The sequence below is a fragment of the Canis lupus genome, chromosome 1, assembly GCF_048164855.1.
Source record: "Canis lupus baileyi chromosome 1, mCanLup2.hap1, whole genome shotgun sequence".
Taxonomy (NCBI): Eukaryota; Metazoa; Chordata; class Mammalia; order Carnivora; family Canidae; genus Canis; species Canis lupus.
The window spans coordinates 15,295,513-15,523,293 of NC_132838.1; the positions used below are offsets into that span (position 1 = coordinate 15,295,513).

Sequence of the window (227,781 nt, forward strand, 5' to 3'; positions counted from 1 at the left end):
GCCACTCTGTCCTAACAAGTGAAAAGCTGAACAAACTGAAAAATTAACAAATCTCAAGTCATAGGAGAAGTGAGGTCATAGAACACACTGCTGCCCCCCAAACTGGAGAGACTGACAGGCAATTACAGAGAACCACAAGTTACCAGGTTAGAAACTTATGAAAAGAAACCTCCACGTGAATCAGTGTTGGGGCAGGAAAACCAGCACTGTAATTGATGAATTGCTGGAGGCTCAAGAGTGGCCAAGTCTGAGTTAAAAACTCTAGGGGGACCCAGTTGTAGAGGGCTCCCCCTACTTTTGTAAGTTTTATCTCTAGCTCAAACACGTTCTCACAGTAAACATCAGAGAAAAATCTCCTGTGTTTCTGGCAGAGGGAGAGGAAAAGGAAACCATTTGGAGATGGAGAGTACTCTGTTTTTCTTTTCTTTTTAAGTATTTTATTTATTTATTCATAGAGACAGAGAGAGAAACAGAGACATAGGCAGAGGGAGAAGCAGGCTCCATGCAGGGAGCCTGATGTGGGACTCGATCCCAGGTCTCCAGGATCACACTCCAGGCTGCAGCAGCGCTAAACAGCTGTGCCACTGGAGCTGCTGGTACTGGTTTTTCTTAACAAGGCCTGCCCTCAGGGGAAACTAGTTAACCACAGCCTAATCTGATGGGATATTATCGGAGCCTAACTAACATGGTGGAGGGAATTCCCCAATTCCAGCCCACTCTCACCAGCCTGTCCCACTGAAGGGGGAGAGAAAAACTGAGAAATGCTTGTTAAGTTCCCAGTCTAGAGGCACCGGCTCACTAAAGATGGAGGCCTTAATCATTGGACTATGGAATATTTGCCACCTCCCACACACCTCAGTGCGACATTATTAAAGTCCTATTTACAATAGTTCCTTTAACCCAATGCATAATTTCTGGCTCTCAAGAAAAAAATGCAAGGCATACCAAAAGGCAAAAAATATCATTTGAAGAGACAGGATAAGCAGCAGAACCAGGCATGGCAAGGATATTAGAATTATCAGACTGGGAATTCAAAAACAATTATGACAAATATGCTAAAGACCCTAATGGATAAAGTAGACAACATGCAAGAACAGCCAGGGGATGTAAGCAGAGGGATGAAAATTCAAAGAAAGAAGCAAAAAGGAACGCTAGTGATAAATACACTGTACAGAAAGGAAGAATGCCTTTGATGGGCTTATTAATAGATTGGACATGACTGAGGAAAGAATCTTTGAACTTAATGATTTCTCAGTAGAAACTTCCAGAAATGAAAAGCAAACAGAAAACACTGGGGGAAAAAAAACCCTCTAAAACAATAACTCAGAACAGAATATCCAAAACTGTGGGACAACTACAAAATGTGTAACATATGCATATGGGAATAGCAGAATAAGTAAGAGCAAAGTAAGAGCAGAGTCAGAAACAAAAAGTGTTGAAAGAAATAACTAACTTATTCTGTAACCTTTGACATTACTCTTCAAAAGTGAAGGAGAAATAAAGGCTTTCGCAGATAAACAAAAATTGAATGTATTTGTTGCCAGCAGACTTGCCTTACAAGAAATATTAACAGAGAGAAGGAAAATATTGGCCAGAAATTCAGATTTATATAAAGAAAGGAAGAGCAACTGAAGAAAGAGTAAATGAAGGTAAAATAAAAGCTTTTACTTTTCTTACTCTAACAGGTAACAGTTTTTTCAAAACATATCAACAATGTGTTTGATTTATATATGCTTATGTATATATTATATATATGCTTATATATAAGTGAAATGAATGACAGTAAATAATACAAGGAATGAAAGGACTTAGGATTATTTTGTTATTATAAGGTATTTACACTATCTTTGAAGCATTCTAGTGCTGTGTGAGAGTGGACTTGGGTTAGCTATAAATATATATTAGAAATCTGATTTTAAAAAAAAGTAAAAAAGAAGTAAAATAGATATGCTAAGAAAGAAAATGGAATAAAAAAAAGAAAATGGAATCATAAAATTATGTTTTTAAAAAGATTTTATAAATTTATTCATGAGAGACACACAGAGAGGGGCAGAGACATGGGCAGAGGGAGGAACAGGCTCCCTGTGGGGAGCATGATGTGGGACTCAATCTCAGGACCCCAGGATCACAGAGCTGAAGGCTCAACCACTGAGCCACCCAGGCATCCTGGAATCATAAAAGTATTAATTAAAACAACAAAAAGAAGAAAAAAGAGTAGAAGACAAAAATATGGACAAAGAACAAGAGCGACATATAGAAAACAATAACAAATATGGTAGATATTAATTCAACTGTATCAGTACTTTGGATCTCATTGATATAGATGTACCAGTCAAAAGAGACTGTTAGAGTAAATCAAAAAACAAGACTGAACTATGTTACCTACCAGAAACGCACTTTAAATATAAAGAAACACATAGATTAAAAATAAATGGAGAAAGATGTACCATGCTAACACTAATCAAAATAAAGAGTAGCTATATTAATTTCAGACAGAGCAGACTTCAGACAAAGGAGAATTATCTGAATGTCAAAATACATGAAGCAAAAACTGGTAGAACTGCAAGGAGAAACAGATGAATCCATTTTTATAGTTGAAGTCGAATTCATTAATATCATTGACAACTGGATATAATTGACTTCTGTAGACTACTTTGTCCAGTGACAGGAGAAAACATATTCTTCACAAGCTCACATGGAACATTCACCAAGACAGACCAGATTCTGGGCCATAAAACACATCTTAACAAATTCAAAAGAACAGAAGTCAGAAAATGTCTTCTCTCAGATCACAATGGAATTAAACTAGAAATCAATAATAGATCAACAGAATATCCCAAAAATGTGAAGATTTAAAAAACTTCTACAAAATGCATGGGTCAAAAGAGAAATCTCAAGAGAAATGATAAAATATTGTAAACTAAATGAAAATGAAAACACAACTTATTAAAATTTGTGGGAGGCAACAAAAACAGTACTTAGTGGGAAATTTATGTAATTGAATACATATATCAGAAAAGAAGGAAGATCTAAAATCAGCCACCAAAGCTTCTACCTTAAGAAACTAGAAAGAGAACAAATTAAACCCAAAGTAAATAGAAGAAAAGAAACAATTAAAATTAGAGCCCAACCAAAACCAAAAGAAAAAAAACCCAATGAAGTTGAAAACAGGAAATCAACAGAAAAAAATAAACAGAAACAAAAGGTGATTCTTTGAAAAGAAATAAGACCAATAAGCCACTAGCCACCCTAAGAAAAACAGAGAACACGAATTACTAGTATCAGAAATGAAAGAGGGGACATCACTACAGATGCCATGGATATTAAAAGGATAATGATAAAGGAGTACTGTGCACACAAGTTTGATGACTTAGGTGAAATAAACCAATTCCATGGTGCCTGGCTGGCTTAGTTGGTAGAGCATCTAACTCTTGATCTTGGGGTGGTGAGTTCAAACCCCATGTTGGGCGTAGAGATTACTTGAAAGAAAGAAAGGAAGGAAGGAAGGAAGGAAGGAAGAGAGGAAGGAAGGAAGGAAGGAAGGAAGGAAGGAACCAATTCCTTGATACAATCTGCCAAAGCTCAGAATCAGAATAGGCCTGTATTTATTAAAGAAATTGAATAAAAAAAAAAAGAAATTGAATCAAAATATTAAGATCCTTTTGAAATAGAAAGCCCTAGGTCCAGATGTGTTCATTGATGAATTCTTTTTTTTTTTTTTTTTTTTTAAGATTTCATTTATTTATTCACGAGAACACAGAGAGACAGGCAGAGGGAGAAGCAGGCTCCATGCAGGGAGCCCGATGCGGGACTTGATCCCAGGTCTCCAGGATCATGCCCTGGGCGGAAGGCGGCACTAAACCGCTGAGCCACCCGGGCTGCCCTCATTGATGAATTCTTATCAAAATTTAAGGAAGATATTATACCAATTTTCTGCAGTCTTTCAGAAGACAGAAAATGAGGGAATATTTAACTCATTCTTTGAGGCCAGCATTACTCTAATACCAGACACAGACACAGACATTACAAGAAAACTACAGACCAACCGTCTCATAAACAGACCTCTTCACACCATCAAAAATCTACAGATAACTTTTGACTTCCCCAAAACTTAACTACTAACAGCCTACTATTGAATGGAAAGTCTTACCAATAACATAAACAGTTGACTAACACATATTTTGTATGTTATTTGTATTAAATACCATATTCTTATACTAAGCTAGAGAAAAGACAATGTTATTAAGATAATCATAAAGATGAAAAAATACATTTACAGTACTATACTGAAAAAAATCCATGTGTAAGTGGACTTGTGCAGTTCAAACCATGTTGTTCAAGGGTCAACTGTAATTGAATCCTGGCTACCCATTAAGATACCACCTTTTCTGCTACGCTTCTAAGTGGAGGCTTTTCATTTTTGTTCTCACAAACTTTTGTACCTTACAGCCTGGAGGTAGGATAGGTATATTATCTCCTTTTCATTTTTACTCCCAAGGAAAGTATCTTTCCAGTTCACCTGCTTGAGCATTTTCACTAAAACATATTTTTAAAATTGTATTGGGACCCATCCCTCAGATTATTTCCCCCCTAACTCCATTATTTCCTTTGTCCTCTTCTCCAGTTTGGATTCTATGGTCCATCACTATAATCATTTCTTCACAAGTAGCTTGAAAGTCCTGTCCTATACCCTCCTTTTAAGCATCTAGAAAAACCCACCCTATTTATATTTCATTCTCTGATACTTCACACCTGCTCCCGAATAGTTGTTCCTGGCTGGAGAAAAAAATTTACTATGTTAAGTAGCTCTCTTTTATTTATTTTTTTAAAAAGTTTTTATTCAAATTCCAGTTAGTAAATATATAGTGAACCAGCTCTCTTTAAATTCACAATTACTGGGATCCCTGGGTGGCGCAGGGGTTTGGTGCCTGCCTTTGGCCCAGGGCGCGATCCTGGGGACCCAGGATCGAATCCCACATCGGGCTCCCGGTGCATGGAGCCTGCTTCTCCCTCTGCCTATGTCTCTGCCTCTCTCTCTCTGTGACTATCATAAATAAATAAAAATTAAAAAAAATAAATTCACAATTACTATTCTCAAATGGGCTTTCAAAATTGCTTGGAAATCTTGCAATTCTCTCGGTAATTCACTCTGCCATTCTCAAAGACAATCATTTTTTAAAATTTTTATTTATTTATTCATGAGAGACACACAGAGAGAGGCAGAGACAGAGGCAGAGGGAGAAGCAGGCTCCATGCAGGGAGTCCAAAGTGGGACTTGATTCTCAGACTCCAGGATTACGCCCTGGGCCGAAGGCAGATGCTCAACCACTGAGCCACCCAGGCATCCCAAAGACAACCATTTCTACCTTCTCTCTCCTTAAACCTCTAAAACTTCTGGTCAGCCCGGGTGGCTTAGCGGTTTAGCGCCGCCTTCAGCCCAGGGCCTGGTCCTGGAGACCTGGGAGAGAGTCCCACGTCAGGTTCCCTGCATGGAGCCTGCTTCTCCCTCTGCCTGTGTCTCTGCATCTCTCTCTCAATCGGTCTCTCATGAATAAATAAAATCTTAAAAAAAAAAAAACAACAAAACTCTAACATTTCCTATATACCAGCCAAGTTAATTTCTGTGCCTCATACTTCACTGAGAAAAATAGAAGGAATTAAATGGAAACCCCCTAATCTTCCCACCACTAAATCTAGCGAACCACCTCCACGTGCATCTATTCTCTGCATTTTCCCCTATTATAACGGAGACCAGCCCCTCCATTTGTGCTCTGCTCAACCCTCTTGCCTTCTCAAGGAGTTCACTTTCACAATTTTTGCTTGTTATTGCTGCTGCATCATCACCTTCTTTCATTTTACTGGCTTATTCTCTTTAGCATATGAACATGATCTAATTTCTATTACAAAACTAAACAAACAAAAAAACCCCAACTAAACAAAACCCTCATTTGACCTTCTGTTCTTTTCTAGCTACCAGTACTTCTGCTCCCCTTCATGGCAAAATGTCTTGAAAGAGCTGTCATCTCTACTCACTGTCTCTCTTTAACCCACCCACTCCAATCAGGTTTACATTTCCATCACCATCGATCCACTGAAACTACTACTGAGGTCATCCGTGACTTTAATCTTCCAGTGGGTTTCAGATCCATCCTCATCTCGACCTATGAGTAGCAAATGACCTTCCTTAGAAGGCTCTTATCTTTGCTTCCAGGAAACCACTCTTTTGGTTTCCGGCCTAATCTCACTGTACCCTCCTCCTGATTCTTCTAGTAGTTGTTCTTACTCTGTTGGATTTTTAAGTCTGGGGCGTGTCCCAAGGTTCAGATGTGGATCCTTTTCTCTGTGGTTCCTTTCTCCCCAGGTCATCTCATTTAGTCCCATGGCTTTACCCAATACTGATGACTCCATAATCTAACCTGAGATCGAGACTCAGATAACTTATTTAACATTTCCAGAAGTAACTCAGAAATCTTAAATTTAACACATGTAAAACAAAAGTGTAGATTAACTCCCCAAACTTGTTTTTTACTTCCTCACTACTGTCAGCATCCATTAATGTATTCAGTTATTGCACAGAAATTTTAGTGACATCTTTGGTTTTTCCCTTTCCTTCACTCTTCACACTCAATCTGTCATGCCAATTCTACTTCCAAACATGTTACAGATCTGCTCCTTTCCCTCCATTTTTGTCCAGGCTGCCATCATCTCTTGCTTAAACTACTGCATTCATTAACCTCTGCCTTCAGCCTCTACCATCTCCTTTTCAAAAGCATTTTTACAAAGCACCAGTATATCCAATATAAATTGGATTAAGCCATTCTACTACAACTATTCAAAGGCTTCCCTAAGTCCTAATCATAGTGTACAAAGCCCTATATGATCTCGCTACACCCCTCTCCAATTTCATCTTTTGATAGTGTCTCAGTCATATTGTCATTCCCCCCCCCCCAGTTCCTTGAACATAGCACTATTTCTCATCTCATTGCCTATGCACATACTGCTCTCTTTTATTTTTACATGGTTAAAGCCTATTCTTCCTCATTTTCAGGTAAAATGTCACCTCAGAGATGTCTTCCAAAGCAAACCATAATCACCCTAAGGTACATACATCTTCCTCAGCCCTTGTTTCTCAACCTGTTTGTCTCCTTGCCTGGCTGTAAGCTGTTGTTGGCCTCATTCATGCTTAGCACATAATAGATCCTCCACAAATGTACACTGAATGGTGAATGACTACAATCTTTAGAAAGGGGTGTCTTCCTCACACTTACAGATCACTTGGAAGACTTGGTGGTGTTGATAAGAGGTGCTGCCCAGAGAGTCAGATATGAATACTAACTCCAGAGCTTTTTAGCCCATACACACATGGTACAACTCTTTTTTTGCACTTTTATTTATTCCATATTTTCTACCTTGGCTATAAGTAAGGACATTATGAGAAATAAAGTCAAATACTTTGCTGAGGTCAAGATGCACAAGACTATATAATTCTGATAAACAACAACATGATAACTCTATGAAAGGACTTTAGGTTAGTTTGGCATGTAGACTCAGTAAATTCATCTTGTCCTGGGGGACTCATCCTCTTAATATAATTGGCAAACTTGCATGGAATTGGTATCAAGCTTGCAATTCATTCGATTAATGTTGAGTACTTATCATACACCAGGCATTCTTCAAATACCGGAGACACATTGGTTGAAAAGGATAGACAACATTCTCTCTCATGGAGCGGAGTCTAGTGAAAGAGACAGACAATAAAAAACAAGAAAATGAGTATTGAGTAATTATGAAGAAAAAACAGAGTGATCTTAGGGAATTATAAGGGTTACTTTGGATTGCATAGACAGAAAAGCCAACCTGAAGAGGCTTTATATAGATTTAGAATGGTAATCCACATTTTGTAAAATCTATTGGCTTCTCATTTTTAAAAATCAGGACGTTTATCCATCTCTAGTCTGTAGCCTTTCCATGTGTGTGTTTTTTTTTAAGATTTATTAATTATTTATTTTATGATAGACATAGACATAGAGAGAGAAAGAGAGAGAGAGAGAGGCAGAGACACACACAGGGGAAGGGAGAAGCAGGCTCCATGCTGGGAGCCCGACGCAGAACTTGATCCCGGGACTCCAGGATTACGCCCTGGGCCAAAGGCAGGTGCCAAACCACTGAGCCACCCGGGGGATCCCCTTTCCATGTTTTGAGGATGATTACAGCACTGTGTTTCAATAGCATGACATATAAAACAAAATGGTCTCCAAATTTGGCATGCAGCATTTACCTAAGATCTGAATACTCTCATAGTGTCTGCAAGAAACCAGCATTCCAACTTTTAAAATCATTGGTCAGTGGCTAACTGAAGAGTTTCCTTCTCTTAGATAATACTAGGAACCAATTATTTTCAAGAAATGGCAGTTCTTGTTCTTCCATTAGTATGAAAAGTTTAGTTACAAGGAAGTTCAAACAAAGTATCAAAGAAAGCTCTAAGTTACTCTAAGAATCAACTATATACTAAAAGACATGAGTGAAGCTGCAAAGGATAAATAAAATCTTTTACAAAATCTAAATTACATAACAAAAATTAATTTATTAAACTAATTTACTTAGGCTTTTGAAAAAAATTTAATTGCAAGTGTTGGTAAACAAAACATAAAATTATCTTACCAGTCTTCACTAGGTTGGAAACTCTGGGAGTAGTTAAAGTAGGCAAAAGTTAACAATCAAAAGTGGTTTCTGCCTCACTGCAATTTTAGGTAAATGATGCATGTCATGGTAACCTATACACTTACTAGAAAACAAAGTATGGGGATTATCCACAGTTACCCATGCTTTAGTTATTCAAGGGCTTATTTTAATTCTACTTTGAACTTTCATGATACTCTTTAAGTGCTAAAGCACTTTCATGTTTACTATTATGTAATTTTCACGAAGTCCTGTAAGGAATAGAGAGAGTGTTCTTATTTCCATGCATTTTGATGGTAAAGACAAAAAAGAATTTGCTAGAAAGGGAACTATATTTATAAAATTCATATAAAAAGGAAATTAGGAAATGATTTACATTATGAAAAGCATCACCATAGGTTCAACATTTAATACATGACAAGGAGATTTATGAACAGAGGAAGCTAAAAATTTAAGTAATTGTCAAGTAGTTGTCAGAAATGAAGATAAAGTATCTATAAAACTGTAAAGTCAACGAGAAATCATTAGATTTACTTAGCAATGTACATGTTACATAGGATGCTTATAACATTTTCAGCCTCATTGAAAATGCATATCCTAAAAATATCTCAGGTTGCAAATGCCAACAATTAAAAAGGGGGTTGATTTTCCTGTAAGAGTAGTTTAAAATTTTTTTATTTAATCTTTTAAAATATTTTATTTATTAATTTGAGAGAGAAAAAAAAAAAAAAAATAAAATAAAAAAAAAAAAAATTTGAGAGAGAGAGAGAGAAAGCAGGAGTGGAGAGGCTGGGAGAGGCAGAGGGACAGGGAGAAGCAGACTGCCTGCTGAGCTGGAGGTCTGACAAGGGGCTCAATCCCAGACCTGGAGATCATGACCTGAGCAGAGGCAGCCGCTTAACCAACTGAGCCACCCAGGTGCCCCTAAAAAGTTTTAAAAAGTAGACTATCAACAAATGATAATCCTAAATAGCATCACTAACAAAAAATTTAGTATCTATAACATATAACACAAAATGCCAGTTTACAGACAACATAAATTTTACTACATTAAAGTCCCTCAAGAAACCTATTCACGTAACGATCTAATTGAAATAAATATAATAGATTAGTCTTTAACATAATAAGAAGATATTAAAATAGTAATATACTCTCTTATAGATATGTTTTGGGCAGAATTTTCCAGCTATTACTGAAGACTCTTAAGGAAAGCAAATAATTTATATCTGTCCCCACACAGAACCTTCGGAATTATTTTCATGTTACCAAAAAATACAAACCTTTTTATATTGTGTTAAGTTTGCATTAACTGTCATGTACCTTTGTGATTGGTGTGGCCTTATAGTGAACAGGAAATTTTAAGATTTTTCTTAAACATGCAAACAAAGTAAACTATAAAGAAGGCAATCAAAACAAAGTTTCCTATAGTTAGTTCTGATGGGAAAATATGAATGATGTGCCACTCAGAGATTGTGACTGGCATGTAAATTACACAGACCAAATGCAGGTAGAGTATCTATTTATAGAGTGAAAATAGGCTAAAATCCAATTATTTTACTAAGATGCAGAAATCTACCAGAGACATTATTTTTTATTAGCAGCAAATATCTTTAATCTATTATTTTTAAAATGTACTGAAATAAAATAGTAATGAAAACAAGCACCCTGTAAAGTCACATTAGAACTTTCAAACCTGTATCTATTCATGTGAAAAGCTAAATTTATTTCAGTTTGCTTATAAAAGAGTGAACATCTAACACAAAGTTGGAATTTTGTTACCTAGCCAATCTGGAGAATTTTAGGGATTAGAATTGCTAATTACAAAACTCTTTGAACATACATTCTTTATACAAAAAATAGTTAAGGAATTGGTAATTAGCACAAAATGTTCACTGTAGCTAGCTCTCACAGTTCAAAGATCAAGAAGGTGGTGTCTACAAAAAGTTCTGTCCTTAAAGTTCAAATAGTCTAAAATAAGTTATCTTAAAAACTGGGATCATGTCAAGACAATTCAATACATAAGCCACTTTACCTCTCCAAACTTTATCAGAGACTATTTTATTTTCCTATTAAGAAAAACAAATTTGATAGCAACTTGAATTGACATTCCATTAAAATTACTTACAATTTCATTCAGGTTGTAAGTCCGTTTGATGTTTAGCAAAGTAATCATTCAAAAGATTACTGATGCGAACAAATGAATTTCAAGGACACCCATGTGTAAAGTTAAGATACTGCTGCCATTCAAGCATTGTTCTTGAAGTAATTCAGCAAAATTGCTAACTATGGCATTTCTGGGTTTGCTTTAGAAACACAGGCATAATTTCAAAAAGCCTTTCAATACTTTAGGTTAGTTTTTTGTTAAGCTAAATACTTAAACCTGTACAGTTTTTATTTCTTTTTTTTTTTTTTTACAGTTTTTATTTCTGTTCAAAGAGAGTGTATGGGAGTTTTATGATCTGCACATTCAGTCCCAGCGATTAACGTCATTAGTCTGTCTTGTCTTTAAAGAATCTATAGTTTACCTTAAAAATCACTGTGAAAATAAATGTGAAGTCTTACTGACATTGATATACTTAACAGCATAATAAGGGAGATTCCCTTGAAATATATTGTATATCTTATTAGCTGCTGCCTTTTATTTTTTTATTTTATTTATTTTATTTTTTTTAATTTTTTATTTATTTATGATAGAGAGAGAGAGAGAGAGAGGCAGAGACACAGGCAGAGGGAGAAGCAGGCTCCATGCACCGGGAGCCCGACGTGGGATTCGATCCTGAGTTTCCAGGATCGCGCCCTGGGCCAAAGGCAGGCGCCAAACCGCTGCGCCACCCAGGGATCCCAGCTGCTGCCTTTTAAAGGAACTGCAAGCATTTAGATAAATGGATTCACGAATTGGTAAAAATTATCACAATAAAAATTATGTATTTATCTGGTAACGAATATACTTATTCTACTGTATTTCAAAGCAAATGAGAGACATTAACACTTTCTTTGACCTGCCTCTGAAATAAATTCATTTTATAGCAACAATCTTTTTTTTAGTAAAAGTAAACTAAGTATATAGATTATTATTCCCTAAATAACAGTACATTTTAATGAATACATTCTTTCTCATTTCCTTTTGCTTGGATATAGAATATATAGTGTTTCAGAATGAAAATAAATACACATAGCCAGAAACAAAACAAAAACAAGTATGCAAAAACATTTTATTTATAATAGATCAACATTTTTGACATGAAAGGTAGCCACTTTCAATTTCTCAGGAATGCCTAGAATCCAACAGTTTCTGAAAGACTAGTTCATTTTAACAATTATGTCACTATAGTCAAAAGAAATAATTTCAGAATGAACCTTTTAAATGGCTTTGTTTATGGCAACTTATTTTATAATTTTGAATGTGTGGTAAGCTAGCTTTCCCAGGAAGTGAATGTAATCCAACTATATCCCAAGTGTATGAAACCAGTTTATACAACAAACATCAGAATCACCTATGTGCATCCACTGTGCTCAAACAAGAATTCTCTTTATCAAAATATTCATTTTTCAAAAAGGCCTCACATTAACCCCTCAAACCAATCACCCCTTCTATGTCCAGTACCACTCTTCTCTACTTCAAGTTTACTTTATAGACAACTGTCAAATTCCAGTGGAACTGTACACTGACTTAAGACTATGTAATATATATCAAACACAAGAATAGTCACTGACTTAAAGGGACAAGGTGTTAACTAACCAATAATAATTTAGCTAATGTCATTTTTAGTTTAGAGGGAAAAAAGCAGCCCCCAAATATCCTTCGCTTTTCGGTACTTCTCTGTTATACACAGAATGAAAAGATAATTTCTGAAATTAAAATCATTTAGAAAATATCTTAAATAAAATATTTTACATAAATAAGTGTTAAATTTCAAATTCAAACCATATTTTCCTATGTATTTAAATTTGGGAAAGAATTTCACAATTATTAGCTCTTCTTACTTACATCTATTTTTGAAGTATTTAAATCTACTACAAATCAGTTTGTAAAATTCACCTTGGTTACCACTCCCCGTGTTTATGTGCTGTCTTTCCTCAGGTAAGTCCATTTTATGCATGTAAGTGCTGGGGAGGTTTGAATAGCACTTAAAGAATATTCATGAGAGCTCTGAAATGTAGAATGTTTCATTATAATCTACTTACTGTAGGATCTGTAACTCAAATTCATCACAGCATTATAAAATACTGTGTGAATGGAATGCACACAACTCCTACAGACACACAAACTGAAGTCCAAAAGGCACAGAGTAATGCTGGTGGCTCTTTCTAGTCAGTTAAGAAACAATAAAAAGTCTGCATTATTCTTTCATAATTTAAATACTTAAGTAATCTCCACTTTTATTACTTTATAACAATGACTTCAAATTTACATTATTTTAAGTACCATTGTAATAGCTTAGTGTATAATACAGATATTTGCTAATATCCCATCCAAAAATTAAAAAAAAAAAACCTCTTCACTATATATATATATATATATTAAAAAAATTATTCTGAAAGACAAGAACATAGAAGAGGGACTTGGTACAGACTATAAACTCAATTTTCTATCACCACAGTTATAACTTCAAAATTAACAGATATACAGCAATAATCAAAAGCAGTGCAAATATCTTTGGAGGTTAGGATAAAATTATAATGCAAGAACATAAAACAAGGAAATAAAAAAGGCAAGTACTTCAAGTACAAGGAACCAGTCTGCTGAGGTCCTTCTTAGTGTTTACTGGGGGCTTCCTTCCTGCTTTTACTTCTTTCTCTGAAACACATTGGCCAACATGGCACCTGATGTTGTCAACTGGCCCATTTTGTTCAAAAACTTGGTCTTTGTGTCTTCACTCACTAAGCTTGCAGCAATTGACATTGAGCTAGGAAAGAAATTTTAAAATTCAAGTAAAGCAATTTTTAACTAAGATATCCATTTTTTCATTTCTTCAGTAGTATGATGTTAATAAATACATTCTGAACTGGTATCACAAAAGGGAAACTAGTATTTATGGAGAGGAGTTTTTATGTACCATACTAGGTTAGGAGCTTTATGTTCATCGTTTATGTTAAAGGAAGCAGTATGGCATAGAGGTTAAGAGCAAGTGAGACTGAATCTTGGCTCTGTCATTTATCACCTGCGTGACCCTGAGCAAGTTATTTAATCTCATCTGTAATGTAAACCTCATTTGTAAAACGGAGACAAGTCCATTACCTACCTCATAGGTCTATTAGGAATTATACAAGTGTACAGTGCTTATTAGCAGTGGCAGGCATCTAATAGCATGCTGTATTAGTAGTTATTCTTATTATCATTTCACTTAATTCTTACAGCATCCCTGGAAGATAGATATTATCCCTATTTTCACAAATAAGTAAATTGAATCACAGTGAGGTTTTTATACTGTGCTGATAACAATCCTATGACATATTACTTTTGGGAGGGTGAGGAAGAATGTCCTCAAGTGCCACACGAATTAGTTTCAATCAACAATTTTAGTTTCAATCAACAATTTAAAATCCATTACTTCTTTCTTTTTTGAACAACCTTCTCTAGAGGGAATAAATACAATTTAAATACCTTCTAAAGATTGCTAATTCATCATAATACCAAATAGAATATGGATCAAGTACAATTTTTCAGTGATCCAACAATAAATCCAGTTTACTGGTCTGTGGGTTTGGCCTATATGCTTTAGATTACTCTGATTCAATTTCCTAAACTGAAAAAGACAGATTGCAATTACTACTGCAAAATATTCTGAGGACTAATGGAGAGAACATGTCTGAACATGTCATGGGCAGTGAATGGAAAGGTGCAGGAACAGATAGATGTCCACGGAAACTACAGATGAAGCACACACTACCACCAGGAACTTCTGCTTTTCTGTAGTCCCTAAAGGTGTGTGCTGTGAATTACTAAATTAAATGCCAGACCATGACTAGCATCTTGAAAATCTCTTCTTCCCACAGCTCTTCACCCAGTACACCAACCTGGCCACTCCCTTGTCTCTGACTACTTGTCTTCTGCTGCCTTTTCTCTTCCTACAAAGTAATCCTCCATAAGATTCAGCATTTGGCTCTTGGTTCTTCAATTACAAAACTTACTGTTGAAACTTTCTCTTGTAGTTTCAAGTATCATCTCAATAAGGAGTTTGGGAAAAGTCTCATATTACTATTGTTTGTTAGATAAGCTAACATCAAGCTTTTTTTCACCTCCTACCCCTTAGGTGACCCCAGTATTTTTCCTTATTTGTTAGTCGTTTTACCTTCTTCCTCTCTGCCCATCACTGAATATAATGGTTTTCTCTTTTCTATGTAAAACCAATCACCAGGAGTGCCTGGCTGGTTCAGTCAGAAGAGCACATGACTCTTGGTCTTGGGGTCATGAATTGGAGCCCCACACTAGGCATAGATATTACTCAAATAAATAAAACTTAAGAAAAAAAAACAGTCATCAAATCCTCTGATTTTATTCTATGAAACATCTACTATTTTTATTTCCATTGACAATACCTTTCAACTGAATTATTCCAACAGTCTTAGATCTGGTTTCCTGGCACAAGCAGATTAACTTGAAATAATCACTTCTTCATAGCCTAGCCCTTCTCAAAAATCTTCAATGGCTATTTACTACATACAAGATAGTACGCTTGGCATTCAAGAAACACAGCAATCTAATTCTGGTGTATGTGTTTTAACCAACCATTACTGCTCAATTTCTAGACTCCCTTGAGTTACGTTTGCCAAGTTTAGTGTTCAAAACATTTTTAACTTCTTTCTCTCTATTTGGTGCCTAACATCCTTTAAATCCCAGTTCAAGTCCTAGATTTTCTCTAATACCTTTCCTTAATGTTCTAAGTTTACAGTACTTTTCTTTCTGTAGAACAATACTGTAAGCTAAAAGGGAAGTCTGATCTTAGTTTGAGAAAACCAGGATATATGGGTCAGATAATTCTTGAGTTTTAATGATATTCTAAGCAGAGGGCAACAATGATGTTAAAGAGTTTGGGACGTTCAGTCTGGAGAAGAGAAGATTCAGAAGCTTTAACAGATACCAATGTTACATGTAAAAAATTAGACAGAAATATATATCTGCATAGCTGTATATATTTGTATAGCTCTACTGGGATACATCACAATCACCTGGAAAATTTACTGAAAATACAGATGCCTTGGCCTAACCCCAGTTATTCTGATTCTTTCCATATGGTGTAAAGAACCCAGGTATCTATTTTACACAAAGCTTTCCAACAAAGAACCACTACATTACAGTATTTTTTTCTGAAGAGAAAATTTATATTTTTATCAGTTTAAAAGGAGTCTGTAACGCTCTCCCATCTCTCTGCCAGATGATGAAACCTATTTTAGAGAGGAAACATTATAGGAAAGGAGACTTTAACTCAGGGTAAAAGAGTAATTTGTAAAAAACAGAATTGTTAAAAATGAAAGGGTTGCCTTGTGAGGTAATACTGTTTTCTTCCTGCAAGTTTTCAAGGAAATCTCAGATCTTTCTTTTGTAACTCTTATCAAACCAGTTGCCATTTCTTGATTCCGAATTTGTAGAACCTCTTAACATCTTTAAAATATTTACATCCTAGAGTAGTTCTCTTTTCCTCCATACCATTTCATCTTACAAATTACTGTCAAAAGGACTTAGGATGTTAATTTGAAAAGCCTTGCAATGGACACAGATGGGATATTTTTGGCATCAAAAGAACAATGCACTGAATTATATCAAATATTTGAAAATACATGAGTTAACGATACTTGAACAAAACATCTAACTAGTCACCATCAGAGGGTGAATCAATTCATTATTTTAGAAAATGTGATAAGAGAAAGAACTGAACATTTACCTTGCTTTTACTGTAAACAACTGCTGTATCACCGGGTAACTTTAGTACATAGGGGGGAAGGTTTTTTCCCTGAACTACTCTAGCTCACAAATGAAAAGGGAATGGTAGAATTAGAGTAATGTATTTAGTAATACTTAATGAATCAGTGGAGCTAGGTATTGATCATTAACACATGTTAGTATCACCAAAAAAAACAAGTAGACATTGTCTCCCTCATGATGGAAACACACCTCCTTCTATGAAACAGCCTTGCAAAATCAACAAACATGCCCTGAATGTGATGAAGTCTCTAGATCTAGACCCAACCACGAAATTTATAGGAAATACAGAGGAACATATTAAAACAATGAGAGAGAAATGTAATCAACCAAACTTAGACTGTGGGAACCTCCACAGAACAAAGATTCAATTTCTTCAGTAAGTACATAAAGAAAAAAATGAGATAGATGGGGAATTTATTGATTAGAAGAGACTTAAGAGACATGTCAACTAACTGCAATGTATGGAACTCTGGATTTGACTCAAAGAAATAGACTGTAAGGAAAAAAATACAAATCACTAATGACTTTTATAAAACAATTCAAAATTTGAACACAGATCAGATAACTGATAATAAGTTTGTTATTTCGGTGTGATAATGACATGATGTTTATGTTTTAAAAAAGAGCACTTGTCTCTTAAGGATACATACTAGCATATAGGAAGGGGATGGATGACATAAAATTGACTGAGTTGATAGTTATTGAAGCTGAGTGGTGAGCACATGGGAATTTACTACATTATTTATTTTGTGCTTATTTGAAATTATCTAAAAGTTAAAAAAAATAACAATATAGAAGATTTGAATAACATGGGAAAAATAGGATTATAAGCTTTTTTAAAGGAAGTTATAAAGATATTTTTCTTTCAATTTCTGCATGGTAATTAATTAAAATTTCATTTAGAATGTATTTCACATATAATTCTTAATTTTGTCCCCAAACTTTTTATATGTTCAACTGATAAGGCACCAAATAATCTTAACACTTAAATGTACAACAAATGAACACAAGTGTTTGCTTTGGTGTTTATGGGTTATATGTTCAGAGTTAAAGCCTATCAAAGTATTTTTACTGTTTTAACTTTCCATGATTACAATGGTAGGAGAGTTCCTACCATTCCAGGAGGCTTAAGAAAGGGCTCTGACACACAGTATAAAAAAGTAAAAAACTATATGTGTACGTGTGTGTAAGGGAGGCTGGTGGTGTGAAGGGGTAAGTGTGTGTGTGTCTGGGTACTAGCCTGATAAGATACTTATTCCTAGTAGTCAGCTTTATAAAGGAAAAACCTTTGAGCTTTTTATGCCTAACAGAGTCTATTTAAGATTAACTGCTCAAGGCTACATCAACAAGAGCCAGGAGTACAAAGAGTCTATTTGTAAATTACTTCCTCTCCTCAATGCCCAACTTTACTCTTTCACATCTATGCTTATATTTTGACTTCACTGAATCTTTGAATTCTAGTTAGTTTGGTTAGGAGCATGTATATAGAACATTCACAAGTTTACAATCTTTTATGCAATGAATCAAATTATGCCTTATAATTCCTATCACAAATTTCTAAGAAACTATTTTGACTAGTGATTCTCAAATCCAGCTACCTATCACATGGTCTTTAAGCTTTTAAACCTACAGATCCCTAGGCTGAATCAGATTGCTGAGAGGACAACACAGCGCATGGGTAGAGATCTAAATTTAAAATTCCCCAGAGAATTCTGATGCAGATGATTTATAAACTAGCATCTGATAGCCAATTATTTTTATTTTTTTATAATAAATTTATTTTTTATTGGTGTTCAATTTACCAACATACAGAATAACACCCAGTGCTGATAGCCAATTATTTAAATAATTTTCTTGCCTTCCAAATAAATGACTACAAGGCAACAATAACACCATACCCATCTATAGAAAATTTAGATAGAGAAATTAGGTTAATATGAAGCCTTACAAATAGAATTAATGTCTTACCCTTGAGGCTCTTGGACAGTCTTGTTCTCTACTTTTTGTTCACATTCTTTTATCATGGAACTTAAAATGACCTGAGTTAAAAAAAAAAAAAAAACTTTAGTGAAATGACTTTAGTTTAGAATAGTGAAATGCTATTAATCTAAACTTTCAAATTTAATTTCTAATATTACCACAAACTAATGTTAATTAAAGATATAAAGTTTTGGCAGTCACTTTGTTAAAGGAATTCACAAGCATTAGATTGCTATACAAAGTACTTTATACACAAATAGCTTTATAAGACCTCCATCATATAACCTAATAATTGACTTTTTCACTAACCCTACTTCTAACTCTGATTTCAATTCTCCCTTAGTTTTTCCTACTATAAAATGTTAAATTTGTATACATCTATACATTTAACATATACACATACCATGGTCACACATATTTTCCCAGTAAAAGCTGTTCTGTCCCATGCTCCTTTGCTTTCTCCAGGTTGCAAATAGCAAGATGCTCTATTTTAATGTCTAGAGCAGGGACCAGACGTAGGTCTGTGGCTAGTGAAATATAATTGGGAATACAATGGTCATCTAAGAGTTAATATCATTTTTTCAGGGAGACTGAGTGAGTAATGGAAAGGGTGGAAGGATCTAAGCTGCTCCTCCAATTGCTAGCAACCATACCAGAAATTGAATGGTCTTTCTGAATATTCTCGGCCCATGGTTAGGCATGGAGATCACTAAACAACAAATATTTACTGTCACCTACTACGTGCCAGGCACTTTTTAATATACATTGAATGCACAAACAAAACAGACAACATTCCCTCCTTATGGTTAGCTTATGTTCTTGACAATATAAAAAATAGGTAAGTTATATAGTATATTAGAAGGTGATAGGGTGGGCAGCCCCGGTGGCTCGGCGGTTTAGCGCTAGCTTCAGTCCAGGGCCTGATCCTAGAGACCCAGGATCGAGTCCCATGTCAGGCTCCCTGCATGGAGCCTGCTTCTCCCTCTGCCTGTGTCTCTGCCTCTCTTTCTCTCTCTCTCTCTGTGTCTCTCATGAATAAATAAAATCTTAAAAAAAAAAAAAAAAGGTGATAGGGCTTTGGGAAGAATATCAAGTAAAATATGGGGTACTGGAGGCCAAGGTGAAGAATGTTATGATCTACATGGAGGTATCCCGAGCAGGCTTCAGGGGGATGACATTTAAAGAAAAGCCTGAGAGAGATGAAGGAGCAAATATTTCAGACACTGGGAAGAGGCTGAGCAAAGGCTCCATCTGTGTAGAAATGCATCTATCACATTCTAAGCAAGGAGGCCAGAGTGTGGGTGCAGAGTGAGCAAAGAGGGCGATGTGAAGGAAGAGGGAGCCAGATCTTAGAGTGCCTTGCGGGTTACAGAAAGGAATTTGGTTATTATGTGAGACTTTTGTCATATGCATGTTAGGTATAGATTAATCTTTTTGTTCCAAATCTTTCTAGTTTTCCACTCTCTGATCTCACAGATCATAGATTTTGCTTGTTTAGCTAGTTTTTACTTTATTCTGTTTGGGGGTAGTTTTTGTGCTTTTTCTTCTGCTCCCTACATTGTCTGTTGCTTGTAGTACTCTTTCTTGCATGTATGTTTTCATCTCCGTCTTAGATGTTAGAGGTTTTTCTCAAATGGTTGGTGATTTTGGGATGTCAACTAAAGACTAGGGCACCTAAAATGCTGATTAAAATATCAATATCTTCATGCATTGGGTACCTGAGTGGTTCAGTGGTTGAGTGTCTGCCTTTGGCTCAAGTCATGATCCCGGGATCCTGAGATCAAGTGCTGCATCAGGAGCCTGATTCTCCCTCTGGCTATCTCTGTGTGTCTCTCATGAATAAATAAACAAAATCTTAAAAAAAAAAATTCTCTTTATGCATGAGTAACTTCACTTGAAAGTGAATTGAGCACAAACCAAACTTTGTGTCAATCTTTTTCTCCCGTGGGTATAATCCTGACTGCCAGCATTCTTGGCTCCAACAAGGGGAAAGGAAACAAGGTTTTCAATCACTATGCCTTCACTTAATTTCCTTTTTCTCATTATAACACTCATTCCTGCTTTTAACTACATGTGATCCCAAGTTTAGAAAGTAAAGCTTCAGAGTTCTGCCAAGGTTGAAAAGGGAATCTGGAAGTTGATCCTTACAAAAACTTTTAACCACTCCGATTTTCAGCTCAACCTACACAATGAGGGTTGTGAAATAAGCCTTATAATATCTTGCTCTATCCTGCAGGCTTAGCTTTCATCTTGGATGCAAAAATCCTCAACAAAACGCTAGCATACCAAATTCAGCTTCATATAAAAGGAATTGTATATCATAATTAAATGAGATTTATTTTAAAAATGCCAAGGCTGATTAGTGTCCAAAAATCCATTAGTGTAAAACAATGAATCAAGAGATTAAAAGAAATAACCACATGATCTTCTCAACTAAGGCAGAAGAAACATTTGACAATATCCAACATTCCTTCATGATAAAAAGTCAATCAGCTAACAGTAAAAGGGAACCTCCTCAACCTAACAGCACCTATTTAAAACATATCAAGCAAAGGAGAAAGACATAATTCCCTAATCCTAACTTTAATACATGTTTCAAGAGCTAATAGAAGCAGCACAAAAAACTGATAGAAACGTAAGAGAATTCGATCTTAATTTACCTATTAAACAAAAAACCCATGGATCAGTAAATAATAGAATTGAGAATCCAATCTGAACTGAATAAGATACAATGTAGCAAACGCACAGGATGTGGCTAAAAGAATACATACAGCCTTAAATTCATGTATCCCAAAAGTTTAAAAGTAAATGATCTAAGCCTCCTCTGTAAAAATCTGGAAAAAAAATCAAACCTATTATGATAATGGGTAAACAGATTGTAGATATAGAATAGGAAATAAATGATAAACAGGGTTTTGGAGGAAACAGGAAGACAAACAGAATGAAAGAATTATATGGAAATGGGAGACAGAAAATAGAAACTCTGCTTCTAAGAAAGTTAATGGTCAGAGATAAAATTGCATAGCATTTTACAATTTAAAAAGCATTTTATGTACATTAGATCATTAGACTCTAATTATATTCGGGGAAGGAAAGCATGTTATCCCTACTATGTAGAATTAGAGAACCAAGATGTTAAAGGTATTTTTCAAGATCTAACCAGTAAATGAAGCCATAAAATGACCCTATACTAGATTTAAAAGAATTAAGCACAGCATATCATAATCATGCCTCACATAAAGAATGCAAGACTAAAGAGGAAATAGACATTGAAACATACAAACATGGCATGGATAATCACAGTCGCTCACCTCATGTTCTGGAGAAAGATGTTCCATATCAGTCCGTAGACATCTGAGACCAGGTAAAAAGTGATTAACCATTAAATCCTCTGAAATGACTTGACACAAAGGAGTTAAGGTAATTAAAAAAAATCAAATTGAGATTTCCAACAGAAAAACAAGATAAAAATGATGCCTAAGGCATACAGATCACTTAGAACAAACAAGCTTCCCTCAAGCATGATTCTCATTTGTTGAGTTAATCACTAACAAGAGTCAATTGTGTTTATTCCTACAAATCCTTTTATGTCAGTGGTCTTTATTACAGTAACACTACATAATTTAATTACATGTTATGTAAACACATGCAGTAAGTGTAAAAATTAAATCATGTAATTTAATTGGATGTTTAAATGATGAAAAGTAAAAGAATTAATGTTTCCATCACAACTAAGTGGGAAGGTTTAAAAGAACTGGTAAAGGCCAATTACTTAAAATGGTGCTGTTTAATTATGCCTATGTGAAACAGCTGTAAAAGTGAAAAAGGTCTATATCCAGTATCAGAAATGTTTCTGGGTCCTCTTTAAAGAAACTTAAACTAAAAATCACAATTACATAATGGATGTGGTTTATCTAAGATGATATTTAACTTTACTCAGCAGGCTCACACAAAAGAAAGACCTCAGTACTACATCAAAAAGTTGGTAAGGAGGGGCACCTGGGTGTTAAGCATCTGCCTTTGGTTCAGGTCATGATCCCAGGATGGAGCCCCATATTTGGCTCCCTGCATGGCGAGGAACGTGCTTCTCCCTCTCCTCCCTGCTCATGTTCTTCTCTCTTGCTATCTGTCTCTCTCTCTCTCTCAAAATAAATAAAATCTATAAAAAAATGGTTGGTCAAGAAAATATTATGTATTTTAAGTTAAAGTAAGTTATATAAACCATTTTCTTGATTTTCTGCTTTAACCATCCTATTAAATTGGCCTACTATTGGTCCTAATTGAACTGGGTAAAAGAACTTTTACTATAATAACACATGATTAGTAATAGTTATATTTCCTGGTCACATTTCAGTTTTAGTTGATTATCCTGACATTCAAAGAGATCAAGAAAGCAAGTGTATTTCTCAAGAAAACAATTCCCTTTGTTTATTCATAGCACATTCTTACCTTATTATAGTTAGCCATTTAAAAAGTTTTTTCTTTTTTTTTTTTTAATATTTTATTTAGTTACTCATGTGAGAAAGAGGGAGAGAGAGAGAGAGAGAGAGAGAGAGGCAGATACAGAGGCAGAGGGAGAAGCAAACTCCATGCAGGAAGCCCGATGCGGGACTCAATCCTGGGACCGCGGGATCACGCCCTGAGCTGAAGGCAGACACTCAACCCAGGCATCCCTAAAAAATAGCTCTTATTTAATAGTATATGTACTAAAGTGAAAAATGGCAGTAAATGATGTCCCCTATAAAGATGAGTTAGTCTTTCTGAAGAACAAGTTATAATGAATTTCATTAATTAAAAAAAAAATCACTATAATATATAACTTTTGCCTTAAAAATATAGTTATGACCTAAATAAACTTAAAAACATAGTTATAAACAAATATTATTTGTAAATAAGACTCCTGTAAAGAGGAGTGTATGTATATGTATATATATGTATAAGTATATGTATAAGTACTAAAAATATAGACATCATTTGGTTGAACCAATCCCTCTATTCATAGAGGGCTCCTACATAATGGCTATGTAGTCTTGTTTTCTAGATACAGGGAAAATACCACCAAAATGTAACTGTGAGTGACCTTGCAATCAGTAGTGAAGCATCTGATCAGGGTTCCTGGGTGGCTTAGTTGGTTAAGCCACTGACTTTTGACTGTGGCTCAGGCCATAATCTCAGGGTTGTGAAACCAAGCTCTGCATTGGGCTCCACACTGGGTGTGAAGCCTGCCTAAGGTTCTCTCTCCTTCTCCCTCTGCACACACCCCCTACTCCGCTCACACTCTTTCTCTCTCTCAAAAAAAAAAAAAAAAAAAAAAGTGTCTGATCTAGAGAAATATGGACACGGAAACTGAAGACGGCCTTATTTGGAGATTAAGTCTCCTCCTCTTTCTACTCATTGGATATACCTTTTCCCTGTGGAATCACACAATCTTTCTTAAGGGTTGGAAACTTAGAGATCATTTTATCCTATCTAATATCAGGAATCACCTCTACCTCATTTGTGAATAATGGCCTCTAACTGCTAACAATGACAGGACATTCATAGTTTCATAAGAGACATCGCTCTTTTTAAATAGCTAAGTTACAAAGCTTTTCTTAAAGATTTTTTAAAAAAGATTTATTTATTCTAGAGAGAAAAAGCACACAGAGGGACAAAGGGACGGAGAAGGAGAGAAGCAGACTCCCTGCTGAATGTGGAGCCCAACAGGAGGCTCAATCCCACAACCCATGAGATCATGACCTGAGCCAAAATCAAGAGGTGGACACTTAACCCAACTGAGCCACCCAGGCACCTGTAGAAAGTTTTCCTTATAAATAACCTGTAACCTTCTTGTTAGTGTTAGCTCTACCCCCGAGTTACAGTGTGCCTAAACTTTCTTCTATATAACAACCTTTAAAATAATTTTTGAATTATCTTTTCATCCCCATGCTCTCTTTTCTCCAGGTTAAACATTTCTAAATTCCTCTGAATTTTTTTAAAAACATGACTTATTACTATACTTAATGTTAAACACTATAGTTTTCCCATGTCCTTATTAAAATATGATGTCAGTGCTTAAAGGAATACTCTTGTGTTCTATCAGATCAGAATGGAAAGGAATACAGAATAGATTTGGATTGTAGGACAATGTGATTTTATTGTGGCCCATACTACTCTGTTGGCACAAGTACAAGTTATGACTCATGTAGAACACTTTTAGTACTTGAAGTAGGTCTATTGTTAAGATGTTCTTCCTCTTACTATATTGGTGTAAAGACTTTATTATATTTACTCTATATTGTGTGCCTACCTAAGCACACAATAATATTCTTTCTATACAGATTCTATGCACTTTAGAAACCACTGCCTTGCCTACTTGGGAATATTTGGTTTGATATAGCTACAATTTTTGATCTTTGGCTTTCCAGTTTCCTTTGAAGCATACTCCTTTAGAAACTCTCTGCTATATTAGATTATACATAACTTCTTGCTTAGGTTTTTAAACATCTACTTTCACAAAACCTAGGGAAGGTATAAATATAGCAATGTTTTCTTTCTTTGAAATACAATTTTGACATGCCATTATTACTCTCTTGAAAGGGTCTTGTTACTTCTCCATTAGTAAAGAGTTCTTCCTTGCCAATTCAGAATATCACTTCCTCTTTTTGCTTCCTCTATCTTCCCTAAGTAGAAAATGCCAACCAGATAAATCAAGAATAATAGTAAGTTCTCCTTTTAGTGGAAATAAACTTATAAAAGATATATGGATAGCTGAAGTACAAAATTACCAAAATATGGTATCTCTGCCACTTTATAATCTGTTATTATAAAAACATGGCTGACATCATCCACATGAAGAGGTAATCTATAGCAGATTCCTAAAAATAAAATGCTCTCACCTACTCACCAAATTTCAAGTTTTAACATTTCCAAAAGGATAAATAGCTCCTTAACAGATCAGCTCTATGCTTCTACTTTCCCTATTTGATTTATTCAAAACAAAACTTCCCACTGAAATGTTCCAGTTAAGAATCCAGTGCCAACGTATTGGTATACACCAAAATACCAATCGATGATATTTTGCAATATATTTATCTTATTTAAAATTGCTTGTTCACTTTACTTATTACTTCAAACTGGTATATAATAATATGGAATCATAAATATATTTTTAAAAAGATTTTATTTAATTATTCATGAGAGACACAACAGAGAGAGAGAGAGAGAGAGGCAGAGATACAGGCAGAGGGAGAAGCAGGCTCCATGAAGGGGGAGCCCAACATGGGACTGGATCCCAGGTCTCCAGGATCAGGCCCTGGGCTGAAGGTGGCGCTGAACTGCTGAGCCACCCAGGCTGCCCTGGAATCCTAAATATTAATCCTTAAACTCTTCCTCTGTCCTGTTTTCTCATAGGAAATCTCTCTCTACTGTCATTTTTTTCTATTATAATCAGAATTTTCTGATTATGCTCTCTAGCATGTACTTTCATAGATGTTTGCGTATTCAGCCTTTCACTCCTTTTTTGATCTCTTATTTCCTCTTTCTTAACCTTGCCTGCCTTTTAATGGGAGAGCAGAAAAGCAGGAGCTCACTCTGCCCATCTTTATCTTTGCTTCCTTCTTAGTTTTATTTTACTAGGCCTGGGATAGTAAAGAGAACATGTAACAGGATAGCTAAAGTTCTTTGTTCTAGTCACAGTTTTGCTTTTTAACTATAAAAAACAGAAGTCACTAATATCTTCAAGCTTTAATCATTTATAAAATTTAGTGGCTGACATGAGTTAGATGATCTTTGAGTTTTCCTTCAGTTCTACCATCACTGGAGATGATCAGCCATGTTGGCACTGTACTTCCTCAATGAGTGATATCTCTCCATAGCCTTCCACTGGATACAGATGGTTAAACATTAATGAAAAACGCAAATGCCAGAACACATACAAGGAAGGCTTCCTTTTGATTAACAGAAGCCTCAGCTTTAACTCATTTTGTGCTCAGACACATGGCAATTAACACAGATAAAACTTAAGTGTTTCAAAATTATAGAACATATATTCACGGAGGACTTAAAACTATCTTTTAAAATTATGAGATAGTGGGCACCTGGGTGGCTCAATTGGTTAAGTGTCTGCCTGCAGCTGGGGTCATGATCCCAGGGTCCTGGGATCGAGCCCTGAGCCCTGCCCCATGCATCTCCCTCCCCCTCTGCTCTTTCTCTCAAATAAATAAATAAACAAAATCTAAAAAAAAAAAAAAAGATGACATGGCTTAGAATAAGCAGTGGGGCAAGCCAAACCAAATTTTAATTTTCTATAACTATTATGTAAGTTAAGTTGAAGAAAAAAAATACTACCTTCCAAGCTTTAACAACTGAGATTCACTGTAAGATTGGTTATGTAAATTTAGATACATGGTAATATAGCAAGGATACAACAACAGGAAAGTGCACTGTAGGCTTCAAAAAGATGGGTAGCAATATCCAGTCTTTTAGAATCCACAATTTGTAAATTGTTCACCAAGGCTAATTTATGCAAGTGCGGTATAACAACTGAAAAAAAGAAAAAGAAAAGGTTAGACTTTTATCCAAAACACTGCATACACTACACTTATACATTAAAATTTTTTTTTCATTTTAAAATTTATAAAATTTCATTTTAATTCTAGATGATTTCAATCCTTGCTTTTTACTGGAGAAGAAAGCATGTTTCTCAGAATAAAAACATTTGGAAGGCAGACATAGCACTGTCTCTATAACCTAATTATGAAAGTGTTTACAGGTCATTTGGCCTCATTGAAATTAAATTTCCCAATTTGAAAACCAAATAAACAAACGTAAACAATCTACCTTTATCTTTAAAATAAGTTTCTTTATAAAAATCAGATATTACCACTGCAATTAAACAAAGGACAAATATAGTATACTTATTCTTTTTCAGTATCAAATTATTTTACTCCTTTATTAAACAATTCTCAGCTTTAGTTTCTCAAATTCTTAGCAAGACCAATGTCAAATAGCACTGGTAGTTTAGTTCAAGTCACTCAAAGGGCTCCACATCCTCTTCTGTCTCAATGATAGTATAAAATTTCAAAAATATAGACAACCTACTGCTAAAATAAAAGTGAGGGACCAAGAAACAGTAACCAATTCAGTAGCAATGAGCACCTCTAGAGCCTAAGACTGTGTTTCTTAAATACCAGGTTCCCCATAAAACCAGGGTTCCTTGGAGAAATGGTTCCAGGGTCAGTGACTATTAAAGTATTGCTCACAGGGCCCCTTTCTAATCTCTGCTTGGATGGGGAACCCAAAACACCACTCATAAGCACATACTTCTGGATCAACTGCAGTGACTTCTTTTGTGTTTGCATTGAGTTTGTGTAGGTGAAAGCCATAATCTCCTCCTAGAAAAACCTCCTGCTTCCTAACAAACTGACACTAAAATCACAACTTTTATATTAGTAAATGGCAAAAAAAAAAAAAAAAAAAAAAAAATCCCCCATGAAAACTTAGAATAACATTGGCCATTTTTAGGGTATTTTGTCTTATCAAAATTAGTAACAACATATTTAAGAGGAGCTCTAGAAAAACTGGAAGACAAAAACTCCAAACATTCATTGATTTCCCACTGAATTCACAGAAACTCCAATTCACTAACTGGCATGCTGAGGCCTCAAAAAATGGTGGCTCTAAGAGGCCTCTTTGAGAATTTTCTCTTAAAGAGAATCTTTGAGATTCACTTCTATCCAAACCTTTGGAAGGGTCGTTGAACTTCGTTATCTATTGACACATGGCCTCTTTATTCTTTTTGCTCCTTTTCTGACCTCCTAAACAAGCAATCCTTTCCTTAATGTTTTTCTCAGAAACTCAATAACCATATTGCACAACAAGCCCTTAAAACTCCTTAAATAGAAAACAAATTTATAGAAGTTACTTTAACTCTAGAGCCAATTAAAGACTATAATTAAAGATCCTCCTAAATCTCCAAAGATAGACAAAAATTTACTATAATTAAAGATCCTCCTAAATCTCCAAAGATAGACAAAAATTTACAGGATTCAACTTTATATGTAAATTATTCTAGCTACCCATTTGTAGCAATTAATTTACTTAATTAAGATAACCTCTCAGATGGAAATAAATGATTAAAAGATTTAATAACCAAGATATGCATAATTCTACAACTGACCTTCAGTGGGCAAGGAAAATAGGAAATGCACAACATAAGGCCATTGTAGAAGCCTTTCTCTTAAGGGCAGATTGGACAGAATCTAAACTACAAACAAAATAAAGATAAATCAATAGGAGACTTTGTAAAAATTGATTTCAATAAACTTTCAAAAAATATTTGGGGTAGATCCACAGCCAAAGTAAAGAGAATCTTACCCTCTCTTTTTGTAAGTGGGCTCAGAACTGAAATAAAGAAGGAAAAAAAAGAACTGAAATAAAGAACTTCTTAAAGAAAAAAAAAAAAAAAAAAAAAAGAAACTAACCTGAAATGTAAAATTGCCATCTTAGAAAATCTCTAGAATATGAACACTTTCAGAGAGCTTTATAAAGTAAAAAACTGAAAACAAACAACAACAAAAAGACTGAATTGTGTTCCTGATAAAACCAATGGCCCCTGTAAAAGAATCTTGACAAGAACGTCCTGTGATAATGAAGAGCTAGGAAAGAAGAAAGTCCATTGGATGAACCAATGTCCTCTATTTCTAAGAAACAGAATGACAAATATACAAAATGCCATTCTGAGGAAGATCTTACAACCCAATAATTCTCTGTCCTTCCTCTAAACTCAATTAAAAGCAATTGTCTATAAATAAAGATGGTTGAGATAGTATGGCATCCTTGTCAATATGGATGCCATCAACCATATTAACACAGCATATTAAAGTCCTCAGGGTAAAGTTTTAAAGTAAAAGGAAAGCCAATTGATTGGGCAATAAGTACAAAGGGAAAAAAATGTTTTGTTTGTTTGTTTTGTTTTAAAGGGGGAAAAATTCTGGTTGTACCAAAATGTGAAGGAAGATTGTATAAGACGTATTTGTGGGTATACATTAAGTTGTAGAAGGAAGACAGGGATAACAAATGGTTTATTTCATCTATTCAAGCAGTAGAAACATCTATTGTCAATCTTTTCCCAAGCTGACCTTTGTTATTTTGGGATTATTATGATAATAATAATATTCTTCTTTCTTTCTTCTCTGTGATGTGTAAATGTTTCTTTTGAATGGACACAAAGAGGTTAGATCATGTTCTAGAGAGTTACTAACTCAACAACATGGCACCCACCGAAGACTCACTGCCTCTTAGCCAATTCCTTGATCCAAGAGCCAAGATTTAGTGTCTCCACTTCAGAGTAATGACACCCTCAACAATGCTGGTCAAAGTACCTTCAGAGTTTTTACTAGGATCACTTGTAAATCTGACACTACAGTATATGCAAACTATCCCTATTGCTAACTAAAATACCAAACTGTTTCTTGTTAACTAGAAATACCGCTATTTTCTCACATTATTAACATTATCTACTAAAAAATAATTTTGTGATTGTGTTTCCTTAGCTCAGTAAGTACTATGCCCTCAAAAGACATTCTGGACACTGCTGTCCAAAAATTAACAATATTTTTTGTTGATGACTCTTACGTTAAAAAATATCAGGCCAGATATGCAACAACTAGACCATGGGAGAATCCAATTTTGTATTAGAAACCAAAATAACTTTAAGAAGCCAAACTTGTGGTCCTCTCTAGGGCATGTCAAATTGCTAAAAATTAAAGGACTGAAGTATAGCAGTGATAACTGGCATATGCTTTTGGAGTAATAATTACTGGATTCTTTGATGCCTCTAAAAGAAATTGCTCTCATAAAGGCTGAGGCCTACAGTAAAAGAGATATTATAGAAACTAGAAAAAATGCCTTAGCAGATAATTATGCAAATCATTTAGTAGATCAACAAGCTGTGCATTAAAACAAAATCACTAAATGGTATGGTAAGTGAAAGAAAAGCATATTTTTCATAAGAACATGTCTAGAAACACATAAAAATTTCCTTAAAAATGAGAATTAAACAGGAAGCTTTAAATAGAACACAGCACAGTATTTTGAAATTTACAGTTCTTTAAAAATGTTTTAAAAATAACTTTGAGTTACTTTTCACATGTATTACAGCAGTAAATATGTAGTATAAACTATCCAGTAATAGTATTACTGATCAGTTCATAACAGTCAACTTGGTTCACTTTTAGCTTTCAGTACATGAAAGATGAAGTATAAAAGGGCTTTAACAAAGGACCAATCCTGAGAGAAGCTTCTGGCTTTGATCTTACATTACAATTCATAAAAAAAAAGGTAGAATAATGCAACTTACACTCATCTCGGAACCTTGGTTCTGCATTAGGTCCAACTCTACCAAATGTTTTTATGATCTCTGTATGCAAAGAATACTGGTCTTGGTACTGAGGATCTTCCAGGAAAGAAGCCAACTGCATTTTCACCCTTTCCAGCAACTTAAAATTGGATATTGTACCGTTATTTTGCAGAATATTAAAAACGGAATAGAGTTGTTAAAGAGAATGTTACACATTAAACATGGCTTGCAGCATGGGTTCAAGTGATTTATACTAACATGACAGTAGAAATTTGCAATTAAAAAGAACTTATTTAGTCTTCTGGCTTAGAAAGGTTTTACATTTTTTATGTTAATTTTTTTGTATTTTTTGAAAATACAAATGTTCCCTAACAAAATGTGAAATCAAAAGACCCCATAGTATTTAGAGAAAAACAGATAAATTTAATGATTTATGTTTTAATTCTTAAAAACCAATCACAGTGTAAACTACCCAATTATTCACCTTCTGAAAGCAATGAGTCATTAATGACTTACATCTTACTCACATTTCCCTAAAAGTCATTTTTATTTTAGGATTTAAGAACATGTTGAAATTCTGCCAAGACTGCAAGCGTTGCAGAATGATACTTTTTCATGTTGCTTCACCAGTGAAATATATAGGGAAAAAATGGAAAACTTCTTTCCCTCATAACTAAGTTGTTTAATTTTTGTTATTAAAAAATCTTTATGAGAAAGGAACTTCATAAAATAGTGTTTCCTTTTTTTGGCGGGGGGGTGTAAAATCTTTCCATTTAAGTGGCTATGTAATATGTTCACGAAGGATTTATTTTCTAAAGTATAGGGTTTTTCATTTGTATAAAAACATGTCCAATTTGATTATAAAGAATAAAATTCTGATATAAATGCTCAGAAGTGTCTTATAGTTAATGTTTCAGTTAATGTCTTATAGTTAATGCACATTAACTTGAACCTAAATTACAAGTTTCTAAATCAAAATACACTGTTACAGAGAAAGAGCCTGATAATCTCCTGAAGCAGGCATGACAGCGGGTTGTCACAGTCATATGGCAGCAACAGCATGATACTAGTCCACTAGACTTACACCTTGGTATCAATGACACAGTTATGAGAACGGAGGTGCCTCTAGCCTCCATTTGCAAAAATGAAATAGGTTTGTGTTCCTCAAGTTACCTGGCAAAATGTCTTCAAATTTGTGCAAACTGGTAATTAGGAATTTATTCCTGATTAGGAATCAGGCTTTCTAGATGTCTACTGGGCAATAGAAGCCTTTGGAACTAGATCTGGTTTGAAGGATTATTCAAAACTACAATACTCAGCTAGGCTTAAAATGGGACATCTAAGAGTTGGCATATAATTAATTTTCTAATTGAGAAGAAAGACTAGAGATTTCCTTAGGATATGAAAATATACTTCGGGTAAAGCCCTCATGTTTTCAAATATTGAGATATTCCTCTGGCCCATACCTCAACAAGAGATAAAATGAAAGGTATAATGCTTCCTGCCCCCCACCACTAGGTGCATGTTGGTAATGTATCATTACCTCAACAGTACATAGATAACAAATTTCAATCATTTCCTACCTCTCTCTGAATAACCGTTTCCATAATAGTGCCAAAGGCCGGAATTGTGGCAATTCTGACAGAGCTGTTAGAATTAAAAAAGAAAGAAACTGAAACTTTCTTTGAGATGAAAAACTGATTATTAAAATGTATATCAAAGTAAGTACAAGGTAAATATACTGTATTAGTCTCTAGCAATGACAAATTAAATTAAAAAAAAGCAGACCAAGAAGAATGCTCAAAAAGACAGACAGGATAACTTAAGGTCGCAGTCTGTGGAACTCACAATTCAGGATCACTGGACAAGGTAACAAGGGCCGGAGCAACCCGCTTGTCAACTAACGCTTCACTCATGCCTCGAAGAGTCAGCTGTAAACCAGTCAACATGCAATAAAAAATGGTTTGGTAAACTGGAATGAGAACTGGGTTAGCTGTGACTGAGGATGGGCAGGCAGACTCATTGGTCTTTCTCGGTTTAGTCACCCACACGAGACATTAAAATGTTAAGCCTTTGGTTCATGCCACTATACTTACTGGTAACAACATGTTAGTGAGATTAGAAGAGCATCCTTTCTTGGCCTGGAAGAAATAGTCCATCAGCATATTTTAAGTTTTGGAAATGTTTATTGAGAATACTACTAATGTATTATTTTCATATATGGCCTCCAAATGTGACAGTCGACATAAAAAAAAGATACATGAACAGTATGATGAAGTTTAAAATCAAGTGAACATAATCCAATATTGTTATTTTAAAGAGATAAATATATTCTTTAAAGAATTTAAAAGCTGATGGTTATTTCTTGACAGGCACATTTTGAAAGGGATGCTGAATGTAAAAGGCAGGGATGACACTTACATTTCAGGGTCACTGGAGAGAGTAATGAGAGCAGGAACAACCCTCTGAGCTACCAGAGTTTCATTCACCCCCTTCACCAACAGCTGATTGGTCAACACAGGGGGGATTCACAGGTGATGCATGGAAAAAGCAAACACAGTGCCACGGGAAGAAGGAAGGAACAACCAAGAGAAAGAGAGAAAACGCAAAACCAAAATTAGAAGCTAAGCAAATACTGCTACTAGAGTGCTTTATAAAGGCAGAGAACGCTTAGCAGGGAAATAAAGCTTAAATAGCCTAGCAGTCTATGAAAAGAGTTTGTAACCAATTCATTAGCAGTTTGTACTTTTGGTCAAAGTCTCCATGCAATTTCTGTGTTCAATGAAATGCAATTTAAAAGAAAGCTTTTCTTTCTTTCTTTCTTTCTTTCTTTCTTTCTTTCTTTCTTCTTTCTTTCTAAAAATATATATATATGTATATATTTTTTTCTGGGTTGTATGGTTAAATTTATTGAAGTACATCTCGAGTCATTTTATTATGACCAAGAAGGTACAAACTGGACTGTTTTTAAACCAAATTCAAATGGCTAGCAGCTACCACTAAACTGCTTCTGATTGTTCTATTGCAAGACAACTTAAAAATCCAGGACAATTCCCAACCTTTTACATCACAGAGCTTTCTCTTTTGAAGTACAGAGACATAATGCAGCCTAAATGGAAAGTATTACATGTGGGAATTAGACCTGGGTTCAGACTCTAGCTCTCCACTTATTAGCCACGTGGCCTTAGATGTATCGCATAATCTCTTGAAACTCAGTTTTCTCATCTGAACGTGGTGATAGTAATCTATCTTAAAGGATCGTTGTGCTACTACCACACATAATATACCTAAATACTGTGTCTGACAAAGATTAGGTATTCAAGAAATGTGAATTTAATTATTATGAATGCTCCACGGATTTAAGATTTAGGAGATATTTCAAAGAAGAAATTATTAATTAAAAAATTGTTTTGGCTGGTCCAAGTAGTTAACATTTACAGTTTGTTGTTTTGCATTTCTCTAAAAGCTGAAATGAATGAGAAAACAAATACGATAAGCACAGACCTATTTCTATAATCCAATGATAAAATAATTCATTTAGCAACCAACCCTAAATCTAGAAGAGGCCAATACTGAGCAGTATCCATTTTGTTTTTAAAAGGGCAAGAACTTAATCCTACATTCTGAATTTCAGAATTTAAAAACAGATTAATCCTATATGCTAATCAATCTGTTCACCTTGCAATGGATCTAGGCCTCACAGAAGATGGAAGATACCGTGGAATTTTTAATAACAAAAAACACAACCCTATGTGTGTGTTAACACTTTTCTTCCCACATATTTATCATATCAGGGACAGCAGAGCTCACCTTATGTGGGATTCTTAGTTTGACAATAAGATGTCATATAATGTTATATGATAACATTATAGATGTCAAGCAGAAAGAAAGGGGAAAGAAGTTCAAGTACTGTTAAATAAAACTTTCTTCTCTGTACTGCTTTATAAATAAGATAGCTTAGATCTAAATCAGTAAAGTGTATCTCAAAGTGCCTGTTACCTTATGCAGCCAAAAAGCATTTAAGAAGAAAAAGAAGGGATAATATAGGGGACAAGTTAATTTTTCACTGCTCTGCATTAAAAAAAAAATTTTTTTTTAAAGATTTTATTTATTTATTAGAGACATGGAGAGAGGCAGAGACACAGGCAGAGGGAGAAGGGGAGCCTGATATGGGACTTGATCCTGGGACTCTGGGATCATGCCCTGAGCCAAAGGCAGAGACGCTCAACTGCTGAGCCACCCAGGCATCCCTGCTCTGCATTTTTTAAAAAAAGATTTTATTTATTTATTCATGTGAGAGAGACACAGAGAGAGAGAGAGAGCGAGAGAAAGAGAGAGAGGTAGAGACACAGGGCAGAGGGAGAAGCTGGCTCCACACAGGGAGCCCGATGCGGGACTCGATCCTGGGACTCCAGGATCACGCCCTGGGCTGAAGACAGGCGCCTAACCGCTGACCAACCCAGGGATCCCCCCTGCTCTGCATTTTTAAGTGTAATTTCTTTATTAAGTTGGAAAGCCAAAAAGCAAAATTTAAGAGCTACTGATAATTATACAGTTTACATAAAATGTATCATTTGTTAAAACTAGTGAACTAAGTACAATTATTACCAATATTTTAACAGAAAGAAACGAAGCCTTGGGGAAGTTAAGTAATTTGTCTGGGGTTTTGGAGGCAATAGGCAGAGTTAGAAAACAGACTCAGTCACATCCCTTTCAGAGCCCTAGCCATCTTTGAGTTGGCTACTGTTACATGCTTAGCATCTTTATGAGGATTCATTACATGAAGTTTTTTTCTGTACGTTCTGGGAAATCCATTATGTTATATGATAAAGTTTCCTTAAAATCAATTTAAATAACAATTTGCTACTTCTAAAAGTAACATACTGCCTCTTACTTAATTAGAATGATATGATTGACTGGGTTTCCCCTTTTTGTCCTGCTTTCTGAAAACTTAGAGCTACATTTAGCATTCATTTTTATTAAATATCTCTTATTATGCTCCTGTTATGTTCCATTTCTCAGTTACTTCTCAACAGTTTCTGGTCTCACATTAAAAATTTTCTTTTATTATAAATGGCCTGCTTTCTATGTTTTTATTTTGAATTAATTCACTGCGGGTGGGGGGAAGCAGGCATAATTTTATGTTATAGAATATTAGTATAAAAAAACCTTAAAAAACATTCTTATTCTTTTAGTATCATCTGTTCAAAATGAGGATCATTGACAAAAAGGTAACTTTATTGTTTTTTAAGATTTATTTTACAGAGTGAGAATGAGCAGGGCGAGAGACAAAGGGAGAACGTGAGTGAGTATCCTCAAGCCGACAGCCACTGAGACTGGAGCCCGATATGGGGGTCATCACAGGGGTCGATCCCAGAACCCTGAGATCATGACCTGAGCTGCAATCAACTGACAAGAGACACCCAGGTGCCTCCAAAAGTAACTTTAATTTTTTCTACTAATGACTTTTACTGGTATGATCACTGAAAATTTTTTATCATAAATGAGTTTGAAAAAATACAGAAACAAATCCATCTCTCAAATTGGACTCAGAAGTTCATAATCAACCTGAAAGAACACTGAAAACTGCTAGAGCATAGGCAAAGTTTCCAACTCAGCACTGACTGCAAATATAGAAACCAAAACCAGACAAATGCCACATATGAGAAATAACCCCCCCAAAATAAAAATATTTCATTTTATTTATTTAAATTATTTTCAGTTATATGGTATGCTTTTCCAGTGCATACATAATTTGAAAAAAAAAAGTTTAAGAGAAAGAAGTAGCTTTTAAGCTCTTAGAATAAAATCCTATGAAAAGAATATATTAAAGACATAGTTTTTTACATAAAGGTATACTTTTTTCTTTCATGGATGACTCTTTTTCAGCATACTGAATAATGAAAAATTATTTATACTCACAAGGAACTTTTACTACAGAAGGAAACTGAATTGTTAATTTGGCATTCACCTTGACAAAGAACACCTGATTACAGTTTTTTTAAAATCAAATAGATATAATAACTGAGGAAGTAACATGGTCAGAGGATGCTCAACCTCCTGGTAAGACTGAAATTTTCTTTTGATTTCACAAATGCATGTTATATATTTAGAAGTTCTGGAAGATAAACATTTTAAAAGTACCAGTGTGCCCTGTTCTTCAAATGGCAATTTATCTTAAATTACGGAAAAATTCTGAAGTTCAGGAAAAATTATCCAAAGCACTGAATTATCCAATTCCTTTTATGTAAATAGATACTTTAAGGTATTTTAAGAATCACATGCATATCAGGGATAATTTTAGCTTGGATAAATATATGTTTCCTAAACTATATATTATTTTGTGAAATAACAGCATGATATAAAAAAGAGTAAGTGATGATAGTTAACATTTATTTAGTTCTTATTATGTGCCAGACACGGTTTTAAGAATTTTACAAGTATTAATTCATTTCGTATTAACAAACATCCTTTGAGATGGATACTTATTATCACCTTCATTGTGTAGATGAGGAAACCAAGGCACAGAGAAGTTTGAATTTGCCGCTAAGTGGCAGAGACAGACACTGAACCCAGGCAGTCAGGCTCTATGGCAAGGTTAAACAGCAACAAGAAACACTCTACATCAATTTTAGCCTTCATATACAAGTTCCAGAAATTGAAATTAATCAATAACAGATGAATACATAAATTAAGAATAAAGTAGGCTATGGAATCATTTCCTCTATGATGGATATTTTGATTTTCAAAAGACAGGCATTTCAATTTCACACTTAACTTGGGTAGGTGGCAATTTAAGAAAATCTAGTTAAACTAAATTTTCTCTCTTACTGTCTGTGGGCAGTTAATGTATAGAAATGTTATTCTAGATATGATATGTGAGGAAATAATCAAATAGAACTAATCAAAAAGTATTTCCATATTTCCAATAATTAATTTTTTAATGTTGTTCATGAATCCAACCATAATTTACAACTTTAGATATATCTTATATTGTTTTAGTTTATTTTAGTAGCCATTTTATCTCAATAAATAGAAAAGTATAGTCAGAAAGATTTATATAGGATGGAAATTAAAATAAGACTTAAAAGAAAATTTGAGAAATAGACTAATAGAATGACATCCAAGGAACCAATAAGGCTAGAAAACATTCTTAAATATATCAAAGCTAAATTTCTGCCCCATCACACAGTACACAACTAGATATTGTTTATTGGCATAAAATATACATCAACGTAACAGTATGCAAAGACTTTTTAAGGAAACATTCCCTTCTCCTTCTTCTAAACACAATCATTATAATCTTTACTGAGATAAGCATTTGTTTACATACCTCAAACATTCTAGCAGCAGTACATCTCACAAGTGCTGAAGTATGGACAACACCATACCATAAAACAGTTAACAATAACTCATGGTAGGCTGGATTTGCACTGAAAGAAAAAACTCAGTGTTAAAAGTGAGAGCCACAGTGCCTTACTGGTGTACTGAAGAATACTACATTTATAAGTAATGTTAATGATAAAAATATTGGCAAAACATATGAAATTCTCTGTATAGGTTTAATAGGTTACATCCAAGATTCTTTAAAAAAGGAAGCCACCTTATAAAGGTACAAACTTTTAGCATATTCGAGAATTATATTTTTAGGCTCTATAAACTACAATTATGACAGAAATTTCAACTCTTGAATAGTATAAAAAGTAAAATAAAAAAAAAAAGAAAAAATTTACCTAGGAGGAAAAAAAGAACATTGGACTAACAGTTAGATGGGTAAGTTACATCCTCTGTGGGGCTTAATTTCTACATCTACAAAAACTGGGGAAGCACTATGTGTCCTACTTATGCCATATATTTATTGTAGGATCAAATCAGATCAACTCAAATCATCTATATGGAAAGATAAGTTGGCTGTGAAGCCTATCCAAACACAAGATTATATTAAGTGCAGAAGTCCATTTTCAGTAAAGACAGAAATAAAACAATAGCAGCTAAACGATGTGATTATAAGCAGGATTAGGCAAATCAAATGGGACAGAAAAAGGAGCTTAATGAACTGGCTCTCACTTTGGGCTCCTTCTTCAGTTTTGGAAAACTAAATTTTCTTCAAATCTAAACTTTATTTCTCTAACTGCTTCAAATAAAATACGTCTGTACTCTTTCTCCCACTCTTTTATTGCAACGTGTTGATTACAAAGTATTAAGAATGTACAAATAAGCAAAATCAAAATCCAAACTCAAAACAAACAAAAATCTTAGGCCTTAAACCAAAAGATTTGGTGTGTATGCCAATATTTTTAGATTCAAACTATGTATTCTATAAATCCAATTTTAAACTCTATATGAATAATAAAAAAAAAACTATAAGCTATTATTTTTACCCCAGTTCCACAAAAGAAGCCTTCAAGCTATCAAGAGGAGCGTGAGATAATGAAAGCAGGGTCATTACATCTTCTAAGAATCCAACTAACAGTTTTCGGTCTTCTTCCTACAGAGGATAAAGACTGATAATAAATTTCTAAGAAATTAAGTAGAACTCAAATAATAATTTCCTACCTGTAGTTAGAAAATTTTACCAAACACAGGGAAATATCCAGTCTTAGAAGCATTTTAATTAAAGATATTTATTAAGCATATCTATGACCACAATGGTATGAGGACAAAGACTACCTTGATTCATAGATTTAGACGTACTGTCCAATATGGTAGCCACTCACTACATGTGGTTATTTATATTTAAATTTAGATTAAAAATTAAGTACAATGAAAGATTCAGTTCCTTAGTAGCACTAGTTACAATTCAAGTGCCTAATTAATAGCCACATGTGGCTAGTGGTTTCTTTATTGAACAGCTCAGAAATAGATTATATCTGCTATTGCAGAAAATTTTATTAGACAGTCCTGCTTTATTTTTTTTTTTTTAATTTTTTTTATTTTATTTATGATAGTCACAGAGAGAGAGAGAGAGAGAGGCGCAGAGACACAGGCAGAGGGAGAAGCAGGCTCCATGCACCGGGAGCCCGACGTGGGATTCGATCCCGGGTCTCCAGGATCGAGCCCTGGGCCAAAGGCAGGCGCCAAACCGCTGCGCCACCCAGGGATCCCTAGACAGTCCTGCTTTAGAACATAAAAAGGTATATTCTTTATTAAAACTTATCCTTACCAAATTTAGTTCTCATTAATTTTGATACTAAATACTTAAATTCAAATTAGTAAAAATTATCTCCCTAAGAGAAAATCTGTTTTCAAAAAATTATCTTTGCAATGTCTTAGTGGTCAGAAGCTACATGCTTGTTGAAATGTACACTACTGTGTGCCTTAAAGAAATAGCCACATCCTGGACTTAAAAATTAATCTATATTTTCAAACTTTAATAAACCATTATTTTCATAATCAGAAAACACTTTTTTCTTGTATCATATTCTATCTAGAATATATTAATAAAAGAAACTTTATTTATTTTTTAAAATATTTTGTTTCTTTATTTGAGAGAGAGAGAGAGAGAGTGAGAGCAAGAGGGAAAGAGAGAACAAGGAGGGGGAGGGGCAGAGGGAGAGACTCCCTCACAACACAGGGCTCTGTCCCAGGACCCTGAGATCATAACCTGAGCTGAAGGCAGAGGCTCAACTGACTGAGCCACCCCAGGCGCCCCAAAGAAATTTTACTATAGAAACTTGTGAAGAAAATGTCAGTTAAATTAGAAACATTAAAAAAAAAAAAAACAAACCCCGTATGTTAAATTAACCTGAATCTATAAAGGAAGGGAAACTGACATTCTATCACAAAACAAATGTATAAATAAATTAGAGGAAAGTTTTCTGTTATTAGGGATGTATTAGGTCAACAATAAATAGCTTCTGAATATTAATAAATAGGTCTATGAAGAATACTGGATTGCCACCTACCATTTTTTTTAAAATATATAATCAGATTCATTTAGAAGGAATACAGGATTGACAAAAGTAATAATCAGCATGAACAATGAGAGCAGTTTTAGAACATGATTGTACTTACTGTAAAGCTTATTAGGACACTGACACACTAGCATCAGAGCAACGATGGAAGAGATTTTACTCAATTTTAGTTGCCTAATATATCAAAAACAAAGTATACAAAGAATTGGAAAACAAATAGTAAACCTGACAAACCTAAAGTGTGAGATAAGAGCTAGGAAATATTTTTTTAAATGAGTAGAGATTCTTCTAACTTGAAATTTTAGTATAATCCTATTTCTCATTTTTGGAACCTCAAGACAAAAAATAGTTTTTGTTTACTAAAGCAAACAGGGTAGTGATTTGCTCTAAGAGAAAATTTTGTTTAGTAAGAAAAAAATTCTTTTAAAGATTTTATTTATTTATTTGAGAGAGAGAGAGAGAGAGCGAGCGAGCATGAACATGCATGAACGGTGGGGAGGGACAGAGAGAGAGGGAGGAGCAGAATCCCTGCTGAGCAGGGAGCCCAATGCAGGGCTCGATCGCAAGACCCTGAGATCATGATCTGAGCCAAAGGCAGATGCTTAACAGACTGAGCCACCCAGGTACTCTGTTTAGTAAGAAAAACATTAACTGCTGGTAATGTGCTTCCTAAAATAAGTAACTCTGGAAGTCTATGAAAGCTACCTCAATTCACATTTTGTAACTAGTTGAGAAGTTCTTATTTCTTTAGATATTGGAACTTCACACAGTGACTCACAGACTTTTTCATTTATTTGACAAATCTGAGGGCTTTGCATAAGGTAAATCTTGTATTTGGTACTTTATGATGTTTTAAAATACTATTTATTGTCAAAATCAACATACTAACCAAACTTCCAGAGGTTAAAGAGAGAAAAAAACTGATCTGACACTATGCTAGTACAGCTTTCAAAATTAAAGAGAGCGGAAAATGGTACACATACTATTGTGTCTGGCAATATGCTGAGATTTAATCTCCATGAATTGAAGAACAACAATACAATCTATTAAGGCTACATGACTTAAAATATCTTACACACAGGGATATTCTGTGAATATTCATATTCTGAGGCAGTCTTTAAAACTAGTGTAGAAATGTTTAAAGGAAAATTGTGCTACTTTCACAGAATTAGAACTTCTCTTACAAGGTATGTGTTACTGTAGGAGTAGATCTTAAAATTGTACGACGACTCAAATCTACTTTGGAAGAAGAGTGCAGTAAGTAAGATTTGTTATACTTTGAATTCAAAGGGCAAAAGAAACCTTAGGTAGTAATAGGGAAAAACTCAGGAAAAAAGGTTTTCCTCTTTCATTCTTACACTCTAATTTCTATTTACTTATTTAAAAGTAATCTCTACATCCAATGTGGGGCTTGAACTCATGATCCTTAGATCAAGAGTCACATGCTCTACTGACTGAATCAGCTGGTACCTGTCACATTCGAATTTCTAAAAATGCTTTATCAGGAACCCATACTTTTTCACCTAACTGGTGGGAGTGCCTCTTACTTAAAAATGCTTGGTATACCTTAATATAATATCATGTATTATTTCCTTAAAATAAAGTAGAGTGTGGTAGTCTGTTATACTGGTGAACCCCAATGAACCATACCTCCTAGTTCACACTCTTGTTTAGTTCCCATCTCTTGAATTTGGGCTGGGCTTGTAATTTGCTATAACCAAGAGAAGACAAGAGATGTGCTAATTTCAGGCCTAAGCCCTAGCTGAGCAGATACTTTCTTGCACTCTTAGGAGCCCTGAGCCACCATGTATTAAGTCTGGCTCTGCTGCTCCAGGGGTCCTGTGGAGAGAGAGAAGCCCGAAGACTACACGGAGATGGAAGCTCAGTCACCCTAGCTGACCCTCCTTCCAACCAAAAAGTTGAATGCAACAACATGAATGACCACCAGCAAGGCCACAAAAGAGAGGCTAAGCTGAGCAAAGCCCATGAGCAAATAAAAGGGTTATAATAAGCCATTATGTTTTTGGGTAATTTATTATGCAATAACAATTAAGAAAAATAAAGTATTATTAAAAGGAACTTTGCTAAAGATGATAAGAGTATAGTATTCTACAATGTTTTGTAATTTGCTCCACCAAATACATATGTTTTGTTTGTTGTTTACTTATAGGAAATTAGTCCTGAAACAAAATGAAACTTTACTAAGTAAGTGTAATCTAACACTTCCAACAAAATATCAGTAAGGACACCATCTATAAATGTATTTATTCAATGCAGTTTTACTTGGAGACTTAAATATATTCTCCACTATAAATTACTTATTGAATAAGACAAATACATAAATTTTATTTTCCTTTATGGGTAACATTTTCACTTGTACACAAATTAAAAAGGCATTTAGAATGATATCTAACATTTTACATTTTCTAGTAAAAGGACTTTTCCCCTTACCTGAATATAACACGTAAGGACTCCTGTTGCATAAATGGGGACAGTAGCTTTAGTGAGGACCCCATTTCCCGCTGAGGAATCTAAAATCATTAAAATAATTTGAAGTCTGAGTATATTTTAAACATAAAGTAAGTTACAATGCCAATTATATTTAAAATTCCAACAGTTACAAGGTTTACACATAAATATCATCATTACTCTGGAAAATAATTTTGATTAAAATATGTATCCAATGGTTTTTGTAAAACTACAACTTAATATTTTTATAAAGCTGTTAGCATAAACATTTTTGATAGATGGGAAAGAACTTTAATAATCAAAATGAGATGCTATACTTCCATTTCCATACTTAGAAATCAGAGCTTTCTTTCTTTTTTTTTTTTTTAATCAGAGCTTTCTTAAAGTCTCCCAAGTGCCTGTCTGTGTAAGCGGGTCTCCTTAAATTTTTACACTTTCAATTTATAGTATTCAGTAAAACGTAAAGATACTCAGATAAAAGGAGACACCTAGATATAATATTATTTAATCCACTTCTAGATATGTGATACTACCTAATTTCTAGTAGTATTCTGGTTCTAGAGACCCTCCTGCATTTATAGGGATTTTCAGCCAAATAACTTCAATTATTTCCAATGGGAAAATTCAGGCTAAAGCAGCAGAAGAGGGGAAAGCATTTAATCACAGGAGAGTATCCTGTGGCTACTATAAAATAGGAGATAGATTCACCTGTAGATGATTTCAAAAAAGCAATTCTAGAGATGACATGACATTATAGCACCAACACCTGGTCTAGCTTATTGTTCTGTAGGCACTAAGTGCTTTATATTTACTTTTATGTGCCCCCCCAAATTTTTTATTCCTTTTTTCTCTTTTTTTCCAATGGTTTCAAATTCTTTTCAGAAAGTAGTAATATAAAGAAATTTAACTAACTGCCCTGAAGGAATTATAGCAAAAAACAAAGTTCCATTTTCACATTAATTAGTCTCTGAGATTTGTTTATTCTCTTAATAAGAGTTTTTTTTTTTGGGGGGGGAAGAATGATGATATTGGTTGAGTGTGGCTATTGGTATTTGAGAGTTAAATCTCAGGTTAGGAAATAAGCTTAAATTGGATTCATAGATACAAACTATATATACAGGGATTAATAATCTGTTCCTACGTGAACAGCTAAACATTCAGAGCTAACTGAATAATTCTAACAGCTGTCAGTTTCTAAAATATGTAAGTATTCTTCACTAATTTATCATCAGAATTAATAACCAAATAGATAATACCAACTATTAGGCATTCTAAACATTAACTCTTTAAAATAAAAATTTTAGAAAGCATTTGTCAAAAAAAATCTCATGTTTCAAATTTAAAAAGATTTATGTATTCGTTTCTCTATCTCTGAGGATAGCCCAAGATGGAGTTTTCAAGATCACTCAAATCAAATCACTGAGATAGGACTGGACTCAAATAAGAATTATCTATATATCCCAAATTAACCAAGTTAAAAACAAACAAACAATCAAACAAACAAACAAAAAAAAAAAGAAAGAAAGAAAAAGAGGGAGGTCATACATTTTCCTAACATCCACACAGAAATGAGTTCTTAGGCCAATGGTGCTATAACCAGACTTTTTTTTTTTTTTTTTTTTACATTTTTTAAAATTTAAATTCAATTTGCCAACATACTTTCTTTTTTTTTTTTTTTTTGGCCAACATACTTCTGAAGACAGATGAGTGAAAACTACCAACAGAGGGGCTGCCCATTCAAGAATGTAGCTTCCATTTTAAAAACATATATGTATACCTTACATTACCTTCCACTATAGCTTTAATTTCAAAAGTTTTAAATAACTAATTATAAATTAGAGGTCCTATATTTTACAATTTTCAGTATCTTGAATATACCACTCAAACCTACCAGGGTACAAATACTCAGTTTGAGAAATAGAGCCTTAGGTCGATTTGATCACAAGAAAAGTAGATATCTACAATCAAATTAACAAAAATTAATCTCACTAAAATCTCAAAAGAGATTAGATGTGACAAAATTATAAAATCAAGAAATAAATTTTCCTTTTTACTTGTACTTGCTAGTCCATTTATGCAATTTGCATATAATGAATATAGTATTTTTCCTGAGTGAAGCGATTCAATTGTTTTTAAAAGTAGTAACAATGAACTTACCAATGTTTTCTTCAGACAGTCTTAAAATCTCCTGAAACTGAGGTTTTACCTAAGCAACCCAAAGGAAAGATCCAAAAAGTTTTAGGTCCAATGGATCAATTGATGATTAAGTAAATAAAATAAACATTTTACTACCACCACCATTACTACTACTACTAATTTTATTTATTTATTTAGCTTTACTACTACTACTATTACTACTATTTGTTTTATTTATTTTGCTTAACGACCATTAGGGTGGTTAAAAATATAACAATTCCTAAGAGGCTTAGAATAAAATAAGAGTCAAGTTACTGAAAACACCTTTAGAGAAAAAACACTTTCAAAATCAGTTCAAGTCAGTAAGTATTTTCTCGAGGGCCTTTGGTTTCCTTCACTAAATTAAACTAATTTCCAAGATGATTTTCAGTGTTTGAAATTACTATCTCCTAAAACTAACTTGATGATAGATTATTTAGGTAAATATTATAGGATTAGAAAAATTTGCTTAAAAGGAATAAAAAGGAAATTCCATTCATTTAAGGTATTCAAGAAGTAACATGTTCATCATGTAATATCTATCTGCTTAGATTTTTAACTTCCTTAAAATTTAAATTCAAACATCAAATGCAGAATTTAATTATAATTTAAGTTAGAGTAAATGCTTATTTCCATTTTTTATTATTAATATTACCACAGATTTCAGGCCACTGAAGCCAACCACTTACTGCTAAGTGCTAAAGCAGACTCTTACTACGACTGCTCCTACTATTTTTTTTCTAAGATAATAGCTATTTCTTTTGGAGATGTCAAACAATTTGCTTGCCAATGTTGATACCAATAAAATCAAAGTATATTTAATAATTAGAGGCTAGTGAAAAACATAAAATGATCCTGTTTCTTCTACAGTGGCATCAAGGGCTAGTTTTTGCCCTCCTGCCGGCAGGCCAGGCATAACAACTTACATATTCAACTTAAACTGCGGTGAAGCCCCTTGTTAAAAGATTAATCTATAGAATCATATTTATAGAACAAATTCTATATTTACAGAACTTCATTTTACACATACCAAGAATAAGCCCAGACAACTTAATTACTATAAATTACAAATATAATAACATTTAATATAATATCCATTTTCTGAATTTTATCCAGTCTGCAATACCAAACTATTTTGCTTTAAATGTTTCAATAACTACAAAGTAATAGTTAATAGTAAAGAGCTGAACAAAATTCTTACCTTTTAAACACCTTGATTAGCATCTAATTGTATCAACTATATCTATGTTTTTTTACTAATTAGGTCTCTAAAGAACCGTCTTAATAACATGCTAGCAAGACAAATGGATTAAATAGGAAATTGGGATCTAAGGACATTCTAGTTTTAATATCTAAAACTATTAAATAACCTGGATGTGTGAATGTGACAAACCATAGGGTTGCTAGCAACTGAAATACGTAGCATTAATCTCAAGTGTCCACGCTAGCCAAAGAGCTGGTATCCTCACAACAAGTTTTCTGGATAAACTACTTTGGTTCCACAATTGCCTGAAGTTTTGACCAAAGTGTGCTGAAAAAACACCCGCCCCCAGAATCTGGGACAGATGGTAAAGCAGGAGAAGCATATCAGAGAACTGCAGCTGAGTTCCCTAACACCAACTATGCTAGAAATATTCAAGACATCCACAGTGAGTAGATCTCATATCCAACTCTGGATATAAATTAAGTTTAGGCTAAATCATCTGAAAACCAATAAAGATAAGAATATTAGTGACTAGAATTTTCTTTTACTATCATAATTTTCTAAGATATTAAAAGATAATTAAAGGAAGGGCTCATGCTTTTATTTACTCTGTTACAGCATTAATTAACATATTACATTTCTATATCTCTTGCACATAAGAAAACACGGAATACAAATTTTTACCTTAGTGTTTGTAAAAATTTTGCCAAATGTCCGGCAAAGGCGCCAGAAAAATCTGGAGAATTCATGGACACAGGCAGTTGAAGTAACATTAATTTTGCCAACTATTTCTATAAGTTGTGGCAACCTAAATGTGAAAGGAAAGAAAAATAGGCAGGGGATACACATAAATTACTGTTTCCTTGCCAATTTCTGAAACAATGCAAATCTAACAACTTCTCTCTTTTTTTTTTTTTTTTCTGTAAAGAAGGCTCCATGCCCAATGTGGAGCCCAACATGGGGCTTGAACTCACGACCCTGAAATTAAGACCTGAGCCGAGATCAAGAGTCAGATGCTTAAATGACTGAGCCACCCAGGCACCCATTGTTTTTTCATAGCTAGCAAAACTGCAAATCAAAGGAGTGGTTTGGAAAGGTTTTAAGTTTATATTCTACAAACGTCTTCTCTATTTATTGCTTGCCATAAAATATAATGGAACCTTAATGGTAGCATTCTAACTATGGAGTTAATGAGACACAAATCACTGGATTTGATGCTTCACATAGGAGCTTGCCTAACATGGCAACTGTTTTAGCTTCAAAATGAAAATCTGGATGTAGTTTAAAATCCATCACCACTATTAGACAACAACAAGGCAGCAGACGGGTCCTTTTGACATAATAGAGCAGCACCATCCTCACAGATAAATAGCTACCTATCTAGTGTATAAATCTCCTCTCCTATAGAATTTTACCACAGATAATGCCAACTTATGTTTTATTTTTTTATATTTTGTCCCTCAGTGCCAAGGTTAAACATAGTGAGCTATGTTCCATTTAACTTCTAGATGTGTACCAAATGAATATGGAGGCAGTAACTTACAATTGATTGACAACCCATAGTAAAGTCTCCCAGCCTGTTGTACCCTCGTGTTCCAGCTGGTAATCATAAAGTTGTAGTAGCACTGCCAATTGCTCACGACTTCCAATTATAGTAGATACATCTTGAAGAGGCGACATAGGCCGAGGGAACCTAGTCACTATAAATAAAAGAAGCAAAACAAATCATGTAAAAAATGGCAATTTGTGAAATTAGCTATTCTGTCAAAAGGAAACTGAGATTCTGCCTCCTGATATTTAATTAACTTATTATTATAAACTTCATCATTTTTATTTTTAAGTAGGCTCCATACTCAGTGTGAGAGCCCAATGTGGGGCTTGAACTCACTTGGGACTCTGAGATCAAGGTCTGAGCTGATTTTAAATGTCAGACGCTCACTCAACTGAGCCACCCAGGTGCCTCCAGCTTATTATAAACTTTAAATATAAAACTGAAATATATTAATCAAATAATTTTAAGAAAAAAATGAAAAATTCTTGTCACATATTAATGAATTTAGCAAATCTCAAAAATTAAGGTTTTATGAGACTAAATAGTTAAACAAATACTGTAATGAAGTAGTTTGCTAATGAAGAGTAAAATTTCATTTAGGTTAAATTAAAATTGGCCCAAAGATGTTAGTTAAAATACGGATTTGAATTTGATTAAAAAAAATAGAAATGACTGTAATTCCATCAGACTGTTTATAATAACAAAATAGTAAATATGATAAAATGTTTCCTTTAGGGAGTAAGAAACGAAGATTAATAGTGGAGAAAAAAATGAATCCCAGAGAAGAATAAAATAAAATACATTAAAGTTTGAGCCGAACAGATTTCTTAAGTATTTACTCTCCAATATTAAATGCTTAATTAAAAATATTCCCAAAGTTTGATAAACATTAACTTAATATAAAGTGTTAAAACTAGTGACCAGAAAGATAATGCAAAATGTACTATAAATATTATAACCAGGTTCCCATGTATATACTTAAAAAATCTGGGGGAAAACTAATGAATTTTAAAATTATGTAAATAAAACATGAAGATATAACCAGCATATTTCAAATTTGCAAACATCAATAAAACTTATGATCCTACAGATCATAATTAGATCCCAGGTTATTAAGAGAACAATTCTTGATGGCTATTAAATAATAATACATGCCAACAGCTCATTAACTGTTAGTTAGCTCCTAATTGCCTAACATCTACTATACAGAGGCTAATATCCTAAATGACACAAATAAATATGCAGAATTATCTCAAAATATTTTAATGGCCTAATGATTTACTATTAAGCTTAAGAAAACATGAAATACACATAATTTAAAAAATGCTCAATGACAAAATTAAGATGTTATTGTCTTTCTATGCTGCCCAAGACTTTAAAAAATGTATTAAGGACAGATAAGGTCATCCCTTGCTAGCCAAACTCTCCTATTTGTTATCATAATATACCAACCAACAAATAAATGAGTTTGGGTAACATGGTATTTCTCACTATCTGGGGTTTCTGCTTGAATTTTCACATATCCCAACCCATGAATCAAACAGATTTGGACTGTGAGGGATATTTGTACTTCATAAAGAAATGTATCATGTCAAAGCATACCTCATATAATTTCAAACGGGGTTATATCATACTTGTCACAATCTGCTATACTAGGATAGAATGGATGTTATTCCTTCAAAAATACTAACAAATTACTGAAAAATAATGGAATAGTTTAAAGTAAAATAGGTATGTCAAAATTAACTACAGGGAAAGTAAGTTCTAAAAAGATATAAAGGTAGGTCCAACAGAAGCAAAATAATGTCAAGAATAACTCAATTATTACAGGTAAGTAATTAGAATGGTTCAAGAGTCTTAAAATATTATTCTGTTTAACAGAATTTTTAAAAATGATTTTATTTACTTTGATAGAGAGTGCAAGCACGAGTGGGGGGGCAGAGGGAGAGGGAGAAGCAGACTCTCCACTGAGCAGGGAGCCTAGCACAGGGCTTGATCCCAGGACCCAAAACCTATGGCAGAGGCTTAATCTACTGAGGCACCTAGGTGCCCCTATTTAACAGGATTTTTAAAAAATGTGAGCATCTAATTTATAACAATATAGAAAGGTCCCCAGAATGCCATTTTAACAGGCTGGCAAAATACCAGCATTTAATGTCAACAAAATAACCGCAATTATCCAGCAAAATAACAGCTTTTATGACTCTGTAGTGTTTCCCTTTCACTAGAATGTAAGCTCTATGAAGGCAGAAAGTTGTCTATTTTATTCATGAATGATCCCATGTTTATTTATTTTTTTTAAAGATTTTATTTATTTATTCATGAGAGACACAGAGAGAGGCAGAGACACAGGCAGAAGGAGAAGCAGGCTCCCTGCGGGGAGCCTGATGTGGGATTCGATCCCAGTAGCCTGGGATCATGACCTAAGCCAAAGGCAAATATTCAACCACTGAGCCACCCAGGTGCCCCGATCCCAAGTGTTTAAAATAGTGCCTGCATAAATATTAGCTAATGCTGTAGAATAAATGGATAATAAAAATATCTGTGTGGGTTAAAAAGATTATTTTGGGCATGATGGCAGACATAATTACAAGAAAAGGTCACATAAACACTAGAACAAATATATTCAGGATGTTAAACCAGTTGTTTTTGACAATTTTCACCTACTCTCTAGCACATGCCTAGCAATAGGTAACATTTAAGAGTTACTTATTAAATACATGAGTGAATGAACAATAATAAGTGTTATGGGTTGAACTATGTATCCTCTGCATGTTGAAGTCCTAATTCCTAGAACCTCAGAATGTGACCTTATTTGGAAATAGTGTTGTTGCAGATAGAATTAGATAAGATGAAGTCATAGTGGAGTCCAGTGGGCCTCTAGTCCAATATGACTGATTTCATAAAAGGGGGAAATTTGGGGGCAGCCTGGGTGGCTCAGCTGTTTAGTGCCGCCTTCAGCCCAGGGCCTGATCTTGGAGACCCAGGATTGAGTCCCATGTCCGGCTCCCTGGATGGGGCCTGCTTCTCCCTCTGTGTCTCTGCCTCTCTGTGCGTGTGTGTGTGTGTGTGTGTGTGTGTGTTTGTGTGTGTTTCATAAATAAATAAATAAATCTTGTAAAAAGGGGGGGGGATTTGGATACAGATATAGACACACACAGAGGGAGAATGGAATGTGAAAATGAAGGCAGAGATCAGGGTGATGCATCCATAAGCCAAGGAATAACAAAGATTGCCATCAAAGCACCAGAAGCAAGGAGGGAGGCATGGAGCAGCTTTTTCCTCAGAGCCATCAGAAGGAACCAACCCTGCTGACACCCTGATCTGAAACCTCTAGCTTTTAGAACTGTAAGACAATAAATTTCAGTTTGTGGTATTCTGTTACGGCAGCCCTCACAAACCAGTATGGCAAGACAGAAAGAGAAAGAGAGGGAATTAGAAAGATAGGAAAGCCCCTAGGCAGACGAGGACCCTTAATACTTGAGGGAGTAGAACCTGAAGCAGACAGCTGTGAGTGCTTTAGGAACACTTTTCTTAAAAGTCTGAATTTTCCTTCTCCTCAATAATATTTTAAAGTGTTAAATTAACTCAACTCCATCCATTCTCAATTTTTCCAGTACAACAGACATTCAAAAGTGTACACCATTTTTATGCTGTGCTTCATGTATTCCTGGACACTGCTTCATATCCCAAAGATTAAAGGTAGCCCAAAGTTTACTTTATATGAAAACTGCAATTCTAAAAACATGAAGTGACTGCTGATTTTCTCAATGTCGTAATCCTTTTGTCTATCAAAAGCCACTGAGAAGCATGGACAATTTCATAAATCTGACGAAATTGCAAAGAGACCTCATACAGAGTAATAGCTGGTCTACAGTCATTTATCCTGGGGGTTGGGTGCAGTGGGTTACTAAGTGCCATGGATTAAAGGTCACTTACTAGTTAGGTGGACACTGAGATAAGAGAATACTGGCTTTTGCTATTAATGTCACCAATTTCTGAAATAAGACATATTCCTTCTTTGGAAGAAAAAAAAAATCTGCTGCAAATGCTTAGATTCCTGTCAAGGACATAATGGAAAAGAGTACATTTACCTTCCCCTACTGAAAATAAGATGAAACAGGTGGGGGAGAAAAAAATATAAAGAGAGTGGAAATGACAAGCTTCATAAACTGGCACTACTAACTACGCAGTGATATTTTCATTGATTCAGCTCTATTAATGAAAGAAAACTTATTTCAGCTGCTGGAAATAAGGGTTATAAGAAGGACTATAGATTAAGAATGGAAAGTACAAATATTATAAAATAATACCATGAGGCCTATTCATAAAAGATGAAGCCAGTTTACCTTAGCTGTCACACAATCTAAGACTACGAGATTCCACACGTATATCTTACTAATTATGCTGTCATATAAAGTAATTTTTAGAATTTTCAGTGAAAACCAATCTCTGGGAAGCTAAGCTACTAATATTCTACATCTTCCTTCCACCATATAAGTTTAGTACCTTCTATCTGTGGCACTTCACCATGAAGCTTGGCTTTGCTGGAGAAAGGTGCATTCCGCAGAACTAATGCAAATAGAGATGGGATCAAGGACTGCAAAGCAGAGAGATACATGTGGAGCTTGTGTTCATCCAGCCCGTGTTCTCCTTCCTGAAACATAAGGAGGTGTAAGCTAGCTTTAGTTTCCTGAAATTAGGTATTTATCATGCTCTTCCTTTCTGTGGCAATGAATAAAACATTTAAGGATCTGTATGGTAGACTCACGGCACAACGGCTAATGGAGATGTCTATCAAGCTTTTCTTAATTTCTCTAAGTACACGAAATGTGGCACTATGTAATACGGAAAACTTTATATGGGAAACTTTATATGGAAAACTTTAGAGTATCAGTCCTTTCATTTGTGTGAAACTTCTTTTATAGGACTTTTCTAAGAGGATCTCATCCTTTCTTTTATAAGTTAGGATAAAGAAATTAAAGTGAGCCACAGGAATCATTTTAAATGTTCAACTGTTAAACCAGGAGCAGCACTTACTACTTTCCTTCTCCTACTTCTGATCTCCTTTTACAGATTTGGTGGCATCTGTATTTGCCAGCACTGAAAGCACTTTAAAATAATTCAATGCACAGATGAAATGTAGGAGAAAAAACTTGAAAAGGAAACAAAAGACAGAAATAACAGAAAGAAAAAAAAGAGTAAAAGGATAAGTATGGTACACAGAAACCAAATGTTAAAGTAGAAAATAGAATTATTAGAGACAAAAGTGTTCACTTCTATTCAAATCCACCTAAGATACTACCACTATGTTATAAAATAACAGCTGAGTCAGAGATACCAGATAATGAGTTACATACTATCAAGTTCTAAATTAGTTCATCTATCAAGTTCTAAATTAGTTCATCTCTTCATGGAAGAATTACTAGCTATGCTGGATACTGCAGATATGTTTAATAGCAAAATAGAATTAACCATGTTATGAAATGGAATAAGAAAAACATAGGTATGGATAATTCTCAGGTAGAAGGACTGCAAACCTTTAAAAAAATATTTTATAAAAAATTTCCTAGGTTTTATAAAAAGGAGTACTTTGGTCTAATTATCTATAGTTTTTTTCAATACTCATTTTGAAATTTACAGGAAAAACAGCCCAATTAAAAAAATTAAATACATGTGGATACATATAAGACTGTCTACACAGTAGTTGCTATGCAAGAGCCTTCTAGATTCTTTAAAATTTGGGGGGTGGAAGGGTTGTAAGACTTTGGTATTGGTGATGGATATCTGTCATTTGACAGCTGAAAGACCCTGGGAAGGTTCCCTAAATGCTCAGTTTCCACACTGAAACCAAAATATAATTTCAAAGAGTTGTTAGAATGAAATAATATGTTTTACTTATAAGGTAGCTACTGTAATGCACATAATAGACATTAAAGAAATGTTAGTTTTTCTCCTAAACTTTGAAAGGGACTTTTAGTATTAAAATTAGATCAAGAAGTTACTTTTTTTTCCCTAACTTTTCTTCATTTCTTTTACTTGGGAAAAAAAAGTTCATTTCAAGAAGTGAGGAAATGAATGAGTACAATGAAAAAAACCACACAGTTAAAGCATTTTGACATTGGATAAGTAAGAAAGCTTTAAGTGACTAATATTTTAGTTATCTCTGTATTCCGGGAACTTAAGATATGTTACCTAAAATCTTTAAATCTTCAGAAGAGACAGGAGGAGCTAGCTTTCTGAAAAATGCACAAGTGAGTTCCACAAAGGTGCTACTTCATGCCCTTTCTTGTTTGGTTTTCGCAAAACAGAACTTCCTCAAATCTCTCTTGGTTCCAGTCCAGTAAAATCTTTAACTGGTAAATGATTAGAATGTTCAGCTAAGTGGTACTTTCTATCTTTGCTCCCCAACATTCTTTCAAGATGACTTAGTATATACACCCTTTACATTTCTATAAACCGCATACATAAAGAAAGCATTTACCCTGAGAAGTTTTTCTATCTTGTTCAGTAATGTAGGTATAAGATGAGACTGTAAATTTCCAAGTTCTGTAGTCCAGGCAGCATAGGCTGGTAAAAATACTTGATGAGTTGCACTAACTACTCTTTCTGAGGGATCACCCAAGGCTGACAGCAACAATTCAAAACCCTGCCAAAAAGAAACAGGTAAAAATTTTAAAATAATGAACTCAAACAAACAAAAAACTCAATAAAAAGCAGTAAGTATACACTGCAGTACATTTAGAAAACATTTTAAGAAAGCAAGCCATCCATAATCTTATCCTTCCCATTTCCTTTAAAGAAAATGTCATGTATCCATTGATACAGAAAACAAAACAAAAAACAAAAAGATGGTAAACATGGCATGCTTGTAAACATGACATGCCACAAAACTATGGCAGAGACTGTAGATGAATCCTAGTACTTTCTTCTGAGCTGAAAAAGTAAAACGAGGCAGATACTGCAACTGGTTAAAACTGACATAACTGCCATCTCTACTACAGATTATTGGGTAGTGAAATCACAGATTTGGAATATCAACTTATTTGGAATTTTATAATGGAGCAAATGGGGTTCACTCTGAAAAACATACCTGTTGATATTTGTCTGGATCATCAATGTATCCCATAATGATACCAAGGCTTTTGATCACAGCTTCTCTTACTAAATCTGCCTTATCTTCCATTAACATTTGTTGCAACATTGAGAGAACTAAGGAGCTACGGATTTCTTTCTGAAAATAAACAAAAGCAGTTTTTCCTATTTATTTTACACTAATAGCAGAAAAGCATAGAAAATATTAAGACAGACATCCACATATTCAAAATCCAGATTAAATATATTTGCATTTTGCTATGTTTTTTTTAAGTCTTCATTTTTCAAAGGCATAAAGCATTAGATACAGCTTGTTGGACTCTCCTCCACCCTCTTCCCCTTCCTCCACCCTCCTTCTCTAAAGGTAACATCTACCTTGAACTTAGTATTAATCGTCTCCCAGGATGTTTTTCTATCTACTAAATATGTGTAAATCATTCAAATCCTATAGCATATAGTAGCAAACATTTTTGGCAAATCAACAAAGTCAACACGCTGCTAGAAATGGACAATGACTCTTCTTTTTTTAAATTTTTAAAAAAGATTTTATTTATTTGACAGAGAGAGGAGTATAAGCAGAGGGAGTGGCAGACACAAGGAGAGGGAAAAGCAGGCTTCCTGCTGAGCGGGGAGCCCAACGCAATGTGGGACTCCATCCTAGAACCCTGGGATCATGACCTAAGATGGAGGCAGACACTTAACTGACTAAGCCATCCAGGTGCCCAGATGACTCTTCTACCAATACTCATTTAACTCAGAGAAGAATTTTCAGAGTTTTAATAACAGGAGGGATTACAAACATCATTCCAGTAATCAAAAAGATTTGTCTGGGGTAGGAGTGTGGTGGAAATATTCTAAAATCCTGGTGTTCTCATTTTTTAAAGAACAGAGGAAAAAAGTTTCAAACAGTATGATAAAATATGAGAGTAAACTTTAAAAATACTTCAAAGGGAACTGCATTGCTATTCTTAGATGCTACTCTTTAACATAATATCAACCACTGCTGATTTCACATAATTTTTTTTTTTTGGTTAAAGAATGTTTTGGCCTAATTAATGGCTGAAAGTAAAATAAAGAGCTACCATTATACAAATTCTTGCCCTTCCTTCCCTTCTCTGGACCATTTTTATAATTTGATCAATTTATAAAATTCTTCAAATCTAAACTTGTTTAGAATCATTTCACATCTAATGGTTAGAATACTAAAGACAGATGATGTGATCATTTTCATAAATTTACAGTGTGACTTTAGTATGCAGAGCAAGGTCTAACAGTTATCTTTAGATGACCTAGTTTTTGCTTTGATTTTTTAGAAACAAAAATATATATAATTTTAGCAAATTTTGGTCACATTTAGGTTGGTGAATGTGTATTTTAGTACAGCTTCACTTACTTATCCTTTAGGATAAAAGCTACCCAAAAAACTGCCTTGAAGATCTTTTTTTTTTTTTTTAAGATTTTATTTATTTATTCATAGACACGGAGAGAGAGGCAGAGACACAGGCAGAGGGAGAAGCAGGCTCCATGCAGGGAGCCCGACGCGGGACTCGATCCCGGGTCTCCAGGATCACACCCCAGGCTGCAGGCAGTGGCAAACCGCTGCACCACCAGGGCTGCCCCACTGCCTTGAAGATCTTAAAAAGGCTTCTGGATTGGTATCAGCCTCAGCAATAAGATGGAGGTAAGTAAATTTCAGCTGGGTATTTGTTTCACATTGATCTGAGCTGAGGTCAACTGTGGCAGTTAGCTTGAGTATGCTAAAGGGAACCCACAGGACAAATCAGGAGGCATTACTCCGTTTAAGCCATGACCACACAGAGATTTTACTGTTATTAACGGCAGTGGGATATAAGGCAAGTGAAGTGAAGATCAATGGAGGAAACATTAAGTCTATTATTAATATTGCTTAACATTCTAGTATCAGGGCCAGTGTAGAACAGCTCATTTATCCTCTTTGTGCATGTGATGTTCACCTGTGTCTTGGAACAGTAAACAAAAGGATGCTCAAAACATACTCGTGTGTATCTATCTATATGACCTATCACAACAATAAGATATCAGTTTTCTCCTATAAGATAAGAAAATATTAAAAAAGATTTTATCATGTCCAGTTACTGACAAAGGTATGGGAAAACAGGAACTCCAATGTATTGATGACAGGAGCATAAATCTGTGTTATCTTGGTTGGGGCCAATTTAACACTGTCAAAAAAATGCAGATGCTTGAAGAAACACAGAATGTGGAGTTATTAACAGTATAAGAAATTAAAAAATACACAGATACTCACATAAGAACCTATTAATAGTGTTTGCTGTCAGGAATACAGAATATTATACATAGTATGATTAATTTGGGGTAAGAAAAATTCAAATATAAAAATGCAAACTGGTATATGCATAAATTTTTATCTTCTCTAAGAATTAATTAAAAACTATTAACAGTAGATAGCTATCTTTGGAGAGAATGAGTAGGTAGGTGCCAGAGAAGCAAAGTCTTCGCTTTTCATTTTATTCTTTTCTATAATGTAGGAAAATTTATTTTTAACAAAGTAAAAAAATATTATTACTGGGAGTGAAACTATGGACTAATCTTTTTCTAAAATAAAAAATATAAATTTTACATTTAAAAAAGACAACTGTTTGAGTCATGGTTTCTCACTCTTCACCAAATATGAGGTTAATAGTAAATGTAACATAAACAGCTTATGCATTATCATACAATTTCATTTTTTATATTGTTTTTAAGAATAATCTTACAAAACTGATCATTTAAGGCAGTGGCCAGCAAACTTTCTGTGAAAGGCCAGATGGTATATACTTTTGGCTTTGGGGGCTATGAGGTCTCTGTTGCAACTATTCAACTCTATTGCTATAGTGTGAAAGCAGACATGGACAATACACAAACAAATGGGTATGGTTGTGTTCCAATAAAACTTTAATTTTAAAAACAGGCTGTGGACTAGATTTGGTCTCCAGGCTATAGTTAGTTTGTCAAATACTCCTTTAAACTATGGTTGTTTAAATTAAAGTAACTATGATATCATCTAATTTCCCTGCCCCCTCTAAGCCCTGGACCTATAGGAAGATATTTAAAAGAGCATAATACGACACAACTGACAATATTAGGAAATCCAATTTTTTTTTTTCCCTTAGGAGCAGGAAGAAAATATTACCCTAAAGCGTTAGCAAGGGGAAGGTGGGGAGAACTTTGACTTGGATCTTCTTTTAAATTGAAATGTGCACTTCAAGGAACTTTTGACAACCACAGGAGATAATTTTTTTTTGTTTTAATATTTTATTCATCCATTCATGAAAGAGAGAGAGAGAGAGGCAGAGACACAGGCAGAGGGAGAAACAGGCTCCATGCAGGGAGCCTGACGCGGGACTCGATCCCGGGCCTCCAGGATCACGCCACAGGCCGAAGGCCGCACTAAACCGCTGCGCCACCTGGGCTGCCCGTACAGGAGATAATTTTATCTTAAATTGCTTTACTGTCTGTTAGCTGTTTTCCAAAGGAAAAAAAAAAAATCATCCCTGTATAGCTTCTTGGAATTATCTTGATTTTTCAGCAATTTAAGCTCTAATTTAGTCCTATGTAGAGGAATGTTACTATAGTTTTGAGTATATATGTGTGTGGGTACAGATAATTTTGTATTTTCTTTGGAGGTGGAAAAGGAAAATAATTTAAGCTGTGAAAATTCTTAAATATTCATTTTTGTAAGTTGTATAAAAGAATTTTGTTAAACCATTGTCAAAAAAATGGGGTCCTCATCTTTTCAGTGGAAGGAATTAATGAGCACTGCAATTTGGGTGGGTAGTATCTACTGACATTTATCATATGAGAAATTTAAAAATAACAATAAACTCATTTAACATTAACATATGTCATTTTAATGAAAATAACTTTTTAGAGCAAAAAAATTAGTGAGAAGAATGGTGCTTTACATTTTGGTACAAATCACTTTAATGTCTAACTTAAATGCAAACAGATAGATTCTCTCATCTGCTCTGCATTCAATTGTTATAATATATTGTTTCAGTTGAAGTTTTTAAGTCTGGCTCCACAGAGACATGTAATTGAAAAAGGAAATATTTTAATAGCCTTTTGTGATAAGAATAGATATTTAAATTCTACACTAAAACTGGACAAGTAGTGGTTTCTTAAAGGTTAGATACAATGTAGAATCTAAAATCATGATATGGTTCTTTGCTAATAAACTCTAAACTCTGCATATTAAATTCCACTGGTCTACCTTGGACTTTGTCTCTATTTCTACCCACGGGTGATTTTGAGTAGTATGCTTTGGCCATTTGGGAAACATTGTACCACAGACTTATTCAGAGGCTCTTCAATATTGACACATTTTATTATAATCTCAAAAAACCACTGTTGTTAATATCACCACTGATCTCAGAAATGTGTTTGCATACTTAGAAGATGCCAAGCCCATGGTGGGAGATAAAATTTTCCCTAATTCTTGTTCTTATTCAAAAGTTCCAATTTTATCATTGGCAATAAACATCATCTACTTGTTTTTCCTTAAAGTAACAGGCTCATTTCACTCATTTTCATAAAAATGTCTGCTAAATATCCAAGTCTGAATAATCAGAGCTTGTGTGTGTTTGGTCAAGTAACATCAGTATTTCATGAAAAAGGTAGCTAGTTTAGTTGACAACTCAAGCAATTTGAAATGCTTTTTCTGAAATAGCCATTATACCTCAAGATACAGCAAAAGGGCTTGATCGAAGTATTTTCTATTTCGTCACACAAAATATTAAAAAGGGTCAAAATTTAGTAGAATTAATAATTTTATTGACTCATCAAGCTTATTTTTAAGTGAAACTGGCTTCTGAGTGCATGGGAGTGCACAATCATTATCAGTATATTTTGAGGTCATGGCCTTGATCAGTGCTAATGCACTGGCATTACTGCCCATTTTAGCTTTTGCACCAATAATGTAAATGTTAACTCAGTAAAAAATGAAAAATATTTTAATATTACGGAAATAGTTTTTACCTGTTGGATCTCTTTGAAAGGTTCTCAAGTAATCTCCCAGAGTCCTTGAACCACAAAGTTTGAGAACTGCTGGTAATTTAATATATTTATGCTCATGCAAAAGAGTTAAAATACCTATCTGTCTGCAATGGCATATTATATCAACGTGAATCTTTTTTCTTTGGGCTCTTCTTTCTCTATTAGGATAGCATGCCCTGAGAGAATCTGAATTAAAATGTATAAGTCACCTGAAAAAAAGGTTTCTCTATTATTAAAAAGGAAAAAGATTTTTAAGAAAAAATAACAATTCTTACAGGAAGGTAAGGTGCCAATGCTCCACATGATTCTGCCACAAGTAGTCGTCTTTCTGGGTATTTGTGGTTAATCTAGAGTAAAAAATAAATCAAGCATAAACAATATAACCACCTTTCCTCCAACAGAGAATTACTTCTCATAACAAATCCTGTTAAGAATGCAATAAAGCTTCTTTTCTTTTCCACTTCTGGGAATCCCTGTGTGGCTATAGGTGGATCAGGAATAAGGGAATCAGAGAGCCTAAAAAATGAGGTCACAAGAGTTATCTGTTAAAGCAAAAAGGATAAAGCAAAGATGAAAATATGGCAAATAGTCTAGAGATGTGGGCTTGCCTATAGCTAGGCTTTCTTTGGGTGTCAGAAGTACCTTTCTCCAGCCCTATCAACATGAGTCTATTTTTATATTTGAAAAACCCAGCTTCTGGTATTATAGATATGGCTTATAATATGTGCCAGGAGTGACTCATCAGTTCCCTTTTTTAACTAAGGGATTAGGGAGTAAGTTAATCAATGACAACCAGAGCCCTTAACCAGTGATGTGATTTTGTTTTTAAAGTAAGCAAACTTTAATCCATTCCTGTTTGTATATGCAAGATGATGGGGTTTTACTGTTGTGATGACTACACTGAACCATAACAAAAAATAACAAAAAAAATGACACATACTGGGTTTTGTTCCCATATGTCTTCTTCATAGAATATAAATCTTTCCTTGACTGGAAAAGAAGTATATTTGTTCTCATATTCCCATATGAAAAGGTGACATAATTCATTAATGTATTGGATGCCTAAAATTAAGAAAAGAAATTACATAGCAATCCACTGGGCAACAAACTGGAGGTAGCTGGCTAGATAGATCCCTGATATCCATGTTTATTCAGGTTTTGGAAGAGTTGGTAAAGGTGTTTATAACTAACATCTGTAAACTAAATTTTCCAGAAACAGTAACCTCAAAGCAGAATGTCAAAGTATGCGATATAAAAACTTTCATTTTGCTTTTCTAGTGTAGCTCATGAGTCTGCATACAAAAATCAATTGTATTTCTCTATATGGCAACAAATAAAAAATAAAATTAGGAAAATTCTATTTATAATATTATCAAAAAGAATAAAATATTTAGGAATAAATTAAACAAAAAGGGGGCAAAAACTGTATTCTGAAAACAACAAAATATCGTTGAAAGAAAATTTAAAAGGATAGAAAGACATCCTAAATTCATTGATTAGATGGCTCACTATTGTTTAGGATGGCAATATTCTCCACATTGATCTAAAGATACAATGCAATCCTTATGAAAATTCCAGATGGCTTATTTGCAGAAACTGACAAGTTCATCTTAAAATTCACATGGAAATTCAAAGGACCCAGAATAGCCAAAACAAACTTGAAGTAAGAGAACTATGTTCAAAAGGTTAGAGTTTCTTTTTAGGTTGATAAAACTGTTCTAAAATTGATTGTGGTGATGGCTATATAACTCTGTGGATATGCTAAAAAACACTAAATTGTACACTTTAAATGGATATATGGTGTCTGAATATCTCAATAAAGCTTAACAATGATAAAAAGGAAATGGAAAAACTATTAGAAATAATATGTATCTCTTAGTAACTGTAAAGAATTGTAAATTCAAAACGGTATATGCTGTTTCCAAGCTAATCTGACTTTCAGAGATTAGAGCCTCACCCTAAATTTAGTATGCACTATAATCTACAGTTGACATAAGGGACTGTCAGAGACAAGAGGATCATATATAATGTTCACTTTACATATTTAATCTAGATAACTCCACTAAATTTTAAAGAAAAAAAGTGAATACTCAAAGAAGTTAGGAATAGAATTCTAAAGGACCATATGCTTTTGTGATAGTCCAGAGACCGGTACTGTTTAAGAATAAGTGACTATGCTATTAAAAATAAGGCCATGAAATCTGTCGTTAGAATTAAGTAATCCATCTTTTTTTAAGACAGATAAATAAGCCATTTAATGACCTAAACATCAAGTGTAGAAGATCAATGATTATGAGTTTCCCACAGGACTGCAATACTAAAATTCAATAAAAAACCAAAAGTATTGTTAGTAAATGGGTGAGTTGGATTAAAAATACAAAAAACTCCCACATCAATGGTTTATACTTTGTATTCTGTATATATCTGCAATATACACAGACATTTAACACATATACTATTTCTATTACCCAACCTCACACACAAACACACATGGACTCGTTCTCCCCTGAACCCACCTCAGGGCTTTTGTATTTATAGTAACTCACTTCATTCAGATCTTTGCCTAAACATCCCTTTCTCAGAATCCTGCTCTAACCACCCTTTCTAAAATAGTATTTTCTATAACTCTTTAACCCTTATCTTCCTTTATTTTTCTTCATAACTTATAGTAACACAAGACATACCATTTATTTGTTTACTACTCTCATCTCCCCACCAAAAGGTCTTTGTCTTTTGTTCACCACTGTATTTTGTTCATTACTGTAAGTAATGACTGCAGCAGGACCTGGCACTAAAACTAGTGTTTCTTAAGTATTTGTTGGAAGAATGAAGAAAGAAACTAGTGCTTCTTTAAGTATCTGTTGGAAGAGTGGAAAAAGCAAAGCATCCCAGAGCATTCTTAAATGCTATGAAGTTACTGCGCTGGACTTCAGAAACAGTAGCATAATTTAGATCCCACATATTTCTTAATAGCATTTTAAAAAGAAAATATGAACACATAAATTAAAATACAACAGCTAGGGGAAAACCCAATATAGTTATTTACCTGTTCCCAACACTGCGGTAAAAGTTCAGCTTCTACACGTGTTGGTCCAACATGACGTGCAAATGCCACACAACCAGTCAGTATCATTTGCCTGAAAAATAATATAAATCAATCAACAGTTGTACTTGCATTAGAAAGCACACCTTTCTAAGGGTTAAAAAGAGCCAGCTCTGCAATTCACACAACATAAAATATTTTTGTACAACCAAATTAGATTTTTCCAACAATGGACTAGGCTACCACCAAGAGAATGAGTTCGTTCTTTAAGACTCCTTCCTCCAGTAGTGGCAATACCATTTGTGAGACATTGTGAAGGGATTCTCTATTGGCATGAAGCCTAATCTTATAATCTCCTAAACTACCTATACATGCATTCTGAGATAATACAGCTAATGCTTCAGCTTCTAGACACTAAAATAATCAATGATTATTTCTCCAATGTTTCTATAATTTATTTTAAAAATATTTTATTTATTTATTCATGAGCAACACAGAGAGAGAGAGACAGAGAGAGAGGCAGAGACACAGGCAGAGGGAGAAGCAGGCTCCATGCAGGGAGCCCAAGGTAGGACTCAATCCCAGGTCTCCAGGATCACGCCCCAGGCTGCAGGTGGCGCCAAACTGCTGCGCCACCGGTGCTGCCCGTTTCTATATTTTAAAACTATGGTATTGCATTAGTAAAATGTTATTTCTTAAATCAGAATTTTATACACAAGATAAATGTGGTAGGTAGCTTCTGACATGGCTCCCAGGGATGTCCATCTCCTGATATTCATGCTCTTGTATAATTCTATATCCTTGAGTGTGTAGAATGGACCTAATGATTTGCTTCCAATGGACAGAGAAATGGCCAAAGTGATAGGATGTCACTTCTGAGATTAGGTTATGGATAGGTTATGGAAGTCTGTAACGTCCATTTTTGAAGCCCTCTCTACTATCTTCTCAGCCACATGCTTTGATGAAGTATGTGGCCATGCTGGTAAGGTCTATGTGGTGAGGAACTTAAGGAAGGTCTGGCCAAAAGCTGGTGAGAAACTGAGGCCTTCAGTCCACAAACTCATGAGAAACTGAATCCTGCCAATGATCAACTATTTGAGGAAGCACAGAAACAAATCCTTTCAAATTGAGCCTTGACAGAATCACAGTCTCCGCCAATACTTTGATTATAGCCTTATAAGAGACCTAGAAGTAGAGGACCCAGATTAAGTGACACACACAAACTGTAATATAAAAACAAGTGTTATTTTAACCCATTTTCTTTTGGAGTAATTTGTTACAGAACAGTATACAAATAAATATAATAACTTCACTTGAATTGATAGATTTCAAACTTAAAAAGAGTCTAAAAATTTAAATATGATTTTTCACTCTCCAGAATGTAGTTCCATTTCAAATGACTTTAAAATGCAGAATTAAAAAGTTTTCCTATTTTGATTACCTAGTTCAAAACAGTAAAACCTGGTGGGGAAAAAACTATGTTTTCAATATATGTTTTAAAGTAGCCAGCTTCTAGAAAAAACAAATTAGATTGTTTAATTCATATTCATTATAAAAATAGCACTTTAAGCCCAGGCACTGCTCACTGCTACTTCTTAAAATAAGTCACCTTAACGCAGAATGACCTTAAATTTCTATTTAGTTTATTAGCCAAATTAGCTGTAAGTTCTCTCAGGTGTAAGAAAATAATGACAAAGAACATCTGGATAACAATGAGGAAAATTTTCAGCCAGTATGTTTTCATTTTACACTGCAGTTTATTCTCACTTACCACAACCTTGTATTTTTATCTGATTCCCCCTTATATGTATATTATTGTCTTCTATGCCTATTTCTCAACTTTTCCTTTGTTTTTCTATTTCCTTTGGGAAAGGTAGATAAAGTAAACAAAATAAAATGGGAAAAGAAATTCCAAGATTAACATAAAGCATTTTAGCTCCCTGTTCCCAAATGAAAATTTCCTAGTATCTGAATATTGTTTTTTCCCCCACTAACATCTTAAAATAATGACTTTTTTCCCTGCTAGTGTCTTAAAATAATGAGAAGGCTTATTATATATTGGTACCACAAATGTTGGACTGTTGTAACAAATGAACTTAGGTGAAATTTAGGCATTTCAAACACTTGCAAGAAGTATTATACACGTGTATAAAACTTTCATGTGAAGTAATTTTAAATCAGGAGCCTCCATCTACATACTAAAGATGTATAGACTTGTTGAAAAAATGTTAGGCCCCTCAAGGAAAACTTCTTAGCCAGAAGAGTTCACTTAAAAAGTAGGACTGTTTTGAAATACAAGTTCAAAAAAAAAAAAAAAAAAAAAAAAAGAAATACAACTTCAAAACAGAAAAAGGTCATATGGCCAACAGATTATTAACAACATTGGAAATAGGCTCCTGTTATGGTAAAAATAACCGTTCCCTTGGGGCGCCTGGTGGCTCAGTGGGTTAAATATCCAACTATCGTTTTTAACTCAGGTCAAGATCTCAGGGTTGACATAGAGATTAGATTCTCTGTCTTCTTCTCGCTCTCCCTCTGCCCCTCTCCTTGCTAGCACTCTCTCTTTCTCTTTAAAGTAAATAAATCTTTTTAAAAAATTATGTTTCTACTTGTAGAAAATTGCAAGACAGGGATTGTTTGACTAGTATTTGAATGCAGGTAGAAATAAAATGTCAATTATAGTTGTTAGCAAAGAACTGGCAAAAAGCACCAACACTAAGCATAAAATTCAGTTTTTCTTAGGATACAAAGAAGCTTGAGATTTATTTATTTATTTATTAATTAATTAAAAATTTTTATTTATTTATGATAGTCACAGAGAGAGAGAGAGAGAGTGAGAGAGGCAGAGGGAGAAGCAGGCTCCATGCACCGGGAGCCCGACGTGGGATTCGATCCCGGGTCTCCAGGATCGCGCCCTGGGCCAAAGGCAGGCGCCAAACCACTGCGCCACCCAGGGATCCCTTGAGATTTATTAAGTAAGGAAAAGTAACAACTAATTATATGACAAATATGCTAACTTAAACATTTTGCTTTGCTAATTTGTTATTCACATTATATATAGTGAATCAATTGATAAGTGTATTTTAATAAATACTCGTGTATCTGTAAGGTGACAAATTTAAATGTGGTCATGAGTGCTGAATTCCTGACAGGTCTCAATCTGAGATAAGGCTAGTATGTACTTTTGGCCACCAGGTGGCAGCTATTAGCTTTATATGCAGTGTCTTCATATGAAAACAGGCTACAGAGCTAAAGGTTTTTGCCTTGCAAATTTAAAAATAACAATGTAATAAGTGGTATTGAATTATTAAGTTATGAAGATGGGGAATAGCATTTTTTATCTTATTTTATTTAAATTCAATTAATTAACATATAATGTATCATTAGTTTCAGAGATAGAGTTCAGAGATTCATCAGTTACATATAACACCCACGGCTCATTACATCATGTGCCCTGAATGTCCATCACCCAGTTACCCCATCCTCCCACCCAACTGCCCTCCAGCAATCCTCAGTTTGTTTCCTAGAGTTAATAGTCCATGAATAGTATTTTTCAACAAGAAAATAAAATGTTAATTTTCCTATACAGCACCATCAAATTGTTTCAGAAAATTTTCAGTTTGTAATGAATAGTGATTTAATTTGCCTTCTTTTGGGACGCCTGGGTGGCTCAGTGGTTGAGCGTCTGCCTTCAGCTCAGGGCATGATTGCGGGATTCTGAGATGGAGTCCCACATTAGGCTCTCTACAGAGAGCCTGCTTCTCCCTCTGCCCATGTCTCTGCCTCTCTCTGTGTCTCTCATGAATAAATAAATAAAATCTTTAAAAAAAAATTTGCCTTCTTTTTATTTGACCAGCATGTGAGGGCTGGTGTATATTCATCTTGACTGGATCCTGAAATGACATGTTACTCTGCTTGTCTAGGTCTATTTTCCTAAGAAGGGGCAAGAGATATATACTCATAAAGTTTTAAAGTCTATAGGACTGTGTTTATTTCAGAGTTGATACTTTGTACTTAAAATTTTGAACTTCACTTGTTTTATGGTTCACTACTAAGATTTGCTAACATTTTCAGATGAGGAAAGAATTCTGACAATCAGTGAAACAAGTATTAAATATATAAAGTTATCTAACCATAAAGTACAATAGTACTGTTTTGTAAAAGTATGAGCAAAAACTTTTTCATTAAAATAGAAACTTATAGAAAAAAATTTCAACTGCCCAATTTTATCCATCCAGTGTTTAGTTTACTTACTGACCCAAAAGGATGTTTTTGTTCATGTTCACACTTGCACAGATTCACTTAAAAGTTTCACCTTTATTTAAAAGTTTTATTCTCTGCGATAGACATCACTGTTGCTTGATCAAAATCTACTCCCCATTCTTCTGGAAAGTCATCCTGATGTATGTCCCTTCACTACCCTCAGATAAACTCATTTCTCCACTCAGGAATCAACAGTTGCCAGTATCAGAGTCACAACTAACAAAAACAGATAGTAATTGGTTTACAAATAGCCCAGTGATATAGAAATTCATATATTAAATATTTTATTTTTTTCTAGAGCCTCACTGTTAAGAAGCCCTATATATATCTAGTTAATATATCTAGTTCATCCATGGGAAAAAGGGGGAATATTGAGCATTTCTTAGAAATCGAAAGTGAAAGATAAAGGCAAAGAAATAGCTGAATTAGAAGTGCAAAGTAGTTAACTAATATAAAAGTGTACAAATCCAACATGACTAACTGGAATAACAAGAATGAAAACACTGAAGAGCTTTGTGAATGGAGCCATGTTTCCTCTGCTTACTAAAATAAATACTGAAACAGAACACACTTAGATTAAAATGCTAATCTTGATGCCAAATCAGTAAAATTAATAAATCAACATTGTATTTATTTCCCAGAGAAGTAGTCATACCTACCTTTGTTCATCATCTGGCCTCTTGATCAAATTGAAAAGTATATGGAGAAGCTGATCTCTTTCTTTAGGCTCAGGATGTAGGCATGCTGTACACAGTATGAGGGGGATCAACTCCTAGAGAAATAGGAAGGTGGAAAAATTCAAAGTAAAAATGCATTGCACAATATTCTTTTATTTCCTCAGAGTATTCTTAAATGGACATTTAAAATGAAACAAACCTCAACATATAAAAAAGCAAATTCTAATTCTGTGAAATTAGTAATTCAGGAGAAAACAGTAAAACATGTATTTATGTGTTGGTTATAGAAAAGGTATGAATCACAATGTAATAGTTACTAAAGATTCAACTAACTTTATTTCCTTATCCAGTCCCTTCTAATAGTCTACTAGTTTTTACACTAAATAACATTCTACCTTACTAAAGGCTGATATAGTAATTTTAATTTTGAAAGTGTTTTTTTAAAAAAGCTTGCAGAAGCTAACTATATTTTAAAGTTTAGAAAGCTAACAAAAAATCAAGACAAGTCATTCTACTTCCACAAGTACAATATCATCTGGTCTTTATTAAGATTACATATAATTATGAATTTTGTACCCTTCCCCAACTAACCCCATGACTAATTCAAAAGACCATTTTCACAGGTGTTGAATGCTTACACTGCTATAGAGTATTAGTAGAAATGTTTTATGTTCAAATGGAAATTTTTAGCAATATCTTAATTTGTTACACATTCAACATGCAGAGGTAAATTCAGTACTTTATAGGAAAGTAATAGCAAAAGTTTATTTCTCTCTTCCAAAGAAATATTTAAACCAATGTTGTTTCACATTTTAAAGAAACTAAGACAAGAGACACTTGTGTGGCTCAGAGGTTGAGCGTCTGCCTTTGGGTCAGGGTGTGATCCTGAAGTTCCAGGATCGAGTCCTACATCAGGCTCCCTGCATGGAGCCTGCTTCTCCCTCTACCTATGTCTCTGCCTCTCTGTGTCTCTCATGAATAAATAAATAAAATCTTAAAAAAAAAAAAAAACCTAAAGAAACTAAGATAAAATTCTAAAATATATCCAAAAGATATTAATGTTTCTCACTTTGGAATGGATTTTCAAATCTAATGAGAATAAAAGTCCAAATATTATAAAATTATTTTTGAAGGAAAACTTTCTAAATTATGAAAATATTCTACAGTTATTTTAAAGAAATTACTCTGATGTAATAAGAACAGAATGATTACTCCCATTATTTATTTTTCCTATATATAATCCTACCCACCAAAAAGTGCTAGTAGATTTAAAACAGGAACTGTTGGGCAGCCTGGGTGGCTCAGTGGCTGACCCTCTGCCTTTGGCTCATATGATCCCAGGGTCCTGGGATCAAGCCCAGCATGAGGCTCCCCACTCAGCTGAGAGTCTGCTTCTCCTTCTCCTTCTGCCCTCCCTCCACCCCACTTGTGCTCTCTCTCAAATAGATAAATAAAATCTTAAAAGCAAACAAAAAGGGAACGGATCACTGTGTAATAGTGCATTATACCTAGTAGGAACGTCTATACTGTTGAAGTATCTTCTCATTTTGAAGAGGCTCCCTTAGAAAAGTATGATACGATTTCTAGCGGAGTTGAAACTAGATTAGAGGAATGACTAGAAGTCCCCTTCCATTATTTCTAAAGTTGTTATATATTATTTTAAAATTATAATTACCTGGTAAAAATCTTAAAGGTACAAAGATATAGATAAGAGCTAAAACTAAATCTGAGAAATAAAAACAAGTTTAAAACATTTATTCTGTCATCTTTGTATTTGGGCACCTCTGTACGTTTTAGATTAGTAAGCAAATGAAAAGCAAAAGTAATAAAAAGTAATTAGGGGGTGCCTGGGTGGTTCAGTGGTTGAGCGTCTGGCCTTTGGCTCAGGTCGTGATCCACTGAGTTTTGCATCAGGCTGCCCGCTGGGAGTCTGCTTCTCCTTCTGCCTATGTTTCTGTCTGTCTCTGTCTCTCATTAATAAATAAAATCTTAAAAAAAAAAAAGTAATTAGGGAAAATAATTTTGTACTGGGAATGGAAGACAAAGTATAGATATGGATCTTTATTGTTAAGTAATGTTTTCACCAGAGATTTAATATGATGATTGATGGATTAGTCTTGACTTTGTAAGAGAAAAATATACAACCTTTTATGAAATACTAGAGTAGGAGATCATTAAAAACAAGGACTATACTAATCCTTAGAGGTTTTCATTTAGATTGCTAAGAGCCAATGATACTTATGAGAGGAATAAGACATTGCATCAGCATATCCCACTGAGAGGAGAACCTTAAAGATGAAAAAGCAGTTATTCTAGAAGGCACTAACAAAAGGAGAAAATATTTTAATGCATGAAAATAAAAGAAGGACCCTAAAAATTTTATTTGTATTTCTTCCCTCATGTCAGTTCCTTCTTTCCTGAGTTCTCTTGCTTCCTCCTCAATCTTCTTCCTGTTTCCATTGTCTCTACATATGTACTCTTCCATTCTCTTCTATTGTATCACTCTTTAAAGATAAAATTATGCAATGTAGATATTTGCTATAACTACAAACATATACATACACACTGCTAAAAAATATATAAGGTATAATTACTTAGCTTCTTTATCTCAAAAACAAGCAAAATAGTTGTATTACTATATATTCTTTGTACCTTACATTTGCTTTTTTTAAATCATGAGGCTTAGTGATCCTTCATCAAAGAGGAAGTTTATGGGGGTGCCTGGGTGGCTCAGTAGGTTAAATGTCTGGCTTTGGCTTTTGTGATCTCAGGGTCCTGGGATCAAGCCTCGTGTTGGGCTCCCTGCTCTGCAGGGATTCTGCTTCTCCCTCTCCCTATGCCTCTTCCCCCACTCGTGCTCTCTCTCTCTCTCCAAGTAAATACATAAAATCTTTAAAAAAGAGGAAGTTTATATCCTACATTAACGTAAAGAATCTTGGGGCAGCCCGGGTGGCTCAGTGGTTTAGCACTGCCTTCAGCCCAGGGCGTGATCCTGGAGACCCGGAATGGAGTCCCATGTCGGGCTTCCTGCATGGAGCCTGCTTCTCCCTCTGCTTGTGTCTCTGCCTCTCGCTCTCTCTCTCTCTGTTTCTCTCATGAATAAAGAAAAAAAAAAATCTAAAAAAAAAAGCATAAATAATCTTTTAAGTGAAATATGGCTGTACATGTGCCAAACTGAAAACTTAATGAGAATCACAAATGTCTCTGGTTTTTAGTTTCTTCAAACAAAACATAAAAGAATTAAGATCAGGGCAGAAATGGGAAGTATTTCATACACAGTCTGCAATTTCCTTCTCTATTGCTAATGTAAAATTATTAATTTTTCCTTCTGAGATCAAGGTTGGTCTCACAAAGTCTTAACAGAGCACTTACCAAAGCACTTCTCAATACCAACCAATCCGAATTGACACGTGGGAGGAAAATCTGTCATTTCTTGTACCCTTAGACTCTAAAATTCTATGACTATAGGACTGAAGGAAAATACTTTTCACTTTTCTGAATCATGGTAATAAGTTACATTGCCATTTACTTTTACTTCTTGCTGGCAAAATTAACAGCATACAGGAAGTCTTTGCCAATCAGTTTTGGATAATATGCCATACCAAGGAGAACTGGGTACATCTTGGCACATTAATGGCTAAAACAGTTTTATAACTCAGTGTATAAAGTAGGTCAGTCTCTTCCTCTTAGAGAAATACAGAGTTGAGAAGAGGTCCAGTAAGTGATGGCAGAAAAAAGTGGAAAGAGTAGTTTGTTTCTCATAGAATCATCAGGGATTTTAATTGCTAAATTATGAATGGCTTATTTATTCACAAGTTCTACTTGTACAAGTTCGCTCATTTATTTATTCACAAATTCTATTTGTATCACCCCTGGAATAATGAATTCTGTACATATGTATCTGCTGTTGTATATTCACATTTATTTACTGTGAATTCATCTTTTGCAAGCCTCTGAAATATTAATACATCCACATCAGGATTTATTAGGTCTGTATGTACCATTTTCACACTATTCATAAATTTATAGATTTGAACCAATATTCTCCCTTTGGTATCATCTCTCCAATGAAGAAGTCTAGTGTTTTAAAAACTTTCCTTATAATTCTTAAATGAAACATTTAAAAGGTGGTAGTTAAATTTCCTTCAGAAGACAAGATTATAGTGGTTTTTTTTCAAGATGACAGTGGTTTAAAAAAATGTCTTGAAATGATTACATATAAAAATGTATTGAGAATAAGAGCAATTTAGACATCATTATCTAAAGCTTAGGAGTTTTTCACATGAAAAGATCCTTAAGCAAATCAGATTTAATACTGCATGTTGAAAAAAAGAGTAATAGTAACCATGGTAAGAAAATATCTATAGCTTTGGTAACATTATATCCAAAAGGTAGTTATCCCCCTAAAAAAGTTAGTGTCCATACTTCAAGGCAACAAAAATCTTAAAATTTGTATTTAAAACATGCTTTAGCAACTGATAGTACTCAATGAATGTATATTGAAGTGAAATATAAAACAGATGTCCTATTGATCACTAGAGAGGAAATCAGTGCAGTAATTTTACTGCAGAAGGTATTCTATTACTTTATTATCATTTTGGAAAAGATATTTCTAAGGCTTTTAGAATTCAGTAATCTAAAAGGCTTAGTAATTTACCTTTTACTCAAGTAAATGACTTTTGCAATTTTAATTACAAAGCTAGTTCTCTCTATATGAAGGATCTCCCACCTCTCAAATCTTAGATTGCCAATGGAATTTTGCACAGAATTAAATAGGCAAGGTAGTACTGTTTCAGTTCTTTCAGCTTTACAACTAAAACAAAATAAATTCTAGTGACTAAGAAATCATTTTAGAGATAGGAAAACGTCTTTAGAAAATTTTACGTTTGATTTTATGAGTATTTTTACTTAACTTAGTCTTAGAAAGATTGGTGTGTTTAAGACTACAAAAAGGGGGAGGTGGGGAGAGGAAGCATCTAAAAAGGATCTAAACCAAACTAAGAGATTAGATGTTGGGTGGCAGAAATGAAGGCAAATTTTAACATTAAAAAAAGCATGGAAATGATAAGATAATGGATTCAATATCTGAAAGAATCCTAAAACAGAAAAGGAAATATTATATTTAGATCAGATGCCAAGGAGGAAATGTCTGAGTGCTTTGGAAATGTCTGAGTGCTTTGGGTCAAGAAGAAAATTCTACTGTACTAGAAAGGTAACATCAGTCCTGTAAGTTATAGTTCACTGCTTTCATTAAAATTATTTCCTATAACTCAAGCTTCATTTAAAAATTTTAGGTAGTTGTTATTTTAGACTTTTCCATTTGGTCTTTTGCCTAGATATGAAGCAATACCAAATTAAAATTTAAATTCACGTACACTCTCTGATTTAGATTTTCAGTTGTAACTTGTCAGAATGTTGACAATACATTTAAAAAAGAAAGAGGGGCTACTGGCTGGCTCAGTTGGTAGAGCATGTGACTCTTGATCTCCAGGTTGTGAGTTCAAGCCCTATGTTGGGCACAGAGCTTATTCAAAAAAAAAAAAAAAAAAAAAGAGAGAGTGAGAGAGAAATATGAAAAAAGAAAGGAAGAAAGAAAGAAGGAGAGAAAGAACGAGGGAGCAAACATTACAAAGACTCACGTAAGAAAAAAACAAGATTACTCACCTCTGGAAAAGTTCTATACTTCAAGGGCTCTTAAAGTATCTATTTTTAGAATTATTATCTAAGACTTATCTATCTTAGAATTATTCCCATGGCTCAACCTTTAAGAAGCCTAATTAAAATGACTTCTAAACTCTGATACTGCTGGGACACCTAGGTGACTCAGTTGGTTAAGTGTCTCTGCCTTCAGTTCAGGTCATGATCTCAGAGTCCTAAGATGGAGCTCCACATCAAGCTCCCTTGAGCTCAGTGGGGAGTCTGCTGCTTTTCTCTCTCTCCCCAAAATAAACAAATAAATCTTAAAAAAAAAAAAAAAACAAAAACAAATAAAAAAACTCTGCTACTGCTAAAGAGCACGTGATACTTCCAAAATTAACATACATATATAAAAACACCTATTGAATAGGTAAAGGAGATGGATTAAGCTTATCTACTTCACAATAGTATCTATTTTACTTTACTTATCTATTCTTTTGTAGAACTCCTGAAGGGGTTCAAAACAAGTATCCCCAAAATGTTCCATTTTGGCATGTGGACAGACTATTTTGAGCTGAAGGCAATCAAGATCCAGCAGACCCCAAGAAAAACTTTTACCTCTTTCTTAAACTACCAAAAAGAATTTAGATAGAGGTCTGGCCCAGAGAGAATTTTCTCTCAATGACTTATCTGCGTGAAAGGACAAACACCTAATTACAAACTGCTCTTCTTATCCTGTGATCACTCCCTTTCCATCCCTTTCTTAGACCATTTGCTGAAGTCAGCATATAAGCCTACCTGCCCAGCTTATCCTTGGGTCTTATATTGTTATGGGGCCCTCATACATAGGTAATTAAATTTATTTTTCTCCTATGAATCTGTCCTATGTTAATTTGGTTATTAGACTAGCCAAAGAACTTAGAAAGGTAGATGTAAAACCTTTTCCTCGCAAGACTCATACAATTATAAATACTTAGGCTATTATTACTAATTATTAAATTAAAAATTCAACATGGAGCAAACATGAATGCACTATAAAAGAGCAAAGTTTGGTTTCTCAGAAAATAAGCAGATCTTCGGAGATACTACTACATTTAAAACTTTTAGGGAGGGGGAACAGAGGGGGCTCAGTTAAGTGTCCGACTCTTGGTTTCAGCTCAGGTCATGGTCTCAGGGTAATGGGAATCGAGCCCCACGATGGGCTCTGCTGAGCCCAGAGTCTGCTGGAGAGTATCTTCCCTCTCTCTCCCTCTGCTCCTTCCCCCTGTTCACGCAGAGCGCTCTTTTTTTCTCTCAAAAATTAATAAAATAAAATAAAAAACTTTTAGGGAATTGGTTCTCTCCTTTGCTTCTTTTCTTCTAGCTTTAAAGAGGTATATTTTATATATTATAAAAATTCTAGTGTACATCCAGTGGTTTTTAGTGTATTCAGAGTTGTGCAACCATCACCAATATAATTTCGGAACAATTTCAACATCTCAAAAAGAAAGCTTGGTCTCATTCCCCACTTCCACTTGCCCATCCCCATTCCAGGCCCAGACTTCTCCTTTGCTTTTCCAAGTCAGCTTTTTCCTTGGCATAGAATGAAAATAAAAATTAAATTTAGATATATTATTTAAAAATGCTTTTAAAAGTAATCCTTTAAGAAATCTTATTTTTAAATTACAGAATTTTCCCTTCAAATGCATTTAAAGCAGAGACTGTGAAAAATTAACTTCTGTGGCCTATATACATACATTTATTCTATAATTTGGTTTGAAAGATTCAAGTTCTTCAATGAACCCATTAAGATGAACTACTACATAAGCCACAAACAGAAAATTTGTTCATGATTTTTTTGTCCCCAAATCAAAAGGAAGTCAGTCTTTTAAAATACTTAAAAAAAAAAAGATGATCATTACTTAACAGTTGATAGGAGGAAACTTTTTTCTACTTTTTATGATCTCTGAAATTGGGATGTGTATTATTAATGGAGAATGTTAATAATTTCATTGAATTCTTTTTTCTCAAAGCTACATAATTGTTACAATCAATGGAATCTTGATTTAAAATATTATGGTATGCTAAATTTAGAAAATGCAATTAATTGTGACCTAAAGATTAAGTGAAGTTGTTACTTTTCTTTTAGAAAACAAAAATAAATAACACTAACATCTATATTCACTGTACTTTCATAAAAAATAAAAAGTTTAATTTAGACAACTTTAATTAACCTTTATGTCACTTTAAAACAATGAGTCAAAAAAATAACTGAATGGATCATGAGTATTCTTTCCTTTGTTACTGTGTATTTAGGCATATTCTTTACTGTTTAAAAATATTTTTAAAATCATGTTTGATATTGTCTTCTATTTTAACTTTTCATAATTAGTAAAGAAAAGACTTGATTTGTCATGCTTTCATTTTAATTATATATATGTATTTACACACTGGCACATCATGTAAAATGTCTCTCTTACTGAGTATGGCCAATAAAGTTCGAAAAAACACTAATTTAAAACATGTTTAAAAGCCTATAAAAAGACTAGATATTATGCAGCCTTAAGAACAAGAGAGTTCTTTATATACCGACATAGATACAAAAATATAATGTTACATGGAAAAAAAGCAATGTAAAGAATAGTGCATAGGAGTATGGTACCATCTGTGTAAGTGATGGAAGAAAGATCATATCACACATACAAAATATTTCTGAATACAATGCAGTTCTATAATAATATTTGCAGACTTCAATACCCCAGTTTCAATAATGGATAAACCACTAAACAGGAGATCATTAAGGAAACAGAAAACCTGAACGCTATCAAATAAACCTAAAGACATATATAAAACATTCACCCTGACAATAGCAATATATATATACTTTTCTCCAGGGCACACGGAATATTTTCAAGAATAGACCAGGTTAGACCAGACAATTCTCAGTGTTAAAACTACAGACCAATATATCTTACGAATTTAGGTGTGGAAATGTGCAAAAAAAAAAAAAAAAAAAAAAAAAAAAGTCACACCAAATCCAACAACACATTAAAAGGATTATATACCATGTCCAACCAGGACTTATTCCAGGTGGTTGGCCCAATATATGAAAAATCAGTAAAGGATTATACTACACCAATAGAACAAAGGGGAAAAAATTATCATCTCAATCAATACAGGAAAAGCATTTGACAGAATTCAACATCCTTTCATGATAAAAACACTGCAAACTAGGAAAAGAAAATTTCCTTAATATGATAAAAGGCATTTATGAAAAATCCACAGCCAGTATCATACTCAATGGTGAAAAATTGAAAGTTTTCTCCATAAAATCAGGAACAAGACAAAAATATCTGCTTTCTCAAAACACTGCTATTCAACATTGTATTGTAAGTCTTAGCCAGAGCAATTAAGCAAGAGAAAGAAAGAAAAGCCATCCAAATTGGAAAAGAAGAAGCAAAACTCTATTTGCAGGTAATGTTATTCTAGTTGAAGAAAATCACATTAGACTCCACAAAAAACTACTAGAACTAATTAATTCAGGAAAGTTACAAGGTAAGAGCCTACCACACAATATCACTTCTGTTTCTATAAATCAGGAATGAATAATCTGAAAGGAAGTTAGGGGAAAATCCCATTTACAATACCATCCAAAACAATGAAATACATAGGAGTAAATTAAAACAAGGAAGTGAAGAGAAAATAAAGTAACAAAAGGGGTGCCTAGATGGCTCAATGGGTTAAATGTCAGACTCGTGGTTTGGGCTCAGGCTGTGATCTCATGGGCCAAGAGATCAAGCCCAGCATCAGGCTCTGTGCTCAACAAGGAGTCTGCTTCAAAGATTCTCTCCCTTAGCCCTCTCTCCACTTGTGCATGCTTGCTCTCTCTCTCTCAAAAAAATAAACATATCTTTAAAAGAGCCAAAATAAAGGAAGTGAGAAACTTGTATACGGAGAACTACAAAACACTGCTGAAAGCAATTAAAGACATAAATAAATGAAAAGAATGCCATGTTCATGAATTGGAAGAATTATTGCTATTAGAATGGCAGCACTCCCTAAAGCGATCTATAAATTCAAGGCAATCCCTATCAAAATTCCAATGACCTTTACTGCAGAATGAAAGTGGAGTATCAAATTCCTATGCAACTGCAAGGGGTCCTGAATAGGTAAGAAATATTGAAAAAGAAAAAAAGTTCAAGAATACATACTTCCCAATTTCAAAATTTAGTACAAAGCTAAAATAATCAAAACAGTATGGTTGGTACAGGTATAAGGATAAACATAAAGACCAAGAAAACAGAACTGAGAGTCTCTCAATAAATCCAAACATGTGCAGACAACCGACTTTAGACAAAAGTGCCATGATGATTCAATGATTTCAACAAATAGTGCTGAGACAACTGGACGATCATACAAAAAGGATAAAATTGGGCCCCTGCCTCACTCCAAATACAAATACAAAATGGATCCATGACCTAAAAAAAGAGCTAAAGCTATAAAACTATTAGGAGGAACCACAGGGAGTAATCTTGACCTCAGCCTTGGCAATATATTCTTAGATTTGACACCAAAGACACAGGCAACAAAAGAAAAAATAGATAAATCAGACTTCATAAAAACGGAAAACATTTGTCCATAAAAGGATATTATAAAAAATGTGAAATGACAGCCTACCAAGTGGAAATATTTGCAAATCATATATAGAATAGGGGTTTAATATTGAGAATTTTAAGAACTCTTACAACTCAAAAACAAAGACAAACAACCTAATTAAAAAATGGGCAAAGGACTTAAGAGAATATATTAAAAACTAATAACATCTATTGTATGTGGAATGGTGGCTCAGGGACAGGGAAAGAGTTTTTGTTATTTATCTTTTTATATTTAAAAATATGCTAATGGAGACGCCTGGGTGGCTCAGCGGATGGGCATCTGCCTTCCTGCTCAGGGCGTGATGCTGGAGTCCTGGGGATGGAGTCCCACATCGGGCTCCCCGCGTGGAGCCTGCTTCTCCTTCTGCCTATGTCTCTGTTTCTCTGTGTGTGTCTCTCATGAATAAATAAATAAAATATTTAAATAAATAAATAAAAACATAAAAAGATGTTAATGTAAATGTGTTACTTAAACAAAACCTTAAATAATGTTCTAATGATTTATTTAACCAGCTAGGCTATTATTGTGACCAATTAGTTTATCAAAGGACATTTTAACTGTATTTACATATCAATAAAAAGGCTTATCCTGATAAAAGACTATATAAAACTTGAAAAGAAAAAAAATCAAAATATTTATCCTTTAATCACAAGACCTTTTTAAAAATACGTATTTAAGGAATTAAGGTGAAGTAGTAAATAAAAGTAATCTAATATTCAAAGGACGAATGGAAGTAAAAGTTTTGTCCTTTCATGCCCTGGGATTGGTTTCAAACCAAACCAAGATAAACTTCATTATTTGCCAATTTAATTTCAAGAGAATACAACTTTGATAAATGGTAAATTTTCTGATAAAATAGAATAACACACAAATAATTAAACAAAGATAAACAATCACTTCTTCATGAAATTGTAAGTATATATTTTTTAAATACAAAAAACTTAAAATCAGCCATAAAAGTAAACATCATACCACAAACAAAATGTGTCTATGTATAAATATATATGTAAGCATATATATTTATATATATATATAACAGATCTGATTACTGATGATGCAAATTTATAAATACTTCATGCAGTACAATCAGATTTTAGTGGTAGAATCTTCTATGATAAAAAAAGAGAAAATTAAAATAAGGCTTAAACTGCATCTCATAACAATTAGGTTTCTGTGCTATTTTAAAGATTATATTAAGGAGACACAGTAAAAGGGATGCAAACATTAATGCATTGCATGGATTATGTTACAAGCTAAAAAAAGGAAAAGAAGCTCAAACACCATTCTGCCAAGCAGAACTGCAAAACAATCGGAAATTGGACACTGATCCTTCAAGATACAGGAATCTTTCACACTTATTAATATCTTACAACTATTTTTATGTATTAGATAAAATAAAACCACCGGTAAGTAAACAGTCTTTTAAAACTTTTGTTAAATTCAAAACACCTACAGTAATAAAAAATTTTAATGTAAATTTTACATGTACGTTTCTACATGTAAGTTTTCTTGAGGATCAGTACAAATTTCTTGTGCTAAACGGATAATTAAGGATAAGCTTTATATGGGCTTTGCCAATGCATTGTGTACCTATCATACTGTAGGTCCCATGAATTATGATTGAAATCAGAGGTAAATATTAAGAAGATGATATAAGAAACTTACAGGATATACTCTAAAATACTCTTAATCCATTTTATAAAAAAATTTTGTGAACTGGAAGTTGATTTTATAAATTGAAATATTCAAACAAATTACATCCACTGTCATTTAAATTAGACTATAGATAACTTTTTATTAATCTTTTCTTGGCTGAATATAACTCTAAAGGTTAACTCCCTACAGTATGGCTCATAATGGAGGTTCTTTGTACTAAAAGATACTGGCTACTGTATTTTGGATATTTTAAGCATCTGTCAATAACAAAGTTAGCTAAGAGAAAAGCAAAAGAAGGTACTTTCAAAAGTTATTGTCAATACTGTAACTATCCTATCATCGTAAGACAAGTGTAATTATGGACAAACGAATATAATAAAACTAACATTTATAATAGGTAACTACAAGAACATTTAGGAAAAAAGTTACATTATTAGTCCCAGTTAATTTTCAATACAAAGAGGGTCTATTTTTGTATACAGATCAAGCATATCATATCCACAGCAGAGATAAAATAAATCAGTTAACTGGTAATGTAGAAAACGGACAGTATTCATGGCACATAAATGGACCTACAGTAATAGTTAGTGCTGCAGAAGCTAATGATGCTTTAAGCAAAACTGGGAAAACATGAATACCATGCAGTTTTACTGAACTCACCTGACAGAGGTGTAAAACCATTCTCTAGGAGCAGAGATGCATGCACAAAAGTAAGAATATGATTGCAAGTAATAGACTTTAACAAAATAAAAATATAACACTAAACTTCAAAATGACAAAAAATGGACAACACGATGAGATTACTGGGATGAAAACACTTTTATGTGTCTCACCTCCCTCTTTGCCAACAGCACGTTAGGAACAATGTGTGGCAGGCAGCGTCCCAGCATTAACATAACACTTTTCTCACTGTCTGCAATCCGAGACACCTAGAAAACCAAAGAATTAATAAATGAGGATGGTGTAGAAATTCCATGCATGATGGTTCTTGAAGTTCACGCTTTAGATCCTGCCACCTCCACTCTAGGCACACACCCAAAGTTCCAACTTCTGATGGCAGTGGTAATAACAAGACATTCCATCACGGACAACAAGAACTGTGTTACCACACAGGATAAACATTTCTGTAAGCAAGAAATAGACTGAAAATACCAGGAAGAAGCAAGCGTGAATCCAAGGAGCCCTACAAGGCTATACAGTTCTGGGAACAAGGAGGAATAACACAGGACTAAGGTAACTTCAATGGTTTTCCGTTCATTCTTGAAAAGATGCCTACATAACTACAATGTATGCCCCTGGCAATAGTTTGGAAAGTGAAGCTGCGTACAGGAGACAGACGCCCAAGGCTGACCTAGTTCTGCTGTGAGGATTGCCAGAAATGCATCCAAAGCATCCTCTACCTCTTTCAGATTCACAATGACATTGTGAAACTGAAGCCCACAAGAGGTCCAGTGGAATCAACCATAAAACAACCAGAAAGGGGAGGAGTATAATGATAGAAAAAAATAATAAAATGCCCTTTCAATTGGGCTCCCTGAATGGACCCTGCTTCTCCCTCTGCCTGTTTCTCTCTCTCTAATAAATAAATTTAAAAATCTTAAAAACAACAGGGCAGCCCCGGTGGCTTAGCAGTTTAGCAGTGCCTTCCGTTCAGGGCGTGATCCTGGAGACCCGGGATGGAGTCCCGCGTGGGGCTCCCTGCATGGAGCCTGCTTCTCCCCCTGCCTGTTTGTGTGTGTGTGTGTGTGTGTGTGTGTGTGTGTGTGTGTGTGTTAAATAAATAAATAAATAAATAAATAAATAAATAAATAAATCTTTTAAAAAAATCATTAAAATGTCCTTTCAAGATGAGCCTCCATCAATTAAAAAGCACTTGAGGAATCTGAGAGCTAACAAACTCAGCGATCAAAGATAATCATTCCTGGGGTGCTTGGGTGACTCAGTGGGTTAAGTATCTGCCTTCAGCCCAGGTCATACCCAAGTTAGGCTCCCTGCTCAGCAGGGAGTCTGCTTTTCCCTCTACCTCTGCCTTTCCACCCTACTTGTGTTCTCTTTCTCAAATAAATAAAATCTTAACAAAAAAACAAAAAAAGATAACCACTCCTAATGAAGTAAAAATAATGGGGTAATCTAAAACCAACTGAAATACAAACAATATGTACATTTAACACTGGTTTTCTGAATTATACCAAAAAAAGGCATATTACCATATGTCAGACATAACAAATTAAAAATAGATACAAAAAGGTCCCTTTAATAGTAGACAAAACTTTAGTCTAAATGACAGAAATAATCAACTACCTTTCTTAAAAGCTTAAAATTTTAGGTATTATTTCCTAGGCTATTATTTTAAAAAACAGATGTTTATTTGAAATGGAGTCTTACTACAGATAAGAAGAAAAATCAAATATTTTAAGAAAGTTCCAAGAATATACGGTATAATTTACCTCTGATCCTAAACGACTATCTGCCGACATTCGACAAAAAGAGAGTAGAGCTTGATGGAAAGCAGGAGACAATTTCCTAGAAGAAAAATTGGATGAAAAAGGGACAATACCAAATAGTTACCATCGGTATTTAGGAGAAGGTAAATTGCATGTTATAACTCCTATTCCTTCATTCATCCTGCCCCACAAATGCTAACTGGATTTTTCAACCACCAATGATTTGAAGAATAATTCACTAGTGAATTATACAGGGGAAGAAATTAGCAATAACTGATTTTAAAATAGTTTCAAGTTCTATGAGTGAAAAGCCTGTAAATATCGGATCAAACCTGAAATATAGAACAGATCAATGATTATAGAATGTATTTGCAAAATCTGAAATGAGGACTTTTTTCTCCACAATTCCCAATAGTCCAGTAAGGTGGATAAAAAATTGCTGACAGGAATTAAAGTTTTGCAGACCTCTCTAATGATAATGATAAACCTTAATGTTAGAGAGCCACGTAAAAGAGGTAATAATTAAAGGTAAATGAAGCAGAGGCTCAGTCAACATTTATGGTATATTGTAAAGGAAAGTATTTTATTTTTGCAATAGAAAATATTAGCTTATATTTAAGAAATGAAGGTAAAACATTATTCTCTAAAATGACACTAGTTTCTGTGTAGTAGTATTCACAAAATATGACTGAGTTGTACTTTATCTCAATCTACAAAGAAAAGGGCTAATGCTAAAAGTTATAAAATAGAGGCTATATAGTATATACTATGAAGTGGCATTCAGTAATTTCTATGATTACAGAGTAAGAGTAATGTACCAAAGCTCAAGTATTTGCTCATCTATGTTCCTTCTCTCATATTCTTTCAGTGGAACAGCCATGATCCTAATCAACCAACCCAGAAACCACAAATCAGCCTGTATCTTTCCCTTTCTTTTAACTCCAAATCCAATCAAGCTTTTACCTTCTAACTATCTTAAATTCTACTTACTTCATTCCAATACCTCAATCATTTCTTACCTGGATTCTTCCAATAGACAACCCACCACCCCCCAATTAGGCTTCTTTCCTCCAATTTTGCTACTCTCCAATCAACTCTACCTTAGAGGACTCTTTCTAAAACTTAGATACCATCATGTCCCAGCTCTCTAAAATGAGTTAATGTGGATTATATGACTGTCTTTGCTTAAACCTTACTTACTAAATTCTTCTTAGTTCCCCAAAATGTGTGGTATGCTCTTAGCACATGCTATCTTCCATGAGTGGGAACACTCCTTCCTCTCTTTTCGTTTGGTTAACTCCTATTTAGTTGGCAGGCCTCAGCTTAAACACTTCTTCCCTGAAAACTACCTGTTTTGATGACTTACATTAGGTGCCCCGATGTGTGTTCCCAAAGCAAGCTAAACTTCTCTTATATTTCTATTTTTCACACTTTATGATTGTCTGATTGTTGGTCTCTCTCATACCATGTGATTACCGTATGTTTTGCCTTCCATTTGTTCCTTGTTAACACTGCCTAGCACAGTTAAGAACTAAAAATATTAGCTGAACAAATTTAATAACCATCTTTCTCCACAAAGTGACTTTTGTACATCAAAAGAGATATATGGAAGTACTCCTAAACATTAAAGAACTACTATAATTGCCATTATTGTTGAGTATCTAAACATAGATTTTTATGACTCTATCTTATCCATACTAGAAAAAAATGCAGCTTGAAGACTGGGCTCTATCTATTTCAACTCTGTAACCTCCATAATACCTAAAGAAAAATGTGGATAGAAATTTTACAAAAAGTTGTGGCTCATCAGTAGAAAGATTTACTTACAAAAAAATCAAATGCTTCTTAAAAATGAGTACCTCTAAGTCTAAAAGAAATCAGTCATACTTTCCTATTATATTCCAAAACTAGGTGTAATATCCGTCTGTTTAATGGAAGGAGAAAGCATGACTTGCAGCTCAGAATTGCACCATAGGCTATCTGTGAGGATGAAATAAGTCAGTGTACAGAAAGAATTTAGAACTGTGCCTAAAATATAAAAAAGAGGACAGTAAACATTCCTTTATTAAAATGATTTCTTCACAATACCTAAAAAAATTTTAAATTATACTTTGTCTCCTCCACTAAAAAATCTGATCATAAAGGGCATGTACCACTGTTATCTGAGTTCAATCACTGAGACTCAATAAAAGTAAAGTAAATGAATCAAGAGAATATCAATAATACAATATTAGTCATGGAAGCAGACACAGGAAAGGGGACTAGGAGCAGAAACAATTCCCCTATTTACACTGGTAACTATGCAGTACCAAAACCTTCTACTGAGTCTGTTAATGACTGAACAGAGAAAAAGTAAAAATCCCTGGCTATGGGGCTGCCTGGGTGGTGCAGCTGGTTTAGTGTCCAACTCTTGGTTTTAGCTCAGGTCGAGATCCAGGATTGTGAGATAGAGCCTGCGTTTGGCTCTGCACTTGCAGGGAGTCTACTTCAGATTCTCCCTCTCCCTCTGCCCTTCCAGCTTGTGCTCTCTCTCAAATAAACAAATTAAAAAAAAATAAAATCACTGGGTACAAGAGTTTACAGCACACAGAATATACATATTATTTTATGGGTCTAAGTACTTTGCTAAGATAGATACAATTCCATTTATGTTTTAATCCTCTTTAATGTAATTTAACTTAGTAATTACTTTGTGTTTTGGTTTTTTTTTTTTGAGATATGTACTTTGCTATGTGTTAAGTTTATGCCAAGTGTAAAAATTTATACATTTGACCTGCAAAATAAGAAATGAAGCTCCTCTAGTTGGGCGAGGTATTAGATAGCTGAAAGATGCACTCAAAACGTAGGCTGCATACTAACCTATTGGGTTTATCAAAATGGACTGTGTTTTTACTTGATGGAGAAGACGGAACTTCTTCTTTTTCTCTCCTGGGGACAGAATTTGGGAAATTCTCCTTAGGAATAGTGGAATCAACTTCATCTGATTTTGAAAGATGGTTATTTTTGTCTTTTCCCTTGTCTGTGTTATTTATAACTGGATTCTGTCCACTGTCTTCAGAGTCTTTATGATCCAAAGAAGGTTGAACAGAGTCACAAACTACTGGGATGGCAAAGTGTTCATTTTTGAGGAAGTCCATTTCACTGCAGCAAGAAAGAGAAATTATCAGAAAACAACTATATTCTTAAAACTGTGGCAATACCATAAACAAACCTCATTTTAGGTTTTTTTGTTGTTGTTGTTGTTTTGTTTTGTTTTTTGTTTTTTTTCATATTAGGTTTTATACATTAAAAGCATCACACATTAATTGAAAATTGTTTGACAACTGATTAATCTTTTCTGTACTCTATACACGAATGCTTCATATACCTAAAAGTATAACTACAAACGCTTACCATGAAGCATAAAAATAGCCTTATAAATTCTGTTTTGAACTGGCTTATAACCTTCTTTTCTATATTTGCAAAATGGGAATAATTCCATCTAACTGACAGGATATTAATAAGAATTAAATGAAATAATCAGTGGGAAATGTTTACAACATTAGTGTGAAGGAGTTATTTTATTAATACTGACACAACCATGGGGAAGTGAAAACCATGTTCCTTGCTTCCAAGAATTAATTAGTTACATGATTACTATGATGCCTTAATAACATTTTTTGGAAAAAGAATATATTAAATATGCAAAACAATTATAAAACTTTCTTTAAAAAGTACTAGAATATTAAAAATTATGTCTTACAACTTAGGTATTATTTTATATATTTATAAAATCTGTTAATTTCTTTACAACCTTTAAGAGGTTTTTTTAGAAATGATGATTGAGTACTAACCTTTCAAGTCTTCTGATTTGCTCCATCAAAGACCATTTTTCATTATTTAATAAACTAATTTTATCTTCTAATTTCTGTACTAGCAAGGAATTCTAAAATCAAAATGGGAGAAAAACAGAAACTCAAGATCTCATAGCATGCTTATACAATTTAAATAGTTTTTGCTGACCTGACTAGTTAATTAATACTGCTCACCTCTACAGTCTGAGGAGTTTCAAGGCTTGGAGGAAGGTTGCCTAAAACTGGTGTAAGAGCCTCTAATTCATCTTCTTCTACACCACTGGCCACATCCACAAGGTCTTTCCCAGTCACTTGATGATTTCCAAAATCTCGGTAGAGCTGTAGTAAGTCTGGAGGTTTTGGAATGTTTAATCCTACATCATCCCAGAGTTCAAAATCCTAAAATATAAATGATAATAATATTTTTAAAACCTGGAGAAATTTTATCCTGCATTTTTTTTCCTGCATTTTTAAGATTCATTTTATTCCTTATAGCTAGTATCTTGAAAACCCAAGATAATCATAATTTTGTTGTAATGTCAAAGTGTAGTTCCAAGTGGGAAAATATCATCATTAAACTTACTTTACATCTTCTACTGCCCAACATTCTTCTTCTAAGTTTCCTGATAGTCTAACTAAGTAAACAGTTAAACTGCCTACGATGTCAAGATGTTGCATATACAATCTTTTTATTTATTAAATCTCTCAAAAATGCAAACACTTAACTTTTAAGATTATGTTAACTTTCAAGCTGGTAAAACATACTTAAATATTTGCATGAAGTTATAGAACATGTCTCTATTAAGAAAATCTTAGTTTATAAGTTGTACCCATTATTTATAAGTAAACTAATTGATGGGATTAATTTTGTTCTTCCTTTCTTTAATATTTTAACCTGTATACATTTAGTGTAATCTCTGGTGGGTAAGCAAGCAATTTAACCTGCTTGCCTGCCTTCTATAGCTGTTTGAATCCAACTTATATTATTAAAAATGCTTCTGAAAAATTTCAGAATCCAAATAGCTGTTCTTTGATTTATTGCATATGGAACATTCACTTGAATTCAATCTAACACAATTTTATTACTGAGGTACAAAAAGGTATGTCATCTCAAGCATTCTATGAGCAAAGATTTTTTGAAGAGCTTTATAAAATTCCAGATTATATGCAAATATATTGCCCTACCATTCTCTCTTTCTCCAATATATCAAAATTTAGTACTAATTTGATATCTTTAACTTTTTATAATTTATTTGGGAAACCATTCAGGGGCTTTCACAGTCTTCAAAGACATAAGGAAATAGGTAGAATCTGAATTATTATAGATATTATAATTAAAAAACTATCAAGAATTCAGAGAAAGGAGTCAGTTTCTGTCTTGAGACAGAAGGAAAGGTTTTGGAAAGGTGATGACCTGTGCGCTCCCTTGGAAAAGGTTTAGGTATTCACAAGGCACATGGCAATAAAGAGATAGGAGAACTAATTATTTCAGAGACAAGGGGAAGAATGAACAAAAGCAGAAAACTCTATAGGAACCAGATATGTTGAGGGGGATGCAAGCCCTTCTGTTTGGCAAGATTATAATGAAGAGGCAAAGATAATGTTGGAGAGGTAGGCAGAGGATAAACTAAAAAGAAAGTTGAGAGGGCTTATAAATTTAGAAATGATAACAAAGGAGTTAAAGCAGTAGGTAAGAGAGATGACTGACGCGAAAACGGAGAAATTTAGAAGGTGGAGATATTAGTAAGGCGAAGAAACAGATACATTGGGACTAAGACAGTAACAGTTGAGTGTGGCAATGGGTGCATGGCCAAAAGAATACCAGACTGGGTGGGCTGAGAAGTGTTTGCTAACTAGTATTAATAGAATTTTACTGTACACATATGACTTAAAAATTAGAGAAACTAAATAAAAGAGAAAATATATACAAATGAAAAAGGAAACAAATCATTGTCAAAAAAAAAATAGTAATTGTACCTGGTCATCATTTTCATCTGAAAAGGTTATTGAAGTAAGCTTGTAGTTATTCTTCAATAAAAATTCATTGACTAAGAAGTTTAGAGCTCTCTTTTCAAGAGGTTTGATTGGTTCCTACAGGCAAAATAAAAGATACAATACTATAAGTTTCCTTCCTTTAATACTTGTGCTATCATTTTATGTAGAAGATACTTTTAGGTCCGTCATTCACCCACCTGAATTTCAGGACTTGATTTGTAATTTTTTCGTTCCTGTAAAGGAACTTCATGTTCTGGTGGAAGAAAATACAAATACTTTACTATTTTACATTTGAACATTTCTCAGCTACTTCTACATTGTCAAAGTAGAAAAAGTCTCAAAAAAGTTTTATGTACACCACCTGCAGCCTTTGTCAGGTTGGCTCGGAGGGCCTGAATGGTCTCCTTGGCTTTCCGTAGTTCAAACTCCAGGACTGGACAGGGATTTGGAATAAACACACATAGGCATCCAACCAAGAAAAGGGAAACAAAATTAAAAAATAAAAAGCAAGGATGGGTATGAAAAAAAAATACAATTTGTATTGAAAACAGAAAGCATGCAATCTTTATGAAATTTGTGAACGCATGCAGCAGAGTTGGTTTGCAAGCAAACTGGTGAATGTTTTCCATAGTTTTAGAATTCAGGGGATTGTTGGTCAAATGTTCTAGCTGTCTGACAGGGAACAGCTCTATTTAAAAATAAAATCTATGGCATACTCTCATTTAGGTAAATAAAAATATTAGTAATCTGGGTCTTGTACTTCACTCAGCATAGGTAAGAAAATGTAATGGAATGTTTTCAAGTGACATAATTATACGGAACAAGACAAAAATTTAGATCAAGTTCAAGCAAATATACTTTAAGAAAACCTTAGGATTAAAAATGAGAAAAGTATTTTTAAAAGCATTATCTAGAATAATGTTATAAATCAACATACAAAAACATTAGTGAATATATCCCTTCATTAAGATGTTGAAGAAACATGGTTTAAGTATTTAACAAATGTTGGGATGGCTGTAAGTTTTTCTAACAACAAAAGTATGTTTTCTATAAACAAGCATAGATATGTTAAACACATATCTTAAAAATGTTCCTATGGTTTTAGGTTTCATTTAAATCCAGAAGAAATAGAAATAGCTTGTCTTTTCATTTCTATTTAAGACCATTCCAAAGTAAATGATAGTGTACAATTCTAAAAGTATAGTATAGTACTAAGGATACTAAGTATAATTAAGCAGGAATTCAAAGTTTCTGGTAACTCTCCAAATAGATATCTCTTCATGTTAAGAGATACTAACTAGTGAAACTAAAAGACTTCTCTTGTTACTGATAAGATAAATGTGACTACTGAGGAAACATTTTTAAAAGCTCTTGAAAATGTTTTATCATGAGCAACATTTAACTACATGTGTCTTAACTGGGAACTTTCTTTAAAATATATAAATATTGCTCTGAAGAAAAAACAAACTTAGCTGTGAGGAAAAAAGCCATTTCCTGGAAGTAAAGCTCTGGGAAAATTAAGTGATCTCTGTCACAACTGGATATTAAACAAAATTATACTATTTAAATAGTTCTGCATAAAAACTAACAAATAAAAAAATTTAAAAATGGCAATTTTTTCCTGATTAATAAACAAAAAAGATGGCAAATGAGATGCTATCAGAGACAATAAAGCTATAAAAATATATGGAAAAATTAGGATTCACTCAGTTTGCATATTTTCATTAAAAACTTAAGATGTAATTGAATCACATCTAGTACATGAAGGCCAATTATTTTGATGCACAGAACTTCACTGCAGCAACATGAAGCACAACTAAAAGTATGACATGTATGTTACTATTTCTTTTTTGGTAGTTAGCAATGCTGATCTGCAAATATTTCTGTGCAACAAAGTTAAAACATTTTCCCTAAAACTTACACTTCTGGAAACAGAGTTTGTGTTTAAAGTCAGACTGCACACATTCGGTATGTAAGTACAATACAGATTTACTTTTTTTTTTTTTTAAATTTCAAAGCTCTATGTAATTGATTTTGATCTAAAAATACTTAACTATACCTTAAGTAAAATCAGTATATATATTATGCTTTCAGTATTACTTAGTAAGACATATTACAGAACAATTGCAGATCAGAAATGCCTGCACCAGAATGATAGAAATATGAAAAAAAAAAAATTAAAAAAAGGGTTAAAACACAAACTGTGAAAAACTCAAATTCAATTGGTGAAAAGTTTAGGTGACTAAGAGCAAAACACTGAATGATCAAGGCACAGAAAGCCAGAAAAACCCATGTCAGACGGCAAGAATTTATATTTTTATGCACATTTACAAATACATTGCCAAATGTCAGTAAAAGTTACCAATGCTTTGAAAAGATAGTGCTTATCAAAATGAATTCACTCTGCTGCATGTTTCTTAATATACAATATAGACTTTAAAAGACAAAGGCATATCTTTGAAGCTATAGTACATCTCTATAAAGGCACAGTAGGATCAAGTAATTACAATTATATCAGAAAGTTTCACAAGAAAGGTCTGAAGAGCTATATTCAAACATATATGGATTTGTCTCCTTTACTTAAAAAAATTAAAGCTCAAAATTAATAATCTTGTAAAGAGATATATTGTACCAAATAACTTCCAAGTATTTTTCAAATATTTTAATTCTTCATAAAAATATTTGAGGATGTGTATTGTTTGTAAAAAACACTGTAGGAACCAACTACCCAGGTGACCTGCTCACTCCACCATCTCAATCCTCTACTACTAGTTTAACCCTACTGAAGGCAATTTTATTGGAATTAAACTAATAACTGCAAATATGTAGGTATATTCTAATATTGCATATTATAATCTTATCAAAATAATTAATAATTTTCAGTATAAACAACTCTAGTAGTTGAAATTGTTGTTTTTTTCAGCAGGAGTTGGAATACTGGTATACTGTCAGAGGTACCTGAATGTTTAAAGATTATATCCTCGTGACTTTACATGAAAGGTAAAGTGTTAAATTTCAAAAAAGAAAAAAATATCAATCCCTTGTGGCCCCAATCAATATATCACTGTATTATCTTGAAATATCTGCTAGTCTTTGATCATCCTGGCATGAAACTCAAAATCTTATTTTGGAAAAAACTTCCATAATTCTGACAGGACTCTGATCAGAGTCAAGTACTTTTCTTATTCTCACTCCTGTTTACTGTTGTAGAGTTCAAATCAACAAAACTGAGTCAAAGTCCTTCCCATAGTAGACATGAAACCATCTTCTTTCAAGTCAGAATTCCCTGGATCTTTTTTTTCTGACTATAAAGTCATTTGACTTCATAATAAAATACCACTTCCCCTTTTTTTAATACTTATTTTATTATCCCAGGAACAGAATTCTAAGATTGGAAGATTCTTTTAAAATTGTTAGAATAAAAATCTATTCCTAAAAATTATACAAAAATCCTACAACTGTAGGGATTTACCACCCCTCCGGGGTTTAGAGAATTCTCTCTGCCTATTATAGACTTTAGAATGGAATAGTACTATTGGCATGACTTAGTAAATAGTGAAAAATAAATGAACGGAAGCAAGAAGCAATCTCTATAGTTTATAGACATTTAGTTTTCTGTATTTATTTCAGTGGGGGGGAAATCATCTTCCCCAAACCTTAAAAGAAAAAAAACAAAAAACCCCCAAAATTCTTATTATTACTATCCTTCCTGCTCAGGTTCTCATATAGATTCCTTTATTACTCATCGCAAAGCTGGTATTTTTCAAGGTATCATCTTGGCCCTTTTCTTGGCCTACATATCCCACTGGGATGACATCCACTCATGGTTTTAACTGTAACAAGTACTCTGAAGATTCAAAAATCTTTACCTTTTCCCAAAGATACAGACCTACCTAATTATCTCTAGGACATGCCCACCTGAATGTCTCCTAAGTTTTGAATTTGATCTATCTAAATGAATTTTATCATCTTCCTCTCAAATCTGCTCTCCTTCTTCCTCCGGCAGCCTCTCTCCATTAATGGCACCACTGTCTATACAGATATCCAAATAGGAAACCTGGAAATTACTCTTCACTTATCCACTGTGCTTACTCAGTCCACATTAATTAAATGTCCAAGCCAAGCCATATTAATTCCACCCCTCAAGAAACCCCCCTAAAAAACTGTTCATCTCAATTGTCTCTGAAAATTATCCTAGTTCAGACCTTTTTGACTTATCATATAAATTATAATACCTTTCAACCATATTAAAGTCTTGTTTGAGCATCTACTTCATTTAAAATCATAAAGATTTAAGTAAGCCTCAAAATAAGAAAAACAAAAGTACTACTAATAGGAAGTCATAAATATCTGTACTAGAGGAGAAATACATCAGGAAACAAATAGGTTCATTTAATATGATAAATCTGGATATATACGTTGAGGCCATTAGCTAAGGGACGAGAAGGCTGTTTCTTAATCAGTGGACAGGCCAGGATATATACATTGAGGCCAATAGCTAAGGGACGAGAAGGCTGTTTCTTAATCAGTGGACAGGCCAGTTTATTTCCCAGGCAAAAATATGAAAGTCATTTTAGAAGGTCTACTAGATTATGTAAGCTTTATAGAGGCTTCAAATGTCTATTTTGTTGAAAACTGTTAATAGAACAGCATAATACCGTGAGTATAGAATAAATACTCAACAAATATTAGTTGAATAAATGGATAGTCAGAGACTCTGATGCTAAAAGATGGATCATGTGAAACTGAGACACGGTTATAGGTGGTTCCAAAATTAACAAGTCTCTCACCACTGTTTCTAAAGTACCAAACATTTATTTTATTACAGACATTTTTCAGGACAAATTCCTTGAGAGCAGAAACTTTATCTATTTCATGTTTCTATATCTAGTACCTAACACATAACAGATGCTTAGAATGTCTAAAATAAATTTTAAAATGGCAATCCCAACATTTAGAACATGTCCCTTGCTATCTTTAAGAAAACTTAAAAATTTAAGAGGTGCCCTATACATGCACCAAGTAACACTAGATTTCTTTAATATACAGAAGCTCAGGTTAAGCTCATTTCAGTTTCATGTCAACTACTTTTGAACTCATTTTTATGTGAAAATTTATAGTTCTAAATTCAGAAATGGAAGCTATTTAAAATAAAAAGTTGTTTTTACTGAAGATTTTATTTATTTATTCATGAGACAGAGAGAGAGGCAAAGATACAGGCAAAGGGAGAAGCAGGCTCCACACAGGGAGCTCGATGTGGGACTTGATCCCGGGACTCCAGGATCATGCCCTGAGCCAAAGGTAGATGCTCAACCGCTGAGCCACCCAGGCGTCCCTAAAATAAAAAGCTTTTAAAAAATTACTTCTTTTAGGGGCACTGGGGCGGCTCAGTTGGTTAAGCGTCTGCCTTTGGCTCGGGTCATGATCTCAGGGTCCTGGGACTGAACCCCAAGTCTGCTCCCTGCTCAGCAGGGAGTCTGCTTCTCCCTCTGCCTCTGTGCCCCCTCTTGCTTGTGCTTCTCTTTCTCCTGTCTCAAATAAATAAATAAAATCTTTTTTAAAAAGTTTACTTCTTTTAAAAGAAAACGGCTATATTGAAATAGTCTTTTACAGGAAAGAGACAATTTGACTATCTACCCACAGGAATGTATAGATCGGTCAAAGCTACAGCCTGGTACTAAAAAATAAATTGTGGGCTCTGGAATAAAAACTTATGTGCTCAGGGATGCCTGAGTGGCATCTGGCTTCCTCATGGAGCCTGCTTCTCCCTCTGCCTGTGTCTCTGCCTCTCTCTCTCTGTCTCTCATGAATAAATAAAAAAAAAATCTTAAAACAAAACAAAACAAAACTTATGTGTTCATACCCTGATCCCTTATCATATGGAGGCTACAGGGCGGATCTGTCAATCGTGGTGAGCCTCAGTTTTCCCATCTATAAAATAAGAATATCATGACCTATTCTTCAGGATTGTTAACAAGATTAAATAAAATACTTTATACAAAGCATCCTACACAGTGCCTGACACAGAGCAGATGCCCAATGAACATCAGTTTATTTAGAGATGCCTTCCTCTTTGAAGGAAAACCTATACAGACTTGATAAAATAATCAGATTTTTAAATTTAAGAAAAAGATGGTAAGAATTATGCTGAAAACAAACAGTATCTCTCTGTCTTATAAACAGCAGCAGCTGAATAAAGGTTGGAGCAGACCCTACATTTATGTGGAGGGGCAATGGACTCAATATCTGTGTTATCTATAACCTCCTTCTGCCCAAGACAGGTATAGAAAAACTTAATAAAGAAATTTCTGTTTTCTTAATGAGGTTTACATGTGATCCAATCACAGTCGACAGAATCTTTTCTGGATTATTGGTCTGTTGATAAGCTTTTAAGTTCCTACCAATGGTTAGCAAAGATCTACAAATCTTTTTGGAAATGGGAATCGTGATTAATTAAAACTTTTTCATTAAGTTTCACCCAAATATCACATTTGATTCAATTACAAACTATGGTACAAGAGCACTGAAAGTCTGAAAGTTATTCTCTTGTAATAACACGTTTTTCTTCCCTTTTCCAATGAAGATAAAAGCATTTATTTACATGTTAGCACTGTATAATGATCAAAACTTACTTTATCTCCTCAAACCTAGAAACAGAGTATCATTTTTAGATTAAAAATATAAGGTCAAAACCATCATGTATTTGTAACATTTCATGCTTAGGTATGCTTGGTTATAATATGTTGCTTTTACATCGGTAATGTTTCTCCTAATTAGAAACACTAAAAATACCTAAATAACAAGAATAATGAACCTCTTACATCTGACTAAATCTATAATTTGAGTTTTCAAATGGAAATAAAAAGAAAGAAAACAATTATGTGATCTATTTTTCGGTAGGAGTTACTTTCTAATTATATAACCATTTGAACAGTAATACAATATACAAAACCAGATATATTTGGTTAGTCTAATAAACTACCATATATTAATTCTAACATATAACATAAAATATCTAATATCTAACATGTACTACATAAATATATAATACAAGGTGACTTACCAAATGATAAAATAAGTAGGATAAATTAGTCCTAAAATTATTTGAATAATTTCCATTTAATTTGTTAATTTTTAGACAAAACTGATGTGATTTACTGTTTTGATACAAGTCAATAAATAACGCTTATGACTAAATCTTGATTTGATATAGGGAGGCACCTCAAACTCTTCCAATGGCTTTCCCATTTAAGTAATATTACTACTATTTACACTGCTGAATCTTCTCTTAGCTCCTGCTGAAATAAAAGTTACATCATTTTTTTTCTAACTCATACAATACCATCTGAGATCTATAATTATTCAATATCTTTATTCTTGAGTAATGAATGAAAATCATATATTGAAATATCATTTATAATCAGGTCAAATCTCATCCTTCCTGTTATGATACACTACTACATGGCAAAGCCAGTTGTGAGCTCTGTTGCTGGGCTATCTGTATTTGAATTCTAGCCTTGCTATTTAAGTCTTAAATAATCCCTCTGAATGTCTTAGTCTCCTGGGGAGGAGAGGATGATGACAACTCTAAGTCAATGAGTTAATACACATTTAGAACAGTGATTACAATAGAGCAAGTGCTACATAAAAATTAGTACTCACTTTTATTCATAATGACCATGATAGGTAAACATTAGGTAGACTGTAACAAACTTGTCCCAGTAAATGGAAGAAAAATTCAACAGAGTTGTCAAGAAAGGAATCCACATTACGGGTATTCCCTGATACCATATTGCCCCCATTACCCCCACCTGTCCTATGTGGCAACCCTCCTGCTCCAGGAGTGCCCATCATTCTGGTGGAGATCTAACTACCTAATTGATGTATGTCTGCTTTCCCCATCTAAGAGCCAATGTCCTATGAAAACTACAATTCCTGCAAAGCACTCAAGAATGTCTTCAATTATAGATAGCCATAGCTTTGAAGCACTCGACAGATACCAAACTTTTGACACTAAAAGGAGCCAGGCTGCTACACAGATAATTTCCAGGGTGGAACCTGGACCAGAATCTAACTGGCTTCATTAGATGTGGACAGAACAGGTGGGAAGGTAGAGAGGGGAAGGCGATTGGTATAACTAAGTATTTAGAAAGAATGTTGGTGTTCTTACTGGAATAAGCGAGGTCCTGGAGGCCCCTGCTATACCAAGTATTAACCTTTATTTTCTGGCTCATAGGAAAGTCAAGGGAAATTTCTGGAGAGGTGCTATGATGGCTAGGGAGCAGCACCTTGAGGTCTCAACACCAACTTTTATTCACCAGCCAGCACAGAAGTATTTCAACCAATTTTTACAATCAGTAATCTTGTGCTGATATAGAACACCTAAATATCATGCCCGGTTTGGAAGATCAAAGAATGAGGAAGACAAGGTCCAATTAACTTTGCAATAAACCACAGCTACCTTAAACCTGCTTTATACCAGTTAGAACTATATGGTTGTAAACTGTTGGTCACAAGCAGAACTCAACAAATTTTAGGTGTGTATTACCAAAAACCCACAGCACAATTGGAAGAGCAAGTTGAGGGTTCAGATGTTCCTTAGAGCCAACAAATTAGTAACATAATTTTGTGTAATAACTACATAATTATATTCACATACCAAATTGTAGAAGGAAGAGAATTCCTCAAGTCATTTTTTAATTTCTTGAATGTCAAAGATTCCAAATCTGTCTTCACAATGTGACTCACCTGCCACTCTCTCATCTGTTTCCCTGTTACCATCATCTGAGTATCTTGCAAAGTCTAAAGAATCGAGAGTACTGATGCTCCCAGCTCGATCTGTAATAATAAGAAAAATAAAGAAACTTATTTTTATTTAATTGTTAAGATAAAACATTGGAAATTATTTACCTACGATTATTTTTCATTTAAAATGAAAACAACTCCAGTTTTCCTGCCCAAATCTCTGGCTAACTCCTGAACAATGCACACATGGGGTGGACTGCAACCAGTCTAGCTAAAGACGAAAAATTCCAAAAAAAAAAACCCAAAAAACAAATGTAAAATGACATTTAAGCTACTATCTGAGTTTGCAGGCTGAATTCAAGAAAATAATTTCTAAACAAAAAAGAAAATAATTTCTTAGGAAAAAACACAACACTGTTTGAAAAAACAGAATAGAACCCTATCTCCACAACATAACACACTTGATTTGTGTTATGTCCAAAACTACTGGATACACAAGAACCAATAAAATGTGACACAGTCTCAAGACTAAACACAATCAATAGGGACCAACTCGAAGATAATCCAGACGTTGGTATTAGTAGACCAAGATTTTAAAATCATTACTAACTATGCTTAGTACACTAAGATTTCAAAATAACAACTAAAACTATGCTCGGTGAAATAAAGGAATATGTGCACACAATGAAAGAAAGGAGGGAATCTTAGAAAAATTGAGACTACAAAAATATGCCAATGGAAATTCTAAAAACAAAATTATCTGAAATTTAAAATTCTTTAAACAGTTTAATAACAAAGTGGAAATAACTGAAAAGGAGTCAGTGGCCTTCAAGACAGAGTAACAGAAATTATCCAAATTCAAGCACAGAGAGAAAAAAAGATTGAAAAAAAAAATTAGCAGAGCCTCAGGAACTCATGAGACAATAGCCAAAGATCTGACATATGTGAAACTGGAGTCAACAATAGATAAAACAAGAAATGGGGCAGACACAAACTCAACGAGCTCAAAGAACACCAATGACAATAAGGAGAACAGAAACTTAGGCACAACATAATCAAATTGCTGAAAGTCAAAAAAAAAAAAAAATTTAAAAGTAGCCAGAGAAAAATAATATTTTTACATAGAGAGAAAGAGTAATTTAAATGACTGCTGATTTCTCGTAAAAACTCCAGGAAACCAAAGGCATCCAGATTGGAAAGAAAGAAGTAAAACTATTTCTATTTTAAATATAAAAAAAACCTAAGAAATCCACTAAAAGATCATTAGACCTAAATTTACCAAAGTTGCAGGACACAAGATCAACAAACAAAATTTAAATTTTTATATACTAGCAATGAACAATCCTAAGGCAATTTTTTAAAAAAAAAATTCGTCTTATATGATACCAGTGCTCATTACATCACGTGCCCTCCTTAATGCCCATCACCCAGTTACCCCATTCCCCCTCCAGCGACCCTCAGTCTCCTGATTAAGAGTCTTTTATGATTGGTTTCTGTCTGATTTTGTCTTGTTTTATTTGTTTCCTCTCTTCCCCTATGATCCTCTGCTTTGTTTCTTAAATTCCACATGACTGAGTTCATATAATTATCTTTATTTGATTGACTTATTTTAAGTTTTTTATTTAAGTAATCTCTACATCCAACATGGGGCTTAAACTTAACAACCTCAAGATCAAGAGCCGCATTCTCTTCTGACTGAGCCAGCCAGGTTCCCCCAAACCAAACTAATCTTGAAAAAGAATAAGGAGAGAGGAATCATACTTCTTGATTTTAGATTTACAGAATTTTTCAACAGATGGTATTGGGATAAACAGATATCAAAAAATAAAAAAATGAAAATAAAAAAAAATTAAAAAAAAAACAGATATCCACATGTCAAAGAAGGCAAGTGGACGATTATTCATTAGCAAAAACTAATTAAAAATGGATCACAGACCTAAATATAACCGTGAAAACTATAAAACTTTCAGTAGGAGGGACGCCTGGGTGGCTCAGCAGTTTAGCACTTGCCTTTGGCCCAGGGAGTGATCCTGGAGTCCCTGGATGGAGTCCCACATCAGGCTCCCTGCATGGAGCCTGCTTCTCCCTCTATGTCTCTGCCTGCCTCTCTCTCTCTCTCTCTCTCTCTCTCTCTCTCGTCGCTCATGAATAAATAAATAAAATATTTAAAAATAAATAAACAAAACTTTTAGTAGAAAATATGGAAGCAATTCTTTGTGTCCTTGGCTTAGGCCATGACTTCTTAGGTGCAACACAAAAGCATTAGCAATGTGGTAGGTAAAAAAAAAAATCCTAATCCCTGGCTTCTCTATGAATCTGTTATTTTACATATAGATGGAATTAAGATTGCTAATCAGTTGATCTTAAAGCGATTATCCTGGATTATTCAAGTTGGACCAGTGTAATAGCAAAGGTCCTTAAAAGTGGAAATGGGTCATAAGCCAAGGAATACAGGCAACTTCTAGAAGCTATTTAAAGGCTTCCTAGAAACTCCAGAAAAAACACAGACCTGCCAATACCTTAATTTCAGCCCATTTCGCCTATCACAACACCCATTTTGGATTTCTGAACTACAGTACTGTGAGATTAATAAATAATAAAAATAATAAGAGAAGAGACAAATCAAAAACACTCTTTCAATACAGACAACAAACAGATGGTTACCAAAGGGGAGGAGGGTGGTGAGATGCATGAAATAGTTAAAAGGGATTAAGATTATATTTATTTCGTTGAACAATAATATATGGAACTCTTGACTCACTATATAATACACCTGAAACTAATATAACACTGTATGTTAGCTACACTAGAATTAGAAAAAAAAAGTCACCATATAGAAAGTGAAAACACAATCTACAGAATGTGAGAAAGTATTTACAAATCAAGCATCTGATAAAGAACTTATATCTACAAAATATAAAACACTATAATTTAATCAAAAAGGAACACAACTTCAAAATGGGCAAAGATTTAAACAGACATTTTCCTAAAGAAGATACATGAAAGGCTAATAAGTATACTGAAGGATGCTCAACATCATTAGTCATTAGGGAAATGAAAACCAAACTACAATGAGTTACCACTTCAAACCCACTAGATGGCTATAATCAAAAACACAGATACTAACAAGTGTTTCAGAAGATGTAAAGAATGCAGAACCCACATACACTGCTGGTTGGAATTTAAAATGGCTTGACTTCTTGGTAAAAGTTTGGCAGTTCCTCAACAAGTTAAATATAGAATTCCCATGTAATATGTACTTAGGCATATACCCAAGAAACTGGAAACCTATATTCACATAAAAACTTGTTCATGAACGTTCACTAAAACATTATTCACAATGGCAACAAAATACAAACGAATCAAATGTCCATCAACTGATGAATGAATAAAATGGGATATAACCATACAATAGAGTATTATTTCACACATGCTACAACATATATAAGCCCTGAAAACATGCTAACTGAAAGAAGCCAGACACAAAAGGCCATTTATTGTATGATTTCACTTATGTAAAATATCTAGAATAGACAAATCCATAAAACATAAAATAGATCAATGGTTTGCCAGGGGCTGGTGACAGAGGAGAATGACTCCTAATGGGTATAGGATATCTTTTGGGGGTGATGAAAGTGTTCTGAAATACAGAATAATGATGATTGCACTTTTTTTTTTTTTTTTTTTTTGTGGTTTAGATTTTATTTGATCATCATCAACTGAACTCTGCAATCCAGCTAGATCTGGGGAAAGGAACCACGGAGCCCGCAGAACTGCAGGGAGAGTGCGGAGACTGGGCTATTTCAAGCAGGTGGGGGTGGAGGGGCACTCTTCTGAGCTAAAGGAACGGTCTGGAAGTTCAGATAAAACAGGAGTTAGAGTCATCAGATCTGTCCACAGTCGGTGATGGTGATCTTCTTGCTGGTCTTGCCATTCCTGGACCCGAAGCGCTCCATGGCTTCCACGATGTTCATGCCCTCCTTGACCTTGCCAAAGACCACATGCTTGCCATCCAACCACTCAGTCTTGGCGGTGCAGATGAAAAACTGGGAACCGTTTGTGTTGGGTCCAGCGTTGGCCATGGACAAGATGCCAGGCCCCGTGTGCTTCAGGATGAAGTTCTCGTCATCAAACTTCTCCCCGTAGATGGACTTGCAACCAGTGCCATTGTGACGCGTGAAGTCCCCACCCTGGCACATAATTCCCGGGGTTAATCCTGTGAAAGAAGGAACCTTTGTAACTGAATCCCTTCTGTCCAGTACTCAGAGCACGAAAGTTCTCTGCTGTCTTTGGAATTTTGTCTGCAAACAGCTCGAAGGAGACGCGGCCCAAAGGCTCGTCGTCCACGCGATGTCAAAGAACGCGGTGGGGTGACCATGGCTGGATGGCGAGGGCTACTCCGGGGCGGCGGCGTCTGCAAGGCCTGCACAATTTTGTAAATACACTAAAACTACTGAATTGTACACTTTAAAATGGTGAATTTTTGGTATATGAATTATACCTTACTTTAACAGAAAGACAAATCCAAGTGTTGGTCAAGATACTGAGAAATTGAACCCTCATATACTGCTGGTGGGAATGTAAAATGCAGTTCTTCAGAAGGCTAAACACTGGAGTTACCATATGACCCAAGCAATTCCTCTTCCATTCAAAACAAATGAAAACGTATGTTCACACAAAATCTTGTACATGATTGTTTATAGCAGCATTATACACAACAGCAAAAAAAGTGGAAACCACAAAATGCTTATAAACTGATCAATAAATAAAATGTAGCATATATATTCATATGGTTGAATGCTATTCTCCAAAAAAAAAAAAGGACTGAAATATGCTAGAACATATGCTAGAACACGATGAAACTTGAACATAGGCTAAGTGAAAGAAGCCAGTCACAAAAGAACCATATACTACATGTAAGAAATGTACAAAATAGGTGAATCTAAAGAGGCAGAAAGTAGATTAAGTAATTTCCTAGGGTTGAAGGGTAAGGGTGAATAGGATGTGTGATAATGGGTGAGAAATTTCTTTTTGGGGTAATGAATATGATCTAAAATTAGATTAGGTGATAGTTGCACAACTCTAAACATGCTAAAAACAATTGAATCATATGCTCTAAATGGGGAAATTTTAAGATACTTAAGTTCTGTCTAAATAAAATGACTAATTTAAAAAGATACAACAGCTTTGGAGTACAATGAGAAAAAATGCAATTCAAATTCTGTATTCAAAAATATCCTTCCAAAATGAAGACAAGATAAACTTAATCAGTTCCCTCAATATTTTTCACAAAGGTCCTTATGCCTCAAGATGCTAAGAAAAGTTTTTTACAAAGAAAAAATAAAGGCGCACACACACGTGTTGTGTGCATGCAGTATCTCAGGGTTTATAGTGTACATCAGTATATCAAAGATCCATAAAAGTCCTGAGGTAAAGCAAAATAAGATAGCATTTTCCAAAATCATTTGTCCATCACATTCCTTTTTTGAATAATACCTATTTATTATCACAAGGAAATAATGTTACTCAGAATACATTCTGAAAAATGTTAAATTGCTTTCTCTATTTTCTGTAATTTAAAAATATTCATTTGTTAAAGGAGATAATGTGTTAGAACAGGGTTTGACCAGCTAAGGCCTGACCCAAATGTGGCCTGAGGGCTGTTTTTATATGATTCCCCAAGCTAGGGGTGCTTTTAATGGTTTTAAAGGGTTGTTATTTATTCATTCACCAAACATTTACAGAGCACCTAATCTGTGCCAGGCACTATTGTAGATTCTGGATACACAGCAGTGAAAAAAACAGATAAAGATACAGTCTGCCAAAAGATACTATGTAGAAAAGCAAAACAGTAGAAATGGAAAATTAATTTATACAAAACATCTCAACTCTTACTAGATCTCTGTAATGTAGTTTTCTTGATATTGTTTTTTTTTTTATAAACAAAAATGTCTTGTCTCTTGGATCCCACTTCACTATCAGCGACTCCCAGATTCAATGAGGCTGTGGAAGGCTTCAATCAGAAAATATGTTAAACTGAGCACTAAACAATAAATGTCTACCAAGTCAACTAATGAGGAAAGAACAAACAAGTATATGGAATTTTCAAAGTGCTCGACTAGTTTGGTGTAAGTAGTAAGGTTTCAATGTACAGAAGCTACAAGGGGTCAGGCAGGCTAGGAGGTAAGGGACCAGCAAGAACATTCTTAGAAAACTGTGTTTCTATTAAATGAAACATTTAATTTTCTTACAATTATACCTGATAAACAGTAATTTACTATTAAGTTTTAAGACAGCATAAACAAAAATGACAAAAAAAAAACAAATATTATAGTATCCCTTATCATTGTATAACTTCTTTTAAGCATAAGCCAAGAAATATCCAATAACAATAGTAACCACAGAAGTATCAAAAGAACATCTAGGAGCACCTAGCTGGCTCAGTTGGTAGAGTATTCCCCTTTAATCCTGGGGTCTTGAGTTTGAGCCCCACACTAGGCGGAGAGATTAGTTAAGAAAAGAAAAAAATTCATATTAAATCAGCCGTATATAATGCCAATGTTTGGTATTATTTTTATTAATTTTTTTAAAGATTTTATTTATTTATTCATGAGAGAACAGAGAGAAAGAGGCAGAGACACAGGCAGAGGGAGAAGCAGGCTCCATGCAGGGAGCCCGATGCGGGACTCGATTCTGGGACTTTGGGATCACGCCCTGGGCCAAAGGCGGCACTAAACCACTGAGCCACCCGGGCTGCCCTGTTTGGTATTATTTTAAATCTCACCAATTTAACATATTATAAAAATTATCTTGCTTAATTATGCATCTTGATTCCTGGTGAACTTGAACACTCTGAAAAATATATCAGCCATCTACCTTTTTTAAGTGTGTGTGTGAGTCTTCTATTCACATTCTTTGACCATGTAGCTAATATCTAGATTTTCCTGATGCGTGAGTTTATCTGGCCATTACTGCCCTAACCAGAAACTCAGCTTGTGCACTACATTCTCTACTCTTAGTCACATGTCTTAGCTCCTCATTCTGCTGTCCCCAACATATGTATTAAAACATGTACACTCAAAAGAATCTACTATTATCAACCAATATTCTGGTATTGTGACATCAGTTATCACTTAGTCCTGATTTTCACGGAATGTTAAGAATGATGTTGGTCGTTGATTTCAGATAAATATTTTTTATTATGTTAAGTATTCATCTTAGTTTTCTAAGTTTTTCTCTTTCTCTTCATAATACGTTTAATCATACATATAGGCCTAGATTAGAGCTGTTTAATTAGCCACCATACATTATTCCTCCATTATACTGTTGTTATTTCTCTGAAAGTTTCAAAGAACTCATCTATACAATGGGAGAGTACTTGAGGAAAGCAAACACACAAATAGTTTAATTTTCAAGTTGGTATTATTATGGCCATTGAAAAATATTTCCCAACATTTTTTTTAAAGATTTTGTTTATTTATTCATGAGAGACACAGAGAAAGAGAGAGAGAGAGATTGAGAGAGGCAGAGACGCAGGCAGAGGGAGAAAAGCAGGCTCCATGCAGGGAGCCCGATGTGGGGCTCAATCCTGGGTCTCCAGGATCATACCTTGGGCAGCCAAACCGCTGAGCCACCCGGGCTGCCGTTTCTAAAATTTTTTTAGTCCAAGCCAACAACTTCATATTTTCCAAGAAAAAAGATCTAACTCCTTTCTAAATAATAACTATGATGTCACAAAAGTAAAAATCTCCTAATTCATTAAAATTTGTTCTACCATGTCAGATAAAAAAACAAAAACAAAAACAAACCAACCCTACTTTACACGTCATCCTTGTGCAGGGGCCATGCTAATCTTCTCTGTATCATTCCAATTTTAGAATATGGGGGATCCCTGGGTGGCAGAGCGGTTTAGCGCCTGCCTTTGGCCCAGGGCGCAATCCTGGAGACCGGGGATCGAATCCCACGTCGGGCTCCCGGTGCATGGAGCCTGCTTCTGTCTCTGCCTGTGTCTCTGCCTCTCTCTCTCTCTCTCTCTCTGTGACTATCATAAATAAACAAAAATTTAAAAAATTAATCTTTAGAATATGTGCTGCCAAAGCAAGCGAAAAAAAAAAAAACCCTACACTAATGAAAACAGTAATTTCAATTTTGACTGAACTAACCCTGTATTTTGTAAATATAACGTACTTGGATTTTCAGACTAAAGAAATACAATGTACTTTGGATTTTCAGAGCAATAACAGGTAATACTATAGCCAAGAGAAATATACTTCTTCAAATTCAGCCACAATTCTTTTCCAGGGTAAGTACCTTTCCAAATACTCTAAAACAGAGTTTGAAAAATGTAACCTCTTTTATTTAGAAAGAATCTACCATATTCTAGTATGAAGTATACCACAAAGCATTTCTTCAAATTCTAGGATTGTGTAACTTCTTACTAATTCACTTTTATAACACAAGAAACTGAATAGCCTGGAAGTTTCATCATAGCTGGCAAACTGGTAAAACCTGTATGTGGGTTTTAAATTAAATCCAAGAACTAAATCCATTATACGCAGTATGACTTTAAAGCATGCAGATTAATTTTATAAATTACATATGAAAGCCTCTCTTGTATTTGCATTTAATATTTTAGCACTGATGACAGGATATACTTTTATAATAGTTAAAAAAATTAGTTTCAGATTACTGAAAAGGCAGTTTTATGGAAATTATATAGTACTTTAAAATCTAAATATAATTAAATAGCAGCTGACTGGTAAAGAGTACTGTTAATTCAATTAAACATTTATTGATCAGGACACCTGGGTGGTTCAGCAGTTGAGCATCTGCCCTTGGCTCAGGGCATGATCCCGGAGTCCCAGGATCGAGTCCTGCATAGTGCTCCCTTCATGGAGCCTGCTTCTCCTTCTGCCTGTGTCTCTGCCTCTCTCTCCCTCTCTCTCCAATAAATAAATAAAATCTTTAAAAAACAACTACAACATTTATTTTTTATAATACTTTATTTATTTAATTCATGAGAGAGACAGAGAAAGAGAGAGAAACTCACTATAGGCTGGAGAAACTTTAGGAAGAGGAAGGAACATAAACTGGACCTTCTTTAAGGATACAGATACACTAAGATCTAGAAAAAAGAAAATGATGACCAGGAATAAGCATTCTCAGAAAAGGAAAAGGCACTGAGTCAGAAAAATATAAAACATGTTCAAGGGACACTGAGTAAACAATGTATGATGAAAGTTTTTTTTTCTTTTTTTTTTTTTTTTTATGATGAAAGTTTTGTAGAGGCACCTGGGTGGCTCAGTCAGTTAAGTGTCTGCCTTTGGTTCAGGTTATGGTCTCAGGGTCCTGGGATCAAGCCCCAAGTCAGGCTCCCTGCTCAGTGGGGAGTCTGCTCCTTCCTCTCCCTCTACCCTTTCCACCCCACCTCCCTCTTGCGTTTTTGCTCTCTCTCCTCTCAAATAAATAAATAAAATCTTAAAACAAAAACAACCAACCCTATCTATAAGAAAAATCAAAGTTTTGTATATGGATAACATGGTTAAAAAGGCAGGAAGAAACAAAGTTTAGGAAGAAGTTTATTATACATATCCACGATAAAATATTTTATAGTCACTTTTATCATACTATGCAAAAAAAAGGGGATAAAAATTAAAATTTCTAAACAAGTTTATAAATTCTTTTTTTCTGTGATATATGATTTTTCTAATAAAAAAGAGTTGGAAAAAGTTGCTTTAGACAGGAGGAAGCAATTTTGAAAGGTTTTAGCTGGAATGACATGAAAAAATAGCTTTTAAAATCAAGGATGGAAGAAGAGATTAGAAAAAAAGCACATGAACCAGTTAAGAGGCTAAAACTGATGGTCCAGATGTGAGCTAAAGGCCTTAACTAAGACAACATACAAGCACAGAACTGCAAGAGGATCAGAAATAACAGAAAATATGATGACACTACTTTGAGCAAGCAATCTTATCTATCTACAACAGGACCAACTGGTTGCAAAAAGAAGTGAACATCATTTCTGATTACTGGGAATTTTTGAAATACTGGGTGGGAAAATCTAGAAGAAAGCTACACCCATGATTGCAATTGTGGACTCCTCCTCCTTGAGGCTTTAGTTAGTCATGCTCCATGACTACACCAGAAACTTAAGATGTAACCATGCAGCAAAACTTCAAGATGAAAAAGAGAGTACAAACAAATTTAGCCTTATAAGATTATTTCATTCAGGAGAACAATTAATTACTATATTTGGCTCCAATTGAGGCTCAGTTAATCCTGGTCTATGGCCCAAATATCCTACAATCACACGTAGGACATGCATGTCCTGATTTAGAGAAGTGCTGTGTAACATGGACATCTTGTCAAAATTAAGTAATATACTTAAAGCAGTTATTCACTTCTGCCTTAGTGTGGTGTTAGTTTGTCACTCTGTTTTTAAAATGGTCAGTTTTATACTACCTGACCTGCCTTCTGCATTAAGGAGAGTGGCCCATCATACACTAAAATGACCTAAGAATTCTTGCTGAGCTATTTTGAAGTTGACATAAAACAGCAGTTGTGGTATGTAACATAAAGAATGCAGACTTTGAAGTTAATAATCTAGATGGAATCATAGTCCTGCCACCAAAAGCATGATTTGTGGTAAAATATAAAAGGGCATACAAAGAAACATAAGCCCCTGTGCCCACCTCCGGATCAGCAATCCTCCTCTGTGGCATCAATCACTGTTTAGACTATTCTGTACGTACCATTTTAAGTTACAAGAGGCATATGCAAATTTCACCCTTTTTGTATATAAATGGAAACATGTATACTGGCTGATTCCTAATTTATTCAATTTATAATATAACTTGGTGGACATTCCACATCAGCACATATAGATTATTCTTTTTTAATTAAGCAATCCCTTACTGTTGGATATTTATGTTGTTTTCCATCTTTTTAAAAAAGACTTACTTATTTATCTATTTATGTATTTATAAATATGAGGAAGAGAGAAAGTGAGTGCCCACAATCGGGGAGAGGCAAAGAGAGAAGGAGAGAAGCAGACTCCTTGATAAGCAGGGAGTCCAACACTGGGCTCGATCCCAGGACCCTGAGTTCATAACCTGAGTCAAAACCAAGAGTCAGAGGCTTAACTGACTAACCCATCCAGGTGTCCCTAGGTTGTTTTCAATCTTTAATACCTTTACTTATAAATGATATTTTAAAAATCTTGGTTCAGTTGTTTTAATGGAAACGAGCATGTATATCCATAATAAATTACAGAAATGAAACTGGAGATTAAAAAATATGTATTTTTAAGATATGACTGATACTACAAATTACTCTCAAGAGTGTGACACCAACAGTACATGAGTACACAATTTTACCTTTCAACCTTTGTGTCACACATATATTTTATTCAAAACTACACTCAGAAGACAATATGGCTTATAGAACAAAATCTGTTAGGAAGAGTCCAGTGAGACCATAGATTCAAAAGTTACCTATCAATACAGGCTACCTTTTTAATATAGATATCGTATTCAAAGGTTTAAGACATAAAAATCAGCATTCTTACTATTATGACTTATAAAAGTGCACAAAATGCAAATGATAAAATGGACTAGAGATTTTGGCGATACATTTACGAATGTATCATCATTCCATCTTACATTCTTTGATTAACTATCCTTACTTACACACCTCTGATGAAAAAAAGAAAAAAGTTTTGATTCTTACCATGATTGTAAAGAATGTCTTTAATGAAGAACTACTACTGGCGAGAAAAATTAGAAACTTTAAGGCTATTGTTAGGTCCTTTTTCTTTCTTTTAAGTATTTATTTATTTATTTATTTATTTATTTATTTATTTGTGAGAGAGAGAGAGAGAGAGAGAGAGAGAGAGAGAGAGGCAGAGACACAGGCAGAGGGAGAAGCAGGCTCCATGCAGGGAGCCTGATGTGGGACTCTATCCCAGGACTCCAGGATCATGCCCTGAGCCAATATCAGTTGCTAACTGCTGAGCCACCCAGGGATCCCCTAATTCTACTTTCATACACATACACAGAATATTACAGGACACTCCTCCATAGAATGCAATAAAAAGCTATTGGCTAGGGACACCTGGGTGGCTCAGCAGTTGAGCGTCTGCCTTTGGTTCAGGGCTGCATTCCAGGTCAGGGGATCAAGTCCCACATTGGACTTCCTGCAGGGTGCCTGCTTCTCCCTATGCCTGTGTCTCTGCCTCTCTGTGTGTGTGTCTCTCATGAAAAAATAAATAAAATCTTTAAAAAGAAAAAATAAGGTATTGGCTCAGTAGGTCAAGTGTCACACTCTTGATTTTGGCCCAGATCATGACCTCAGGGTCTCACGATCCAGCCCCCCTTGGGTTCTATGCTAGGTGTGGAGCCTGCTTAAGATTCTCTCTCTTCCTCTCCCCCTCCCCCACTGCTTGCATGCAAGCTTGCTCTCTCTCAAAAATAAATAAAAATGTTCTTTATTAATCTTTATATTTGTAAAATATATAGTTTGTAAGCAAAAATGATTTTTATAGTTATTTTTTTACAAATTGAATTAATGTATGATAGTCAATAAAAGGTAACAAAAAGGTAGACAAATGCGACACATACGAAGAAACAACTTATTCAAAATAAAATAAAACTAACGCAAACCCCCAAAAATCAAAGAGGCACTATTTTCAAAATCTGGACAAATAGGAAAACCATTTCCTTAAATATTAACAAATATATTTTTATTATAAATAATTTAGAAACCATAACTTATTATCAAATCTCAAGTACTTACAGGCAGAAGCCAGTGAAAACAAGAGGCTGTTAACATTTAAGACCTTTCTTAAGTGCCACTTGGTTTTCTGTTTGCTTGTTTGAGATTTATTTGAGTGAGAGAAAGAGAGCCAAAGTGGGGAGGGGTAGAGGAAGAGGGAGAGAGAAACTTTAGCAGATTCCACTCTCAGCTCGGAGCCCCACGTGGGGCTCTATCTCAGGACCCTGAGATCATGAGTTGGACCTCCAACTGATATTTGTAATTTAGATATAAAACTATATTTTTAGACTGAGATATAGATTTTTCATCATAAAGCCATGGGAGAGAGGGGCACAGTTAAATGCCATATAAAAATTAACCAAATTAGTCAAACTTAGTTTTTGACCTAAAAATACTAAACAAAATGAAAATTACAGAAATTCTAGGTAAGTTTTTTTCCCCAACGAAGCTTTTTTAAACAACAAGCATACATCTTGAAGATCATTAACTTTCTTTTTGAAAAACAAGAAGTATAATTTTTTTAAAAGATTTTATTTATTAGAGACAGAGAGAGAGAGAGAGAGAGAGAGAGAGAGACATGGGCAGAGGGAGAAGCAGGCTCCATGCAGGGAGCCAACGTGGGATTCGATCCTGGGTCTCTAGGATCACACCCTGGGCTGAGGGCGGCGCTAAACCACTAAGCCACCGAGGCTGCCCCACAGAAAGTATAATTTTAATTTTTGACAGAAAGAAGGTCTGTTTTCCCTGATTAATAGTCCTATCTTGCTTCTTCTCAGGCAAAATACCACAATGGCTTGAAATATCACACCACATTTTTACAAGTACCAAGTGGAATCACTTTATTTAGTGGAGAACTAGATAATGGGAAGCACATTCCCAGATGTTTTAAATAAGGCAAAATATATATTAAAAAAATACTATCTTTTCTTTACCCTCACTTCCTTTTCCTCACTCATGATAAAGAGTCAAATAATAAAGTTGCTATTCAAAATTTCACTTTCTCCACAAGGGCCATTTCATTGCCACAATCAACAATAATTTTTCTGAATCTGAATGCTTACACTATTATTTGTATCACAGAAGACTATTCTATAGCTCTTTCATGTGGTAGTCTTGCTTCTTCACCAAGAACATAAGCTCAAGGACCTGCATTAAACAAACATCTTTTGGATTCTTATAATCATGATTACACAGCTTAATAAATACATTGATCAACATAAATACTGAATACTAGCTATATTTAAGTCATGCTAGCCAATGAAAATATCTTATTAGATTTTCTATAAGAATTAAAAATAGGGATCCCTGGGTGGCGCAGCGGTTTGGCGCCTGCCTTTGGCCCAGGGCACGATCCTGGAGACCCGGGATCGAATCCCACGTCAGGCTCCCGGTGCATGGAGCCTGCTTCTCCCTCTGCCTGTGTCTCTGCCTCTCTCCCTCTCTCTGTGTGACTATCATAAATAAATAAAAATTAAAAAAAAAAAAAAGAATTAAAAATAATTTTGAAACTACTAGACAGACATAGACAAGAAAAATGATAGTTATGCAACAGATTAATTTAGGAATGTATAGGGTAAGTTGCATTCAGCTAAAACAGTGAACCTAAAAATCTTAGAAATATTTTATTGATAATTTCTATCTCAGAAGCCAGAGGAAGCACTAAACCCAATTTCAATCTAAGAAGGAAGGAATTAGTTTGTAAAGTAGAAGAGATGGGAACGTTGGAAGATTATAATCTTGACATGTTAGCATTGGTGATACTGAAAAAGGAATACTGAGCACAGTGAGATATGTACTCTTTGTGAGTTCTGAGAAAAGACATGTAGGATCATGAAACAGAAAATTTTAAAAAGAAGGAAAATGACTCAGGAAGGCTGTAGGCTTTTACAAGTGAAATTATCACACTGATTCATAAATGACTACCTCCTGACAAGCTACCTTATAAAAACTTAAAAACATGTAAATACAGAATAAAAGAAATCTATCACTGAAAGTCATTAAGTTACTTGTCTTCCCAATTTGATCACCTACTGTCTGTACTGCAAAAAAAAAGTTGGGCTCATCTATGAAATTACAGTCCAATTTTGATTACTGCTCTAAGACTTCAAGTGGAACCAGCAAAGATACCATTAGTGCTCTAAGACTTCAAGTGGAACCTGGCAAAGATACTACAATCTGTTCAGTGTTAATCAATGACATTGCCACAATTTTTATCTTGCAATCCAACTGAAAAGCAAAACAACTACTAAATTGAAGTTTATTCTGGCCCAACTGGCAAAAATACAGAAGAAAAATATATAAAGAATGTGTGTCTATTCAAACAACTATATTAAATATAAAAGATATAATTAGTTCAAGTAGATCTAGTAGAAATCTTGCAATGACGCTACAATTTATCAAACACTGAAACTTCCTTAAAGTGTTCATTAGAAGTAAATTTTCTAGTTAAGAAATTCTTGGGCACCTGGGTGGCCTAGTCGGTTAAGGGACCAACTCTTGATTTTGGCTCAGGTCATACTCTTGGGGTCATGGGATTGAGCCCCACTGTCTGGCTCCATGCTCAGCCCAGGACAGAGTCTGCTTGAGAGTCCCTCTTTCCCTCTCCTCCTCCCCACCCCCTCACGTACACACTCTCTCAGTAAATAAATAAAATCTTCAAAAAAATAAATTCTTCTACCGAAACTATCAAACTTATAAAGCTATAATTCTTTTACCATTTGAATGTTTTATAAGTCTGGATTACTCTTCCAGTCAAGAAAAAAAAAATTAAATACAGTATGAAGACTCCTTAAAGTATTTTAATAGAACCACCATACTATTTACCTAGGTCAACAGACTTTTATTAAATACAGTAAATCTTGCAAAATTAAATTGTTTTTAGACATCAATGAAAGAAAAAACAACTTTTGGCTATATATTTGTTATTTTGAAGTATTATGAATTTTCAGATCAGACACATATCCATCAAAATATATACAAAAAGAAATAAAAATAATTTAATGTTTTAGATAATCTATACTATCCATCTTTACATGGTTTATAATCAACCAGGATGCTCTTATTATAAAATCATAATCTAATTTGCAACAATCAACATGCTAGACTTGAATTTAGGGGACCTTAAAAACAGGCAGTAGTCTAATTCTAGAGAATCATTTATCCTCTGAATTCCTAGAATATAATCTGTGCAATCAGGAGCTTAGTCAAAATCTTCAAAACATGGTACTGAAGCAGTCTTACAAACTTATTTGAACATTTATATATTTATCTATTTTCTAACTGGGTTAAGACATTTACAGGCACTGATATTTTGATACATATTTAAACTGTACTCAAGTTTGTGCTGTATGTGCACATTTATAGAAAGAATATTTAGGAAATATTTCTTCTTTTTATAACTTTAAAATAAAGTCTCGCCATTAAAGACTTAAATGTAAAAGCTAAAACCATAAAGACTTCTAGGAGAAAATACAGAAAATTTCTGCAATCTTGAGATTGGCAAATACTTCTTATATAGGACACAAAGACCATAAATCATCAAAGAAAAAAACTGATCAACCAGACTTGAAGACATTTAGAAAATAACACAGTAAACCACACTGGGAAAAATATTTCCAAAGTGATTATTAATAAAGGCCTTGGGTCCAGAATATATAAAACAGAATTTTAAAAAGTGGTTAAAGACAGACATTTCATGAAAGATGATACTCTAAAGTATCAGAAAAGCTCAGGAGGAGTTCAGCATCACTAGTCCTCAGGGACATGAAATTTAAAACCACAATGAGATACTTCCAATTTCTCATAGGATGAGTTAAATAAAAAGCCCGAAAATACCACGTGTTTAGGGGATGTGGAACTCTCATACACTGGCGATAAGAATTTTAAATGGTACAACCACCTTGGAAAACAGTTTGACAGTTTCTTATAAACTTAAATATATAGTAACTATATGACCCAGCAATTATATTTCTGGGCATTATCCAATGAAATGAAAATGTATGTCCATGCAAAAAGAAGTCACACAGAAAAGAATATATGCTCCATGATTCTATTTACATGAAATTTTAGAACAGGCAAAACTTATATACAGAAGTGGTTCTTAATCTGGGAAATTTTGGTCTCCTCTTCCCCAATGTTGTAGACATTTTTGGTTGTCACAGCTTGACAGATGGGGTTGGAATGGTTGCTACAGACGTCTAGTGGATAGAGAGGTCAGAGATGCTGTTAAACATTCTAGACTGGACAGGGCAGTACTGCAACAAAAAATTATCAGGCCCCAAATTTCAATAGTCCCCAGGCTGCAAAATTCTGCTGTATAGTGATCAGTGGAGGTCTAAAGGTGGGGCTACGGATATAATGCAAAGAAAAATGAAGGAGTTCTGGGGACAATAAAAATGTTCTATATTTTATTTGTAGTAGTGATTAGTTTCTCAAAAATCATCAAACTGTACACTTGATGCATTTACATCAAAGTTGATGGTAAAAATCATAGTGCATGTCAAATAATCTAAAGTTATATAAAACAGTTTATTCCTCAAAGAGTTAAAAATAGACCTGCCCTACGACCCAGCAATTGCACTATTGGGGATTTACCCCAAAGATACAGATGCAGTGAAACGCCGGGACACCTGCACCCCGATGTTTATAGCAGCAATGGCCACGATAGCCAAACTGTGGAAGGAGCCTCGGTGTCCAACGAAAGATGAATGGATAAAGAAGATGTGGTTTATGTATACAATGGAATATTACTCAGCTATTAGAAATGACAAATACCCACCATTTGCTTCAACGTGGATGGAACTGGAGGGTATTATGCTGAGTGAAGTAAGTCAGTCGGAGAAGGACAAACATTATATGTTCTCATTCATTTGGGGAATATAAATAATAGTGAAAGGGAATATAAGGGAAGGGAGAAGAAATGTGTGGGAAATATCAGAAAGGGAGACAGAACGTAAAGACTGCTAACTCTGGGAAATGAACTAGGGGTGGTAGAAGGGGAGGAGGGCGGGGGGTGGGAGTGAATGGGTGATGGGCACTGGGGGTTATTCTGTATGTTAGTAAATTGAATACCAATAAAAAATTAAAAAAAAAACAGTTTAACTCAATGTTTGCTTTTTAAAATACATGTATGGAAAAAACAGGTTAGGCATACCATTGATGAGATTATGGATAACTTATTTTTTCCTCTTTTGTTCATTTTCTTTGTATTAACTTGAAAATACTACTTAGAGTCTAAATTATAAATATAATTATCTTTTTCTTTTTTTTAAAGATTTATTTATAAGGTTTATTTATTTTAGACAGAGAGAGAGAGAGAGAACGAACATACATGGGTGCAGGGAGGAGGAGGAGAAAGAGAGGGAGAGAGAGGGAGAACCCCAAGCAATCCCCCTGCCTAGTAGGGAGCCTGATGCAGGGTTGGATCTCATGACTTGCAATCACCACCCCAGCCTAAACCAAGAGTCTAACCAACTGACTCACCCAGGTGCCCCGTAACTATTTCTATATACAAGAGTTTTAATGAGAAATTTTCATTATGGACAGTGATACCAAACTGTAATAAGGTAGGCTAAGAAATTCTTTCAAATAGAATAAAGTCATGAAGTACAGAATAACCTATTTCATTATATTAACACATTAGAAAAACGTATCAGATGCAATTAAGTTGTGTTCAACAATAGGCCAGAGGTTGTACAAAGTGTGAGGAATATGAAGATGTCCCTCAAGAAGTGACTATCTAATGGAGAAAAATGATATTGTCAACAAAACAATTAAAGACTATAGTCCACATATGAAAGTAGCAAAATAAGCGACAAAGAAAAAAAGAAAGAAGCAACTAATTAAACATGGGGAGTGTGGCAAGCATTTGTAAAAGTGACAGGCTAGCCAGCAATGAGAAAATTTGTTCCTGAGAAGATTACCCTACATTATGAGTAAGGAAGTTATACCTACTGAGAAAATTCTCTATCAAAGAGGGAAATCTGCCCAGGATTTACCTGGATAGAAAATGTACTCTGCACTTGCACCACATCTAGATTTGGCAATAGAAGTCTCTGACACCATTCAGAAGTACAGAGGCAAAATAATCACTGGGGCTACAATTTAAAAATTGTACACTTAACATGTTGTTAGTGAATTGCGGTTGTTCTCCTCTGACACACTGAAACTTCTCATACCATTATTAGTATGGGAAAATCTAAGATGCCTCCCAAAAGAGGATACTGGGATACACCCTTGGAACCTGGAATACATCCTTGATAGTTTTTAAGCCATAAGGAAACGCTTATAAATATGTGATGGACAGGATAAGCCATCTATACGGCTAAGAACAGCAACATGGTAAAAAAAGTAAATGTCTAACTTATGCAGATTTAAAAAAAAAAAGCCTGCGAGGAGGTGGGACCACAGGCAGAACTCGATCACCCTGCTCCTTAGATTTCCTATAATCGTGGAAACTTCTTGCAATTAAGGCGCCGACATGGAATTGAACTGGCTTTCCTTAAACGCAACACATTTTGTGCGGCAGAAAAAAACCCATTTCTGAGGGACAAAGCCCTTCCAAAGACAAAGGGGCGGTCGGGCATCTGACCGGCCCCAGAGAACATTTCCGATTCTTCTCCTCCCTCCTGACTTTGAGTCGAGGAATCCCTAACTGCAAGCGATTTAAGAAACGCGACTTCCCGGCCGTGGGGATTCAGGAGATTGGAGGAAAAGGGGAAACGATCAAAGCGACAAGCCCGTTTGCAGGGAGTCTCCAGCAGCCCCGCAGCAGCCGGGGCACGAGAAACGGGATGTGTTCTTCAGATAGCGACGCCGGCAGGGGAGCCAGGAGCCAGCGCCAGTGCCAGTGCAGCCAGAGGCCGAGGCACGCAGCCGGCCGCCGCCAGGTCCCTCGGCTCCCACCGCAGACGACTCCCCGCCCGCCCGCCCGCCCGCCCGCGCCCGACCTTCCCAGGCGCCCGGCCGGAGCCGCAGGCTGCGCTCACTTACTGAGCTGTCCCCCGCCGGACGTCGTACTGGGTTCCCGGCCTCCGGCGCCCCCGCCGCCGGCAGCTCCAGGCATCCCCGGCGCCCCCATGCCCGGCGGGGTCCCACTCTGCCTCTCGAAGTTGCCGGGGTTGGAGAAGTAGTCGCGCAGCCGAGGCAGTTCGCGGCCGCTCTCCAGCAGCTCGGTGTGCAGCTCCAGGGCGGTCAGCAAGTACTGATCGCGCAGCAGCTGGGCCGCGATCGCGTCAATGGACAAGCGGCCCGGGGTCTCCCCGCAGCCCCCCAGGGCCGCCGCCGCCGCCGCCTCCCCAGGGAGCCCCGGCCGCGCACTGCTCCCTAAGGCCACGGGATCCTGGGGCGACAGCGAGTCCGCAGAGCCAGGATCCAGGCCGCTCCCCGAGCCCAGCCGAAGTCCTGCCCGCCGCTCCTCGGTCGCCGCTACCTCGTCGTCGTCCTCGTCCGAATCGCTGAGGAACGGATTCACACCGCCGCCACCACTGCCACCACCTCCAGGCGCCATTGCCGCCATCTTACCCTGTCAGAACTGTGGGCGCCTCCCTGGCGGGCTCTGACAGGCCGCAGCCTGGACCCCCTCTGAGCCTCAGCGGGCGCGGCGCACCTCCACAAGCGCGGCCTGCCCACGTCCCACCTCCACACCCCGAGACCGGGCGTAGGCGCCGAGGCAGAAGGCCCGGACGCAGCGGCACCCCGCTGCCTCAGCCTCTGCTGCACCAGCAGCGGGGCTCTGCAGGCGTCTTCCTGGTCTCCAGTCTCGCGAGAGAGGGTGAGCGGCCGGCCCCTCTCCCCGCGCAAGCCCCGCCCCCGCCCCAGCCCCGCCCGTTCTCGACGCGCAGATTGAAAGCCCCGCTCCCGTCTCAAAGGCAAAACCCCGCCCCCGCCCCTGTTTGATTGGTCGGGACAGGAGTGGGGGGAGGGGGGGCTGGCGTCGCCGAGGACTGGCCCCAGAATTATCGCGAGAGCCGTCTCCGGGCAGGTAGGGTGTCGGGGGGCGTTCCGCGGCTGAGAGGCAGTTATGACGGTGGTTTAGGGACGTTCTCTGGGGTCTCCTTTCAGGAGGGGAGCTGTGCGGGAGACCCGGGTCCCGCCTTTCCGCTAAGGAGGCCTCATTCCCGAGATAACGCCTGACTCGGAAAAGCCCCAGGTAAAGCCCGGGGACCGGAGCGCCGACAGCTGCGGCGGCACCAGAAGTGGCCTCGCGCCCGCCGACGCGCGGCTTGCCCGGCGCGCTGCACTTTCCCTCGAGGTTGGCGGCGGGTTGGCGGCGTAGTGGCGGCACGTGTAGCAGGTGCCCCGGGCACTGGCTAGAACGGGACGTCCTTTCTCCTCCCCTCCCAGCCGAGTGCCGGCTGCGTGCACTTCTGGAACACCGCCTTCGAGGCGCCCACTTGGTGCTGTGAGGGCGGGCGGGCAGGCAGGTGCGGTGTGGGAGGTGGAGGAAGTAGCCCACGGGGGAGCTCCTGAGTTTGCCATCTCTTTTCCTTTCCTTTCTTTTTTTTAAAGATTGTATTTATTCACGAGAGACACAAGAGACAGGCAGAGACACAGGCAGAGGGAGAAGCAGGCTCCTCGCAAGGAGCCCGACGCGGGACTCGATCCCGGGACGTCCGGGGTCACGCCCTGAGCCCCGCGGGCGCCCTCAGTTTTGGATTTCCTTGGCTTTGTGGTTAGACCCCTGACGGTCTGTGCGCTGTCTGGTCTAACGAGCTCTCCGTGGCTCAGGGAGCACTGAGGATTTAAAACACGGTTTGCACCACAGGGACCCTTCAGAATACCAAATGCGGCCCCCGTCGGTAGAGAGAGAAAAGCGCACTTCAGTGACCTGGTCAGCTCAGCTCCGCCCAGAAGTGTTCAAGGGCCACTCTAGAGTCGGTTTTCTTAAGTCCAAAGCCAGTCTTCTCCCACTGTGCCTTCCAGTCTCTCTCTGACTTGGCCATTTAGGCTTGAATTAAGGTGTCGACCGCGGAACGTAATTATTTTAAAGCTGGGTGGCTCTGCACAGTTTTAATTTCCTTTATCAGATGTTAGCACTTGGAGGGAGTATGCTAAATTTGGAAGCCCCCCCCCCCCCCCCCCCCCCGCGTATCTTTTAAGTCATTCCTGGATTACAGTCCGAGGTGGTGAAAGGGATGTTAGTTTCTAGTCAACAGTACTGGAATGCTATTCCTAAGACCTTCCATTTCCTTCACATGTAAATTGCCCCTTTTGCAAGGTTTTAAATTTCCTTTCCTTCACTGTCGCTCCCCGTGAGCCCCAAAATAAATAGATAGCAGTAATTTTGTTATCAGGTGAATTACATGTTACATTGAAGTAGTCAAGTATCTCCTTTAGCTGTTGTGGAAAAATAGAGCATTTTCTTACATAACCACAGGTCAGGTTATTGGTTTACATGTAAAAGTATGCCAGCGGTTAAGTGTAGGCTTTAATTTCAGTTTACCCAGGCTCAGTAAACTGAAATTTTCATTTGAGTGAGGCTTTTGGTTCTTTGTTTTGTTTTGTTTTTGCTCCAGAGTTTTGTTGTTGTTGTTGTTGTTTTTTTGACGTTGTTAGTACCAGGAATTCAAAATATTTATAATACAACATTAGCTCCTAATGTTCGAATTCTAAGTATTTTTCTGTGCTGTGTATATTGAAGAAAAACATGGGGGGAAAAATCCCTAATCTTAGGAAAATAGTGTCGAAATAGCCAATGCTGTTACCGTTTATCAGCAAAAAGGATTGCTGATACTTACTGTAATTGAAATTGCCAGAGAGATTGAAAATGGAATCAATATCTGGAAGGTAGTAATGGGAGGGATTAGTGAATGGCATGGATAAGCGATTGGAAATGTATTCTTTATATACAATATTTCCATCTCTGTAATGGAATTTTTAGAAATCTCCTGCGCTTAGGGTCCCTGAAGAAGATTGTGCTTACCTGGTAGAAGAGCCTAGAGTTTGTATCCCAGTTCTACCGATTATTTGCTCTTAACGCCTTAAGTTACTTAGCTTCTCTTAGTCTCTTAACATTTAATATGTCAAGGGGGTTACTAAAAGTGCACAGAATTAGGAATGTGCTTTTCACAATGCCTGGTACCTAATACACCATAAATGTTGTTAGTATAGTCAGTTATGGATAGTGCAATATTAGTATATATTGAAAATATTTGAGAGGTTTTTTTTTTTTTTAATAAAACAAGTATCAACTGTTAAGCAGCTAAAGCTGGAAAAAACAATGAAGTCAGTAGGGGGCAAATCTTTAATTTAGGGTCTGATTTCTAAAATGTAAGTTAAAATGGATTTAAAATATGTTTTCTCAGAGAGTTGTAAGAAGTTGGACATAGAAGTGCTTGAAATGATTGACTTCCTATATAAATCTGTAGTTTCCTGATTCTACTTCATATCCTATAATCATGGACTTGTTTATATGACCTTGCAAGCCCATAACAAATCAACTGGCCAGTTTTCTCAGTAAGTACTTTTCTAAGTACATAGGGGTTTACTTATCAATAGAAGTGTTTAAGAAATAGCACATACTAGAATATTAATACTTGCTAATCTCTACCAATAATAATTTATTATTAATAGGGTTGGGAAGTGTTCTACTTAGCAAAATTTACATTAATGTAGGTCTTTACAGCTAAGGTTTCATTGAATAATGAGGATAGTCATTGAAGTTTGTATCTTAGCAATGAAATGTTAAAGGTTGCTTTTTCTTTTAAGCACTTCAAATATTTTAGGGCTTAAAAACTAAGTTTTGACTTTAATACTCTTAAAATAACCACAGTTAATATTTTAAATGCAAAGTTTTGGTTGATGTAAAATTTTTTAAATATCTAATTTTTATATTGTTTTTCAGTGCATGTAAATATTTCTACAGGAATAAGCTGAGTAACTTTTATTGGTACACGGATATGCATCTTTTAACATTTTTGGTAGTTAATTATTTTGAGAGGTTTCCAAATAATTCAACCATGACAAAGTCTATCTTCTTAGATAAATCTGGATAAGTGTGATTCCCTTTATTCATTTTATTTTTAAATTTTTATTTATTTATTTGAGAGAGAGTGCACCAGCGGAGAGGAAGGGCAGAGGGAGAGGGAGAAGTAGTCTCCCCGCTGAGCAGGGCAGTATTTTGGAATCACTGCAGTTTTATGCATAGTAAGTGACTTAAGCATAGAAGTTAGGTTTTTGTTTTGATATAAATATCCTGAATCTTCACAGTTCAAGTGTTTGTTCTGGTGGAAAAAGAGAAGCAAGGCAGCCTCTAGTGGGTGTAGTGCATATTACATGTACCTTTGAAATGATAATCTAAAATAATTTCTTTAGCACATATTTGAATCCTTACTAAGCATTTTAGGACTGCAGATGAGTGCTGGAGAAGCCCTGCCCTGCTGTCATGGAATTACAGTTAAGTGGTAGAGACAGACATTAATCCAAATAGTAAAAACATAGGTATATATTTATAAACTCAAGGTAAAGTTTTTGGTGTGGACTGCATAGTCCCTGAGAAAGTGATGCTTGAAAATGCAAGATGTCATGAGACAATGGAGTGAGAGAGGATGGAGGGTGGGTTGGAAGTGCAATTTATGTAGAGGTCTTAATAACAGTAGGAAGCATGGGCTACTTACATAAAAAAGACCGATAGGGTGAGATGCCATAAAGCAAGAGGGAGTGCCACGAGACAAGGCTAGAAAGGGAGGCAGAGGCCAGTCCATGTATCCTCTTGTGTGTCATGATAAGGATTCTAGTGTTTTGTATTTTTTTTTTTTTGAGATTTTATTTACTTATTCATGAGAGATACAGAGAGAGAGGCAGAAACATAGGTAGAGGGAGAAGCAGGCTCCCCACAGGGAGCCTGATGTGGGACTCAATCCCAGGATCACAACCTGAGCCAAAGGCAGATGGTCAACCATTGAGTCATCCAGGCATCCCAGGATTCTAGCTTTGATTAGGATGGAGGAGAGGCACTAAAGGTTTTACCCAAGGGGCAAGATGTTCAGATTTGCAATTTGAAAAAAGGTAAAATAAAAAAGTAGTATGTGGCTATACAGCCGAAGAATGAGGTATACAGAATGAATGCCAGTTTTCTGATTAGTGTACTTGAGTGGAAGGTGGTGCCATCTCCTAAGGTTGTAAACACTAGGGAGTTGGGAGGCTTACTACCTAGACAGGGTTCATGGAGGATATCATGAGTTTGATTTTAAACATACTCAGTTTGTGGGCAGCCCGGGTGGCTCAGTGGTTTAGCGCTGCCTTCAGCCCAGGGCCTGATTCTGGAGACCCGGGATCGAGTCCCATGTTAGGCTCTCTGCATGGAGCCTGCTTCTCCCTCTGCCTGTGTCTCTGCCTCTCTCTCTCTCTCTCTGTCTCTCATGAATAAATAAATAAAATCTTAAAAAATAAAAAACATACTCAGTTTGTCTCTCAAATGGATGTATTAAGGTTGGGATTACATATATGGATTTAGAGCTATTTGCTAAGATTTTTGTATATAGGTACTTTCTGACACCAAGGATATGATCAAAAAGCCTTAGATGGAGGGGCACCTGGCTGGCTCATTTGGTGGGGCATGCAACTGTTGATCTCTGGGTTGTGAGTTTGAGCCCCATGTTGGGTGTCAAGATTACTTAAAAATAAAATCTTAAAAAATAAATTTTAGACAAAAAGTATAAGAGTAAGAATGAAAGAAGCCCTGGGACTGAGTTTTAAGTAACTCAAAATTCAGTGACCACATAGAGACCTTTCTATGTTAGATAGGAAATGAGAAGGAAAACCAGAGCAATGTTCACAAAAGCCAAGAAATGACAGCTGTTTAAGAAAGAAGATATGGTAAACAAAGACAAATTGAATGGATGATAAAAGACTGAAAGACTAGATTTTGCAATATTGGCTACATTACATTAATGAAAGCTTTTTCTCTGATATAATGGAAAACAAAGCCTCGGGTTGTTTGAGATTTAGATCAGGGAAAAAGAGATCATATTCATTATTTTCAAAATTTTGGTTGTGTTGAGGAGAAGAGGTGGCCAGCGCCTTTAAAAATGTTCTTTATTAATCCTTTATTTGTAAGATGTATCTTTGGCATAGGTGTGGCTTACCTCATTTTCAGTATAGTATTTCACCAAACCAAAATTGTATCTGTTCCTATTGTTAGATACTGTTTCCAAATATTATGATACAAATAGCAAAAGACAATTGAATTTAAAGTTTTTTACCTATATTTGTGTCTGATACGGAATTTATCTTAATACATTCTTAAATGATAGCTATCCTAGTGCTTCTGCCAGTTGGTTAAAAGCTTCAAACTAGACCTCTGTCACACCATGTACAAATAAGTTCTAGATAATGACTGGTGAAAAACAAAAATCCAAAACTTAGTATTAATTTAAAACTATTTTTATGTGACACAGAAACAAGGAAAGTTTTCTTATGGAAAACACACACACACAAACAAAACTCAGTCCAGAAAGGGTAAATTTGGTACATTATACTGTATTAAAGTTACAAAAAATCAATCAATAAATAGTTACAAAACTTCTATTTAACAAATAGAACCCTAAACAAATTTATATTTTTTGTATGTGTGGTGCAAATAATTATATCTTTCTAATTATCTATAGGTAGGGAGACACACAGATACACATGCATGTAATGTATAAGTCAAAGAAAAAAGCCCAACAAGCATAATCCTATTTGATCAAAGGATACGGACACATAGTTGATAGGAAACCCAATTGGCCAATAAAAACATGAAAAGATGTTCACCCTCACTAGTAATCAGACAAATAGATAAACAACAGGATGCCATTTCATCTTGTTTAGATTGGAATAAGGTAAATATGATAATACCAGTCAATCGTGGGAGTTAGAGGAAATAGGAATTCTCATATACTGCTGGTGTGCATCTAAATTGTTATTGATATTTTACTACTGTCTTGTAAAGTTGAGAATACAGTTTTATTGCAGCAATTCCACTTAATAGAGATGATTTTCAAACTTATTTGTACATAAAATGGTTAGAAATACATTTTTTCACTACAATGTACTATGTTCATATAATGCACATGTATGCATGTTCACACATAGGGAAAAATTAAAAAACTTTTTAAAAATAAGTTTTCTACTTCTGAAGTGCTTTATTGTAATGTATTCTCTATCCTATCCTATTCCTTTTTTTTTTTTTTAAGAAGCTATCAGGATAATTTTCAAATAAATTATAGTATAGTTATATAATAGAATATATGTTTAAATCTTTAAAATAATTTATCATTTTTTGATGGTGCTGGCTGGAAAGGCTCATAAAAGGAATAATGGCTTTGCATGTATACTAGTAAAAATTAATTCCTCAGTAGGATAGAGAAGGCATGAGTGCAAATATTGGTGATAATAATGTTAATCAAATCTTGTAGAATGACAGCTTTTAATCACATAATTGAGTTTAAAATGTATATCCTCTCTAGAAGAATTTCAAATAATCTACATAGGTACTTCATGCTTTCAGTAGACAGAGTATAGCTCAGTATAACTCCTCACTCCTTAGGTATTGGTTGTACACAGTGGCTTTCTTCCAAAGAGTACAATATGAAAAAGGGGGGGAAATAATTAAATTTATAATGGAGAAACTGGACAAACACTGCCTTGGCCAGGTGATCCAGTTTAATATCAATTGTGATAAGCTATGTTATGTTGATGCTGTATACACTCTTGAGAAGATGTGATTAAAAAAATGGCACTTTACACGTGTAGATTTCCTTCTCTTCCTCTCCTCTTTCTAAACCCATTCTAATCATGAGAAAAACATCAGACAAAGTCTAATAGAGGAGCCTCCTGCTGTATACCGGACTGGTACTTTTCAGAACTTGCGAGACCATCAAAACAAGCAAATACTGAGAAATTGTCATAGCCAAGAAAAGCCTAAGGAGACATGATAAGTAACTACTGTGGTATCCTAGAACAGATAAAGGACATTAGATATGAAGACAAAAAATTGAATTCTTCTCCGGTGTATAGCTGGGCATGAATCATCTAAATAACCAACAACCTCTGTTGGTCTACTGGCCATGAGGAAATTTGAAAATTAGTTCTTATATGGCATTTGTAAAGTCACATATAATTTTTGCTTGAAAATGACCTACATCATGATGAGAAAAATATATACCCCAAAATAATAAGTATAAAGGAGCAAATGAACTAGTGTTAGTAACATGGCTTAATAGTTTCCCTGATAATCTTCTGAGATGGGATCCTCTTACAGTATGTTGATGATTTGCTGATAGCCAGTTTGGCTAAGCGGGCCTCAGACCATAAGACTGTGAAAACTTGAAATTTTCTAGCTAAGAAAGGATATAGGATTTCTGTACAAGTCTCAGCAACTTCCTTACAGTTTTGACTGGCAATATTTACTCTTCACATGACAGATAAACAGAACCTAAAAGAACTGCAATACACCATCTTTAAATAATAGGCTCTTTAGGATGGTTTACACTGATGTGAACACTTAAAGCCTATGAGCTTAGTAAATAACCTTTATTTACAAGAACACAGGTTACATGAAATCAGAGCTATCCATAAAATTTGTGGTGATTATGACCATGTCTCTAGTTAATGTTATCTTTTGAGCACAGACTTAGGCTCCAAATTAATTTTTTTCTTTTTCTTTTGAAATATTTTTAGATCCATAGAAAAGTTAAATAGTACATAGTTATAGTATACTCTTTACATTGTACCTAATGTAAACATTTTATATGACTACAGTATAATTATCAAAACCAAAACATTAACATTTGTACAAAACTATCAACTAATCCGTAGTTCTTAGGTGAAATTCAATTTTTCCACTATTTTCTATTTTCTGACCCAGGATCCAGTCCAGTTATGTCTCTTCAGCCTCCATTCCATGACAGTTCTTCATTCTTCAGCCTTTCTTTGTCTTCCACGACCATGATACTTTTGAAGAATACTGGTCTTTTGCAGACTTTTTTTCAATTTGAGTCTGTCTGATATACTCCCATAAATACATCGAGGTTAGCATTTTTGGCAAGATTGCCACGTATTCTTTTGCCAAAAATACTATGTTGTGCCTTTCTTAGTGCACCATATTAGGGTTACATGATGTTAATGTGTCTTATTACTGGTTATGTTAACTTTGACCATTTGGTAAGGTGGTATCTGAAGGGTTTCTCCATTGTAAGTTAATGTTTTTCCCTTTGTAATTAATATATGTTTGGGTGATATTTCTTTGAGACTGCAAATACCCTGTTTTGCCTCAAATATTCACTTACTGAGTTAAGCATTTATCAATGTGTCCTGATGGCAATAAGTTATTGTGGTGTTTAGGTGTAATTTTATATTTTCCTTATTCCTTCTACATTTATTAGTTGGAATTCTGTGGAAAAGAGATGTGAAATTCCAAGCTCATTAATATCTCATTGCATTTTGGTGAAGATAAGAATGCCAAGTTACTACCTGATGAAGTAATTATCTCTAACATGATTTTAGAGAAAAAGTATCAACTATATCCTCATTTGATTTTCCTTCCTGGAATTCTTTTAGATACACTCATTTGACCTTATCTTTCTTATATTGAAATAAATTCTTTAAAATTAAGGATCATTTAAGAAAATGGGTTAGAAAGTACATGAGGGGCACCAGGGTGGCTCAGTTGGTTAAGTGTCTACCTTCAGCTCAGGTCATGTTCCCAGAAGTCCTGGGATCTAGTCCTGAATCAGACTCCCTGCTCAGTGGGGAGTCTACATCTCCCTCTACCCCTCCTCCCTGCTCATGATCTCTCTTACACACACACCCTCTCTCAAATAAAATCTTTGCGGAAAAAAAAAAGTATATGAATTTTGGGGTTAAGGCCGGTGTATACAACTACTAAAGACCAATTAGAATAAAGTATAATGGCCAGTGAAATTTACTATAATTAATAGAGTGCAATATATAAGATCATTACTTTGAGGAGGGGAAAAATTTATATCATGTAGTTTAGTAGGGAACGCCATTTGTGTGTTGCTGAAGTGGTCCAGATAAGGACATAATGAACTCATTTGGTGGTGTGAAAGTAGAGAACTAAGAAACACAAGCCCTTTTGAAAATAGAGCCCAGAGGTGCCTGGGTGGCTCAGTCGGTTGAGCAACCAGCTCTTGATTTCAGCTCGGGTCATGATCTCAGGCTTGTGGGATCCAGCCCAGGTAGGGCTCTGTACCAATTGTGGGGCCTGCTTAGAATTCTCTTTCCCTCACTGCCCTACCTCTCCACTTACTCTCTCTCTCTAAAAAAAAAAAAAGGGTGGGGGGGAAGAAAGAATAAATAGAACCCAACTGGACACTGAGAAATAGTAAATATACAGGGTTTATATCATTAATATTTGGTGGCAATGAATATTCCAAGTCTTAATTAAGAAATTATAAAATTGATTTGACTGGAACAGGAAGATACATTATACCTTTTTAAATCCCTTTTTTAAAAAATAATATAAATTTAGCTATTTAGAGTTTGATTTAAAAAATAAAAGTCCCGTGCTTTACAATTTAGTTTAGAGTATTCCTAGTACTTTACATGTGTATGGTGCCATGTCTTAATTACTTCCCACTAGACTCCTGCCATGGAATAAGGCTGATGGTGTCTTTTTTTTAATGGATAAGGAAACACAGGGAGTGACTTGACTGGGAGACTTCTGTTCTCATATAACAGAGTGCAACTTTTACTTTGGCTGTTAGAGCTCTGGGAAGGTCAAAGTTCTCAAAATTTTTGTTTGACTACTTCAGTAAGCTTTTGGGTAGTGGGAAATTTATATGTTCCTTAAACACATAGACTCTGATACTTTATTCAGAAAAGCTGTGTAATGGCAATGGGAAAATAAGAACGTTAATTCCAGGGAGTTATTCATAAATGCAAGTGAAAGTGGGAAATGACATAGATGTGTGCTTATTTATAACCGTGATAGAGAGTACTAATGTTTCCATGATGAAGAGGAGATATTTAAATCAATGTGAGCTTCTGTACATCCAAATATACCATATGTATTTTAGCTGAATAGTTTAAGATCTAACTGGAAGGAATTAAGTACTTGAAAAGTGACTCACTTTGGACGACTAAATATGATACCTGATAGACTGTATCCTGGAATGGAAGATAGAAAAAAGACTAATAATTGAATAGAATATTTTGAATAATTTTAGACAAATAAATCTAATAATTTGGATGAAATCAAATTTTCTAAAACGTATAACTACCAAAGCTCACTCAACAATTAGTAAATAATCTGAATATTCCTATATATATGAAGAAATGGAATTTATAGTTAAAAATCTTCCCACAAAGAAAAAGTCAGTGGCTTCACCAGTGAATCTGTTACACAGTAAAGGAAGAAATAATACAAATTCCACACAAATTCTTCCAAAAAAAAAAAAATCAAAAGAGGTAGCAACACTTTCCAACTCCTTGTCTGATAAAAGCAGATTCAGACATTACAAGAAAACAAAATTAGGGCAGCCTGGTGGCTCGGTGGTTTAGCGCCGCCTTCGGTTTGGGGCATGATCCTGGAGACCCGGGAGTGAGTCCTACATCGGGCTCCCTGCATGTTTCTCTCATGAATAAATGGATGAAGTTTTTAAAATATATATATATATATATATATATATATATATATATATATATAGTCTCATATCTTTTCATAAACATTGCTTTAAAATGCTAAATAATATTTTAGCAAATGAAATCTAACAGTTCATAGAAAGGATAACACTTAATAACCAAGTGGGGTTTATTATGGGAATGCAAGTTTGGTTTAACATTTGTAATTCAATCAGTAATTCATTCAGATTAAGAAGCTGAAAGAGAAAAAACAAATGTTCACAATCATCTCAGTAGATCCAACAAAAAGCATTTGACAACATCCAGCATCCATTCATGATTTTAAGCTCTGCATGCTAGAAGTGAAAGCCAACTTCTTTAACTTAATAAAGGAAATCTCCGGGGATCCCTGGGTGGCTCAGCAGTTTAGCGCCTGCCTTTGGCCCAGGGCTCGATCCTGGAGTCCTGGGATCGAGTCCCACGTCAAGCTCCGGGCATGGAGCCTGCTTCTCCTTCCTCCTGTGTCTCTGCCTCTCTCTCTCTCTCTCTCTCTCTCTGTATATCACAAATAAATAAATCTTTAAAATAAATAAATAAATAAAGGAAATCTCCAAATCCTGGAAAACTGACAATTTTCACCCTAAAATTGAAGACAAAGATTTCTGTTACTACTACTTCTGTTCAGCATCATACTAGAGGTCCTATTAGTACAGTAAACATGAGACAAAGATAAAAGACCTTCATATTGACAAGGAAGAAGTCGTTTATTCATAGGTGATATAATTATCTCTGTGGAAAATCAAAAAGATCTGTATAAAAGCTACTATAATAGTATGTCAGTGTTGTAGGATACAAGGTGAGTATATAAAAAGTAGTGTTTTAAGAACTAACAAGAAGAAATTGAAATACAAAATACCATTTACAATAATATAAAAAAATATAAAATACTTAGGGGTGAATTACATAAGCATGAGGAATGTTTTGAGAATTCTGGGTATATTCATTATCTTGACTATATTGTACATTTTATATCCATACAGTCTGTTATAGACCAGTTGTACCTCAGTAGAGCTATAAAAATGCTATAAAGAACATTATTGAGGCACTTCAGAAAATGTGGAGTACAGATGGTAGATGAGATAAAATACTGATGTTGAATTTACCGAAGTTGACAATTGCTGTTGGTATATAAGACAGTATCACTGTTCTCAGGAAATAAACACTGAAGAATTTAGGGTTTAAGGGGCATGTTATATGTAATTTATCCTCAAATGGTTCCAAAACAATATTTGATTTTACATACATGGGCACACATATATGTGTGTGTACTTTCATGGGGGTAAGATAGACAAAGCATGGACAGTAGAGGCAAGAGAAAACATGACAAAGCAAAAGGAAATATTAATATAGATGCATGTGGCTACAGGGTATATGGGTTTTTGTACCATTCTTGCAATTTTTTTATCAGTTTGAAATTATTTTTAAATAATGCGTATTAAAAAATCTGTATTAAAGAAAGTACTGTTAGGGCACCTGGGTGGCTCAGTGGTTGAGCATCTGCCTTTGGCTCAGGTCATGATCCCTGGGTCCTAGGATTGAGTCCCGTATCAGGCTCCCTGTGGGAAGCCTACATCTCCCTCTGCCTATGTCTCTGCCTCTCTTTCTGTGTCTCTCATGAATAAATAAATCTTAAAAAAAAAAAAATAAATAAAGTGCTGTCATTTACAAATATTTCTTATGTAGGACACAAATAGATAACCAAAAGAAAAATTAACTGAACTTAACCAAAATTGGAAGGTACTGCTTTTTGAAAAACACCTAGAAAAGGGGGATAGGGAGAGTATTTTTTTTAAAAAGTCCGTTAAATACATGAGAAATCACTCAACATCATTAGTCATCAGGGAAACGTAAATTAAAACCACAATAGGTTACAAGTACACTCCCACATATAGAAAAGGCAAAACTAGGGGATCCCTGGGTGGCGCAGCGGTTTAGCGCCTGCCTTTGGCCCAGGGCGCGATCCTGGAGACCTGGGATCGAATCCCACGTTGGGCTCCCGGTGCATGGAGCCTGCTTCTCCCTCTGCCTGTGTCTCTGCCTCTCTCTCTCTGTGTGACTATCATAAATAAATAAAAATTAAAAAAAAAAAGGCAAAACTAAACAGCTTATTAATACCAAATATTGTTGGCAAATATACAGAACAGTTGGAGCTATCAGACATTTCTGGCCTAGAGGACATTTTGCTAGCTGAAATAAAGCTAGTCAGAGAAAGACAAATACTGTATGATTCTTACAGGAAATTTCTAAGAGAGTCAGACACATGGAGGCAGAGACTAGAATGATGGTCACCAGGGACTTGGGGATGGTGGTGGAGGAGAAATGGGAGTTATTGTTCAACAGCTATAAAATATCAGTTACACAAGATAAGTTCTAGACATCTGTATAACATTGTGCCTATACTTACCAGTACTGTATTGCACACTTAAAAATGTAAAAGGGTAGATCTCCCATGTTAAGTGTCCTTACCAGAATTAAAACAAACAAACAAACACATAAAGAAAGTAGCAGTAAACCAGTGACACTAAAGTTGATGCTTTGGTATAAAACAAAGTTTGGGAGTTGGTTCTGTAAGAAGAGATTTACATGTATTTGATTTTAGACTCAAGAATGGCAAATGAATTTTTCTTACATGATAAATCCAGCTTCATGTACATTAGCAACAATAATATATTACTTAATGAGTACTGACTGTGGTAGGGATTCTTCTGCATATTTTACACACATCAACTCAGTTCTAATAACACCCTAGCAAGTAGATACTATTGTTATCCTCATTTAATTGACAAACTGAAGCACAAAGAAATTAAGTAACTTGCCTTAAGTTACACAACTAGTAAGTAGAGAAGGCAGGATTAGAATCCCTGCAGAGGAATGCATTGGTATGTACTCTTTACCATTATGCCATCCCACCCCTCCAAGAAAGGTACCAAGATCAAGTCTGGACACACTGGTCATCTGAACAAGTGTTAGAAAAGGCTTAGGGTCTCCAGTGTGACCCAGGGTTCAAATCTCATTCTTCCTCTTCTAGTTAGATGATGTTTGGAGCATCACTTAGGTCCCATTAGACTCCATTCCCTGCTGTAAAAATGAGGGTTCTACTACTTCATTGACAAAGCAGATTCTGAGGATTAGAGGAAAAAACATAAGTACTCAAGCCCAGGATCTGATGCTGAGCAAGTAATCAATAGTAGCTAGTGCTATAATTGAATATTCTCACTGTGGAGAAATATTATACACAATATAAAGAATATAAAGCACATTATACTTACTATAAAAAGTTAAGATAAATTCTTAAATGGCATTTATAGTGAAATTATAGATTGTCAATAAAGTTTTAAAACACTTGCTGAAAGGACAGTATGTGAAGCTGTATAACAGGTAAAACAGTTTGGAAAAAGTTTAGCAATACTTTATATAAATTTAAACATCTTTCCATTTAACCCTGCAACTTTTTTTTTTTTTTAATTTTTTATTTATTTACGATAGTCACAGAGAGAGAGAGGGGCAGAGACACAGGCAGAGGGAGAAGCAGGCTCCATGCACCGGAAGCCCGACGTGGGATTCGATCCTGGGTCTCCAGGATCGCGCCCTGGGCCAAAGGCAGGCGCCAAACCGCTGCGCCACCCAGGGATCCCAACCCTGCAACTTTTTAAAAAAAGATTTTATTTATTTGAGAGAGGAGGGAGCACAGGCAGGCAGAGGGGCAGAGGGAGAGGAACAAGAAGACTCCATGCTGAGCAGGGAGCCTGATGCAGGACTCCATTCTAGGACCCTGAGATGACCTGAGCCAAAGGCAGATGCTTAACCTACTGAGCCACCCAGACACCCCTAACCCAGCAATTCTAATTCTGTATATTCAAGAGAAATGAAGAAAATATATATATATATAAAGTCTTGCACATTTACTGTTTAAAAAGCTTTATAATAACCCCAAACTGGAAACAATGCACATATTCAAGAATTTAATAAACACTTTGTAGTATAGCCATACAATGGAATACTTAACATTAGAAAGGAACAAACAAATCACCTCCATAAGTCAAAAATTATGCTGAATGAAAATAGAACAGACTGCATGCTGCATGAGTCCATCTCAGTGATGTTCTAGAACAATCAACATTAATCTTCAATCACAGAAGACAGAGCAGCAATGGCTTATGATTGGGACTGTGGGGCAAGGATTACCTTCAGAGGGACATCGGGGAATTCTTAGAGAAAATATTCTAGATCTAGATTTTGATAGTTATGTGAATATATATTTGTCAAAACTTGTAAAACTTAAAATGTGTCCTTTTTTAAATATAAAATACACTAATAAACTTGACAAAAAATTAAAACTAGGTACCAATCTTTAGAAGTCTTCACAAAAAAATTTAGTAAGACTCTTAAAATAATTAGCACTTGTTTAAATAAGTGCCATATATTATGATGGAGAGTCCTTGTACTCAAGAAAATAGCTAGGGGTAATTTTAATTTAATATGCATATTTAAAAAAAAGCACAGATAGTTTTTTGGATCTGAGAATTATCACAGAGCTCCTTGTTAGCACTGAAAAATGGGCTGCTGGATACTCTATTTTTAAATACAGAGTGTATGAGTATTTAAATCAAGGAAAATGAGAGAGGGGTCTAATTCTGGGTGGCCAGAGAAACCTTGAGGAGATGACTGGAGAAGATGCAAGAAAATGAAGAAGCAGGCTGCCATGGGACCAACCAACTAAAGAGCCCAGAGACAGTTTTTGTGGAACTGAGAACTTTGCTGGGATGCAAGACCTTCAGTGCCAAAAGCAGGAAAATCCCAGGGAAAACAGGAGTAGCCAACTCCTCCACTTGTACCCTAGGTTCCATTTTTTTCTGACTTTCATAAGGATTTGTAACCCCTGCGGTTATTCCAGCTTTCTGTGGCAGCTTTGACCTCTTTCTACGTCCTCATCATTCCTCAGCACTCAAATCTACGATTTCCTAGCTGAAGAAAATCCTCTATTGGCCCTACCTCAATTTTCATTTTTCTTCTTTAGAGTTAACACGCTCCCAAAGAGCTGTACTCATTTTGCTGCCTTTCCCTTCATCGCCACCTGTTGGCTTTTCAAACAAGCACTTTAGAAAGGGCTCAGTTCTCGTTATGTTGAAATTTCTCAGTAAGGTTAACAAGAACTTCCACAAACCAAATCACCTGCTGCCCTGCTCTTACTCCAATCTGAACTGTATCTGACAAAGCTGACCACCCCTTCCTTTCTCGAAACAGTGGTATTAATAATAATTTCTCTATTTGAAATACTGTCATTTAGAGTATTCAATGTCTTCTTAATTCATCAAATTTATTTTGTTAGACTGTGTCTATTTGAAGTGATAGTTTTTTCTTTAGAAGGGGTTGTGAGATAAGAAAAATCTATATTGCAAGTGTTAAATGAAGTTATCGTTAGGATAATCAGTTTTCAGCTAAAAAATTATTTCCGTGTACAGTGTATCAAGAGCCTTAAAGGTGCTCATAGCCTTTGACTTAGTATTGAATTTATTGGCAGTATTTTAAACGTACAATGTGAAATGTTGAAAAGTTAACATAAAAATTACATTAAAATGTAAATTAATCATGTTGACATTTATAATAATGAAAAAATGAAAACCCAATGTTTAACATTATAGAGGTGAACAGGAAAATTAAGATGTGCCCATAGAATAAAGTGTGGTGATGGTAAATAATGAGTAAGAAGAGTTCTTTTTTAATAACAAAGAAATGTTCATGTATAATAAAAAATATATGAAATTATGAGACTATAAAAATGTAGATTGAAAAACTGTAAGAAATGTAACAGATTTTTCTTTAGGTGATAAAATCATAAGTAATTTTTCTATATTTTCCAAACTTACCAGTGATTTTTTTAATTTTTTGAAGATTTATTCATTTATTTTAGAGAGAGTACAAGGGTAGGGGCAGAGAGAGAGGGAGAGAGTGTCTCAACCAAACTGCACTGAGCATGGAGCCCAATGCAGGCCTCGCTCCCATAACCCCAAGATCAAACCTGAGCCAAAACCAAGTCGGACACTCAACCATACTTTGCCATCCAGGCACCCCATGATTGTTTTATTTTTACATACCATCATGTATGCCATCATTAAGATGGTGCTTGCTGTATAGTTGAAGCTCATATATATTAGAAAAAGCAGAATATTTATTGAGAGTCTTTCCTTAGGTTGCAGAATAGCACCGACCCACGAAGGGACTTCTATACTTTGTGGAATGTCTTTGATATTTATGACTCTTAAATCTTTCAGGAAAAAGTGGCCCATAATTTGCCCATTTACATTACTTTATATTCTTTTTATGATGTACTTGACTTTGACAAGGATTTTGTTGTTGTTTTTTGTTGTTTTTGCCATCCTTTCTTCCATGATGTAATTCTTTAGACCAGGAAGAATAAGATGTGTCTGTAATTAAAATTACTTCATCTTTGGTGTCTTTCAGCCAAGGGTCACTGTATGTAACTGATGTTAGTTATATTACAAAAAGACAATTAAGAGTACTTTGTTGTTTTTAATCTACAGGGAGATTCACCAACAAAAGTAAATTATAGACTGTCTTGAAAATTCCCATGGACTTGATCTTGGCAGTTAATGGCATACTGTCTTACAGTATTATTTAAATGAAGTTTCATGTTGCTTAGTTTTCCTTCTGTAAGTATGAGTAAGCTTATCAGATCTGTAACTATGTCTTCTTGGTGTTCCCTGTTGTATCCCATACACAGTTATGTATAGAATACTTTCAAGAATATTTAAATTGAAAGAATGAATATAACTTTCGCTTTTTTTTTTTTTTAATTGGTTCAGGAAACTAAAAGTGTTCCTTTAGTGAATGTACATTTTCTGAAACACATGGAATTTAACTACTTTTTCCTTCCTATAATTTAGCTAAATTGACAAAAATCATGTTATCTGTCAGCAGAATCTACAAGTCTCCTGAGCTGATAACCCAAAAAAAAAAAAAAAAAAATTCCACTAACATTTAAGTCATGTTAAATTCCAAGCCTATCAGTGGTGGTCATATGGGCAACCAAGAGCACCATGAATTATATTTTCTGTTTTATACAGGGTTTGATTTAACTGAACCCTGACTCATTTTAGGACTCATTTAATTCTTTGTTTTTTGATCCTCTGTTAGTTTTTATAAGCTTAGTGTGCATTAAAATTTATTAGCAATAGTTTATTGGTGTTAATTGTGTATTATACTTGAACTTTCTCTTTTTGTTTGAATGTATTTTATTTTAGTATTATCTCATTATTAAAAAATGTTTATTGTTGCTAGCATAAATGAAAGTGAAGTTGTAAATTATGTAACATTTTAACATATGTTCAATCTACACACAGTCACCAAAATATTGAAAAGATAAATAATTGCATTAAGGTTTACCCAAATTTAATTTTGTTTCCTCTTTCAGTCTTTTTTGAAGATTAATTAGTTACCCTGGATATGCTGCTCTTCTTTATTTTGGGATTGCTTGTACATTTTGTGTTCTTCGGCTCCATCTTTGATATTTATTTTACATCTCCTTTGGTTCATGGAATGACTCCTCAGTTAACACCATTGCCTCCTCCAGCAAAAAGATTAGTACTGTTTGTTGCTGATGGCCTGCGAGCAGATACACTTTATGAATTAGACGAAAATGGAAATACTAGAGCGCCATTTATTAGGTAAGCATGTTAGCTGATGCAAAGACCTCTCTGGAAAATGTTGTCTTGCCACTGTTTTATCTCATGTTGGACATAGAAGTGATGATGAGAAAGGCAATAGGGGCAAATATATATCTGCCTTTGTCTTGGGATTAACAAATTTATTTCCTCCCAGGAGATATGTATGACATTAGCTGCTTGGCCTACCTTGTCCTAATTATCCAAACCTGGCTTACAACTCACTGTATTATCTTTTTCTTATAAAATAAACTTGCTATATTTTAAAAATAATGACCAGCATAAATATTAATGAATTGCTAATTACAGTGGTATTTAACTAGAAAATATAGAGTTCAACTGATAATACACCTATAAAATATATGAAGCCCTTCCAAGTTAATATTGGTGTTCAATGTGATTTTAGAGTCTGAAGTGGCTTTGAAAAGAAATGTTTAATTTTTTAAACTGTTGGGGCTCCTACAACTATAATTGTTTTTTTTCTGATTAGTGGCGTGTCCCTCAAAAGCCCTTCTTAATGCTGTTGTATGTAGAGAGATTAAAACTCAAATCCAAGTGGAAATTTATCTAAAATATTTCACCTTCCCTTGTTCTCACCTGCCATCACTACTTTATCTCTTTACTGTGCTTTAGTTTTCTTTATAGTACTTAGCATGTGCAGGTTCCTTGAAACCTGGGCCTTTGTTTTATATACCACTTTATTTCCAGTTCTTAGAACATGGTAGGCAGTTAAATATTTGTTGACTGCTAGAGTAATGAATGAACTTGGATTCCTGTCGAATTTCCAGAAATAAATTTATGGTGGCTCAAAGGAATGCATTAGATAAAAGTAATTAAGTGAGCAACTCAGGGCAGTGGAAAATGTGAGTAGGAAAATAAGATCATAGTTAAGTGCACTTCACAAGAATGTGTCACATTAATTTCCACAAATAACTTAAAATTTAGGTGTATATTTAGATGACTTTCTTAGTTGTCAAAGAAAGGAGAAAAATACAGTTCATCGCAAATTAATAAAAGTATACCAGTTATTAGGGAAAAGGTGAGCCTCCCTGGTGGCACTTCTTTCTCCTTTGGGTGGTAGGTAGCAGGCCAAGAGCTCACGTGGTTGGTATGCCTTGGGTTATATGCCATCGTGTGTTTACAATTTCAGAAATCTAGTTTTTTTTAAAACCTGTTTGTAAAATGTTTTACTTGTTCCTCATTTTCTTTCTTAAAAAATATGATCTGAACTGATCAAAATGTTTTCAACAGAGATGTGCAAATTTCTTTTTTATTTTTTAAAGTAGTTTTTTCTAAAAGATTTTATTTAATGAGAGATAGAGAGAGAGAGAGGCAGAGAGAAAAGCAGGCTCCATGCAGGGAGCCCGATGTGGAACTCAATCCTAGGTCTCAAGGATCACGCCCTGGACCGAAGGCAGGCGCTCAACCGCTGAGCCACCCCAGGCGTCCCCCAAATTTCTTTCTACCTCTACTTTGTGTTGAAATTTACTTTTCATTAAATACTGAAGAAGTTAAAAAATATTTTTCCCTTAACAAATGGTTCAATGGTTTTCAAACTATGCATGCATTTTACCAAAATTGTTTTTAGTTTGAGGTAATTCAGTATTAAAGAGTATCTAAACCAGTACTTGTAGTTATTGTTATGGGCTTCAAACATTCATCTTAAAAACTGTTACCAATGCAGTCAGTGTTTTATAGCTCATTACTCTGTTGCTCTTTAACCTGCAGTGGCATTGCTGGTCCTTTGCTTTCATTGCAATACAGTTTAAAATCTCATGACATTTCACTGCTAAACACTTTTGCATGCATCACCTAAGAACAAGGACTTTCTCCTATATGACTGCATCTACCACATCTCACCTAATGAAATTGACATTTATAGAGCAATATTGTGTGAGTCAGTTAATTCTCATGTAACAAACTATCTGAATACTTTGTGACTTCCTACAACAATCCTTTATTTTGTTTCACAGTTCTTTGTAGTGGTTGGATGGTTCTTTGTCTCGCCTAAACTCATTTATGCTGCTGAATCCAGCTAGTCAGAGGGCTAGAACTGGGCTCAGCTGGGATTGGAAAGATTCCTTTCCTAGTTAAATTTTGAGTCATTTTTGGGGTTTGATTCCTCTGTAAAAATCTTATTTTTTCTAAAGCTCTAGCAGGATTTAATCATAGTCTGTGTTAACTATTGATCTATAATATCTTTTAGGAATATCATCATGCATGAAGGCAGCTGGGGGATATCTCATACACGGGTGCCAACTGAATCTCGGCCAGGTCATGTAGCCCTGATAGCTGGGTTTTATGAAGATGTCAGTGCAGTTGCCAAAGGTATTGTCTATATTCTATACAGATGACTTTCTGATATGAAAAATTTATGGCATATATATTGCTTCTTTACCACTGAATCATGACACAAGTGAAGTGTGTTTTGGCATACTTTTGGTAAGTATTTTAGTATAGCTTACTCATAAACACACACTGGTGTTGATTCAAGAATTAAGCTTTGGTCTTTTATTGTTCTGTGCTACTAAAATAACCTGACTGGATGGATCCATGGTTTTCCTAGATGTTAACTCTCAAAAGTTCAAAAGTGATTCTATATTTTAGTAAGAAGTAAATTATCTATTGTAAGCTTTAAAAAAATTATGGTATAATACATGTAACATAAAATCTATTACTTTGCATTTGTTCTGTAATTCTCATTGTTACTTTTTGAAGAATACTTCTTTAGAGGCTATACTAATATTTCACCGTTCACCGTGTATATATTACTATTGTTACTATTTGCTTCTTTTCTCAATGACCTGAAGGATGGAAGGAAAATCCTGTGGGATTTGATTCTCTTATTAATGAAAGCAGGTACACATGGAGCTGGGGAAGCCCAGATATCTTGACTATGTTTGCCAAAGGTAAGAGTCATTGATTATATTACATCAGATAGTATAGTAGTAAAACAATATGGTAATTTTTGTGTATTACTTACTATATTTTATTGATTTTTGAGATACTTGTTTTTAAATATTTAACATCTCTGACATAGGGACATATATTACAAAGGATAGATGTGTCTGTGTTTTTTTTCTTTTAGTTGTACTTGAAATATATGGGCACATTGTATAGTGGTTAGTATCTTGGATTCAATGAAATGGTATATGGCTCTAACATTTAACAGCTTTGTAATCTTGGGCAAGTTAGCTAACTTCTCTGAACTTCAGTTTGCCTTGTAAAATGTAATCATAATAATTTCTATCTCATAGGTTTGGTTTTAGGATTAAATTAGATAATTCCTGTGAAATATCTAGCAATGTGCTTATCACATAACTTTTCATTATGATGGTGATTTTGATGTCTGGTTCATTTTACTTTGATAATTTATTAAGTTTGTAGATACTTACATAAAGATTTAAGTGCTATGACTTGTAATTCCTATTTTCACATATTCAAGATCATGCCATTTGGATTTGTTATATTTGTTTCTATGCATTGATTAGAAATTTGTTTATATTATTTTTCTGAAATCCCGGATTCCATTTGAATTTTGTCATTAAATGCTTTTTAGTGAGAGCAGAATGACAGGTCATTTCACTTAAAGAAAGGTTTTGTAACATTATACTTAACCATAGGTGTAATCTTAATAATTGGCATTATTGAATATTATTATATGTCCTGAAAGGAAAAATATATGTTCAGAATTTTACATATGATATTCAAAGAACATAATTATGTACGTCAGGGCAAAGAAACCTCAGACTATTTGCCATTTATATATAGTCTCCTTTTTTTGGAAAGCAGTTTAGCTTTTGGGGGGACTGGTGGTGGTGAGTGACTATATGACCTTCCTACTTCTGGCTGTCACTGGAAGGACAGGACCAACACCTGAATCAAAAACAGTCCAATAGGAGTGTTCTATTTCTTAGAGTAACCAAAAAACCTACTCAGATCTGTACTTAGGATGTGGGAAGTGGAATGGCTGAGCGGTGGTAGTGTCATTGGAACTGAAGTGCTTCTATTAGAGATTATTACTTGGTCTGTCTCATCCTTATTACCCGTAAGAGCCTATCTCAGCAATTCACTAAGTTGATTACATTCTTAATCTTATAAATATGTAAGATTAATATGTTTGTTGACCCCTTCAAAGAATTTAACAATAGGCAATATTTATTCCTTTATATTAAGAAAAATACAGTTTATGAATAGGATAAGTGAAATATTTGAATTTTCTTCTTGCTTTAGGATGTACCAAATGACTTCATCTGTTTTAGATTGTAGCATTCACAGACGACAAATTTTTTGAATAGTTTAATCTGTACAGGGAAACGGACTTTGATGTTTATTTTTGTGCTGTTGTGTATTAGCATTGTGACTTTGGCTGAGTAATTAACTTACATGTAGTGTATCTGTAAAATTAGAATGGTGCTATGAGAACAAAAAGCAACAGCATGTTAAAGTAGTAGTCATAGTCCATTGCACTTAAAATAAATGTTCATTCTTTCTCCTGTCTTTCTCTTCCCTATTATAATATAAAATGCTGGGCAGCCCGGGTGGCTCAGCAGCTTAGTGCCGCCTTCAGCCCAGGACGGGATCCTGGAGACCCGGGATCAAGTCCCACGTCGGGCTTCCTGCATGGAGCCTGCTTCTCCCTCTGCCAATCTCTCTCTCTCTCTCTCTCTCTCTCTGTCTCTGTCTCTCATGAATAAATAAATAAAATATTTAAAATAATAATAATATAAAATTATATTATTTTTATAAATTAAAATTATAAATTAAAAAATTTAATAATATAAAATGCTTTGTGAAAAATTTTGGTTGCTCACAAAAATCTTTAAATAACTACTTCATATTTCATGACAGATTAAAAAATTGTTAAAAAGATTTTTCCCAAAATTTCCTTTTCAGGTGCTAGTGGAGACCATGTTTATGCATATAGCTATGATGCTGACAATGAGGATTTTGGTGCCCAGGATGTAACAAAACTGGATACTTGGGTTTTTGATAATATGAAGGTGAGTACTATTGAGGTGATCATCTTCAGCACATGTATTTGTACCTAAGTACTAGAAACTGATTTGTTAGTAAATGCATCTTAATTTTTCCTACTTGTATAAACTTGAAAGTTCTGTATTTGTACATACTATTTTAAAAAGACTAGATTCTAGGGATCCCTGGGTGGCGCAGCGGTTTGGCGCCTGCCTTTGGCCCAGGGCGTGAGCCTGGAGACCTGGGATCGAATCCCACGTCAGGCTCCTGGTACATGGAGCCTGCTTCTCCCTCTGCCTATGTCTCTGCTGCCCTCTCTCTCTCTCTCTGTGACTATCATAAATAAATAAAATTAAAAAAAAAAAAAGACTAGATTCTAAGAAATTACACTTTCTACAATAACCAATTAATGGAAGTTTTAAAAAAATCTGAAAAAAGATAACTTTTTGAATTTTCATATTTCTGACAGTGAAATGGGCTCCATAGATTGGAATTCAGGGAGCCTGCATTTCATTCCTATTTGCTGAATAGTCCTAGGTAAACCTCGATCTTTCTTTGACCATACATTAGTCTTTTAGCAGTGGAATCATGTAAGATGTATGAAAAATGCTTTTGAAAGTGCTGTTCAAATGGAATGCATTTATAATAACATGATTGTTTAAAAATTGCACTTCAGAGAAAGATAAGCAAAAACAAATTAGCAAGTTAGTCATAATATCCATATCCATGGGTTTCTCTAAGCAATAAAGGTGTTTAGACTATTTGATAGTGACAATTACCACAGTTTTCACCGGGGATCCAGTAGAATTCATTTTGAAAAATTGTGTGAAAATCTAAGTTGTGGATATTGCCTCTCTTTTCTTCCTGTCCATTGTTTCTCATTTAGATATAACAACTTATAATTTATCTGTTGTAAGAAGCACTCATTGATTGACCCTTAATGATTCTTCTTCTTACCAGTAGTGTCTTTCAAAGTGACCCTGCAGACTTCTCCATGATACAGTCATTTTTGTTAGCTTGTAAATGAATTCCTCAGTATGTGTCTTCATTTTTCTTTGTAGTTGCTTAGCAGGAATTAAGGGTTCAATACATTCTTTGATAAACCATATTTCTTCTATCAGGATCTTTCTCCTTGAAATTTTCTTTTTTCATTTAATGTATACTTTTGTCAACAGGGAAAACTTGAAATTAAGTAAGATCTCTTTAAGAAAATAATTGGCAAATTTTACTTAACTAATTATTATTTCTTAATGTAATCTACTTATGTTAGTATTTGCTGAAAGGCACTTGGCTTCTAATTTCATATACATAGCTAAAAATGCTCCAGAATCATGGATTTGATTCCTTGTGTATGGGCAGATATAGCTTGTGGCTGACCTGCGTTTATGCCTTTTTTCCTTTCTTTATTTCAACACTGCTAGTGATCAGAAAAAATTATTTGCCTATGACTTCATAAAATATGGCATATATGTATAATAATAACAGTAATATGAAATCATCAGCAATGGGAAAATGGTGTGAAGGGAAAAATATAGGGACTAAGAATATGCCTTTAGAAAATCATGATCTAGATAGGTAGAGGAAGGCTTTCCTGAGAGTATTAAAATGATCTCAGAAGTATTGGAAGAAATGGATGAATCTGGACTGCATGTGAACAAGTATTTCAGGCCAACAGCAATCAATATGCAAATCTTGGGCACTGAAGAGCCAGCATAATAGATTTGAGGAACTGAAAGAAAGGGAAGTTAAGGTGGCAGGAATACTGACTGGGAGCAAGATCTGAAGTAAGGCTAGAGAAGGAGTCAGGGGTCTTACCTAGACTTGTGTTCTGGTTAGATACTCAAGCTTAATCCAAGCAGAACAAATCCATGTAAATGTCTACTCACTCTTTTAAACTGTGGTAAAATACATATAACATAAAATTTGCCATCTTAGCCATTTTTAAGTGTACGGGTTCAGTAGTGTTAAGTATATTCATATTATTGTGCATCCAGACTCCAAAACTTTTTCATCTTGCAGAACCAAAACTCTGTGCTCATTAAATAACCCCCCATTTTCTTCCTCTCCCAGCCTCTGGCAACCACCATTCTACTTTGTTTCTATGTATTTGTTCCTATATGTCTATGTTTTGTACCTAGATACCTCATATAAGTGGAACCATACTATATTTGTCCTTTGTGAGTGGCTTAGTGTGATTTCATTTAGTATAATGTCTTTAAGCTTCATTCATGTTGAATCCATTTGCTTTTTAAAGTTCTGTTTGTGTATCATCTCCTTTATTAGGCCTTCCATGACTTCCCTTTGCTTCACCTCACTTCCAGTTCCACTTAGATAATCCTCTTCTATATTCCCTTGGTACCTCTATCTTAAGTACTTTATTATGCTATACCATAATTCTTGATACTCTGGCAGATCCCCCTTCAATTCTGAATACATCTTGTTGGTAGAGATACTGACTTTTTCTCATTGTTAACTCATTTCCTAGCAAGGAATCATCTGGTACATAGATACAAGTATTAGCTTAGATTAGGTTCAGTTCTGTGTGATAGGGGGAAAAACAGCTTAAAAGTTTACTTTTATCTCAGTAAAGATAGTGCCAGAAGTAGGCAGCCCAGGATTGATGCAGTCCAGGACTTCCATATGGTTCCGTGGTGTCAATAAGACCCAGTCTCTTGAATTTCTCCTCTGTCCTCAGAGCATGAGTTTTATCTTCAGAGTTGTTATTTCAAAGAGCCTTAGGTCTTCATAGTCTTTTGACTGAAATACTTGATTTATATCTCATTGCCACAACCACTAAGGCACACTTAGCTGTAAGAGAGGATGGGAAATATGTAGGTTTTAAGGTTGAGCATTGCCATGTTTCATGAAATCACAGAATCACTCAGAAAAATCACTCAGAAAAAGAGAGTGCATGTTGGGGTAGTCATCCAATAGTTTCCCATGACACACAACAAATATTCGTTGAGTATAGAAATGAACGAGTCTGTTCGCAAGATAAGAAACAGTAGGAGTGGGATCCCTGGGTGGCGCAGCGGTTTGGCGCCTGCCTTTGGCCCAGGGCACGATCCTGGAGACCCGGGATCGAATCCCACATCGGGCTCCCGGTGCATGGAGCTTGCTTCTCCCTCTGCCTATGTCTCTGCCTCTCTCTCTCTCTCTCTGTGACTATCATAAATAAATTTAAAAAAAAAAAAGAGAGAAAAAAAAGAAACAGTAGGAGCTGATGGTCACGAGTAGAGTAGATATGGAAGGGAGAGTAACTAGAGTATATATTACCTCTTGTGTCCAAAAGACTTTTTTTTTTTTTAATTTTAAACCTCAGTAGTGTTACCATTTCTTTTTTTTTAAATTTATTTTTTATTGGTGTTCAATTTACCAACATACAGAATAATGCCCATCACCCATTCACTCCCACCCCCCACCCTCCTCCCCTTCTACCACCCCTAGTTCATTTCCCAAAGTTAGCAGTCTTTATGTTCTGTCTTCCTTTCTGATATTTCCCACACATTTCTTCTCCCTTCCCTTATATTCCCTTTCACTATTATTTATATTCCCCAAATGAATGAGAACATATAATGTTTGTCCTTCTCCGATTGACTTAACTTCACTCAGCCAAAAGACTAACTTTTAAAAAGCCCTTAGGAATCTAACAGGTTGAACTCTGTAAGATTAGTATTTCATAGTCTCCCAGATCTTATGTCCATATATGAATGAATAGCACTTTTTCCATAGTGGAAATTTTTTTTTTTTTTTTTTTTTACAGTCATGGAACAAATTTTAACTTCAGGTGCTAGGTTTTTGGGGGTTTTGTCAGCTTTCAATTATATCTTTAGGGGGGATGCTTGGGTGGCTCAGCGGTTAAGCGTCTGCCTTCAGCTCAGGGCGTGATCCTGGAGTCCCAGGATCGAGTCCCACATCGGACTCCCTGAATGGAGCCTGCTTCTCCCTCTGCCGATGTCTCTGCCTCTCTCTCTGTGTCTCTCATGAATAAATAAATAAAATCTTTATAAAAATGTTATATCTTTAGGGTTTAACTCCTTTCTTTTGAAGAACTTGCCACTTCTACCTAGATTAAAAACTTCTTAGGGGTAAAGTAAAATGTATATGAAAGCTAGGGACAGTTTTATGCTTTTGAGGAGGCTGTAGCAGGTTACATTCTATTCTTCAATAGCAGGCTTCTCTATATGGCACCATGTGTATTTTTTTACTTCTATTCTTCAATAGCAGGCTTCTCTATATGACACCATTTGTATTTTTTTAGTCTTTATAATAATGAAGAATCATTTCAAAATATATTTCAGATTTTTATTGAACAATTAAATCACTCTTGTTAAAGTTACCATCTATTACATGGTTAGAGACATTTATGTGAATGGTAATTATGTATCTTGGCATAGCCTGTTAACTTACCTAAAATAATTTAAAAGTGTTCCCCACAGGGCAGCCCCAATAGCCCAGTGGTTTAGCACCACCTTCGGCCCAGGGTGTGATCCTGGAGATCTGGGATCAAGTCCCACGTCAGGCTCTCTGCATGGAGCCTGCTTCTCCCTCTGCCTGTGTCTCTGCCTTTCACTCTCTGCGTCTGTCATGAATAAATAAATAAAATCTTAAAAAAAAAAAAAAGTATTCCCCACAGGTACTTGTTTACATGTTCATGTGTATGTAAGTAGAAGTTATGATTTTTGTCTTAGAACAGCATTATGAATCCAGCTTATCATTATGAAATTAATAAAATAATTTTTGACCCGTGTTTTATTAAGTTAGGGCATTTTTCTCTCATACAATGTGAAGAACATATTCTAGTCTTGGACAAAGGAGACTGTTTAGAAGCTATTCACAATGATCCAAGTGAGCAATTATGGTTGGACTTGTTGGATTCAAGTAGTAACCTAGCCAGGACAGTGAGAAATAGTCCAGCTTTGAAAACATTTAAAAATGATAAAATGCTCCTAAAATGTTGCCTCTAGTACTATTTTATTTGGCTCTTGACAAAATGTTTCTTCAACCTGCTGTATTTTATTCAAGGCTTATGAGGTCTTCATGAAATCAGGTGCCCCTTCCTATAACTTTTTCTTGGCCTACTTATTACCCGGAAAATAGCTCACTCATTATTCAACAATACGGACTTTGTGTTGATGGTCCCAAGGACAAATTTAAACAAAATAAGATAATTTAATTTTATAGTTATAAATGCAATTAAATGTTTTCGTCAGAATTACTTTTAAATAAAATAAATGAACTAAATTTCTTTAACTGATTTGTTACATATAGGAATTCTTTCATGCTGCCAGAAACAACCAATCTTTGTTTTCTAAACTAAATGAAGAAAAAATAGTTTTTTTCTTACATTTATTAGGAATAGATACAAATGGACATGCTCACCGACCAACATCGAGGTAATTTTAATGCTGTGTTTAATTTTGTGTTTTTAAGGGACCCAACTATTCTGTTTAATGTTTTAAAATATTATAATTTGTTTGTAATTCTCACATTGCTTATATTCCATATTCTTCAGGCAGGGAAAAACTATATATTTTAGAAATACTTAAGTAAATCTTGGGGGAAAACATTTATGTGGTATTAATATTGTGATATTAATATATCACAAGAAGATATAATTAGCTATTCTTTATGTGTTCCATTTAATAAGTATTGTGTCTAGCAAATAATTGTATCAAGTTTTCTATACCGTATTTCAGTAGCACTCCTTATATAGAACAGCAATTATTTTTCTCAGTTTTGTAGACCATAAGAGTAAGAATCCATGTTTTACTTTTATTCTTTATTTAGAATTTGGCTTAGATATGTCTAATTGTAACTACAGCCTATTGATTAGTTGCCATTAATGAATACCTCATGCTCCCCTTCTTGAACATGATGGACTGTTTCAGGTGATAGAGTTCATACCAGACCAACCTTTTCAACTGTATAGAATGCTTAAATATAATTTGTTTAAAATATTATATTATTGTTTTATATCATAAACATTCTACAGGATGGAAACGTTTTATACTTGAAGCAGTGATACCTATTAATACGACAGGAACAATATAGTTTGCATTATGAGAGACATGAACTTGGAAGTCATAATTAATGCATCTGAGATGTAAAAAGCATTCATTAAAATGTACTTGCTAACTAATATAGAAGAGTATTCTCCTTTTAAACTATTTTTGAAAACCATTTCAGATTCTTTTGCTTCTTTAAAAGGAGAGAATATAAAAAGAAAGGAGAAAATATTATTTTTGACAATTTAAAGAACCCTGATTTTAAAATATTAAAGACGAAATCTTAAAGTATTTTAAGAGTTACCAACTTTAGATGTAATTAGTTCACGTTGAAGAAATTTGAGTTTTCCAAATTAATGTAATTTAATTTATTTTTCTGTTTCTTTTTAAACAGGGAATATAAGGACAATATTAAAGTAGTTGATGAGGGAATGAAAGAAATTGTATCCATGCTTGAAGATTTTTATGGAAATGATGGGAAAACAGCATTTATCTTTACTTCTGACCATGGAATGACAGATTGGGGTTAGTCTGTCTTTACGCGACATGTACTTTATGATTAAAGTAGTGGTGAATGTAGCTTGCAGATATCTTGTAATGTTGAAGCAGGTTAGATGTCTTAGTATATGCAAAGTGTCTAGCACACAACAATTGCCTGCTTAATGTGTTAGTGTAAAAAATCTGATCTTATGTAAAAAATCTATCTTCTAGCTATAAAAGGGATATATTCTCATTTAAAATGAGAAATTAGAGAAAAGCGTGGAGAAGAAAACAAAGTATCTATCCTGTTATTCTTCTTAGAGTTGGTTGTAAGTGATGACAAACAAGGTAAAGTTAAGGTGGTATGACCAGGGACCCTCAGGCTCCTGGAGGTCTCCCCTAGATGAGCTTGTCCTCCCTGTGAGACTCCCAAGGCAAACACAGTGTGTACACAGAGAACAAAATCAGGCAAAGATGAGATTTGGGTCCCCAAATCACAGTATAGAATTCTAGTGAACTAGTTCCACTCTCTAAAGGCCTTTTGGCTATATCAGCCAAAGTAGCCTTAAAGAACCTTATCAAAGAGATATTGCTGTCCTCTCCAGAACAGAGCTGGAGTTGACTGACTGCTTGCCCTATACAGAGCTACTCTTGTGGCATCTCCTCCAAGTCTTAATGATACTATTCTCGTTCTTCTTTCAGCCAGTCAACAGATACTCTTTTTGTTTTATTTTTGATGCTCTGATATGCTTTGGGAATATTTATAAACTAATTGTTATGCAGTGTTGCAAGCATTTGGGAGGAGTGTGGTGGCCAGAAGTAGAATTACTTATGGATTAACTCTTTAAAATTTACTATTTAAAAAAAATGTAGGTATAAGTTCCTATATACTTACTTGTCTTATTACTCTTTTGTCTTATTGGTAGGTTTCCATGGGGCTGGTCATCCTTCAGAGACTTTAACTCCTTTTGTCACTTGGGGAGCTGGAATCAAGTATCCCCAAAGAGTATCAGCTCAGAAATTTGATGATGCATTTTTAAAAGGTAGAGACATTTATCTTTATTGGTTTTATAAATATAACAGTTTAAAATAAAACCAAAGTTTACCTTTAAAAAATCACTTTTCAAGTTACAGTTTTCATTTTTATATTTGTATCATTATAATTTTTAAGTATTACTTTTGTATAGTTGATATTATTTGGTTTATAATATTCAGGTTGAAATACGTAGTCTTAGGTGTGCTCGTACAGCTCAGTTGGTTAAGCTCAGTGGTTAATCCCACTCTTGATTTTGGCTCAGGTCATGATCTCAGAGCCATGGGATCAGGCCCTTTGTCAGGTTTCTGCACTGGATTAAGATTCTCTTTCTCCCTCCTCCCCACTCCTCCCTGCTCACACATGTGTGCACACACATGCACTCTGTCTCTCTCAAAAAAAAAAAAAAAAAAAAAGAAGAAGAAGAAGAAGAAATATATGGTCTTAGTTATCTGCCTTACGAAAGGTACAAGTATAAATTATACAATTACTTTTTTTTTCCCACAAGCCTTTTTATTGCTGAGATTTACATTAAACACTTGAGTCGAATCTTATCTGCAAAGACTGTCACTCAGATAAATCAGACAGATGTCACAATTGACATTTCACAACTGGACTGATTTTGCTGTGTCTCTAGTACTTTTGAAGATTCTCTGTTACTCAAGCTTCCCTTCCTTCCTAATCCATTTTATTCATGAAAATGAATTCCTTTTTCCTGAAGCTCTGCTTATTTTCTAAGGTAGGGTTTTTTTCAGAGTTCCAAAATTGTTATTAATTGGACAAAAAAAATTCCTTTTAGATCCTTACTCCAGATTAGCTGCATAAAACTCATCCAAAACAACATGTTAAAAATGCAGATTACAAAACAGATTTCCAGACCTTGTCACTAGATACTTTAATTCCATGAGTCTGGATTAGCCCTAGAAATTTTCTTTTTAAAACTTTCTCCAGGGATTCACACTGACAGCCATGTTTAGGCATTTCTATCATAGAGGACTCTTTTTGGTTTGCATAATAAGATTTCCTTAAATGACTTCTTTGAATTTATTTTTATTTCGTGATATAATTGTCTTACCATTTTAATTTGAATTCATGTTTTGAAAGTATACAACTCAGGGGGTTTTAGTATATTCACAAGACTGCAGTCACCCCTACCATCTAATTACAAAACATTTCAATCAGCACCCCAAAGAAACCTGTGACCCATTAGAGAACACACCTTATTTCTCCCTCTCTCTATCACCTGGCAACCATTGCTCTACTTTCTTTCTCTCTCTCTCTTCTGGATCTGCTTATTTCATATAAGTGGAATTACTCATTGTATGGTCTTTGTGTCTGGCTTCTTCCACTTGGCATAATTTTTTTCAAGTTTCATCTGTGTTTAGTATGTATAGTTTATTTTTTATAGCTGAATAATATTCTATTGTATGTATAGACCATAGTGTTTTTGTATGGACCATATTTTATTTATTCAATCATCTTATGGACATTTGGGTTGTTTCTATTTTTGGCTATTATCATGGTGCTGCTGTGAACATTTGTGTAAAAGTTTTTATGTAGACATGTGTTTGCATTTCTCTTGGATAGATATATACCTAGGGATGAAATAAATGGGTCATATGTAACTCTGTGTTTAATTTTTTGCAGACTGCCACACTGTTTTCTAAAGCAGCTTCAACATTTTATATTCCTATGCTTTGTGGTAAAGGGATTAGATTGGGTCTAATAGAAACTAAGTTAAGTAGTATGTTTGTACTTAGGAGATAAAACTTTATTTTGGCACTTGATTTCTCAGTGAATTAATATTTAGGATAATTTGACTTCAAAAATTATTATAAAAGAAATATACGTTTTTATGTGAATAAAACATCATAACTTATAGAGAAAGGGAATGTGCGTTTTTTTCCTCATCAGGTGATTAGTGTGAATTTTTAGTAGCTGACTAGTAGAAACTGAAGATTTTTTAAACTTTATTAGCTTATTAAAAGAAATTTCATCATAAAACATCTTAGAACCCTTTTGGTAATATATCTTAAAGTCATTAAAATAAGGGATAGTCTCATAATCATTTGTTTTGATAACTGTTTATTGAAGTTTCTGAATTTGTAGAAAAATAGGGGACAGATATCTCTGAAGGCAATTTGAAATAGTAATGCATGGGTAGCCCGGGTAGCTCAACGGTTTAGCGCCACCTTCCGCCCAGGGTGTGATCCTGAAAACCCGAGATCGAGTCCCATATCAGGCTCCCTGCATCTCTCTCTGCCTGTGTCTCTGCCTCTCTCTCTCTCTATATGTCTCTTATGAATAAATAAATAAAATCTTTAAAAAAAATAGTAGCTCATTACTCACTATGGTATTTTAACATTTAGGATTAGTGACAGTAGGAATATCACAGCTACAATTTTAAATATTTTGCAAGCAACTGCCATTAGAGAAGAAAAAAGGTTTAGGTTGTCTAATGGACTATCAATTGCTTTAATTACTCCCTGGAGCAGGACTGTCAGTTGTAGTCATGCCGACAGCTGTTATCATTGTGCCTTTTACTTCCATCTTCCCTTCCTCGGGTTTTTGATGTTTTGAAACAATTATCTGCGAATGAGCATTTTGAAAGTTTAAGAAGTCATCACAGAAGACATCAAATATTAACTTTAAAGCTATTCTTTGAAAATTCTAGTTTTAAAAATATATAGCTCTACCTGTTTAAGTACCCTTTTTATTCATAGTTGACTTAAAATAGACTTTCCCAATACTTTCTTTTGTCATTACACCTTGATCTCTCTTAATAATGAAAGTGTTTTTGTTTTGTTTTTAATCTTAACATCAGCTCTTGTGTCTAATTGTGTTTCAGAATGGAAATTAGAGAACTGGAAGAGGCAAGATATCCATCAGGTATTCAGTACAATTTAATCACTTTCAAATTTAATTTTCTCTCCTATAAGAAGTTTAGACCAGAAAAATCTGAAAAACAGTATTAATAATAACGATGATAAAGGATTTTTCAAAACATTTCAGTTACCAAGGGAAATCCATCTAATGCAAATATTTTAACTCAACTGATCTTCCTTCTAGCAAAATAAAAAAAGCTCAAGTAAAACTGAAAAAAGACTCCCTCTAAATAACATTGGCTAATTAAAGAATTATTATGTAAATTGAAATCTGGATGCTTGTTCAGTTTCTATGATTTCTTGTCATGGTTGCCTTGCTTAGTTGCTTTAAGCACAGACATAATAAATAATAAAATCCTATTATGAGTTTTTTTCCCTGTAGTATGTGAGTTACCATTTCTTTTTTATTAACACATATTTTATCTTTAATTCTACCCAGGATACTTACAAATGCAATGGAAAAAAGATGACAAGAATATAGATTACTCAGCTAGAAACCTTAGGTTACAGGAAAATGCATGGCCAACCTAATCAAGTTAGACTGGTAACATGTATAAATATGAAGCATGGAATTTTCATTGTTGAAGATATGCTATGTAAACAGCCATCTTCACTATTTGTAGAAGGCATGGCATTATTGGATATGGCCTCCAAAGTGGTAGGAATATTTTACCTTCTCTAGGTAACCTCACAAGCTGGCATTCCTTTTTTGGTGAATAAACCAAGGTCTAAAATCTCATTTTTAGGCCTGTGATTGCAGAAGCCTGTTCTCTGTCAGCTTATTAAGAATGGTCTTTTCTCTCAGGTTAACTGCATATCACCTAAATGAATCGAAATGTGTAAGATTAGAATAACAGTTTAATTAATTTTGCAATAAAGATCACTATCAGAGGAATAGGGAATATCTTGAAGATCATAAAACATGTTTTACTTATAGTGAGACTGGATTATAATTTAAAACTAAATATAGATTCAGCTATTGGTCTCTGAATGCTCCTACCTCAAATCTGCTTTAGAGGAGAATTTCTTTATAAATTCCTTCCACCAGCATTGTTATGTGTCTGCGGTGTGTTTAGACCTTGGCAGAGATTAGCATTAAACATGTATAAGGGATATAATGATGAGTAAAAGCAGATACAATGCCTGCCCTAGGAAGCTTACAGTTTAGGGGTGAGAATAGATATTAACTGAATTATTATATGAATAAATATAACATTACAGCTGTGCTAAGTGCTACAAGAGAGGACTGTGAAACCATGAGAGCAGAGTGGAATTATCTGGTAGACGGTATGGTCAATAAAGTCTTCCTGAGACATTGAGGATTGAGCTGAGACTGAAGCATAAGTAGGAGTCACCAGGCACATGATATTCTCCCTCCACTTCAGGCAGAGGGAGCGTCATGTACATAGAGCTCTGGGAAGAGAATACATAGCATATTAAAGGATCACAGAGCAACTGAGGCTGTGGTATGAGGTCTGGGTAGGCACTAGACCCCACAGGGCATTATGAGCCAATGGACTTAATCCTAAAGCTTGGGGAAACCCTTCAAGTATTTGAAGCTTGGAGAGTGATATGATCTTTTTGTGAAAGGATTTGTCTGGCGCTGCTTGGAGAACAGATTAGAGGAGGCCAAACAGTGGATTCTAGGGAAAAGGGAGAAGGCAGAGGCAATTGGAGTTTTCCAGTGTTGTGTGGGAATGCTACTTCGTAAAAAGAGTCTAGATAATAAAAAAGTGAGAAGCATTGAAAGCCTGAGACCAAACTTCAACTTTAAATGGGGAATTAGAATAGTATCTGGAAAGGAGCCACAGTGAGATTGAAGACACTCAGTGGAGTGCAGTATTACAGAAGCTGAGAAGGGAATGGTCTACACAGTGCTGCTGAGAGGCCAACTAGTTAATATAACTACAACAGCATTTTTGGCCACCATTTATTGCAGGATTATTATGTGCCAGGTACTTTATAAATTTAATCTCATTTAATTATGCCATAACTCTGTAAGGGAGAGTTTTTTAAATAAATAAATGATAAGGAAACCAAGGCATTGGGGAGGTTAAATAATCTGCCCCTAATCTTAAGAGATTGCAGGCAAGGATTTGGAACTGGGAATTCTGACATCTAAGCACTTTACTGCCTGAAAAGTTGTAAGGACTAATATAAAAACAGCCAACCAGATCTAGAGAAACAGAGAGTGTTAGCTCTCTAAGGGAGAGTGGTCTATGGGATGATGAAAGGTCAAAAAAGGAAGTGGGGGTGGGTTGAGGAGTGATGGGGAGTTCCAGAAGTGGAGGTAGAAGCACAAACAACTCTGGGAAACTAGGAGCTATATGTCTTTTCTGGATTTCACTGGCTGGCCAAACCTTCTGGTATATACTTTTTCTTTAGTTAATATATATATTTCTCCAGTTAGAGCCTTCTATTGCTATTCATTTTCTGTATAGTTGAGGCATACTGAAAAACTATTACATGAAGTAGTCAAGTTCTTAGGTACCAGAGTGGGTAACTTTTTGTTCTAGCATGTTTTACATTTGGGGCTTTTCAAATGTATTTTTTTATACATTAATGCTGCTATAGCAAATGACATTTTTAGAGATTCATATCTATTGTGTATTAAATGTTGGAAGGTAATGGATTATAGTGAACATCAAGATTATAGTCCAAAATATAGTTGCATTAGATTATTTAATTTTCTTACTGATGTCTGTAGATTTATTAGAACTGATTTTTTTCTGTTTGTAGGCCGATATTGCACCATTAATGGCTTCTCTTATTGGAGTTCCCTTTCCCCTTAATTCAGTGGTAAGAAATCAAATTTTCTTATCAGCTCTCAGAAGATAAAAGTGTACAGTAAAATTTCCTTTTTTATGTCTTTCTGAATAATCTTTGGATACATAAAACTGTCCTTTCTTTCTAAGTATGTAATATCTCATAACTGTGGGCATGTTACAATCTACAATATGGAGTACTAGCCTAATAGCTTTTCTTTAAACATTTTTTATTTTCTAAAATGTGTACAGGTTTATCTTTGTATTTCAGTTATAAGTGGTAAAAATATAGAAGTAATTTTTATTTGCAAGCAGCAGAAACTAGATCCATTTAAAGGGAATTTGTTAAAAGGATCTTGCTGGGTTGTTGAATCAAAGGGGTGCTCAAAAACCAGGCATGGAAATGAGCAGGGACAAAGGACACCGGAGACTTCAAAAGAAGAACCAAACAGTTGTGCCCAGGGTACCAACACTAGGGGCGAATAGCATTACACTTACACTTTTTGTGTCTTGACTCTCAAGAGTCAAATTCCAGTGCTTACCATCTGAGTGGGCTAGCCTGGGTTACTTGTCTATCCTTCAGTAAAGGAAGGTGGGGCTCCATTGGAAACCCACTATGTTAGATCCAGTGGGGGAGATTTTCCTTTTTTTTTTTTTTCCCCAAGATTTTATTTAAATTCAAGCTAGTTAATATATAATATAGTATTAGTTTCAAGAGTAGAATTTAGTGATGATTCATCATTTACATACAACACCTAGTGCTCACTGCAACAAGTGCCCTCCTTAATGCCCATCACCCATTTCACCCATCCCCTCGCACCCCCATCCACTGCCCCTTCAGTAACCCTAGTTTGTTTTCTATAGTTAGGAGTCTCTTATGGTTTGCCTCCCTCTCTGTTTTTATCTTATCTTTTTCTTCCCTTCCCCTATGTCCATCTGTTTTGTTTCTTAAATTCTACAGTGAGTGAGATTTCTAAACATAGAATGGTAATGCTTTTAAGAATGGGAACTGGAATGCTGAAAAGCCAAAAAAAAAAAAAAAATATATATATATATATATATCCATTCCAACCAGCCATTCTTATTAGGTTTCAAATCAAACTTTTAATAAATGTTGTCTAACTCAGAACTCTGAGTAAATGACCCTTACAGTCATGTGTGTATGTGTAAAACTGAAACAAAAATTTCACAAAACACTCCTTACTCTTATTATGTATGGTATACTCTTAATTTTCTTATGCTTTTTTTTTTTTTTAAAGTATACTGGTTGTGGCCTACCATAGTGATTTTTCATGTGTGCAAAGCATTGTGTTCACTGCCTACAACACGGTAGTCTTTCAGTAGATACTAGGTTTTATTGAATCTATTTCATCTTTTTTGCTTTATTTACTTTATTATGTCTACTTTATGAGAAAAAATAATAGAACATTTTTCAGTTATGGTTTTAGAAAAGATATTTTGCTTAATTATTTCAGTAATTTATTCATCTACCTGTCTTATCTTTAGTACTTCCTTTATAAGTCTGTTTCATTTTACAAGAATAACCTGAGCTATTAATACTAGTAATAGTATGCTAATAGTATTAATATTAAACTAGTGTTTATTATTTACAGGGTATCCTTCCTGTAGATTATCTTAACAACACTGATCTCTTCAAAGCAGAGAGCATGTTTACAAATGCAGTACAGATTCTTGAACAATTCAAGGTAAAATAAGACACAAAAATGGATACTACTGCAGCTGCAAAATCAAATATATTAAGTGAAAATATTTGATTTTATGTTTTAAGAAATTATTTTCTATAGTTTATCTTTAAATTTTGTGTGTATGACTGGCGTCATAAAGTTTAACATTTGTGAGGTATACGTTCCATGAATCGGTCTGAGGTATAGAATTACTTTTGAGAAGTGTCTCTAATTGTAGGACTACCACATATGCTTATAAAGACTATACACCAACTCTTACTGATTGGAATTTGCCCACAGAGGTAGTGTTAGAGATTACAACATTTCTTGTTATTTAATGTATATTACCATGTGTATTAAGCTAAATTAAAGAGGTGACCATTTAACTGAAACTTTGTTATTCTTAATGCTGTTAATGCAGCCTGACTTATTTTGTTTTCTAAGAGTAAAAATACAGTTTAATTACAGTATGTTATTTTCAAGCTTGATACTAATTTTCAGCTTATTGTGGTAGTGTGATAATCTGAAATTTCTGTTTAAATATTTATAGAATAATATAGTAACATAAAATTCCATTTAGTTTCAAAGTAGTAAACTATCCCCAAAGAGACAGTTTAGTGGATGTTTGTATTTCAAAATGAAACTAATTTTTTTCTCATTTATAATATAATAAAATATTTTCATATTTGGTTCCCAGGTGAAAATGACTCAGAAAAAAGAAGCTATTTTACCCTTTTTTTTTACACCATTTAAGTAAGTCTCATATTTTTTATTAACTTATAGGAAGGAATCTTTTAATGAGTTTGAGTACTGACAAGATAGATTAGTTACTTAGAACTTTGTCTTTTTTGTTTATATTAGTGCAAACTCTAAAACAAAAGCCTCTTCTGGTGTTTTTGTAAATAATGGGCCAGGTGCCAGATTCTACCTTTGAATAGCTGATAAAGGAGATAAAGGACAGAGAGAAATGTGGGAGACATTAAAGAGATAATTGAACAGGGCCTGTTTGGGAACATGTGGGGACCCTTGGCTTGGTTGATTGGGAGGTGGTGTTACCATTATGGCTTGTAGAAGGAAAGAAGAAATGGTTTGAGGAGCAAGGATCAATGTTTCTGAGTTCAGCTTACATTTGAAGATACCAATTAATTAGAATTATTTAGAAATTAGAAATAAAATTAGTATAACAAGTTAGGGTCTTGGACCTCAACATAAAGATGAGAGTTGATTGTGTAGATTGGAGGCATCAATATAAGATAAGATGGTAGTGTTAACTGTTGCACATGTAGGAGGCGGTAGGAGAACCTAGAAAGTGACAAGAAAAGACCGATGATGCAATTCTGGAGGACAGTGACAACTACTGGGTGGATAAGGAGAGCAGACTTTGGTGGGCAGCCGGATTTTGCTGTCTTATCTGTTTTCCTTGAATCAGGAGAGAGGAGATATGAGTCACAAACCTGGATCTGCACTCCTAATGTGGGCAGATATATTCAGTCTCCTTTATTCCTCCTCATCAAGGCTCATTTTCAATTAGCAAGGATCACATTTAATTAGGATGGATTTTGATCTTGACCAAAATACATAGAAACTTTATAATATGGGTGTTAGTAATGGGTTTGAATGACTTCATTGGAATTATTTTTGACAACTTATATAGCACTAGTATGGTATTCATAAACTAGAAAGGCTTAAATATTACATTACCCTCTAAATAATGTGATTACATGCCTGACTTTGTGTGTGTGTATATTTGTGTGAATAGGAGAGCAAATACCAACCAAAATTAGGATTTTGCAGCTTATGATGATATGAAGTTAATTGCCCTAAATATTACACAATATACATCCAAGGTGTAATTACCTTTGAAGATTGTCCCTAATTGTAAGATTATCACATATGCTTATAAAGAGTATAAGCCAAGTTTTTACTGATTGGAATTTGCCCCACAGTATCTCATATACATATCTTATGCATCTGTTTATTTATAGTGTAGTGGTGCAGTCGGAGCATAATAGAATAAATAAATGAACAAGAAATATATTATCAATTCCTGGTATGAAGAAAATACACAGGACATTGAAAGTGAGACTGTGGGTTGCTTTAGACCAGCCACTCTAGAAGGACTGGTCAGGAAGAGGTAGTCTTCTGCAAAGGGCTCAGGTGCACACTGCCTACCTTCTTCCACTTAGACCTGCTTACTGACCATGAATTTCCTGGGCTTTGATGCTCAACATCTGCCTGCAGCGCCACTACTAGCTTTGTGTCATCTGGGGGCCCTGCAGCATTCTTGATTCCTAGCTGGTGGCTCACCCACTTTGGAGCAAAGCTATCAGCTCTGCCTACAGACTTGTCTGGCTGAAAATCACCATTGGTCAAAAGTCTGCAATCTGACCAAAAGGTACCTAAGATTAAATGAATGATAGACTCCTGAGTAAATAATTTAAGGAACAGAAAAGAAATTTAAAATGTTAAAATTTCTCAGAAATATCTGAAAAGCTATTGTATCCTTAGCACACACTTTACAAAATGAGAAAGAGTACAAGATGCATATTTTTAAAAAGAGAAATGCAACTAAAAACTTACAGAATGATACATTGTACAAGAATAGTCCAACTGGGAGGCAAACCCTCTAAATTAGAATAGCAATGTGAAATGAGTTTTAATATATGAATTGAATAAGAAACTGAAGGAAACAAGATGGCACACATGGATCGCATACATTGCTTCATCCCCTGAAACAAGGACAAATGGAGACTTTAGGGAAAAGAAGGCATTTCCAACTGTGCAAGAAAGTGTGCTTCAAACATGAAGCAGCCTAATGTGTAAGGTGATTTCAAACAGCTGCTGGGAGTATGAGAAGAGAATTCATGGCACATAGATCAAAGCTTCAATGAAATAGACAAGAAAATCTAATCATAGCATAAAATTTAGCTACTCAGTGAGTAGTAAGTAACCATAATACAGTAAGAGACAAACCTTAGACAAAGCAAGACTTAAGTATCATTATTGGATAGAATGTAAATGTTGCCTACCTTGACAGTGTACAAGGTTACAAGTTGGAAGGCAGAGGAGGAAAGAAAGTGGTGCTATTGTCCTCATGAAATAGAAAGTGGAGATTCTGGATATAGTTGAGAAAGTGAGACAGAGGTTTAGGTATTACATTATAAAAGTAACCAATGTAGGGGTGCCTCGATGGCTTAATCAGTAAAGCATGCAACTTTTTTTTTTTTTTTAAGATTTTATTTATTTATTCATGAGAGACACAGAGAGAGAGAGAGGCAGAGACACAGGCAGAGGGAGAAGCAGGCTCCATGCAGGAGTCCAACGTGGGACTCGATCCCCAGTCTTAAGGATCACACCCTGGGCTGAAGACGGCGCTAAACCGCTGAGCCACCCGGGTTGCCCAAGCATGTGACTTTTAATGTTGGGGTCCACATTGGGAGTAGAGCGAGCTTAAAAATAAAGTGACTATGGGCATCTGGATGGCTCAGGTCATGGTCTTAGGGTCCTGGGATCGAGCCCCGCATTGGACTCCCTGTTCAGCATGGATCCTGTTTCTCCCTGTGCCTGCCACTCTTCCTGCTTGTGTTCTCCCTCTTTCTATCAAATAAATAAATAAAATCTTTTTAAAAAATAAATAAAGTGACCAATAGCCAACAGAAGAGGTAAAAATAGTAATATAAGCATATTGAGGGAGGAGGAGACAGCAAGAATAGACAGAGTCAGTGAGGAGTCCACAGAAAATGCCTCAGGTCATCCAGTCAGGCAATATTAATAGAAGCATATTATTAAGAAACATGGAGTTAACTACCAGAATACCTGAAAATAGACACATGTAAAAAATTTTGCAAAAAAAAAAAATTGCGTCTGGGTTGGAGAACTGAGATGAGAAGGGTGGGGTGGGAGTTGTTGGTTGTCATTATGCCCTCTGTACTTTCTGACTTTTTAAAAATTGTGCACATATTACTTGGATAAAGCACATTATTTTTAAAAAGAACAAAAATAAATCGACATCTTAATCATTGGCACAAATGATCAAATGGAATCATAAAAATAATGGGCATAAAGAAATATAAATGTTAGAGTCAATGTCTTGGGTTACATGAAAGTCTGTGGTTATTATATTTAGGAAGTAGTTTGGTGAGGATTGACATTTTTACAATGTAGAGTATTACTTTACAACATTTACTTATGTCCTTAAGTAAAATTTTATAGTGTTCCCCATAATATATTTTTTCATTATTTTATTCCTGGATATTTTATTTGTATCATGAATAGTATCTTTTTTTTTATTACATATGTTCAATATACCAGGGAAAACAGTTATTGCCCTTTACCATCGGCGTACAAGGGACTGTTTTTCTCTAGTCCGATGAATTTACTCGTATTTACACCATCCGTTTTCTTCTAGTCACCTTTATGTATACACCTAATGTCAGCATTATCCACTTAGAAACTGTATCAAGTAAATGTTAGCACATAATAATGAAAGAGTACAGTTATCACAGATCCTTTTTGCAAAACACTTAAGTACTTGTTACAAACGATTGGTTCCCTGAAGCCTTTCCCTCTGGAATAAGTACCGTATTTCCTTTTTTTCTTAGAAATATGATTGACTCATCAGTTCTTAAGTTTGAGAAAATGTATCTAGGATATTGACAGCTGAGGTTTCATAGTCTTGAGATTTTCCTTAACATGATCAATTTCACCAGCATCGCAAGATTTTAATTTAATGGTATCTCTCCACCATTTCTTCCACTGTCTGAGTCTTGTCTTACATGAATAATTCACGAATAGTGTAATAATTTCTAGGGTGCTGAAATAGCCAGTGTTTCAAGATGTGAAAATATAATTGCTAAGATCCTTTAACATACCTTACACTTGTAAAAGACTCCAGTGAATCCGTATGGTAATTGCATATCCTATATTATCCTGTTATTTAACAATTAAGTATATTTTACCTTTTATATCTTAAAGATTTCTAAGAAAGGCTAAAAGTCATGAAATAATAATCTATTCAGACAAGTAGAACTCAAACTCAAACCTTGTGCTATGCCAAGGAATGACCAGCAGGGGGTGCTACATGACTAGGAGAAGCATAAAAGTACCTTAAAAAGGAGGAAATACACTTTGTATTTCAAAACTGTGTACCAGAGGCCAGAGTAAGGCCAGAATAACTTTAAAGGAAAAAAGTTACATAAAATGAGAAAAGAACAAGAAAGGCTTCTTGAGTATATCTGAAGAAAATGAAAATGGGAAGGAAATACTGTACCTTGCCAATAGAAAAATAGCTGTTCTTTTACTTAAAAATCACTATATAAACTCAGAGCAGTTAAAGTTTAACCAGGTATTTTAATATATTTTCTACCAAAATGACAAAAGCTACTTTCATTCTTTTTAATATATTTGTTTCTTTTAGCTGATATGGATTAAAGTCCTTAGACCAAATTTAAATACTAATTTTAATGTGAATCTACCACTTCACCCATCTGGCTTACTAATTATTTACTTATTTACTAGAAATGGAATTTTCTCCTTCAAAATTGAAATTCTTCTTTTAAAAAAAGTAACTTTTATATGTCACATACATAAAAAATGTTTATTTACTCAGTTATGACTTAAAAGATGAAAATAAGGGACACCTGGGTGGCTCAATGGTTGAGCGTCTGCCTTTGGTTCAGGGCATGATCCTGGAGTCTTAGGATCGAGTCCCACATCGAGTTCCCCACAGGGAGCCTGCTTCTTCCTCTGCCTATGTCTCTGCCTCTCTCTCTCTCTCTCTCTCTCTGTATCTCATGAATAAATAAAATCTTAAAAAAAAAGATAAAAATAAGATTCTATATCGATGATCAGTGCAAAGGAACTCGGGTTATTTTGGAGATAGCTTATCCCTCCTCTGTCTTTATCTCTTGAAATATTTTTCCTTTAATCTATAAATAGATGTTCTCTAAAATATCATGTGTTAAGTGCAAGGAAAATATTTTTGTAATAAAAAGCTGAGAAGATGTAGAAGATAGAATACTTCAAAGGGCAGCATTTTAAGGAGATTTTGTCCTGCAAACACTAGTCACCCTGAATAATTGATGATAAAATATATTTACAAATATATTAACCACAATTATTTTAAAGTGTACCTGATAACACCACCAATAACCATATCATTTGTGAGTGTGCTTCTACTGTCTTTTGCATTTGGTCCTGTTATTGAGCCTGGTGGTTTTTAGATGAATGCCTATCATTGTATATTAAAGGTTTTGGAAGCTCTGGATTATCTCATTCTCCAAAGAGGTTTCACCTTATCCTCTGACAGGCACAGAGTAGTAACTAACTCAAGGCTGTATTGCATTTGTTGTCTTCCCTTACCTCTGGTTTGTTTGTGTCTGTCTGCCCTTAGAATGTAGCCTCCCAGGGATTTCAGTGGAAGCTGTGTGCTGTCCAGAGCCCTTCCTTGGTGGCTCCTGAACACCAGATTTTGTCTCTTCTATATCTTGAAACTGCGAAAACTTCTGTCCTTTTCAGGTGCTTTCTTCATAGCTTCTTGTCCTCTTGTTCTATGCAGTTGAAAAATTCACTAGGTGTCCAACTCATTCCCCTTCTCACCAGATCGTGGCCTTTGTTTCTTTACCTGAATTGTCCACATAGAATAGAATAGAAGTTGTTGCTTATAAAGATTCCTTCTCTCATTCTTGAGATGTCACCTCAGGTTAAGTATTAAGTTAGTTTATGTAATTTCAGATAGCTTTTCATTCATGCCTTTTTAAAATTTCTTTTATTTAAAAACTTTTTTTTTTTAAGATTTTATTTATTCATTCATGAGAGACACAGAGAGAGATGCAAAGACATAGGCAGAGGGAGAATCAGGCTCCCTGTGGGGAGCCTGATGGAGGATTCGATTCCCGGACCTCGGGATCATGACCTGAGCCAAAGACAGACACTCAACCACTGAGCCACCCAGGTGCCCTCTTTTTCTTTTTTTAATCCAGAATGAAGATTGTATATATTATCCTCTTATTTGTCTTTCTTTGTGGGTCTTCATATCCTGGCTGCATTGGCAGCCACAAATGTTATTTATTTATTTATTTTTTAATCTCTGTTGCCTTATAAGATTGCCAGAGACTCTATTGGATTCTCTACCTCCTGGCAGCAGCTATATGCCCAAGTTCTCAGCCTTTTGCCAAAAATAAAAATGGCAGATGCCCTAATTGTTACAGTTTGTAGAATGCTGGACTAATTCTCTGGTATGCTTCTCTTTAGGATCTTAACTCTTTAATTCTTGATGGTCTACGAAGCTCTCTAGCACCTTCAAATTGATTTTTTAATATTAATCAGGCTTTCTAGTTGTTCCTTTTTTTTTTCCTAGTTGTTCTTGGTGGGAGCATTGATAGGTCCAAACTTTCCATCATAACCAGAAACTGTGGTTAAACTTTAATGTTTTAATTATTTTATTTAAGAAAAAAAAACCTCATTAGTAAAATGTGAATGAGAAAGTAATGAACACATACAATAAAAATTACACAAGCAATAATAAAATGTGACCTCTCCCGAGTTCTAGTCTCACAGTCTTTTCCCTTGGAGGCAAAGTTGCAGTTTCTCATACATCTTTCATATATATATATCCCTCTTCAAACATGCTGAAAAGAGTAGAGAATATAGCAAAAATCCTTATACCCACATCCAGGTTTAAGAAATGTTAACATCTTGCCATATTTCTTGAGATCTCTTTTTCTTAAGAAATAAAATGATCTAATGTAATTGAAACCCTATTTTTAAAATCTACCACATTTTTTTATAAATCTCTTTTTTCCATTCACCATGATTTTCAGAATTTATCCATGTTGACACATGTAGATCATCTTTATTTATTTTAATTTATAGATAATATTCCTTTGGTTACTTCTCTACCACAACCCCCCTTGTTTTGTTGTTGTTTTATGTAAATGTTAACATATTGTACCTCATATTCTGGACTTTACATTTCTCATAACACTTCTTTATGTTTAAAATAGGTGACACTAAGATTGACTTTGCATCCCTTCTCGACTTACAGAAAGCTAAAAAAAATTTTACTGGGGAACAAGTTTGTAAGAGTCTTTAATGTCCTAATGGTACAATGAGATTTGTATGGAACATTTTGATGAACTCCAAACATATTCCAAACCTTTAGTATGTCCCAAGAATTATAAATAGAACTTTTAGGAAAAATGTAAACTAGCCTGACAGTGGTTTTTTTTACCTGATTCTTTACCTAAGTATTCCATATATAATGTAATAATTTCACATATGATATAATGATATATAATTAACATAATATAACATATTTCTCTTTAAAAATACTTCTTTCATCCTTCTTAATGTATTATATTGGCCTAAGTAATTTTGTTCCAAACAAGCTTTGTTTTCATCTTTTCATTTAATTTAGCAAATGATTAGGTACTTTAAGAATGGGAATTTGTATTATTCTCTTATTTTTTTCCCTTTTTTTAGATCCGCAATATTTTGATAGCATTTTAATCAATTAAGATTTATTGATTCATTTTATATGCTTGGTACTTTGCTAAGTATTATTATGACTTTTTATTGAAATAATGGCCTACGTGAAGATTAAAATTTAATTGAAGAGAAATAAATTGTTATTAGACGACACTAAAGTGCCAGTGATGTGAGGTGGAATTTGGAGAGGACCATAAAGGATGATGAGGATTTGATTTTGGAAAGCAGAGTGGGAAAGATCTTTATGAAAAGAACTCAGATGTGAATACGAGATAGGTGAAGAATGAAGTGTATAACCATTTTATACCTCAGGGTATACATATGAGATAATGGGAAATTAAGTAGAATAGAAAGAAATATGGTCATCAGTAGTCCAGGAGATTAGGGATCCTGGGTGGCTTAGCGGTTTGGTGCTTGCCTTCAGCCCAGGGCATGAGCCTGCAGACCCGGGATCGCATCCCACGTTGGGCTCCCTGCATGGAGCCTGCTTCTCCCTCTGCGTGTGTCTCTGCTTTTCTTTCTTTCTCTCTCATGAATAAATAAAATCTTTATAAAAAAATAGTCCAGGAGATTTAGAATTGAAAGACAATAAGATGCTTATCTCAATTTTATGTAATTTAGAAGATGGAATCTGTATTTTAGGAAGTTGAGTGGATCAAAGTAAGGGTAGGAGATCAACTAGAAAAGTTTTATAGACATCTGGAAAAATGGGGAATCCCTGGCTGTCTCAGCGGTTTGGCGCCTGCCTTCGGCCCAGGGCATGATCCTGGGATCGAGTCCCACATTGGGCTCCCTGTGTGGAGCCTGCTTCTCCCTCTGCCTGTGCCTCTGCCTCTCTCTGTGTGTTTCTCATGAATAAATAAATAAAATCTTAAAAAAAAATCTGGAAAATTCAACTTCGATATAATCTTCATGTAACTCCAGTGCCCTTTGGCTCGTCTTCCAGTTCTCAGACTTACAGGAAAATACTCTAAAATATGTGGTGTCTGAAGGACAAAGAACTGGATTATGGCAACACTTTGTTTTTTTTTTTTTTTTTTTTTAAAGATTTTTTTTATTAATGATAGTCACAGAGAGAGAGAGAGAGAGAGAGAGAGAGAGGCAGAGACACAAGCAGGCTCCATGCACCGGGAGCCCGACATGGGATTCGATCCCGGGTCTCCAGGATCACGCTCTGGGCCAAAGGCAGGTGCCAAACCGCTGCGCCACCCAGGGATCCCTATGGGAACACTTTGAAGTAACTTGTTTTTTTTTTTTTTTTTCCCCATGTGTTCTCACTTCCTGTTATCTTTTTCCTCCAAATCTCAGTGAGTCCAGAGGTGGAGACTTTTCCTGCAGCCTGAAAGAGTGATTGGATTCCTTTGAGTTGAAAGATCTGGGGGTCCCTGGAATAGCACAGGTTCTCAAACAAGAACATTTACAGATCTCCAGAGGGCTCAGAGATGAGCTTCTGGGTTTCATTAATTTTCTGAAGTTGTATGTAAGATTAAATGCATTTTCTAGACAGAGTATCGTATTCAGAAAGGAGTCTGTGACCTCATCCAAATTAATAACATTGCTTAAAAGATTTTACTTCCTACAAGTCTTCATCTTATCTAGAGATTAATGGAATCAAGTAGAAAAAAGAAAATGATTATATCATGTTGAACCATGTGAAATTGTCAATATTTAACTTAGTAGTTTTTGACATACAAAAATACTAATTTCATATGATCTAACCCTATTAAAGCCTTTTTATACTTTTTAAGTTTGAAGGTATTCACTTTATAAGTCTTAGTTAAGCAGTATGCATTTAATTTTGTGTTTGAATATACTTATTTATTTCAATCAAGTTACTGAGGTGTGGTTATATTTCCTCAACTTTGACATTCCAGAAACTTAATGCCTTCAGATACATTGCCAGTTTATGTAATATTAGGAGTATTTCTCTTGTGTATTTAAGGTTTCTACTCTGGTAAAAAGAGGACAGGGAAATGACAGAAAGAGAAATGAAAGATAAGGGAACCTGAAAAGGTATATGGTATAGTATAAGAATATCAAAGAGGTTCAAATTATTCACTAACTTTGTTGGTTTTGATTGCCTGGAGTTTGGGTTTTTTTTTTTTTTAATATTTTATTTATTAGAGATTGAGAGAGAGCACAAGTTGGGGGAGGGACACAGGCAGAGGGAGAAGCAGACTGCCCACTGAGCAGGGAGCCCAACTCTGCTCAATCCTAGGACCCCAGGATCACAACCTAAGCCAAAGGCAGATGCTTAACTGACTGAGTCACCCAGGCTCCACATTGCGTAGAGTTTTTTGATCATGGCAATTCTCAGGCCCTAACTAGCTCAGAGAGACAAAGAGCCATAATGGATCTGCTTTGTCTGTTGTGTCTGCTGATGAGCACTGGAGTGCTAAGCGGTTGAAACTCATGCCACTAATTTGCTGTTCCATTAATTATATTGATTTAGTCAGAATTTCTTTGTTAACTAGAGTATTCCATTTCTTCAAAATGATGGATCATGTTACTCTTGTAAGTGTAGTTTGGAGCTGAAACTTTGAGTCAAGAAAACCAAATTTAATTAAAGCTATTTTTTGGGAGAGTTCAGATAATCTGCAATAATACAATTAGCTTTAGGTTTCTTTTTTGTTTTGTTTTGTCTCATTTCTTTATTTTCTTAACTTTTATTATCCTTTTATTTTCAATTAAGAAAAAAGAAAGAAAAATATCATTGAAATGAGGAAATATTTTAAACCTAACCTTTTCTTTTGTAGGTTGCTTTCTGAATCTAAACAGCTAAACATTTTAAGAAAAGCCAGGTCTTATATAAAACAGAGAAAGTACGATGAAGCAGTAAGTATGCAAACCTTATTTGTATAAATAGCTAGTCATCATTTAGGTTATGGGGAAAGGCAAGATATACACAATGGAGAGCAAAGTGGGCAGGCCAGGGAGCTTTCCTGAACGCTTAAGGAAGGATTGGATTTTCTAAGTAGCTGTTTTAGCCATGAACATGCTTCTCTTATTGCAGATATTATCATGAGTAAACTTTTTTAGGTTTGGAAAAGAACAGTTGCCATTTTCTATAATGAGCAAGTCTATTCCAAATTTACGTAACCCTACTTAAGTGTGTAACATTTTAGAACATAGCATTTGTACATTTGGAATTATCTATACACTATCAGAAGTGTCTATTATCATGAGTAAACTTTTTTAGGTTTGGAAAAGAACAGTTGCCATTTTCTATAATGAGCAAGTCTATTCCAAATTTATGTAACCCTATTTAAGTGTGTAACATTTTAGAACATAACATTTGTACATTTGGAATTATCTATACGCTATCAGAAGTGTAATGATTCATAATGAAGCTTTGAATCTTCTCAGCAACTATCCCACTATGCCTTCCATTAATTTTCTTTTTGTTAAGTGGTCCTAATTTTGAAAAAGGAAAAAATTCTATTTTCAGTTTCTCAAATTGCCTAAGCAAAATACCATGCATTTCTAATGCTTATTTTTTGTTATAGTTTTAAAACAGTGAGCTATTGCTTTTCTGTTTTAATGATGCTTTATAACTGATGTGGGTAATCTGGTATGAGAAAATTAAAAATGATACAAATGTGGGTATCTCTGCTATTTGAGACCAATATTAGTGAGACTTCAGTTCTTTCTTTCATAGGTCCTCTATTGATATATCCACCGAATGAATAATTTTCAATCACTACACATATTGTAGTTTACATTTAAAATGCCCTTCCTCATCAAGATTCAAAATTCATTCTATTCAGGAATTTTTCCTATACTTTGCAAGAAGCCCCTTGAGTAATTAAAATCTGTTCTTGATCCATCATTTATAGTTATGTACTCTAATTTTAATAATTTTCCTGCCTTTAAAACTTAGGTTTTCTGATTCTTCCCATGTGACAAGTTACGTTTTCTTTTCTCCATAGGTCTCCCTTTGCAAGGAGCTGATTCAGCTTGCATTAAAAGGCTTGTCCTATTATCATACTTATGACAGGTTCTTCTTGGGCATCAATGTTGTTCTTGGTTTTGTGGGATGGACATCTTATGCTTCTTTGTTGATCATCAGGTCTCATTCCAGCTTTACTAGAGGTGTCAGTAAAGAAGTTAAGGTACGTTCAGAAAATATAATGAAGATTCAGATAGTGGTGTAAAATCATTAGGACTCGGGAAAGAAATTAAATCAAATCAACTGTAATGAGTTTGTACAATGTGCAAGTTGTAATAAGCTAACTCTTACCTTTCATTTGCTTTTGTTATATCAGGTCTTTTTTTCCTCAGTTATCTTTATTTCTTTGGTTGGGGAAAGGGTATATTAATAATGATGGCCCTATAACGTAAGAAGGCTATAAAGATAGCTGTATATAAATTCTCCTATGGCATTAACTATTGATTTTCTATTCTTTTTAATAATTATTTAGCATGTTATAAGCATCCCATATCTTTCTAGTACAGGTGGTCAGAAAACTACTTCAAAGCAATATATTTAACTGTATCTGGTATTAAAAGTTTAGGAGCTAGGAAGCGATAAAATCACTTACTCAAAATGTCCCTTTCTGAATAATGTATGTGCTTTTCTGGAACTCTTCTTACCTTCTTTCAACTTTCTGAAATTCTTAATGCAAATTCTCAGAACTTTATATTTATCCTCATTTTAAGAATTAGTCTTCTAGTTTACTGTACTTTCAATGGGGGGAAGAAAGGCCAAAAAAACATATAATGGTACTTCATATAACTGAGTAAATATAAAAGTATATATGTGGTTTTGCTACCTTAAGACACTTTACTCTTTTAAAATACATTACTAATTATCGTTTATTAGGGAGAATGTGCCACTTTCATTTCTTTTACTTCATTCTAATGATTATTACCATGTCCAAATCCTCTACAAACGAATATATCTGGATGGTATATTATTCATAGTAACAGTCTGCAAACATTTCCAGTAGTAACTTTTTCTAATTTTATATTTTATTTTTCTGTAATGAGGGAAAAAAGAACAGTAATGTTGATTCCAATTTTTATAGCGCTTTAAATGCATTAAATAATTTTCCCCAAGTAATTTTCATTATTTGAATGTATGAAAAATTGATGAGAACAGGAATAATTTTTGACATGGTAGCAAGAGAAACAGAACCAATAATGTTTTAGCAATGACATTCTGCGTAGGTGCTTGGAATTTATTTTGTCATTTTAAACTCATACCGATGTTAGAAGTAGGCATTATAATTTCATTTTATTAAAAAAAAGGAAAACAAAGCTATTATGTTCAGTGATCTTATTTTGCAAAAGATCACTGAACTAGGATATGAAGGAATTGAGATTTGAATCCAGAACAATCTTGGGCTAAACACTGCCTTTTCATGCTTGTTTGTTTTTTTAAGATTTTATTTATTTATTCATGAGAGACACAGAGAGAGAGGCAGAGACACAGGCAGAGGGAGAAGCAGGCTCCATGCAGGGAGCCCGATGTGGGACTCGATCCCGGGTCTCCAGAATCACACCCTGGGCCACAGGCGGCGCTAAACCGCTGAGCCACCCAGGCTGCCCGCCTTTTCATGTTTATCTTAATGTTAAGGTTATTGAGAAAAGATATGAAGTCTTTAGATTAATGAATCAACACAGTTTCAAAGCTCATAGTTCTCCTTTATTCCTTCATCTGATAATGCCGTGAATATTTAATTGCGTGTACGGTGTAATGCTAGCTATTGCCTAGGCTATCCATAGAAAAATAAAATCCAGATTCTGCCTTCAAGGAGCCTGGAATTAAGAGCAAAGTAGGTAAGAGATGTACACATAACCACCTTATCCAATGTAGATTGCTATACTACATTGCAAAAGACAGCTTTAACATTTAACAACTTTAATATACATTGTTTGAATGTGATACAAAGGCTATCATTTTAAATACAGGAGACCTCACTTTAGCGAGGGTGATGATAACAGGAATAAGTAAGTCTTGGTGGAAATTTAACGGCTATAGAGAGAGGATGAGAATTGAAGCAAATTGAAATAAACAGAGGCAGAGTTAGGAAAATGTATTATTATGATGGGATAATGAGTAATATTTATTGAGCCCCACTATCCCAGGACTATCCTGGATGCTTTACGTGTGTTATTCAATTAAGCTTAACATTACCCTAAATTTGGTGGTTATGATTCTCCTAATACAGATGGGGAAATTTAGGCTCTGAGAGATATATATTTTCTTCAAGGACACACTGGTATGGAATAATAGAACTAATATTTTCTGATACTTAAATTCATGCTCTTTCTACACCATACTGCTTTCAAAATAAATAGTTCAATTTGGGGAGAATGTGGAAGGTTTGTTCAAGGGACTAATAAAAGTTTATACCACCAGTATAGATTAGGCTGAAATAATTGAAGGCTTCAAATGGTGGGCTGTAGATTTTAAACATTATTTAGTGAGGAATTGGTGCCTTCATTAGAGTTAAACCAGAGAAAAAGAACCAGAGGGATCTGTGTATTAGAAGAATTAGTGTAAGGAATTAGCTTATGTGAGTGTGGGAGCTGTTAAGTCCTAAATCCACAGGTCAGGCCCTCAGGAGGGCAGACTGAAGTTTGCAGGCAGGAGCTGAGGCCACACTCATCAAGTGTACTTTCTTCTGTTAGGGAAGCTGCCGTTGTGCTCTTAAAGCTTTTCAACTGATTGAAGCAGACCCATCCCAGTAACCTAGGATAATCTTCTTTACTTAAAGTCAGCTGATTATGGACTTTAATCTCATTTACAAGATACTTTCACAACAACACCTAGATCAGTGTTCAAGGAACTGGGGACTGTAGTCCAGCCAAATTGACAAACAAAACCAACCATTACAGTTGAGGTTATTAAAATACTTTGAACCCTTTGCAAAAGGGTTCTGCTTGCAAAAACATTCTGATTCTTCTTCAATCAGAGTTTATAACCTAGTGAAGTGACACAATCTAACAGTTCTGAAGGAAGAATAAAATGCCCATGGTCCAAAGGATTAACTAAAGAGAGGCATGGAGGGCACCCCGGGTGGTCACCGATTTAGCACTGCCTTCAGCCCAGGGCCTGATCCTGGAGACCTGGGATTGAGTCCCGCATCAGGCTTCCTGCATGGAGCCTGCTTCTCCCTCTGCCTGTCTCTCTCTCTCTCTCTCTCTCTCTCTCTCTGTCTCTCATTAATAAAAAATCTTAAAAAAAAAAAAAAATAGAAGCGTGGAAAGCACTTAGGATATAAGATGAACCACAGCAGTGCATGTAGTAGAATGCAATGCTTGCAGTTGGGGTGTAGGGAGGCTTCGCAGGGGAGGTAGTTGCCAAAGTGAAGTCTTTTTTCTTTTTCTTTTTTTTTTTTTTAAGGACTTTATTTCTTTATTTGAGAGTAAGAGAGCACAAGCAGAGGGTGAGGGCAAAGAGAGAGGGAGAAGCCGACTCTGCTGAGGAGGGAGCCCAATGCAGGGCTCTATCCCAGGACACTGAGGTCAGGACCTGAGCTGAAGGCAGACATTTGACCAACTGAGCCACCCAGGCACCCCCAAAGTTAAGTCTTGAAGGGTGAATAGGGTAACCCAGTAAAAGAAAAGGAAGAATGACACATAGAGCAGCATGTACTGGATAAGGAGAGAGGTAATGTGGCTTCTTATAAGAGCTGCAAGTTACTGTACAGCTAGAATATAGAGTGCCTGTAGGGGAGGGAACAGTGGATTCCCAACGAATATTGTCATCGTTGCCAAATGAGGAAACAGCTTCAGATAAGCTAAATGGATTAGTCTAATTGACAAGTAACTAGAAGGCCAAGATTGGAATTAAATTTACATCTGACTCCAAAATTGATATTCCTTCTACATGACAGGGTCACTCAAATTATACAGGTCGTTTCTAATTATCACCATTATAGGCAGTGAGTATCTTCTTTTTCTTTAAATTTATTTATTTATTTTTTTATAGATTTTTTTAAAATTTTTATTTATTTATGATAGTCACAGAGAGAGAGAGAGAGAGGCAGAGACACAGGCAGAGGGAGAAGCAGGCTCCATGCACCGGGAGCCCGATGTGGGATTCGATCCCGGGTCTCCAGGATCGCGCCCTGGGCCAAAGACCGGCGCTAAACCGCTGCACCACCCAGGGATCCCATTTAATTTTTGCTACAATTCCTCTTAATTGTATTCCGCATGTAACTTCAACATATTCTTCTCCTTTGCTTTTTCCAGTTCAGATGTTACTTGCTTTAGAACTAAATATCCTTATTTTGCCACATGCTTTTATTTATTTTCTTATTACCTAATAAAATCCCCAAATATTAACTCCTTAAACCAAGTCTCATAATTCCACCTTGACCTGTATGGTTTGAACTCTTTGAAGACCTAGTACAGAGCATAGCATAGAGTGTGCAACTTAATAAATGCTTGTTGGTTGGAAGAGTGATTATAATGCACCAGAATGGCTTATTTTCTTCATCAGGTGATCAGGGCATCAACTTATGATAAAGTTTAGAGAATGTCCTCCACTCTTATTATTTAGCCTTTTAATCTCCAATTCAGGTGAACTGAATTCTTTACGATTTCATTACCCACAAGTGGATGTCATTGGTATCAAAGTCTGCTTTAGGTATCAAAGGATTAGATTATTATACCATATTACACTGACTCTAGAAAATCCCTGTAATTGTTTTTAGATACTCTTTTAAACTTCTTTTGTTATTATTTTATTATTCTCAAAATGATGTGAAACCACCTCTTAAGATGAATATTTGCCTCAGCCACCTTCAGCTTTAGAGACTCCAACTATCCACTTCTGTTTGAGATTTGCACCTTGCTATGGGATTTCCATTGCTATCTCGCACATCTCCATTCCCAGTGCTATTCACTTACAGGTTTCTGTATTGCCTCCTGGGACTAATGCAAAGAAGTAGGGAAGGAGAGAGTAAAAATGAAGGTAATAAAGCAGCCATTATGTATTAGGCATAATGACATTCCAGGCATTTTGTTAAGCTATCTTGATCTAATGTAAACTTTACCAGCCTGGATAAGTAGATATGGAATTATTATTCCCATTTTATAAATGGGATGAAATTAAGTCTCGGTACATTTTGTATTTTGCTCATGGTTGTATATAGTTGTACTTAGAGCAAGTGACTGAGCCAGAATTTGAATTCTGATCTGTGTAGTTCTAAATGCTTAATCACATTGCTGTGTTTCACCTTCCTTTTCACAACTATTTCCTAGTTTATCCTTGTTTCCTCCTTTCTGGTGACATTTTATGCCTGTAAGGAGGACTTATAAAGAGGAAACAAACTCTTGCCTCTTTACCCTGCAATTCCTTTACTCCAGTACATAATTCTTAATTCTCACCTTATTTAGTTTTGGCTAGCAAAGCAAGAGTCAAAACAAGAGACAGATGAACAAGAACACCTTATTACCCCTCCATTCCTGGTTTTTTCCTCCAGTACCATTCCTAGCAACTTTCCATAGGTGTGTTGTTTTCCCAATCACTAGAATGTCTGTCCCTGAAGCTTACTTCATTACTCATGGCCCAGAGCACTCATAGGCCTGTCCAGCCCATGGAGGCCATCACTCGTGTCTTACATTGAGAAACTCCTTTCTTGTTTGGCAGGTGGTTGGGAAGAGAAGATATGATGAATGAACACACTGTGGTTGGGCAGTGGAGAGGGGAGCGTGGGCTGCATGTCAAGTTGGAGTTTGAATAGATAGAAGCATTGTTCCAAATGAAGATTAAGTCCCACAGTTTATTGTGTATTAAATGGGCTTTTGTGAGCTAGTCGGGGAGCTCAGTCAACATTTATAAGATTGTTACTAAGGAGAAATATGTTCAGAGTTCCAAACAAGTTACTTGCAAACAAACTTGAGGAACATAGTTACTTTTAAATTGAGAATTGCCTAATTGCAACAATTCTGGGATATCCAACTTTTTCTTCTGTAATAATGCTTCTCCAATGACAGATTTTTTTTTTAAATGCAGCTCTTCAATTAATCAGGTAGTTTTGTGGAACCACTGAAAGAAAGTAGTAATATGTCTCTTCACTTTATAATCTCTTTTAAAAGCCTATCAATTAGCATGAATTTAGAAGTGTTTCAATGTTCTGTTTGATTTTCAGAAACCAAGCCACCTCCTGTCATGTAGTTTTATAGCTGTTGGTGTTTTAGTAGCATTTTTCCTGCTGATTCAGGACTGTCCCTGGACTTACTACATATATTGTTTGTTGCCAGTGCCAATATGGTATGCTGTGCTAAGAGAGTAAGTAACATGCCTTGATGTCTTATTTTGTACTTTACCAATAGTGAAATCTGTGTTTAACGTGCATTAGATTTCTGTAGCATAAATCTTCAAAGATATTTATAATACCCTTCAATCTCTGAGCCCTCTCACTTCATTTACAATAGCATAAATGTTGCATATGAACATCTTTTTTGTTTTGACTTTTCCTTTTGACTTCATCTTTATTGCCCTGAGTTAGTATTGACCTTGTTCCTTTCTTTGTGTATCCTTTATAAGAAAAATCTGGGCTACAAAAAGAATAATTAATATTGATGGTACTATGCCAGGAGTAACTTATATTTTGAATTTGTCTCATCATCTAAGATTTCAGTGTATCTTTATGTTTCACAAGGAAATGTACATGTTTTCTTTCCACACATTTTTACCTTTCCTTTCATAGCTATCATGTAAACCTAAATAAATGGAACTTTGTAATTAAATCCAGACCACCATAGAGAGTGGTAGATATTAGTCCCATGTGCTATGGTTCTTCCCTTAAGTGCCTCCTCACAAGCTGGAAGTAAAATGGATTCTTACCATTGTAGAAAACATCAGAGGTAGGGCTCTCAGGCAAGTTTTGAGTACTTTAAAAGAAAACCACTCAAATACTGGGCTAGTTCACATTCACAGACGTGTTGCACATCTTGTTGCTATATTTGCAACAGTAATCTAGAATTTAAACTTAGTCTTGGGCATCCAAGCATCCTCTGAGCAAACCAGACCCCTAAAGCAGACCAGGGAAGGAGAGCCCAGACTTAAAGGGTATTTTCAGAGTTGTCCTGAAAATTTTCAGGGTTGGCCAGCATGTTTGTCATGACACAGTGTGTATTTTTATTCTAATTTTTGTTAACTCCAACTTTGACCACATCTACTATATGACCCATGTTAAAATATCAAAAATAAAAATTGATATTAAAATGTTTAAAATATTATCATTTAAAAGTATAAGTGAGGAATGCCTGGGTGGCTCAGTGGGTTAAGTTTCTGCCTTTGACTCAGGTCGTGATCCCAGGGTTCTGGGATCAAGCCCCGCATTGGTCTTCCTGCTCCCCATTTGTGCTCGCTCGCGCACTCTCTCTCTCTGTCAAATAAATAAATAAAATCTTTAAAAAAGAAATAGGAAAAAAAAAAAAAAAAAGAAAAGAAATAGGATAAGACAAAAAGAAACTAACAAAAGGACTTGGTGTTGCTTCTCCATTTGAAAGGAATGGGATTGCTGGATATATGTACTTAAATCAGATTTTTTTCTAGTCTGGTTTAAAATTAATCTCTGGTTTAAAAATTTTTAGAATGAAAGTTTTATTCTTGCAGAAAATTCTATTCTACTACAGAACCTCTCTTAAATTATTAAATGTCCTATTTATGAAGATGACATCTATGTTTAAAATTTGAGAGGAAATGTGATTTTGAATGTATGTTGTGTTCTATCTTTCTGGTAGATTAAATAGAAAATAAAACATAAAAATTCACTTTTCTTCTAAAGTCATAAAATCTTCTGAATGATTTACAAAATCATCTCGTTTTCTTGTGCTAGTTCACTGTTGAGAACAAAAGAAGCATTCTTCTTTGGACTGGTGTTATCTTTACTTTTCTACATGGCCCCTAAGTAGTTTTGATAATATTATGTGACCATTATTTTCAATCAGAAAAAGATAATAAACCAAATGATACTGATTTTTTGTAATTACCTTCTTAATCACTACAAATGCTAAAATTTTTTCCAGTGATGAAATGTAAAAAGTACTCAAGTATGTAATACATTTTTAATGGTTATGGATTCACATTTAATTACAGTGAGTGTATAATTAGCAACATCTTAAATTGGGTTTGGAAAAGGTTATTTAGTTCAGTGAAAAAGTGCAATTAAGATTTTCTTTACCTAAGGGGCAGCCTGGGTGGCTCAGCGGTTTAGCAGTGCCTTCAACCCGGGGCATGATCCTGGAGACCTGGGATCAAGTCCTGCTTCAGGCTCCCTGTGTGGAGCCTGCTTCTCCCTCTGTGTCTCTGCCTCTGTGTGTTTGTGTGTCTCATGAATAAATGAATGGAATCTTTAAATAAATGGATAAATAAGCAAACAAACAAACAAATAAATATAAATGGCCCAAATTAAAAAAAGATTTTCTTTACCTAGATTTGGAAAACCTATGTTTATTAAGACAGTGGAAATTTCGATATAAGATTAACCTTGCTGAATTTAAATTTTTCCCTAGTTTTTATCCATTTGGGTTCATTATATTTTATTTCTGATCATGTATCTGTAATTGGGTGTTCTCGTGTTTAAACTAAGATCAACACTTATTTATCATTAATGTTTATTTTTAAAAACAAATTTTTGTGATCATTATCAAATTAATTTAGAAATTATGCTTTTTCCTAAAATACTTCTAGCTTTCAAAAAAAAAGATTTAGATAAGTGAAGCCATTGAAAGAAATTGGTTAGAGATTATATTAGGTTTTGAATAACTATGAATTGAAAAGTCCCTGATTTCTAGGGTTGTGCAGTTTTTATATTTTACCACATATGACCTAATTTTTTTTTGTTCAATATGTAGTATAAATAATCTTGTTAAACAGGTTTCAAGTCATTCAGGACTTTGTCATATCACTGTTGACCTTTCCTCCAAGTCAGTTGGCTGGCTACCTGTTCATCTTTACCCTGGGAATTGAAGTATTAGTGAGTAATTTATCGCATTACAAAATTTTCAGATCTCTTTTATACATATGTAACTCCTTTTAAATGACCTCATTTTTCATTTCTTCTTTGGAATGCATTGCCAGGTTCTCAGTTTTTTCTACCGCTACATGCTCACAGCTGGACTTATTGCATTTGCCTGTTGGCCATTTATCACTCAGCTATGGATTCGAGCAAAGGTACAAGTACTTGTTTTGACATTGGACAGATTAGTAGCTACTTTGTTTTGATATGTATTTAACTCAGGGAATTGTTCATTTATAAAGAAAAGGGTAAGACGTATCCTTACATAAAGAGCCTTTTGACAGGAGGACTGAGGTTACCGTTAAGTGATTCTCATACACTTTGATATCAAAATGAATTAGTCATGCCGTGATTGAAATACTCAGAGTCAGAACTGGTATGTCCCTCTGTAAATCACTTCCTAGATTCTGTTAGCCTCAACTAGCTAAGGAATGGTTGTCTAGAGCAATGCAGTGGCTTAGGAGGCTTTGCTCTGAACTCAAGTCAGAAAAGTCACCATTCTCCTACTCCTGGGAATAGGTTCATGCTTCCACATTGAAACTTTTTGATGTAGGTACCAGGAGGATAGAAATATCTTCTTTCCACCTTTTGAGAACTTACTAAATTCTCCAATTAATAGGGTTATTGATAATTTTTTGTCTTAATCTACTTGCACAAGTATTTTTACTTCCCTCCTGAGCTCTATCACTTGATTATGACTGCAGGCCAGTTTTCTTATAGATATCATCAGCATATGGTATAACATAAATTGATTAAAGCCCTTGCTGTGAAATATGACCCAGGTTTAAATCCTGGCTGTTTCATTTACTGGTCACAGACCTGGGAACACTTATACTTTAACATCTCTGAGTTCAGTTTCCTCATCGGAAATACTATGAGTAATATAACCTACTTCATAAGGTTATTGTGAGAATTTAATCAGATAAGGCTCATCTTATACCTAACAGCGCCTACTATTTGACAAATCCGCCCCCAGGAGGAACTGTATTGCATTTTAAATAGTTCTAAAGCTTTGTGTGTAGTCTTCACAGCCATGAAGTCTGCGAAACACTAAAGCCAGTTTTCTTTACCATACTTGTCTAAAGATAACTTTTTCATTTATTTCAGAGCATCTCACTGAGTTGGATTTTCTTCTCTTTGCTCCTGGCAGTATTCCCGCTGATGCCTGTTGTAGGAAGAAAGCCAGATATCTTTCTAGTGTATGAACAATATTTTAACTTATTTGCTTTTGAGTATAATTGTTTTTCTCAGTCAACACTATGAAATATAAACCTCATCTTGGTTATGAGTCTCAAAATAAACTAGTGAATAAACTAAAAGTTAAAATACTAATATCAAACCATTAGTCGTAATTTTGGCTCAGTCTCTGAGGAGCATTAAAGCTCCCTGGAGATACTTCTGGGCCTATCAAAAAAATAAAATTGAGCCAAACAGTGATAACTTAAAATGCAAAAGAAAAAAAAAAGTCTAGAAGCTTTTGTATATTGAGGAATCAGTAAAGGTTTCATATGAGAAAATTGTTTTGTTTGCCAAAAATGAAAATATCTAAAAGCCAGTGATGTAATCTTTGTCTTTGCCTTTGAACATGTTCACACTTTAAATGTCATAGAATAATGAAATTCTCTCCTAATCTGCATGTAATGATCTCTAGGGGAGGAGACTCTGTACCTTGACTTTATATCTAATTAAACTGTTAGAAAATTCTGTATACCTTACCTAATTCTCCATGTTGCTGTCACATTTATTTCTTCTCAGTGTATACCAAATCTGTAAAATAATTGATTACCTTTACTTTTGACCTAATTTTAAATTATTATCAAGAAGTCTAGCTGTGTGTGTGTGCACATGTGTGTGCATGTGTGTGCTCAGCAAGCTAAATGATCTCTATTTCATGTAACATTCCCTGTCATTTTCTAATCGTGTAATCATCTTTGTTACTTTGTTTTGAACTCTGTATAAGCAATTTTTTTAGCATTTTAACCTAATCTTTAATCGATAAGGGTATATCTTTTTTAACTGAAGGAATATTAACTAAATTATATTTTTAAAGTATGTGTTAATTTTTGAGCATGTGTTATTTATCAGTGAACACATATTATCTCATTTCTGTGAAGTACTAGTATAGAATAAGTCAGGAATTAGTCCAGAAAGTCAATTTATTAGCAAAAAAAAAAAAAAAAAATGAAAATAATTGTATGGAGTTCTAAGACCATACTTCTCAGTCATAATTTATTAGTTTTACTAAGTAAAAACATTTTGTATCTGTCATAAACTATAATAGTATGTAAGAAGATTAATTCAAATATTTTCATTTATTTCTTGCTTCATATTTCTGTGTGAGCTCTCCTGTTGTCTTTATAAAACCCCTTTCCCTGCTTTGGTCAGTTTCTGCTTTTCTGTCCTGTTCAAGCAGTGTTGACATAGTTGAGCAGAATTTATATGGTAAAAGGAGGAGAAATTATATAAAGTGTCTCCATAGAAATTTGCCACTTGCATATTTTACTAAAGATGAATGCAAGAAGCAAACTTGCTAAAACAGGAGAAATCCTAATTTGTATTTTTTAAAATTATGTTTTTTCCCCCTCTCTGCTTCTTAATTTAAATTCCTCAGTGATTTAAGTTTGTGCTGGTGTTCTAGTGGTTATATTGCAACTTCTTTATTTTGACTTCTGGTTCATGGAGAAATTTCTGCTCTCCATTTGATCTCTCACATCACCTCCCTTCGTTAGAAATTTAACAAGACAGATATGTGAAACATTTAAAGTTAAATTTAAAAAGAAAAAATTAAAATTAAAGAAAAAAGCAAAAATAACATAGCTATGATATTCTTCTTACTCAAATCTCTAAAAAACATATTTGCCAATGAATTAAATTATTCAAAAGTTTAAAAATATATAAATTATTTTTTTAAAAAAAGAAAAAGCAAAGAATCTTGATCATAGGTCACTGTTTTCTTAAGCTTAAGTGGTAATCCATGTTGAATGTAGAACTACTTTTTTCCCTTACAATTTTCAAAAAGAGTGTGAAAAGAATCCAAACAAAAGCAAAAACAAGCAAGTATTTTCCTAGGAATTCCTGCTTTCATTCATTTTTAGCCCTGCCTTTTGTTTTCTTATTTCTCTTTAGCTACCTCCTTTTCTCATACTTGTTAAATTGCCTGCTTCCAGATTCTGTCCTCAACTATTTCAATTGTCCTATGTAACTCAGATTTTTAGGAGGTGAGAAATACAGCTTTAACATTAGTATACCATTTCTTTGGTATCAGTTTCCTTCAACCTCAGGAACCATACTATACCTAGTGTTCTTGAAAAAAGTATAATTTGTTGGGGCAAATGCCTCATAAGTTAAGCATCTGATTCTTGATTTCAGCTCAGGTCATGAGGTTCATGTCTCAGGTTGTGAGATCGAGCTGGCTCACATCAGATTCCATGCTGGCATGAAGCCTGCTAAATATTCTCTCCCTCTGTCTCTCCACAACGCCCGCCTCCTCTTAAAAAAAAGGAAATGTAGTTTGTTGTTTCCTTACTGTTCAAATGCCTCACCTACATGTTACCTTTGTGGCCTCTGTCCTACCCTTCCTTTAGCCAGGAGCAGCTGAGGAAAGCACCAAGATTAATGATAGAACCATTGTGTTCTGCTAGCAATACTAGGGATTAGAAATGTTGATCCTTTTTGTATGAGTAAGTGCTCATAATCAGAAAATTTATGTTGTAGATACTGATGATGTGTTTAACTATTTTTTATATTGTTTTTCTGTAAATGTATCCCAAGTCAGACTAAGGACTTGGTATGCATAAAATCTTTAAAAATCAAAGTAAAGAAATAAGGTAAAAATATCTAAAAATTTGTAAGGAATTAAAAATAACCCCATCCCTACTGCATCTTCCTCCTATGATTTTTTATACCTATATACCTGTATATCTATTTTGCTCCCTCATCATGATAAAACCAAATGACTGATAGAATCTACATTAGAGTAAAATATCAAACATTTTTATATGATGCATGTTCAGTAAATATCTTAAGGAAATTTAAAATTGTGAATTGTGTTTTAAAACAGAATAGGAGCTGGCTCGCTGGTTCTTCTGCTGTCCCTGTGTGTTCTAACATCTCTCATAAAAAGAAAAGATCGTTTTATAAATGAAGAGCTGCTGTTACATCTGTTTCAGGTCAGTTGCAGATTTGTTTGTTTGTATGTTTTTTTAAGATTTTATTTAATTTTATTTATTCATGAGAGACACAGAGAAAGAGGCAGAGACACAGACAGAGGGAGAAGCAGGCTCCGTGCAGGGAGCCTGATGTGGAACTCGATCCTGGGACTCCAGGATCATGCCCTGGGCCAAAGGCAGGCGCTAAACTGCTGAGCCACCCAGGGATCCCCAAGATTTTATTTATTTATTCATGAGAGACACAGAGAGAGGCAGAGACATAAATAGGCAGAGGGAGAAGCAGGCTCCTTGCAGGGAGGCTGATGTGGAATTTTATCCCAGATCTCTGGGGTCACGCTTTGAGCCAAAGTCAGACACTCAACTGCCGAGCCACCCAGGTGTCCCAAGTTAGTTACAGGTTTTCGATACCATATTACACTAATGATATACCAAATGGATCTTATGATTGTATTTAATGATATTGTTCTTAAGATGCCATCACGTTTACATTGCTCAATACCTGCCGGATGAGAAGAAAGTTCTCTGTTTAAGATATTACATGGAAAAAAAAAAGATATTACATGGAAATATAGTCTCTAAGGGGTATGAAATAGCCAAAAAGTCAGCAGACAAGCCCAAAGATGCCAAGAGAGCAGAGATTAAGGAGTTATAAGAGGCATCTGTATTCACCCAAAAGTTGAACTGAGATTTAGACTGAGATTCTTATTGTTCTCATTTGCATCAGGGGAAGGGTAATTTTCTAGTGAAAGCAGCCTCTGAGTATGTTTATATGAAGAATATAGCCAGTTTAAGACTTCAGATGATGTGCCAGGGAAGGTAGACTTCACCGTGGTTACTGGCTTTGGTGGTGAAAAGAACTTTGAACTTGAGGTTTCAAAATTGAATCAATTCGCATTTATACTGTATACTCAATATGTGATTTCCATTAATATAGCTTCAGTCTGTTTTTAATCTGTAGTTTTTAATCTCTAACTGAGTTGTGTGAATTAGAGAGTATATAATGTTATATTCTATAAATGACAGCTGTTTTCTATATAAGCATGGAAACCACTTTTTTTTAACAATAAAAAATTTTAAAAACACTGACAAAAGAAAAATTATAGGTGTCTTCTCAAAAAATTTCCTCAGAACAAACCTGGGATAATAGAAAGTAATGCCAAGAACACTCTAAAATAAAAATATAGCATCACTTAAAAGGTGTTAGTTTGTCCTTAGAGAACAACGGAGAACATATAAGAAGACAAGAAGTATTTTGTCAAATGTCTTATCAAGACGTAGGAATGTATATTTCATTTTAAATGGTGTATCAACTGGCTTTACACTAAAGCCCACAGGTAACATTGACAGAATTCACCTATAATTATGACTACTTTGGCAGAAATGAATGTTCCTGGATCCCACTCTACAGGAGCAAATATAATGTTAAAATTCTTAGAGTCCTAATTAGAAATATCCCTGAGTATAAGGTAAATCTGTTGCAAAATTTCTTTTTTACAATAACTTTATTAATTTAGATTAATTGCTCTATTGTGTAGCATATTTTTGATGATTCCAAGATAAATATCTTTTATTTTTTTAAGATTTTATTTATTTATTCATGGGAGACAGAGAGAGAGGCAGAGACACAGGCAGAGGGAGAAGCAGGCTCCACGCAGGGAGCCTGATGTGGGACTCGATCCCGGGACTCCAGGTCCACGCCCTGGGCTGCAGGCAGGTGCTAAACCGCTGAGCCATCCAGGGATCCCAATAAATATCTTTTAACATATTAATGTCTCTGACGTGAGAACATGTCTTACCATTGAAAGGATCCTAGGATTATGTCATAGCTTTGTCAACAGCATTTTTTTCCCTAAATTCACTGATAATATAAAATAAATTAAAAGTATCTTAAGGATTGGTGATGAGGTTGCTAATCTGATCTCTAGGAGATTTTACTTTGTTTACAGCCATAGCTGTCTTTCTTAAAAATGGCAAATAATTCACTAGTTCAGGGGTTGTTGGAAGATAATTTTTTAAAGAGCCAGATTATAAGTATTTTAGGCTGTGGGTCCTATGGAGTCTGTTGTAAATCCTCAGCTTTACCACTATAACACAGAGGGAGCTGTAGACAACACAAAAATGAATGAATGTAGACTATACATAAGTGACTATGTTTAAACAAAACAGTATTTCTAAGAATAGGCTACCAGCCTACAAGCCATAGTTTACCAGTTCTCCACAAGTTTATGTATATTCCCTGAAGATTATTGAACTCCTAGTGTTTCAACTACCGTATGAACATTCAGGCTACAAACAGGTATTGAATCAATGGACATGACTGAGTGAGGGCCACAAGTGGAAGACACTAAACCACATTGCACCATCTGCATTTCCATGAGTTAGGAAATCTTCAAAATTAATAATGAGTATTTCTAAATAGACATGGTGTGACCACATATACTAAACTACTCTCAAAAGTGTCAAGTGCCTTATTTTCTGCTTAGTGACAGAGTTCTATCTTGTAGCCTGGGCTGTGAGAGGGTGAGCTGGTCTAATTTCAGTAGCTTTGGGGCTAGATTCCAGTTGTTCCAGCACTTTTCTAAGGATTCTTTTTATAATATAAGTCTCTCACCACCTTCTCTTCTACTGATGTGATTTGTATTTACTCTCAGATGCTGAGCATAGCGCTTTCCATGTATGTTGTGTACAGCACCCATCACAGTCTACTCAAGAAACAAGGACTGCCTTTTTTAAACCAGATCATTAGCTGGATAATATTAGGTAAGAGGGCAATCGAGCTAAATGAATTAATGTTATTATATCAAGTCCTATCTTAAAATTATCCATTTACATCTGTATTATTGTTACTGAGAGAAATAATTTCATTGAATGAAAATAATAATAACCAGCTATGATTTCTAACTCATGCTGGAATTTGACAAAGAAAATTAGAACTTCTATGACCATTCATGTGTTGATAAGAATTACTTGATACAATATTATTGGCCTGATAATAAGGCTAAATATATATTCACATCTAATAAAATTCTAAGTGATTCCCGAAGAGAAGAGATCCTTATGCTCAAATTTCATGTCAATTCATAAATTCTCCATTCTTACACAGAGACTAGGAAACAGTTCATTTTTATCTTTATTTCCCTTGCTGAGAATAACATTGATTAGTTACCTCCCAACACATTACACATTTTATAAAGCCAGTTAAATGTTTCAAAACACATTCCTCTATAGTACCTTTACTTAAGGATCCTGAAATGTTCATGTGAAAGAAACAGAAGTAACTTAAAGACCTAGGGTTTCACTTCCAACTGGAAAACAAGACAGGTGCAAACTTGAAGTCCAAGTTTTTCATTTAAAAAAAAAAAAAAAAGACATTTTGTGATGTCTATGAGTAATGTGACTTGCAATTTAACCTCTCTGGTTTGTTGTTTTTTTAATGATTTTTGGATTGGAACTTTACCTTAAAAGTGATGAAGGCTGTTCTGCAGGCCTTCCCATTAAATTATCTTGATTTAATAAAGTTACTATTTATATTCATTTTGCATAAACAATATTGGCAACTACTCCTTCATCCAAAAAAAAAAAAAAAAAAAAACCAATGTGTTCAGTTTGTACTATGTTCTGGCACTGTTCTATTCCCTGAGAATAATAAAGATAGACAACATCCCTGCCCTTTTGAAGCATATATTATACACGGAAGGGGTAGGTAATATTCTAGTAAAGTGACCATAAATAATGATCTCTCACATGACATATTAGTTTTTAAATCCCCAGAAAAAAACAAAAACTATGAATGGGAACTCTCGTATTAAAGGGAAGTCTTTCTGTCATAGTGCATAACTTCACAAATGCACAGTCATGTACAACACACACCAGCAGATAAATAATATATGGCAAATAGGAGGTCTGATATAATTAGTAGCAATGCAGCTCTTGCTCATTCCTGTACAGTGCAGCCTCGCTCACCTCCTTAGTTTTCTTACCTACCTAGGGGTAAACTACAGTGAAGAAGAGAAGCAAAGAAAACACAACTTGTGCACATTTCATTATATCTCATTTCTAAACGTCTAAAACTTATAAAAAGGTTTTTAAAAAAAGAACATTTATCAGAATTACAGAAAGCCATCCTTCACTTCATGTGCTTGTCCCTTATCTGTGTTTATGAATATATATGTACACTTAAAATTTTTAGATGCCATATTCAGTATTTTTATTTATTCTGCTTTCCTTATGTTAATTTTTCAGTCGACCTAGCAATGTTCATGGCATTGTTTTCTTTCTTTGTCTTTTATGACATTGATATTTTTGAAGAATATAACCAACCACAACCCCCACCCCACAATGGATTGTTACTCAATTTGGATTTGTCTGATATTTCCTTATAATTAAATTGAGGTTAGGCATTATTGGCCTAATTGAATATTACAATTAATTGAATAATTGAATATTAGAATATTGCATAAGTGATGCTGTGCCCTTCCTAAGGTCACATTTGGAGGTGCATGATCTCTATCTGTCCCTCATTGTTGATGTTAATTTGTATCACCCTATCAAGGTGTTACCCATTTTTCACCATAAATTTACTGTTTTCCCCCCTTCCCTTGCTACTAATAAACTGTCAGTGAGGAGACACTCTAAGACCAGCAAATATCCTCATCAAAATTCCTCCCTAGATGTAACATCCATTCATAAGTCTTTCCTGATCCAATATTTGTCATGATGACCACAAAATGATTCCCATTGCATTTACCAGAGGTTCTCTGCATTCTTTTCTGAGAATCTTCCCTTCTTTCCTATACATTCATTCGTTGACTTAGCTATTTATTATTTTTGTGGACTCAGGAGCACTTATTTTTTAAAAATTTATAACTCATTACTGTTCATACTTTGGGGCTTAAATTGTCCCAGACTTGGCTAGAGAGAGCCTCTTCAAGCTAGCTTCTAAATACACACCCATCAACCCCCATAATTTTTTTGATCACTTTATTTTCTGGCATTGAGAAAATGTTTACCTTATAAAGTTTACCTTATATCCATACTGTCCCAGCTCTGGAATCAGTTATTTCTCTGAGGAGCCATAGTTCTTTTTATTGGGTGAATGGTGCCATATGTACTCATCACTACTGGGGTATCTGCTTCTTTGCTCTTCAATAGACAGAGCTAGGAAATATGTACTCTTATATACATATAACATCTCATATATAGGTACATATACACGCATATGTTAACACATACATGCACATAAACATGCATATACACATATTTCAGAGATCATAAGTTCATGCTGATACCTATATTTCTATCTATTCTTTCTTGCCTTCCCCCATTTCATATTTATATGTTCTTCCCATGATGATAACTAACCTTGGCTTCCAACAACATCAATATGTATACTCATTTGTTAGTCCTATAGCACATCTAAAGCAATTTCAGGAATGTTTCACCCATGCCATCACAATAAATAAACTTAATATTAGTCAAGATTTGTTTGTAATTCTCACTCTGCCCCCTCACTTCACCTTGCCTAAGACTAAAGGTTTATGGTTAAATATTGTGTTCATATTTATTTAGATTTGCCTGCCTGCCTCCCTCCCTTCCTCCATTTTGTTTACGGTGATTATGATATTCATTTGAAACACAACTAGGTTTGTTTCAGTTTGCTGTTTTGGTTTTTATTTTTTCTTTCCTATTCTTTTTTTTTTTTTTTTTTTTTTTATGATAGTCACACAGAGAGAGAAAGAGAGAGAGGCAGAAACACAGGCAGAGGGAGAAGCAGGCTCCATCCCGGGAGCCCGACGTGGGATTCGATCCCAGTCTCCAGGATCGCGCCCTGGGCCAAAGGCAGGCGCCAAACCGCTGCGCCACCCAGGGATCCCTCCTATTCTTTTTTATTTAATTTTTTGAATACATACAATATTCACATGCTTCCAAACATAGAAACTATACAAAAAGGTATACTCAAAGAAGTGCTGTATGTAGTACTTTCACCCCATTCTCCTGTATCTCCAGTCCTTAATGGGCTATAAACGTCATTGCTTTCTAGTTACCCTTTATGTGTTTCTCTGATATAAGTATGTTTTCCTATTTTTCCTCCTTTCTTACACAGAAGCGGAAGCATTTTATATATCCTCTTTTGTACTTTGCATCTTTCACTCAATACCTCTTGGTAATCAATTCATATCAATTCATAGAGCTCTTCTTTATTCTTTTTTTACAGCTATTTAGTTTTCCAATGTGTATGTATTCCATTGTTTATATAACCAGTCTCCTATGCTTTCATGTTTAGGTAGGTAATGATTTTTTTTAATTTTTTTTTAATTACAAATAATCCTGCAACAAATAACATTGAGCATATGCGTAGTTCATACTGTTAGGTATATTTTCAGAATAAATTCCTAGAAGTTATATTATTGATGTAAAGGGTAAATGTGCATGTAGTACTTTTAAATATTGCTAAATTCCCCTCCAGAGATGCACCATTTTTCATTTCTGCCAACAATATAGTGCCTATTTCTCCATAGGCTCACCAAAGTCTTTTAAATTTATGCCAGTCAATAAGTTTATGCCAGTGACAATCAATTATGTTCAAGCTTTGGAATTTATGCCGTTTTAAATTTAAGAAATGGTATCTTTTTGTTTTTAATTTGTATTTTTCTTATTATGAGTGAAGTCAAACATCATTTCACATGCTTAAGGGACATTTTTATATCTCTAATGGGAAGGATCTATTCATCTGTTTTCCCTAGATTTTAATAAAATTTTTGGTTCTTTGCTTTTATTTTTAAAAGCTCAGCCCAGGTGGCTCAGTGGTTTAGCGCTGCCTTCGGTCCAGCACATGATCCTGGAAACCGGGGATCGAGTCCCACGTCGGGTTCCCTGCATGGAGCCTGCTTCTCCCTCTGCCTGTGTCTCTGCCTTTCTCTCTCTCTCTCTCTCTCTCTCTCTCATGAGTAAATAAAATCTTTTTAAAAAAAATTAAAAATAAAAGCTCTTTATAAATTAGGGATATTAGTCCTTTACCTATGATATATGTAACAGAATTTTTTCCCAATTTGTCACATGTCTTTTCACTATGCTTATGATGTCTTTTTGCCCTGCAAATGATTTCTAATTTTGTATACTCAGACTTCTTTTAATGCATCTGACTTTTTGGTCACAGAAAGCTGTTCCTGGTACCTACGTTATAGAGGAATTCAGTCATATTTTCTTCTAGTACTTGTATACTTTTACCTTTTACATTTCAATCTTTGATTTAGTTAGAGTTAATTATCCTAAATGTATGGTATAAAGAAAGGATTTAATTTTATTTTTTCCAAATGACTATCCATTGTCATTAATAAAGACTTTATTTGCCCCAGTGATTTAACACTTTTATCATACATTAGATACACTGGCCTATTTCTAGACTTTATATTCTATTCCAATTATATGCCTATTCATGTGCCAATCGCATACTGTTTTAGTTACAGAGACTTCATAGTATATTACAATAAAGTATGAACTTTAGGATCAACTGCTCTAACTACAAAAAAAAAAGGCCACTGGAATTTTTAAGGAGATCATATTAAATATGTAAATAAACTTAGGGAAAACTTATATTTTAATCATAAGTAATGTTGAGGCATTCTAACCAAGAACAAGGGATGTCTTTCCACTTGATCCAGTCTACTTTTATGCCTCTAAGAGTAGTCTTTATAGTTTTCTTCATACAGGCTTTAAATATTTCTTATCAAGTATATTACCAAATATTTTATCTTCTTTTTCGCAATTGTAAATGGGCCTTTCTCACTCATTGTGCCTTCTATTTTTTTTTTTTTTTTTTAGTATAAGTTGCTCTTGATTTTTACATATTGGTTTTATATTCTATTTCCTTACTGGATTCTTTCATTTCTTGAGTTAGGTTTTTCATCAACTCTCTAAGATTTTCCAAGTATACTATCATGCCATTTACAAATATAGGTGTATATTTTCCCCCTTTTCCCTCCTTGACTTTTTTTTTTTTTTTTTTTTTTTTGTCCCTTGACCTTTGTGGGAATACCTCTGATACCTCTGGAGTTGGCTTTAGGATTTAGGTACATATATTTGTTGGCTTTAGGATTTAAGGTACATATATTTGTCATGTTAAAGTACATGCATTCCTATTTTATTTAGAGTTCTTATTACGAATGCATGGATGTTGAATTTTGTCAAAGGCTTTTTCATTATCTATGGGAGTAATGTGATTTTTTTCTTAGACCTATGAATATGGCCTATTAATAATATCAGTAGAGTTTTGAGTATTGTACCATCCTTGCATTCCTTATATAAACCCCAAGACACATTTTTATCATAATATATTATATTCTTAATGTGTGTTGGGGTCCATTTGATAGTATTTTTCCATCAGTATTCATAATGATATTGGTCTTTAATTTTTTTTCATTCTATATTTATCAGATTCAGGTATCAATATTATGCTTCTTCATTAAAAAAATAAATTTCTCTTTGATTTCTATACTCTAAAATAATAGATAGTCCTGGGCCGTATCTGTTCTGTAAAGTTTTAGAAGAATTACCCTTTGAAACTATACAAACCTAATTCTTTGTTAGGTAGTTCCCTGATAACTTCCTATATTTCTTCTATGAAATTGGCCTGTTTAAGTTTTTATCTTTGCTGGGGTTAGTTTGGGAAGCTATATCTGCCTAAGTGGTTATACATTTCTTCTAGATTTTCAAACTTGTTTGCATAGAGAGATGCAAAGTAGTCTCTTAATGATTTAAAAAATTCCGTCTGTGTCATTAGACCTTTCCCTCATCATTTATTTTATTTGCACTTTTCCCCTTTTCTGTGATTAACTTAATGGTTTGTCCTTTTTTGTTGATTTTCTCAAAGAATCTAGATTTTGATTTATTAATTTGATTTACTGTATTTCTATTCACTAACTCATTAGTTTTTGTTTTATTTTTACTTTCTAGTTTCATTGCATTTTGCCAGAGATTGTTTGCCCTATTTCCACTTTATGGAACCTACTGCTACTTTCTATGTGCTCTAGTGTATATGATTAGTTTTTGTAAACATTCCATATGTACTTGAGAAGAAAGTAGTCTCTGTTATGAGACTGTACTGTTCAGTATATATCCAGAATATCTATTTTGTTGGTTATATGGTTTTATATTCTTATATTCTATAAGTTGTTTTTTGTCAACTTATCCTAGTAAGAAGGGTGTGTTACAGTTTTCTTAGTATATTTCTACCTATTACTTTTTGTATCTCCTATAAATTTTGTATTATGTAGGTAGTTGATGTGCTCTTTGTAGCAAAATTTATAACTATTACATCATCATTGTGGAATGTGGCTTTAATGTCATATGCTATCCCTTTTGTCTTGTTTATTGCTTTATAGCCTGAAGTGTACTTTATCTGGTATCAGGGTTGCAATTCTGAATTTCTTACTGTAAACATTTGCCTAGTCCATTCCTTTATTTTTAGTCTTTTGAATCACTGTGTTTTAAGTCTGTCTCTTTTATTCAGAATAGAACTGGGTTTTGCTATGTGTGTCAATTTGAACCATTTTATTTAAGTGAAAATATTCATGTTTAAGCTTGGTATCTCTCTATTTTGTCATATTTTCTTATGTTATAGTTATGTGCATATTGTGCTATATAATTCCTGTGCTATATACTTTTTCAAATTTGGAATGTCCTATATCATTTTATTTATTGTCCTTATTGATTTTGTCATTGCTTTGGGAAGGTGAGATTCAGTCTGCTGCTTTTTCTCCAAATACATAAACATTCCTGTGGCATATGTTTTCTTTTTATTCATTTATTTTTCAAAAGAATATTTTAGTTTTTAATTATTGAGATATAACTGGCACAAAGCATTGTATAAAGTCTAGGTATACAATGCTTTGGTTTGATGCATTTATATATTGCAACATGATTAACAGTGCAGTGTTAGCTAACACTTCTATCGTATCACACAATTATCTCTCTTTTGTGGTGAGAACAGTTAAGATCTATCTCTTTATAAGTTTGAAGTTTATAATGTATTATTGACTATAATTTCTATGTTCTGTCTTAGGCCTCTAGACTTATTTATCTACTGATGATAAGTTTCTACCTTTAAGCATCTTCCCATTCCACCACCCTCAGCTCCTCATAAGAATGTGGTCTTTTTAGATTCTACATATAGGTGATGTCGCACAATATTTGTCTTTCTCTGCCTGGCTTATCTTACTAAGTATAATGACCCTTGTTGTCACATGTCTTGGCTTATTTCCATGTCTTGGCTATTGTGCATAATGCTACAGTAAACATGAGCATGTAGATATCTCTTCAAGATCTTATTTTCAGTTCTTTTGGATAAATACCCAGAAATGGGATCATTGGATAATATGGTAGTTCTATTTTTAATTTTTTGAGGAATCTCCATACTATATCCATAGTGACTGCATCATTTTACATTTCCACCAACAGTGCACAAGGCTTACAGTTCTTATACATCCTTGTCCACTCTGGTTATATTCTATTTTTGTTTCTTTTATAATGGCCATTCCACCAGATGTGAGATGATATCTCATTGTGGTTTTTATTTGCATTTCTGTGATGATTAGTGATTACTAATGATTCTGTGATCTTTTCATGCACCTGTCGGCCATTTGGATGTCTTCTTTGGAGTAATATCTATCTAGTTCCTCTGTCCATTTTTTAATTGAATTGAATTTTTTGTTGTTAATGAGTTATATGAGTTCTTTATCTATTTTGGATATTAGCCCCTTATCTGATATATGGTTTGCAAATATTTTGTCTTCTTCCACAGGTTGCCTTGTCATTTTATTGCTTGTTTCTTTTGATATGCAAACTTTTTCATTTCATATAGTCCCACTTGTTCATTTTTGCTTTTGTTCCTTGTGCTTTGGGTGTCATATCAAAAAAAATTGCTAAGATCAGTGTTATTCTTAATATTATCCTATTATTTTCACCAAAGAGTTTTATGCATGACTTTTTAACCCATTTTGAATTAATTGTTGTGAATGGTGTAAGATTTTTCTGCATGTGGTTATCTAGTTCTCCCAACACCATTTGTTGAAGAGACTATCCTTTCCCCACTGAGTGTTACTGGCTCCCTTGCCAAATATTAGTTGACTGTGTATATGAGGGTTTACTTCTGGGCTAAGCATATATTTTAGATAAGACATTTCATCCTTGAGACTCAGAGAGATAGGTACTACTAGAGGATGCCTACCAAATGCTGTAAGGTGTGAAATAGTTGACTCAGAGGTAGATCAGCAGTATCTCCAGAAATCTCTTCCAGGCACTGATTCACCATAGTCTAGTTCCAATGAGCACTTTTTGCTAATGTGCTGTGATCTCCAAATGGATTAAATGTTATAAAACTTGTTCTAACATATGTCATTCAGAATGGGGACTCTTATTTCTCCCTCTATCACCTCATCAATTTTTTAGACAAAAGTAAAACAAGGATAGAAAATAGAGTTTTACAGAAGATGTCTCATTTGGGCTGGCTTTTATAATAAATTTTAATGTGTCACTTTTTTTCTGTTAAAATATGTATCTGCTGATAACAGTACTGGACTATCACACCTGAAAAAGAGAAGGTATTTGTCAAAGGGACTATCAATATAACATTCAGATTCTTACATCTTGCAGTGACTTTGTTTTGAATGAGATTGTCTTTAAATTTAACTTATTAGTAGATGTTGATTAGTAATAATAACAGCAGCTAACATTTACTAAGCACCTACTGTATCCCTCACACTAGGTTCAAAGGGCATTTTACAGGTAAAGTTGTATTTAAACCTCACAACAACTTATTTATATGTTTTCTACTTGACAGCTAGGAATACTACTTAGATGAGTTCATAAACTTGCCCTGTAGTTAAATAGTTAATAAATGAATCAGCCAGAGTTTCATCCCAAGTCATCTGTCTCCATACTCAAGAGCATTTAATTCCGTATATGTTTCCTGCCTAACTAGGGTGATGGGGAACTTAGGCATATTTCCTTCCCAATATAGAAATGAGGAGTTTATGTTTTGTGGCTCTCCTATTGAAGTACTTGCTTTCTTGTCCTGTGGGGAAGGTTTCCTTCATTTATTAAGATTACTCTTATTACAACCCTCATATGTGGGGAAATACTTTCCTGTTTTTCATTTTCTAGGTGGCACACTACCACTCTCAGTGCATACTTCACAGTGGGAAAACTTAGGAAGAGGAGAAGGGGGTTAGGAAAAAGCAATTTCTGGGGAATAAGTTGTCTGTGGACTAAATGCCTAATTAAGAGAAAATTTGCTAACTCTGGAACAATATGTTGTATTACATTTTTTATTATTTATATTAGCAAATAACAAATTACTCATTTAGGGGTTAATATTACAGTGAGCAAGACTAGACAAAATTGAGAAAATCTGAGCAAAAGGTAGTAAAATAATGAAATGTAATTTGAATTAAAAATGTGAAGTTTCAGGGGCGCCTAGGTGGCTCATTCGGTTAGGCCCCCAACTCTTAATATCCACTCAGGTCATGATCTCAGGGTTGTAGAATCAAGCCCCATGTCGTAGTGCTCCATACTCAGCACAGAGTCTATTTGTCCCTCTCCCTCTCCTGCTGCTCCTTTTCCACTCACTTGGTCGTTGTTCTTTCTAAAATAAATAAATACATAAATAAAATCTTTTTTTTTTAATGTGAAGTTTCAGATTTCCACAAAACTGGTTAGGGCAAGTATAGCCCATTTTGAGAGGTCATAGAAACAATTCTATAAATGACACTAGAATCAGTACTTCTAAATGCATATACACTGTGTTTGTGTATGTCATAATGACACTGTCCTGCTTTGTTTTATTGCAGCCTCTTCCTTCGTCCTACCACTACTGAGTCCTACAAGTCTCTTTGAGCGGTTGTTTAGCATACTTCTTTCCTGGATGTCAGCCTACCTACTGCTAAGCACAGGGTATAAACTGTTTTTAAAATTTAATTTTTAGTGGCAAATGATATTGACATTTCTCTTTGAATATTTTACCTCTGGAAATGAAAAATATACAAATCTTGAGGAATAAATCATAAGTATTGTCTATTTCGTAAGAACTGTGTATGACTTGATCTTAAATCTTGTTTTCTTTTTCTTATTTTCATAGTATTGCCTGTTGTCTTTGTCTTTCTGTTTACTTCCTAAAGCTGCTAAAATGTCATTTCACTACAGTATTAGAAAGTTCTGATTGATTATGTAGGAATTTGAAGTCTCAAACAGTGACTTAAAAGAACTGTGGCTTTGTTACATTTCTTTCATGTATTTCAAATCACCCCTTGATTTGTTCACTTATTTGAATATATTTTCATTCTTACTCTTAAATATATCCTAGTCCAAATATTCCTTTTGATTCAGAAACTTTCAGAATATTTTCCCAAAAGTTAAAGAATCCATTTTTAAAGATTTTATTTACTTATTCATGAGAGACACAGAGAGAGAGAGAGACATAAGCAGAAGGAGAAGCAGGCTCCATTCAGGGAGCCTGATGTGGGACTCGATCCCAGGACTCCAGTCCAGGATCGAAGTCCTGGGCTGAAAGCAGACACTAAACCACTGAGCCACCCAGGCATCCCAGATTTAAATTTTCTTACAAAACAAAAACAAAACTAGCAGCGTGATTTGGGATAGATCTGCAAGTGTTCTTTAGATTTCAGTGAACAGTGATACAATCTCCCCATCTTCTTTGAAGAAAAGGATTTTTCACTTGCTTGAATTTTATTTCATCCTTACTTAAATGTTTGTGAGGGTGAGAAATGTGTACCTTGTAACAACATTGTATAGAACAAATCAAATTACCACCACTCATAGATAGTTCAAAATTTGGCCCAAACACAGTTTCTTAATCCCAACTAGACTAAACTTGGGGTTTCACCATTGTGCTATCAACAGATTATTCCCAGTTTAGATGATTTTGTAAAGCCATTTGAGTCCTAGACTTGGGTTCGTTCTTTGGGAAACTTAGTTGCCCTAACTCAGAATTAGAACGATGTTCTTAAAAATCTTTTCTTAATGGGCCCTAACTTTCTAAGTGGACCTAGGCTGCAGGAGTTCTTGTAGTCCTCAGATAAGATATGATCCAGTGTGGTATGAAACTTTCTCTTAAAAAAGCTCCATACACCTCCTACCTTCCTTTCTCCCTGCCTAACCAGTTCTGAAACACAGATGTGAAGAAGTAATAAAAGCAACATGGAAATTTTCAACAGTTACCTAATAAGATTTTAAGAGAGGCTTTCTTTGAGACTTAGAACTTTAAACTTTGAAATAAAACTTGAAGTCTATCAGCAGTTTCTTAAGAGTGATAAACAGAATCAGACTTTAAAACTGTTCACTCTCTGAGCGTGTGGGTGGCTCAGTCATTTAAGTGTCCAACTCTTGATCTCAGCCCAGTTTTGATCTCAGGGTTGTGAGTTCAAGCCCTGTGTTGGGCTCCATACTGGGTGTGGAGCCTACTTAAAAACAAAAACAAAACTTCACTTTGACCTGTTATTGGTGAAATTTCAAAATAAATAATTTAGTTACAATCAGAATCTATCAAACTATATATGAATTAGTTTTTAGTCTAGATAAGAAGGCAAAAAAATAATTTGTATTTTAACTCACCATTTTGGGGTGACCCACGAGTTTCATTAAGAAATCTTCTCTAGAGGTTGCCTTAAGAAGATATGTGTTTGAGACGGTCCAGAAATATTTGCCAACTTCTACACAGTCCCTTAATAATCACTAAACCCTTTTCTTTTTTGAGCCTTCACATTCTAAAGCAATAAACACATTTAAAAGAATACAGAAGATTTAAGAAATATAAATAGATCTGGTTTACTAGATTAGAGAGGAAGGAAGAAAGAAGAAAGGATGATTGAAGTTGAATTTTGAGTGAAAAAATATTTCGTGATCTATAATGAGCTAATCATGTAACGTACATTGGGGATAAATATGATAGTGTTTTAAATTCTCAATTTCAGGGCAGCCCAGGTGGCTCAGCTGTTTAGCGCCACCTTCAGTCCAGGGCGTGATCATGGAAACCTGGGATCGAGTCCCATGTCGGGCTCCCTGCATGGAGCCTGCTTCTCCTCCTGCCTGTGTCTCTGCCTCTTTCTCTTTCTCTGTGTCTCTCATGAGTAAATGAATAAAATTTTTTTAAAAATCCTCAATTTCATAGTCATAAAGATACCAAAGCATATTTCCATAAGTAAATTTATTTTAAGAAAATCTAAAAAGCAAAAACTCATGTGTAAAATCAGAACAGTAGTAATGAGTATGACCTTATTAATGAATGTATTAAGAAATATCATTCAACATCAGAAATATCATTCATGTCTTCTGTGAAGGTATATTTACCTTTAGAGAAAATGCAACAGAGATAGCCTAAAACAGCACAGTCTGACAATTTCAGTTAGTACAGTTTTCAATGTCAAATCAGTTTTGCAAAACTGATAGTCCACCTTATTATTCTACATCACTATTTGGACAGTCTGGGGGTTCTCTATGTAAATTAGTGAACAGTCAGAATTATAGGCTATTTAAAAGAAATGCAGTTTTATTACTTTACAGAAATACAGTAATAGCAATTCTAAATTCTAACAATGTATCCTTGATTTAATGAATAAAGAAGATTCATTTTAATCAACATTTCATTATTTTTATGCAAATAGAAGCTATTGTAATGCTTGAAAATAGTTCTCTTAAGATTGTTAAACATTTCTCACTGAAATTGTATTTATATCATCTCTTTGCTTAACAAACTATAATACAAAGCTAAATGCCTTTTCTGCCCTGTTGAATTTGCAGAGACCAAACTAGTAGATCCTAATTTTGTAAAGTTTTACTATGTACACTCTGAGTCTGTGATGACATTTTATTGATATTTCAGTGTATTAATTCAGATATGCAGATTTTATACAAGATATTGATAGTCTGAAGAAATAAAGTCCCATAGGAAGATGTCTTTATCAGCTATATTCATCTACATTTTACAAATGAAAATTATTATAGTTTATAGTTTCTGAAAGGAAATAAATCAGTAGCACTATTTGTAGAACTATGAAATTTATGTTTTTATATATTAAGAAAGAATACTTTCATATGTAACTGCAAATATTTTTTAAAAATCATGGTCCACTTTTGCTTAGAGTATACTCTTTCTTGATTCAATTAATCAACAATTGTTTTTTCTCTCGTGTCCTGAAAGCTAGACAAACAGGCAGAACAATAGCTTACCCCACGTGTATAATAGAATTGTAAGCTGCTATAAAATAAGGACTTTATTTTACAGTATTAGGCAATTACAGAATGCAACAGTTAAGTTATTGTGACTTAATTAGTTGGGAATTATAAGATAAAAAGAATGCCTAGAGAAAGAATTTGAGTAGAGGAACATGGTGCCATCAAAGACTCCTGTGGAAGTTGAACTAAATTTTAAAGAACATCTAGGATACAGGCGTTCTAAATTAACATTTGTTATTCAGTTTTTTTTAAATCATTGTAAAAATAGCAGTGATCACATTTTGGAAACTAGGGATAAAGAGGAAAATCACCTATTAACCCTACCCCTGTAATCTGTAATTGTCTTTTTAACATAGCATAGTCCATGTACTAGTTTATATCTTTTTTTCTACCTAACATTATTTTATTTTAAGATTTATTTATTTATTTTAGAGAGAGAATTAGTGCTCAGGAGTGCAGTGGGGAGACGCAGAGTGAATGGGAGAGAGTCACAAGCAGACTCCACACTGCGTGTAGAGCCCAACCTTACAATCCTGAGTTCACAACCTGAGTCAAAAAGAGTCGGATGCTTAACCAACTATGCCAGCCAGGTGCCCCTTACCTAACATTATTTTAGAAATGTTGTCCTAGGTGGCTCATAGGCTTCCTAACCATCATTTTAATGGACATTTAGTATTCTGTGAGGTGATGAACCTTGATTTATTTAGCCACTCTTCTATTTTTGATCATTTTATTTCTATTTTTTATTATCATAAATAATATTTTGAGTTATGTTTTTGTGCACAATCTTTCCACATAGTTTAGATTATTTCCTTTGTTCATTTCTCACATGTAGTATAGGGGGGCCATAGAGTATGAATTCTTTTTTTTTTTTTTTTACTTTTGTCTTCAGAACAGTGCCAGTTTATATTACCAGCAACCAATGAGGGGTCCTAGTTCATCACATCCGTCACAGTATTTGGTATTTTCATTTTTATTTTATTTTTTATTTATTTTTTATTGGTGTTCAATTTACTAACATACAGAATAACCCCCAGTGCCCGTCACCCATTCACTCCCACCCCCCGCCCTTCTCCCCTTCTACCACCCCTAGTTCGTTTCCCAGAGTTAGCAGTCTTTACGTTCTGTCTCCCTTTCTGATATTTCCCACACATTTCTTCTCCCTTCCCTTATATTCCCTTTCACTATTATTTATATTCCCCAAATGAATGAGAACATATAATGTTTGTCCTTCTCCGACTGACTTACTTCACTCAGCATAATACCCTCCAGTTCCATCCACGTTGAAGCAAATGGTGGGTATTTGTCATTTCTAATAGCTGAGTAATATTCCATTGTATACATAAACCACATCTTCTTTATCCATTCATCTTTCGTTGGACACCGAGGCTCCTTCCACAGTTTGGCTATCGTGGCCATTGCTGCTATAAACATCGGGGTGCAGGTGTCCCGGCGTTTCATTGCATTTGTATCTTTGGGGTAAATCCCCAACAGTGCAATTGCTGGGTCGTAGGGCAGGTATATTTTTAACTGTTTGAGGAACCTCCACACAGTTTTCCAGAGTGGCTGCACCAGTTCACATTCCCACCAACAGTGTAAGAGGGTTCCCTTTTCTCTGCATCCTCCAGTGAGAGTGGGGAAAATTAGCAAGGCAGGTATTTTCATTTTTAAATAAGAACACCAACTGCTATTTTCATAGGTCAAAAATGGTAGGGCTTTGTATAATTTTCCTTACCTGTTTTACTGAGGTTTTCTCATATATATATTAACTGTCCATATGCTTGGGCATTCTACATCTTATATGCCAAGTGATTTGTGTGGCTTTATTAAATCCAGATACTTCCTTCTGCCTGATCTTCAGTTTTTATTTTTATGATCAGTGATAGAGTTTAAAGCATCTTGCTTCTTTTGCTTCTCATGTTTAGGAAGTAGTGCTAAATAGAATAGGGTTCAATAGTTGAAAAAATTGAGAGAAATAAAGTTTTTGTTTTGGTTTGGTTAGTTTGATTTTGTTTTAACTTCCCCTTAAGTAACTCCCTCAGCAAATATTTATTGTTGGCTGGGCCTGCAGTGGTGACAAAACTGGCAGAGTCAGAGCTTTTATAAACTTGTGGGAAATGCGTGTCAGTGAACATGTGATTAAAATTTGTGAGAATTAGGGTGCCTGAGTGGCTCAGTCAGTTAAGTGTCTGCCTTTGGCTCAGGTTATGATCTCGGAGTCCTGGGATCAAGCCCCATGTCTGGCTCCCTGCTCTGTGGAGAGTCTGCTTCTCCCTCTCCCGCTGCCCTTCCCCCTACGTCAACTCATTCTCTCTCCCTCTCTCTCTCTCTCTCTCTCTCTCACTTGCTCTGAAATAAATAAAATCTTTAAAAATAAAATAAAATCATGTGAGAACCATAATAGAGTATTTGAGGGATTACAAGGGTGGCACATTTATCCCCAACTAGGCTGGAAGACGTTTAGAAAAGACTTCTGTCACTATCTTATCTCATGAACATTTCTCCTTTGTCAACATATTTAATGTCCACATTGTACTAACCTAGAGCTGTACTGTACATCATTTAATCACTCCCTCACTTGTTTCCTGTTTTTGTTTTTGGTTTTGGTTTTTTCGTTCTGAAACCGTATTACAACAAACATCTTCATTTGAGAATTCTAGCGCCCATATTGGATTGTTTTCTCAGGGTAAATTCCTAGAAGTGACATTATTGGATTATAGTATATAAATATTTTTGAGATTCCTGATGCAGAGTGTTAGATTGCCTTCCAGAAACTGTTTATTCTTATAGAGAGAGTATGAGAGCTAGTTTTCATTGTACTCTTGTTGACGTTACTCTTTTTAATAGATAAATGTGGTAAGTGAATATGGTATCTTCCTATTGTTCTGGTTTCCATATCAGTTATCAGTAAGGTCAAATATATTTTCATGTGTTTATTGGCACCCTCTCTCTTTTTTCTTTCTCAGAGATTTAGGTCTGTATTGCATCCATTTTTTTAAAAAATTTGGGACATTGGTCTTGCTCTATAATTAATGATTTTGACTCAGGCATTATCTTTATACCTTTGTCTTAATGTTTTCTTTCTTTCTTATGTATTTGTTGTTTACCTTATAAATGGTTTAAGTATCTCTTTTAAAATTATAATCTCAAGATTCCATAAATTTCAAAAAAAGATGGTGCTGGAGTTCATATTCATATGTTCCTTTCCCACTTTCTTCTTCTGGAAGGCCTAGAAATTTTAAATTTTGTGATATTGTAACAAGAAGTATTATCAAGGTTGTTTTAATGTTGAGAAAGACCTCTTATGATAAATTTGCATTTTTACTTATTTTATGATTTTTTTCTTTTCTACCCTCCCACTTCCATCCCAAACCCCCTTTCCCCTTAGGTATGAAGCTCTCTTTCCATTAGTATTGTCATGCTTAATGTTCGTCTGGATACAGATGGAACAAGAAACTCTGCAGCAATCCGGTGTTTCCTATAGACAGAAGGTAGTTTGTCAAAATCATTGTTGCATTTATTTGAGAATATTAAAATATTCCCTATTCTATAAGGAAGTTGCAGTGTAATTTCATCAAAAACTATGTACCACTTAAGGCAGTCATAATTAAGCTAATTATTAATAATTAAGTTAACTAGTTTATAAGAAAATTGTTGATTTACAGAAGAAAAGTGTGATTTTTATTCTTTTTATAGGCATTAAATAGGTTGGGCTTTTTTAGAGATTATTTGAAAATCGCTAATGTACAAAAACATCAATGTAGGTGAAGGAGTGGAGGAGAAAGAATGCTCTCTATCTTATTTTCCTCTGTTTTCATGTCTAATTTTTCTTTCCTTCCATTTATTATAGTCACAAGGATATTTATGTTGTCACAAGTCAATTCATGAATTTGATCATAAGGTAACATTTGTGTTTTCAGTGTTGCTTTTGTCTTTCTAGTAGTCCTGGTCCAGATTGCTTATTCTGCCCCCGTAGTGATTGTGGCCTCAGTCCAAATCTTAGGCTGTTTATTCAACATAGTACACTTTGAATTGGCTAAAAGCCAGGTAAATTTTAAGGACACATTTATCATGCTGAGCTATAAAGTTAAATTGATGTCTCTTGCCTTTATTTTAGAACTGAAGGTAATTATAAGCAATTGGTGATAGAATATTTACAGTTTTACTGAGGTCAGATAAAACGAATATTGCAGAAAAACACCTTCATGGTCGATCCCTTGATCCATCCATAATGGTTCCAGTTGAGCTTACAGAGTAATTGGTAATTTAGAAAAATTAATTTCAATAATGAAGAAACTTTATTTAAGTATTTAAATAATTACTGGTTTTTAACATTCAGCCCTGGAATATTAAAACTACATGAAAACAGTTTTGATCAGATTCAAGTAAATGGTCAGATTGTCCATAATAGTAAATACTAAAATTTTAATATTGAATAAATATTAAATCTAAAAATGAGATTCATTGTGTCATTTTTTTTTAAAGATTTTATTTATTTATTCATGAGAGACCCAGAGAGGCAAAGACACAGGCAGAGGGAGATGGAGGCTCCCTGCAGAGAGCCCAATATGGGACTTGATCCCAGATCCCGGGATCATGCCCTGAGCCAAAGGCTCAACACTCAACCGCTGAGCCACCCAAGCGTCCCCATTGTGTCATTTTTTAAATTGTGTTTTTTAAAGGAAAACAGATATTTCTTTCTATAAAAAGGAGTATTAAAGCATCCAAAGAATTATTGGAAAATTACATGGATAGTAGAGGAAGAGGAAGGTCTCCCTTTAAACTGAGTTTTTCTGTTTTGGGGTGAGGGGGTTAAGCAAAAGTACATCCTTCTTGTTGGAATTGAGTGACTTTCTATTTTACCAAAAATAGGAATATTTTGCATTTGTGTAGTGAGAAAATAATTTCTAACAGAAGAACAAAGAAACAAAAATATTTGATTTTATCATGCCTTGTTAATATAATACCATAGCTGGGTTTTAGAAGATCAGGACTCTGAGAAATCAGGACTTCAAAAAGGTAGGAGTTATATAGAGATTTAAAAGTGAAGCATTTATATAGGATTAAGAAAAGCCTGGTTCTCCTTTTTATTATACTTTCAGCAATACTACAACTCTGTTCAATATTATTAGCAACATATTCTACCTTTTGGCAGATTTTAATAAGATGTAATTAAACTATAAGAATAGCTTTATTAATTTCTTTTGTCAGTACAGGATAACTTTCTAGCTATTATACCAGACTAGAAGATTGCCTTTGAGGGTAAAAGTAAGTGAACTCTTCTTGTGTGTTCATGTATTTCTTATTGTCTCACAGGTCACCAGTCTCCAGTTCACCTGTAATCTTGATATAACCCAGTTTCGACATCTCTATCTGGAAGACATCCGGAGGGCTTTTTTCCTTGTATCCTTTGTTTGGACTTTTAAGGCACTGCAACTGCCCACTTAGTGGAGGAAGAAGATAACTTCGCCTGCTCACTTAATAATGACCACTTGGAGGCCATTTAACCCCCCTCTCTCAACCATAATTTTTTCATACAGTCCATGTTTTTAAAAAACATCAACACTGTAAAAAGCACACAGAATGATATAACAAGTGAATGTATATGTGTGTATTCCCACCATCCAGGAGATCAACAATTAATATTTGGTCACGTGTCACACATTAAAAAAAAATTAAAACATTACAGCTAAAGTTTTTTTCAATTTCCAACTCCACTCTTAATCTCCCTCATCCAGAAGAAACCACTAATACGAGTTTGGTTTGTACTTTTTATGTGTATTTTATACTCTACTTATGTTCTATAACATCTACCTGACAAGGTTTTTGGACCACCTCAGAGGCAATATTGTGTGGAAGTTCTTACTGTCAGAAGTTTGAAAGACAGTATGGCAAAATAAAGTCTCACTTTGGGAAAGCTGGCTGACCAGCTTCAAGAAATTCTCAGGGAGGTATTTCCTCTGAACTTAGCGTGGTACTCTCCTTCCCTCCTCTTGCTTCTGCCCTTAGATTTGCTCTCTGTCTCTTTGCAGAGTCCTTACACTCACCCTCTGCTAATCAACACTTCTTCCCTTGAACCCTGCATCCCCTAAAGTATAATTTCATCTTGTCTTTTTTGTTTACTACCAAGCTCCTTGAAAGAAAAATCTGTAGTTGCTGCTACCATTTTCTCCCCATCTAGATACTATATCCTTCAGCCTTGAGCCAGTACCTGGCCCATGGTAGTGTGGCACACAGTAGTGCTCTAAATATCTGTCAGATGTCCCTGCTGCGGCTATACCCTGACTGCACAGTCTGGTCTTCAATTTTATTTGACCACGATAACATTCAACTCTGTTGACTTCACTTTCTTTTTCCTTTACCTCCAGGACATGTTCCAGGTTCTCTTAGCTTTTGTATTATCTCTATTCTCCTTCACTAAAATGTACTGTATCCTTGTCTGATCTTGAATGATGTTCTTCTCCAAGCTCTACCTTTTCCTTAACCTTCTCTTATGCTGCCTAGATATTATCACCCTCTCCTATAGCTTTGATTGACACCTCTGTGCCAGCAACTCTGAGATTTACTTCTCCAGCCTTGGCCTCTCTTGACCTCACAAGCCATATGTCCAATATTCTGCTGGACATCACCAAATATATGTCCCAAACTGACTAACAACTGCCCACCCCTCCCCAAAGTCTCTCTCTGGAGGCCATATTCCTAGTCATCCAGACCATCACACTTGTCATATTTAACTACTTGTCCAGTTCTAAAGTCCCACTGTCTCCCCTCTTCCATTTCTGCTCCTACTGCACCAATGCAGATCTTCCTTGCCCCTGACATCCACTACTGAAATAGCTTCACAGTTTTATTTCCTGCCTGTAATTATTTATCTCCCTGACTTGAATATCTCACTGTCTCTGGTATTTGTTTGTATCACTCACCTAAGATGTTTGCTGGCTTTTCATTGTCTCCACAGTAAAATTCAAGGCTTTTTATTAATATGCCATCAATCTGTATTCCTGCTTTATCTTTCACTGTATCCTTCAATAAACCCTAAGCTTCTACCACAGCTCTTAATGTTTCCTGATTATGTCTTTTATTTCCCCCGTTTACCTTAAAATGCCTCTCGTAAACTTCTATAGATCACCATAATCTTAGTTAACTTATGAGCACTTTGAGACTCTTTTATTCATATTTATATTCTTGGTGCCTGACTCTGCCTCTGACATACACTAGACACAATAAATGTTGGTTGGTTAGTTCATTGCTTGAATGAATAGATCCATGAGTACATTTGAGGTTCAAGTCACCAACTCAAATGCCACTTTTTCACTGAAAGTTGTCATAATTCTTTACCACTTTTGTGTAATAATAAAATAGCTGACATTCATTAAGTCCTTTCAATGGGCCAGACAGTATTTTCCTAGCAGTTAGTTCTTAGACACCAATAGGATTAATATTTGCCTTTTATTACTGCACTAAAACAAATCAATGCGAGCTTACAAAGTGTCAAAAAGATGTCTAATGTTTTCTCATGTCTCATTCTCTGTTGGATTATTGGAGAATATGGTATCTTATTTCCTTCTGAGTCTTCCAAAGATCCTGACACGTTTCACATGTAGTAGGCACAGAGGAAGTGTATATAAAATGAAACAGTATTTCTCCTGAAAATATCTCTCTGATCCACTAGGTTCCTGTTCTCTTATTAAAAAACCATCAGTGGCCAACTACAGATAACAACACTCTGACTTGTTTCTGCTAGAGAAAAGAAAAATAAGTGAGGATAAGCTCCCATGCCTCCCGTTCTTAGCACATTTTGCCTCTTCAGTCTGGTTCTTCAAAATGCATTTGCAAGGAGATATAATGGAACATTCACTTATAACAATTTATGGCCAAATGTACAGGTTAAAAATCAATGTACGCTCGTGGTAGGATAGGCATATCTTTTCTTTCTTTCTTTTTTTTTTTTTTTAAAGCTTTATTTATTTATTTATGACAGAGAGAGAGAGAGAGAGAGAGAGAGGCAAAGACACAGGAGGAAGGAGAAACAGGCTCCATGCCGGGAGCCCGACACGGGACTCGATCCCGAGACTCCAGGATCACGCCCCGGGCCAAAGGCAGGCACTAAAACACTGAGCCACCCAGGGATCCCTAGGCATATCTTTTCTAAATGAAGGAGAAATTTGTATGAATTCTGACTTGTTTTGGCATTTCCTTAACTCTGTTTAGGTTTTCTTCTTAGTGACAGCATTTTTTGGAACTGGGAACATAGCTTCTGTTAACAGGTAATTTAAAAAGAAAACAGCATATTTATAATAAAAGATAATACAAGTTAGGATTTTGTTTTGTACTGTGCTTTTTATAGCAAAGGGTATATTTTGGAGAGTGGTATGTATCAGCACATATAGATCTACCCCAATCATTTTAGTGGCTTTCTAATATTCTTGGTACGATATTTGCTTGTGTTTTAGTAAGAGTAGTTTTCAGAAAGTTAGTTGATTTAAAGTTAGTTAATTTTAATAGAACATTATTTTAAAGTTACAATGTGAATTCTAAAATCTTTTTTCTTTATGTTGGTTCCTTAGCTTTGATCTTGCCTCTGTCTATTGCTTTCTGACTGTGTTTAGTCCTTATATGATGGGAGCCCTGATGATGTGGAAGGTTAGTTTTCTTATTTTCTTATTTACTTAAGATACTGTTTAAGATTATCAATTCATTGTGACATTAAGATTATGTACCATTACATGACTTTAAGACTATAAAATCATTCTGATAGAGTAAAATAGCATGGAAAGAAGATACCTTCACAGACAATGCTGAATGGGAGGTGGGACCCGTTAGCTTTACTCCAAAATATAGTTAACCATTTTTGCTTTATCCTTAAGCCCATTTAAATTCTACGGAGTACAGATTCTGAATAAGTCCTGGGAAGTCCTATCACAGATGACTCAAGCCTGTAGGGAAGGGCAGTACAGATCAGATCTGCAGTGCTCCCAAAGATTCTATATGCTCCCCACAAGACTGCCCACATGTTACAATCTTTTCTCATAATCCGTGTACCTAGAATTGATTGATTCACTCCACAAATTCATCATTGAATGCTTACATTCAGTAATGCAGCAGGCACCAGCTAGGTGCTGACAAAACCAAGATAATGGCAAATTCCTCAGCTTTGGAGGTTCACACTCCTATGGAATATAATTCATGTTCTTTCCTTCTTCTTTAGCATCATTATGCCTGTCTTACCACAGTGCCTGGCACATTTAATGTAGTTAGTATATATTTGCCTAAAATATAATTACCTTCTGTTCAGATCATATACATACTAATTATCAAAAGTATGTGTTTCTTTTTTTTTTTAAGTATGTGTTTCTTAATTGGACCAATATCCTTTTTTTTTTTTTTTTGTTACTGCATTAGTACAAATGTAATCTTAAGAAATGCTAAAAAGATGTTTTCCTCATGTTCCAGTTTCTGTTGAGTTATTTTGTAAATTTTTGTTTATTTTTATTTTTTTACCTACTGAGTTATTTTAAAATATGCATTATTTCTTTAATTTTCAATTATTTTTTTTAATGGTAGTAGTTCTTTTCTTACTCTTTTGGAAACCATTGGCCTTTCATTAAAAATAAGAAAATAGTAAAAAACAAAAGTTTAAATTAGAATACTAGATCTTTACTCTACAGCCTCATTCAGAGCTTTACTAACATAATGCACTGGATGCTTTTTTTGACTGATGTGGCCAAAGTGAAGGTTCTCCCAAACTCTATTTTAGCCTTAAATCCTTCACTTGAAGGAATCTTACAGTCTTGAACATCATTCCTTTTGCATATCCTTTTTCTTTCTTATTAGACATCAAGTATATATATATATTTTTTTCAATTGGTTATTAGAAAGCAGTATCTCAAAATATCAAGTGTTGATCCAGATATCCATCTGGATTATGGATTTTCAACCAGTATAAATTATAATATACATTTCTCAATTTCTTAATAAATTTTTTACAGTGGGTGTGAATTTTGTATACTCAGAAATAAAGTTATATTAAGATAATTGAACAAAAAACAATGGCAGAGCAGCTGAATCATGTTTGTAGAGTTATAGTATCAAGTGACCAGATGGGTTCAGGGATCTGTGAATCAAACTACTAGATTCTGTAATTTATTTGATTTGGGCATTCTGTGCCTCTCATATTCTCTTAGAATCATTTGAACATGGTCATTAATTATAAGTTAGAACAGAAATTTGTATGAGGTTTTATTTAGAATGAGAGTTGATATTTATCTTTTTTTATTACATATGCTATTGATGTAGATTTTAAATCCATTTCATCAATATTCTGTATGTCATTGATGTCATGGTTTTATTTCAGAGCTTGCTCTTCACTAATATAGGTAAAATTTGAGAAGTCGAAGTATTGCTATAAGCAAAAATAGCATTCATTTTTAAGTTTTTCAAAAGTTTCAGCTACCCATGGCATGGTTTGTTGTTTTGTTGTCCTTTTGAACAGATTTTAATCCCCTTTGTTCTTGTGATGTGTGCTTTTGAAGCGGTTCAGTTAACTACCCAGTTATCATCAAAAAGGTAAGGTGAATGTTTAAGACGCATTGGACTTGCCCAGGTTCAGGTAGTGAGACTAGATATAGGATTGCTACAATGCTGCAACAGAGGATGTTTATTATAAAAATGAGGAAAAAAAAAAAAAAGATTGTACCCTTATAGCCAGAGTTCAGCTGTCATTAGAGAAAATTAGTTGATTAGAGCCTCTAGCAGACACATGCTTTCTCAACAATAAAATGTTATTAGAATATTATTCAAGCTGGTGAAGAGCTTCCCTAGAAAACAGTAAAACATAAATTTTAAATTAGAGTTAATGACTTGTTTATTATAGATAATAGCTGTGCTTACAAACACAAGGGATATCATTTTGTTTTCTTTTGGATTTTTTTCTTAAATATGTATGAGACCAATGTGTTAACATCATTTCATTTTACATGGCTTTAACTGTGTTACATGTTAATAATTTACATAGCTTCTCAGTCTTATTTTCTACATATTTGCCAAGTGAGATGGGCATTATTCTAAGTTTAGAGGAATTTCTGGAGCAGTCAAGACTCTGGGGACACCAGGGTGGCTCAGTGTTTTAGTATCTGCCTTTGGCTCAGGGAGTAATCCCAGAGTCTTGGGATTGAGTTCCACATCAGAGTTCCTGCATGGAGCCTGCTTCTCCCTCTGCCTCTTCTCTGCCTCTCTCTCTGTGTGTCTCACATGAATAAATAAATTAAAAATCTAAAAATAAATAAATAAATAAAGACTCTGGAAAAGAAGCTACCAACTCAACTTTGCTTTTTTTAACTAATGAAATTGCCTCATCAGCACAGGACTGATCAGCCTCTCTGAAAGACACTTGAGATAAATACAAAGCTTCTTAGCACCTCTGTTATTCTTGAATCAAACTGGCATATTCAATGCTGAAAGAAATAACTAATATTAGCATAAATTTGCATGTTCTTTTTGATGAGTTTAAGCTAGAACTGGGTTTAGCATATTATTATGCATATGCCATAATAACAGTAATAATTTTAAAAGATTTTCTTCCACTGTTTAAAAATAGTAGAAATTTCTTTCCAGTTTAATTTAGTGTTTTTACAGGGTATTTACATAAATTTAACAGTAAAAACATTTATACCTTGTCAATATCACAGAAGAAATAGTTACTTAGATGCAATAAAAAAGTGGTAAATGACATGTACTTTCTATCTGTGTTAGTGAATACATATCTTTAGCAGGGATTTCAAGGTTTAAGAAGAACTGGTAATCTGTGGATTGAGAAGTGGAGGAGTGTGTGTGTGTGTGTGTGTGTGTGTGTGTGTGTGGTAACTGTGTCCTAAGACTGGCACAATGAAAAACTAACTGTCAAGGTAGAGATGCACGTGTCCCTTCAAAGCAGTATTTCTGTATCCTCTGGTTAAATATCCAGTAGTACAATTGTTGGATCATAGGGTAGTTCTATTTTTAACTTTTTGAGGAACCTCTATATCATTTTCTAGAATAGCTGCACCAGTTTGCATTCCTACTAAGAATGTAAGTGTTACAGGGTTCCCTTCTCCACATCCTCGCCAACATCCATTGTTTCTTGTATTAGTGTTAGCCATTCTGACAGGTGTGAGGTAATATCTCATTATAGTTTTGATTTATATTTCCCTATTGATGAGTATGTTGAGCATCTTTTCATGTCTGTTAGCCATCTGTATGTCTTCTTTGAAAAAATGTCTATTCGTGTCTTCTGTCCATTTCTTAACTGGATTATTTGTTTTTTGGGTATTGAGTTTAATAAGGTCTTTATGGATTTTGGATACTAACACTTTATCAGATATGTCGTTTGCAAATATCGTCTCCCATTGCGAAGGTTGCCTTTAAGTTTTGTTGATTGTTTCCTTCACTGTGCAGAAACATTTTATCCTTTTTTTTTTTTCCAGACAGGAAGAGAGTGAAAAGCAGAAAGGGAGTGAAAGGCAAAAGAAGAGGAAGAGGGAAAGAGACAGGCTTAAACAGGCTCCACACTAGTTGTGGAGTTCAATCTCACAACCCTGAGATCATGACCTGAGCCAAAATCAAGAGTCAGGCATTCAACCAACTGAGCCACTCAGGCACCCCAAGAAGCCTTTTTTCTGAAGACCCAGTAGTTCATTTTTGCTTTTGTTTCCCTTGCCTCCAGAGATGAGTCTAAGAAGTTGCTATGGCCAGTGTCAAATCCTGTGTTCTCCTCTAGGATTTTCATGGTTTCCTGTCTAACATTTAGGTCTTTCATCCATTTTGAATTTCCTTTTGTGTATAGTGTTAAAAAGTGATCCAGTTTCATTCTTCTGCTTGTTGCTTCCAGTTTTCCCAACACCATTTGTTGAAGAGACTGTCTTTTTTCCATTAGATATCCTTTCCTGCTTTGTCAAATATTAGTTGCCCATATACTTATGGGTCCATTTCTGAATTTTTTGTTCTGTTCCATTAATCTATGTGTCTGTTTTTCTGCCAGTACCATACTGTCTTGATGACTACAGCTTTGCAATATAGCTTGAAGTCTGGAATTGTGATGCCTCAGGCTTTGCTTTGCTTTCTCAAGGCTTTGGCTATTTGAGGTCTTTAGCCGTTCCATACAAATTTTAAGATTGTTTGTTCTAGCTCTTTGAAAAATGCTGGTGGGGGATCCCTGGGTGGCGCAGCGGTTTGGCGCCTGCCTTTGGCCCAGGGCGCAATCCTGGAGGCCCAGGATCGAATCCCACGTCAGGCTCCCGGTGCATGGAGCCTGCTTCTCCCTCTGCCTGTGTCTCTGCCTCCCTCTCTCTCTGTGACTATCATAAATAAATAAAAATTAAAAAAAAAAAAAAAAAGAAAAATGCTGGTGGTATTTTGATAGGGCTTACATTTAATGTGTAGATTATTTATTTTTTTCATCTTGTCTCAGAAGAACTAGTGCCAAAGGGTGGAATTTTTGTTTCACTGATTTTGATTCAAAGAAGGAAAGCATTTTGTAATAATTGGGGCTGTGTAAATTGGGATGGATTCAGTAATTGGAACCATTAAAGTTTATTCTAGACAGAGCTTTCTTTGGGATAGTTACTTTGAGAATCGGTGCTTTGGATAGAAGGTTGTACTGAATTATCATTGTGTCCTCCACAAACTCTTAGTGTAACGCACTTGTTGTATGTCTGTTATATCAGACTTGTTTTGAATGATACATAACACTCCAGTTAGATATGATGTCTGACTTGTGCTATATATGTCTGTGTTTGTGAATTATTGAGTTCCATTACTGTATTTTCAGACCTTTTCTAACTAGAAAAAGTTATGTCTTTTTTTTTTTAAGATTTTATTTATTTATTCATGAGAGACATGAGAGAGAGAGAGGCAGAGACACAGGCAGAGGGAGAAGCAGGGTCCATGCAAGGAGCCCGATGCAGGACTCGATCCTGGGACTCCAGGACCACGCCCTGGGCTGAAGGCAGATGCTAAACCGCTGAGCCCCTCAGTGATCCCCGAAAAACGGTTATGTCTTAAAAAGAAGTCAAGGATGATTTTAGACTAAGCGTACTGGCTTAGTCATTTCAACTGGCTCAGTTGAAATGGAACTGTGTAATGCAATTCACTAATTGATCACATGAGTTTTCCCTGGAGGAAAGACTTTTTTAGAACATTTAACTTGTGAAATGAGGGAAATCTACAGTTTTCTTGCACCTTTGTATTTATGAAATTTTAAAATCTGAGAACACTTTAGGATTTGCATTTTTCCCTTTTATTACCTAATTGCTATGATACCTTAATGGGAGAGGGAAATTTTTCCATTTCTTCTGCAAATCAGAAAGCTAGGATTCTGTATTACACATGAGCATTATGTTCTTCATTGCCTTGTTATGAAAATCAAGTAGGCATGCTGTGTTTTTTAAAATCTTGATGAAAATCTTTCACCTTACATAAAAGTTAACTCAAAATAGACCACAGATTCAAACTTTTAGGAAAAGTGTAAGAGAAAATCTTTGTGATTTGGGCTAGGAAAAGAGTTAGGCTTCACACGGAAACCATAATCCATATAAGGAAAAATTAATAAATTGGACTTCATCAAAACTAAGAGATTTTGCTCTATAAAAAAGAAGACCCTTTTAAGAGAATGAAAAGACAAGCTACATACTGACAGAGAATATTTACAAACTATGTATGTGACCAAGGGCTGTTATCCAGAATATATAAAGAACTCTTAAAACTCAACAGTAAACACCAAACAATTTAATGAGAAAATGAGCAAAAGATCTGAGAGCATGTATAGATGGGGTCGAAGCTGTTCAACATCCTTAATGATTAAGGAAATGCATATTAAAACCATAGTGAAGTATCATTAATTGTTCTCATGTATTACAGATGGGTACGTGCATGGTATAACCACTCTGAAAAGAGTTTTTGTTTCTTATTAAAGGTAACATGCAACAGCTGTAAGATCTAACAATTACATTTCATGGTAGTTTTCCTAACGAAATGAGAACTTAGGGATGCCTGGGTGGCTCAGCAGTTAACTGTCTGCCTTCAGCCTAGGGCATGATCCTGGAGACCCAAGATCAAGTCCCACATCAGGTATCCTACATGGAGCCTGCTTCTCCCTCTGCTTATGTCTCTGCCTCTCTCTCTCTCTCTCTGTGTCTCTCATGAATAAATAAATAAAATCTTAAAAAAAAAAAAAGAAATGAGAACTTAGGTTTGCATAAACTATACTCAGGTATTTATAGCATCTTTATTTATAATGTCTTTTGGTGTTTGAATGGTTAAGCAGACTGTGGTACACCCATAAATGGAGTACCACTCAGCAATAAAAAAGATCAAACTATTAACACAATACCTTAGATGAATCTCAAGGGAATTATGCCGAAACACAATCCCAACAGGTTACAAAGAGTGATATGAGTGATTCCACTTATGCAGCACTCTTGAAATGACAAAATTATAGAAATGGAGAACAGATTACTGGTTTTCAGGGGTTAGGGATTTGGCAGGAGTTCAGTGGAGGGAGGATAGATGTGGCTATAAAACAGTATCATGAGGGATCCTTGTAATAATGGAAACCTTCTTTATCTTGACAGTAACAGTGTCAATAACCTGGTTGTGATATTGTCCTAGAGTTTTATAAGATATTACCTTAAGGGAGACTAGGCCAGGGGTACATGAGATCCCTCTATATTATATAATTACATGTGATTATCTCAAATAAAAAGTTTAATTAAAAATCATAATTCTGGGAGCCTGGGTGGCTCAGTTGATTAAGAATCTGACTCTTGGTTTCAACTCAGGTCATGATCTCAAAGTCATGAAATCAAGCCCCACATCAGCTCTGTGCTGAGCATGGAGCCTGCTTGGGAGTCTCTCCATTTCCCTCTGCCCTTCCTTCTCTCCCTCTCTCCCTCTATCCCTCCAAAATAAATAAATAAATAAATAAATAAATAAATAAATAAATATCATAATTCATGTCCTTTTCCTATCAAAATAAATATTCAAAGTGTTAAATAGCATTTTTTTTTAATTTTTATTTATTTATGATAGTCACAGAGAGAGAGAGAGAGAGGCAGAGACATAGGCAGAGGGAGAAGCAGGCTCCATGCACTGGGGCCCGACGTGGGATTCGATCCCGGGTCTCCAGGATCGCGCCCTGGGCCAAAGGCAGGCGCCAAACCGCTGCGCCACCCAGGGATCCCTAAATAGCATTTTTGAATTCCAGCCCATCACTGTGGGACAGTTGCTCATTACAATGCAAAAAGAGCTCTTGTCTAAAGTAGTATTTTTCAGGAGCAAAAATACTAATAGAGGGTTATTTGATTATTCTCATTTTTATTTTAATGTGCCTTAAAAATGCACCTGTTCTATTATGTGTAATCTTCCTTTATTTTTTTCCAGCCTTTTTCTCATGGTTCTCATCATATCAGACATTATGGCTTTGGTAAGACATTATTGGATATTTAGTATAAAGATTGAGAAGCTAAGTGCTGATTTAATTTAATCAAGAGAAATCTGAATGCATTTCTGCATGTGAAATCTTTAGGTATTAAGTTATAAGTGATGCCATAATTTACACATATAAAATTACTTTCTTTTTATATGACTTATGCAGAAATGGTGTTCTTTTGAAGATGTCAAAAGTCTTTTTACTTGACTTATTTGAACCTGTCATTTTATACCTTACTCTTCTACGGTGCATTGTTCTGAAATGAGCCTTCCATAGAAAGTTAACAGAAAAAGCTAACTTTTGATTTAGATAATACATCATTTTCCTACTTGAAATGTTGATATTTCTAACCATTCTCTGAGATTGAGAAAAGGAAGGGAAGGAAGGAAAGAGGGGAAGTGGAGCTTTTCAAGTGGAAAAATGTTACTAAGTTAATGGCTCTACTAGTTGAGTTCTGAGTAAGGAGCATGCAGGTGGAACTCTTATATGTAGTATATCAAGAAAAAGAACCTATTTTACACCTTCAAGTTCATGGGGTTCTCAAAACTGCCCTCAGCTTTGATAATTCACTAGAAGGACAAAACTCACTGTAAACCATCATATTCACAGTTATGGTTTATTACAGGAAAGGATACAGATTAAAGTTAGCCAAGGGAGGAGCCTCAAAAGGCAGAGTCTAGGAAGGGTCCGGATGTGGAGCTCTGGTCCTCCTCTCCTGTGGAGTCAGAATTACTAAGTCAGCATTACTCTTCCAGCATTAATGTGTGGTATTCATAGGGAGTATGCCAATGAGGCTCATCAGAGCCCAATGTCAACTTTTTAATAAGGATCAATCACATTTTGTTCCCATGACTGACCTTTAATGTTCAGTCCTTCTAAGGTGGAACTGATACTGCATGGCCCAAAGCCCACAGTATAAATCACATTATTAGACTGCCCAGTGGCTAAGGCCCCAAGGCAAAAATATTCCCATTGGGCATATTTCTTGGTCCTAGGAGTCACTCCAAGTAACTGAAGGCAAAGGCAAGACTTCTTTTTGGGTAGAGCTAATTCTTCATGTGTAACATCGTGTGCTAGAACTGATTAGAGACACCAAGTAGTGTAACTTCCCAGTCAGATTCCTAGTCACTTGATTTAGATGAGAGCATTTTTGTGTTCTGTTGAACTAGATATCCAATATATTTCTGAAATTGACCACACATAGTAGGCTATCAGTAGATATTTGTTGATAAATGGATGATATGGCTTTTTTTCACTGAGGTCTTGGTATTATTTAGTATCTTTTATTAAAATTGGTTGTCTTTGGGGCACCTGGCTAGCTTAGTCAGTAGAGCCTGTGACTTTTGATCTTGGGGTTTTGAGTTCAAGCCCGATGTTGCATTACAGCATACTTTAAAAAAAATTAAGTTGGTTATCTTTATTTTTAGTTATTTGTAAATGTCACTTTTGTATTCATTTGATTGAATGGTAATGCTACATCTGGCTTTTAGGATATTGCTCATGTAGTCCAAGTAAAAATTTTTGTAAAGGGCATATTCTTACAGATTCTAGTCAGATAGTAATTATGAGAGGTCAGAAATCTGAAACTCTTAATCCTAAAATAACATTGTTTTTCATCTGAATCAAAATACCTTTGTTTTTTAATGGAGCCATGTATTTATTTTACAGCATTTTTTCTTCTTGGTCAAGGATTATGGCAGCTGGCTTGAGATTGGAACAAGGTACAGTATATATTCACATTGAAATTCTTAAAAGTACAGTGAAAAAATTTTTTGATATCTTACTAGAAGATGCCAATTTGATTTTTGAGGTAAACAGAGCATGTACCAATTATTTTAAGCCTCTGGAAGTGAGACATGTCTCTCCAATTCTTAGCATTAACACATTACCAAATGTTTTCTTGGGCTAGTGTGTGGACAGATGCTAACTCTGGAAAGGACTATAGGGCAGTTTGCTTGAATCTGATCTGGGTTTTTAGAGTCAGTCACTTTTAGACTTATCTGTTTCTTTAAGATTTTATTTATTTATTCATGAGAGACAGAGGGGGGGGGGGAGCAGAAACACAGGCAGAGGGAGAAGCAGGCTCCACGCGGGGAGACTAACATGGGACTCCATCCCGGGTCTCCAGGATCACGCCCTGGGCTGAATGCGATGCTACACCACTGGGCCACTGAGGCTGCCCTGGAGTTATCTGTTCTTAACAATCTTTCAGTCTCTTTAGAAAAATGAAGCACTCATTGACAGTATGGATTTTATATGGCAACTTAAATTGCATATAATCATTATCTGCCTCTTAGAATCTTTAATATGAGAACATTTAACACATGAGACCTACAACGGTGTTAAAGTATAATCTGGACCAAAAGTCGTTTTTTTTCTTTATGATTTGAATATGAATGATTGCCATAATCTGTTAAATTTCTTCTTTCAGAGAAAGAAAGCAAATTGATCTTTTTGCTTTTTTTGTTTTCAAATGCATTCAGAGAAAGAATACATCTTTATAGACTGTTTTTATTTCATTTAGTCAATATTTATTTCACTTATGTTGCTGGGAATTGTGTAGACTTGGATGAGACTCTTTTAGAGTCTATTCTGTCCTCTGTTCCTACCTCTTAGGCAGCTCACTCCTGGTCCTACTTTCTTATATTTATATATAGCTTTGCCTCCCTGCCTCATCTAATTTAAATCTTCTTCATTCCATATGTGCCAGGCATATAAAAGGTGTCCCTAGATCATTTTGTTATCATTACTCTTAAGCTTGAATGCTTAAGAGAAGTTTTGATGTCTCTCTCTTTCTCCAGCCCTCTGATGCCAAAGTGTCCAGATAAAATAGTGGGTTAGAACATGAGCTTTAGACCAGAGCAACCTGGCTTAAACAGTTGCTGCTACCTTTCAGCTGCAAGACTATCAGCTAATAACTTAATCTCTCTAATCTCTCCCTTGTCTCATGTAGTTGTCTGAATGGATGAGTCCACATAGGGCATTTAGCACTGTGCCTGGCATCTAAGAAACTTCAGTAAAAGCAGCTATTAGCATTGATGTTATTCTATAGTTCTATTTTTTATCCTTCAGAGTGTTTCTTGTGTTTGACATACCTCTCCTTACTCTCTCCAAAGTTTAAGTTTTTTTCGTTTTAGACATAAGCCAGAATTTTGTTTGGAACGTATTCTCATAAAATGTAGTATTTTTATGTGTGTACAGTTCAGTACATTAAGTACATTCACACTATTGTGCAATGTCATCATCCTCCACCTCATGAGGGTTAGGATGAGCTTGACTGTACAAGGGAATGTGGAAACTCTTGGGGTGATAGAAATGTTTTCTATCTTAACAGTGATGATGGTTACATGGTATACCAGTGATGATGGTTACATGGTATGCATGTGTCAGTATGCATCTAACTGGACACTTAAAATAGTTCCATTTTCTTACATATAAATTGTCCTTCAAAGACAACTCATACAGAAAAAAAATAGAAGAAAAACTAGTAGAAGAAAAAATACCTAAAAGTGAAATGAGTAGAGCATAGTGTAAGTAGGCTCAATTCTCCTCTTTCCTAGAAAGGACTTAATATATAATGTTTTAAATTGATGTATCAATAAATAGCAACATAAAGATACTAATTCATGGTAAGGAGGTAACTACCAGAAGATCTAAAAAAAGAAGTGGCCAAGGCAGCCCCGGTAGTGCAGCAGTTTAGCGCCGCCTGCAGCCCGGGGTATGATCCTGCAGACCCGGGATCGAGTCCCATGTCAGGCTTCCTGCATGGAGCCTGCTTCTCCCTCTGCCTGTGTTTGTGCCCCTCTCTCTCTCTGTGTCTCTCATGAATAAATAAATAAAATCTTAGAGGAGAAAAAAAAAAAAAGAAAAGTGGCCAGAGGAGGTACTCAGAAGTGTCCTGAGAAGTGGGTAAGGAGGAATGAGGATTCTCGATTTTCATTATAAACCTTACATTATAAATCTTTCTCCACTATTTTATGTTTTTAGTACTGCATGTATGACCGATAAAAATTAAAGGGAAATGAATAAATGAAATGAGAGGTCAGGAAATAGAGTTTTAAGTATAGACTACTCTTCCAAGCTTAATTAGAAAGGAAAGGTGAAATACCAGCAATAACCACATGGAATACACTCACCTCTCTGAGATTTTGTCATTTCATTTTACTCATGAGCATGAGTAAATGATATTGGAAGGAGTTGGGAGAGTGAATGTCCCTAGATATATCAATTCGGGGGCCTAAGTGGAATAAGCTTATTTACAGAGTAGAGTAGAGGCAGAGATTTACCCACAAGGTCAGAACAAGGCTGTGCATTGCAACACAGAGTTCACATGCCCAGCAGTTGGTTATTTGAGATAGGAGTTCTATAAGACATGATGAAGGCAGTTCAGAGATCAGGGAATCGGCTTACATTAGGTAAAGGCAAAATAAGGTAGAAGCTCAAACTTGAGTAGGAAGTTAAGATGGCAGTCAAAGGATTGCCCCCAGTCACACCTCTGCCACAAATGACCAACATTTTGTGTTGTGCTACAGTGTTTAAATATCTTCCAACACATTATTTCATGTGATCTTTATCACAACGCTATAAAGTAGATATTCTTCACAGTAGATATAGTTATTGTCCTCATTTTTGAGATAAGGACACTATGGCCCTAAGGAAATTGTGACTTGCTTATGTCACAGACTAGTAAATGGTTAGGCAGGTCCAGAGGGCAGCACTTCAGTAGTCAAGGCTATTAGAATTCCCATTCCTTCTCACTTCTACTTACAGGGAATTTCCCAAAGTTTTTGTTTTGTAACTCTAATAAACTCTTTCTTAAAAGTGGCTTTGTGTCTCATCCTATGTTTGTGATTGTTCCAAAGGAACCATTCACTGCAAAGTTTTAATAATATAGGACTTAAGGGACCCTGGGTGGCACAGTCAGTTAAGTATCTGCCTTCAGCTCAGGTCATGATCCCTGGGACCAAGCCCCAAACCTGCATCCTGTTCAACGGGGAGTCTGCCTCTCCCTTTCCATCTGCTTCTCCCTCAACTCAAGTGCTCACTCGCTCTCTCTCTCTCAAATAAATAAAATCGTTATATATATATATATATATATATATATATATATATATATATATATATATGACTTAAAGGAGAAAGAAATATTGATTAGGAGGCAATGAGCCAGTAGGATGAGCCATAGTTGATTGTATCCTTTGATGCACAAGAGTTTTTAATTTTTATGTAGTCCAATTTATTTATTTTTATTTTTGTTGCCTGTGCTCACTTGATCTTTTTTAAAAGAGGCTTTGAGCCATTGCAAAACTTGTATTTAACATCTAGCATGACGTTTTTCCTGGCACTGGCCTGGTACCTTCAGGCCTATTTCTTACATTCCTTTGCATAACCATCATGGGAATAAAGTATTCATCAGAGCACAAAATAATTGCAGAAAGAGAGACTATAAATGCATAAGACAAACATTGAGCATCATTCAAACCAAGGGGAACAAAACGGTGCATTAGCACTTGCAGGTCAAGAATGCTTTGATGACTGACCCCTGCTCTGCAGTACTAGCCATGAGAAAAGGATATTAACTCTATGTTTCAATACTATAATTTATTGATGATACTTATTTAAAATTATATGATTGATTAATGCATACAGGGTAAAAACTGCTGTACAAATATTTTGTGGTAATAGTATTTATTTGTAATGGGAGCTGCCCTATACACACAGAGTGACTACATGTACAGGTTTACCTGAAACAGTCCTGGTTTGTGTCTGTTGTCCTGGTATACTCATTACCCCCACAAAATCCAGAGGGGTTGGAAAGGTGATGGGGCATAGCCAGTTAATAAGTTAGTTTAAACCGCAGTTTGTCTCAGTGTCAGTGCTTTGCCCTTACAGATTTAACTCCTGTTAGTGAAATGGGACACTTGTTCTGAGAGCCTTCTCGAAGACAGGTGTAATAGAGGACTTCAGAGCTCAGGTTCAGTTCATCAGGCTGAAGGCAATGAACAATACTCCATAAATTCCCCGCATATTCTCCTGGTCACCCCAGCAGAAATACCTCCTTGCCTTACTCTTTGTCTTCTATTATAATGTCTATAAAATGCCCTCTTAACAAAGGAAAATAATTGCAGAGCAGAGGGGGTGATGGAGAGGGTTGAGATGGTGAAATAAAATGAAATCTGAGTTAGAGAAATTAGGCTTTCTAAATCTAATTGCCCTGATTTAGGCTGCAGGGGGCTGTTTTTGATTTGCTGCTGCTCCTGTCAATAAGTTAGAATTCTATAATCTTTTCTTTGTATCCTACGTAGTAGAGATCCCTCGGTGAACCATGTGGTATAGGTCTGAGGGGCAGGAGTGGTTCATGCACCTTCATCCGCGTCTAATTTATTGCCAGGAAAAGGCTTGGATAATGGCTAGAAAATATGCTTCAAGATTCAAAGCTAAAGCACCATATAATAGGGTTCACATATCAAAACTTCACCATTGTACTTTTTTCTGCATTCTCTTTGTGAGAATGTTGCTTTTAAGTTTTGGGTTTCTAATTATTCCTGTATGAATGTATATAAGAAATGTTGACATATTTCTTGTCATGTTGCAGATGTTATTAAACCTATTGACAGAGTTTCCTTAATGGAATCCATAGTTATTTGCATTGTGCTCCTGTAGTGGTTTCCCTTTGCGACAAATTTTATTTCTAAACTCATTTTTATTAGTAATATAGTTAATAACGTTAGCCGTAACATGCTTATTATACGCAGTAGAATGTTGTCCTTCTGTCCTTACTACTTGATTGCTTTATGAATACAGAATGGTGAGAATGTGTCCCAGAATTCTAGAGAGGAGTGGGAGCTCACCAAACCCCATGAATGTAGTCTGCAAGTATCTATAATGGTCATAATGTCATCATGGTGATTGCAGTGGGTTTTCAAAATAGGTTTGAGAGATTCCTAAGCTATTAGTTTCAGGTTAACAAATAAGTAATAGTTTCTTTAAAAATGAAGATTATATATATTATTAGGTTATGAGACAGTATTTCTGTTTATGGGTATAGTCCAATATGTTTAGAAATATATCTTCAGAGCAGATTTTACCAGAACTAAATTGAGACTCTTAAAGGAATATACTCCAATCTGTATAATCAACTGAGCCTGCAGCTATCAGCTCAGTGGTTTTCTGGAGAACCTTATGTCATCAGGTGTTCTTATAACAGCCATGTGAAAAATATCCTGCCCAGGTCATAAAACTGAGTTGGGCTGACAGAGCTACAATTTAGTATTTTCTCCTTTTGATCTTTTATACTGTATCTTCATTCATAGCAGGTTGTAAACTTTAGAGTACTGCCTTTTATATTGCATCCTGAAAGAAGTGCATTTTTTAAACTAGTGCAGTTCTTAAACTGCATTTCCTTTGAGGTAATCTTCATAACTATAAAATTTATGTTCTAAGTGTATTTGGTATGAGGTGAATAGAGTCAGCATCATCAGTTTGATTGGTTTGATTTGATGGTAGTGTTCATTTGGACTCTGTTCCCATATGCATTATTGTTATACCTTATTAAAATACAAATGACAACTAAAGTATCATTTCTCTCTGAATATAATGAAACTTCTCATTATGTTCAATACTATTTTAATATCCTCCTAAATGTAATTAATAAGTACCATAAAATACCTTTACTCTTACAGTGAATACTAAGCTTTATTAAAATCAATGATTCTCAAACTTTTTCTTCTCCAGTGCATCCAACAGATATGGCCTGTTTCTGTTGCCCATTACCCTGATTTAAAAGTGTAGTCAACCTTTTATCACCCCTTGTACAGGCAGGCCTTGTTTGTGCCTCTATATGCCTCTCCACACAGAGACCCTGTCCCTCTACCATCACATGTACACCTTGAGACTTCCTGATTTAAGTGATGTCAAAATAGTTAAGGGAGAGAGTGGGAACAGCTAAACTCATTTCAAGTTGAAATTAGATGCTCTTTTAACTCTGCTATGCTGAGATGATACCAAGACTTGATTGATGGAAGAGATCACAAGCTGAATGCCCTATGGCTCCACTGCTTAAAGATGATGAGCTTCACAACTGTTTCCTGCTAATAATGTTAGCTTAAATGAGCCCAAAGTTTGTGATTTCAGGCCACTGTAAGGAGATAAGTGATCTGTGAAATACCTTTTATAGATAGACTTCCACTAAATTTGAAGATAGCCACCTACCTCCTGATTTTATGAAACTTATCTTTAAAAAAAAAAAAAAAGGTTTTATTTATTTGAGAGCGAGTAAGAGAAAGAGTGTGCGCAGACAGGCACAAGGAGGGATAAGCAGACTCCCCGTTGAGTAGGGAGCCTGACTCGGGGCTTGATCCCGGGACTCTGGGATCATGACCCAAGCTGAAGACAGACTCTCAACCAACTGAGCCACTCAGGTGCCCTTCATGAAGCTTATCTTGTTAAGAAATCAAGTCATATTTAATATTTATTATTTATATTAAAGTAGTTTAAAATGTTAAGGGTGTTTTAAATAATTTAGAGTATTAAAAGTGATAAAAGCTCTAAAAGAGCAAAATCTGGGAGACAGTAGCTTTGACTTGGAGATTAATGAAGAAATGTATCCTTTTTCCTTTGTTTAGATTTCTTGACTATAAAACTTCTACTTCCTTGAATTTAAATTTGGATAACGTGTGTATCTTTGGTTGGTAGTTTTGTTAAAGTACTTCTAACTGTGTCAACTTCTAACTGTACTTCCTGTGTCAAAGCACAGGATAGCGTGCTCTAAAACATCGGAATACTTAACCTGGGGACAATACTTTTATTGATGACAAAGACACAGGCACTGCCAATACCAGACATTTTTATAACATTACAGTTGTTGGAGATTTCTCAAAATATTATTTATGTTCATCACTACTTCTATAACAAATTTGTTTTTTTAACATTTGATATGTATTTCAAAATCTTTGATGGGATGCCTGGCTGGCTTAGTTGGAAGAGCATGGGACTCCTGGTCTCAGGATAGTGCGTTCAAGCCCCCTGTTGGGTGTAGAGATTACTAAAAAAATAAATAAATAAACTTTTAAAAAAATCATTGATAGCTTTTGTAATTCTATATATTTTATGGTACATTTAGAAACATTATTTAGAGGGATTTTATGTTCTTTCCCATATGTGTTCTCTCTGCTTGTAACATGTTTCCTTTTCTCCTTCTGTAGCATAAGCCACTATGTGATCGTCATGTCCATGACCATCGTTCTAATGTTGCTCAATGGCCTGGCACACCTACTCACGACAAAGAAACTCGAACTCTATGGCAAATCCAAAAGCCACCTCATATGATGCTGCTGAAGCCATCATTCAACATCTGGATCCTGTTTCTCATTTGCCTTTTAAACTAAACTCTTATCAAGGATTCAGTAAGAAAATGGATATTGATATACAGCCATATTCTGCTCCTACAAAGAAAATTGTATGTGGAATTCTGAATTTACAGGTTGTCTGGAATAAAGGAGCCTCCATTTTCTTTAGGTTTTGTACATGTGAAATAGTGGTTGTATCTGTCGAAAAGCTTAGTAAACTTTCTCCACTTGCATTTTCTTCCTTTAGCTGGCAGCTCTTCTCACTGATGTTTCAGAGCACCTGTTAACAGTCTGGTCACCAACTGTACAATTCCCCACACATACAAAGGAGGATGTGCTCCCTTGGGGGCGGACCGATCATATCCAAAATCCGTGGTGGAGAAACTTGAAGGAAATCACCAGGTGGCACCATAAATATTTATCAACTCTCAGCACTGGTTTTGCAAGTAGTTCTACCTACTAAATGCTAACACTAGGAAAATGGTCAGGATCTGTTACTTCCTGAAGCTTTAGTGGAAACAGTGCTGGCCAGTGTTTGCCATTCTCCTTCAGAGTGCACCCATACCATCGTCTTAGTGCTGTCTCCAGGGTGTCCATCATATACCAGCAGATGCATGTTTTCCCTTCACTCCTTTTTTTTTTTAAATTTTTTTTTCCATTTCTGGATTCCCATTGGAATTTCTGGAGATAGAAAGGTAGAAAATGCTTGGTATTTGTGTTTCATTCAAGGGAAGAATTTTTAAAGGATAATTTTTTAATTGTAGACTCAGTATCTGTTACCCCTATACCTTTTATCACATGTTTTGACAGAATTCTTTAAGTCACTGGTTAAACTTGCAACATCACAAATATCAGTGTTAACATTTCCTGTCTTCTAGTTGTAAAATCCTATCCCAGAGGCCTAGAGTCTTCTCATTTAATTTAAATTTCTGTTTGTAAACTAATTCTAATGGACAAAATATTTTGAGAGTAATTTTTATTTGGGTTTTTCATAAAGTAACCTTTATTTTTTTTTAAAGTAACCTTTATATATTACTGTAGAGTTGGCCTTTTGCCTGTGGTATGCCAGTAGATTTTGGCTGATGCTAAGCTTTGCTGCTCTAAGTCTCATTTTTAAAAAATAATTGCTTTTGAATTCAATTATAACATTACTAACTCACATTAATAACAAAAAAGTCCTCTGCAAATTACCGTGTTTTTCAAATTGACAGGTGAGTGAACAAACACAATTTAGAAAATTCAAAAATCAGTTTGGCAAAATGTGCTTTTGTAATTTCTGCTCATAATGAAGTGTGGTTATAATTTGTGTGTGATAGTACTTCATGGTATACCAACGACAGCACCATACTCCAAGAGAAGAGATCAATGTCAGTATAAGACCACATGTTTCAGTCTGTAATATAAAATCTCAGTCAACAACTAAGAAGCTGCCATAGCAGGTTATGACACTGGCAGATATAAAACCCATGAACTTTCACATTGTCTCAGAGGATTTGTAATCCGTTTTTTCATGAGTCAGAGAAAACTTACTTTATAAACACCATTTTAACTCCTTTTATGTCCAGTTTTACTTTCTATCTTTTCCCAAATTTTCACACAGAGGAATTAATGAATATTTTATTACAGCATTGTAAAAGGTGCTCAGTGCTTTATCTTTATTTTGTTCTTTGAAGCACATCTTTTCCTAATATTGTTTTGAATCAGTGTGCCTACAAAACAGGAATATGTACCTGCAGCCACAGGCTGGGATTGCTGCACTGTTTACTGGACCCCTCAGGCTTCCTTGAGAACATTTTGCTAGACAGGCCTTTTCTGTTCTGCAGCTTGTCAAATATCTTAAAGTGTTTTGAAATATTTTTATATTAATAACAGAAAAAATAAATATGATTTAAATGTATTTCTGTTTAAAGCATTTATTTTTTCATTCTAACTATTAATACTAGATCTCCAAATCAAAAGTTATTTGCTGATTAACGTTTGCTTAAATTAGTAATTGCTATAAGAATTAACGGGTGCCGGGGCTTTGGTGCAGACATGGCCAAGTCCAAGAACCACACCATGCACAACCAGTCACGAAAATGGCACAGAAATGGCATCAAGAAACCCCAGTCACAAAGATACGAATCTCTTAAGGGGGTAGACCCCAAGTTCCTGAGGAACATGCGCTTTGCCAAGAAGCACAACAAGAAGGGCCTGAAGAAGATGCAGGCCAACAATGCCAAGGCCGTGGCTGCACGTGCTGAGGCTATCAAGGCTCTTGTCAAGCCCAAGGAGGTTAAGCCCAAGATCCCAAAGGGCGGCAGCCGCAAGCTCAATCGACTTGCCTACATCGCTCACCCCAAGCTCGGGAAACATGCCCGCATTGCCAAAGGTCTCAGGCTCTGCAGGCCAAAGGCCAAGGCCAAGGCTCAAACCAAGGCCCAGGCTGCAGCTGTGACCCTGGCTCCGGCTCCGGCTCCAGCTCCTGCTTCTACTCCTGCTTCTACTTCTGTAGCGCAGGCTCCTAAAGGTGCCCATGCCCCCACAAAAGGCTCCAGTGTAGAGGCTTCTGCCTGCCAGTGTGAGGACGGAAGGACTGGTATGACCCCTGGGCTTCTGTCTGCATGGGCCTGGTGTCCTCCTGTGCTATTTGTACAAATAAACCTGCGGCAGGATCTGTTAAAAAAAAAAAAAAAAGAATTAACGGGTGCCAATGCACACTACATCTGAAACTAAGTATGTACTCTGTGTTGGCTAATTGAATTTAAATTTTAAAAAAATGTTTTTAAAGAATTAAAGAGTGCATATCGTATTGAGAAAATACTGAACAAAAAAGCCATAGACCATGAATAAATCTTGGTGGATAGTCAAAGACTTCAGAAACTAATTGCAGTCTATCCATCCATGACTGGCCAATGTTTTAGTTTTCTGTATTATTATATGTAGAACACAGAATGCTTTTTTTTTTTTTAGGGAAATGTTATAAATGGTAAAATATTTTCATAGTAATTCCACAAAATGACCTAACCTATCAGTAGTCCTGATAGAGCTGGACTACTGGAATACATACCTAGATACCTATTCATCACTCATGATATTGTTTCTCATAAAAAACTCATTGCAAGTTTCACCCAACTCCAATATTAGGAGCATATATGTCCCCCCATCTCCAAGCCCTACTTTCATACACAAATTAGGGACTCCTTTGCTCCTCCACCTTTGGTACATACCTCTGCCATCAAAAATGTGATTTCTGATGGAGCAGGCCCATGGGGAAGGAGAGGGGTTCTGCTGGGGACTCTCTCCAGAGACAGGCAGGAGCTCTGCAGGGTTCCAACTCTCCTGGGGAGAACCTGGTGAGTTCCTCTATATACCCTAGATGCTGTCAAAGAGTCCGAAGAGAGTGAACTAAAACAACTCAGACATTTGGAGTGGACCCCCTTTCTGGCAGTTCCAAGGACTCCTTTAAGAGGCCAGAGAGGACTTCTAATATCTCACCTCCTCAGAGCTATTCTTTATCTCTTTATGTTTTGCTCATCTTCTGTAAATGATTTGAAGTGGGATTGTTATGGTATGTGTTTTCAGTACTGTAGTAATATCTTGTAGCATTTTTGCATCAACATGGTATGTAAAAAAGGTATATGAGATATACCATTCTACACTTAATACTCATTCTATGGGCAGCCCGGGTGGCTCAGCGGTTTAGTGCCGCCTTCACCCCAGGGCCTGATCCTGGAGACGCAGGATTGAGTCCCATGTCAGGCTCCCTGCTTCACCCTATGCCTGTGTCTCTGCCTCTCTCTCTCTCTCTCTCTCTCTCTCTCTGTCATGAATAAATAAATAAATAAAATATTTTTTAAAAACCTCATTCTATAACAAGGGCATTTGAGAAGTAATGTGTCACT

General features: G+C 35.0%; 2 protein-coding genes and 3 pseudogenes across 13 annotated transcripts; 2 read left to right on the forward strand and 3 right to left on the reverse strand.

The window, feature by feature from the left end:
- Nucleotides 1–7,372: 7,372 nt before the first annotated feature.
- On the reverse strand, nt 7,373–117,825 carry RELCH (RAB11 binding and LisH domain, coiled-coil and HEAT repeat containing). Of its 9 annotated transcripts, none has more exons than XM_072821619.1 (30): nt 117,056–117,824; nt 97,298–97,387; nt 88,911–88,982; nt 88,747–88,802; nt 88,532–88,645; nt 86,750–86,953; nt 86,555–86,646; nt 85,581–85,862; nt 82,725–82,800; nt 81,111–81,206; nt 80,938–80,961; nt 68,332–68,444; nt 63,413–63,503; nt 60,642–60,713; nt 55,331–55,471; nt 54,722–54,886; nt 52,747–52,894; nt 48,229–48,385; nt 47,370–47,493; nt 45,464–45,512; nt 43,289–43,368; nt 39,305–39,411; nt 38,257–38,356; nt 33,345–33,427; nt 32,507–32,570; nt 30,924–31,062; nt 26,990–27,106; nt 21,895–21,983; nt 18,572–18,642; nt 7,373–7,735 (listed from the first exon to the last, which is right to left on the reverse strand). In XM_072821619.1, exons 1-30 carry the CDS (start codon nt 117,579–117,581, stop codon nt 7,639–7,641), a joined length of 3,639 nt encoding a protein of 1,212 aa, XP_072677720.1. In that variant the 5' UTR covers nt 117,582–117,824; the 3' UTR covers nt 7,373–7,638. The 9 variants fall into 9 exon arrangements, 8 of the variants coding, with proteins under 8 accessions (XP_072677720.1, XP_072677691.1, XP_072677683.1 ...); XM_072821590.1 differs by lacking the exons at nt 7,373–7,735; nt 33,345–33,427 and adding exons at nt 11,878–13,586; nt 32,772–32,854; XM_072821582.1 differs by lacking the exon at nt 7,373–7,735 and adding an exon at nt 11,878–13,586.
- LOC140630777 (peptidyl-prolyl cis-trans isomerase A pseudogene) lies at nt 100,973–101,528 on the reverse strand (annotated as a pseudogene).
- Nucleotides 105,089–105,186, reverse strand: LOC140608755 (U6 spliceosomal RNA; annotated as a pseudogene).
- A 197-nt stretch (nt 117,826–118,022) lies between the features above and the next one.
- PIGN (phosphatidylinositol glycan anchor biosynthesis class N) lies at nt 118,023–225,794 on the forward strand. 4 transcript variants are annotated; one of them, XM_072821666.1, is made up of 33 exons: nt 118,053–118,214; nt 120,370–120,520; nt 125,913–126,075; nt 135,232–135,360; nt 136,122–136,374; nt 138,578–138,699; nt 139,182–139,280; nt 141,268–141,374; nt 146,620–146,744; nt 147,751–147,881; nt 148,763–148,879; nt 151,718–151,758; nt 154,494–154,553; nt 156,133–156,225; nt 156,902–156,957; nt 167,448–167,526; nt 168,621–168,803; nt 174,798–174,937; nt 177,533–177,632; nt 177,737–177,829; nt 178,782–178,873; nt 181,735–181,843; nt 184,495–184,603; nt 194,689–194,791; nt 201,477–201,579; nt 201,939–201,989; nt 203,405–203,491; nt 206,300–206,355; nt 206,656–206,731; nt 208,581–208,654; nt 214,502–214,544; nt 216,219–216,271; nt 223,754–225,794. In XM_072821666.1, the coding sequence occupies exons 5-33, from the start codon at nt 136,154–136,156 to the stop codon at nt 223,875–223,877; spliced, it is 2,847 nt and encodes a 948-aa protein (XP_072677767.1). In that variant the 5' UTR covers nt 118,053–118,214; nt 120,370–120,520; nt 125,913–126,075; nt 135,232–135,360; nt 136,122–136,153; the 3' UTR covers nt 223,878–225,794. The 4 variants fall into 4 exon arrangements, with proteins under 4 accessions (XP_072677780.1, XP_072677767.1, XP_072677774.1 ...); XM_072821679.1 differs by lacking the exon at nt 125,913–126,075 and having other exon boundaries at nt 118,023–118,214; XM_072821673.1 differs by lacking the exons at nt 125,913–126,075; nt 201,939–201,989.
- A 114-nt stretch (nt 225,795–225,908) lies between these two features.
- LOC140612334 (large ribosomal subunit protein eL29 pseudogene) lies at nt 225,909–226,621 on the forward strand (annotated as a pseudogene).
- The last annotated feature ends 1,160 nt before the right edge of the window (nt 226,622–227,781 follow it).

What these genes read in the sequence shown, in the direction of transcription:
- RELCH (XM_072821590.1), bottom strand. Translation starts at nt 117,581, where the DNA reads ATGGCGGCAATGGCGCCTGGAGGTGGTGGCAGTGGTGGCGGCGGTGTG. An exon ending in TACCGCAGTGTTGGGAACAG is followed by an intron (nt 60,714 to 63,412) that starts GTAAATAACTAT and finishes TTTTTACTCTAG; the next exon opens with ATTAACCACAAATACCCAGA. An exon ending in ACTGTCTGAAGAAAACATTG is followed by an intron (nt 43,369 to 45,463) that starts GTAAGTTCATTG and finishes TAATGATTTTAG; the next exon opens with ATTCCTCAGCGGGAAATGGG.
- PIGN (XM_072821679.1), top strand. Translation starts at nt 136,154, where the DNA reads ATGCTGCTCTTCTTTATTTTGGGATTGCTTGTACATTTTGTGTTCTTC. An exon ending in AGCTATGGATTCGAGCAAAG is followed by an intron (nt 177,830 to 178,781) that starts GTACAAGTACTT and finishes CATTTATTTCAG; the next exon opens with AGCATCTCACTGAGTTGGAT. An exon ending in AAGCCAGATATCTTTCTAGT is followed by an intron (nt 178,874 to 181,734) that starts GTATGAACAATA and finishes GTTTTAAAACAG; the next exon opens with AATAGGAGCTGGCTCGCTGG.